Here is a 288358-nt window from a genome sequence, read left to right as displayed (position 1 = left end):
GTTGGGTGGGTTTGGTGGCGTTAGAGTAGTCCGCTCTCACTGGCTTCCCCCCTTCTCATTCTCTCTCTCTCTCTTTCTCTCTCTGTTATCGCTATTGCCAAGTGTAACAGGTGCGTTCCGATAATGTTATAGCAGGTTCACGCGCGACGGAGAGACGTGATGCGTGTGTCTCAGCGTCTTCTTCTTCCTCCATTCACTCACTCATACAAGCTCTATTCTATCTCTTACTTGCTTTTTGTGATCCCATTTCACTCTCATTCTATCTCTCTCCCCCTCAACCTGCGTACATATTATATTTACACGTGTTCGTTTTATAATACACTATACACACACGTCGCATCTCTCCTGAGCCCCCAGTCCTTTTAGGTCCTTCTCGGTTACCTCTTCAGTCTCCGTCTTACTTAAACTTTGAGTGTATACATGAACATACAACGACTACCTACCATTCGAAATTCAGCTATTATTATATTGTGCGTGTGTGTTATTTCACTAAAACTTATTTAATAACGACTGTATTAATAACGATAATTATTGTCTCCGACGTAAGTTAATGTGACTCACAAGCCCCCTCATGTAGGTACCAAGTAAACGTGTGCCTCCAGGCCCATTAAATGCCGCATGGGATTAACCTGGATACGTGTGAGGGTGCGCGCGTGCAGAACGCGGCTAGTGTGTGTGTGCGTGTGATTGCGAACTCAAACAATCCGTGTTTCTGCCTTTCCGGTGCTATGAACTAAAGTCCATGAGGGCCAAGAATGAATTTCTAGCTTCGACAAAAACACTCAAAAATTATCTGTAAATGGATCAATATTCTTCTCGTACAATAAACTAAACTACAATAATAATAATTATAATACAAAACTATAAAATCTGTATTCATCGTGAGTGCTATCGGCGGAAATGCATAAAAGTGATTCAGGCTCGTATAAAAATACTATAACAATTTTGAAGAGTTGTCGACAATACATTATAAACACCGAAAATATGGTACAAAAGTGAACAATACACCATTGAAAGACTGGTGGCGATGTTCTTTATAAGTTGTAGACAAGTAGTGCCGAGGACGACAAACATCAATGGTTATGTATAATACTTCAAGTATACATGTATCAAGGTCCTAGGACATATTAATCTTCTAAGACTTCTGATAATTATACCACTAATTATTCTAAAATAGAACGTAAGTTAGTGTTTAGTGTATATGTCAAAAATATATTATAGATTTGTTGAGATCAATCCAATACGAAAATAAGGCGGAACTAACTTTGGGCGGCTAATGATATGATCTTTCTGGAATCTGGGATCTTCAAATTATTTTTGTACTCAAGGCTCACATAAAAACACTGCAGCATAAAAAAATGGAAAATAATAAGTGATATAATTTACTCCTGTAATAGTTGATCATACTATGCCGTATAAACAATTTTGAAAAATAGGTAAACCTAAACTTAGTCGTTCATAAATACAATTGATTGCATGGATTGCCATTAATAATCAACATATTACCACCCTGAAGATGATAAAAAATTTTAATTATCATATTATTTTCTTAACTAAAAAGTTTTAAGAAGTTCTATTGTGAGTTATAATACAAATTAATACTAATAACTATAAATTACCGATAAAACAAAATATTCTTCAACTTTGAATTTATAAAGTTCCAATAAGCTTAACAATAAGATAGAGTTGTTTATTAAGTTCAAATAACTCTTGAAATAATTTTTAACCATCGTTTTAAGTTCAACAATTTTAGACTTAATTCTTTTTTAATTTAACAGTCACTATCTTAAAAATCTAGTCTGGTCAGTATAGATTTATAATTCTAATTTGAATTTGTGATTGAGTTGGTATGCTAACAATAAAAAAGCAGTAATCTGATTAAAAAAAAACAAAATTAAACAAATCGTTTATACAACTATAAACAAAGTCAAAAAACTAACAAAAAAAAAAATAAAAAGGAAATAGTAGTAATAATAATAATGAATTATCCAAACACTCGAGTACATCAGTGGCGCTTTTAATGCTCAGAAAAAAAGGAGTCTGCAAGAAAATAAGCAGATGGGTGTACAAGAATGAGGGAAATAAAGAGAGAATTATTATGATCCAGAGTGACCCTTTATAAACCTTTTTCGAGTCATCCATTGTGACTAGAAAAACGTTTTAGTTTTACGCGTATGGAAATGTCAAGGCAACTGTATTAGTCAGTGCCCCCGGGGGGAGGAGAATAGGTCTGAAAAAGGCAGTATTACATTTAGTTATATAGACTGGTGGAACACACTTTGGACTATAATATTCCCCAAAATTTTGTTCCTAAGTACCATTATTTTTTTTTTTTTTGTATAGCGTCGATTACTGTGGGTGGGTAAACATAATTTCATATAGACATATTATACAAATATACTTAAATTGTATTGTATTAATATTATATTTTAAGTACTTACTATGTTTACCTGAATTTTTTAATAAAAAAAATGATTCATCCATTTACCGAAGTCTAAGGTAAATTGATAATATTTCAGCCATTGTTCAATAATAATAATGTATTTCGTATTTTTTGTTGATCGTGGTAAAAATAAGTAGAATACTATATTATGTATTGAAACATTACAACCTATCCAAATTCTTAATACTTACAAATTATAATTATGTAGTTAATTGAAGGCATTTTGTGGCTGGAGTTATGTAACCATATTTGTGCAGATTATAGGTATTTACATATTATATTAATATAAATCTATGTCACGATAAAACAAATACAAACTGAGTGCACAAAATATAATTTAAACTTTTTTTTCGGTATATTTTTCTCATCAGTTTAATTGTACACAGTTAATTTACACAGGACTTACGTCACATGTTTCAGCTGTGTATAATCTTTTAACATTGAACGTTAACATTATTAATGGTCGTTTTTTTACTATGGTGCTAATTTTATTTGGAAGGTCACAGGACAATTAATAATTTAGACTTGTCTACTTTAAAATGTCCCTTTTTAAATATTTTGTGGAAGAAGTGCGTATAATATATGGACAGATAATTATGAATAACATATCGATAATTTTGAGCATTTTTAAATTTAAACACCAATATAATTGTATATCAACATTGTACAACAACGTATTTTATACTCAAATATAGGTACCAACAGAATTTCAAAAATGAATTAGTAATAAATATATTATTAATTTTATTCTTGGTAAATACCTATGAACAAATTCAATTTACGAGTATAACTTCTATGCTCTGTAATAGAAAAAAATTTGGTTTGTAATAAATCATAATGAATACTCAATATGTATTTTGTTTAATAAAAACAATTAGTTTGTTAATCTAAATTTGAAAGTTACTAATTTCAAAATACTTTGCATGACATACACACATGATGCATACATGGAATTATTTAAAACACTAATAACACAGCGGACTACTATCATCGTATTAATATTTATTATTGGATAGAAGCTGTAGGCGTGTAGTTTTACCTTTTTGAAAGGCCACGGCACAATGATTTATTTACAATGAAATAGAGCTAATAAAGTCTGAAAATTATTTATTACATAGGATACCTACTACAAAAATTAATATTAATACGAGTACAGTTTTAAAGTTGTTCGCCTATTTACTATATCCTAATATTGTGCAGGCGCTTTTATTATTGTTTTAAATTTAATTGTTTGGTTATTGTTGAAAAATTGAATTTATGATCATAAACTTATTATTATGTGTAATTTAGTGATAGTGACATGGGTAATATTATAATTACGTTTAAGACCAATTAGTTGATCATACCTTAAAATATTTAATTTTATTGTATTAAATAAATGTCGATATACTCGTAAAATGTGAAATGTAAATATGATGGCATGTTAAATTATTATCAAATTAGTAATTACCAATAGGTGAACCAAATTATTGAACGATATAGTAGACTGTAATTGATATCCAATATTTTCTTAGTATAGAATATACAACAGCTGAACTAAAGAATAACTGCGTAGTTATTCCATTTTGTAATTTGAAATCGCCAATTGGATGGAATGGAATCATGTACTCACGCAAGCCATTTGATTTCTATCATTCGTGTAAGTTAACCAATTGTTAGCTCTTGAGCATTATAGTAATTTCTATTTCTTGCACAAACAATTCATCACGATTGACAGTTTCCAAAGCATTTTATTCTATTTCTGCAAGTATTTTTACAGCTACTGTGTTCTAGTTCAAATTGATTATTATAGATCTTCGAGTATACTAATATAGTAATATATAAACATCGACTCTAATATTCTATAAACCTACTTATTGTAAGTGTTGCCAGGAACTGACAGGTTTTTTGTTTGTCAATATACATAGTAATGTGGTAAGACATGTGAAATCCAATTTATAACCGTCATTAATACACCCTCGATTTAGACTTTCTAAATATTTCTACAATAATTGTTATTATACCCTGCTATGTACTTACTAACTTCAAAAACTAATTAGATAGAATTAAAAAAATAAAGAAATACATACAACATATACAGCATACAGAATATTAATTAGCAATTACCATAAAGGACATAATAGATTTATCAAAAACTGGTTTTGAATAAAAATCATTGTTTTACATTAATTTTTTGTTTGTTTTTCCTGACGCTATTGACCACACTTGATTCACTTTTTTCCATAAAAGATGCTATTGAAGAAAATCTAAGCATTTTTACTGTCACAATAGGTATGATAGACGCAAATTAAGAAAAAAAACAAAACAAAACCCATCATTGCAAAATCGCTTCGCTCAGAACCTATAATAATAAAACCATTCATTATTTTTAAAGTGCATTCATTAATATTGTACAGAGTTATTTTCTAAACAAATTATAACACAAATCATAATGTTACATGTATGCATGTACATAGTATATAATTTATTTGAAATTCCAACATTATTTTACAAACATTTATTTTATTCCAGATAAGTTGCAGGTTCATTATACAACGAGTTTATTATGTAATAAATATAATTTAACGAAAAATTAAAAAAATAAAACTTATAAGCTCGTATATTATTCAAAATATTGATTTACATGATAATGGTTAGTGCATTTTATAATGAACCACCCACCAACACTTTTGAAGTTTATAATTTTAAATACATATTTGTGTACACATAATTACATTATATTCAATTTAAGGCTGGGTGGAATCGATATACACCGGATCGGTTACACCACAAGTTTTGAATTGTTAGTCGACAGCAGTATGTATAGGTACGTGAGTGTGTGGAACGATGCATTAACATAGTATACATGTTTGATTCAGTTAGTAACAAACACTACTGTAGATAATTTACTTCTGAGTACTCACATGAATGCACAGCAGTGATCGATACTAAATTAAATATATGAATTATTGAAATTAGCCCATACCGCAAATATCCCTAAATTAATCATCACAGAGAGATACCTTTAACACTAATCCAAATGCAATACGCAAAATTAATGTTCCTATTTGGTTATGTAGGATTTCGGACTATAATATTATAGTGCCGGGGTGGAAAATCCGTGGCACGCGCGAGGCGGCACGTGAAAAATCAAAATATTTATATTATACCAGCTGATCTCGTGCACTTCGTTTCCCGTTAAAAATGCCATCTCTACATAGGAGACTTGATTGTGATAATGCGTGCAGTTTATTATCAGGTAGCAATCTACCTGCGGTAAACGTTGTTTTTCCATATAAATTATTTCGAATGAATATTTTTGTAAAATGACTTAAAAATCCAAAATTATTGTTAGTGTGTGGGGATTTTGTATACTTGCATATGATTGAAAGAGATATGGAGCACTGTGAACGATGACGACCTATAAAAATAACAAAACAACCATATATTCATTTTTTTTCTATTCATCGCCGCCTATATAGTAAATTTGTAAAAATATATGTGGTTCGTTTGGCATCGATTAGGTTGCCCTCAACCCACTTTGTGTTAAACTTGGACTTTGATTTTGACTGTTGAATTAAATTGTTGATCATTTGCTTAAATGATGACGCCTTAACCCATTCGTCCACCACTGCTGTTGGAATTACGGGAGCGTAATAAGATTGTTAGCCCATGTAGTAAACCCAGGTTAAAATTTTAATTATGATAATATTTATTTTTTATTTTTTATTTTTATGACGGTAATATTATACATGGATGAATAATTTTTAATTTGTTTTTTACTATTAAAACTAAAATTTTAAACGATATTGGCGTTTACTTTTTCTAATAATGATTAGATTAATCAAACATTCATGTTATAAGAAATGCAGGTATTAAATAAATGATTGATAATATTAGTAAAATAAAATAAAATTGTACACACGCAGTTTTTCTGGTAACGCCAACAACAGAAAATTTGGGGCTGGGACAGATTTCCCGATTTTGATAGCGGTAGTGATGACTTTGGCCGAAAATGATAAGAGTGGTTGTTCTATGGTATAACAGCGGTTACACTGTGACCAACTTGAGGTGGTGTTGCATAGAAAGTCGAAGGATATTTTCGATTTTCGGAGCGGAGCGTCGGCGCTGAGGAGCGTAGCGACAAGTGCCGCTAACAAGGCATCACTGTAAATTATTTCTTATTGGTGGTATCACTGCTGGATCTCTGGTATATTCTGGTACGAGTTGTGGTATATTTAACTCGAGATATCATCAACATTTTTTCGCTGTTTTCAAAATCGGGAAATCTGTATTCATCCCGGAAAATTTCATATAGATAAAACCTAAATTTTATCTCTACTATCGACTATTGCGTTCTATGTAAAGAGAATATTGCGGCTATAAATAAAATCGAATGGAATAAAAACGATACGAAAATTATCACTTTACAAAATTTTAACTTTACTTTATATAGTGAAACATAATATTAATACCTAATATTCAATATACGACATATTTCTCCATGTTGATCCATTTTTTGATGTTGGCCGGTGGCCCCATTTTAACGATGAATTATGTCATATGGACAATTTTATAAGCTATAGCAATAGTTTTTTCAATTTGAAAAAACATTCCGGAACTTAAAAAATAAATCATCTTTAAAATTAAAAAAAAAGGATTTTCCCATTTTTTTTTTGTAAAAACCTTCTCTTGACAATTACGAACAATTAAAAAAAAATTGAGCCAAATCGGCCCAACCGTTCTCAATTGATGAATTATTATACATTTTTGGCTCCATTTTTATATATATGGATATAAATATTATTTTTGTTTCTAATAATAAATAACATCAAAATGTATGTGTTGAATGTTGATATCTAAGGACATAATTGAATAATCGTTATTGGATGATAAATATCAGTATGATCGTAACATTTACCTCAGTTGACAAGTATCTCAGTTGATATGAACCTCTTTTCATGATTTAATGGCAAACTCAAATGAAAAAAAGGTATTTTTTGGCACTTAGCGTCAAAATAACACCCCTGATATAATGTATCAAGTATTTCAAATTATGCGTTTTAGATTTTCTTCATAAACGCCATAATTTTATTTTAAATTTTAGTGCATTTCTGTATTAAAACGTCATGTAAGTAAAAACTAAAATATTGAACTCAGATAAAACTCAGGGTGTACCATTTAACTTTTAATGAAGTGAAACATCTCTATACCTAACTCATAATAATATAAAATATTATACCACATTTATTTATATTATACTTTAATTCAACTATCAAATCATCACGTGAAAACTACAAAAAAATTTGAAATAATTCATATACCTAATCTTAAAATAAGAAAAATTCCAAAAATACCTAAACAAACAATCACGAAATTAGCAAGCAGATGCGCTCTTTGCTGTGCTGTTGTAAGTGTCGAGTGTATCCACCTCACCATTGAGTTGGTCACGTAATGAATGTGGTAAATTTGAGTTCGATGATAAATCATTGCATAGGCTCAAAAAGTAATCCTGAGACGAAACGGTGTTAATTGAAACAATGAATAATTATAAATAGAAATATGTTACATGACATCTACGTATATAGTGAAGGCTCTACATTGTGCTATAATATTAACCCACACATATTTGTAAGACTTATAGCAGACACACAACTTGTTAAGTAGGTCAGTCAGTTCGCTGTACACTTTAGACTTCAACACACCAAACATATTGAATTCCGTATGACTATGATACTGTCACATAGTATGGTAGAACGTAATTTACATATTTGTGAGTAGTATTATTTGTAAGTATTTAGTAGACAATAATACTTAATACTAACTGAAATCGAATCCTAGTCATTTAAATTTATTTAAGATTTTGATATCTAAATATCTACAAATAATACCTACTAATTATCTAAAATCTAATATAATAAACATTTTAATAATGTCCAATAACGATCAATGATTTCTCAAATTGCAATGCTTTGTTTATTAATGTAATACTCGTGTTAAAATTGAAAAAAAACTTTTTTTCACTCAAAATTAATTTAAAAAATATTATAGAATAAAATGTTACACTCAGAATATTATTTACTTTTACGTTTTCTCTTATTCCAGTAAACTGTGTTTGTCTCATCTTGCAGCGTTAAATTTGAAATTTAATAATATGTTCTACAACATATGTTAAACACCATTTTTTCTCTATATGTGATTAACATTTATGTAAAGTAAATAAATATTTGTTATTCAAAATTATTCATCTTACTCAAAGCATGTACATCACAGCGTTACTGCAGGCAAAGGCAGAGAATGTTCATTTCAAGAATTCAGGTGTACAGGTGTAGACTGATGTAGTTTTATAATATAACAAATATTTTTGTGCTAAGACATATAGTTTGAAAATATGAAAGTAAAGAAACATAAGAACATAAGGAATGGTCCGTGATATTGTTCACTTCGATATGTACATACAAAAAAATCGAAATTGTGTACATCTTAAAGTAATATATTTTTTTAAGAAAAAATGAAGAACTTAAAATTCCTGGAATTCAATTAATTATAGTTGCAATACAATTTAATGTTATAGGTTTCAATACAAGTAAATACTTTAAATACACGAGAAATAATATTTATATTTTTATATTCTCCCTCGTTAAAAGTTTCGCTGATGAAAGACCGATCTCTCGTGTAATAATGATGTAATAATAACGGTCAACATTACTTTCATCACGCTAACTGTACATTTTTTTGTTGCAATTATCGATTGTGTATAATTTCTGACTGTTGAACAATAATAAAAAATAATAATATTTGTACATACGTTTCTTAATCTTACTGAAAAAAATCAAAAAATCAATTAATATTTTTGAAAAAAAATTGATTGTGAATACCTAAGATATGATTTGTTATTTTATGAGTTTTTTGGCGGTCTACGATGATTAAACATTACCGTCTTAATCCAGCTATTCTGGTTAAGACTTGAACGTTACGACATTCAAGTGGAAAAAATATAACATTTTTATTTCCTTACAATAATGGTTTACTTAGTACACAAGTAAAATGTTTGATTATTTTATCAAATTAGTTGCAGAATATGACAATCACATATTTGCTAATTATCTTAAAATATAAACGTTGATCAAAAACCAGATCACTGAAAACGACACACAAATGTGATATTACAAATAATACTAGGACAGAGTGAGAGTGATTTTTATTATAATCATTTGGAATCCAAATATGGTTCACCTAAAAAAGAGCGTATATATAAATGAGAACATTTTGAAAAATGTCCCATATTATCATACATTTTTTAGAAGAGTAGCTCAAAACGTTTCAATACATCCAATTTAGTTTAACTATATTATAACATATGTATATATAGTTTATGCGGATATATATTAGTATTGAAAAATACTTTAGTCTTAGTTCAATAAATTGTATGTCAAAATATTTTTACGTTAATCAAAATGTGATTCCACATGTATTTAAATATATAAGTTAAATACTTAATAAATATAGATTATGTACTTTAATATAAGGTTCAATAATTTCAGGTTCAATGCAGACTAGGTTAGCTTTTCTGTTACTTATCTGCTTATTTGCCTTATTCGAGGAAATAGTATTTAAATTCTTAGTAGGTTAGAATCATTATACAATATTATTTTAGAAACAGAATTTAAAATAGAGTTATACGAAAATATTGGCCATAGGAGTACAACGGTAAACAAAAAAAGTATTTAGTATTCCGGAATAGAAATTAAAGTATTAATAGGATATTTATCAAAAAGTCTTTCAACAGTATTTAAATACAAATATTCAAATAGGTAACAAGACTAATAAATATTAGAAAAAAGAAAAAAAAATATTTAATTTTTCAAAATAATATTATACAAGTAAAATAAATAATAGTGGTAGCTAGTATCTACTTTATTACAAGACAGCTTTATTAAAAGTAAATGTTATATACTATTCGAATTTTAAAAGGTAAAACATATTGAGGTCATGTTTACTAACCAGTACAAAAATATCACCCGAAGTATTTTACTTTCTGGAAATACATATTACTATCGGAATTCATGGAAAACAAACACGAAAATATGCTGTTATTAGTACTATAATTAACTATTTTTAATTAATGTTATAATTATAATTATTTTATATTATATTATGGTTCGTATTAATAAAATATATAAGTGTACGCTGAATGCAAATTTTACTCGCTAGTCAATATGTGAGACCGTTGCTAGATCTAATATGTCATTGTTTCATGGTTATTTATTCGTATCAGTAACGGAAGCCATTCGATTTGGATATTATAAAGTTTTGAACAGAAGTAAACATCATTCCAGTGCTAAGATATATGCAGTCGATACAATAATATACAATCTATTTCTTGTTATATATCATAATTTATGCAATCAGTTGAATTATAAGACTTTGTAATTGGGTGCATGCCCGTTTGTTACTATAATAAATAAATAAATTGTGTCAGCTGTGTTTTGAATATACCTACTATTTTTGAAAAGCGATAAGCTTTGAGAACCTATAACAGAAATTAAATAGATTTTATGCTAATATTAGTGAATTTTTAATGTGGACTCTGAATTGCATGAAAACTATTCAATTATTATTCCTTACCACATACGGAAGAAATATCAAAAAAAACATGACAATCAAACCGTGAACTTCACACAATAAAATTCACATTTTTTTAAGCATTTATTAAATACTAAAAAAAGCAATGCGTTTTACCCAATCCTTACTTAAATCATTATGTCATTATATAATATAATCCTGAATGACCCCTGACGATAGATATTGATGCTCTCCAACAATCGATGTGAATACTAGCACCCAACCCAGAGATGACATCTATTCTTCTCCAACTACTCAAAAAGACGAATCTGTTTCAGAAAATATAACATATATACACATAAATTAATCATATTATAACTAAACTAACCTAAGTCTTTCATGTATCATACTTAAAATATTTAGTATTAATCTTTAAAATGTAATGTATTTCAGAAAAGCCAATGACCTTATTAATCGAGGCATATAAATAAATTTAAATAAAATAATAATTATATAACAATTCTCACCAATCTCAAACTACTCACTGTGCGCATTTTGTCGGAGATATTTTCCACTGTCAACTTGTCGTGTCTATTTAGTCAATGGATTTCTACATCGGGCATATGTAAATGCGATATGTTATCAAAATTGACATGCAAATCATCTGAGTTATGTCAACGATATAATAAATGTATTAAATAGGTTTGACTCTTTGAAAGTTGACCACAGAAAAAATACAAAAATAATTGACAGTATTCAGTGGCGTATCCGGAATTTTTTTTTTTTGGGGGGGGGGGCTGATCAATTTCTTACACACCGGTGGTTGATCGAATACCATACACCATTAAAATAATTTTATTAACATTTATGGGGGGGGGGGCTGCAGCCCTCTCAGCCGCCCCCCTGGCTACGCCACTGTCAGTACTCATAATCAAACAAACAATTCTTATTTCGACAATATTTAAAGATGGAAAATCGTATTTTTAATACAAAAATAATGAATTCTTTTTAAAATGATTTGGCTTTTGACCGTGCACGGTACCTATACATCGAGGCTTATATTTTTAACAGAAACATTTGAGACCAATTATGTATCAATAGATTTTATGTGTGTAGTGTAAATTATACAATTTAAAGGAGCGTGGACGATTGAAGTTGAATATCATATGCATCAATATTTCGAAAATTGGATAAACAAATATCATGTTGATTTCCTAATTTTTTTTCACTTATTTATCAATGTTATTATAATTATTGTATAGTAGGTATATTCTATTTAATTTTTAATTTATAACATAAGGATTAAGGACTAACTACTTTAAATATTTAATTTTTAAAAACCGTTTATTATAATCTTGGAAATCAAATGTGTCTAAAACCTAATATTTATTTTAATCGCATTTTTTTTTGAGGGAATTTATAAGTTATGTATTAACCATCGAATGCGGAAATATAATTAGTTTAATGATTTCAATATATATTATTATATTTGATGAACGTAAAAAAACTTAGTTTTAAAACTTTGTATATTACCAATAACGTTTTTTTTTTTTTTTGTTCATCTGCAGTACCTATACACAATTAATTAATGCTTTATCCATAACTTTGAGCTACTGAACATCATAAACGATAGAAACAACAAAACAACCACGGAAGTTGAATGGAACATCAAACGGTGTCGATAAAACTTAATATTGACAATATAACGATATATTTATATTTATGTTTGGTCCGTTAAAAATGAACAAAACGGGAACGGTAAAAGTAAAACTAAAATATTTCCTAACATACAAAGTCTGTGTATAAAAAAAAAAACAAATTTGATGTACAATTTATTTTCAAATTATAATTTAAAACTTACATTGGTATTCATGTTGCGTTTAATTAGATATTATTTTTCTATGCTTAACTTATAAGGCAGTGTATTAATATGTATGGTATGGTTAAGTGTGGTAAAGTCCATACATTAAAATTCAAGTTATAATAATTATATATACTCAGTGAAAACGAAACTATCTCTCTCTCCCTTTGTATGTTCATATATTATATAGTATATACACACAAATAACAACTTTCTTTAACTGGTGAGGTTGTGTGATACTGAATAAGATTTCATACTTACATGATTATATACAAATGTGTATTCATATATTAGCAACACGGAAACGTGACGATGACAATATAATTTGTTATCAGGAAAAAATACGAATGAAAAATCGCTATTAGATACTGTACAATTTGCACTGTAACTGAATCCTAAAGCCCATCACATGTAGTTGTAGCAAATGTTATTGAATGACATCTACGTGGCGTCGACATTTACCAGTCCTCATCAAATGTATGTGTGCAGAACAACAACAGTATCGATAGTAATTGGATATTCGTCTTAATATTTTACAAAAAAATCAAGAATAAAATATATTATGGATGGGACATACCTGCATGGTATCGATGATTAGTGATTCGTTTCATGCATATTATAATATAATTTGCATTGCGATATTGCTTTACGAGTACATTTGATTTGAACTTAATCAATGTATTATGATAATTCATCTATTATAATACAGTTAATTATAGACTAATACCATTCGTTAAATCCGATTTATTCATTGCAGTAATCGATATTATAATAGTAGAGGGTTACCAAATTTATTAAAATAAAAGTCAAATATTAAAACATACACACATGGACATATATGATATAAAATACATTTAAAACAATTACTGATAGGTAGATTATATAGTTTAAAATTTAAACTGTAAGGTCAACATTGTCCCTCATCTATACAGTTATTAACCAAGATATGATAAATTATATACTTAATTGACATGCTTACAAATAAATACCTATAATAATATATATATAACTTACCGACTATACCGATATAACTTTCATATGTAACATAACGTATTTTTAAAAAAATCCCTTTAAGCCCTAGCTCAGTTCTTTAAAAATATGAAGTTGAACAATTTTTAAGTCGTTAAAATGAAATTAATTATTAAAAATACATTATCGTATATCAAATATTGTATTGATATTTTATCGTCATAACGATATCAACAAATTAATAGTACTAAATAATATTTAAGATTATTTTGGAATTTGTATAGGTACCTATAATAAAACAAATGCAATTCAATAAAGCACATTTACAACACACAATAAACCCACAGTGCAATTTTGAATATTCAATATTTTTTTAAAACTTGGCGACAGCTTGGTGTACTATTTGTTTTAAATTTTAGTTTCATCTAAATTCTAAACGGTCTTATATTGAAGATTACCGCGAAATACTTAGAACAGTTAGAACAACTAAAAATATATTTCGGTATCTCCATTATACGAGTAGGTGGAATAATGCATAGACACTTCATCTATCTACCCAGTTATTTTTTTTTTTTTGTATATTTATTTAACATTATACTCAACGTGTTCTGCGAAACTTTTCGACCGAAACAATTAATAATATTTTTCACATTAGTGTGGAAGTGTTGATCTCGTAAATAAAAATAATCACTGTATCATAATAATAACCATATTTTCTGTGTTATAACTTTGGCCCTTGCTTATAGATTTGCATAATACCAATTAAGTATTAACTATATGTAGGTATAAGACCCTGTGCTTACACGAACGTTGCCTTTAATAATATGTCTGATGGTAAAATTATGCATACACTCAGTTTAGTGTTATTAGAAAAGCCACTTATTAAACAGCAATCCTTCTTTGGGTTTGTTTGACATTAATGTTTGACTAACCTTGACATTAATTAAAGTTTCAAACTATAGACATCTTTTCGAGTTTTTTATTAAAAATAAGTAAGACTATACATACCTACCTACATAATACGTTGCATTTTAAATTGAAACTATATATAAATAAGCATTCTTTTATAATAGCTTAAGGTATTTTGATATTTATTTTTCCGTTTAAAAATACTACAAAATGAAACGCTAGTACTATATATAAACAATAAAAATAGCTCAACAATATAACAAAAAATTGTTTTACTTGTAAATTATTAATTGGGTACAGAATATCCGCTTTTAAATCATCAACTTCATTCTGCCATATCTCATTGTGAATAATATTATAATTCATATTATGTTTATTACAAGATAACAAAACTAGGTTTTTATTATTTTTACCCTTAGAGTCTAAATTTTACTAAAGCTTTATTCTAGTTTGATACCTACATTGGATACTAGCTGAATTACCCGGCGTTGCCCGGAAAAACTACTTTTAGGTGTATAAGTAAAATACTGTGGAAGCTAAGTCTTTTTGAGTATAAATTATATCATTTTTTAATGTGTAGCCAAAATATAAGCCAATATGTAGCAAATATGCTCCTCGATTACGGGCAAGTGTCGTTTGTAACAACTTGCAACGGTTTGAAGTTTACAGCATGATGGCGTGTGGTAATATTTACAGAAATATTACCGAATGTCATGCTCACATGTCCCTTCATACCACGTATGCCGCACCTTGCGAAATTCACGATGCTTCTGAGGTATACCCTTATCATTTAGTGCTATACAGAGACGCCATGCATGTGATAGGACAGTGATTGAAAAAAACATGAACCGTCTCCCTCCAAAGGTGGAGCACGGTGAGGCACCATGACACCGCAAACGTCGATGAGCTCCATGTTTCCGGGCACCGTATAGGTATTATAACAACAATTATTATAATAATAAAATAATATATACAATTATTATTGAAAAAATATTTATGATGTTGGAATATGTCACGCGTGTCCGAACTGCTGGTAGTACGGCGAGCAAATGAAATGAATATTGGTTCGCGTGCACATAAGAATGTATGTTGTGTAGACACCGTGGCAAGGCAATAATAGAGAGATGACTCATAAATAGAATTTGTATGTGTATTGGTTTATGTTATCGGTGTGCATTTTATCGTTCGACGACGATTATTATATAATAGGAGTATAATATTATATCGGTATATTAATGCCGGGCTGCATGGAAAAATTATTAATTTAACGGCCCAAAAATATTTAATGGACCAATCATGGGCCACTAAACCATGTTTAAGTGCTCATTTGCTCACTATTGTTTCATTAAATGTTTAATGATTGTTCATGCAACCCGGCGTAAGTATATAATATTGGTGTACGCGCGATGCATGAGATTATTTTTATCGATAAACTTCTCGGAACAATTCTTATTGTTGACCTTCGCACAAAAGAGATAGGTTGCAGGTAGCTGGAAACCCGCGGGCCGCCATAAGCCCGTGCCGTGCAGCACAATACGTATTGACGATGAATAATTATAATTGTTAATTACTCCACTAAAACGCAACATTTTTCAAATTCCTTTCTTATTGCTCGGTGAAAATATGAGAAGAGCCTCTGTTCCAAATTTCAAGTTCGTACGTTGCGTAGTTTTTGAGTTACAGGCGCTTACAGCGATCAGTGACTAAGTGGTATTTGGATTTTATATGTTAGATTAAAAAGGATGATTAAAACGGACAAAGACGTTGATCCAGTTATATATGTAGTGTACATAAGTACGTATCCGGCTTTCTACATTTTTGGATAAACTCGTATTATACAGTTTATTGAGTTTTGACAATTTCAACATGATAAAAACAATATTATTAATATTAATGGTGTTTATACAATTAGAAGATAATCATAATAGTAATTAAATATATAAATATAAGTAATACAATATAATAAATAAGTATTTGTTAACATAATAGAAATTAGACGTTATATCTTTAATTATATTCTTGAGTTTGCTAAATTTGGAAGTCTTTGACTCTCAGGATAAGATATCATATGAACTAAGAGCACCTGCCATTGTTGGGAGTACTTCATTTCAGAAGATTGGTATTTTTATAAGTGCATTGACCCCAGATCGAACAGGCGCAAACAAGTAAAGGGCCAAATGTTGATTAAATTATCAAAGTTATAATCCACAAAAATAGTTTATAATTTGCAGTTTTATTATATATGCGTAAATTTAAATAACGGATTCTACCTTCTACAGCCTCTGTAAATTAAAGTTCTAATATTAGGTATTTTTGTGCAGAACAGAACTTTGTTTTTGTTTAATTTGTTTGTATATTGAAACCAGGCAACAAAAAGTAATCATGTGATTTTTTAACCGCAGTCAATTAAATTTGTACAACTACTTCGAATGCCTCCGATAATACCAATTTTGTTAAAACCATTTTACTATCAAAATTAAAGTATATGATCAAAGGTGTAGTTTGGTCTTAGGGTTCCACCTATTTTGATGAAAAAGTTGTTTATTTTCCTAGTAACTATTAATGATTCGAGTAAATAACTTTCACGTTTATACAGACAACTAAAACTTGGAAGTTATTATAACACTGTGCAACGTTTAACTTGTTTGAACCAGCAAAGGTCAGAATTTCAACGGTCGCCACTCGGCTACTCCGTTCCTAACCTATGACAGTTATAAATTGTATATCATGCAATTTCAACTAACTTTGAGTAATTAAATTTTCTGTTCAAAGGCACGTCAATATGTTGTAGATATTTACCTAGGTAATTGATTTGTTTATAAATGTATGAGTGGGCTTATAGTACACACATGGTATAATTTGATGTGCATGAGATCGGTAGGAGTGGCGAGTTTTATATAATTATATACGTAATTAACCAAAGTTATTGTAAAAATAAATCTCCTGAGAACAATCATAAAAAAACATCGAGAAAATATTAATATATTCCAATCTTTGAGTATTTAAATCAATAATATAACAAAATGTCCGTTAATTAAATTAAGTTGCTAACCAAGTTTTAACCAACAGCATTAGTCGAGGCCATAGAGGTAAATATATTTAATTTTTAAAATTATACGACAGCCATTATGTTTAAAAAACATTTTCTACAGGAATTTTTTTAACCTTAAAGTTTCCCATATTTTTATACCTAGCTAATTCAATATTTAAACTTAACCAGGAGATTTCCATCTGAAAATTTAAAGTTTACATACCTTTAACAGATAGGGTGGAACTGATAGTAATATTATTATTATTATTATTACTAAACTACAAAGATAAACATATAAAACTATAAATATCCTTAAAAACATTTAAAAATAAACATTTTAATTTTGAGATTCTTCGTTAATCATTAATGATTACAACAAGCAACTGACACATTTCTAAAGACAACTTACTTGGTATTTATCTTAAAACATTGATATCAATAAATTATACTATGAAGTTTAAAAATTAAATTAGAGTATCAAGTTACCACCTAGGTGTTTATTAAATTGTTATGTAAGAAATCATTAGGTGCAATACATAATTATGATTACCTTCCTATTTATGGAGGTAATTATTTTTTAATACGTGTTATCATTATTCATTTTCCAGATGTTCTATATTTGTTATGTAATAATTAACATTAAATTTATATATCAGAGTTAATTGAAAATTAACAGAAAAAAAAATATTTCATCTTACGATGCATAATTCCAATCCATAATTTTGTAACCCGAGCTCCGATAAAAAAGTAGATGTAGGTTTATATTACTTTCGATAATATTAGAATATTTTGTGGGATAGTTTTATTTATTGATTAATTGTATATACGAGATACGACATTAATTCTTTGGCCTTATTAACTTCAAACAAATATAAAGTTAATTTATACTTGTTATAGCTGGCTTCAAACTTACTGTATCAAATTGAATACATTTATTAATAGTCATTACCATTTTTTTTACTAATAACTTTTAATATATGATTTAATTTAAAAGTATACTATTGTAATAAATGTATTCTTATACCAATAATATCGTGAAAGTTAATTAAATTCAGTATCTTAAACAGACATTATTGGTTACATTAAAATACCTATAGAAACTAGTTTAAAATGGAATTTCGTCTAAACATGAATTATAATTTATAAACAAATATAATGTATTATTTAAATATTATGCAGACGTACTCGAAAGCTTTGAGCTTACAATTAGAACATTGCTGAAGTCCACGCCATTCTACATGCAAACTAAATACTACGAATAATCTTAATACAAATATCTACGGACGTCTTAAATATTTTGAAAGCAGATAATATCAAACACCAAATTATGATATTGTAGAGGTCTATTAATGATTAAAATATTACTACCGGTGAAATAAATATAAAATCAGTTATAAAAGTAGGTAATGCTTAATTTACATGCATAATAAATTAATAACATTACTATTCATTCTCACCACATTTAGTTAAACGATTTTCTATTACAGTGCTAAGTACCAACAATGTCATTACAACCTATCATCACACTTGTATTTTATTGTAATAAATAGTTTGTTAATCGCCTGGGTAAATGCATTTACGAACGCTAAGCAGCGTCTTTAATTTTTTTAACAATGGAAAGCATAACATAAAATTTCAAAATTATTATTGAAATACCCATTGAATAATAAAACACACAATACAATGAACTTACTATACTTCATGTTTTTTTTTAAAGTGTTTGATTTGGTTTTTTAGAGTATAATATTCGCTTGTATTAAAGCGATTGGGATTATCGTCTATTTTTAAATGAATTATCCAGTAGGTACACATTAATATTTTAATCAAACAATTTAAAATTCGTTGTGTTTGCTTTTTGTGAATGAGAACAATTTACATCATTTGAGCCTCGAATGTAATCCTAATGTAACGTTAATATCGATTGCCTGGATTTTAAAAATGCCAATTATTTGTTGACGTAAATATTAAATAGCTTTATAATTTTAATTAAAAACCTAAAAGTTCAATACCAATAAACTTTTTAACATACCAGCTTGTACAACTTTCACCCAACAAACCAAAAATGATGTGTGGCCGATTTTCAATTAATCTTTCATGTCCAACTGGTTTTAATTAACAATGTTTTATTTAGAAAAACGAAATAATTTTTCACTGATTTTCTTGCACGAGGATGACTGCTACACTCTACAACAATGCGAGCCAGGGCTGCAAAAATAAATGCGACTATAACAATTATAACAATATTATTAATAACGATGATGATGATGATGACAACAAAATACGGGTACGTGAGAGATACATCGCCCGTTACAGTGCTCTTATAATATTGTACTCTCTCCATAGACATATTGTCGATCACGTCGAAAATATTCGAAAAAAAAACTGAAAACAATATGTCGAAAATGACCAGCGGATAATATTTCAGACGCAATGCGGGGATATCGTAAGCATCTCGCGTGCCGCAGTCAAGCCGCCAATATGGTGGGCGGGAGGGGGGATATAGAGCAGTAACTATTTCAGTAATGATGTGTGTAAAAAATAATAATAAGCGGAAATAAAAATCTAGTGCCCACCGATATATATATGTGTACATAGAGCGATGGCGGGCGGGCGAGCCTCGTGGGTGTCAGGGGGGTGGAAAACCGTAGAAAATCGCGCGAGCGGGAGGGCGCCGCGGCGATGTGCCACGCGATACACGCACGCACACCACCACTCCGACGGCACGCAAGTCAGGTTCTCTCTCGGAAAATTTAACCGGCGTAAAACGTCACGCTGATTTCCCACGAGATCTCTTATGCACCGCTGCTTTATCCCCGGTGTAAACATGTACGCTGTATATATACATATAGGCGCGATACCTTGGTACACGCCGTATGCAAAACGCCCAGAGGTTTGACATCGCACTGCTGGCAGAGCATTACAATTAACGTCATATTATTACATATTGCGCGGTTTTTGCAGTGTAATTACCGCGACGGTTTAAAATATATGACACTATATTATTATATAGGTACGTTCTGCGACTGGTAAGCAGCATACGATTATATCGTGCGCGTGATGCGGTGTGCGATGGTATAGCGTTTTCCATTGTCGGACATCTAAGGGACCGACCACATTAATATCCGATCATCGCCGACAGAGACCATTCTCAAATGTTGAGTATTAAAGCAGAACTGTTCGCTTCGAAACGCAATGACAGACAGAAAACGAATTCTTAATTGTAAAATCAATGCTGCAATCATAAGAATTATAAATTATTCATAACAAACTGTAATTATTATCATTAATAATCTTATTTTGTATAAAATAATTTAAATATCAACAATAATATTATTTGTCTGACACCGAAAATGTATGTAAAATAAACTCAGCTTTCATCATGTATTTCTTGTAACACTGTTCAACGTACGACAACATGATAAGTTGTCTAGAATAATGGTTATATTACCCCATTATTGTAAACTACTTTTCATTGTAAATTTTATACATACCGCTTTTGAGCGAGCCTTTAAAATGGAAGTGTATTGTGAGAAGTAGAGATATCTATGATTATTTAAATCTATATTAGAGCCTATTCCCATATAATTGAGCTCAAATGATAATATAACAAAGTTAGTTAATCACTAAGTAAAATATGAAGTGTAGTAATCGTTACCAAATTTTAGGATAAGATTAGTTTTAAAATAATGTTATTAATATCCTCTCTGAAAGATATTGTCTAACGAAGAAACTATAGCCTCTTACATTTTCTCATGCTATTACATTACCTACTTAAACAGTGGTAACTTCTTCAATAAACAATATTTTACAAAAACGCATTGACGATATACGATATACCACTAACATTTTCTCCCCTTCAAATTTGATACTTGGTTTTCAAAATCAATAGTTTATTAGTATATTAACCAAAAATAAAAAATAAATCAATGTTTTTACACGCTAATTGGTTTATATAAAATAAAAAATCAGTTGCATACATATGCGGACTGGTAGAAATAAAAAAATAACTCTTTTCTTACTCTACGATTTAACTGTATTTTAATGATAGTTAAGTGTTAATAATAATATTATTTTACCCTTGAATTTTAAACTTAATGACATTTATTTGCCTTAGAGAAAAATCATTCAAAAGACCTAATTGTAATAATCCTATTATCATCCCGCAACAGTATATACCTAATTTTTATATGTATTTGTATATACACATGTGTACCATAATAGTAAATACATTCTTGTACACTATTTTGTCTTAAAAAGCCATAAATTACTAAATTTATGTTTAAAAATATATTAAAATTTCAACAAAATATTCTTGAGAAAATATAAAATTTGTCAACAAGATTTAATAAATTCAATAATTAAAGGTAAAAATCATAAGACTATTTCATCCTTCGTTATAAAAAACGAACAATAATAGTTGGACGTTTGCACAGATGAAAATATGTAGGAAGGGATACTGACGATGGGGTTAGAAAACTAATAAAAGTTTTAAAAACTTTAATTATCATAAATCATAGTTATTCTAAATTTATGATCATCTGGTAGAAATCTCTTGTGGATACTAAAAAGTATGAATAAGTGGTTAGGTTGAAATTTTTATCCGAATGAAAAGTTTATAATCACTAATTGGTTCCATTCAAAAAGTTTTTAATAAATTTGAATATTGCAGAACAATCGGACAATATAATTACTGATTTATATGATTATCTATCTGCCTTTTATTTTCACAAAGATGTATATCATAAATACACACACTAACACATACAGACACACACAGATATTATGTATGTGTGTGTTTTTATTTATCTCATTATTGAATTTCAAATGAATTTTTTTTATTTCGGCTATCTGTTGCTCTTTTGTTTCATGATACAGTTCATCGTTCATAGATCACTTTATTCTATTTTATTTTATGATGTTTGTTGGTTTTATTTGAATAGTTGATTGATTACATAACAATTACCAAGATTAAATTAATTATTAAATTTGTATGTAATATGTTTATGAAACTTTATCAGCGAACTTCGTTGTGTATGTTTAAACGTAATCTAAAACAGACAAGTAAGTTTACATTTGATTATACTACACAATAAACTATAAAACTGCAATGTACAATTAAATATATTATATAAGCACAGTGTCTTCGCGTAGAAAATAATAAGTCGTACATACAATATTATACTACAAAATAATTACAATAATATACAGACGTAATAATAATTATAGGTACACAAAAATACTTATAGAACATATGCAAATAAAATACTATAAACATTAAACATGCTATTAGCAATAAGTAAAGTACAGTTTAGAAAATCCGACCCATCCGTCACAAAAATTATGCAGGAAATTCATTTATCTTCTAACAATTAATGTAAAATTTTCAATCTAGCGTTGCTTTGCAAGGAAAATTGAGGAATCATAGAAAAGTATTTGGGTACCTATAGCGCATAGGTAAAATATCTAGTATATGCTACATTTCGTTAGTAATTTAATGAATTAAGAATTATAAATGTATTTTTTTATGTTATGTTTCATTGATTTGCGTTTCAATGGCCATAAACAAAGCTATTTTACAACATTGGTTACAAAAAAAAAGTTGTGTTCAGCCCCAAATCATATCAATGTTAAAAAAAGTTTTATAAAAGAATTAAATTGAAAATCTTGTCACGAAAAGTTATCTCGATAAGATAAGATATATAAATAATTTTACAAAGATAAATTATCTCGACTCTAAATAATGAACGACACTACCAAAAAACATTTATGGTTATTATAATGATCCTCCAAAAAACTTTATATGACTTTTATTACTTATCTTCAATCGAATTTGGATTATATTTATAAGAAAATTTCAGGCGGTACTTTTTGAAAAAAAGAAGAAAAAGCGTGTACACAATGTATTATCTTATTTGAACACAATTAGCAAATTGACAACTGGTCCATTGTTGAATTTTTAAGTCCATAGGCAAGGCCCTAGAGTACAATGTCGTATACTCAAAATCACCATACTTGCTTACAATGAGGTATATTTTATATAAAAATCTAAAGAATAATGGAGCAGACACACAATCGTTTCATTGTAACGTTTGGCCAATGGCCATTAGTTAATTAATCTGTGGAAGTTCATACCAATCAGACGTTAGTTTTTTTTAACTTGGAAGTTAAAACTGAATTCAAGTGTTCTTGCTTATAGCTGGTGTGTATATGATTTCATTATTAGTGTTCGAATACATAATTTCTCATAGGTGTAATTGGTGTAAGTAGAATGTTAGTGATGGACTGTTAGTCGTTGATTATGTACATTTGCATTAGGTATGTACGAAAAGATTTGTGATTGACGGTATCGTTCAAAGGACTGTTCGATTTGATTTATTTTCTCTCCGTCATGTTTCAAACTTTAAATATTATGAATGTTAAAGGTAACAATAAGCCAGTTAGTAAAATTACTTTTATTATACATATATATTATATAGTTAATACTGACAATATTGATTTATATTTTATCCAGAATCATAAATGGTATAAAAAACAATTATTATTTTTTATGAAATCGGTCGTATTTATTATGATTTAAAATTCAAACATGATTGTTACACAGATGAAGGTAGGAATTCAATGCTATAATGTGCAGGAATTGAATATACATGTCAAACGAATAATAATTGTTTTTGGTGTAATATAAACAAGTACAAACTATGGCATTGTATAATAATAAAAGAAAAATATTGCATAAAAAAAAATTATCCCCCAGCGTGTACAAGTGGGTGATTAAAAATTAAAATATTCATAAATATTTGTCCATTATTGTTTATTTATAATTACTGAGCGTGTACCATAATATTTATTTTGCATGAAGCCCGACTTTAAAAATTGCATTTTCTTTCCTGATTACTATCGTAATTCATATAATTGTACCGACAGACGTCTGGAACAATAATTTCGGCGAACCCAATTCATCTGCAGGCACGCAAAAAATAGGTTAGTCTCGTTTTTCGTATTTGTAAACAGTTTACTGTTATTTTTATAAATCGACTGAATAAAATATTTTTAATATTCATCCGATCGCGCATGACTTACAATTTATGAATATTCGATTGATTTATTTGAAATTGCGAATTGCTATTTTACGTACAACGTCAGACGCTCGAGACTTCTACTAGAAAACACTGCAATACGAATGATGATGTCGATAATATTGTAATTGATAAAATATATTAGTTTGCGCAGTACCCACTCCCTTCAAATTTTTTGTATTTACACACCCAATATTATCTTCTACGCTGTACAACGAAAAAAAAGCACAAATAAAAATGTACTTAACAATAAGTCTGTAGTAGTTACGGCACATTTTAGTACCTATCGGTGTAGTTTTTTAAATTTAAATGCCCACACTTGAAGGTCATGTTATTGCTCTCAACCCAAAAGACTGCCGCAGCAGGACGGAATCGCTTATAAAAACACGTATACAACACGAACGCCGACGAGTTTATCGCACTCCGTTTTTGTTCGCATTAACGGGTGCTTTGTCGGACGCCGATTAATTTCGGGAAAACTATAATATACATAATATACCTTGCAACTATTACATTATAGCTGGTAAGTTCCGCGTACATAAAATATACGGCGGCGCCCGCGGCCACAACAATACGGTGTGTCAACAACTTTTTGGCGCTTAAACTGGGTACACTATTTGCGTATACACGGACGTCTAAACACTGTGTGCGGTATATTAAGTGTTTGTAGTTGTGTGTGTGTGTGTGTGTGTGTGTGTGTGTGTGTGTGTGTGTGAGTGTGTGTGTGTGTGTGTGTAATAATATGTGCTCGGCGGCGGCGGTACGAGACGTAAGGAGGCGGTGGAGAAACAACTGAAAAGTATAAATCGTCTGACCCGTGGCGGTGTGTCGCACACTTAGGAATTCCTACTCGCTACTAAACGATCATAAATTGGCGAAACTCGTTGGCTAAACAAAGTAACCGGGTGTGTGTAATAGACCGTTCGTCGCTTGTATTTCTTTCTGGTTCGCGCCGGCAATAACGGTCTCCTAGAAAACAAAATTAATAAATTTCTATGATATTATCGTCCGCCCGATCCGTTTCACATATATATTATTATTATTATTGTTGTTTTATTTATATATAATATATATATATATATTATAATATACGTTTCCGGTAAATTATTATCGTTTGCCGCCGGCGGCGGGCGTGTTTGTTTTACACGCGCGCGAACTCCACCGGCGAACCGCCTCAATAATTCACGTCGGCCGACGCGGTGGGGGTGTGAGAGGCCGCCGCACCGTGCTGATCGGATTTATCGGCGGCTGCCTGCCCGGACGTATATTATTACCACAGGTAACGTGTATATATATGTATAACGCAATATTGTGTGTGTGTGTGTGTGTGTGTGTGTGTGTGTGTGTATATATATAGAACGAAATATAATATATTATATACTTCTGCCGTTGACAATATAATAAAGTTATGGTCATTGTGTGCTGTTTATTCATTGGACGGAATCGCGGATTAACGTCCGACCCGCCCGCGACCGATACCGAAATTGATTCGTTTTCCAGACATATTCTTACGTATAAATCTCGCGAGTTCGAGTGCACACCATCGGCCATCGCGCTGGAGTAGAATACAAAATGTTTTTTTTTTTTCACACGACAAAAAACTACCCAGCCATATCCACTTGGCGTGCACAAGTCCACTCGGGGGGCATACGGCGAGCGTGATTAAACGACACGTTTTCAGATCCAGTAAATCGATGGATATCCACGGTATACCTCTATACTGACATTTTGTACAACCATATAGGTAGGTTAGGTTACCTAACGTCTGTCGTCGAAAACGTACTAGTTATGCGTCATATCACGATTTGTAAGTTGTAATGTTTCATCACTCTTGAGGACAATGCACCACAGTCGTCAACATAGTATTTATCTAAGCGATCGTACCGCGTCGTATGAGTGCTAAAAAATAAATGTGGTTCACTATAAACAAAGCATCTTCTTTAACATACTTTTCGACTCATTGTAAAACAATATTTTTGAAAACTAAATGTTCTATTTTTTTAAGTTAATGACACCACATTACATATTTTATATTTTCAATTAGAATATTTTTCTAAAACTTGTAGTACATACGTTTTATACTTGAAGAATTAGTTAGGTAATTACTAGATTTTTTATAAATGATTTAAATGTGGAGTGATGTTACTTAAAATATTGTGTTCCTTCTTCCTTCATCTAAAATGCAAATAATTATGAGTTATATCATACTTGTCGGAAATTCTTCTTTTGGTATTATTCACTTTTTTTAAGACGTGTGAATACATAGCTTCCGTATAACTGGTTGTACAGTCTGACACTACGACTGCGACATTTTCTTTTGGCTAAGAAAATGGATATAAATGGCGATTAAGAAGTTTCGGGTTGAACACTGTGGTCATCCATTGGCCAATATGAACAATACGCGTTATGGTGTTATTACTACTTAAAAGTGACAGAAATTGAGTTACAACAATCTTCCCTGAGGTTATCAATATCATGACAAACTCGTATGCAACTAAAATATTTGACAGTGGAAACTGTGTGGAAGAACACATTTCATGTTTCTCGTTTGGATCTCCCAGATCATTTCATGCGACTTAATATGTGACAAACAATATTTGGTTTTTGACACGAAAACCGTGTGATATTAATAGTTAATAGATCGCATTCCTTATTGCAATTCAAATACTATACTTGAATAACAGAGGTTGACGATTTAGTTTCCCGTGCACGAGATATACACTTAAATCTCCAAGAGCGGCATGGCTGGTTGTAAATGTCGAGACAATATTATCACCGCATGTTATATACGAACAAAATAGCTTCTGTTTATGCCCCCATTGAATGAGAAATAATTCTGTGACTTACAGTGCACGTCAAGCCTAGACATTGTTCATTTGCGAGAATTCAACAATCCCGAATTTGATTAAACAACCGTCATCCACGAATATATACATTATATACCTACCATTATATCATGCCATTTTACCAGAATATTTAACTATCTCACATCAACAATGTTTGTTTAACACTATAACATTATATAATATATACATTTGTCTTTCGTCTCCATTTGACCCATTTCATGATATAGGTATATATAAATACATTGTGTGATCTTGACGACTTATTACCTTATTGAAAGTTTCAAATGGTATTAATATTGTAGACTCATAGGAACACACCTTCAAAATTTTTACAGTAAAGTATGTTTAGTAGTTTTTTTAATTTTATTTAGTTACTTATAGTTAGGTAATCACTAAGGGTTTAGTGACTTGATAATAATTTATTCAATTTATAACACGCTAGCTATAAGACATCAAACGTACATTTATTAACTTCAATAGTCAATATTATAGGCTAAACAAAAAACGAACATTTTCTAAGAAATTATAGATTAAAATTACATGTATAGGAGGTCCCTATACTTGTTATTAATGACCATAACAACAATATTGTTTAATATATTTCAACCGTAAACAATGAATTTATAATACAACTAATTAAGCCAATTCTCGTTTTTACTTGTCTTCGTAATCATAGTTTAAATTGTAGTTTTTTAATTTTTGGTAAAAATTATTGATGATTATTATTACATACATTTTTTTTAACTCAAAATGTTTGCTTTTCTTTAATACAAAACGTCGAAAACAACTGAAGGAGATACGCAGTTGAAGTTGTAAAACTGTATGCCTCCACACTGTTTGGCTTTCTGTTTAATCTGAACGTTTTAATTCATTATTTTTGAACAAAAATCTACTTAACAAAACAATAACAGTTAACATTCATAGTACTTTTATACAAATAAATTCTACTTAAACAAAAAACAGAGATATGATTTACTCACTCTTGGACCAAATTCAAATTTCAATTCACAGTACCATCTATTGCTAAATAAACGATTAAGCGCGGTATTAAATACAACGTAAAATGTTTACGTATACAAATTATACAGTAGGTATCTATATAAACCATAACAATAAAATTATATATTACACAGTTAAAACAAACTTGTTATGCTGGCAGATAAGTACAATAATTATAATACGATTGTATTAATTATAAAACACGGCACGTTGTTGAAAACCCCAGGTTGATACTATATTATCCGAGATTGGTACGGATTAACGAAAAAGTATGTATATTGTATAACTAATATGTGTGTGTGCTTTGGAATGAAACAATTTGACCGAGAAACTTCTATGATTTCTGCTTTTTCCATGCTTATTTCATTTTAACTCACTATTACTTATAATAACGCGTTGATGCAATACAATAATACTTTATGTAAATATAGTTTTTAACATTTAATTTGTATCTACATTTTGATTATAAAAAACAGTTCCTGTTCCATTTCCCGCAAACCTTTTGCGCCAGTATATCTAGTCAACATAGTATAACTTGATTATAATTAGGGCTATAATTTCTATACATTTCCATGTTCATTTTCCTCAAGTCCAAATTGATTAGTTTTGAGATATGTCCACGTTTTGGATTAATGTTATAAATATTATAACATTATTGTATATTATGTACTGTATTTGTAGTATCGTATTTTAATAAAATAATGTGGCACGAAAAAAAATATTGGAATTTCAATTATTTTTCATTATTCCTATACGAAAGACAATGTTTACTATACATTCATATAGTGTTTGAAAGTATAATTAAATTGACTTAAGAAACTCACTTGTTGTCCAATGTATTCCCAATAGTATTTATATTATAGTTCTACGTCCTACGATAATTAATGAAAATTACTTATTAGTCATTTTTCAATTAATCATATCAAACTTTAACCGGAAGTCCTCGACGTATACTTAGACTCTCTTGTCACGCATATTCTTTCATTTCAAATAATTAGTATTCTATTATAATGCGAATTACGAGACGTTGCATAATTAATATTTTATAGTTTAAAACAACGATATTTCTCTGAAGTCTTCTATTAATTATTCAAAAATAATAATATATTACTTTTAGGAGTCAAACTTATAAATAAATACGTGTTTTGGAAAGTATATCACAGTTTGTCCTGAAGTCACGTTTACAAATTGTTACATAATTAAAATTATTAAAGTGTTTCTTTTTTTTTTTTTAATATTATGATTATCTGTTGTGTGTTGATTAATAACATCTTGCCACAGCATACTAATTTAATGCCAAACGTTCGTCACGTCACACGAGCATCTAGGTGACAAAAATATATTAAACACCCTAAAAAAAAAGTATCAAGCCATTTTAAAAATTAAGAAAAGACAAAAACTGTATATAAAGCAGCTTATGTTCATGTGGATTATGGAAAGACCACGGTTAATGCTAGCATCCAATATTCTTAAGTAAAGCGTGTTTAGAGATAAAACTCACTGAACCACTCACGTGTCATGACATAGCGTTTTAAATTATTAAAAATGTTTTGTGTTTTTTTTTTTTTAAATTGTAAATATAACAGCATTTTCCAAAGAGATAAATACCAAACAAAATGTACTTTTGTTATACCTCACCGTTGTGCGTTTTGGATAAAGTCAGCTTAACACATAATAATATTATAACTGTAAGCTTAGTAAACTATACTGAGTATGTATATAACATTATAATACATTAAACTATATAATATAATATAAGAATAAATATAATATACATATTGGCACTCTTCATAAATATTATTATTGCATATTAGAGATTATCATTATTATATTATACCGCAATATTATGTGCAGCCGTTATCATATGGGTAAGTTTATCTTCATTTAAGTGTTGACGTGGAAGTTTGAGCATTATTGGAATTATTACTAGCTGTGATTGCTCGACTTTGTAAATCACATTTTTGAGATCTTAATATAATATTGTCTACCAAAATCATCTAAATTTTAGATTTATACTCACGTGGTGATAATTATTATTCCAACTCTCTCGGACACAAGACACATATTTTTTTTATAAGTCCTTGGAAAGAGTATAATAAAATGTTCACACCAAATGTCAATAACGACATTTAAGTGATTCATAGTACGTAGTAATATATCTAATACAAAATATGAACAAAATAATTGTTCCTTCTTTCAAAAAATATATGACAACATTTTTTTTAATACTCACTTGTCTGTTAAAGCTCTTCAAAACCGACACTTTGTTTGAAAAGTTTTTTTTTATACATTAATATTTTTTTTTTGTTTCAGAAGAGACAAAGTCAACAGACAAATCCCAACAAAATTTAGCATAAAAATATACTATGATTATTTTGAGTATTTTTATATTTTTAAATTCAAAATTACAAAAAATAAATTTAAATACCATTCACAAGTATGCGATTTCGAATTGCGAACGCTGGAAATTGATTTATGGCTATGTAATCAGAAATGAATAAAGAGGAAAAAAATGCGTGCTGTGTAAAAAATAAACTGAACAACTAAAATTGTTTTCTATATATTTTGAAGAAATACATAAATAAGTATGCATAATTATATGATAATTTTCCAGCGAATCGGGTATATATTCCGCATACCTACACATATTATGATATTACTGTAAAATCGTTTAAATATTATATTTTTTTTTCTGCTCAACGATCGTAACCAGAACCTCTTGCGCTTTATGGAAAAAAAACCGTGTACGAGTGTGCCGCATTGTATTTGCAATTCGTACCATCGATTCGCAGTCGGCGGCGGCGAACCGGCAATACCCAATCAAAATGTAAAATATAAATTTAAAATCGCATTATACACACACAGTGACACGACCTACGCTTACCTATATAGAATGGCGACCGTTGTAGTTATCGGAGCTCAGCCGCCTGCTGAAAAAGTCTACATATTATTGTGGCTAGCTATGGATAATATTAAAATATTAGGGGAACGTGGGCTATTACATAATATTATTATTGTGACTGCACACAGTGAAATCAGACAACCCTTATGCCCGAATTCGATGGTAAAATAGAAAACGAAACATCGACGAATATCTTAGAAATTGTTGTGATCACAAAATATTGTTATTAAATATTCCACATGAAAATTGTGGGTACTTACTGCTAACATTGTATTTACTATTTTGTTGTATTCTCTCCCGTTCGCATATAATAGTTCTACAATAATTATTAGAACTATGTTCTAAGATAAGCAATCGAAACGTTCATTCTAACTTTGACATTAGGTGGATGTCTGTTTATAATATACTCACCAACCCATTTTCGTGTTTAAAAAAAAATATATTATAACATTATCCACTGGAAACGTATCAAAAAACGAATTACAAAGTTTTGGCTGAATGCTAAAAACCAGTACTATGAGGAAATTGGCTAAACCTTATGGGATAAGATTGGACGTCGCATTTTTTACTTTTGTATTCAGTTAGTGGCGTCCCGAAAAATTCTAAAACCCTAGACGTAGACAAGACGTGCAATCATTCCACCACACACACTAACGTTACAAATATAATATAAAAAAAAAATATATTCTTATTTACTTTACCTAAGTGTCACTCTTCCTGGCAGTATATTACAACTACAATTCAACGATTTGTACGGGATAAGTGATGACTTGTAGACCATATACGCTATCTTGTGTGTTTTCGAACTTTTTATCGAATAACTGCCTAGAGTCACTCAACCAATATATTTTATCTAGTTATCCTACTGATCTTTCTTTTTTTGTGGCATCCAATATTTAAACATTATATCGACAATTTAAATGTATTATATGTACAATATGGGTTAACTATAATTTATATTATTAAATGATTATTTATACTTTTGATGTATACTGAGTGTTTTTTTATCATTGAACACTCATTATCTTAAAAGTAAAATGTTTTTGAAAAAAAAAAATACATTTAAAACAATATTTTTAAGGATTAGAAACCTGATAATTTTTGATTCAAAAACATTTATACTCTTGCAAATAATGAGTGTTTAATAATAAAAGAATCACCCGGTATATTACAGGTGTATTGAAGCGATACACCAGGTTTTAAATTGTACTGATAAGTTAGATTTTAGTGCTTATTTGATACGTATTAAAACTACATATAAATATATAATATTCAACATTTATAAGGTACTAAATGAACAGATTTTGTACCGTTTGATTATTCCATAAATTAAGTCATATGATTTGTTCTATATTTCTGACATACAAGATATATTTCATTTTAACTTCAGTTACTCTTAAGACGTATTTGTCGATTTACCCTCAACTTTTTTTTTTAGTTCGAAACAATGCATCTTATGAGGAGCCTTGTATTAAATTTGCGAACTTTAAGCCACCATGAATATTTTTTTATAAATATTTTTAGAAAAAAAAAATGAAAATGAAAATATCTATAAATAGATCAAAAATAGTCAAAATATTTTGAAAGTTTTATAAAATAATAATTTAGAAATTAATTAAAGTATCTACAATTATTCCTTTTTTGAATCAAACCAAGAAAACGAATTCGATTTTATTACATGCCGACCGCCCCAAGTCCTAACTTCATACAATTTTCTACCAATAACCACCCCCAAAATAGAAAACTGAAGAATTTTTATTGCCCCAAAAAGTGATGATAGCTAACATTACTCGTATGTTGTATTACTTCGCTGAAAATTCAAAACCCCAAGAATAATTTTAAAACATTGGCAAACAAATATTGATTTTTATAGTAAATTGACCACTGAGTTTGTAAAAGTAAACATTTAAAATTACATTCCACTAAAATCAGGATATCACTGACATAATATATAATATTACTATGATATAAATATACAAAAAAATTATTTGTGGGCAATAAGCTGTTTTAAAATCGACTATCATAAAAAAATTAAGGTTTTTGATGCGTTCAGTACAAAAACTAATCCGATAAAATAACTTAAATAATATTTAAGCCCATAAACTTAAGTGAAAATAATATCATAATCTTATAGAGACAGCATAACTTCCCCTAACTGAAAAAATACTTTCGATTTTTGGTATTGTTATGTTAATTTTAAGCTATAAAGCTATATAGTAGATATTGCAAATTGGAATTAACTATATTTCTATGGATTATTCAAGTTGAGTAGATATTTAAAAAATGAATTAATTCAGTTATTTTCAAAAGAGTCAATAGTGCATTGACACTTAGTATTTAATATTTAAAGTTTTTAAATAATAATATTTACTTACCACATAGAATGTGTATCGTAGTGTAAAAAACGTCTAGTTAAGATAGTGTACAGGAATATACAAAAACAAAAATATGTATTTGATAAATGTCCTGTATAGCTAAGTGAAGTTATGCTTTAAGCGTGTAATAAATTACAATTTAAAAGGACATTAAAAATTGTAAAATGGTCACAAAAAATAAGTAGAATACTCAAATAAATTAATAAAGTAATATAATTATAAAAATACTAAATTCAATTGAAGAAACTGAAAAAGTAAACTTTCGGTATTAAAATATTACCAAGGAACTAGCATAAACTCAAAAAAAAAATAATAATTCCAGAGAGAATTATAATAAGATATATTTCTGATGATTTAATTATAATGTTTATGATATCATTATAAGAATACAATAGTTTATTATTAAACTAATAGACTAATAACTCAAATATAATATATCGTTATTAAATCATTCAAAAAGAGTAAATTTATAATATTTATGATACTTAAAAAAAATCCATAGAAAAATAATAAAGTACATGACAAAATATTTCTTACGTATGCATTTATGTATACCTACAGAAAATCAATGAATTGTAATCATGATTCAATACGAAACAAATTACATTTATTATTTACCTTTTTTAAGTTATAAATAATATACATATAAGGTACATGATACGTAGCATTAATTTAACCCTCAAAGCTCTATAAATAAAGAAAATTATATTATATCACAGAATATTTAACATTTTAATGGGTACCTATGTCCTATTAATGTTTACTTATATATAGTTATTTTAATAATTTAGCTATAAATTAGTTCACTACAGTAACAATGGGAGTTGATAATAAAGCTATGTAAACAAAATATATACATGTTTTCTTTATTTTGTATTTTTAATATACGAGTTATTAATAATTTATTGATGTATAGAGTTGTAGCTGAAATCATACATTTTTTTAACAATATTTTCTTGTAGATCACGGTGAGCATGGACAATGCCCCTCATAATATTTTTAGAGGAATAATCAAATAATGAGCAATAAGCTTATTGACATGTCAAATAAAAAATTCTATTTTAATATATTTTGTAAACATCTAGGTGTAAAATTAAGCAGATAAATTCTAATCGTAAAAAATTAAACCAACAGTTAACTGTAATAATTAAAAGGTAAATATCAATTACTATGGTGCTATTGTGCTTAAGTCGTCTACCAACAATCTACTAAATTAATATACAATCAATACTGAAAAAAGGCCATAATATTAGTTGAATTTACAACACTTACGAGATGTTATACGACAAATAAACGAGTTGTTCAATTATAAATGATGCTGTTGATAATATATAAATTATATAAATTGTGTAAACAAGTTTTTTTTATATATTTAAATTGTATTACTAGTTTACTGTATGATAATGTGTTATTAACCATAATATTCATCAATGAAACCCTATGTAGCTTAGAAAATAAAATTTTATAATTTAATTTAATTCTTCGATTCAAATTTACTAGTTTTTCGTCACTCCTGGACAGATTGTATCTTTTTAACTGGAACCAGAATCAACATTGAAAATACCTAAGAATTGTATTTATTTCACGTTATACAACACAGAACTAAAAAAAAATTATAGATAAACACACGTTTAAAATCTAATACATTCATCCTTCCGCTTAGAAACGAGAATTGCATGATAAAACTATTAATTATATACATGTTTGAGTAACTAAACAAAGTTATCATAAGATAAATTGATTTAACTATAAATATATATATATAATATTTAAATAATTTGTATGTGTTATAATAAGTTACAACATCTAAAGCCAAACATAAAACTTTAAATCACATATAAATAAAAATAATAATGTATACAGTAAGTAAATGCTTGGTCGCATTATTTAATATCCTTTCCCTGAATTAATTTTACAGGTTAAATTGTGTGCCTTTGATTCAAACATTGAGCATAAACAAATATTTATTGGCATTATTCCATCGTCCAAAGTTTCAATATTCCTATAAAGTTATTTAATTCTCATTTCTGAATTTTTGGACTAGTCCCCATTTTTACTCTTTTTATATATTTAATATACCTTACACCCTCTTTTCCAGAAAAATGTAATGTCTGCTTTTGAAATGAGGACCTACATTTTCAAGTACAGATTATTAAACAACTCACTTTTATGCATAGTTATTAGTTTGGCACATCGCAATCCAATAAGCGGTTCAAAATCTATGGATGTTATAGTTTTGTGGTAACAGGAATAAAGAATTAAATCTGTTTACTTTACTCCCAGTATATGTAATAGACTCTTAAGTACAACATATTCCGAACTGACAAATTTTGCAATTTATATCAATTGGTGAGTTACCTAGCACACTTTATCTCTACCTCTTTATTTATATATTATAGTTCAACTTGCGCAGAAAAATGATCGGCCAAATAGAGTTACATAACTTACTTTATTTGTACAGTATATTAATTTTATATTATTTATATTCGGTAATATTTTTACAGTTATGAACTTAAAGATACCACAAGCAAAGTCACACACATTTAGAATGAAGATAATAACATACGAGAGCTATCCGAAGAAACCATATCATCACTTAGTATGATAAATAATAAAGTCATCACTGAATAAAAACAAAACAAAATAAATAATTAAATGAAATTACTTTATTTTGTTTTTATTCCTTTTCTCAGGCGCATCATCGCCAATTTCGAACACAAATAAAAATTAATCTTAACAGTTCATCATGCACAACCTATTTGATTTTTTAATCACAGAAGATTCAACTTTTGACAGCTTACCAGGATCTCAAAATCGGGAATTAAAAATACTACGAAAAACATTTTTTCTACACCTATATTTATTAAAGGCGTTCTTGACTAAAATGTGAAGAAAGTGTCTACAATATAGGTTAAGGATAATATTATCTCAGGATATGATTTTTTTATAAATCTACTCATCTCAAAGTCCAAATAGACATCCTTGACAACTATAGTAAAATTATCCTTTTTGTAAAGAAAATCGAATCACCAATTACAATCGAATAAGCCTCTGAGTTTCTTATTTGAAGTCTTCATCCGTTCACACAAGAGGCTGATATTGCATTAGTTATAGCATCAAAATAAATATTAATCAATATCTTCCCAAACCTAACATATAGGCCCTTAAAAGATTATAATATTACAATAATCATTCGTTACAAAATTATTTATTTTTATTAAAAATCATTTGATGTCAAAAATATGTTTCTTATACTAAACATATACATACTGAAGATCCATGACTAGATAATTTATTAATATTTGTTAAAACTTAATAATTGACGGTGTGAAAAATGTCTGAGCACCATTTTAAATCTTTTTGTAACGACTTATATTATTCTATTTAATATTTTATTATTCATGTGTGTAAACATTGGTAATAAAAGTCACCGTTCAAAAGCCACCTACACATTGGTGTACCGAAATTGCATATACACCGCGCCAGCAAGGTTTTTATAATATTATCATCAAAAAATATTGAAAACTATTTCTTTCATAATATTTTATATTTTAGCTCAAGTCAAATTCTTTATTAATTGAACACTTGACCAGGTCATTTTATAGAATTATTTATTTATTTAGTTCATTATTATCTAAAATGCTTATTTTTTGACAGGAAATTAATTTATAATTATTATTTGTATATACAATACTAATCATTTAAAAAAGAGAACCAAACTTATTCATTATTCAGTTTAAAATATACATTTTTTTATTTTGCTCATATATATATATATGTGTTTTAGTATAATATGTTTGAAAATTGAACCACTTTTTTATAATACATCTATATAATTAATTGGTATGTTCCAATTGCTTATAACAAAACTGTGAAATATATATGCGTTAAAAAAAAACAAATAAATAATACTCATTTTACAGTTCATAATCAATGCACTAATATTATGTTCATCGAAGCTAAAATTCATGCATTCTAGATTATAAAAAGTATAAATTGTATTTGAACTGTTAGGATAACTTTGAAATCAAAAGAATATTTTAAATTATGTGATTATAGTAAGAAAATAATTCCATCATAATTTTATTTGAAGAAGAAAAAATGTAATTAAAGTGCGTTTGTGGTATCCAATAGTATGTTGTGATATTAAATAAATTATCATGTTTACCATCATAACTATATATTTTGACATATTTTACTTGACCTAGACCTGATAGTGGACAACTTTTGCACAGCGTTTAACTAGTGCATCAATAATACATACAATAGTCTTGGAATGGGGACACAATTACAAGACTATAATATTATTTATTTATTTTTGTTTTTTTTATACTGATTAAATAGAGCATTGATTTCAATATGGATATCGAATTGTCGACGATGACACTTTCAGCCTACAATAAATTTTCATCAAATCGATTATCGAAATGCTGTCCCGTGTTAATAATAAAAGCTCGATGAGGGTGAATTTTGAATAATGGTATAAGCGTAGGTACTATTTTACCGAGAAAAAACTCATATAATGAACGAAATATTATACGTATATTTGTGTGTATACGTATATGTGTGTGTGTGTGTAAGTATGTATATAAATCAAACGAGCATTTGTTGAATTTGACTGTTCTCTTTTCAAACAATCAACAACCGATATGTTCAACAAATTGAAGTGTGTTTTTTATTTAATTTTTATTTTAAATTAAAATGACGTCCCGCAGTCGTCCGATGCAAGTGTAACGTTGCAATATCACATTTTTCAAATGCTACAGATCATCGGATCAATGACCTATATTGATTTAAAAATAAATTAATGTAACGAGGTTTGTAAATAATCGGTGGCATCGATGAATTACAGTTTTTAAATTAGAGAGATTGGTAGTCATACTGATTGGTACGTACAAACAATATTACACCACTACCATTGTGAACAATTATTGTAACGCGTAAAATACCTGAAGAAAGGAAACGGCACAAATAATACTATACAGTCATATTACGATTATATACAACATCCGGTCCTATTACGTCAACGCGGTAACTTCATCATCATCGCCGTTGCAGGAGCACTTGTAATTATCAATCGATCGATCGGATTTCGCACGTCCCTGCTGTATCGGATTTGATGATGATGTGTGTGTGTGTGTGTGTGTGTGTGTGTGTGTTTTTGATGAGATGAGAAACTAATTGAACGGCCCAGGTTATTTATGTAATGGCATTAATCCTCCACCGGGGTATATACACGGCGGTGGCGTAGTAAATTAACAATCGCCTATCGACTTCGGACGCTGATTGGGCCCAGTAAACCGTTTGAAAATTAACGTGAGAATAATGTAACTCGATAACGCATCTGACGTGCAATACGTCACTCACGTCCCTCGTATGATGTGTATGATGTTGTATATAATATTATAATAATAATATGTTAATATATACGTGTTATGAGATACAACACGAGGGCACTTTGACTACACGCGCGTGCGCGGGCGCGCGTGTGTGTGTGGTTTTGAGTATTATTTTGAGCATTATTATTATTATTATTGTAATTACTAGCACCGTAAAATATGCAAGAGCGTTATATGCTATGGTATAATACCCATAACGTATTGTGTATGTAGGCGCAAGGAAACACAACACGGGTAAGTATGGGTCATCGATGCAAGTAATAATTATATATTATTATAATTTAAATGTAATTTCATCGTCGCTGTCTGCGCACCAAGTTATTCGGTGTACATTGTGTCGGTATACGAATCGTTGTATGGTATAGTCCGTGTGTATAGGTATACTATTATTGTAGTAAGCTGAGCTTTTGAAAAACACGCGTGACTTAAAGTGAGTGTTTGATAAAATAATATTATTATATATCAAATAATAATATATAAACGCAAATTCAAAATCGTCAGTATGGCGGTTACACAAATTGATTCAGAGTGATAACAATAATATAGAATGTCAAATCGTATTCTTATGTAAGCCGTATCGTCACCACCACCACCGCGTAGAACGATGTAAGAAGTGGCGTGTAAAATGAAATCCCATAGTCATATTTGCACACGAGAAAATATCTGCGTCAGTTGACAAATATTCGATCTATCGTATGATTATTGTCAAACAACAATAATAGCGAAATATATACGATGTGATAATATTATGTATAGCTTGTAAAATATGATTTTTTCTCAAAATAAACATTCGAGTAAAAATATTCACAAATATAATTTAGTAATCCTTCATTTTTACGAAGTTCAACATGTAAGTACTAAGTGCACATCTTAAAGTAGCGAATGATTTCACTTCTTATTTTTGATCAATAATTTGTCGTTCCATCTTCGTATTTGTACACTTTAAAGCCACATTAAATTGTTGCCGCTCAAAAACAAATTGTATCCTAGACGAGTCAAGCGAACATTGCCAGTTCCTTCGAATCATATTTTTATAACAACAATACTGCACAGTGCTCACACGTACCTAAGATGCAAATGATTCGATTCGAAAGTATTAACATTTGTATGTATACCTACTGCTAATTTATACAAACCGCTTTTACCCAAATTAACGTCTACTATAATTTTGTTGCATAAATTCCATTATATAGATAAATCTTCTGTAAGATCTATTCGGACTTATGGTGTGCAAACAAACATATACACATACATTTGGAAAGGCTCTAAATCGCCTCAAACCCGCGCCATTCAGGCTTTCCAATTAATTTCCATCCACGTCCGTACTTCTGTTCCACGATATACGAGTACTACACACAAGTAAAATATAATTAATTTTAGAACAAATCTAAAAACAAAAACCATTAACTAATTAACAATCATCAGAGTGTCAAAAAATAAAAAAAACTGTTTTTGAAAAGCGTATTTTCCGTTTATTACAAAACTACAACACTTATCTTATATCTGTAAACTGTCCTCGCGCTTTTAGATGATAATCATCTATGTCAACTTAAATACCATTTTAATGGCTTAATTTTTAAATTCTAATCTAATACATCTTACACAATACTAATAGTGTTGCCTTTAGTTGTGTTATAATATCATAACATAATATTATATTTCGGAAACCATTCTCAATTTTTTTAGTCAATCGGGCGAAAGTACAAATACATATCGCGTCTAAACAATACTATTTATAACCAAATCGATTTGAATTCAGAGACGTTTTACAGACAAATCGATACCAGACAACTTTAATACATACTTTATATGTAATTTTATGGAACGGGCGTATCTGGTCAATTGCATACGACCACGGAAAGGGGTTTCCAATAATTCAATCGTCAGCAGTTATAATTATCATTGCTGAACAAAAACTTACAGGTTCGTCCGTAACGTTATTTGATAACAAATATTGCAACAGAATCAAAAGTATACAGGGTCAGTAGAATTGTGTAGGGATTACAATAACACAATGTGCGATCCTAGTAAATTGTGTAATAAAATATTTCGATAACCTTTGCAAATAATATATGTTTGTAAACAAAATCTAATTAAAACATATATAAATACATATATATGTATATGTTTTTTTTTAATCATACTATGTAGGTACTGCAGACAATTCTATAACTATTAAGCAATGCATGTATGTAGGTAAGTTATATGATATAAATTGGCAAATTAATAAGCAATAAGGATTGGTCAAATGGAGCAGATAGTTAATGTGAAAAATACGGCGGATACGTAAGATTGTATTAATTGGTGCTCATGTATTAGATAAAAATGTTTCTAGTCATAGTTAATTTTACTGATCTTATATTAGAATTGGCATAAATATATGTATAATTGACTTTATGATATGAAAAAAATAGAGACTTAGAGTTTAAAATAAATCGTCATATTATTCTACATATATACATTACTTATATTAAACATCTCTTATTCATATGACTATTCAGTATTCTCTCGTCTTTTACACCTTAAAACCTCTACATTCTCCGTATTGATGTATTTAAGGTGATTTTTATTTAATTTCTCCTCTCTTCGATAGATCCTCAGACGTGTCACAGTTCTTTTACACTGTTTCATTCTGTCTAGACTTACAACGCTAGTGGAAATGACGTTTTAACGCCCTCGCTCGTTCAACTGTTTAATAAATAATCAATTTTATAATACTGCAAACAGTAACAAGATACTACAAAATCCTTTTAAGTAAGATAAATTAGTAAATGATATGGTAAATTTCAATAATGGTTTATGGTATATGGAAACGTATGTATTAGAAAACATAATAATACGAGCTTACAGATTGTTTCTAGGTTTTGAGTAAAAACTAATATTTTTTGTCGTTCTCGATAAATGATAAAAAAAAATTTTTCACATTTTTGAGGTTTTTTAAATACTGATGCAACTCCATGTAACATTGGAGTCTGAAAATCTTAATTTAATCCCTCATTCAAAAAAGGCAAGATAGATTTCTTATTTCACCCGCACTTACACGGGATCACTCTCAAAGTTTCTACTTAATACAGAACACCGGAAACAACTTGTATATATGATTCGGGTAATATTGTATTTGTCCAAAACGTCGAAAACGGATATTACACCACCGATTAATTGTGCCAGACGTGCGGATCGGACGGTAACGCGGATTGACTACGCCAGAGAAACACAATATACAATAATGTTCTTTAGTGGAAAACGTTCATCGAAATGGCTGTGAAAACAAATAATAAGCACACTAAGGGTATTATATAAGATCGTTTAACAATACGTCAACGTGACGTAAAACCACGTACAGTGCAAACAAAAAGCTGCAAAAACGGAACCTATATGAATGCCGCGTTTGTTCGAGTTCGACAAAATTAAGTAACTAACGTAGTTCTAGACATATTAAAAATCATTATTATTTTGTTAGAAGCTATTCGTGGCATAAAAGATTTTGGACGTAACGTTAGATTTTATTGAAATCGGATGTATAAAAATAAAATAAATTACTATTGTACATTTGTACAGCTTGTATGCCATATTATATTTTTTCAAACATATTTTTCTGTTGAAGTTTGTTCTTGATAGAAACTGCATGAGAATGTTTTTTTGGTTCTGGGTGTAAAGCTTCTGAAATTTAGTTTGAAAATTTTCCATTTACTCCTCTTCTCGTATGCTCTGCATTCGATAGTGATATGTTTCACTGCAAGTGGGATGCCAAATCTGATACGTCATACTATTTTTAATTACCTAGTGTTGATATTTGTAATGCGTGTATATCTTATTCAGATGAGGAACTATCATATTTTATTATTAAGTTGTAAGCAAGGGCCAAATATAGGTGATTTAGGTAGTCTTATTAGGTTAGGTTGAGAGTTGTTTGGACCATTGTTTTTTACACTGGTAGTGACAAAACTTTGTCTCGACAAAACTTTTTTTGAAGTTTTTGAATAAATAACTTGGAGGATATAGAAGTCCTTAAGTGGATCTTGTTTGCTTTTGGGTATTATTTTAAATTGTTAAAATAGAGATGGAATATCTAAGTTGATATTTGTATATAGATTATATTATGATGGTTCATTAAGTGATCAAGGTCTTCAGCTTTTTGGTTACTGTTGATAATAAATGCAGATTGAAGTTTATTGCTTATATTTTCATGGTGGGTGTTGACGTTTTTGGTATTAGGCGGCAGGTGGATAACATTGTATGAAGATAAGAAGAATTTTCATGTTCTGGTTCGGAATGTCTCGGCATATTAATGTTATTCACATGGCTATAATATAGTACATACATATTATGTGTATGAAAAATACCTGAGGGTGATCTTTCTGTTGGTTCATATGTAAGTTATACAACTACAGTAGGTACCTATGTCAACCAGTCAGAACTCACTCTAACCTTATGATAAGGCAGTGGTACCAGCATTTTATGTGTGTATACATATTATAAGTCATATTTCCGCCAGTAACATGGATATTGTTAAAAGTTGCTAGTCAAATAATACCTTGGAACGTTAATCATTACTCATTATCTTTTGAGGACACGAAATGTATACATTTGACTTGATAAACTACATCATGTTGTATTGATATACGTTAACTAGGTAGTTATTTCAATATTTAGTATGATTGTTGTGCAGAAAATTATACTTGTTGTTATTAGTATTTACCCATACATCGGTTAAAATATAACAATTTAGGATAATGGCGAGTTTTTATCAACTTATATTCGTTTAGTATTGTTACAGTCATCATTGAACTTGCCTGTTACGTGCATGTGTCGTGCGCATATTTTTTGTGATTGCACAGTGTTGTGTACAATTGTTTTTGAAATAACTAATGAATTAATGTCATTTAAAGGAGTTAATACATCAATAGTAATAATCTACTACTCTAATGGATAATACAATTTAAGACGGTACATTTAAAACTAGAGATGACTGACGGCTATATTCTATCGACATATCTAGTGAAAAAGTCAAAGAAAAATTTAGAAAATAAAATACTCATGAAAGATGCAAACGATTACAGACAATGTATGACAATGTATGACAAAAGTATGACTCAATACATTTCACAAGTTGAATCTTATAAAATATGTCTGAATAATGTTAATTATATGAACATTTTTTAAATAATAATAGATCACTTGTGACAAAATCTATACTTCTAATATCGTATAAGTTTTATATTCCAGAGGGATGTTAGGAACACCTACAGGAGATTAACGTTGAGCATACTTTTCCCTCTTAGTTACGTCAATGTTTACGTATTTATATTGTACAGACACGACGGAACGGAAATACCAAGAAAGAAAAACAATGTACTCCTTTTTTTGCGTCTTCTTGGACTATAAAAATCGATATGCCGTTTAACACGCACAACACAAGTGATGAATAACGTTCAACACATCTTTATTATTATATACGCATGTTATTACGCACATTTTACTCAAGGCAGTAGAGTATACATTATTATTATGTAATAATAAATAAGTGCCCGGGAGACTTGGTGGTTTTCGAAGACGATTAACTGACGTATACTCAAGGGGTGCACATCAGAATCGCCAAATATTTAATACTATATTGTACATCTCGTGTAGTTTTGGTATTATAATATTACGTACGTTGGTCAACCGTACAATACGAGTGACGTATACATTTAGTACAACAATGATAACAATATAACAATATAGTAGAACATACTTAAAGTGAAATCATACAATACAAGAATAGTAGGTATTGTAGTGTAGTACTTGTAAGCCTAAAATTATTCATTGTTTTTATCTCTTTTTCCGATGAAATAACCTAACGATTTTCAGGTTAGTACCTCACATTTAAGATCACAGATCATAAAAAACTTCAGTGTACAGACTCATCCGGTGAGATGTGTTCTCTTTAATTTTGGCATCGGAATAATCAACATTGATCTGCCATTATACGAAATTAAATACATAATAATACTGTGTTATATATTATTGCGATTATTGTTGTAAAAAAATGACGCATTGAAGAATTTGTTCGTTTTTCTGGTGATCTGTTTTTTTTTAAATAAAAATAAAATACTCCAAAATAACACGGTTATAACACTCCATTACAAAACAAATATTCTGCATGCTATACCGAGAAATGTGTCAAAGTACTGCTGAAAAGTCATTATTTGGTATCGGAAGACAAGAAATCCAGATGGCACAAAACTTTGAGCGCTGCAAAACTGATGTCCGACCAACTTTGTGGGGTACTTAGAGAAGATAGATTATGATCATTAGAAATACTTCCAGAAATAAACTGTCTAGTTAAGTTTGGAAGTTTTCATTCAAGCATCCGTGTCCATTAGATTTAGCGAAATTTCGACCATGATGTATTTTAAGACCAAACAAATTGCTGTGTACATCAAATTAGCATATAATCATATTATAACTCGGCGAAAAGTTCGTTTCGAATGTGCAGTTATTAATTAGAATATATATTTATTCGTATAGAATATTATTTTAAACAAAATATTGTTTTAGAGTAATTTTGTCAATCTATTACGTTTGGAAACCACGTATTTTTATTTTATTTTTAATATCGTTACTAAATTGAACTGTCTACTGTCCACCATTTTATTTTCTATTTGCACGTGCAGTTAAAACTTAAAAAAAGGGGAGAGGAGAAACATTTGTTCGACATATGCAATATTATTTTATGGTATTGAACGGGATAAATTGTGTTCTATCAGAGGTTAGGTAAAATAAATGTCGAATGGTACATAGGTGTAGGTCACAGCAGCTCACAGTAATATAGCTGCAGTTTATTGATTTTGTTTTTGTTCTTGTTTATTATCCTCCAGATCGTCGCTAACGAATTGCGGACGAACCGGTGTCCTCAAAAACAATATATCATAATACTTACATTGCACGGCTCGGGTAATTTGAGTTCAAAACGAGACCTCGGCCTACATTTATTTTTTGTTCTCTTTTTTAATCATCCCCAACACCACCCCGCCATGGCATATAGTGCGCTGTATACACGAGGTATTATATTTTGTCGATTCACTGACGGAAGCCGCGGAATGTGCATATATACACATACTTTATGCACACACGCCTTTTTGAAACGCAATAACCCGCAGCCATGGTGGTCACGGCAAGTTGTTGCCCTAGACAAAACGGAATTCGTAAAACAATATTCCACCTCCGTGTATGTATATATGTGCGATACGTATATACGTACGGTACGCGTACATGTTATGTATATATGGTTGTAATATGTGTGGGTTACGATAATAATAATAATGCGAGTGCAAAACCGCGAGCCCCATCATAAAATATAATAATCCGTTTTTATTGAAACGTAAAAATATCGATGGCCATGGGAGTGCAGGTTACGGGACCGGGCTGGAACCCGCCCAACCATCCACCCAACCACCTAGTTTGAGTATTATATGGGATTAAATGTTTTTGACAACACGACGTTTAGGTCCCACACCTATATACACCGGCCATCGACCAAGGGGTGCAACAGCAGTTGTATTCTAGTGATGAGTCGCAGTGGGAGGGTTATTTTTCCTCTACAGTTCTATTGTTTTGTTCCTGATATGATATATATTATATTTATACATATAATACGTGTACAGGTGGAGTGACTCAAACCATGATAATACCCATTTATTCCTTTGTAAATATATCTATTAAAATTCTGATATTTGGAATTTTCAAGTATACGGAATTTGAAAATATTTTAAATACTTAGATTTTTTTGATGTCATTAAAAGAGTCCAACCTATATCGATACAAACTACTTTTTTTTCAAATTTAAACCACGATTTTAACTGTAAATTTAGTATTTTTGAAATTATGTAAGCATAATTTAAATAAAAATGCAAACAAGTGGTTTTTGAATTAATTAACATTGTGTATTACGTATAATAAACGACGATAATATGACTTTAAAGATATGTGGGTTATAAAGCTTTTTTTTTGAAAAGTGTAGTTATAACAGTTAGAATATTAATATTTTATCCATATAAAAATGTGCTGAATGTAATAAGTGCTTATACTGTCTACCATAACTTATAAATATTTCTATTTACTATAGTAAATAATTGATTCAAACTTGTTACTAAGGATTATTATATTTAGTACATATAATTTAATAACTCAGAAGCCACTCGTTCAAATTTGACTTTATATACATCGACATTTAAAAAAAATATGTTCAATAATATTTTAAGGTACAAAAAAGTGTTAAGTATATAATATTTAAGTTTCTAAAAACATAGTCTTCGAGCATAATTACACGCTGAAAGGATAGTGCTCACAATTGATAAATCATCACTGTAAAAAAATAGAAAAATGCACGAATAAAATATATTTTATCAACACTGATACATATTTCAAATAAAATATACATATATACATAATGCTATAATCGGTCAACAGACTGAAGTTGCTTAATGTATAGTTTAATGTTTATTAGTGGTCAATGTACAAAACAAGAAAACATAACTAATAAGGAGCACATTTCAAGTCAATTATTACTATCAAATTATGAAAATGGGTTATGTGGAAATTATTGAGTAGTATAATGTATACCTATAAAGTAAATATACATGTATGAATAATATATATTATATATTATATACATAAATACGTTTCACAGTCTAAATGGTTTCTCTCGTGTACTATAGGTGTGCGTGTGTGTACCTTAAATCCCATCATCGTTTGATGCGTTCTAGATGTACAAAATGCAATTGAGCTACTACGTACATTATTATTTAATATAGATTACACGATATAGGCGATCAGTATTAGCTTTATTTGATATTATAATACTTAAGTCGTCCACGTCAGTCTGACGATCGTAGACAACATTGTAAGGCAACGTCGCAATATGTGCGGTAAGCGCGTAATAGTTATATTAATTATTATACATTCGGTTAAACATCATAGTTAATTGAAGAGGAGAAGGAAATCCATAATTTTCTGTGGTAGATATTAAGTACCGATGTATTCAATTATTATTTATAATAAAACAATAATGTAATCATAATAAGTCCGAGTGACTTCTTGTAAACCAATGATGACATTTGGAACGTTGCATGTTGTCTTAAATGTTAAAGAGAAACGGAAAAAAAATCAAGTTAGATTAATAAAACAGTTAGGTATCGAATTATTTGTAGGTAATTATGTAACAGCTTTATATTTATATAGAAAAGATAGAAAGACACTGTGTATTTATTGTATCTAGATAATGCACAATACCGTTGTGTAGTTATTTAGTTACCTATACATTATAAGTTAAGACTAATACAAATTAAAAACGTTACAGTATTAAATGTAAAAGTATTTAAGTATTCAAAAAATAGATAAACATAATAGTGAACAAAAATGTTGCAAGATACCTCTAAACTTGAAATACTTATAAGCCATAACTAATTAACTAGGTACATATTTAAAATTCAATTTTATGTATTGAAGTTATCAGAAAAATATTGTATTTTAGAATATAAAATAGAATAACGTTGTCTTAAAAAAAATCTTAAAGATTAAAAAAAACTGTGTCGATAAAAAATAGAAAAAATTATAATTTTTCCAAACATTTTGTTTGGTAATGACTTAAATTGTGACTAAAAAAATTTTCAAAAATGTTAATACTTTTTGATAAATCAAGTATTCAGCTTTAAAAGAATCATTCGGATTAACATAAAATAAAATATATAAATTCATATATTTTACATAATGCGAAATTATGGCCACCATTAGTCATTACACAGAATTGTTCAATGTCCACTAATCGGTAATCAGCGATCGCAAACCGCTTTGTTTTATATTACATAAAATAAATAATATGTCTGTTTACAGTGCCACTAGAATTAGCGAAACGAAAGCAGTAGAAAGAGAAAACTTCAAGTTTTTTTTTCGTTGTTGTGCCTTATCACTATCACGAATCGAAAGGTGAACTGTGATATATATGACAGGTCACCCTTCACACTATAATATCCAAAGTTGTTGCATAATGTATATTTTTTTTCATCAATTATTAATCATTATCACATTTTTTATCTATGTAAAATGTCTAAAATGAAAATGGCACATATTCATCATCTTTGTACAACTACATTTTTTTAAAATATAATCTTTCGAATGCTGTTCAATTTCTTGTTTCAAATAACAAAGTATCGAAACGAAACTTAGCAAATGTTGAATACATGTTATATTTTAAATTATCTCACATAATTAAAGTATAACGGCGCATAACGAATTTACTCTCCTTTGGTTTGTTGACCCCTCCAATAAATCAATTGTTTACTACAATACCAATACTGAATACGCTAAAAGCTTGATAATATTAAATACAAAGATGAAAGATTAATTTAGAAGATAAACGATACACAAATCACTTAGCATCATATGTGGTCCTTGGATTAGGAAACACTGGTATACGGGTGACGCGTTTTGAATACACATTTAAATGTCACGTAAATACACACGAAATCGTCACTCATTGCAATTTACCGATATTAGGGCTGTTGTAATAATAAAATTGAAATTATGGAATTGCATGGTAGGACTCCACGTCGTTTAGACAAAATATAAAACCATAAAACACAAAATACTTACGGGGTGGCCATATAATAGTCCCACTCGAGTAATAGCACAGTCAACATAAGCTCAAACATTAAAAAAAAAAAAAAAAAAAATATAGTGAGGTACTCCGACCACCAACATTAACCCCTCACTAACCATTTCCCAGCGATGATGATGCGGCGGTGGAGCACAGGAGAAAACCTTTTTACGACGAAGGTGTGTCGTTCGATATTTATAACGTTTAAAAAAAATAATTTAACCTATATCCGTCTCTCTTTTTTTATACTATACACGTATAATATTATATGTGTTATTTTCGTTTCAACTACATATTATATGCGACCCAAACAGCGCCGGAACTCAAGTGTACTGCCAGAATGGTTTCGTTGCGTATTTTTAAATGAAATTTTAAAAGTCATCCGTGCTGAATACAATATCCAAACGTGGATACACTACGCACCCATACATAGTACAGCTAGCAGTCAACATAAAAGTTTTTACGACCTTTCGCGACGGTAAATTTAAATATTTACGTAATAGCAACGATTTAAAAGTATATATTATATATTATATAGGTTATAGTATACGATGACGCATGTTTCCCGTTATCGGTTACATGCTGTTGAAAAAAGTCTGGGTGATATGAAACCGTATGAAAAATACTTTTCCGATAATATTTTTCATATTTTATTCTTTGCATCGCTTTATTTTATCAATCGTACACCACTATTGTATAGAGAAATAATATGAATATACCCACTCGAACGGTACCTCTGCGTATACTATTAAAACCGGTGATACACTTTGAAATTTCCCTCCCGTTTTCAATAATTCATGTAACTCTTTGATCTGTTCAATATGACTATTTTCCGAGGCAAGGCGAGCGTCACTAAACGTCACAGTTTTTCGAATGTGGCAGACAATACCTACCTGTTATCGCTGTAGTGTTCGTGTTCGAAATAACTGAGCACCGCACTCTCCTTTTGCCACATCATACCCGACGAGTGACACAGCTTGTTATGTGTCTCGGCTCTCGATTGTCACCCGACTGAATAAGTTTAACAAACATATTTAATTAAAGCGTACACCTACAACATTCAAATGTGCGTGATCTAAAAAAATGTATGGTGATCTTCATAATAATACTTTGGTGAAACAATATGCGTGTTTCAGTACATTTATTTTTGTTTTTTTTTGTGGTAAAATATATTATAGTTAAAATAATTTTTTCTTAAAAGATTAACAATTATAATGTATATTTGATAAATACTAATTAAAAGTTTGCGTAGACACACACCGACCAGATAAGTACAGAATTGTATAGCTCGTGGTTCTCTGAGTAGGTGTATACAATTTTGTTTGTGAAATTGTCCTTGTCTTATTGATATTTGTGATTTAAACTAATGGAAAAACGAAAATGGCATTGACCATTTATAAAGTCAAATATTATTTTTGACAATTGCATTGCGGCTATATATACTATGTATATACTTTTACTATACAGTGAAATTACTAAATACCGAACACGCTCGGTCACCAACATTTTGTCCATCATACTACTATGGTGTCGGCTATTCAGAGGATTTCGATTGTAAAAAGTTTGTAGTTGGCGGGCAAAAAAAACGTCGGCTATTAAGAAGTATTTATTATTGGAAGGTTTCCGTTATAGGTGGTGTCTATTGGGATAGGTTTCAATGTATAATTAATTAATGATTAGTTGATCTTTACACATTATATAGTATGGTTCGCATAATATTGTTCCTTACGACGTTTAGTTGTTCACATAAGACTGCTAACCGAAATTAAACATTATTTAAGTCAAACCTTATCTAGCGTAATAACATATCCAGCTGGATATCGTGGTCTTTTTATATTTTATTTTTTTAAATAAAACTAGGTACTAAACTATATATTTCACGGTATAAACTTTTATATAAAACGTATACGTATCTAAATATACTTTAAAAGTTGAGGAGAAAAGTGTATGCAAATGAGAATTTCCTTTGAAAATAGTTCGAGAATAATAATTCTATTTTTTAAACGAAACTATTTGGTATTTGGTATACTAAATAGTTTCCTTTAAATATTTCATTTCTTAATGAAAACGATACAACGATAAGTCAGTTTGGCGCCTAAAATTGAACTGAATTATAATAAATTCAAATAAGTTAATAAACCCAAAGATACTGAAGTATGAAATTTTGAAGAGCAAAACAAAATTTATGCATTTATTTGAGTTCTATATTTTTTTTATTCAACTAATCAGTATTCTGAAGTGGTAATTTGAATGTTATATTTATTCGTGGAAATGTATAATGAAACATGAGTTTTATAATAATTAAAGTATAATACTGGTATAGTATAAATATAGCAATTGGCAATGTAATTGATTGAATGCGGTAAATACTATACTCTAATAATATGCAAAAAAAATATTGAAATAACATAACAATAAATGTAATATAAAAGTACTAGGTAAACAAATGTCAAATACATACAGGTACATAATGTAATATAGGTACTAGTTCAATGTATAAATTATTGAACGATATAATTAGATAGACAACATATTTATTTTCAGTCAACATATTTAAAACGTTTAACTGCTTAATTTTTATTAAAACAACAGTGTATTTGATAAAAAACGATACCGATAATAGTAATAACTTTACACAGGTACATAGGAGATACATTTTAAGTTGAGTTATAACATTTATTTAATTATTCTATACTGTCCATCCATTATATTATACAGAAAATATCGAACGCAGTGAAAGCACAATTAATAGGAGTATAATAATATGTTTATCTTTTTAGTCATTTTAATATTTGAATAGTCATGTAACCGTAAGGGAATACTCGATCAATGTATTTAACTAGTAACTACTAAATATTAGTTATTATATCAATAATTAACATATATTTGAATTCCAAAAATAAAAAAGCAATAAAATCGAATAATCGATGATACAAACCTAAATGGAAAAATATATGAGGATGAACCAATAGGATTTTATATCAGTTAAAATCAAATAAATGTGAGCTGTGAACATAAAAAATAAAATGCGTACAAAATATGTATTGACTGGTGAGAGAGAAATCACTGAAGTTTGAATGTTCATGATAATACTTACATTGATAATTTCGTGAATTATTAAAATACAGAGTACACATTTAAAATACGTACAGTTTTATTATGACTAGCTAATGACGAAAACAAACATATATAAATTGAAAAACAGGTAAAAAGTTAACCGAAAATAAAATATAATATTATATTTAAAAATAAATTTAAAAAAAATACTCGTTTTCATCTATGATCGAAAAAAAACAAAAGTAGCAATTAACTAGTACACCAGCGAATATCAACCTTATTTTATATCCGGGAACCACCTACACAGCTTAAAAATATTCATGTACTTCTTGATCAAATACCAAATTCGTTTGTATTTTATTTGATAACTACAAAGTTGTGTCAATATATACATTAAATGAACAAAAATTAAATTAAATATAATGTACAATTATTATTAGTATTTTTATCAATATCAAATAAACCTAATAATTTTTTTTTATAAAGGAAGATTTTCTTAGCGTACCAAAAATTTAGAGACGCTATAGTACCTTCACGATCAAACGTCCTGAGTATAAATTTATTTATAAGTTATAACTATATAGGTAGGTACTTCTAAGATCTAACAAATACCTGAAAATTGCTTCTTATTTATATCACACTTATTATATGATATCATTTAAAACGATTATTCATATTATTTGAACACCTAAAATAAATGGTCTAGTCAAATAAATATACAAAAAACTATTGTCTTACCTTCTTTGTAGAAAATGACTTTGCAATATTATACACGTACACATATGATTAGCAGTTTTCGTAGATGAATGGTTCTATGTCAATGTTTACAGCAATGACCTAACATTTCCAATGTATTTTTTAATTTTTGTCACTGTATTTTATTTGTTTATTTATTTTTCATTATCAAGTGAAGATTATCATCTGAAAAAAACTGATATATTAAGTGTATGAAAACAAACATTGATGAACTAATAGTTTTAATGAGTGTTTATCTATAAAAATATTTGAGGGTAGCGATGTGGATAAACGCGCTAGCAAATCCGACCTTTAAAAATATGTACTGGATACTAATAAAAACGTATGGTAGTTCTCAATAATTCTCATAAGTGTGTTGTCGATGTCTTTCCACTTTATTTGATTGAATAATGAAACGTCTTTTCACTATTCAATAATCCTTGTATCTGATCAAGGTTTAATAAAACTCATAAAAATGTAAAGATTTTTTTTTTGATTATTAATAAAAACATAGACAACTTATAATATAAACGTAAATAAATCATATAATAGACAAATGTGATATAATGATAAATCGCGATTAAAGACAAGAGAGGAAATGTGCCTATTGCCGGAAAACCTGGCCCGCAGGAGATTAGGTCAGTTCATTTTTAGTGAACTTGGTGACTGGTGAGTTACCTTTGTCATCATTTTTTTTCAAAGAGCGATTTTTTTCGGGAATCCGAGTGATTACCTTCCACATCTTGCATTGTTTTACAAGACGTATGAGATGCTTGTTTATTTTATGTTTGAATAAAAAAGTGTTTATAAAGCAATCCATTAGTAACATACCACGAAGCAAGCGTAAACATATTGACTGAAATTCCTGTATGGTTTAGTGTTTGAATATGTAATATCCGTAAGAAGATAATATCTGATAAAAGTACCTACAAAAAAAAATCCACAATGTCCAGACTCAAATAAGTAATAATTATTAATTATTATTTAATATCGTAAATGTTTTTATTGTTACTTATTTTATTTTTATTAGTTTTTTTTTTTTATTTATTGTGAAATATAGTATATAAGACAATACATTTTTAATAAATATTTATTATGAAAAAAAAATTATCAAAAAATGGCTCTTTGATATTACGATATAGGTATTCAATATCGTAATACGGTATTGACATAATATGAAATGATATCGGTACTAAAAAAAATTACGCATACTGTATCAATAAAAATTAATGTCAACCAGAATTTTATTTTTGAACGGGTAGCCTAATCAACAGCATTCGTTTGAAATTCTAAAAAAAAATGATACAATACATTATTTTCAACATAAATTAATATTTTAAATTTGATTTCAGAAAAACGTACATGCAATGTTTAAAATGTTTAAATGCGCAGTTAGTATACGATGATATTGTAAGCGCAAAATTCATGCATAACAATTTCCGTTAGATAATAAAATAAAATAACTAAGCTTAACAATTTGATTTTCTTTCTTTAAATAACCATCACAGTTACAAAACAAGTTTTAATTATATTATATCGTCTGAATTGTTTAAAATATTTGATTATTTGTGGAAATAAGTTGTATCACATCTTAATGGTATTTCACGTGGCTAAAATAATTTGAAAGTTTTTATCTGTATTTACAATACTAATATAATAAGAAAACATTTTATACTATTTATAAAACTTAATTATATTATTTTTTAAATAATAATTTTTAGTTGTATTTTTCTTTTAATTATGACTTTCATTTTCGTTTTCAAGAACGTTTTAATTAAGTTTTGTACGCAGCATTTGACCATTGCCTGTTACGAAAACTTTACTTTCATCAACAGTTGAAACATTCTTGTTTACTTACTTGTTTGAAAAAAGTATTAAACAACAAATGGGATCACAATAATTTTTTTTTTATGTTAGTAGTTGAATAAAGTTTTAAAAAAATACTCTCAAGGATTTGCTCTGAATGGATATTGGACAATAAATTAACACTTTTTTAAAAACAATTATGGCACATATAATATTATATTTACATACTTAATTTCTAGTGGTAATACAAGTTGTTCATAAGGTTCATAAATTGTCGATACTTGAAAAAAAAATTCTTTCTTAATTTGTACAAAATACAAAATAATCGTGTAAAAACAAACAACATCAACGTTAAATATTATTTTAAATTTCAACTTATATTATCATTACTTAACTTTAAACAACTCAAAAATCCAACAAAAAAACAAAACAATATTTTTTAAAGTAAGTACTGAAAAAGTTAATAACATGTTGAATAATATTTATTTACATATTCTTATTTCAAAACCATCTCAGTCGTCCTATAAATGTATCCATACAAACAATAAATGAAAACAATACAACAATGTAATAATTAAATGTTTATATGATACTCAAATTAATAGTAACGATGAAATAATGAATGATATTTTGACATTTTTAATAACGCTGAAATATAACTATGTTTAATTTACTAGAGGGAGGGCTTTTTTTTGTTCATTTTATATTTTTCTTTTACAACTGTACATCAATAATGAGTTTAGATTACAAAAAAATTAAAAATGTATATATTTTTCACAATTCAAAATGTATAGGAATAGTTATACGAGAGAGAGCAAAAGAGATAGATAGAGTTAGAGAAAAGAGAGAAATATAGAGCAAGAAAGAAAAAACAATTTCAAGTTATCGGAAAACAAATTCCAGAGTTTGAGAATTGAAAGTGTTTTTCATCTGCATCTGGGAGATGGGCTTCTGTATATATTATAAATGTACAAGGCATTTTCCGTTTAGGACTCAAACGTATTGTTTTTCATCTAAAGAATAAATACATCATTGTCACAAGTATGGTATTAAGCAAATTGGTAGGTTGTATATAGTTCCAAGAGAAAATTATTTGACACTTATGTTACAACATCTTGAAGTAACAGTATATGCATGGTAAATGCAACGAGACAAACGTTGTTTAAAAAAAAAAAATTTAAAAATGTCTTAAACATATATTGACTGATTGTTTGCGATTTGTCAAGCGCTAAAAATAATTTCCCTCCCTTTAAACTGTCAGGACCATAATTCAGTTAATTGACGCACTACGTCAAATTTTAAAACAAAAACAATAATTCGTTTCCTATAGTAATTAGTTTCATTTTCTAATTTTTTTTTTTTTTAATGTCTTTGTCTTGTGAATAATAAGTTTGATTATCGCCATTCGTCTAAATTAGGTATCTTAGTGTTTTTCCAATATTATTTTAAAAGTGGGCAAATAAAATACTATGTATTTTACTAATCAATAATCAAACTCAATTTCTCTTATATTTACGATAAATTAAAAACATTTGCACTTACCAAAGATTATCTCCAGGGAGTTTCAATAAGCAGCGCGGACAGACATGTAATTTTTTCTACGTGCCGATCACTCTACACATGTCCACTGGAGTTTCCTATTAGAAAAATAAAATAAAAAACAATTTATTGATCAGGTGCAATACGATTCAATGTGATAAAAAAAAAAAACAAAATCATTTTTTTTTACATTACTTCTTTATTGTTTTTAAAATAATGTTAAGAGAAAAACGATTGTTTTAATGCCTAATAAAACCCATATAGTACGTATAAAATATACTGTCTACTGCCAATAAGCAAACATTATAATATCTCGTGTCTTACAAATAATTTATATTCACGACGGATAGTGATAAACGAGATACCCGATGCGACTATCCGTCTACTTTACACACGCAAACTACCGTCTAGTTCGAAATGTGCAATGGGTGCAAATTTTTAAATCGAAATCGAATTTCCCTCTCGTACAAATAATTCTCAACGCGGAAATCGAATTTTTCAATAACGACTGTTATGCCATACACTATATTACATCGTATCGAACTATATGTTGTCCTGGTATAAACATGTGACTTTAAAAGTAAACTCAAATTGTTCGCAACACAATCGGCGCCATATAATAATAATAATAATAGTACTATACTACAATATATATGAACTATACACTCACCCTGCCGCCATTCTCGGGATCGTGCCTGTTGTTCTTGTACTTTCCAACTGTTTTCACGGCATCCGGCAACTGAAACTAGAAACGGGAAAAATTTATATAATGTTCAGGTTGAAATCGAAACTCGGCCCCGGAGAGCGCGGGACCAAGATAACGCGAGTGGCACACGCTGCCGCAGAGTTCGCGTGGCACGCAGTCTTCGCCGAATTAATTGGAAAACTTGCTAAGTGGTTTTGTTGGTCCGACGCTAATAGTTTTACACGCGTCGGATCCCGGGCTAACAACAACGCGATTACTACTGTACCGGCATTTGTTGATTGGACGGGCAGATTATATAATTGTATTGCGTCGTTATTATCGAATAATATTACAATTTATTATTATTATCGTGATGTTCTCGTCGCTATGTACAATATTATATAATAATAATTGGTATAATCGTCAAAACGCCCATCCTAGATCGCATGAAATTTGAGGATGCGCCGCTTAGCCACCCGTCGAGACTAATTTGAATTTTAAGCGTGGACAGAACTACAGAAGTATATTAAGAAACAACCAAAACCTGCTAAAAACAGGGGTGATTGTAATTTAAGAATTTTACCAATAGATAACCATGACCAAACCTAATTGCTTCAGCCACAATAAACATTCTCGATATTTCAAAATGTTAACCAATCTAAACGACGTTGCAAATAATGTAGAAAATATTGTGTTCATTAATAATACGAAGTAATAAAATATTGTGATGAAATCCAAATATTTCATAACAATTAAATATTTAAGTACATAAAACACAATACAAAAGATTTAAGATAGTTAGTATTAAGATATTTATACTGAAAAATATAAATATATATTTTAGAAAAGGAGAATTGTGATTTAAAAAAAAACAATAAGCACGCACGCGTCGTAGCCAAACAATTTAATTTAGAATTGCAAAAGTGCAATATTTCAAAAAAAAAAATATTTGCTTTTCTTAGCTCATTTAATTCTATTTCAATTGATTGAGAGAGGGAAAATGGATGTCTCATTAGAATTTAAATTCAACCAATGCTGGTTTGGACTACGCACCGGTGTATGTGCAGCTAACGGTAACTGCAGACTGAAAGATATTTTATTATTCAGCGCCACAAGTAATAATTAATAATCATAGTCGGTAGTAATGGTAGACAGCCCGAGGACGTGAAACTTTGGCGTCAAGTTTACGTCAAACTCCGGCTCTACGGGTACTCGTTTATAATATTATTTTCATCCCTCGCATAAACTTTTACACACTGCCTGAACCGATTTCTCAGACACCGACTACACAACCAGTCAAACGACAACCGTAAAAAATCGTTTTCGTTTAATTCTCGTGAGCAACGATAATTTTTCTAATTTCTCATCGACGGTGGCATTTGCGCGTGAAAACAATATTTATTATTAACGGTTTTCAGTGACGGGCCGTATATTGTTATGAGCAAATACCCGACATAGGAATCGATGTGATCGTTTTATTTTTTCCACTTGTCAAACTCCAGAAGAAATTGTTATAGTAAATATCTACAAATACCATATTATTATAATAATATAAACATTATAAGCAAGGCGTATCAGTAAATTATTTTTATACGCACCCTGACACATATTTACGACCCAAAATTGTTTTTAAGCCTATAGGAAAACTAAAGATAAGATCAATATCGTATTTAAATAATTTTTCCAAAATTCTGTACGATAGAATGGTGTTTTGCTGTTAGGTCAAGTTAGAAAGAAATAATTAATAGAAATAAAAATGTATTAATTTTCAATAATAACAAAATATCAAGGTATTCTGTATTTATATTTTATTTTTATGCGTACCTACCTTAAACCAATAAAAGTATACATCGCAATAGTAAAAATAGAATTAACAATGCGTACAATTATACAATTCATTAGTTCTAGAAATATTATAAACTCTAATTGTGATCCTTAGAAGCAATTTCAAAGAATATTTTATATTTTAATACAATAATACGTCTCCATACAAATCAAATCTTAGTCACACTTCAAAAGTATCAGTAAAATAATATAGTCAAACGACCACGGTTGAATTTATTGTAAAAAAGTCTGTATTTTATTTATTAAGTAATGAAATATCAGTTTTTTTCTTGGGTCTCGATGGAATATAGTCGTATATCAACGGAAAAAAAAATTTGTCAACGAAATTGGATTTTGATCTTATATTGATGGCCGATAAGCCACAGTCTCGGTGGAGCGTGAGGGTTTTTTTGCGGGCATCCATTGCTAAGCCCAAAGGGATTTATTCAGACTCCCTTACTCCTACAACTTTTTCCGTTAATAAAAAATAATTGAACACACGATATCACTAACTGATTATTACACAGTAAAGCATTTCAATTGTAATTAATTAAATATAATATTACATGATTGTTTTTTTTATTGTCATCGCATCTCGAATTTTACTTTATTCAATTATTATTCACTTTATTTCAATTATACATTTCAACAATAAAATTATCTAAGTGTTATAAATAAATTCAATATAATTACCACTTCATAAATAATATTTTAGGTTATAGGTTAAAAAACTAACAAATAGATCATATTATATCAAATCATATAATTTAATTAATGTCATACTCTATACTTTATAGCGGTCTCGGGTAATAATTAATCTTGTCACACTTTTCATTTAAGAAAAAAAAAATGAATTTCTTAGTAGTCATATAGTTTGTGAGATATAAGGGAGAGTAAAAATACAATTAAATGGTTTCAATGTATATTCAATAAAATATATAATATTATGTATTAGGTACACTAAGAAATACACTTAAGGGATCTTGTTGATGATCACAGAAAAATACAAATGTTTACATTTTTCCTCTTCCCCACAAAAAAAAATATTTTAAATTATATTGGGAGCCGATTGCACTTAATATTATAATCTTAAACGTCGTTATGTGAGTGGTAAATATATTAATCATGGAGCGAAATTTATCTCGTCATAGAAAACAAAGATGTACCTAACTCAATAAATATATAATTTGATATCTGTGGACTTTCATTTACTAGGAATGATAATTTCACCTAACACTACTAACAAATGCATTGTTGTCATTGTAAGTAATAAGTGTATTATTTTATAACTAATTGACTGCAAATAATTTTTTTTATTTCACTCTGCCAGTCAGCCGAACTTGGTAAACAATCATTAAACATAATATTTTAATGAATCAATTGTAAGCTAATGATCTCTTATACAATAATTAGCGACCTATGATTGGTTCATTAAGTAAGTTAGTCTTTTATGCAACTCAGCAGTATTTAAAAAAAAAAAAAATTATAACATTAAATGAACTGACGAAGAGATTTAGTAACAATATACAATGTCTACATACATGTCGTGAGAAATAAATAAAAAATAAAAAAACATTACATCAAACATTCACAAGTTGGTAAATTAAATCATAAAGTTAGTGATTATATAAAACATGTATAGTATTTTTAAAAAATAATTTCAATGGTCGGCAACAAAGTATAAGAAGATGTCTGACGAAACTATAATGACAAGAATGAAAATAGTAATTTTAAATAAAATTTTTTTTTATTATTATATTATTATTTATAATTACTTACAACAACCTAATTTAATTAAATATTTTATGTTTGTGTTAAATCACTTAATTCAACCATGCATTTCAAAAATCCAATATTCTAAGCATTATAAAACAATTCAATATAAAGACTACTCGGTTATAATATTTGAAGTTGGTTTAAAAACTAACAAAATATATACCATTGGACAAATAATATTTTTTGGTTAATGTCATTCCATACTTACAATAGCTATCTCAATATGTAAATTCTCCCGTAATGTATTGTTTTTTTATATAAATTTAAATGATATATTGTAAATAGTTAAAATAAAATTTTTAGTTTAATTTCATATATTAATTATTTTATATGGAAATATTTAAATTAAAATAATTTCTAAGTTATAAATCAAGATGATGAGTATAAAACAATTACATTTACAAAAACCACGATTGATTATGTAAATGTATGTAAAATATTTTTTCAAAGGCGATAGGAAGATGACATTAATTAATAAACTATTATTAATTGTTTAAAATAAATAAAGAGCATGTATTACTAAAAATTACAGTCTTGAACATTTTAACTCATTATAAAATTAAAAGCCAAAAAGCGGCGTAGTGGGATTTGCCTGTTCTTTAAACTTTTTTCTATTAAAGTAAGTGCAATAACCCGCAGGTGACGTTAATATATTTTTCTTTTCTATACAATAAATATCCTGCTGCTATCCGTGTCACTTTGTTTGATTATAGTTGCTAAAAGGTGACGGTATGCCATTTTTTTAAATTTATATTTTTGCACCAAAAAAAAAATCAAAACAACATTTTTTACTCGTTCGGGTAAAACGTTTTAAGACCATTAAAACTTATTGCCGGAAAAGAGGAATTTACTAAATATCATATGGCTTTTCAATTGAAGTAATTAATTATACTAATATTATTATTGTTACTCATTAAATTTTTTTAATCACATGGGTGACCATAAGACATATTTTTAAGATAATTTACAAATAAATTCACAATACATGAAGTATCTTCATGGAGAGATATCATAACACATGAATAACATTTTTTTTGATTTGTATTATTTAAAACAAAATAAGATTGTCGTCAACGAATTTTAATAGTAAAATCATGCTACCTGCTCATTATATTATATTGTCTGAAATTGCAATGTTTAAAAATTGATAAGTATTATAGTTTGTGTAAAAAAGCAGTGTTTAAAAAAAGGCAGTTGACGTGAATATAGTTTGGCATCGAACAAAGTATATTGATTAGTAATTGAAAGTTATTTAATAGGTAGTTAAGTGTATATGTAAACAATTAATGCAACTTTTCATAAATTGAAATCGTTTTTTAGCATCTCGTTAAAATTAGGTTGGTAAATTCTGAACAATGAAACGTGTATTTAAAACAATAGTAATCTAATTATTATTAAAACAAATTCAAATGAATGATAGTTTGTAAAAATAACTTCATTTGTACAAATGTACGTATACACTACGTCATATTATTCAGATGATATCGGAAGATTTGTATTATAACAAATGTGCATTGTTTGTACGTATTAGTTCTTAAAGATGAAATATCTTAAAGTATTCTTCTACTCTCTAATAATGACACTTTTTATAAATCAGGAAAGTTTTAAATTTCGTGAAAAAAATAGTTATGTGATGATTAATCCGTCCAGTAATTAAAATTATATTTTTATTTTTCAGCAAAAAAAAACTCATAATTAATATATTGGATCCAGCACAACATTAGTGGAAGTTAGATTAGATTAGGTTAGGTTAGGATTAGCTTAGTAAAAAAATAAAAGCGGAGGGGTCACGACAGTAATACACTAATATATTACACGAGCTAGAGTTTGCCTATTGAATGTGAGTAAATTTGCCCATTTTCTTTAGCCAAGCCTACAACAGACCTATGAATGAATAGATTGGTCCGTTTGCGGTATCAATAATTCGGACATGATATGCAGATTATTCCTGTGTCAGTCCAATTGGTTGAATAATTCTGAATATATTAGCAAAAAAGTTAAGTATTATTGAGCTAAAAAGATATTGTTCGACCGTTTTTAGTGGTAACGTTCGACGTTGCAGCGCCAGAGAACGTATTAACCTCTCTATGCCGTATATGTATACGTCGTACACTGGGCGGCGGTTTCCGCCGTTGCCTACGCCTTCGCTTATCGTAATATACTAAATACTAAATAGTAAATACTTATACCGTATTCGCTCTGGCAACATTCAGTGTTTTAAAATTTATTTCCATTTTTTTAAACGGATTTTCAGCTGTATCAGCAGAAATGGTTTTTCTATGAATGAAACCATTATACTTGTATGATTGGACATCAAAATACATGGCTACAATGTAATGCCACTTCAATACATTTTAAAAGATGGGGTCGAGGTGGTTAAGATGTTTATATAATAATAATGTGAAAAAATAGAATATATTGAATGAAAAAACATAATAATATAATAAATAAATAAATAAATAAAAACGTGGGAAACCTGCAATTCATATTACATGCTGGTACATGAAAATATGTTACAAAAAACTACTGATATCCCAACAAAAATACTTCGTCCAACTCAGTGTCAAAAATTGCTAAGTCGAAAAAAAATAGTCATTTATAAAACTTTAGCATTATAAAGATGTGACATCATTAATAAACGCTAAGTAAATTCAATTTAAAATAAATTTATTCTATCTCAATAATTTATTTAGTTTGCAAGAATCACATATTTATAAAGCTAAAATCTTATAAATAACTATTATTTTTTTTGACTTAGCAAATTTTTACACGGAGTTGGACGAAGTGTTTATGTTGGGATATAAAACACACGAAATAAACAAACATTACTTACTACAGTATATGAGTAAAAAAATGTTTGTATTATAATCATAGTTGTCACTTGTTGACATAGCTAGGTAAATAACAATCTTATGTATTGCGCAATGTTATGAAAATTAATTTTTATTTTTTAGACAACAAGTAACACATTAAAACCCTTTCACTGCCATTGACGCATATGCGCATATAGTGTTTCCAAAGACGAATTAAACGAAAAAAATTCATAGTCTTATTATTACCAAAGAAGTTATATGCATTTCAATATTTTATAGTGTCACGGGTTACCCAAAATATAATATATAATATAATATATAATAAATTGATATCAGACATTAGTTGTTAATTTTTACAATTTATAATGTATGCATTATTTAATACTCGGCTAACGATAAATGTTGAGAAACCCTGGCTGTCTAATTAAAAAATGCTTAGAATTAATTGGTTAATTAACAAATTAATTTTTTTTTTTTTCTAATTTTTATGCATTTAGGGAATTCATTTAATAGAATAAAAAAAAATGAAAAAAATATATAAAAAAACCTTGGCCTAGCAGTGCTATTTAATTTAAAAATCCTTGGCAGTGAAAAGGTTAAGTTAAGCTAAAACGTGGTTATCACTGTGGCTATTAACATATTATATATTAATGTACATTAAGACCATTGGAACACAATTAAGTTGACAGCAATTCATTAAGCTTTCATTGATTCAATTGAAAGCATGGTTTCAGTGAGTGAAATAAACAATAATAATAGCAAAAACAAAAATGTTTTCCACGAGGAAGTGTAACATCTAATTTGCTTATAATTAAAGTGGTGGAGGTAAGACATTTATTAAGGAACATAATGTAAACAATTTGTTTCAAATGTCTCATATGATATTCGTCGTCATATTATTACATTGTTTGAGTTAAAAGTAGGTACAACGGTACATGTATGTTGTTGGTTAGTGCGTAAATTATAACTGTCACAAAATCTTTGTTTGTAAATAATATGTTAGTACATTATATAATATATAACTGGAAACGTTGAACACTTGTATACTGTATCAGTGTAACAGATGCGAGGTTCTGTTAATCTACATGTACAAATAACACCAATTTTTTGGTGAGGTAATATTTTTTAGGTTTCATCTTATTTTCAATAATATTATTACAGTCAAACATTAGACACAATGTATTTTATTGATTTAAACAACAAATTTAAACTTTAAGAAGTGTTTAGTTCTTAATTTAGAAGACAACGAAATCAATAATATTCCACGTAATGTATTTAGGTAATGAACATCCAATAAACTGTTTATTTTTGATAAGTAATATAATAAATAGCACTTATCAATATTTTTCACTTTTACCCTTTAAAAGCTGATTAAAAATGTTTAAAAGCAATGATTTATTGTTGAATTCAAAAAATGGTACTGCAAACTACACTTTATTAGTTTCTTCGACATTTTGTACAAGTTGTCGATAAATTTTCTAACACTTCTGAAAACTACTTAGAAAATTGAAAAATCAACTCTTCAATTTTTCCAATTATAGAGAACTATTGGAGTTTTTATCTATTGTTTTATTTTAGTGAGTGTTAATCATATTGTATTCATTGACTGAGTATTTAGTGATTCGTTATTAATCATACATAAATGTAGTAAAATTATACATGTAATATATTGGTATGTGATATTAAAAATATTACCTACTTTTATAAAAACAATTTAATTTTCAATGTTCAAGTAATGTGGTCAGTGTATTTACATTTGTTTCTTATACGTTTTAAAATATCAAAATCAATATAATGATAATTTCGTAATTCAGTGTATTTACTCTTTATTGCCTTTATAGTATTTTATAATACTCTTATAAACATCTTATAAAACTTTAAAAAGACTTACCTACAACCATAATACTAAACATCGTAAACTTTTGGGAAATGCTCTGGGCAATACTAACCAACTATCTTTATCTTTTTGAAGTTTATACATAGTACATACAAGTTAAATGTATTATCGTATAACAAAATGAACACGCGACAGACATTAAAAACTATTTGAAAATTATCGTAAGAAAAATTATAATATTTCTTACAAACGTAGATTAATTTAAAGTTATAGATTTCAAAAATATATAAAATCTAAAAATATTTTCCGTATTAGTTTATTGAGATTTATTTTTATATCAATAAATTATTAGACTAAATCGTTATAATGCAATTTAAAAAATATGCGTATCATAATAAAAAAATATTAATGATATAAACGTTATCAAAAAAGTTTTCATTGTCATATTATCATATTATTAGTATATGAATCAAAATATGCATATTTCTTATAATATTATATAATTATTTAGTGTATACATCCACTAATATAATGTATAATATAATTATATTATATAACTATTATATATAAACGTAATTATTCTGTTATTATAATAGAATAACCATATCTATAAAAGACACTATCTCATAGTTGGAATCCTTGAAACTTGAACTCCTTTGAAATAAAATTGGTAATGTAAATGTCGATATTCTTAATAAACATTAAGAATATTTGCATTAAAGAATTAAATTATGGTTTGTAAACCATGTTTCGAAACTATACATTGTAACTTGAATTAAAAATAAACAAATAATTAGCGTTTTAACTAAAACTATATAATGACTTATAAAAAAAAAATATCAATTGAAAAAAATTAATAAGTGTCTTCTTCCCACGCATTGTCTTAAAATTTTAATACCTACATTTTTACAGTTTTTTTAGCATCAGGTTTCCCGGAAGAGTTAACTGTATAATTATATGTATAGTAATAGTAAGTATTTCATTGACGCTAACCTATTTGGTATTTATATAAAATTTCCGAACATTTTAAAACTAAAATCATTTTATTGTAACCGGTACAATCAAAAGAATTATTGCCTACCATTAAAAATCGCATTTTCATTCATGACCATAATATCATATCTGAAAACGTCAAAAACACCCACACGCACCCGAAAACGATGCCTAACGTTAGCACATAATACCATAACAATTTGAGAGCACTCGACCGCTGATACTCGAGGAAAAATTATGCACGCACTAACAATATTACGTTATTTATAGAACATAATAATAATATTATATAAGTGTAAAAAATGTATTATAATGATCGTATTACTTTTGAGTTGGCTTGATCCGAATGCGTCCGGTAGCAGAACTGGAACAATGCCACGGCAATGGCCACGATGAGTCCCAGTACTAGTATGTAAAATATACCAGCAATGTTGTTTAACGTCAGTTCGGCATTGCGGAAAGACTCCTGCGGGAATTAATACGTGCGGTATGTAGAACGTTGGCAATTTTTGACTTTTTTTAATAAAATTCAGTGATATTTCGTGTTTTATGGCACACGACAAGGATAGAGAGAAGCGAGAAAAGTGAGAAAAGTTTACAGTCTTACTCCCGTACCAAGTTCAAAATAAAAAAGACATAAATTGCTGCTATAACCTATTTTTTCTTTCTTTTTTTCGTTTGTGGGTTTGCTAGTAATGTAAAACTGCGAACAAGCAAATGGACTGAAAGTAAAGTTTTAAAAATTCAACTACCGTTTTTGTTCAAAACGGTCTTTAAGTGGCCAACCCTCGATGTATTTTTCTTTAAAAAAAAAAAATGACTTTCGGATTGTTTTATTTATACATTATTTCTTTCCTCCAAAATTGAGATTTCTATCATTACAATACTAAACAACCATATATTTTTGAATCACTCAAGTGAATTTAGCTAACATTCAGTCAACATCGCATTATATAATTTGAGTAATTTCTCAATATACCCTAGATTTTTGAGAGTGACTTGTTAATCTAATTAATATAAAGTAAAAATAACTGTTTAAAAATGAACAACCGATGACACATACCGTTCATCAAAGAAACACGAAAAATTGTGAATATTTTTGTAAATATTGGACAATAACAATTTAATGTAATATTGTTAATGATTCGTTCAACAGAATACCACATTAATTTATTAAATAAACTGTTTCATCTTATTTTTACTCATTCTCTAATTTATGAATATATTACTATTATCCAATCCTAATTTTGTTTTTAATATTTAATACTAAATATTGATCACATAATATGGATAGAATCATTTTATCAATCTCAATAAAAATTAATCGAAAAAATAAATTTATTATTGAAAAGATAATTTTGAAAAAACAATCTAAAGTATAGTTCTTTATTACTCACCTTTGCCTCGTAACCGCACTCATCAACCCACCATTTGTTTTCTAGCCTTGTGAGTTCACCGCTATCAGTCAATTGTACAATTGCAGCATTTATTCGATTCCTAAACAGTTACAACAACAAATACACACTATTAATACATACACATATATAATATATATATTATATATTAGTACCTATAATATATTTTAAGTATATTAATTAATATTTTATAAGTAATAAATATAAAAGAAATTTAATTACAAACAAGACCTCTTGGCCGTCTAAGGCAAAGATGTGTGGACAGTCATGAAAGACATGACTATATTAGGAATATACATCGTTGAATAGGTAGCTTTTAACAGAGATAGATGAAAACATTTGGAGGTTATGGTAAAGGTATAAGGCCGAATGCCTTATATTAAGGCAAAAATTGAATTATAATATCATATGATGGCGTTTAATTTATAGAACTTTAAAAAAAAATACCATTAACTGTAATCGATAATAAACTTACATGATGTTATCAATGTATAAGAATCATAAGTAAAAGTATATTAATAATGACTCTCAACTATTATATAATAGGTATGTTAATTAATAGCTATTCTAGTATTTTAATTTTTAAAACTTCCTGAAACAATATTTTTAATATCATAACAACATAATTGATTTATCCACTGCTAGTAGAAACCATTCAGCCTCAATTCTTGAAATTTTACTGATGCATTTATTTGTGTAGTTCAATCATTTTCGCAAGGATATAAATTGCACTTGGATGTACCAAATATTGGCTCAAAGCGCATAGAAGAGAATAAGTTCAATATAGGTGTTGTGTTCGAATAGACCCAAGAGAATACCGTTTGGGCGGGGATAAAATTAACGGAAGGACAATCATATAGATCAAACTGCAAAGCACCACCATTCCTCTCTACTGCCCCCCTCCTTTTTTTGGCTCTAGAGCATTTTTCGGTGGCCCTTGGGGACCCTCTTGATACCCTTATAAATCGCTTATAGGATTCGATTGGATGGTAAAACAATGTTGAACGAGAATATTGTTTATATATAAAACCATTAAAACAAAAATACAATGGATTTATTACTTACTAAAAATAACAACAAACTATTTTCAAAAATATAATTTATTGTTTTGTAAGTTTCAAAAAAATTATATGAATTATCTAACTATCAGTTGAAAGTTGTGTATCGTGCTATCGTATAAGTACCTACAGTACGAACTCTTTAAATTATGTATGACCACTGAATGTCATATCCACCCGTTTTGCTAATAAAACGTATATTGCTACATTAGAATTTCGATATGTATTTTGAACAACCTATGAATGCAAAAATGCATTAATGTATTGATCATAACGATAATACGCACCAATCCACTAGATTTCACATCGACCACGCATAACTTTCTCTCTTTGATTGATGTCAAACCTAACATAGGTAGATTATAAGTATCGGTGGCGTACCACATGTACACCACATGTAGAGTGCAACTCGATATTAACAAACATATTCATGTAATACCTGCAGAGAAAGCTCTAAACTTCCCTATTCATTAACTGAAGAACTTTGCTACCACTCAAACTTAATCACCACCACAAGTGACTGCAAACGTGCCGCCAACTTGTTCATCAAAGTATAAATAAATCTCAGTTCTTTAATAATGGAACTAAATATTATTATTATGATTAAAATAGCATTAAATGTATTCATAAACTTCTCTCATTATGTGAAAATGTATTATTTAGTTCTTAATCTATGTATGATGACACATGGTCTCTAGCTGCTAGAATAACTACGCAAAGTAGTTCTTTATCATAATTGTATTTACATTATAAATAAATAATAGGATACAAAAGCATAATATATCTGATGATAAACTATATCATGTCATTGTGCATCTTATCCCATGCTCCTCTATATAGTTATTATGTGCGAGGCAATTTTGTACCATTTTTGTCTATACATTATAATATCATGACAAACTTTTTTTGGAATATTTAACATTTTTAAATATAAAAGTATAGATAGATAGCACATTCTATTTTTAAATTAAAATATATCAATATTTTATAAAAAATAAAATCTTGTAGGGTGGCATGGCTTACAACATATAGGTACCAGGTTTTACAAATAATATAAAATTGAATTTTAATTAATTTTTTTTCATCAGCTGTTTTAAATTTAATTCAATAATAAGACTTTTCTACAATTTACCATGCTACAAATAAGTTTTCAAAATCAATTTTATGTGAATTTTTTTTGAAATCATATACCTACATTTATCAATAAAGAGCTTGAATGAGAACATTTAAAGCATATTTTTACTGGATAGTATATAAAATGTAAAATATAACATCCGTTCAAAATTAATTATTTTCTTAAGTTAATGCTGCATATTCTATAGATCAAAAAATATATTGTAATTACAAAATTCTACTCTATTTTAATTTTTAAATAGCACTGAATCTTTTAGTGACAAACAAATGCATAGATGATGCATAAGAAACACAAAATCGATTAATGAGCACAAATGAGTTTTTGAGGGAATTTTAGTTTAATATGTGTTGTTATATACACCATTTAAATTGAAAACACATTGATAAGTATATAGGCTTTCTGAATTCAGTGGTGTTCAAACATGGACTGTTTGATGTATTGTTCCTATATATATATATATATATATATTTGTGTGTGTGTGTGTGTGTGTGTAATATACATATCCCATTGAATAATGATCAAATTTGCACATTTGGATTTATTAAACCCTTTGCGTGAGTCCTGAAAATCCTCGGCGAATTTAATTTGATTCCTAGGGATAAATATAATTGGTTTGTATAAGTTATTGTGTAAATATAAAGTGATAACATATACATCAAATTACGAAAAACAAAATAATGAATTTAAAATGAGGTAGGATCAAAAACAAAAAAAATATTACACCGGAGCAAATAATTTATAACACGAGTAAACAATATGTTTGAAAAAAATAAAATTGTTTGTTATAATCATCAACTGTTTATAAAATTTACAGGATAAATAAAATTTTAAATCTAATGTATCATTATTTTTACTATTGAAAATTATCATTAAATTGCAATTATTGCATTACCACTAAATAAAAATATATTTTATACATTTATATAAAAAGTACATGTATGGTAAAAAAAATATTTGAACATTATTTCATAATTTCGTGACCTAAATATTTTTAATTAGTTACATTTTTTTGAAGGAAAAACTATATATATATATCAGTGGGTATAGGCATACAATTCAAGGAACCTTGTACCAACAACGATTTATCAGTTAATCGTACACATGCCTAATATAAATACAATCTCCGACTGGATTATAAATAATTTTAATTAAATGTTTATTTCTCTCCACTTGATTCAATTCCCGGTTTATTAAATAAACAGAATCGATTATTATTTCACGTATTTTTTAAATTGACCATTTAAATAATTAAGATGTATTGTTTAAAAAAAATATATAAATTTGTTTGTACACTTCTGATCATTGAATTATGAATTCAGCCATAATATTAGAATTGATCCACGATTTAATTAATTTAAAAAGTAAATAAGTACACAATAATATTATGTTTGAAGTATTTACATAGGGTTTTTGATAGGCAGTTTAAAAATAATATAATAATAATATAATGTACATGATTATATAATAGATAATTTATTATATTATAGACAATGGACATGGAAAAATGCAAATTATAACACATCATTCCGAACATAAATCGATCTTTCCATCTTTAATTTCAGTCTATTGTGTCTAAAGAAATTTGGTTAAACATAATATTACGCAAACATCCGCATTGCGTTAAATTTAGGATATCATCAGAATAAGATTAGAGAAACTTCAGTTTTTATCATGAATATTCTAATAAATATAGAACTCAAATATAGAAACCAACGTTTCGAAATCGTCGTCAGTTAACCGGTGGTTTTTACAAATCTCATTGAATAGACACGTGCATATATATATATAATATATGAGTGTCTCTCTCTATATATAATGTGTGTGTATAATAATATGTGTATACATATATATATTTATTTTTCTTATGATCAAAAATGTGTCACAGAAAATTGGGTTTTCTTTTTCTTTTTTCATATCAGACTTTCGTCTTGGAAAATGTGATTTCGCGGAATGTAATCCGAGAGAGTCATTCAACCGAAAGACGCGCGTAATAATCCCACTTGCGTCCCTTTACCCGTGCCTCACATCCCATCAGTGATCTTATTTCCCAAAAGCCCCAAACGAGATTTGTCAATATTATATATATAATATATATAAAAAAAATAGATCAGTCTCACCTTAGCGGAGACCCAAGTGGCATCGCTATACCGTAGCCCTTGACGTCTAAGTTACGTCCGACTTTCATTGTATCACAAGGTTTTCTCATGTTCACAAAGTCATTTTTGGGCGACTCGATAAGTAAAGCGAACTTGCCATTTGAGTTCCTCACTCTTTGGATACCTTCATCGTACGTATCCACGAACACATGTGTCCGCGAGTTCATGAACTGCCACATTTTACTGTATAACGAACTGTGCGATCTCTAAAATAGTAATAAAACAAATATAAATGTTTAAAAAAAGTTATAGTTATTGTATTTTATCGTTTGTTTCATTTTTCCAACTAAGTAGCTAACTAAAATTATAGAAATATTTTGACAGAATGCAGTTCATTAGGTATATAACATATAATATTATCAACTGATAAATAAACTCTAGTCATAACTTGTTACCTAGTATAATAGTTACATTTTAAATTTCAAAATCAAAAATCAAATAATAATATGATTAGGTATAACGATAAAATAAATAATTTAAAATAACACTAATGTACCCACTTCTAATTTTAAATTTACTTATTTAAATACACATATTAAAAATTAGTTAAGGCAATTGATTGTAAGTGATTGGATAATCGATTATTCTCTGTAGTTTTTCTTTTACTCTACTCTGTGGGTTTTTTATGTGAAGCAAAAACATTCATAAGAAACTACCGTGGTGAATGGCCCGAAACGAAAAGTTCTTTACCGAAAAAAGGAGTGGCCACCCCAACCCAAGATCTACAGTCGACATAACACGAACTCGTAATGAGAAAATTATTTATTAGTTCAACACCTTTTACTTATTATGAACTTATATGGATTTTGTATTTCTATTTTTCACTTATGCCACAGTAAATTTATTGAAGGTTATTGAGCAAAAGTATTTCATTTTCATTTTTCATTTTTCACCCAGTAAAAAAAGCAAGTACAAAATTAATTTGGAGAATAATTTATCTCCATAGTTCTGGTGGTTTGAATTTAATGGTGTTGACGTTTGCAGACTTCGTTGGATAAACAACTTATTAAAGGGGGCAATCAAGTATTGAGAATAATAATTCCAAACGTCGACGACGACAACAAAGTCACTGCCAGACGTAAAGTTTTTGAATAAAAAATAATTTTTTTTTGAATTCTTATAGAATAATAACTATAACAATGAAACCCATGTCACAAGCCGTAGTGTGGTGTGCAGAAAGATAAAATAATACGTAAAAACAAGTTGGCCTCTTGTTGTTTACTTCTATAACAGCAGTATAATTAAAAGTGTAAATTTTGTGCAAAATTGTTGTTCTTAAATTATAAACAATATTCTTAGTTAAAAATGTTATACAAAAATATATATTAAATTAAACGATGATGCAATAATAGTAATAGCATAGCAATTTGGATTTACATCGACATTTTTTCGTTTGTGTATCTCTATTCCAATGTCGCAAGATAACGATAACATTTAAATTGTAGTTTAAAGTGATAATATATCAATTGATTCATAAAAGAATTATTACTACCTATGTTAACCGTTTTTTTTGTTTTGTTATATCTAAGGTATTTTTATCCATAAAAAAACATTCGAACAATTATAATCAGTAAATCAAGTTTAGGCGTACTACTTACTTTGAAAAAATCCCAGGTAGACCCATGAGAAAGAACACCATATTCAATTTCAGTTTGTGCAGCTAAATCTTCTGGTGTGCTGATTGGTGTGGACATTTTCTGCACGATCAAATAAGCGGTGAAATTAGATACGTACGATGATATCAATATTACAGTGAAGAACCACCAAACTGCTCCAACAATTCGTCCTGGTGTAGTCCTAAGCACATGAGTTCATAATCAATATTATTAGACACTAGTTATTACTACTTTTTTGATTGAACATTCATTTTTTAAGTATACAATCAGTTGTTACATTATTATATCATATTTGGTAGCAAAAAGTATAAAAGATAAAATGAATTATAATACTCATGTTATTATATTAGTAAAATAATATGCAAGTACAATAACAATATAATATTTACCTGTAAACAAAATAATTTTATACTAGTATTTATGAATTCAAAATAATGTATACATTAAGATATAAGGAAGGATAACTGTAAGTACTTGAAATTCTCATCAAATATTTTTTACTAACATTTTCTTAACATGGTAAAATGTTTAAAATGTTTTTGGTTGTTTTTTTAGCTACTTATAAAAAATGCAATTTTCGAATTTATTTATTGCTTTTTTTTCTATACATGTTGATAAAAATATTCAAGCCCGATCAAAAATCTTGAAAATGTAATACATAGTTCCTTAAGTTGTTCTTACAGGATTTTAAAAAATAATTGAACGTAAATTCAAGTACATTTTTTCAACAATATAAATAAATATTTAAATATTTAAAAAATTGCATGTTCAAACGACAAATAACGTATAAAAACGATTTGTCCTTAACAATTTTTGCTATATTTTTATAAATTAAAACATATTAATCACTGAACTTTAAACTTTTCTCTACTACTTAAACCATCATTTTCTATACACAATGATATTTTCAAAATTTAAACAAATTTTAAGCTATTTATAGCAATTTTTAATTCAAAACATATAATTTCAAATATTTATTCGTAAGAAGTTGAAACTTTTCGATATTGTGCATTGCATTTTTTCCTCTTTTAAAATTAAATGTTCAAAATGTTTTGATTAATTTTAGCTGTTTATATTAAAAACCTACCTATTCAAACCGCCCTACGGCATGTACTATGTCGGCATTAACTTATAAATTAATAACAGATCATAAATAATAATGTTATAATATAGTTCTAATTTGTATTATATAATAGTTAATAGATATGTTTATGCACATAACATAAAACTGTTATAAAACTGTAATATTTATTGGGTAATTAATTTATTAGTTTATAAATTCAAAAAAAGATAGAAAGTTAAGCGATTCGGTCAAACTAGAAGTAAATGTAATATTTAAGTTTTATTGGTATAAAAAATACGGTAGGGAAGCAAGCTAATAAGCTATCATTATCTGCTGTCTATATTAATCTATTGGTATTTTCCAATTAGTTTTAATTGTCTAAATAATAATTAATTAATAAGAACTTGACCAAACAAATATTAAATGTTTATCATTTAAATTTTTTGTTTAATCATTAATCATAGTCGAGTGCCAAGGCTATAGTATCATAGAATATTATCATTAGTTCATAATGTTTAATAACGCTGAAACTACTCTTTCAAATATTCATAGATACATCAATATTTAACAAAAAATCGTCTCTTCAATAATTTAAATTAAAAAATGGTAGTAATCATTTGAAAAACAGACATTTGTGTCACCAGTGGTATGAAAAATCTCAAATATACTAAAACACAGCCTTCAGTTTCTATGGATCTTCAAAAATCAAATTTTGAAGAACTGCAATAATAAAACAAAGAAAAATGTAAGCATGATATGTGAACCCCTCTATATTCTATATTAAAATACACTTATAACAGTTATAACAGTAGCGAATATTAAGGCTTCGGCGTTTTTTTTTTACGTGTATTTATGGAAAAAAAAAACTTTTTCAATATACATAATTATATCAACAATTAAAATTCAATTTTTTTTTAAATTTTAATTAACAAGTTTATATTATCGTTTAGAAAATATGTAAGTTATCAAATCGCGTGGAAGAACAAACTTTTTTAATTTGCAAGAGCTTCTGTTGTATATTTTATATTATGAATTTGGTGTATTTTTTATACAACGAGTTATGAAAGTTCTTCCTGTTATATAGCAAACGCTCTTTATTTAATTGAAATTATATTTTAATATTAAAAAAATAAAAATAATTTTGAAACAAATTCTGCAAAAACCATGGATTTTTATAATATTTAACTATTAATTGAACAGAAATATTGTACGTAAGAACTCAAAATAGTATGTAATTTATGAAAATATAGCAAAAATGCATAAAATTCTTGACAGAAAAATATGTTAATAAAATAATCACATTAGGTATTAAGTAGTTGTGTCCTATGTGAAAATGTAAAAATATTTATAGTGTCAGATTTCAAATATGTTAATGAATTACTAATAATTCTATAATAAAACGTTAATTTCAAATTTTAAACTTTCAAATAATGTATTAAGAGTAAAGTATGGATACCGTAGATAATAGGTATGCATTTATAGTAATTGTATTTGTATTTATAAAGTATTAGCTACCTACTGTAATATATTTACTTAATGACTAATCAATCTCACGTTTTTATAAAAACACATTTTTGGTTAAAAGGATATGGTTTTTAATTACTTAAATTAAGTGTTCATCACAATCGATTTTTTCTTTAATATTTTGCTTCATTAAATAAACAAAATGAGGTAATATAGTTTTATTCAGTTTATAATTTTGTAATTGTTTTTGAATTATTGTGAACACTGAAGAGTTATTATTGTGAATAGCATTGTTTAGGGTGTAATTTGAGAAATTATATTACATATTATGATTGATATAAAAATAGAGTTAAAATGTTATAAAACTGTTTGATAAGAAATAATAAATTATTCAAAGTTACTTGATATGTATCGAAATATAAAATACAAATTTGAATGAATTGTTTTTGTTTATTAAGTGGCTGTTATTGGTGTAATTTACGATTTTTAAAATAAAAAAATAAGTTTTAACCTTATAGAGTTATAGATGACTTTTTACATACATTATACACTTTTATAATAAATTCAATATTATTTTTAGGTTATTAATAAGTTGGTTTTTTTAAAGCTTTCTTAATTTTTTTTTAGATTCAAATTATTAACCACTACAAGTAATATTGATAAACTATATAAATAAATTTTTCAAATATGTTGTATTGTTATGTTATTTTGACAATTAATGAATATAATATGAATTCAAGGTGCGAGCTAACAGGTAACGTGGAAGATACAGCAGCTACATAGGACCTTTTTGCTATTGTTCCTCTGAAAATACCCCATAAGCGATTGTGTGTAATTATTTTAAAATTAAATACATTTTTATAATGTTCTAAAGACAATTTAATTTAACTTGTGATATAATAAAATATGTTATTAATTTACATAAATATTATTCCACAGATTAGACTATATAACACGAATATTATTGTCTCGGTTACCTTAGTAATAACAATTACAAGAGAAAATAAATACACGATATACATTTGATATATTTTTAAAAACTGATAACAAATAAAATAGCTTATCTCATTAATATAATAACAATTCTACAGGGATAAGACTAATTATTTGTTTTAAATATTTTCATATATTTCAAAACGGGTGTTTATAACTCAAGGGAATATATTTTATTTTAACTAAAGCTATAGCTTATAACTTTAATCATAACATTGGAAAATTTATTTTACTAGTTTAGTTGTAGTAATATGTATTTAAGAATAAATATATTTCAGAACACACAAAAATATTCAAGTAATATTATGCTCACTATACATCGGTGCATTTTAAGCCACATGACGATTTTTTGGTATACCTATTATAGTTATTAAAATATATTTTATTTTATTTTAATACTTACAGATTTCCTCGATATCTTCTATAATTCACTAATAATGTCATCAACAAGTAGGTTTTGTTTATCTACAGGTAATTAACTAATCGAGTAAAACCATAATGATGAAACTAATTAGTTTAATCACTCATTACACAAAGATCTCAATACTGTAAGCTTAAGAAACTTTAAGTTCAAGACAGTCAAATTTAATAAAGTACGAAGACTTTAATATTATGAGTTAAGACTTAATTATCACTTTTTAAATGTTACTAAGCCTTATACAATTATTTGAATTAAATGATTAAATTCATAAATTAAACCAGATATGAATACATAGTTTTTTTTTATAAAATAATTAATGGAATCTATTAAAATTTTGAAAATAAATAATATATATTTATTTATTGCAAATATAAAAGAAATATTCAATCTATAAACTAAACACACTTACAATGTTTTATCATAGATTTTAATAAAAATTATTAAATATCACATTCATACAGCGACAATGTTACTGCATAAAAAATGTGAAAATAATATATAAAATTAACACAAGTTTTATTAGAATAATTTAATGTTTATGTTTATCCAGAAATGCTTTTCATACTTTCATCATATGTATAACCTGAACAATCTTACAAACATAATTATATCATGATTATGAAGTATTAAAGTATACTAGTAATTTAGCTAATTATTTTTTAAAGTTATAATGTCACAGTGGTGTACAAACATTGCAATGATTTCCATAGATATAGATTTTCCATTTAGGTAATTTACATTTCGTTCCAATCTCGATGGTCAAGCACATAAATAAACATGTTTACTATGTTAGCACTTGCGAATTTCAGGTAGATATAGTTTTCTTAAGCCGACCGCAAGTGGTTTTAATGAAAATGTACGTAGGTAGTAACACAACACGCGCACATATAGAGGTCAGGTCTAATATATTATACCTATTATACGTGTGTGACCATATAATACAAAGAGGTAGGTCTAGAAGAAGGGAAAATTTTTATTACATTAAAATGAAGACTACAATTTGTGGTGATATAATTTTAATGGTACAGAAGAACTGTCTAGATATTATAACATTGTTATAGGTACCTAAAAACATGAGAGTCAATTACATATAAAATACTTGTAACTGTTAAATATTATTATTGCCAAACTTTTCACTCACGTGTTTGTAAGAACCGGGTCGTAAAAAGTCTCAGAAATAAAATAATGTTGTAATGCAAATTCCAGTAGTAGCTTACTACAATACAGGTACCTACTTTTTTCGGAAAAATAAAATCAAAATTCAATTTTTTTCTCATTTAATTCATTATTTAAAAAAATAAAGTGACAAGTAACATAAATATATATTTTCACTATGGTATATGATTCAATATTAATATGATAAGCATTAACATTGTTCTATTCAGCTCATTCCGGTAAAAAAATTAATTAGCACAAGAACTATAACTGATACAGTGGAACGAATGTACTATTAAATTGACATTAAATAATGCCGACCAAACTATGGTGGGTGATCTACATAACGTAAGACACTCATTTTTCAAAAACTATTAACGTTTCAGAAAATATTCCCTTTACATAATTTTAAGTAGTTAACCTCTGAATATTGCTGTCGTATAAAATTTTAAATGTAAGTTGCCATTCAAAAGAGTAAAAATAGAAGAAAAAAAATTATTATTTTCCAAAAAATAGTGTTTGGAACAACTTTAAATAATATAAAAAATATTTTAAAAACAGTTATGTTGTTTGAAATAGTGAGTGTCTTGCGTTTAATGGGTCACTCATCCTGAGTCCTGGGTGAATGTATTAATTATTTAATGCAAACAATACATGGTTTTAAATAAAATTTAAATAATTTTTTTAAATTAAAATGGTTATATTTTGTATGGTACTCGATGATGTGAAGTGTAGGATACTTTAAATTTGTTCATTTTACTGAGTATTGTAGTAGGGAGATAATTAAAATTATAATCTAACTATAATTTAATACTAAATAATAGGTACCTACTAAAGTTTAAGTTTATACGACGAAGAAATCACTTTGAAAAAATTGATTTAAGGATTCGAACAAGGGCACTGTGAATAAATGTCTTTAAAAATATATTTGAAAACATTTTATTAATTTTAAAGGATATGAGCACTCAAAACGTAGACTATCATACTGTCATCTGTTAAAAGGTTAAAAGTTATTGTAACATGTTGTTTAGTTGCGAGTAATAATTTCAATTATATGCTTCAACCGCTAAACATCTTGAGTATATGATAAAAATTAGAACATTCACAAATAATTTAAGTTTAAAATGTAAATTGGGAAAATAATTATGACAAATATTACTCAGCAATATCTGCAGAAATTCTAAGGATGCCTATTATAACATTTAATTTTCATTACAATTAATTTATAAGTAGATTTAAATCTGTGTTATTATTGATTTTGAATTCAATTCAGAACAATGTGTGCCTATGTTTATTGTTTATATATTTTTACAATATAATATCGAAGAATATGATTTTATTATATCAAATAAATGAAGGAAAAATAAATAGAAAATGCAGGGGAAGATACTCGACTGCATAGTGTACGTCGAGTGTACTTCGTCTTTGACTATAGGTCACAGTACTGGATGTATTAAATTTGAATTTAATAATAAATCATTGCATTTCGTAAGCTATTGAATCATACTGACAATACTAGTTATCAGCCTATATTTCCAAGGATATTTTATATTTTTATTACATAATTGTTTTGGTACCTATTACGATTAATAATACACTAATGAATAATATGACTGCAGGGGTCATATGGTGACTCAGTGGTTGGCCCCAGCCACTTACATGTTCTCAGTTCAAGCATCAGCCGACGTCACTAGTTCCTGGATGGGTAATCATCCCGTTATTTAGTGACGACTCCTCGCCCCGCATACACATGTTCCTCAACTAACCGTAACCCCCCTGCAAAATGATAAAGGCCATAATAGCCGATTCTTATGGTCGATAAAAAAAAATAATAAGAATAATATGGTGAGTTTAACTAATTTAGTCCTAAAACAAAAATTGATTTTTTTACGTTCAAATATCAAATTTCTTCAAAATTTTAATTTCAAACATTAAGAATGAAATTGCTCCAATACACTTTTGATATATTTAAACTACAAACAGTACAACTTAAAAGGAATCTTTTTGAAATGCTCAAGTTGAGATTAAGTATAACAAATGTCATGAATGTATATTGAAAAACAAGTATGAAAATTAACTATAGACAGCTTACAATAGTCATCTTTTGAAAATGTTGGTATGACTAGAAAATAAGTATATAAATATTTTGTGATGATATTAAGTATTTATAGTTATAATTTTTGAATAACAACAGACAAACAAATTTCTTTTGTCAAAAAAATGATAAGTTTTTTGTCATAATAAAATTACTGAGAATTTTTTAATTTTGAATTCACAAAGAACTAGTTTAATTCAATTTCTTCTAGAAACCACCCTCGAAGTAAAAGATTGAAGCATTTTATTCACCGAAAAAAATGTCTATAGGCATAAAAAAATGTTTAAACAAAACACATATCATTTAAAACCAATATATATATACATCGCTCCGCTCAGAATCCAAAAATAATTTTAACAAGTATAAAATAAAACGACAAATTGAGTTTTCGATATCATTCACCAATCAAATAAATTTTAGTCGATTTAAGTATCATCGGTTTATCAATTTAAATTTAAAAAATAAGTGATATTCTTAATGAAATGAAAATATACGAAGAAGATAACGTTTAGCGGAAATATAATATTGAAATTTATGTGTGGCTGATTCCAGTCGTAACTAACAAATTCTATGATCAAGAGCATATGAATAAATGTATAGGTGTTGAGAAACAAAATAAATAACTTGAATACACTTTTGAATAATATCATGATATTTAAAGATATAATTAATAATTGATTATTTTAAACGTTTATTGAATAATATATAAAAATCAATAATATACCTATATTGTATTATACCTAGGTACTCCTGATATATTATGTAAAAATACGAACTATACAAAGAACATATTTTAAACCATTTTTTAACATTTTTTTACTTTTATGATTTATTATTTTTAGTTAGATTTGTGTATATTTCTACTCATAATAATAATTTTATTTTGAATTTCAACAAATTAACAGAATAAACAAACTCTATTTTCATCATTCAAAGCGACAATGCCCAGTAAATATTTATGGTTTGATACTTTTTAATTTTTTTGTAATTTTTTTCTCCACTTAAAGAGAAAATGGGATACCAGAACTTTCAATTAGAACTTACAATCGAAAAGGGTCACTTAAAACTTTGAGAGCACTCCTTCTTCTAGGAAAAATGATATCAAAAAACATAAAAATTACAAGACTATCCTTGTAAGATCAATACTTCCATCCTTTTGCAAGAAACTAATAAAATGACTTTAACAAATATTTTGTAAAATTTTAAATGGTCAATAGTTTATGTTCATGTATTTAATGGTATCTAAAAATAAATAGGTACGAAAACGTCCCGCTCATCTTGCAATAATATTGGATATTTTAATCAATTGATAAAATGATTTTCTATGACCCTTCTCTGACATCAGACAATATTGTTAAACATAGTAATATTAATGATGATTTAATATAAACACCGAGAGTTTAAATGAGTGTAATTCCACCAACAATTTTAAGAAATCATATTAATCTTATTGTAAATAAATTGGTTTTATATTTTATTAACATGCAGTAAAATAATAGCTATTTTTTTTTACTAATATTAATTTGCATTCATATTAAAATTAAATTAATGATACTGAAAAAGTATCTGAAATTATCAACCATTTATTTCGAAATTACCACATCATATTTATAACTTTTATTATATCATACTATATCTTAATAAAAAAAAAAAATTTAATGGTGCAACGTACACAAAATTTTAATTAGGTTTTAGACTTTATATTTTTCGTTATTTGTGTACTTTCGTATTACACGTGGCGAGGTAAGGTGTCTGGACTTTAAGTCAATCTCTCGGGGTGCTACTAATATACATCTCCATATTATATATAAATAATACAATATTTTGATAATTATATATTATTATTTTACAGCGACAGTTACCTCGGTGCGATGTCACAGGCCTGTTGGGTGATAGCCGCCACTGCAAACCACATGCTGTTGGCTAACGTGAAAGGATTATGAACGAACATTGGGGGTGGCGGTATGGTTTGTTGTAGTTCATGCCCTAAACCGCCGCCGCCACTGCCGATGCCAATACCGCCACCACCACCGTAGCTATTGTGAACAGGCCTAACATGCGCCGCGGCAGTGGCGTGAGCAGAAAACCGCGACACGACGTACATGACGATCACAACAGCTACATAGGCAAACCCGACGCTGATCCACACCTCTCGTGACAGTGGAGATAAGAAACTGAAAGCTCCGGGCTTGTGTTTAGATGGTTTCTTAATCAAGATGTTGATAGCCGTCGACATGAACGGCTTACTAAATTCAACCACCTTCTCCCGTTCTGCTGTGATGGTGAGTGGTGCAATTGCCAAGTCTACTTCCTTTAATAATAATACAAATGATAACAGTAAAATTAAAAGATTAAACCAAACAAATTCAGGAAAGTTAATTTTTTAAATTACAGACACCACTGACAAACTGCTCAGGACCTATATTAGGTATTTGTTTGTTTGTAATTTATAAGCTTCATAATTCTGAGTTGCCCTCGTAAAAGATCATTCGTAAGTTGTCGTAAACCATAAACCGTTGCCCTCTGAGCATCTATATTACACCGATATAATAAAAACAAACCGTATGTCCTATAGACAAAGGGGTGGATCCTCCGGGACCCAACATTTTTCTTCTACATCCTACACAAGGAGGCGACCAAGTAATACTACCATGTCTACCCACCCCGTGCAAACAATAATCATTATAAGCCTTCACCAAATTTAAACGAAAACGGAAATGATGATAATATCATGAGCTCAGCTCTTATATTATATTATGAGCTTAGCCACATGAAGAAGATTATCAACAACTGATCTAGGTTAATCAAAGAATACCACATATTCATGAACAATATAAAAGATTTCAAACATTTTCATAACTTACAATCAATAACAATTATCAATAAATGCTCTATTAGCAAAACGTACTTAAATGTAACCTGTCTTCAATCAACAATTATAGTTACACTAACAAAACTTTTGACGAAGTATCGAGACTTTTGTACAAACTCAAAATTATAATCACACTTAATTACCTAAGAATTCGCCATTTGATTGAGTGAGCTAATTTATTACTAATAGACAATTTTCTGTTAAAGTTAATTATAAAATAACTATAAATTATTTTATATTTTTGAAAATATTATAAGGTGTTGTTTGAAGATCAATACTTAGCCCCACGAATTTAATGTCTACATATCTGATACATCACATTTCAAATTAGAGCTTCTAACTTTCCAATTAATTATCATATACTGTATAATAGTCTATTTTTCCATTTGTTCAATAATCTAGGTGCACTGAATACCTCAACATAGAAGCAATAATAATCAATTTACAAAATCATTGAAAATTGTATCATTGTTGTGCAACAGTTGGAAAATATCAATAAATTTCTCAAAAAGTGTAAGCGTTTTTTCAGTCTACCGTACCGTTTCAGTAACTGTGCTCCGCCTTTCCTTATGTTCAACAATCTACCAATTCCTTAGAAGCTGATCTTCAAGGATCTTAGATAAAAAATAACTCGGTGGCCGCGAATTTCTAACCTGTAGCGATAATTCCAAACTTCAATAAGCTTATCAACGCCTAGCGATGCTATTCTCTATTCTAAACACGAAGATTCTACATTGCAGAATATAGGTATGTCGCCTACGTATTTATAAACAAGTACTACACCGACTGCTTATATATGTTTGTTCTATTTGGGTCAAATGTCCACAAACCAACAAATTACAAATATTTCAAAATACAAACATTAGAATAATAAAAAATTCTCCATAGTTTGTAAAAAACCTTAACGTACACTGCAAAGAACTTGAACTCTCCAACTCAAAGACCACATTCAAAATTTGGATGAAAGTTTCTCCACGTACATTAAACAAGTCAACAGGTTCAATGTACTGCCATCTCAACAGAATACCACCACTCCAACGACGCAAAAAAAAAATGTCCTCATGACTTATTATTTAAGCTCCATTTCATTTATACTATACTAATCACTCAGTAACATTACAGATACTTTATTTAATTTATTCCAATTACCAAAACGAAACATGTACATACTCTGTATCCAAAGATATAAATAGTGTAAGCTATAGGAATGTTTTAAAGGCGGGTACCCAAGACGCGTGGCTCCACAAACTTAGCAGCGTGGTTGTTGTGTCGATCCTACATATGCTCGACATATCACGAGCCACGAGCCATGGGAACCTATCTATGTTTAATGTATTTTAAGTTTAAATTTTGGTAACCACTGAAGCTATAAAGTGATAATCATTCACTGGCCAACTGAATGGTTTATTATTTATAGATTTATTTATAAATTATTGTTATTGCAATAATGGGTATTCTCCCTCGGGAATTTTGTTGTACGAGTGTACGGCTTATTGTAATATTGTTCGACAATAAGGACCAACTGCTCACTGGTTAAATCAAAGTAAGTTTTGAAATTGTTTAAAATTTAAGTATTAAACTTTTACGAGACTTCAAGTGTGTAAGATGTATAACCCGTACTGTGTATCTTGACCACTAGTGTCAGTTTTAATTTTTAAACTCTAAGTATTTGACTTATTACTTACTTCTAATTTAATTTAATTTTGAAAACTGAGTGCTCATTATTTTGTGGTAACAATATTGGCAAAGCTTACAATAATTACACACATGTAGTTTGTTAATGTGTAAACATTTATATTATTTATTAATTTTTATTATTTAAATTAAGATGAGTTCCAATAAACGAAAGTAATCGAAAATCACCCCAAAAATTATCCAGTGTTTTACCTATTACAACTATAAAGGTTCTTATAATATTTTTTAATAAGGATCGAATAATAAAATAATTTAAAATCCTAAACTAGTTTATTGGAGCGTAGAGAGAAACAATTTTTTTAGGGTACAATGGGTACATACATATTTTATTAGTACGTATATCCATAAATACATTTACCAATACACCACAATTATTAATACCTACTATAATAAATAATGGGTCAAGTATATTAGTCAGTATGGATATTATTTTAAGTACTATATAACCAATATTTATTTTGAAAAAACAAATATTCCATTAACTTAATTTTCTATAGACCTTTAGAGTTTTCTGAAAAACTGGAAAATTCCTATACTAACTTGTCGATCGAAACAAGTTAAATTGTCTATAGATATTCGTACTTCAAATAGGCGCCTCTTTTAATTGAAATATTGCCAACAAAATTATACAGTGAAAGGAAAAGTTATTGCATGCAAGTATTTAGTAATTGGTTAGGTTACAGTACTTACAAATTAAATAAATAAATATAAATATACATGTATATATTTAAATATTCATATTTTATAATCAAATTAAAAAATAAAGCCATAAGTATCTACGGTTTTAAAACTAAAAGTGGAATGATATTTCCATGTGTAATTATATCCATTATTATTAATTTTAAAAACGCAATTAGTCTTCAATAGTTTTTATAAAAATTAAAACCTAAATAAAGTAAAAACATATTCATATCGTTAGAGATAATTGGATCATAATTAATGGAGGATTATTATTATATGTGTATAAAACGATGTTATTACTTCTTTCGTCTAGACTCGAAAACAAATATAATCAATAATCTCGTGAACAATATTATTGGAAAGTTTAAAGCGTTACTTATTTAATTAATTTAATTCAATGTATTGTGTAAAATTATGTCATACATCTCCTCTATAATATTATAAATATAATAACTGAGTAACACCATTTTCCTTAGGTACTACAATAGCCACAAATGTAAAAAGTGGCTTATTAATTAAACAGTAAAAAATGTAATTTACTTTAATAAAATTGTAGAATATTCATTGAGTGCTTTATAAAATGTTTACATCAATGGTTAAAACATTTTGTGAAGGTAAATAAGAAACCGGGATACAGATCTGTATACATTGTACTTGTACAATTGAGGTAAAATAAACCTTAGCAGAAGCTTTGCCACGTATATTGTAACCCGTGTAGATTTTCCCCTTTTTTCAGCTCATGTAAATTGAACAATTCAGTAAATAAAAACTGATGGGGTTTAAAAAAATTAAATAATAGCACAATCAGAGCACGAAACAGACAAAAATCTGGGCTACACAATTGTATACTTTAGTTATGCAACAGTAACTTTAAGTTGGCTTTTTAATAATTATAAAAAATAATTGTGATGTTATGAAAAAAAAAATAATTAATTATAACAATATGTATTGTATTAGGAAAAAACTTAGAAAAACCAAAATTGATTTTAAAAGGTCGGTGTGTCAATCCATCTGCGACAAACAATATTATATTTTTATAAAACAAACATTGATAAAATTAAACGGTTTATTTTGTACCATTTATATGATTAACACTGGTACATCAAAATTGATTTCCAATATCATTGAATTTCGTTTAAAAACAAATATCAAAGATTTAATTTTGTTATAATTTACTTTATATTATACACAAGGGACATTTAAATTAAAATAGTATTAATAATAACTTTAATTGGATATTTAAATAGGTCAGCTGTATTTATATACAATTATTTTTACTTTATAGTTTTGTAAATTGGGAAACAGGAAGAAATTTAATGTTTAAGTATTATTTTTAATAATTATAGTAATAAAACATTTAAAAATTATCAATTCAGTAGACGTTTTATTATGTATTTATGTCTATAGTCCATACCTTTCTGATTATTTCGCCGACCATCCCGTCCCAACCACCTTTAACTTCATGATTCTCCATTCCATACCTTCGATCTTTGACAGTACGTAGCTCATCTGAAAAAATACGTTTAACAATAATGCATCAATTAATACTTGTCTCCATATTTTATAACATAGGTATTTATACTTAAAACAAATCAAAATAATTTTTAATGTGCAGTATTAACTTATTATTGATAGGTATATCTATTGTCTATATACCAAACTCAATAATTAACAGTCAATACGTATAAAGTTAAGACAACTGGAACATAATTAAACAATTAACTTTATACACATTGTTTGGTTTACTATTTAATTATTGAGAATTAGTTTCTAACTGAATAGTTACTTAATAGTGGTATTAGCAGATATCTAGCTAGAACTCAACAGTTTTCGATATTAATATAACTCTCGTCAAGGACAATAACTATATAGAGCGAGTAATTGTGAAGACCAATTTTAGGCCTTTGTGACAAACTTTAAAGTTGACATGACGTGTAATAAACGACCATCGAAAACAATTTGCATACCAACTGATCACGAAACATATCATCGTCTTTTGTTTCCCGAGTGTGTCTTGGTCCTTGGATGTATTTTAGAACCGTACTGCACAATTATCGGAACTAAATAAACTAACACCATGTACCAGTAAAATTAAGGTCTTATTTTAAAATTAATGAGCAACCATGAAACATGTGATTAACACAAGAGTTGTATTTAACTGTTGTATAACTATGTGGCAAATGGAAATGAGCATTTATTTATTATTGTTTTAACATTTAAGGTTCTGAGTGAAGTGATTAAGTTTACAATGATCAGTGTTTTTTGTCTCTCATCCCCTTTTGAAGCACTAATAATATTTAGATTTTTAACTTTAATGGTGGTTCCAAGTAGAAAATTAGATCCAGTTGGTACTTTAGGGAGTAACAAGTAAAAAAAATTATTGAGTAAAACAAAACAATTTTTAAGCGAAACCAGTATTTGGCTAAATCAAATTTTTCTTTTTGTGTAATTCAAAAACAAATAATCTTAGATATTTATATTTATAATATAATTTTGTAGATACCTAATATGATACAATTTTTAAAATACGTCGACTCATTTTGAGCTATTCACAGACATTTGACATTTACGTTTTAGATTCTGAGCGGAGCGATGAATGCAATTGATTTTACAATGACGTGTTTTTTCATTTTTTTTTTTTTTTGTGGTCTGTCATCACGGTTTGGAGCAGTAAAAGTCCTTCGATTTTCTTTAACAGCAACTTTTTTGGTAGAAAAGTAAATTAAGTCGGTGCACTAGGGAGGTCAAAAGTTAAAATTCTCAATAGTTATCAAAAGCGACAAGAACAAATAAAAAATTAAGAAAAAGCGGGAATTTTATGCAAAACTAGTTTTTGAAAAAATCGATTTTGGTTTTTAGTGTTACTCTAAAAAAAAATACAGTAGATATATGAAATTTTCACTGAATATTTAATTTTACATTTTCTATACACCATTCAATTCAAAATATTTTGACTTGTGTTAAACTATTTATAGACATATGAAATGTTCGATAAATATTTGTTTTATTCAAACTAATGTCGATAAAAACATTTTCGCTGTGTCAAAAAACTTGTAAATGTAATAAAAGGTTCCTCGTAAGTCATTGTTAGAGTTTAAAAAAAAGATCAGCTTAAATCCACAGTAATTTTTTAAGAGCTTTTGAATTTTAAATTTTGACAAAATTTGTGACAATCACGAAAATTGACAAATTATTTTGAGTTCGAAATTTATAAAAAATTGTCTTTTTATATCTAAGATTTAAAAATTTAATACAAGATTCCTTATAACTTATAAGTCTGTCTACCTTTATCAAAAAAAAATTTCTACCAAAAAATCAATTTGAATTTTTATGAGCGTATAAAGTTGAAATTTTTACATTAAATTTTCACTCGATTTCTCTTGTAACGATTTACTTATTTTATTGTAATTCAAAAACGAATAAAAAACGAGTAGACACTTGAAATTTACACCATATATTTATTTCATCAATTCGTATACTTGATACAATTTCCAAAATACTTTGACTCGTTTTTAGCAGTTGATGGACATTTTCAATTTTAATTTTTTTTTTCTTTAAATGTCAATAAAATTGTATTAGTTGGATCAAAAAGCAGGAAAATTGAATACAAGACTTTTGATATATTGTCACAATAGCAGTTGAAACATAGTAAAAATAAATATGCACGATTTTTTTGATAAGCATTTTAAGTTCAAATTTGGACGCAAAGAATAACGTTTGTCATTTTGTTGGAATTTGGTTCCAAAACAGCCCAATTTTACATATGTATACACTATACATACTATTTTTCCACCGTCACTGATAATTTAAGGATAATATTATGAATAATATTAATTCAACTTACCGTCACCGTATTAATAATAGCCATAATAACAATATAAAATATCCTAGACTGACATACTGTCTCCGCTCAGAATCGTTTTTCGTACACAATGATATGATATCATTGAATTCAAATTCAGTACATTACAGCGATCTCCTAGACACCTAATGTACAGCAAAGCGACATCCACTTACCTGCTTTTTTACTTTATAAATGTCAATAAAAAAATTTTTGCTCGGTCAAAAACCTTAAAAATGATTGAAAAGATTGAATATTTAAAAACAATATTGATTAAATTTTAAAATATTAGAATTTCATAATGTGCCCTATGTTTTGATTTATGTACAAAAACAATTTTATTTGCTATTTAATTTACTGTAATATGCTATTTAATCAAAATCGGTTTCAAAATACAAATAAATTAAGAGGCTAAACGATATATGAGGTATTGAATTTAAAATCAAGTACTAATATACATTTATCAATATTGTAAAATCTATCATTTTAAAGACCATGTGGTCTTAATTTAGTTTTACACAAAATAATATTTTTATTTTGTTATTTAAATTATTAAGAAATGGAAATCTACAAATTTAACTTATTTTTAACTGTCTATACTAGTCAACATTTTAATACCGTCTTTATAAAGTCGACACAATTATGTATTATAGTATTTTTATGAAAACTGTATTAACACTCCTGACATAAATGCCGCTGACATGGGGGTTTTATAGTTGATACCAATATAGCCATACCTCATCTTTACTAATAAGGAAGAAAAGGAAACTCTACGACCATTTTGGTAAGCTCTTGTTTGTTAATGGATAGCATTAGTGACGCTCGTATTCAGGTCCGGATATGGTCATGTATATAATATGTACTATATTATAGTCATATGGTCTAAAGGGTAATCATCTGTGATGACCCCGAAACTCTGGGGATTGCACAGCCTGCCTATTGGCACACAAAACCCTTCACACACATCTCTCTAGTCCGCATGTATTTATTATTCGCGTGTAGGTACTTATTCCTCGAAAACGTCGACTACATTTCTATTTATCTAGAGCTGATGGCCCCACTATTTTCTTAAATCTACAGTTAACATACATGGGATATGTGTAAATTAGCCATTAATTAATTGAGTCGAAGGTTAGGTGTTACACGTTTGAAACTATGTAATATATTAAGTGAATAATAATATTCGACATTAAATCAACCAATCTGAGATATCTGATTTATTTGAAACATCTTAAACCATATCTAACATTGTGTAGACTAACATAAAGAAGAAACTAAAAGACAAATGTTAGATAACATAAAAAACAAATAGCCCGGTATTTTTAAGCATGTACTCGATCCATGAAATTATTTGTGTTTTTATTTTCAACTTTTAACTATAAATGAAGTCACAATATACATCTTAGAGTATATTATAATGCCAATGGACATTAATATAAATAAATATTCATAGCAACAACTGCAGCGAATATAATTCATTATAATATATTGTAAAATTTTAATTCTGCTTCTGTATCATAAAATATGTATATTAAATATAAATACTATATTACGTAATTTATTATACACTTAAATAAGTAAAATATGAATATTTTACATGTGAACTGCAATGCCACATAGCACAACACAATATAATTAAGTATTAAATGTAATTTTTGATTTTTTAAATTTTAAACGAATTTAACGTAAACAATAACGAAAACTCATGTTTCTGTTCGAGTATTTTAAGAGCCATTAGACGAACAGAATTTCAGACATCTACAAAGAATGAGTTTTTAAATGAATTTAAAAAGCGTCAAGCGACGTACCAAAATTATAACCTTACACTTTTAAGTTAAGATAAATAATTCCCACTTAATACATATTAGATGTCGAAAATTCAAAATATCAAACAAAAAAAATGTTTTGGGCTATCCAAAAATTTAGCTTTATTTTGTAATATTCTCAAACCAATATTCCATGTTTCCATTATACATTTTTCTTTAAAAAAAAGAAATTTAGAAATATTATAGGTAGTATGTTCATTGTTAATACATTGTCATGAATTTGATAACATTTAAAAATATATTTTACAACTTAAGTATTAGATAACAAAACAAAAAAATATTTTGTTAACATTTTGATTAACATATATTAATATGATATTTATAGAAAGTATAACGCGTATTAAAAATCTATGCTAAAAAAGTTAGCTAAGTTACCTTAACTTGTTTGTACCTATGTATATTTTACATAACACTGATGATAAAATATCTGTTATAACAACTTAGTTATTTTTGTCTCGATTTAATAACCTATTAAACAGTTTTCGATTAAAAAAAAAATACTCAATATTTAATCTGAAAAAAAACAATATGTTTCCAATATTATTATATTATAGTAATGTAATGTTTATGTACAATAAACAAATAGTTTAATTTTCAATAACAATTATTAAGTTTTAATATAAACAAACATTAATTTATGACAGTAAATAATCAGAAATCAAGTATCAAAAAATTAATATCTACCTATGTATAAAAAAAAAATAAGTATTCCTCCATTGTTTTACGGCATCAATTTATCTTTAAATTGCATTCCATTATACCATTTTTAAGTATAATTTATTTATATGTTTAGATTCTGACTGGAGGGATTAATGTATTGGTTTGACAATGGTGAGTGTTAAAATATTTTTTTATACAGTTGTCGTCATGATTTGGAGAGGGATGGAGAGTAGTTTTTGATAGAAAATTAGTTATAGTTGGTTACTACTTAAAGTTGTAATAAGCTGAACATTTTTTAAAATAAAATAAAATAATATTTAACTTATTGTTTGTTATTCAAATGTACAACACAAGGCAATATCCTTATATTTGTAGCTTATAGTTATAGACTCAAAAACTATTAAACGATTTTGAAGAACTTTTCAGAGATTGTTCTTAGAGATAACAGGAGTGTTTAGAAAGTAGTTTGAACCACGTTAAAAAATATGTATACCAAACGCTATATCTAATCTACTACTAGTCGATTCCCCATCTCGGTTAAATTAGTTTACAAAGCTAGAGACACCGATGCCAATTCCCCGTGAAATGAGGTACACTAAACCAGAAATGCATCGATATAGCACCGTATTTCGTATTTTTGTACTAAGATATAATTAGAACTTAAAGTTAACACTAACGAATTATATTTGATTAGAAAATGTTTTATTTTCTACAAAATATTATACAAAATGTTTCAAAAACAAAAAGTATATAATTTTAGGTCTTAAAAATTCACTTCCTTATATTTTCTTTTTCGAGAAATCCTGAAGGACAAATTTATCACATCAAAACTTTAAATCATTATCTACTTAACAATAAGGATAACTTTTCTTGAAATGTGTTCTACTATCTTCAAATAATAATATTATGTTTACACGGATGTATGACGAGATTCTTAAAAGTTTTTCCATTTATAAGTAAGATATTATACTTAAATACAAGCACCTGAGTGAAATATTATAGTTTTATGACAGCTGTATTTTTTTAAATATTTATATTAGTCATCTCAAATTCTTTACTTTTTGCTAAAATATTTATGATCTATTTTTAAATTTTTTTAATAATATTGTAGATTCCGTCGTCTATTATTTTGTGTTGCATAAAAATAAAATTGTGAACAATGTGCTAACATATCTTATAATAATTACATGTATAGATTATGGATACATTTTAAACTGTTGAATTAGTTGATTAAAATATTTTATTCAAAAATGAATAGTTAAAAAAAAGTAAAAATAGGATTTTTCATGAATTACCAATTTATTAAAATACAAAATTATATTCAGTTATGTGTGCAGTGTGCACACTCGACCGAGCAACACGCTTATCGCGCTCTCATATTTTTAGCTTTCGTAAGCGTACTGAAGCCCCACGTGTGTACAGGTAATATGAATAATTATTTTACTGTAGATCCATATCCACATATTAACATTACAAACTAATAAAAACACCCAAAAATGGGTGATCCAAATACCAAAACTACAAATCTTAAAGAAAGACTTATTTCTTCATCTAAAGTTTCGTCCAATAAACAAAATGTCACAATATCTAATACCGGGTCCTCCGCTGTCATAGCAGATAACGCGACTAATGAGTCTGAAGTCTCTCTCAACATCTCAACACACCGATAACGACTATAACAACGACGCAATTAAAACCATCGATATAATTATTTCTAATCACAATTCCATCAACAAGACCAACAGTATACAGAGCGCGCATAGTATTAATTCCACATCGCAACAAAATACCAATAATCAATCAGAAAAATACGCTTCTGGAAAAAAATCATTTGCCGAGACCACCCTCAACGCTACCCTACCCGAAAAAGAACACGCAATAGTCTTCGATTCAATTGACAATATCATCGCAATCAGCAAATTAACTCCACCAAAAAACATAAAATTCGTTTCTCGCATATCTAACAACCAATTCTGCATATATCTCAATGACAAAAACACGGTGGATTTTCTTGTTGATAACCATCCTAGCATCAAATTAAACGCACAAGAGACGATCAAAATTAGACGGTTAATAAATCCGGCTAAAAGAATTATTATATCTAATGTCTCACAATCTATACCAAACGATAACATTAAATCACACTTAAAATATCACAACATCCAAATATTATCCCCAATTACATATATCAATGCGGGATTCAACATCCCAGATTTGCCCATATCTTAAGTTTTAGACACTAAGTTTACATCAATCCAGATTATTTCCGAAAACTGCCAAACTCCCTCATGATTAACCACGAAAATACACCTCACAGAATTTTTTTATCCGATGACACGCTCTCCTGTTACTTATGCAAACTGAAAGGTCACACCTCAAAACAATGCAAAAACACACCATCAGACAAACACCAAGATATATGAATCTCCAGATAACATCAAATTTATAAATAAGCCGAACGTCACCGAGGATAAAGCAGAAATCAATGAGCTCATATGCAATACTCTCACAGACACAGAGATCGACACCTTCACAAACAGCATCCCGCAAGTACAAACTCAACCATCTCTCCTTGACGCCCCACTCCTGATGGAAATAACATCAAAGGACAACACTTTATTGACTCCTAATGCAAATGATATAAAAAAAAGAGCAGCACTCACCTCAACTTCGTCAAGTCTAACTCAAGATCCGCCTTCCCCTAAATCACCTGCCCAAGATAATATCTCAAAATAAACTCCTTTTAAACCAAATACAAGCAAAATATCACAACCAGCAAAAAAAAAAAAAAAAACGCAATAAATCCATAGAAAATATAGTCTTAAAGCTGGATGAAATACTTGAACCTACCAAACCCAAATTTGAAGAAATGGCTAACAAAAAAATTAATTATGAACAGTTCAAGTTCATAATTGAAAACTCTCTCGGCGTATCCAACCCAGTTTCAGTTTTAGATGATTTTAACATAACATGTCTAGAAATGATCGAGGTCATAGACAAAATCAAGCCTTAAATTAATACTCCGGGCATAAAAAACAGATTGACACGACTTTGTAATTCTCTACTTGACAAAGCGCTATCCACTGAGCCCGCCCAAACTGATTAAAAATAAAAATTAATAATACTAAGTCACAGTTATTACACAACAACAAAAATAAACAAATAAATAAATCAAAATCAAAATCAAATGAACTCAAATAATATCAATAATTATAACAATAATATAAATATACTTCAGTTGAATGTAAACGGGTTCAATAAGAAATACGATCAAATCAAATTATTAATTCAATACCATAATCCAGACATCATATGTGTCCAAGAAACAAATTTTAAAAATGACAACAACAAACCTAAGTGATTATGTCGGTTATAATAAAAACAGATTAGAAAGCGCAAGGGCCAGCGGAGGAGTGGCCATATATGTAAAAAATAATTACCCTAGTAGCCAATTAAATATAGATACAAATATTGAAGCGATAGTAGGAACAATTAAGTTACCAAATAACGATATAAATATATGTAATATATATTTACCTAATCAGAAGTCATTCACCGACACAGATATAAGTAATATCATAAAACAACTGCCTCATCCATTCATAGTAAGTGATTTTAATAGTCATAATGTAATATGGGGCTCTGACCATATAGACCAAAGGGGTAAAATTATAGAAAAAATTCTTGGGAATAACAATATCATATTACAAAATAACTCTGAGCCCACAAGAATAAATCCAATAAATGGCAACCTATCGAACATCGACCTATCGTTTACAAGCACAGCACTAGCCCAACGGATTGATTGGAATGTATCGCAATAAAATCGAAAAATAAGGCCCTTAATATCTTCAAAAAAACGAAAAAGGCAAGTGATCATATAAACCTAAAAAGACATAGGACATACCTATACAAAATATATAATTAAAAAAAGCAAAAAAAAGTCATGGGAAACTTTCACTAATAAAATTAACGAAGAAGCAGATACCAAACTAATATGGAATAAAATACGTTCACTAAAAGGGCTCAAAAAAAATTACAAAATAAATCTAATAGATGAAAACAACAATAATCTTATAACTGATACAAAGAAAATTTCTAGCAAATTAGGAAAATACTTCCATTCCAACAGCAATGATACATCTTACAATACCAACTTTATTAAAATGAAAACCAAAAAATAAAATGTACCTATTATTAATATTGTTGACCACAATAACGAAAATCAAGCTCAAATTAATTCAATGATAACAATGGATGAAATATCATACACACTAAAAAAAATGTAAAAGCTTAAGTCCCGGGTCAGACGGAATCCCTTATACATTTATACAATATTTTGGCCCAAAAAGTCAAACTTTACTATACTAAAAATATATATCACCATTTGGTACAACGGATCTTTCCCATCAACATGGAAAAAAGGCATAGTCATTCCTATTAACAAACCAGGAAAAAGCAGATTTAGTACAGAAGGATATCGGCCAATGACTTTTCTAAACACAATGTACAAAATCCTGGAAAAAATTATCAACTTCAGATTAAATTGGTTTCTAGAAAAAATTAACTACCTAACTCCGAACCAAAATGGCTTTAGAAAAAATTCTGTCCACTTACGACAACCTCACTAAAATTAAAGACGAAGCTGAACAAGCAATCCGAAATAAACAAATACTAGACTTACTCAGTGTGGACATATCAAAAGCATATGACGTCACATGGAGACACTATATTCTATTAAAACTCAATAAAATCATATGCTCAGGCAATATGCTAAATTTTATTACAAACTTTCTAACAAATAGATCATTCCAAGTCAAAACATCAAATCAACTTTCTGACAACTTCACACAAGAAAATGGAGTACCATAAGAATCCGCACTATCAGTTTCACTATTTCAAGTGGCAATTAAAAAAATTGACAAACACTGTAAATTTCCAATAAAAGCCAACATATTTGCTGACGATGCCAACTTCTCCTGTAGAAGTAAAAACATAAATACAGTACAAAACCACTTACAAAAAACAGTAAATTATTTAGAAAAATTGTCAGCAAAAATTAGTTTCAGCTTCTCAACAGAAAAATCAGTCAAAAAAGTTGCATAATCTTTTCTATAAAAACAAATGTAGATGAACTAAATATTAAATTGAACAACATAAACATAATCAATAAAAAACACATAAAAATATTAGGAGTTATCTTCGATTCCAGGCTCACATGGTCACCACACATAAAATCCCTAAAGATAGCCACTAACAAAGCACTCAAAATATTAAAACTGCTGTCACATACAACTTGGGGTAGTGAATCAGAAACACTAATTAAAATATTCAAATCAACAATCCAAGCAAAACTTCAGTACGGCTCAATTCTCTACAACTCAGCAAAAAATACATTAACAAAATACATAGACTCAAATCACAACACAGAAATGCGAATGGCTATAGGGGCCTTTAAAAGTAGCCCAATCAAAAGCATTTACAATATAGCAGGAGAACACCAGTTCTAAAAAGAACTGAATTGATAATATTATATGCGGTGAGATTATCTAGATTAGCAAACAACCCAGCATCAGCGAACAAAATAATACTAGAACTACAAAATAATCAAGACTATCTTAAAATACCACAAATAATATAAAAAAATAAAAAATAATAAGCCCTCCATGGACAAGCACATACAACATTAACATTGAACTTCACACACTACACAAGGAAAACACACCTCCAAATTATACAAAAATGTTCTAAAAAGTAATATTGAACATCTAAACGATTTTCAAGGAATATATACTGATGCCTCCAAAAATGATGAAGGGGTCGGAATAGCCTTAGTAAAAAACAATTTTCATACTTCGTTTAAACTACCACCAACATGTTCTATATATACAGCCGAAGCAGTGGCTATACTTATGGCCATTAAGTTTGTAAACAAAAATGAAAATGAAAAATATATTATTCCAAGTGACTCGTTAAGCTCCCTCATTAGTATAAAAAACAAATTTAATCCTAGTGATATAGCAATACAAATCCAAAACAGACTAGAAGAAGCCAAAAGAAAGAACAATATTATAATTCTTATATGGATACCTGGACACATAGGAATAGATGGCAATGAAAAGGCAGACAGACAATAAGCCAAACTAGCTACACGATCAAATGATGCACAATGCATTAACATTTCCCAGTACACTGACGTTTGAAAACAGATCAAACAAAATACAATCTTACTTTGTCAAAACATATGGTACACTCAAACAAACAAATTAAACAAACCGTAAAAAGATGGAAAAGAAACACTAACATAAGTATCACAGAAGAAAAAAAACTGAACCGGGCCAGAATTGGTCACACAAATATGACACAAGGATACTTGATGGCAAAAGAAGACCCTCCAATATGCCAATTATGTAGCACCTCACTGACCATCAAACACATATTTGAAGAATGTAGAAAATACCAAAAACTCAAAGAAGATCTAAACAAAGCCACGACATTGGAGAAAGTCTAGGCCCAAATGCGGAAAAGGAAACCAACACAACAGACTTCTTCAAAAAATCACAAATTTACAAATTATTATAAGATAACTACACTAATATTACCATGTACATACCTATTTATAAGAGCCAATTTTTTCATTGTATATAACTAATTTAGTTCTTTTTTTGTAACGCTAATGGCCATGGATGCCGAAGCGGAAATTATTAATTTCAAGACCAATAAAAAAAAAAATGATATTATTTAGTTTAAAAATGAGCTAAATAACTTTTATTATTTTATACTGGAATATTTTCTTATGGCAGTGCGATTATAAAAAAAAAATTTTCTGAATAAAATGAAATAAAAAGTTACATGGGAACGAATCTAAGTTATGGCTAAGCTCTTTAAAAACAGATGGTTTGAAAAAATCTATAAATTTGGAAAATAATAAATGTCAAATTATGTGGTAAATACTAACTCTGTAGTAAAATAAATGCAATTTTTCTTAATTAAACTCAAAGTTATTAGAGTAATTACATTTTTTTAAAAGGATCTAAAGTAACTGATAAAATAAAAAAAGGTGTACCTATCAACTTCATCATAAAATTATGATTACAATACCGTATCAAAAACTCAATTAAATGAAATTTTTATTAAAATACAAAATTTTTGAATTAAGAATTTATGTAAATAAAACGACAATAATATTATGAGCTACCATACTAAAAATAAATCAATTATTGCTACACTTATAATAATACATAAGATTCTAGTAATTTACATACAAATAATCCGATAAAAAATTCATATAATTTAAAAAGCTCTTTTAAAAATGGAAATTATGAGAGATACTCTTCAAATAGTTTAATACGTTTTATTTTGTGTATTGATCTTTATGTATTGTTCAGTCTTTGTCAAGTTCTGTATATTATTTTTATTTTGAGAGAATTAAGTTCACCTGAATCCTACTTCTTAGATTTGGTATTAGCCAAACTTTGTTTTAACTTTTGAAAGTTTATTCTTTTCCATATTATTGCACGATGCCTTTACTGATAATGAAACTCTCCTTCAATCTAATGTGTATTATTTTGAAACGATTGGATTGGTTGTAAATTTCGAAGATATCCAATTTTATCATTTATATGTATGTGATATGGAACTACCTTGAACTAATAATAATGTTGAAGCTTTGCATCATGCGTTTAATTCGTCAAATAGTACACATTACATACCATACAACAGTATTGAAATTTATATAGTTTTCAAAGTTAGAACATAGCTTGATTGAAGCCAAAATTAAGAAATTGAATGTAGGTATCTATCCAAAATGTATAAAATAATCGACAATGTAGGTACCTAATAAACCAATGTACGAAATAAAACGTATTAAACCATGGGTAACTCTCGCAATTTTAATTTTTAAAGATTATTTGTATAATTTAATTTTTTATTGATTGGTTATTTTAGGCATTATAAGTATAACATATTATTGTATTATGAATTTTATATTTTTTCCCCTATATTTTGGCACTAGGGTCAAATAACACCAGATATTATGTACCGGATCAAATTACATAGAACAAGAGTGTATAATAATATGCCTAGTCAACAAATAAAATATACTCAAACATTTGAAATTCAATTTATTATAAGATCTTATGTTTTATATTTTTTACCTCATAGAAGACAATGAGACAACGTCTCCCTACTTAGAAATTAGAACAGAGGTCAAACAAATAATAATTTTGTTTTATAAAATATTTACAAATTTGAATTTATATTTTATATTATAAGTATTATGTATGTTTCAATATTTTTTTAAATCGTTTTTCGTTGTACAGTTATAGAATTCTTAAAATATATTAGATGAACGCGATACAACTGTGCATTCGAGCTGGCGATACGGGTCATTCCAAGTATGGTATAATATATCAAAATAATAGACGTTGCGACGCAACGTCTCGCGAATAAGGGAGCGCGGGTATAGGGGATTTTTAATGTGGTGGGGGGTTACTATCTACGAGACCTATGAGACGCGTCTTGCCGTTCATAATTATACCTGATGGGTGAAACACTGATATCTCGATCCTCAATTACCGACGTAGTCACGCCATCGTGATAGGTACATCGTTACGTGCTTCTTAATATTTAATGTTTTTATATTGTAATTTGCGATGTGTCCTCATGGCATATGATTTAACCATTTTGAATGATGAAATTATTAACTACTCATACAAAAAAAATTTGAATTAAAAAATAAAAGACATTGATAAAATGTTTGTTTGGGTTACAGCATTGATTATTAACTATAATTTAAAAATAAAAATTGCAAATCATCAGGTTATTTTTGAAATAAATAATTCAAATAATTGAACACACAGCTAGTAAAATATAAGGAATACATTTAAGAGAAACACGTGCAAATAAATAGTTATAAGTCTTAAAGCCTTCCAATATGATTGTAATTATATTATTGTAATCGAATCCTTACCATAAATATGTAAAATATATATTATGTATAAAGCTAATAGTCCTTGTCACAAAAGCTAAAGATCGATTTAAAAAAAAGCTGGTACCTAGGTGATATTAAGTACCAGCTCTGCTGTACAGTAGGTCACAGGTGGGTCACAATAACGGATGGTGATAAATTTGAATTCAGTAATATAAAATTATTGTTTACGAAAAACGATTCTGAGTAAAGGTGATCTGTCAGACTATAATATTAATAAATCATTTAGTATACATTTTGATGATGTTATTGTGATTAAAGTAATTTATTTTACTATTAAGCATTAGTAGTACAGTAGGTTAAATTAATTTTTGGCATTACATCTGAAAAGGCATTGTGTGTATAAAATATTATAATATAGGTATTCTAAAAACGTAAAGTAGAACATACTTTGGGAAGCCCTGACTAGTGACTAGTCATTATTCTTAGTTATTTAATAATGTGTAATTTCGTCCAAATTTGACATAAAATAACTATGCAAAAAACAGTGCTTATGTATTTTTTAGATTTATCGGTTACAAACTAAATTATTTGTGTATAAATTTGTTATACACTTTTGATTTTTAGCTATGATCATTTTTTTGATCATTTTATATTTAGTTATAAGATAATTTGAACATTTTTAAATTTGATAAATTTTGTCAAACAAAATAAATGCTTACTTTTGTTTAGCAAACAAAATGGTACCAATATATTTTTAATATTTTTCAACCAATATTGTGACAATATATTAAGAGCTTTCAGTTACATTTTTAATCTTTTTGACACGACCAAAATGTTATCGACATTTATAGAAAAAAAAACTAAAAAAATTTAAAATTTAAAATGTCTGTAAACAGCTTAAAACAAGTCAAAATATTTCAAATTAAGTAGGTACATGAGTTAATAATATAAATAAATGGTGTAAATCTCAAGTATCTTCAATTATTCGGATATGAATTACAACAAAATAAGAAAATCTCTACTTGAGAAATCGAGTGAATAACCAATGTTGTAAAAACTTTAACTTAATGCTTATAAAAATTTTATTTTATTTTCCGGGAGAAATTTTTTTCTTTAATAAAAGTGAACGAACTTATGAAGAATCTTGAATTCAATTTTAATATTAAAGATATAAAAAGAAATTTTTTTATGAATTTCTAACACAAAACAATTTGCGACATTTTCATGATTTTTATCGACAAAATTCTAAATTCAAAAGCTCATAAAAAATGATTGTGGATTTACGATCAACTTTTTTTTAATTTTCACTAACAACATTTTACGAGGAACATTGTATCACATTTTCATATTTTTTGAAAGAGCGAAAACCTTTTTATTGACATTAATTTTAGAAAAATTAATAATAATCGAAAATTTCTTATGAATATAAATAGTTCAACACGTGTCAAAATATTTTAAAAATTGTATAATGTATATAAAATGCAAAAATAAATATTCAGTGAACATTTCATTATCTACTGTATTTTTTTTAGAGTTAAACCAAAAACCCATTATGGGTAAAAACCTTCGTTTTACCTTAATTGCTCGTTTGTTTTTCATTACGCTTATGAAAAACTATTGGGAAATTTTTACTTTTGACCCCTCGAAGTACCAACTAGATTCACTTTTCTATCAAAAAATAAATAAAACACATGCTTGTAAAATCAATGCATCGCTCTGCTCAGAATAAAATTGCATTCAACTGAATTATATATTTGAAATGTATAACATTGTCAATAATCAATGCTAAATCGAACTAATCTAGATTGTAATAAGCTGAGTAATAGAACAAGTATTCAATACTTCGGTGAAACGAAAATTAAAATTTTTTTCAAACTATGTTTATATTTATTTATACCCTTGATACGATTCCTATTGTAAAACAATATTCGTAAGATACTATCTAAAATAATTTAAATAGTTAGGAAGCATTTATGATGAAACACAATAGGCAATAACCCTTTCATTATCTTAATTCCAATTGTTATATCAGTGGGTTTCTGTTTTATTTCTTATCCAAAATCCAATCTAGATAATAGAATGTCCAGTGTGTGAATATAGTCTCAACTACTATCATAACACATACTTCTAATAAACGAAAATAATCGTAAAATATATTATTGTGTAATTAATTAAATTTGTCTTTATCATATAAGAGTGTACATACAACGAAATATATAACCTAGAACACGAATCAATAGTTTAAGACTTCGGAAATAAAACATTAATCTAGCCATCTAGGTTACTCATTACATTTTTATTAGTATATTTATAGCATGCAGGACCTTAAAAGTGTAGTTTTGGTTATACTGACATGATTTTCTAACATTAAAATTGTAAAATAGGTACTAAAAAAACAGATATAATAATAGTAGTTACTCTACAACTTATAGTTAACATTTAATTTTAATTTTTTTTAATTAAAATAATTCTAGTATTTCAATATATAATTAATATAACTATCTATCTATAGTAACTACTAATTCAGTTAAATATATGTAATGCAAATTCAAAATATACCAATAAGTATACATTTTTCTTATAAGTATAACTTACATTTCACTCCAATTTTATCAGCCAACAATATAGTTAGATCCTTGCAATATCCTTCAAATCTGTCATTTCCTGCTAACGATTCACCATACTTTGGCTTTTTAAACATGATAAATGGCTCTTCCTGTAAAATGTACATTAAATAATAATCAAAATTGAAGTCACACAATACATTTTCATAAGTAATATGTAACTTATTAAATACTTATACGCAGAATTTAATGTTTTTCATTATTTATAAAAACAACGAATAATGATTTTAATATTCTATGAATTATACAATACAATTACAAAATTAAGACATAATTCATAATATTACATTGATATTAAAATATATTTTATGGTTTCCGTATGTTGGTTACCTATGGCTAGACAGTATTTGTTATAAACAATAAACATATATGAAATATAAAATCTTTGATAATACTAAAAATATAATAAATGTTTGAAACGTCATGAATTCGGTTAAAAATGTTTATCCTATACTTACAGTATGCATCATTTTAAACTTTTTGCAATAAATATGAATCATAAGGTGAACTGTACTTTAGTGCGACACAAAAAGGAAACTGTGGCATATGTATGGAATACATCAACCACTTCTGGCGGTTTGTCTAAAACCAATTTAACTCCCAACTCCTAGCTTAGCAACATCAGTCTATCTCTAACACACACACTCTCTATACTTTACTCTCGCTCATCACTTGATGTTCATAAATTGATAATGTTCAAAGTTTTTAGTACAGCGATACTCGTATTTCATCCAAGCTTGGGGACCCTCCGGAACAAAGCGCTATCTTGAAAGATTTACGACATTTTATCTTTTAAAATATCTGTATGCTCTTTCTTCACTTTTAACACTAATGTAGCCTTCTTTTTTCAGTTTATTTCTCATCGGACACTTCCAGTGTTTATAAATGTATTTAGATTTCTTTTGAACTTATAACAGTGTCCTATCCTTGATATAACTTTAAATTTCAAGATTTGAGGTTGTAATCAGAATTTAGAGTACAATTAAACATGCCAGTTTCACTAACACTCGTAGTGTGTAGGTATGTACTATTTTAAAATTACATAATATACAATATTAAAATTTCTAATGTGCATTCACCATTACTGTGGCCACGATCAATGTAGCATTGCCTTTGTGTGAATGTCCCAAGGTGTGAACCCTTTCTGGTTTGCTAACGACTGTTTTGAAACCATCTGTATCAGACCATTCTGCAATCTAGATTTTTTATAATGCATTAACATTTAAACGTCATTTGTATAGTACTATTAAATGTATAGGTATATAAAATATAATATTACATGTAAGTACACAAATTATCGATTCGTCTTACAAAAATTAATAATCCTTTACCAACATTGACTGATTATTACAGAAGGAGAACAATGTTAAATTTAATAGAATGACAACACAATACATATATTATCAGTGTACTATGATACTATTAAGTAAAAAAAATATCTGGACCTAATATCCTTAGATATTCAATTATCTATAAATATCTTTGAAAATTCTTACTTTTGCTATAGTGCTATCAATTGTCATCTGTACAACGTGTAATGTATAGTTATACCGTTTTCCGTCATCATTGAACATTATATGCCCGGTCAATCCTTCCATTACAACCTAAAAATTAAAAATAATAATATGTTTAGTGATAGTACTGTATTTTAATTAGGTAGTGTTCGTATTGTAACATTATTGAAAAATAATTAATAAGAAAAAAACTACTTGTATAAAATGTTACTTTAATTTAATCAGTTGAGGATATAATGAAAAATCGTGGCTGTTTTTTTCAAAATTAAATTAATAGGCTTGCAAAAAAACAAATACGGAGAGAAGGATCGAGGTTTTCGATTCATTTAACAAATTTGTAGTGTTGAAATAAACGTGACCGGCCTATAGGCTGAATAAATGCGCGGAAGAGAATGTTGGGGAAGGGTTTGATTTATTTAACGATTTTACGCACGAGATTCTTGGAAATTAACAGTATCCCGTTTACTAGACTTTTATTTGCGTAGTATAAATAAGCGACTTGTATTAAATTGGAAATAGTGAAGAAAAAGTACAAAAAGTCAGTTTTTGAAATTCCAAAAAAATAATATATGTGCATATAATATACAGTAGAATTTGTTTATAATGACACCGGTTGTATTGACATGTTGGATTTTATAACCTTAAAGTAATAAGAACTCGAAAAAATGCATAAGTAAGTAAAATATGTTAAATTTTATCGTTATAGTTGGGACTGTAGGTTATAATGACCTATTTGCCTTGGTCCCTTGGACGTCAGTATAAACGATTTCTACTGTTTTTCTAATATCAACTTACGATCAATCTTAATGTGCTAATAGTTTATAAGAAGAATGAATCGCAATTACCATGAATCTATATTAAATTAGATTATCAGTGGTATACTTTGTATATGGGTCTATTGTCTGATAGGTTCAATTAATTTAACGACTCATTAAGCAGTTTAACAAATTAGTTTATCGAGTTCATAAATTCTGTGACGGATATCGGGACATGTATATATATATATATATGTAACTTAAACACTCACAGATTCTTTTAGTATTTAGATCATTTTAATAATCATTATAAAACGACCACATGTATAAATCAAAAGAAATATTAAATTATAATAATAGTTCAAGCTATTATTATTATTATTACACTGATAGTCTATTATTTTAATACATTTTCAAGCAATAGATATAACCTAAGTGCTACCTTAACAAGTACTTATTTTGTTATATTATTAATTTTGTAAAATTTAATCGAAGTCTAAATAAATGTATATATATATATAATATACATTGATTACATTTATTTTTTTGAAATTTAATCTAACATATCAAAATAAGTTTTAAAAATTATTTTAGTTGTAAAATGTTGAATGAAGCAATGATTAGTTATAAACGTATAATGATACTGGCGTATTCACCGATGCAGTTTTTCCGGCCTGCACCCTGCGTACAGTTAGTTGTGTGTATCAGCGGTGGCGGGTCCACCCGGTAAGCACTCGAGTTATTATAATGTTGTTAATTTGATTTTTATTGGTATTTATATTTTATTATTTGTCCGTTTTCTGTTTAAATAATGAGTCAGTATCAATACATAAGTGAGTTATTTATTTTCTGAGTTAAGGCCTACCTCTACAATAAATATTTTATATTTCTATTACATTGATTTTTATCAATTATCAACATAATTTATTATTGTTATGTTGATAACTTTTAGTACCTAACTGAAAGCTAATAAACTATTTCCCTTCAAATAATTATATTATGGTTTACGCAATTTGTTTTTTGCCTGTCAATAGTATATTAGATTAATGTGACTGGGTACATAAATATTAAATACATTATGTTATATTTTATCTAGTGGCAAGTTTATTAGTTTTAATTTAATTTGAAACCAATTTTTTTTTAATGCATATAAGATATAAGACAAAACTAGAATTTTGTAATCGGTGACCATGAATTATTTATATTTTAAAATTATAACTTTAAAATACATAACATATAAAGTAGGTTTATACTATAATTATCGCATTTTTTAAAAGAATTTTTTTTCCAATTTTAAAGTTTAATAAAACCTTGATGTGCCTGGGTATCATTATAATTTTACTAATCTATAGAATAGGTTGCAGATATTAATTTTTTTTTTTAAATCAATTACAGTTTGTAGAGCTCATTTGCATAGTCTAGGGTAGAATTAATTTTTATTTTATTTCAAATCCAGTGTACTAATCAGACCAAAAGTGACTTCAAACATATTAATGTCGAAGAAGCTGATTAGGTATTATTTTCTTTGTTAAACTTTATAACATTATTCATAAAAAATTTAATTTTTATTTATTTGTTGTTATTTTAGATATTTCTAGCATTATAATTTCTACTTCAAAACGAAGAAGAAAACCTGTGGGAGCTCTACAAACCGTCATGGGTATAAAACAAATGGAAAAATTTTGACTAAAAATAGAAAGACCTTTGTTAAAAAATTAAAGTGTATACTGATAATAAGAGTACCCAAAAAAATAATATTTGTGAATTTAGGTGAAACAAAGCGTTATAATTTATTTACAACCAATATAATATTCATATTATATGCCATATGATATATCTACGTTCGACGTTGGTTTTGACATGGACATTGAAAGATGCATTCATTTTATCATTTGAACGATTGATTGTTATAGTATATTATATTTCATAATAGGGCAGCAATTATTAACGTGTTAATAATGACGTAGGTCATAGGTATGCAATTCAATTTGTAAGTTAGGGAGGCTTGTAGAGCTTTGTGGAATTATAATATCATATTAATTTATAACACCCATAATACACAATGTTACGATATAGTTCGATATATTCTAGTATATAATGATAGATGTCCATGATACATTTAATTATGTTGTAATATTATAAATAAACTATATATTAATATAAACTGACGTCATTCGATTTATTCCGACATAAATGCAATTTTCATATTGTACGCATAAGCTACGTCATAGTGTAACATGGGAGCGACTTGTAAATACAAACACTGGAGTTACTATTATATTATATGATTTACGTAGTGAGCGGCATAGCATGCCGCGTCACTGTGACATATCGTCCCGTCGTTTATTGCCCGTGGCGCGAACAAGTTACCTACACAATGTCGTGTATGTGTGTGTGTGTGTGTGTGTATAATGTATATACTATATATATACCCATTATACATTATAGTATTATACACAATGTAGGATAGCATATATACTCGCGGCGATGGCGCTTACTCTTATTAGAGGGGCGTTTGGTGCGATCTTTTTACCGAACTTGTGGCTCGGAGGTGGGTGGAGAGATAATAAAAGGTGACAGAGACGAATTTGCAACGAGCGCCAAGGTGGCTGGTAAGACTTTACTGCTGCGACTACCACTCCCAACCGCTACCACCCTCGCGATTCATTTTCAGTCGTCGTCGTCTGTGCGGGACGCGGTGGTCGCGATGAAGATTGAACGTGTGCGGTCGAGTCGTCCCGGGCGGATCGCCCTGCAATATAGGAAGGTGAATCACGGCCGGTGCTCACTAATTTCACTTAGGCAAGTGAAATTAAAAACTCTTCCGCCGAAAAAGAATGGCGGTAGTGGCAGTGCTCAAAGCCGCCACCGAGTGCTCGGAGGTCGTACATTTAACACGTATATATATACAGTAAAAGACATCATGGCACGACGGGTGGGTGTATGTGAGGAACAAGTGAAGGGAGGAGGGAAAGGAGGGATTATGTCGCGCGGACGTTATTAACGCGACGGGACGTCCAAGCCCATTTATACCACTTTGGATAACCCCCAACCACCGTCACTACCATCACTATCGCCGCTACCTCTTCACGCACTTACCACCCTCGCTGAGCATATATATATATATAAATGCCCCATATTATACTATACAATATACATACATTTTACATATTACTCTATACACGTTACGGTATTACATAATATAGGGTATATATATATGAAAAAGAGAAAATGGAATGAAACGAGAAAGAACGATTTCGTAATTGAATTTTGCCTGGACTACGGTGGCACACGTTTCTGCAGATATTGGTCCACCGACAGTCTTTCTTGGCTAAGTCACGATAACTACGAAAAAATGTAAGCCATTTTTCTTCATGGCATTGTTTTAAATTTGTTATTCGTTTTATTTTGTTATAATTAGATATGCGCAACTTATGAAATAATGTACTGTGAACATTGAATATCAACAAAATAATACAAACAATTTTTTTTTTACAAATAACCGTGACTTTTTAGATTCTGAACTAGTTAGATAAGTATTAGTTTTTCATCAATGTTTTTTTTCATATTCTAGAGACAATTTTTAAAGCAGAATAAGTGGTTAAAAACAAATGTTTTTCCTTCATGAAAGTCAACCCGTAGATTGGTAGCTCTACATCACCATTGGTTTACCTCTAATTTATTAAGTTATTTATAAGAGATAACACCCTTTATCTTTGACGTTTTCACTAGAATAAAAGTTGCGGGACCACCCTAGGTTTTCTCCAATTTATATGTCCTAAAATCAGTTTATATTTAATATTAATTTAGGGTTGTATATCTAGAATAAAGTTCAGTTTTTATTTGTGGACCAAAGGCACGAACGGAACTACTTACATCATTATCTTATACCAAGGTGAGTAAAATAGTACGAGTTTTCAGTCACAATATCTTGTCCTTATTTTATATTTTACTATATGTATACATTAATTGATTATTTTTATTTCAAATAATTAAATATGTAATACGGCAAGTTTAAAAAGTTAGCTGTATTATGTTAATCTTGCCATCATTCAAAAATGCTTCAAATAAAATACTATTATGTTGAAAATTAAATTTTAAATAGATAATCGTTCTTACTTTTCTCAAAAATCGTGAAATTTTTTCACCATGTTCCCATTGATTTCCCGATGTTCGGCCGCTATTACAGTCCAGACCAAGTATCTGGGAAGACGAAATACCAGACATAGATGAATTGCCGTTTGAAAGTGTTCTCTTGGTGTTCGCTTTAAACATATCTGGTTTTTTCCATAAGAGCTTGTTGAATGTTTCTACGAGGACCAAAACCGCGTCATGCATTAGTGCGGCTTGGGCCTAAAAATAGAAAAAAAATCGATCCATTAATGTATAACATTATGCCAACAAGGAGATCCAAAAGGATCCTTGGTCTAAGTGTAGGTAAGAACATGTGTGTGTGTGTGTGTGTGTGTGTGTGTGTGTGTGTGTGTGTGTGTGTGTGTGTGAGTGTGAGCAAGCTCGCGTGTGAGCAATACGTCAGCCGACGACAATCCGATGTGCGGATCATGACAAATGGGCAAAAAATTAACCCGAGAGACCTTTTCATCTATAGGTCGTCGCAAACAAAATAAACAAAAAAAAATTATACATATACATTTGTGTGTGTGTGTGCAGTTATATTATATGAATATAAGTATTCGCAAGGTACAACCATGAACGGAGGGTGGCATACGATGAACATTTTTGAGTGTGATTGATTTGTTGTTGTTGTTGGGGGATGAAACGGTTGAGCGGCCATGTTTGTCAGTAGGGCTTTGGCTCATGATTGATAGTGGAACATTTTCGTGCGACGCCCGATTGAGGAGAATAGAGAGATGGTGGTGCAGGCAATGGTGAAGCGCACAAACGGGAGAGAAGCGAGGAGTCCTGCAGGGTACAGAAAGCTACGTTCAATAATGCAGAAGCCATAGCGCACCGAAACACAATCACACCCATGTTCGGGACTAATTCATCAACCAAGGTCGGTTTGAAGAAGAAAAAATTGGTTTAACCTATCAACGGATGAAAACCGACAACAACAAAAAAATATAATATATATTAGCTGGAAGTCACTTAACAAATTATTGTTAAGTGTTTCGCAGTGAAACTGCATAATATTATGGTCTGTTAATAGTAGCAAGTATCATATATCTTATAAACAAAAAATCTTAATGTCGTGGTCTATGAAATAATAATCAAATATAGATCAACGCAAGGAGTATATCTTAATTAAATTCTTTGAAATAGTTATTTATAGGGGAATACTTATAATAAATAATACATATTTTTGTTCAAATCTACTTCCTATTTATGGTTTCATTTGACACTATACCGGAGATATAGCAATCTAGGTAGTGAATTTAAAGACAATTTGGCTAGAAACATAACTACCAAAAAAAGGTATTACTGTTTCTTAACATTTTTTATAAACGTGTTATACCATTAAAAAATTAATTTTCAACTTGATCATAAACGATTTTAATCATCATAATATTGCCTTTATGTTTTTTTTTATTAAAGGGGGAATACATTTTTTCAATTTATAAATCGTTATCCTTTATATATATTATAAGTTAATATACAAATTATAAATATACATAAATCACTTCTAGTTTTTACAATGAATGTAATATTTAAATCGCATTCAATTGTATAATCAGTTATAATTTTGTAGGTATATAAAACTAAAAAAAATATTTTAAATAAAGCACCATCGCACTTCAAAGTCTTCAAATAAGCTCTAGAAATCGTAAAAAAGCTATAATATTATTTTAAAAACCTAAAATAAACGTAAGACTTCCAAATTTTGTTTTATGCATTTAGTTTTATCTATCCATCTTATCTATCTATAAGTATTATAGGTTAAAGGTAGTTAAATATTAACTTATAAGATATGTAAGTAAATCAAAACAGTTATTATAAACACAAATGAATCTTAAGTAAAACGACAACATAAAAGCATAATAAAAAATTGTTGAAATGCAAAAAAAATGTCGTATATTTTATTCAGTGTTATATGAATTGATTTAAATACCTACAATATCCAAACTCTAATAATAGTCATAATAATAAACCGTATACCTTTCTTCATAATTGTAATGGAAAAATATTATTTTTAGATAAATTTTAGTCAGGAATTGAGTTTTTTGGCTAGGGTATATTGAAAAAATATTACGCAATAGAACCATAACAGCAGCTGATATAAATAAAACAAAAATCATGAGGTATGTTAATCACTGAACTGATACAAAAAAGTAATGTAACTTGTTCGTAAAAAAAATAAGTGCAAAAGCAAATATCTTCTTAAAGGGAATATTCAAAAAATATTTTATGCTTATCCAAAATGAATTTAGTTTTGCACAAAAAAGCTTTCCCACATTGAAACACAATAAAATACAACACACTTGAGTTAAAACCAAAGAAAAACATTAATCACGAAGGAAAATGCAGGGTAGAAATACACAGATAAATTTTTATTTATTATGACAATAATGATAGTAATACTAAAATTATTTTAGTATTTACATCTCAAACTTGTCTGAAATACTTTTTAATCTGAGCATATTTCAATGGATTTTCTCACCTATATTTATATATTAAGAGTCATGTAGTATACACCTATGCTTATTGTAATTGTGGGGAAAAACTTATAAAGAACTAACTGTACAACTCAAAGTCAAGTGTATTGTGATAAAAACAATTTAAATTAATTTATCACATTTTATATAGGTACAATGGTACATATATATTATATATTCAATGCACGGAAATTCATTTTTGAAAATTTGATTAAACATTTTACTTAATTCGAGTAAAAAGTGATCAATTTTATTTTAAATTTAAAATTAAATAAATTATAAAATAAGTACATTGGATTTGTAGATTACATGATATTACTATAGGCATTATAGTATGTACTATATATATTGTGTGAATTAGGTAGTGAATATTAATATTTTTACCGAAATTGTGTCCTTTCCTGCTCCAGGTGAAGTGAGAGGATCCAAATTTTTCCACTCGGATAGAAAATGCTTAACTGACCATTGATTCATATCCAATAGTCTGAATCCAGTTATATTGATGGCACCATACTCGATAACTTCTGTCTCCCAATGATCATCCATTATCTATCAAAATGCAATAAATCAATAATTATTATCAGCTTTAATAATAGACAACGCGTCTACAAATAATACATAATAAAGAAAATATTGCTAAATAATATTACTATAATTATTGAAAATATATTGATTTTGTTTGCACCTAATGTTAACTGCTTAAAATTATATCAAGCTGTTTTTTTTCAAATAATAAAACAGTATATTTTATTTTTAAGCCAACATTAATTAAAATTCATTGTGTGCTAAGAAAATGTCGGGAGGAACACAAAAAGTTGTAAACTCGAAAAATGTATACAAAATAAGTATACACGATAAATTAAATTATTATTATTTTATATTTTTGAAATAAGTTAGATACTGCAAATCAGAGGCAGGAACTGAACTGAAAATAACCAGTTCTGGAACACAACAACCCTTAAAACTTTGTAAACTAGAATCCATCTCAAACCGAATTTAAGTATTTTCAAGTACTAACCAAAAACGAAACGGAAACACACATTTTTAAATTAGCAAAATTGTTTTTACAATGATTATTCATTTTGTTATTACTTTGTGATAATATGACTGAGTACCTATAAAGAGAGTGATTTGAGTAACTAATACCATCTTTATTTGATTCATTTATTTCTCCTATAATTTTAAAAATTTTAATGTGTGTTTCTATTTCCATTTTGATAAAATGTATTACCTATTATATTGCATGTGCATATATGTATACAAAATTGAACGGATACTTAAGTTCATTACATACATGTTTTAATCAGAACCTTTGCCTTAATTTATATTTTCAAAAGTCAGTACTAGAACCAATATTTAAATAAAATAAAATAATTTACACTACATCCGAAATCGGAAATTCAAAAAAATTGTAAAGATCCATGCTGCGTGTAAATAACTCCACAGGTGGACATATACTTAGTAAATTATCTTGTGGACATATGAATACAGTTGCATGACCTATATTTCCCGGTAACTTTTTACGTAGACATATTTTTCACATAGTTAATAAACTGAAGGTTATAGTTTATTTATTTTATGAATTACATATTTAGTTTATAAAAAATTACAGCTTTAATAACAATATTCAATATTGTTTTCATCTATTAGTATATACCTGAGTAATATTGTTAATCCCAATCCCATAATATGTATCTAAATTATTTTTGTTTCTTCATAAATTATATAAATTATATAAATTATAACTAATTTTAATAATATTTTTTTCAAGTGAAGAAAAAAAATAATTATTAATGAATGGATTTAAACTTCTCCTTTACACATAAATTTGTCAACGAAAATGTTTGTCTTTTGACGGAAACTTTAAAGAACACGTTCGAGTAATTAATTAATTTAACACCCCCAACCTATTTCGTTAATATGGAATCACTAACTTCACGGATACCTTGTAATTAATCAGTAGTGATTCTATGTAACAAAGATAAACTCAAGTGATAGAACACGATGGAATTTTAGGGAAACTCTAAAATTAAATTAAACTTGAATGTAATGAATTGATTGCTGCACTATAGTTTACCAGCAACATTGGGTAAGCTATTACTATTTAACTTTAGAATTATCTGCATGAATTCAAATCACAACCTTGATAAATCAATAGATATTTTTTCGTATTGAACCTTGAAACATTTAACATTTAAATTTTATTCAAAGTTTAAAACATAAATTATTTTATAATAAATTAAAACAAATGAGTAAGCTTCACGTGTACCTACAATTTATGATTACTAATATGAATTTATACAAATATTTAAATAAAATTGAAATAGTTATTTTCCATTTATATATATTTCTCCCTAATGCTTACTCTATCCAAATACATTATAATAAAAGGAAAAAGTAGTAAATGGCATCCCAACGAAAAATCGCAAGTGGATCCATCTTTCGTCAGCAATGCTGTAGTAAACACTGACAACAGATAATAATAAAATCATACATTTTACCATATTTTTATCCAACAAATAAAACAGATCAATAAATAACATCAAATTAAACGGAACACGAATAAAAAATTTGAAAAATATAAATTCAATAAACCATTTACTTATTATTTATTTATGTAATACAAATCTTATAAACATAATATAATAATTTTCAAATTCATTTGAATTTTTGTATAATATATGGATTTAATAAAATATATTAATTAAAAAACTACAAACAACTTTTAAGCGTGAAATTAAACTATGTTTTAAATAATAATTTAATTAGTATTTACCAATCCACTGAGTAAATAGTGATAGGTCCTCTTGCCTAGTTGAATATCTTTAACATGTGATACGACAATCTGCTTAGCCATAAGTGTTGGACAATCAAGCACAATTCTTTTATTACCCCATCTGCAAATAATAAAAATAAATTATAAGCTAAAACAAAATTATGACTAATGAGAAAAATAAATTTTGCACATTATACAATTATCCTTAGGTTAATTTGAACATCCGACAAAGGTTTTTATTATTATCAATGAAAAATGTGATATTGTTCCCTTCTATATTTTTTACAAACACACAAAATACCACGTAAGTGGTTTGGTCTGCAGGATATAGAATCGATTAAAAAAAGAGGGATGATTTCTGTATATACTTTACATATTTTATATGCAAAGCACGATACACAGTTGGCTGATGAATTGGGTCAGAGGATGAGTCGGGGTGGAAAAATATCGCAGAAAAACCAATTCAGCACACGATGTAGTGTTAAATCGACCAAAATGCATGCACGAAAAATTCAAGTTTTCTTTTAAATATAGGTATTGTACGAATAAGTTTTGATTTTATGTACTTTCATAGTAATTTAAATGGCGTTTTATTGGGACAAAGTGAATATTTTACAATTACTGTTAATATCAAGGTAACTATTTACCTAAAAAATTCATGGAAGAACTACGTACACCAATTTATTTTAAAATATAAAATCAACAGCATCAGTTTAATTTGTCTCAGCGATCTTAAAATAATTTTAATTTCTAGGTGAAACTTATATAGTTACCTACAAATATAAGAACAACATTTTTATGTTTAAAATATTGAATATTATCCTCCATGATTTTTAAAAAAAATGTATGATTTGTCATAAATATTTAATTTTGTGAACGAGTTTGTTAAAAACAAACAAACATTTAACTAAATAGAATATTGAAAATATTTTTATAACTATTTCCACATTATTTAAAGTATAAATAAGAGTAATGATTCTTACTTTTTGTATTGAATTGCAAATTTGTATAGATTTAATTTGAAAAACTTAATAAAACTAAAATACACAAACCTAAATATTAATATTATTATATATAAATTATTAGTATATTATTATTCTTTTCTTTTAACTTAAATTTTTAATGCTTTTTTTCATTTGGGATTGCACCCTAATAAATGCGATTATAGAACTCAATACATCAACATGAAACGTGTAATTCCCTGGCAAAATTGATATAACAATGTTATGTAATATTATTTTTAGCACTGTGGATTTCCATAAACATAATAATAAATTATGAATGGAAAAATTATTAAAAAATTCAAAATTTTAACGTCTTAATAAGTCTAAAAATGCATTCTAAAATCATATTACCCAAGTCAATTGCAGTATACTTTTATATTTAATAAATTCTTAAACAAATACACACATTTTTCATTAGTGTGTATTAAAATTAATTTGTAAAATAGATTATTTAAATACTATATGAATGAATATCGTTATAAAATTAGATATTTCATGAGTAGGTATATATTCATTTATCATAAAAATTGAATATAACACGATCCTTCCTTTGAAACCATAAATGTTAATTAGAGATCAACAGATCCTTGCATACTATATTATTCACAGTGCCGTTATGATTTAAGAGCGGATTTTTAGGGTATACATTATATTTATTGATTTTATGAAGCTCAACGGGAGTGTAAAATGTAGACGACTTATTCAGTAAATAATTCGTAGAAAAAAATTTTTTAGTTTGTATATTAAAGCAAATTTTGGAGATAAGAGAATATTTATCATATTTAAGAATATTTTGCATTATTTGTTAATTTCTCGAATTTAAAATCTTTATTCGATAGGTACTAGGTAGTGGTATAATGGTGGATCGGTAGAAAATTATGTTATCAAAGAAAATTATAAATTAATTATCATCGCATTTTAGCATCAATTATAAAACAATTATGACAGATATCTAATTATATAATTTATACCATATTATTCACACAAAAAAAATATTAATTTTACCTGTTCACTCGTTCTACTTGGTGAATAAAATTTAAAGCGTCTGACACATTTTGGATACGTTTGACCATGTCCACTTTAAGACTATTTGGGCTTAAGTCTAGAGCTTCATACAACTGTTGCAAACGTAGAAGTCCTGAAAAATTACAATTACAATATTATTATATATTTTGTCTGGTTAACTAACGAATATGTTTCGTGAACCTAGTTATGTAAAACATAATTATTCCTTCTTATTCACTTTCGTACAAAAACTCATTAGTGTTGTAGTCTTGGCGTTTCACTTTTAAAATTATCTATTTCAGATTTCTTGCCTGGGGTTACGGACATTTCACAAACACAAAGGATTGACGCCATTGCCAAAAGAGAGGAACTACAATGATGACTAAATAGGGCAGTGGTTTTAACATACAGAGGAGACAACTCTACGAACGCATTTGTTATATGTACCTATCTAATATCTATATTTGCATTTCAAACGAATTTTATCACCCTTGAGCGCACAATATCTTCAAACATTTACTATTTGTTTGACGTTTAGATTCTACCTGATCATGAGTTCTTATATAACAGTATCTTACGAATACTGAAATAAAATTGAGTAAAAAAAAATGTATTTTATATGGCTTTTAAAAAAGCCGATATAAAAAATAAATAAATAAAGTTGGTTAAAAAAATAAAAAACAAAAAAATAAAAACAAAATTACAAACATTTAATATTTTTTAAAGGTTCAGACATTGCATAAAAGTGCACACAAATGTCACATACATTTCAAACGTATAAACAACATTAAATTTATTGACACCACCGCAAAAAAAGCACAAAAAATAGAAACATAAGCTACAGTAATCATGAAAATATATGTTCTGTGTAAAGTATAAAACAGGGTACTCTATAAAATTCTCAGGAATACTATAACTTATAACATATACAAACCGGGAGTTAAACATTATACCCAAATGCAAAAATGTATCGCTAGCAATGCTGTTAAAACTGAACAATATGAAAAATATAAGTTCATATTGTCAAATTATTGTTTTGTCAGAAATACATAACAATAAATTTTAGCTTATGCCAAGAGTAAAAGATATAAGTACTTAGATCGTGGCACATAATAGTTTTTCAATAAAGCCTGGAATTCTTGGGAGATAAGCAAAATTTATTTTAAATCATAATAATGTGTACTTCACACACAAAAAAAAATTATGTTTAGGCAAGACTAATTATTTTTAATCAAGTGAATGAATAAATTTAATACATTATAAATGAATCAGATTCTTGAAGTATGAAGTTTTATCTAAAATAATAATATCAAAACATATCTATGTTATTTTTATTATTGTCTAATAGAACAAAATTAATTAATTACTAAATAAATACATTTCAAGAACTTTTTTTTAACTGTATAAATGTTAAAATTAATATAATCTCAATTTAATTTTCATAAAAGTTTAATAAACTTTTGTAGAATTGAAAAAATTGAAAAAATTTGATTTAATATGAAGAATAAGTGTCACTGCAGTTCACTCTCTTATGTTAACTATTCTCACAAAAATTTAAACGAAATAAATTACACCTCTCTATATTTTTTTTTAATAAAAAAAATACTAGAAGGACAATGCCAAATCTTTTTTATTTCTTTACTTAGTTCGTAACAAGTGCATTCTACAATAAATGGTTATTAAAAATAAAAGAACACTCTCCATTAGCGAGTATTTTTTTACTTTACACATAAAGAATCCTTTGTTTCCTATGAATAGTTATTTGAGCATAAATTCGCCTTATTGTCTTCACACTTTCATGTCATTTTATTTGAATGCTTTAGTATTTAATCGATTTTTAATTTGAGTCATTTCAACTAAATGATGGGGTGGCCTAATATTTTGTAAATTCTAAGATTGAAAAAATAAAAATAATATCACTCTATTCATTGATTATAATTTACAATTTTACATATAATTTTACGCTTGAAAACTAAATTTAAATAACCTTAAAAATATTAATTGAGTTTATAAGTAATCAATTTTTATTATTCAATGTTAACAAAACCCAATTATAGGTACCTACTTTGAAATTATCAAAGTTATAACAATTGTATTTGGTTCGGCAAACTTTTGGTTTTACTGCATAAAAAAAAGTTTTTTATTAAATAACTGTAATTGAAAACTTTAATGGAGTGACAGAACCTCAAATCAGATTATAGATCATTCGGCAGAAGTATTTAGTTCTAGGTACCTTATAAATCGTGATTGTACTAAAAACGTTTTAATATTCCATCTAAAATTACCATCAATACAATTTTGTAACAATTGATGTGCTTTGTAATAATATCTGTGTATAATGGATAATAATAAAAAAAAAACATTTAGATTCGAATCTAAAAGGATTGTATTCTTTAATCTTACTTTTTATTCCAACTGATTAACCATTCCAATGTTCTCTAAAATTCTTTATTCTGAAGAGTATTAATAATGCATCTTACGAAATTTAAATGACAAAATGAATGAAACTTTTTAGAAAAGAAATATTTAAATTAAATAGGATATGAAGGGACTTTTAAAATAAACTCGAAATTTTGGTACTCTTGATTAAACGTACCTTATACTACTTATGGTAGGACAAAAGATTTTATCAAGTATTTTATCTTTAAAGTTTTATTTGGAAACACTATGAAGTAAAATGTACATAAATGAGTAGTATTAAATAAGTACCTTGAAAATCTATTTATGTATGAGTTAACAGTTATTTTCAAATGTTCTCTTAAACAATGTCCCTCTGACTCTCTCACTGATGAGTTGCCATACATTGTTATGAGGTTCGAATGTAACGTATAAGTAGACTTATGAGAATTATGAGGAAAAAAAAGTATTATAATATTTCTTAAGTCTAAATCAACTAATTTAAGAATCAAGGTAAAAAAACCTTCAAATTATCATGTATTATAACTGATGTTATATGATAAAAACAATAAAAAAACATTTAAATAAATAAATATTATAATACTTATTAAACATAATAAGCCAAAGATAATAAAAAAAAAATGTTCATTATTTATCATTAATTCGGACAGTTTATTAAAGTGATAATAAAATATTAAAATCGCCTCGCTAAATTAACAATGTATTCACTTACCATCATGTGAGTCATACATATAAATTATATTGGTCCAACCATAATATCGAACTGTATCCAATATGGCACGGTGGTAGTCTGGTCTAAGGCTGACCGCATAATCCAACATTCCCGATGAGGGTGATAATACCTGAAACACATTATAATAACAATTAAGGCTGTATTATAAAAAAAATATAACTTATACAAATTTCAGTCTTGATGATATTAATTATTAATATATTATCATAATTTAAATTATGCCGGTTGAAACATGCAAAAAAACATAATATTATATACCTTTCAGTAAATACAAACACTCTTAGTAAAGGTTTATACGCTTTATAATTTCAAAAATTATGATGTTCAATGATAAGTTAAGAAATATTTATCAATTAAATACAATAGGGTTTTCTCTAGTTGTCGAAAATTCACAACAGTTAAAATATATAGAATATAGGTAATATGCATTTTCCGTATACAACATTTTTTCATGCACATTTTAATATAATTAAAAATGGTTAGTTGGATGGTTAATTGCAGAGAATTTAACTTAAAGGGAATTCCCAGGAATCCTTGGGAATAGTCAAGAATGACATAAAAAACCGAAAAATGTGCAATAACCAACTACATTCTACTTATTATTCATTGCGTAAATTTATGGCATATTTCAATTAGATATTCAAATACAATCTTACACGGGAAGTTAAGTTATTTGTTAAACTAATTTTACCAAAAATATATTTAATCGATCAAAAACTAGTAATTAAAATAGGTATACCTAACAAAAGTTTGACAACAAAAAAAAATAAGGTAATGTACACATAACATTAACATTCAAATATTATCAAGTTAAATTATCTACGATAAAAGAACTTAAAGTATTAAATTAATACTGAATAATCTTAAATCAACTATATTATACTGGAAGTGAAAATGTACTCCCCGCACTTCTAATATAGGCACATATTATAGTCCTATAAAAGTAGCTGGGTATTAAATTATTTAAAATTTAAATACCTACTTGCATTTATTTTGAAGGTAATAGTTATAATAAAACAGAAAAAATAGTTAGGATGTATCTTTAAAATCAAAATGATCTTAATAAGTAAATTTTAATAACTAATTATAAACATATAACTAGGACAACTAGGTATTATAAAAAAATTAACTAATACAAATGCATACTTTAATTTGTTGAATTCACGAAAACCCTTGGTAAATTCCCCGAAGGAACGTTTCGAGAATTTCCGAGAGTACCAACCCTAGTTATATAAAATTTTGTAAAAATTAAAATATAAGCTAACTACACTGGCATGTTAAATTTCTTTCAACTATTGAAATTTAAATTGAAGAATTAAATAAATAAATTATATGCAAAATGATAAATATATTTATATAACAATGATGTTTGTTTTTCTTTGTATGTGTTTCACGAGCGCCGCCTATTTTTGGAGCAAGTAAAAATGTTGTACACTTAAAAGGTAGTTTCTTATAGAAAATTGCGTGTATTTGGTACTTTTAGGAGGTCCAATGTGAAAATTTTCAGTGCTTTTCAAATACTTACTCGAATTGATCTTTCCGGAAAAACAAAAAAAAAGTCAGAAAAAAATAAGAACTTTTACTCAACTTCATTCAAAAATAAATAACCGTAGTGACTTGAAATGTTCACTAAATATTCATATTAGCTTCACATATTTTTAAAAATATTGTGTGTCTTTCTGTGAAATTTCTCCTTATTTTAAATATTTGACTTTGTTTTTTCAATTTATGTGTGATAATTAAAATAAGTATGTCTTGGTTTCTTCTAGTTATTATTTATAAGAATTGAAAGTGTATATGGTTGATTTTTTCTAAATTAGAGTGGAGGACGTAAGCTACAGATAGTTTAAAGGTTCAACAAGGGTAGTTTATAAATTAAGGTACAATGATACATGTGTTTGATAATTTCTCAAGATCCCTCATAAGTTTTTTTTAGAGTACCTAGCATAAAAAATAAAAATATCTAAATTTCATGTACAATTTTTTTATAGACATATGGAGTTTAAATTGTGACAAAATTAGATATTTAAACACAAAATAATACATTTTTTTAAACAATTTTAGTGATTTTGTTGTTATTCAAAAAATATTTAGTATGGGAACTTTGAACTTTTCGCCATTACGTACCTATATTATTGTTTTATATACACAATGACAGCATAAAAGTCTAGATACAAGTATGACTATAGCAGAGTACTAATATAGAGCCATCTAATAGTCAGTCAATGACCTATTCAATGATGTAGTAGGTACAATCGAAATCATCCATCTAACACAGACATTTTTTTTAAGATATGAAGTACAAGTTAAAAATATAGTGTTACCTATGTATATGAGTAACTGGCAAAGTGCCTTTATTGTAAGTATTCATTAATTCGTCTTATTTTCAAGCGATAAATTCATCCATCTTTTTACTTATTGTTTTAATTAGTAACCAATTGTATTGTAAAAATATAAAAATAAATAAAAACTATAGTGCAAAACATATCTGTACATTTTTATAAACGCTTACGATTTTTGGAAAAAAAAACATGGAAAATTACAAATTAATAGTAAAGTAATTTATTAATTTAAAATGTTATATAATAACTTATCATATTTGATCATTTTTTTAGTATTCTAAACACCAATCAAAATAATTTTTCGAATGTATTCTATTTTAATGTAGAGATAAGAAATCTGTCTTGGTATTTTAATTTCTATAAATAGCTATGTATCTATTAACACAACTTCTGCATCGACATTTTTTTTTTTTCCAAACAAAACTCTATCAAAAACTATATTTGTATTCATGCTTAGCATATATCTTTTTTTGAGAGTATATTGTTAATGATTTTTAAATTACAACAATATACCTAGTGGCTAGTACAATACATAATTACGACTCTATATGACTATAATTTATATATAGGTACAAAAAAGCATGTAAGTAACAAATAGAAAAAAAATGTTTTGTGTATTTCCTTACTTGCTCAGGAAACCATGGAGTCACAAATGGCATCTGGAATGTATTACTATAGGAATGTAACGTATCAAATGAATCTGGGCTGACACTTCCCAACATGGAATAAACACCTCGCGAAAATTGGATACAAACTGAAAAAAAAATAACAATAAACAAATAAAACAGGGCAAAGGCAACTGGGGAAGAGCTTAATAGGTAGTTTTACTCAAGTTTAGACAGTCTACACATCGTATGACAATGAGATATATTTTGCTTGGAGTTTGGGCAACCATCTACAATTGTTACCTATTTATCAGCTACTAGTTAGCTGTTATATTTTAATTAGTTGGCATATGATTAGTAACTTTCATATTAAGGACCTATATTATAATACACGATTACATGTTCAGTGGGGCCCATTATCTTCTTGAAGAATAAAAAAAAAAAAAATTTTTTTTTTAATCTTCAATGTCGCACTGTATACCAAAAAAAAATGATAATTTATACTAAATATGAAATATGTTACTGATATTTCGCGCAAATCAGTTCTGTCACAAAAAAACACGCACGCAACTCTGTTCTGTCGCGAGAAAACCACTCACTCAATTCTACCTAAAAACTAATTTTGCTAGCAATTTAGAAACACAGTGCAATATTATTTATTAATTAGCCATGATATTAGTATATTTTTTTTATTATATAACAATTATATTTAAGTACACTAACATCAATCTTAGCCATTTAATATAAATATTAACCTCATAAATTATTGTAGTCAAATAAATATGAAGAAAACGTCAGGTAATTAAAAACTAAAAATACATCACTGGGCCAATATTCATTGACAAGAACGTCTATCAAAAAAACAATACTGTACAACAAACAGTACTTATAGTCACTTATCAATCATAGTTCAATCAAAACTCAGTTACTGTCTGTGTGTCTGATCTCTGTATAATATCGATGTCAAATATTTTTATTCAACTTAATTGTTTGGAGATGGTCTACTTTTGTCTTTTAAAAATATTTTTATACCTTCAATCTTCATAATTCAAAAAAGGTAAGAAATATTCTTTTTTTATTTCTTAATCTACAATCATAATACTAAAAATCTCCTGTTCTCCCCTCTTCCCACCCCCCCAAAAAAATAAATTATAAATATACCTTCTATATAATATAGACTATAGCAGATAACGTCCGATTCATGACTATAATATATATAGTAAATGTATACATTTATAAATAAAAATAAACCGTCTAACCGAAAAATTGATGGATGGACTTTTATACTCCCTATGACAATTATTGGTCATTGTGGAAATATTTTGATATAAATAATAAACAAACTATAAAAAATGAGGAAGTATTTTTGAAAATAACATTGGAATAGTAGGTATAATATGAAAAATACAAACACTATTTTCTCAATAATTCAGCTTGTCCGTATTATTTATTTAGGTACTTCATTTTTCCATTGCAACTATGTATCAACATTGCATTCCCTCATCACTACCATTGTAAATATTTAATGTTTGTAAGCTGAGTATTTATATGTCATGAGAGGTTTGGAAATAATATCATATTATTATAATTCTTGTTCTAACATATAACATCTGGCAATAGTTTAAATTTGTTGACCGGAACTGACAAGTAAATAAAGAACATTCAAAACCAAAAATAAAAATATACAGTGACGGACCAGAACAACTAGGTGAGTACTTCCTAAACTACCTAATACCCTAATAAAGGTACACAGAGCACAACTTCTTAATATTATAATGATGAAAACTCTGTGTATATTTATGGGGGGGGGAGGGGGCAGACAGACGAGGCGATTTTAAAATTGTTTTTGTACATATGCGATATTTTTGAATAGGTAATGAATTTTTATACTATACTATAATTAAATAAGTGTACCTACAGTTCATTATAACTTATAAGCGTTGTACTTATTTTTTCATGAATTAAATAAATTATGGTCAAGTCTTCATTGTACTTTAAATATCACTCAAAAAGTAAGTCACTATAGTTAGTATAAAAATGAAATATTGAAACCAGTGACAAAAATTTAAATACAGAGTGATTCACTAAGCATGGTTACCCCCCTTTTCGTCTTCAATAATGCAGCTATTCAAAGTATTTTTAGAATATTTAAATATAAGTATTTATAAAGAATAAAGACTATATTTAAAATTATCTTGAAAATTTCTTAAGGAGTGTACTGTGAAGATACAAACTTCTGTTTTCAAATGACAACTCAATTTTAAACAGTACATTATTTAGCAGATCATTTTTCTAAAAATGTTGACGTATCAAAATCAAAATTCGAACAAGTATTTTTTGAATTATTTAACTTAGTGTTCTAAGGATACAGGGTCATTCGTGACAACGGGTTTGGAATATTTAGGCATACAAGGGGCCCGGGCTATGGTCATTTGAAAATGTTACCTAGTAATTTATATAAATATATTAATATATATGATTTATAAAAATTGGCCAGTAAAATAAAATGTACTAATCTGATATTATAATATTAGATCTATTTTAAGAACATTTATTATCTTTAGTATACAATATACATTTTAATAAGTCATAAACTACTCTTTTGAATTATTTATTAGAACTTAACCACTGTATAGTTTACAGAAAAAAGAAGTTTGTATCGCCACAAGATCATTACACAGAACGAAAAACCTCCAACAGCTTATAATATTATGGTCATTAAATATGATTAAAAATTCCAAAAAACATAGTTTTAATAAGTCATTATTAAATAAAAAAATGAAAAAATGAGGGTGAGCATCATAGGCGCAATTAGAGGGGGGCTGGAGGGGCTAAGCCCCCTCAAAAACATTCAAAGCCCCCCAAAAATCATACAGAACTTTATATTATTATATTGATAAATAAAAAAAATATTTGATTACTACTGAAAAAATGAATAAAATAAATTTTTATTATTCTTTTTTTAGTAATAACATTATAATCATGGTCTTAATACAAGTACCACTACATTAGAACCAAAATCATATTGGAAGATACATGCTTTTTATCCAGTAATAGATACAATAATATGTCAAATGAAAGAAAGATTTTCTGAAGAGAGTATTCAAATTGCAACGTGTGTAGATAACATGTTAAAATTAGACTTTGAGGAATCATAATTACTTATAAATCAATATAAGGTTTTTTTTTTATATAATTAATGTTTTTCAAGTACCTATTTTATTCAAAAATTGTATATTTGTATTTTACTTAACAGAATTTGTTTGAAGTCATCCCTAATGATTTTAAATGTGTTATGACTGTTTTGAAAAATATGATAAAAGGAGTTTCTAACTATTTAACCATCAAAGAAAATATATCTAAAGATACGTTTCCAAATCTTTTTAAAATGATTCAATTGGCTATCACTCTTCCGGTCAGTTCGGCTACTTGCAAACGGTCATTTTCTGAGACGAGAAGAATAAATAATTATCTCAGGTCTACTATGTCACAAGAACGGTTTTCAAAATTGGCAATACTTAATATTGAGGAGATATTATTGTTGACACTGAAATTATTTTAAATACATTTGCTAAAAAAAATAGAAAAATAAGAATATAAAATGTAAAAAACTAAATTAAATCGGTTATCTATTCTTAAAAGTGAATTATTGTTTTATTATTTATTTTTAAATTTTACTTGCCTTCCAATAAGCACATTTTTTATAGAGGGTAAAGGGTAGAAAAAAAGCTTCTGAGAGACAGTTATTAAAAAATGTATGTGAGGGGCTGAAGCCTCCTCAATTTTTTTACTCTAATTGCGCCTATGGTGAGCATCCTAGTAAATCATTTTGTATTATTCGCTATTATTTGGCATTGGACATTAGTATCAAAAAACTAAAATGGTTATTTATTAATCGAATTTTTGGATTACAAGTTGATGCGTTTGACATTTAACTATTCACTATTAAGTATTACTATAACAGACATTCATACCTTGTCGTAAATGAATAAGGTCTAGTTGTTAGAACTAGTTGCCTCTCAATGGTCGGATATCTAATAAATGTATAATTGATCCTTAAACGATTAAAACATATTATAAATTACATATTGTGGCTTGGCGTGGCGCGTTGGCTGCTACCAGTCGCGGAATGCGACTGGGAGTAAGTAACGACCACACAGCTACTAGCTCTCGGATGGGTGACCACCCGGGTTCATAGAAGTTAAAAACCATGCCACAGATACACGTGTTTGCTACCTACCATAACAACTGTAACAACGTTAAAAACAACTTATCGTACCAACCTTACCCCTACTATAGTTCATAACCCCTACAACAGCTAATAGCCTTTGTCGCCGGGCTTAAGTTCAATAAAAAAATTACATATTATATCTACCTAATTTTTTATAATACTAAGAAATGATTTTTTTATTGACCAATATTTATTATACTATTATTTTTAAAGGCTGTAAATTATTTGTATAAATGTATATAATAATACTAAGACTAGTATTTTTTTAATTTTAGGCAACTAGTGTAGGTAGTATAAAATATTAACCTTTTTTACTTACAATGTGAATAGGAGGCAATTTATAACAGTAGAACCCGATGATTGAGCCACTATTTTTTTTATTAAATCCAATAAGCAAAATAACTCCAATCAGACGTTTATATTAAAATTAGTAGCATAAGAACATTAAAAGCCAGGGAATGCGTACTTTAATTCGAAAGCATTATATTCTTAATGAAATTTAAAAATACGAAGAGAAAAAAACAGATTTGAATTTGTCAACTCTGTATTGCATTATTTTAAAAAAATAATTGCATTTTTAAGTAATTGAAAAAAAATTATTTTACTAATTTTATGTATCTACCTAATTGTATATTTTATATTTATTCAAAAAAAAAATGTTTAAATTATGTATAGATACTGTAATTAAAAAATGTCATATAATAATATTCTTATATTTTGTGTTATACATTTGTGGTCCACTCTTCGGAACACTTCCAAAATGTATACTTAATTTGTGGTCTAGTTCCCGGGTAATAAAATGTTGACAAATATTCAATATTGTATAAGTAGCAAGGTAATCCTACTATTTGCTATTTAACAAGTACACACATATCAACACATATTACACATATTACAGGTCTTATACGCATTTAAAATTACCAGGAGGGCCGCCAAAAGTAAAATTATATTTTAATCAGATGTAAGTTTATATCAAACATATTTTAAAAATATAATATAGGTAACACACAATAGTTATCACATTATAGTATATCTACCTAAATATTATTAATATTAGGTACCTAGGTATTAGTTGGCCAAATGACCGACTTCCGCTGCTCCATCTTCCATCACCTTTGTTTTTTTTTTGTTTAATTTATCACACTTAACAGTTAACAGTTATTAAATATAATATGTACTGCATATTTCTTTTAAGGGGAACGAAAAAAAAGCCTATTGTGGGCTGCGGGTTGGACCGGGGCATCCAAGTTCCGTCCTAAGAACCTTTTTTTATATCAATCCAATCCCGATTAAAAAAAGGTACCAATTCAGTCTCAGTTCAGAAAAAAAGATTATACTAATTCCGTCCATAATATAAAAAAAAATAAGGTTTACTACAATATTTGCGCATTTTCTTAATTTAATAGTAATAATTTATATAAATATTGTTATCATGAAATGCACACAAAAAATATAGGTAAATATTCATAATATTAGTATATTTTTATAATTTAGTCGTAATATAATGTAAAAATCGAAAATTCAGTAAATATTTTACAGTGAAAGTCAGGTTTATTTTTCAATATAGTTATTATATTTTTCAATAGTTTATTTATCGTTTTTATAATAATATGTAAGACCTCTCACGATGGATACTTTTTCTAATTAAGTCTATATCATTAGAGGTAATAGTATTAACATCATGATTAGAAAGTTCTTTACGGATAAGTTTTGCTGGGTTTTCACAATTATTATCAACAGCTTTTCTTATTAATTTATTATTAAGTTTTTGACGATTTAAATAAGTTTCTTCAGTTCTATCATGGCTATGACCTAAATTTTCGAAGACAATTTTTTTATTTTTCCCTGATGTAAAAATGTATTTTAAGTACCATATACTTTATTAAAATAAAAAAAAACGATGGTAAAAATTATTATAAATTTACATTACTCATTTTTATATATGATTTGCAATATTTTTAAATACACTTCCAACGTTCAATATTGTCATTCAATTCTTTGTGAAAACAAAATATAAACTAATTTTTAACAACTGATATTTTACCTTTTTACAGTACATACTATCTATTTTTAATATATTAAATGGCACCGACAAGCACAAATAACGGCTGAAAATTGTATTCGATTAGATAAAGGAAATCATAATATTATTATTATCTCTACTTCTAAATAATATAATTGTATTCAATTTAAATAATTCAATTGTCGACGTTATTTTAGTCGTGCATTTTATACACCTATAGTATAGTATACAATTACTTACAAAAAATACCTAATATAAAATATAAAACGGACTGAACTTGTATAACTAAATATTTCAGATATGAGACGAAATTAGTATATCCATTAAGAAAGAGCAGGTATGTAGATGTCGCTCTGATGTACACTAGATTACAAGGGGGTCACTGTAATGGATGGTGTTAAATTTGAATTCAATGATATAAAATCATTGGATTCGAAAAACGATTCTGTCAGCCTATAACATTACTGAGTATACTTAGTATATTTGATGATATTATTGTGATTAAAGTAATTTATTTTACTAGTTAGTATTAGTACTTCTCAATAGATTAAATCCATGTTTGCCAGAAAAAATATATTTTAAAAGTTATTGTGTAATAACAAATAATAATATACTTAAAAGTTTCAAGTACCCACAACCAACATTTTTAATTCGCAACAAAATAACATAAATCATTATTATTGATTATTTAATATGTAATTTCGTCCACATTTAAACACAAAACAACAGAAAAAAAACTGTGATATATTTTTAGAGTTTTTGGTTACAGAATAACCTTCTTAGGTAAGACTTCGTTTTAAATTGTCAACCCTTAGTTATAAAAGTTGAACATTTTAAATAATTTGTAAATTTTGAATGACATAAATTTTACCAAAACTTGAATTTAAATTCTAATAAAAAAAAATCCGGCCTATGCATTTTTAATATTTTTCAACTCATATTGTAAATATAAATCAGGAGCCTTGTATTAAAAGTTCAAAATTTTTTACCCGAAAAATAAAATATTATCGACACGTGTAGAAAAAAAAATGAAAAATATAAAATTTAAAACGTCCTTAAACACCTCAAAACGAGTCAAAATATTTCCTACATTTTATTAAGTATATGAATTTATAAAATAAATATATGGTGTAAACACAGAATAACAGAATTATTCTGTGATGTAAATCTCAAGTATCTGCCGTTTTTCGTTTTTGAGCTACAACAAAATAAGAAAATTGCTGTATGAAAAATGGATTGAATATTATCCATTGTCTTAAAAATTAAATTTGACTTTAAGGTAGAATTTTTTTTTTTTTCGATAAAGGTAGACAAACTTATAAGGAATCTTGAATTAAATCTAAGAAATAAAAATAAAAAATTTTTTTGAATTTCTAACTCAATTTTTCAAATTCTTCAAATCATTTTTACGAATTTTGTCTCATGAAAAATTATTGTGGATTTAAGCTGAATTTTTTTTTTAATTTCTTCTAACAACAACTTACGAAGCTCCTTGTACTACATTTTCAAGTTTTTTCAAAATTTTATGCCGGCATTAGTTTAAAAAAACAAATAATAATCGACAATTTCATATGCTTATAAATAACAAGAGTCAAAATATTTTAAAAATTGTATTGTGTATAGAAATTGCAATAATAATTATTCAGTAAAAATGTCATGTATCTACTATATTTTTTTTAGAGTTACATTAAAAACCAAAATCAATTTTTGTCAAAAACCGGGTTTCTGTAAAAATTCCAGTTTTTCCTCAATTTTTTTTCCTACCCCCCAGAATACGGATACGGTACAACTTTTAGAGTCTAATACGTCATACCATAGGAATACGTAAATCCACACAATTCTAATCGAGTGTCTATTCTGTATTGTTCTGTAATCTGTACTTCTGTGGTATACCTAACTGTACACGCTCATCACGGAATACAATTACGTAAAATTGGTTTTGAGTTTTTGACAATTGCTAGTCCACGACATGGTTGAGCAGTTGCCTAATAGGAAGGTATACCGATTACCGGTGACATGTGCGATGTGCCTATTTGTCCATATTAATAAACGGTTGATCAACTTAGATTTTTGATCGATACGTAGGTAATCTAAAAAAAGTTACCCATCCATTACAATACGTACTGGTTTACGATACCTATTATTATAATATTATTATAAATCATATCAAGGCCATGTGGGCTCAACAATTCACTGGATTTATTAAATCCGTTAATTTAAAACTAAAATAATTTTTTATAAATCCCGAAATCAAAACGTACCTACTTGTGGTATAGTGTTACCTACCTGCAACAAATTCTTCTAATCGTTTAGTACGATCAGAATGAGCACCACTAAAATGTCAAAATGTAATCGCATTAAATAGAACTGACTGTATGAATTTATGTAATGTATAAATTATAATTTCTAGACTATAGCATTCAGTATTTCAGTGTTATAATAAATTAACATTAGTTATTAGGTATAATAATGTTATGTCCAAGACGGGCGCCAAAACCATCAACAATTAATATTTTTAATGTGTCACGTGACAATAATATAAGTAGGCTTTTCGGAGAGTAGTGGTCACACTGTTCAAAAGTTGGATAGCATTTCCGCATGTACAGTGCTTATGTCTTTGAATAAAAATAATTTTTATTTTCATGTATTTCCTTACAGAGTCTGATATCCGACGAAGGCACCTGGCACGACTGCTCGAGGCTCGCGCTCACTACAACTACTGTCCCCTGAGCTTATAAGTCTACTACACGGAGCAAGCCAGCAAGGTATCACTACAAACCAATTTGACAAATAATTACAATATTCTAAAGTACATTAACTTTTGAGTTTTGGAAGTCCGTTTAAGTATTCAACAGCGTTTGCCTTCACTCGTTCCGTTACTGTTGCACGTTTTATTTTTAATAATAACGAGGTAAGTGAGTACCTGTTTAGTGACCGTTATGTCGGCGGCTATACGCGTGTTAGTATATGAACTATTGTTTTGTTGGTGCATGCACATTTATATATTATTAAATCCGTATGTAATACGCGTGCTTACATGCAAAAATGTCTAAAAATTTCGTGGTTTGTGATATTTCACGGAGCGTGAACAGAAAGTATACCTATGCCACACGCGATGTAATTGTATCGCGACCGGTATTGAGGATTTGTATGAAGGAGCCTTCTCGTTATGTGTCGTCAGTCGTTATTATTATATTTTAATTTTTGCTATAATCCACTTGTCGTTCATCATTTCGATGTTGAATTGGATTTTTATTAAAAATGTCTTATGTTACGGATTTTAAGCTATTGGGAACGTATCTGATCATGACTCATCTGATATCACTATGAATGTATTTTTTCAAACAGAATTCTTTCAGTTTTTACTTGATATAATAGTTTCTTTAGTTTCACACTTACATTTTTACTGATACTTACAATCTACATACCTACTTTAAAAGTATATTATATATTAGGTACCTACCTATATAATATAAATTGTATACTAATCAATATGTGTGTACCTATGTCATATTTGAATTGGTTTGGTTAATCAATACTATGCTAACCAGATCTTTACTAGGTACTAGAAAATAATAAAATCCTTTTTTCATGGGAGAATCTGAAATAGTTACTCTAAGGCAAATATAATATATTAATTACCAAAATGAGAAACCAAAATTGTATTAAACCTTGAACATTATAACGTCTATAATGAAATATAATATGAAGGGACCTAGATAATAAAATAAATACTTCAAGTTATAGAAAATAATATAGACTTTAATACCTACATTAATCCTGAGTACCTATAATCCTTTTAACGAGATAGGTAACTTATTTACTCAGGATTATTAAATTATTTACCTATTCAGAGGTATAAATATAACCACCAACCCAATTTTGTTTTTCTAATATTTTAATTCATAACTTTGAAAAATCAAACACAAACAGCTTAAAACAGTAGGTAGGTACTTACTTCTAACCTACCTACATACTTTATAGTTTACATTTAAAAAAAGAAAAGAACAGTTCAAATGTCCTAAGATTTTTGTTAACCCTAGGTTTAGTACCCTTATTATATCAATGAAATTGTTCAACATTTGGTAGAGAAAATAGTTAACAATATTAATATGCTTGTATATTTGTTATTGATTGACGTTTTTTAATAAAGTTTATCAAAAGTTTTTTTTTCATTCTTTAATTACATAATATGTAAATTTCAAATGAATATTGCAGTCTATTGGTTTTACGTCAGTTATTGTATTTTATTATATTGTTGTGTTTTTCTCTTTTAAAATTTCTTGTATTCATTTCATACTTTTATTAGTAAGTATTAAAATTAATGATAATGAAATGCAATATCTTAACACACAGTTTTCAAACATTCTTACATATTATAGGTATATATTTTAATATTCACCAATTGTAATAAATAGTAGAAATTGTTTATAATGATGTTCAGCAGACCAGGAAAAATAATAAATATATAAAAAATGTTAACCTATCAAAGTCAGTAACTAGGTAGGTTATAAAAGTACATTATATTATATTTATATCAAACAATTTTAATTCTAATTGCATTATTAAAAAGTAAAGTGTATTACATATTTAAAAAAAACTGTAATTTTGGCTTGTAAATTATTTGTTTTTATAACAACTGTTGTATTTTTGTTTATACTGTTGCATGGTTTGTTTTTTATCCTACAAATAATTTGACCCCGATTGTTTAATATTATGCTCTATTATGGCACATATTTGTTCAAACCTCCAATAATATAGTCCATATATAGTTACGTGGTCATTATAATTAAAACATTTATCAAAATTCAACAAAAATGGGAATTTTTGTACTTTCATACTTTTTTTTTTTTAATTTAGCCAGGATATTCAATTTTAAAGCATTAAACCCCTGATATTCCACTACAACCAGTGACATTATAAATGTTTTATATTGTAACATAGGTGTGAGGAAGACTGGGTATGTCATGGCATTCCATGCACTATGCAGTCATGTAAAGTTATCATAATTAGTTTGATCAGTTTATAGTTGGATATGTTTTGATTTGACATGAACTAAGATAAGTAGTTCTAGTTTCTTAGTTAATGACAAGAATTTAAAAAAAAAAAAATTATTAATTCTTATAAAAATATTGAGAGTTGAGACGAAATCAGATATTAATTACATTTTATAATAAAATTACCGCGGGTCAATATATCATAATCACCAGAGATAAGTATATCTATAAATAATAAAATAGATTGTCAACTCATGTTGAAACCTACCATTTTTTTGAGAATCTTGGGTTTTGTCACAGAACATTCTAGCCTCTTCTTTATTACCTTATTATATATTTATATAGATTATGATTTTGTCATAATTTATTGTTAGAAATATGATAATATTTTAATAGATTTTTATGTGGTTATTTTAGTGATATGAAATCAAAATGCAAATGTTTCAAATTAAAATATCTAAAACCAAAAAATAAGTTATTTCATGTTAATTTTTGTTTTTAAATTTATATTTATATTTGCATTATGAGAAGAGTTATTTTTTGTATTGATCATATTTTAAGGTACAACCATGCCCAGTGAAAAAAGTCTGAGCACATATGTGTTATAACAAATAAATAATTATAAGTGCACTTAAATAGTTATTGACTCTTATGCAGATTTTATATAATAGGTATATGCATACCTAATAATGTATGTACAATATCCATATAAAGCATTTAAAATTATATTTCTGTTCTACAAGACACTTTTTTTTTGCAATTTGGGTTGTGATATGTAGTGAATCATGCTGAAGTAAAAAATTGGTGGTCAGGCTTAGTTTTGAAGTTATAGCTATTTAAAGTCGAGCTAACCAACCCAAAATGGTTTTACACAACAGGTCATGGGATGTTTTCGATTTTAATTGTCTGAGCAAGCGAGTGACTACACCGGTTGTATATGAATGTACTATATATATATCAATATTAGCTATAATATTAAAATTAGATATGTAAGTCCAAACTCCAAATTTTGACTTCATCACTGTTTTCAGCATGCTTAACTTCAAAAAAAAAAAAAGATTAGTGTTAGATATAAAATAAAGTTCCGATTTTAAGTACAGTTATCTAAAAATTAACATTGTTTTTTTTTTCAGATGTCAAGTTCTAATAAAAGCGACAAGTGGATGAAAAACAGTGATAATGATATTAGTATAAATATAAAGGAACACATTAAACACGGTCATCATAGAGCAAAGTACACTTTTAGTGATGATCCAGTAAGTCTACAACAACATATTTTAGATTTCTCAAAATTATAATAAAATGAAATATTTGTTTTATATAAATTATGCATTTTAAACATGTGTAAAATCTACAAATATGTTCAACTAATTATGTAAATATTTTTGGACATTTGGGAAATAGAAGAAAAATATTCTAAAATTCTAGTTTTATAAATTCAACTTAGTACAGTACAAATATTTGCTTTTATGAACAATTTTAATGCTTACATAATTTTAATAAATTAAACTTCTAAAATTTTTGCAGGTCTTAAAATTAGTAAGTAAAAACTCATAATGAATAATAGTACCAGATAGTAACTACGTATAGCTTAACTGTAAGGTGTAATATTATAATGTGGCATAGAATATAATAGTTTATTACCTTTCATAAATAATTGGTAGTTTTAAAAACCACCTGTTAGTGATAGCAATGGGAATTACTACAACAGAATAATTACACTAACTTATTTATTTTACTCATATTATACCTAATACAATATAATTAAAATAAATATTTTTCATCTAAAATGATGTAAAATATAATAGATTTATCCATTTAATTCAGGTAGCTAATAATATACTATAATTTGTTGCCAATAATAAATGCTCAATTTTTAAATTCTTGAAAAAAAATTTAATTTTACTTTCAGACTGATAATATTGATCATGATATCCAAAAATATAATGGTATTGATCATATAAAAGCACTACATGCATACTTGGAAGAAATGAATTTAGGGAAAGTTGAATTTACTGTTTTTAAATGTAAATCAAAATCAAATATACCTGCTCATTATGCCAATATTAAGGTAATTTAATGTAGTTATCTATTATTATACTTTTGTGTAGAAATATAAATTTATGTTATATAATACAATACAGTACACTTTGTTTTTATTGTAAACATGGGTACTATCCCCTTGAGTAGTCAATATCCATAGTAAGAAATTTATTTCACATTTGTTGGATAAAATGTGATTAAAGGGCAAGTGGTGGGTATAAGTTAACTCAAGTGAAGCAAGCAAAATGGGGGAGCATAATGACCAAATAATAAAAACAAAATATTAGTAGTATTATCAAGTTTGTATAACTGTACATATTATATGGAGAATAAATAATGAGAAAATATTATTTAAACAATATACTACAAAATTGTGTTTTTATAATTTTATATTAACTTTTTAACCATCTTTTTTGCATTTCAAAACTATTGCATAGAGTACATACAATATGGCATATCTATATATTTCTTACTCTATAATTAGAAGCCCCCCCTCCCCCAATTAAACAATTTGACCCCTGGTGACAAAATAGTAAAATAATTTGATATACCTACTTCATTAAGACTTCAATATTTCAATTAGTTGTGATACCTCCTCGACAACTGTTATCACTGTTTTTTAGATTTTTGCATACAATCTCAACGTATATCCATTTGAAGGGGGTTTTTTACATTATGTTCAAAATTACCCATAATTTTTTTACTATCTCTTTTAGTTTTTATTAATTCCATAACAATTTATTCATTAGTTATATGCATCCGGCACAATATCGCTAACTATTAAGCAATATGTTAATTTTATTATTATCAATCAGCTACCTCTTAAATCGGGTGAAAGCATCTATAACACAAATATAATGATAGCCTATCATGTATTTTGTGAAAAACCAAAATACCTATTTACCCACTTATTATAAAGTGTACCTATACTTAAGTCCCTAATAAAAAATGATTTTAAAGTATTAAATTAGCTTAAAAAAAAAAATTCAACTATATTTTTTTTTTTATATGGTGTACCTATTTCAAACTGCTACAGACCTAAACGGGAGGCATAGTTTGGTCATCTTTTGAGCTGAATTTTTGTTTAGGAACCTTAGTTCCTTCATACTCAACAAATATCTAAATAATATGTATTCATTTACATGTATAATACACATTAAAACATTAAACTCATCATTCAAATTGTATATTACTTATATTCTGTTTTGAAAGTAAACAATAATGTCTGACTTCTAGCTAGGCAATGTGTCTCTTGCTAGTTCATTCCCGGAAAAATATTCCCTTCCTGAAGTGGCTGAACAGGTAGCTGCACGTAATGCATTAGTTCTACTGAAGAAGACTCATAGTTCTAAAAATATTCCCTTCACTCAAGATATTTCTATTGTTGCTGAAAGATTGGAGAAGGTCTGATTTTTAATTTGTTATTGTAATACTTGTAATTTATTTTAAGTGTGCTTATTTACAGGAATTACAAAAAAATTATGCTGGACTTTTCTGTGATAAAGTGGAAGATATTTATAAAGAAGTATATAGTGAGCAATTACCTTCAAACTGGTTAGTTCTACTCAGTCAGTTAACAACAAATATTGTAATTGAAGATCTACCTAATCAGAATAAATCCATTTTATACTATGATGCTTCACCCGTATGTACACATTTAAAAAAATGTAATTTAAAATGTTAAATTGTATAATATTTATTGACTGTTTAAAGGCTGATAAAAAAAAACCTGCAGATCTTTTGGATACTTCTGTGACTGAATTTTGTGAGAACTTACCAATTATGAAATTTGTTGATAAGACTGAAAGAAGTGTAACTGTCGCTAGTCTAGACAGTAATTACACATTTTGGGTTCTTTTTGTTCATGACAGTATTAATGTAATTATAAGCTATTTTCTTTTTTAATTAGTATTCTGGTTTAAAAGAAACAATTTTTATAGGACGATTATGACACTTTATTTAATTTGATGAACATGCCAAGTGAATCAAAACATTTTATTAAAATGTTTAGCATTGAGGTTTCTGATGTGTATGCAGTTCAAATACAAGAAGAATGGTATAGATTTCAAGTCATTAAAATTGAAGATGATAGTGTTACTGGAATATTTATTGATTTGGGCATGGAGTGGTGTGTTACTAAAAGTAATGTTATGTTTTTGCCTCCAAAGTTTCTAAAAGTGTCTTCGCAAGTGAGTTCACAAAATAGTATTGTTAGTAACCAATTATTCTAAACTTATATTGTATTAATATGTTCTCAGGCTGTAAAATGTGCTTTAACATCTCTATTTTTTGCACCTTATTTTCAAGTTGCTAATGAGCTGTTTCATAAAATGTTATTTGGAAAAGAATTCACTTTAGTACCAGATGATATTGAATGTGATGTTCCATTGGTCACATTGTATGATGGAAAGTCTAATATGAATGATTTGATTAGAAAAGCCATTACAGAAAAAACCAATTTTGATAAAGTATTACAACATTTTGCCTCATATATTTCTAATCAATTAAATGTCTAATAACTGGTTCATATGTATTTCAAATAACCATTGAAAACAAGTGATTTTAATGATTGATAATAGTATGATATAATAATTAAATTTAAATCTTGAATGGAATATGACATTGTATGTCGTACTGTTTGTTCATTATTGTTGAAAATAACACAACAACAAAAAGTAGTCAATAGCATTTTAAAACTACATTTAACAAAAGGCAAAATATTTGAAATAATCATGAATATCATTAATTTTATCAAAATTATCATTACATATACAAAAATAGCTGTAGATTTAAGAGGACTTAATACCCGCATGTGTTGTCTCCATCTTACAAGTGCGTATCATATCAAATTTTATGTTTAGCTCAGTTAGCTTAAAAATTAGAGTGAATTGACCTCTTATTAAAATTAAAGGTAAGATTATTACAGAGGGCTATTTTAAAATTGTAAATTGTTTGTACAACTTAAAATACTCATAACTCTCTTTAAAATTAAATTATAATAAAAAGCCCATGAGAAGCCCTCCGTAGTAATCTTACCTTTAATTTTGATAAGAGGTCAATTTACTCTAATTTTGAAGCTAACTGAGCTAAACGTGATCTGCTGAATGTAAAATTTAATATGTTACGCTCTTATAAGACGGGGACACCACATGCGGATATAACGTCCTCTTAAGCAACCTAATGAATAACTAATTTACTATTATGACTTACAATGTGTATTTTTTTTCAATTATATATTTTTATTTAGAGGCTATAATTAAAATATTTGAAATATTACTTGAATAATCTATTTCATAGGTATATACTATTCATTATTTTTTATATTATAATTAGATCTTTTGAGATTCTTAACAACTTCTAATATTTGAATACAATAAATGAAACACTATAAATATTACTTTAATATACAAGTAATGTATTATATAATATTACAATAATATGTTTTGTCTCGTAATATTTGTTCTAAGACTTCATATAACTTTTAAAAGTGCACTACATTGAATCCTTAATTTACTTTTCAAAACAATTTCTAGATTAATGAAAAATGTGAAAAAGCTAGTCTCACGTATGTTGCTGATGGTTATTTATATTTACATCCACCAAATGAGACATTGACAATTATGGAATCTATATTGGATTCTATTTCAGCCTCTCGACCTCTTGACAATCTGTATTCCAAAACCAGCATCTCACCTCATAAATTATATCTTGTTAAATGCCCAGATCTTAATTTGTGGAGCAGAGCCGTAGTCCATGATTTTATATTTACTGATCAAAAGGTCAGTTATTTTTATACGCAGTAATATTGATATGTATTAATATATTTGTCTATTTATAGTTCAAAGTATACTTCATAGACTATGGTAACTATGGTTTTATTGATCAAGATAAATTTATCGATTTACAGCCATTTGATTTATTGTTGTCTTCAATCGGCCCTCAGGTAATAACTTACCTGATATTATGCTTCAAGAAATTTATATTATTCTCTCTTAAAAGCGTACAAAAATATTTTCAAGTATATCTTATCATTTATTTTATGGAGTTAGATATTTATGCAACAATAGTATATTGTACTTTTAGCAAAATTTATTTTTCAAATATTAACTAACTACTTTTATGATTTTATAGGCTTTAAAAGTGTCTTTTCATTTATTCCCACCGGAGAATCTTATAGATCAATCTCGGTCCAGAGCATTGTATGAAATGATCACTGAAAAATCTTTGGATGTATTCGTTATTTCGACTAATAGTGATGGTATTCAAGTAGTTGAAATATTTGATGCTGATGATCAAAATCCAAATCGATTGTCTTTTAACACCCAATTATATCAAAGGTAAATTAAATAAATTATATAAACAAAATGTCCTTTACAGCATTTTATTGTGGAGAGTTTATAGATAACAATGATGAAAGAAACTGGTCTGCCATCACAAAACAAAAAATACCTAGCAAATTAAATCCAGCTTTCATAATGAAATATCCTATATAAATTATTAAATAATATTTCTATATTGAATAAAAATATTGTTTACTTTTTCAATAGCTTTCAGCTTTGCGATGGTTCATAAATCTTAATGTAATTGATATATTGTCTGACTAGTAATATAGTGTTAACATGGCTAGAATTTATTAATATACCTGGTACAACAGAATTGAAAATTGTCTGAAAACTTCATTCGACATTTTTGCAATTAAAAATAATATGTGAGTAGGTACCTATACAAATATTTAATTCATTTTTTTTTTCAGTGTTTGTTGAACTTTTAAGAAAGCATAATCAGAATTTACATTTAAGACTTACTCATAATTCATAAGTGAAGTATTTATTAATTTGTCAGTTAAATATTTTGATATTTAAAAATTTGTCTACCAATTTTTATGTTAATATGTAATAGTTATTTTCCAATTTATATAAATATTTTTAAAAAGTGTAAAACTTGAGTACAAAAAATAAACAAACAAAATTTATGCAGAACAAATGGTTTTATATATTTTGAATATACTTGATCAATAAAGATATTTGTTCTTGATTTAACTAATCCAGTGACTTAATTCAATTGCTTCGAGCTCAAAATGTTCCTAACTTTTCCTCCGCTGGAACCCTTAGACTGTTCAGTCGATTTATTGGGTGATAAATTTTAAATCAACATACTTTTATTTTATTTAATAAACGCCATACACCATACTGAATAAAATATATAAACTACATAACAATAAAAGAGTAAATACATATTTAAATAGTACCTAGCTTAAATTAATTAATCAAATGATAAACAGTCAACAATTAGTGGCCACTACTATACGGGTTGACCTATTTTTTTTCTATTGTTTGTAAACATTTAGGAAATTTTTTATTTAAAAGTTATAGCCTATTTAGTGTATCTCTAATAGACACATCTGAAGTTAGATACAAATTATTATTTTTATTTTAAGTAAATGCATCATATGCGCTGTAAAAGTATAATTTGATTTTTATCTTCGCATGAACAACTCAACAAATATCAAGAATAGGCAGCTATATTTATTATAAACATAATTTATATTATGTAATATAAACGCTAATATAATATCACAATGTACTTATGCACCTATACTCTATAGTCTATACATTAGTATTAGCTTTCGAAGAAAGCGTAAAAAAAATTTTTTCCATTTTTCTTGTACTTACACTTTTTTTGTAAAACTACAAATTTTGTACAATTCATTTTATGGCACATATCATTTGCTGTACCAGATGATATTTTGATTGTTATTGAGCTATTTTTAAGCATACCTTTTTCTCGAATCGCGGTAAAAAAAATCCGTAGATAAATGTGTCGGTATATTTATATGAAAATATTTAAAATAATAAATTTTAAAAAAAATTCAATTACCATCATATACATATAATAATATTATATTATATTAAAATGATTTCTCAGTTAAATTAAGTATTAACTTTCTAGTTAATTATAATTAAAAAAGATCCTGTATAATATGTATGTAGCTATACCAATATTTTAAATAATATGTTTAACCCATATATTTTGCGAATATTTTGCTGATATTGGTACCTACAAGATTGTTTATTAATAAATATCCTTGGGCCTTGGCTAACTAATGTAACAAAATATACTTAGTTATATTGACTGATGGGCTGTCTCTGTTCAGAATCGTTTTTCGTATACAAATGAAACACATACTTTGCAGTGACCCACTCAATACGGCGACACGCCTGTGAAGCAGAATGGTACCCTCTTGCCCAAGAGTAGGCTGAACTTATGAACTAATTTTTGTTATATGTATATTATATTATTATACATTATACATGTTTATTTGTACCGTTTGTAGCCCCCTCAACTTAAGACTTTAAAGTCAATTTTGAAGTACCTACAGTAGAATGGTGTAAATAGGTTCATGCTTTTAAGTAGCTGAAAATTAATCTAAATAGGTATTTTAAAACTTTCATTGTGCATACAAATATACAATATTATAATAAACCTGTCAATAACTAAAATAACTACCTATATGAAAATACGTTAATTTCCGTTGGAATACCTAGTTTAGTCGAAATATGAACATGAAAAAAAATTAAAATTAAACTGCCAAATTGATTCAATTCCTTAAATAATTGGATTGCGAACATTAGGTAGGTATTATAAATTATTTACTTTTAAAAAATATATTAAATATACATGATTAGTTATAGAAAGTCAGATAAAAGTGAAATGCTGATATATTGTGAGAGGGGGAGGGGCAGTTAACTCTAGTATTTTCTCCTTGGCGCGTAATGACTGAATGCGTCACTGCAGGGTTGTATAAAATATGTACCTATAGTGAAGAAGTGTCTGTTATGTGTTCAGATGTAAAAATATACCTAGTGGCTAGTGTAGTCGTACACGTTTATGCGACAAAAGATAGAACCGGAAAAAAATGAAGCCATCTCCGCCAAGTAGGAGAAATGACTGCTCTTAAAAAAAACGGTCATACGTGTTGTGAGGACTGGGGAAGTTCGAATAAATGTATAGTAACCGCTATAATAGAGAAGCACTTTACAATGGGATTGGAGTAGGTGTGGTAGTGAAGCGTAGGGTCTAACCGAAATGGTTTGGGGGGGGGGGGCTATGGGGACTGGAGAAAGAGTATTGAAAAAACCATGCGCGAAGGTTTTCGGTTTAAACCTTCTAATCCTTCGTTGTGTGCAGCCTGCGCCACAGATCAGCCCACGTGGATCGGGCAGGATTTACCCTACTCATTTAAAGGCTAATATCTCGTTGTTAATTGAATTCACCACTGGCCGTAACTACTGGTGTCCCACCACACTATCAGTATTTAATTAAATGTGCAGTATTTATGTATACACACATACGTATATATATATATAGGTACTATTTTATATTTATATATTATATAGGTATGTATAGTATGTGCTATCGGCCCATCTTAGGGACGCTGCGGGTTGAGTTTTTATTACGCGGGAAAAAGAAAAGGAAATCCTCACATAAATGTAGATTAGTTGAAAACAACGGCTGCTGCGTTATCATCACTAATCTCCGTGTGCAGGCTTGGTCGGTCGCAATTATTTTCCTTCTTCACATCCACCACTGCTATCTACCATTGTATCTGTGTGTGTTGCAGTGAACAGTACTGCTACACGAAGGAAGGGAATGTGCGGTTTGATAGCGGTCGCGTAAAAACTAATTTCAGACGAAGGGACTTAAATTAATAGAATTTATTATGAAATATGAATTAATTATTAATACCTAGGTTAGGTACCTACATATTAAACGTAATACTAGTTACGAACCTACTCTATGTGGTGGTGCACTAGTGCATGATGTTGTTTGAAAGTGCTGATGGGGGCTTTATAGAAGACAAATTAGTTAACCCCCCAAAAAAATAAATAGGTACATAACTACAGTCATATAGAACATAGAATATAATAGAAGCATTGGAAGCGACAGCTATCAAAATCCCATAATGGTTCATTGAAAAACATTTCGGTTGACCTTAGGCTGGAGGCTCGGCATGATGATGTTGTAACCGTATAGTCATTACTCATTAGTCTAAGATCCGTATTAAAACCACGATTTAAGATATACAGGTTACTCAAAGCAGCATTATTTTTGATGCCCAAATAATGTTTATTCTCGATTACGGCTTGCGAGAAGCGCAACTAGAGCCCAAGTCGAAATAAATGGGTAGTTAAACAATGTGTATTTTCATTATTTTCATGATAAATACATATTATTTTTGATATTTATATGTTGTGGTGAACAGCTGATTTTTGCGATTAACTGCGAGCATCACTTTCGAGACCAATTTCTAATATTTTCTATACGGCGTTGAGTAACCAGTGTAATATCTTAAATCATGATTAAAACATGTCCCAACTTCATGCCGAGCCTCCAGAAAAAAATTGGTCAGCTGTTGGACTGTCGCTTCTATTACATCATAATATATTTATATGGAACAGTGAACTAGTAACGAAAAGTCGGTAATTTATTCAATCTATTTGTGTAATATTATGTTATTAGTATATTATTATTATTATTATTACAAAGTACATTGTCGAACATACAGGGATTATGGTGAGCTATTACCACGAACTAAGATAATAATATACGTTAATGGCTTAATATCTTAATTCGTGGCTATTACCTACGTATATCATAATATTATATAGGAATTTTCTGCTTTTAATCTTCTTAATATCAACTGATTGATTAAATAAAACAACATACATTATAACAGTAGTAATAATAAATATCAATATAGTATAATATATGTTCTACTAACACTATAAATAAATTACACCACGTTTAAAAACAAATATTTCATAATTTCAATTCTTGATTTTTAAATTTATATAGCCTAAATATCTAAATGTCTTAATAAAATAGCTATGTCTTTATTACACTAAGGTCTGGATACCCGGGTGTCAGTGTAGATGAAGCGTACACGGACACCCATCCGTGTATAATATATTCGATACCTGGTTAGTTAATACGCATGCAGTAATGCTCATAGATAATAAAGAATGCATAGGCCATGACTATTTTAATAAAATTGAGGGAAGAGTGCCGGCATGTGGAATAGAGAATAACTGTACCTATTTTAATATAGTATCATTGCTACTCATTCTAGCATAGGTCTTATCATAAATTATATACCATAATAAATTATAATATACATGACTATTTGTGTTAAGACCTCAATATTTTCTTAATATTTTCATGCTTATTCTCGTATGATACGCATAAATGGTCTATCCATTCTTTAATATCCATGACTGCGCAACGCTCGGACAAAAAATATGAAAATATCCCTAGACTTGCTATGCAACACAATTTCAAGTTAAGTCACAGGGTAACCACCGACCACCGTATTACCACTCTTATCATTTTATCTTATCACTCACAAGCACCCGGATCTCCTGACTAAGCACAGTTGATTATCTAGACTAGGTATGAACATGAACCTACCTATCAGCCTTTAGTCTTCCAGTTCCCACGAAACCCGACGAAGAAAGATGTTTTTTTCTTGATCGTTTAAACTATGAAATAATATACTGAGCCCACAGTCGGAAATTAAGGGGGCTTCAGAGAATAAAGCTCCCTCAAAACGTACCGACAGAAATTCTCTCTCCTCCTCCCAATCGCAGGTCACTACTATAAATAATAAATATAAAGTAACTCTAATTAATATACCTAGACCTCAAATAAAAATTATAACACCCAAAAAAAAGTCCAAAATTAATGCAATTTTCATTTACCTACATATCTTTATTACTTCTTTAGTAATCTTTAGTACACAAAAAATGCTATTAATTTATTGTGGTAAGATGATTTGCAAAACCAGGAGAACGACTTTATATGCAATAAAGTATTTTTAAATATCTGCCCTTCCTCTCTGAAATTATGGATACTACTATAAATTATAAACAAAATATGAATGAAAAGTAGTCAATAGAAAAACCAAAATTACTTATAAGTTTTATTATGAAACTATTAAACTGATTTATTGTAGGTAGGTAAGTACCTAAGCTTTGTTAAGATTCGTTGAATCATTCTGAACTGAAGTAAGTATTAAGCGAGTAAGGTACTTGACATTCAATATTTCGATTTTGTTTAAATTTGAAATTTAAAAAAAAAAATACTTCATACTCATCTTTAACGCGTATTATTAATATAATTTATACGAGTATATGGGCTGTATTGTACGTGTGAACGTGTTGATTGTGGTGTTAAACGTTCAATCTATAAAAAGCAAGCTGTGTACACAAACTTTTGAAGCACTTTGTGGTGACAAAGGTACAACTTACTAATACTAGAGTATAGTAGGTAGGTAAAGTGTAGTGTAGTCTGAACGAGTGTCCAGTAGATTAGGTACCTGTAGCCTGTAACCTGTTAAGCTCAACAAATACAAAAAAAAAATCTTCACAAGCTTTTAAGCGTGTCCACCGCATATGCACGTGTATGTACACATAACATCCCCGTACACTTGCGGTAGTAAAATTATAGTTAAAAATATTATACCATTGTATTAAGTACAAGTACAATATCTCAATATTAATAGATGTATAAATGTATACCTAATCAATTATTAATGATATACGCGCACACGCCACGCGCAGCACAATATAGGTAGGTATGTGGAGACTTGAGTGTGGGAGTTCCGAGCACATATTATTATTATTATTGTAACGACCGCCGCGCGCACTTCAGTTCCCCACGTGTATTTTTGGCTTAAGTCAATTCTCCGTATAGATACGCAATGCGTGTACGTATGCAAATGATTTGGATTAAAATTCAAACCTCGATTCCCGGAGTCATTTAAGTTTGGGCCCGGTGGCTCGTCCTGTCCCCCTCCCCGCGGTTGGTTCGTCGCCGGATTCGGAACCCCGACTCGAAAACGAAAGATTCACAGCCCCGAAGTCATTATTACGCGGTAAAGTCGCAGCGACATTTGTGGGTGGCGGGGTGGGGCGGACGGGTGGCGCTGTGACAGGGTTGACGCATTGGAAGGGGGGGGGGGTGAACCTGGGTGAGACTCGGCGGTATTAAACCTAAGTGTCGCGTGCTAGTAAGGGTGGGTCTCGGGGGGGAGAGGGTAGGGTACCGTTTAAAACCGTCGCGTGTATTGTCGTACCCACCTATATATATATTATTATGCACATATACGTATATATATTTATTATTATATAGCTGCCTTGCCGGTCCTCCTCACAGGTTCGTCGAGTTTCGCCGCCGCTGATATTCGCTCGATGAATATTAATTTCGCGGTGTTAATTCGCCTCACCGTTTATATGGCTTTGTTTGCCACGGCGAAGAATCGTATTTATACATAATATTATTATATAGGTACCTATATTGCGGCCGCGTTAAAAACGTGATCGCTGTTAAGGCGGACGCGGCGACGAGGGTTTTTCGCATTTAAATAAAACGATTGCCTCTCTTGCGACTTGTATAATATTATTATACGCGTTTGTGTCCGTCTCATCTGTCCTCGCCACTCCCCTTCCCCCGTCCAAAGCCCGCCGTCGTCTTTCGTCATTATTATTCTCAACGGCGATGGCGGCGGCGGTTTTTTTTTTCCTCACAATATAAATAACATCCTCGCGGCATCACCCTATTGTGTTTGTACTGTAAGTTTTGTCAAAAGTCAGAACTCTGCAGAAGCCTGGTTGTTATTATTTGATTTCGAAAGACGGCCCGTGTAGGTAGTGCGTATGTAATCGATCAATATAACACCAAGTACGAATAAAACTATAAATTATAATACTAGATATTATAATAGACATGAACGAAAACTAGATATGGCAAAGAAATCGTATTTTCTCTTTCGTTCCTCTACTTGAAGCATGATAAGTGATAAGGAATAAGGATAACATTCGAAACTCATCGTCGTCTTTGTCGTATCATGTCTTATTTTTTATTGCGTTTTTGCTTTTTTGCCTTTGCTGCTGCGAACGTGTCTTATATTCGTAGCGTGAGTAGTTATTATTTTTCGGTGCGTGTTTCGTTCTTGAGAACGACGTGTGCATATTATCATAATTTATATAAGCAACCTAACCTGTCCTACCGAACTGCATTTCGTCATCGACCACAATTTTTAACATTTTTTTTTCATTCATTGCATTTCCTCCACATTCACAATATTTAACATAATATAATATGGTACTTATTATCCATATTAGGTATTTAATATTTATTCATATGAGAATTTCTATTAATAAAATGTATAAATACTATATTTATTAAATTGGGATAACTGCTATCTTTATTACTGGAAAAATGTGGCTCTAAATTTATAATATTATACAAAAATGTTGGGAAAATTTCTATAACAACATCTTTATTTTAGTATTACGTGGCAAAATCATGAAAAATTGAGAACTGATAGATAATAGTTATGGCATACGATATGCGTACCCGTATACCTGTAACCTATAGAATATTAGTAATATTACACAATATACATCATGCCACTACCCGCAGGTACGATGAAAGTTTCATCGTGAAACTGGCAGACCTGGACATATTTTCGACGCCACCGTTTCGCCGCCGGACAATAAATTCGTCGCCACCGTTTCGGTAATGATAAGCTTTTGAATGATAAGAGTGGTTGTTCTATGGTATAACAGCGGTTACACTGTGACCAACTTTAGGTGGTGTTGCATAGCAAGTCGAGGGATATTTTCGATTTGCGTAGCGGAGCGACGGCGCCGAGGAGCGTAGCGACGAGTGCCGCTAACAAGGCATCACTGTAAATTATTTCTTATTGGTGGTGTCACTGCAGCTAGATCTCTGGTATATTCTGGTACGAGTTGTGGTGGTATATTTAACTCAAGAAATGTCGGCGGTGAAGTGTCCTAGACCCTGAAACTGGGTATCTATTCAGAACATAGACCTCATGTCCTTATACTGCTAGACAATATTTATAGTCATGACTTATGACTAATGAGTAATGCCTAATGAGTCGTGTACTGAAAGCATTGACGTTATGCCGGGTACTATGCGTCTATGCATGATAAGAACTGTCGAGCAACAATAGCATTACGAGCGGCCTAACAATGTATCGCAGTGGTGTAGGCTATCTTACGAAAAAATACCATACCGTCCATACCTATTCATATTATAATCTATATATCTTACCCTGCAACTCATTCACAAATATTATAGAGAATAAACTAGATTGCTAACTGTGATAATACTGTATACCGGAACACAGTTATATTATTACCAGCTGTCTCGCTCCAACTTTTATACCATATTATTGTATATTTTTTTTAAAATTAAATTTGTACATTTTTATTATGTTGTATATTAATTTATTACATTTTAACAGCTTTTAATGTAACTTTTAAGCGTATTACATAGAAATTGTCTACGTGGAAACGCGGTGAATACCTCATTTGATGGAAACGAGTATTGGTGGAAAAGGTACACTTTTGGTAGAAATGGGTAATGGTGGAAAAAGGAAAGTTACACTTTTGGTGGAAACGTGTTACGCCCGTCCAACTGTCTCGATAAACAGTTCTCCTCGAACCCTTTCTGTATAACTATAAGTTATTTTTGTCAATCAAATTTTCATTTCGTTTGATTAAATTTCAGTTAGCAAAGTGAAATTTATCAAAACATTTTCCTTGCTAAATATCCAGAAAAATAAGTTACCCAGCACATTTCTAGAGATAATTCAACTCCATAAACAACTTAATTTGACTTTGAACTATCGTCAGAATCGGTTGTTAGAAGAAAATAATTTTCATTTGACAATTCAACATTTTCTGATAAAATTAAGTTCTTTAATAAGTCAACAGTAATAAATTCATCGTCATCGGATTCACAATTATTGCATCATGTCGTCAAAGGTTGAATTAAACTATATGAACATGATATCAAATATTATGGTGAATGCCCGAAACAACAGCGAAACTTGCGAGCTGCCGGGTTTCAGTTGTTAGTACCTGATTTATAGTCAATGATACTATCTTTAATCGTGCTAAAAAGTAAAATACGTTTATAACTTTATATTGATATTATATTTACGTTATTGAATTATGAAATTTGTTTTCTTATGAATTATTATGTTGTGCATGCCTAATGGGCAGTTCGCAGTTATATAGTCTGTAGACAGGTATAAACGATGTTAGGTGTGTGGATGTATTGAAGCGTATTATGCAAACGAATTGTTTTTAAGGGGTTCAGTATAGGCAATAATATAAGTATAGTAATACTTATAAATAATTTATAATATAACGTTATAATATTATATTATAACTTTAAGGACTAATGAGTATACGTGTGACAGTGTGACACAGTAGTTATTAGTTACAGTGCGACTCGTAGGACTTTAACATTTAAGCTCAATAAAATACTAGATTACCCTCGGGAGGTCGTGTCAGGAGTTTTTGTGTTAAATTAACTGACGTGTTTAGGCAGTGACGATCGTATAATTCGCACACAGTCACACCCACCCACAGAGTTAAATAGGTAATAAATTGCTGCAATACTTCAAAAGCGCTATGCAAACAAATACAAATATTATTGCAATATCATGGTACTGTGGTACTGTCATATTGATATAAATCATCGAATCGACTGCAGCTGACTCTAAGCAATATATTATTATTATTATTATTATTATTATTATTATTATTATATTAGTCATTAGGTAAATCGTAAATGGTAAACTTATAAATTATAATCAATACAAATATCTTTTAAATTAAAAATTGTAAACAAATCTCTTAGTAAGTTTTCTGATATTGATCACAATCAGGTTAGAAACGTGTTTACCAGGGTTAAATCTGTAGATGCTTACAGTTACGAAACAATTATAGTATAGAATTTCAATTAAACCTTATTTTGAAGAAAATCCTATAATTATTATTTTGTTTGATACATTTAAGTAAATTTAATAAAATGATAAATCGAAAATCAAACATTTAGTTTTACGTTCTATATTTCAATATTTAGGTATTAGAGTTATTTTTTATAATATTAACATGTATAGTGTTGGGCCAAACGAACGCGCGATGTGCATCTTGTCGACTCTGTCTATCGCGAGGCGATGGGTACTTCATAAAAGAGCAAATACTTATAATAGCTATTAGGTGGATACTTGAAATGAATGTAACCAGTCGTTGTTTAACCTCATTTGTTTTTATCACAAACACGCCAAATCTATACATAATAATATTATTATATACACTGAATTGTATTAAAGCAAGTTGTACCTAAGGAGACCTAATCCCTATCAATGGGCAGCGGGAGGAGACAGTCTCACAAACTCACGAACCACAAAATCGTTTGACCGCAACTCTAATATGACGGAATCAGTCATAAATCATAATCATAAAGAGCTTCTGTAACTATACCATATTTCAGAACATTACAAGTTTATAACGATATTCAATATTAATTTACTTGTGATAATCGTATATTTGGTATTGATAATACTATCAAGATGGAGTTGGAATATAAATGTTATAAAAGTTTTGTGGGCTTCGATGAAACGGCGGGGTGAACATGATTATGGTGAATCGCCCTGTATAATATGATTATTATCAACTATCATATTTGAAAGACATTTATAATGGTAATATGTCTGCGACGAGAAAGCGATCGAATCTGCAAAATTATTGTCGTCCGCAGCCTCTTCCACTCCACCCCTTTACAACCACCCATATGCAGACATATTATATTTATATACACCACCAATACTATTCGCTCTATATAATATTTATTTTCACCCAGACAAGAGATACTATATTTCGCGATGACATCGTCGCCGCCGACGATACCGGACTTTATCGTTGAACGTGTATACAATATTATGATTTATCGGCTCCTTTTGCCACGGCCCTTCACCCCATAAATCATTCCGTTTTCGTTGTCCACGTGTAATATAATATAATTATGTAGGTCTACACACTGTGCGCAAAACCTGATATTATGTATCAATATTTAATAGAGAACCTCAATAATCGTCGATATAGCAAGTATACTGAAACAATGTTTAATATTGTGTTTTAAAGCGCAAAAAAAATAAATCATCAAAGTTTGTGTACATATAAGTGTATATTGTACGAGAAAAAAATTAGCTGTTTCAGCGGATTACTTAGGTTTGTTATTTTAAGGGATTTAAAAGTTACAACCCGCGTCTTAAGTATATGGTTAAAGCAGTCCACAAGTCTAACCGGCAAAAGTGTCTGTTTATGCAATGGTTAATATTTGAGCAATAATTATTTAAAACCTACCGCAATGGAATGATAAACCATTCGGATTTTTCAGTTTACTTTGTTCTAGTCCATTTTGTTTAAGTTAACCTTCCGTTTTGTATAAGAAGCGTCGTGTAGCAAAAAAAAAAAAAAACAACAGAGAACTGTGTGTACTGTAAATTGTTAAGCAGTCAAGCAGAAGATGTATATTATGTAAAAATGATGGTTAGGTAATAATAGATATGTAACAACAACTAAGGATATTACAATACTTGAGTTAAAAGGTAGACTGTCGGCTATGATTATGATTAGAATTGCACAAAATTATTAAATTAATTAATACTACACGTTCAATGCCACGGTCGACGCGTAGTCGACAAATGTTATGTATATCTTTATGGGTGTATTATTTGATTGGTTATAGACGCACTGTTTTTATATTTATATCTGGTTATTTAGTAGGATCTCGTGATTTCAATGGTATATTTGGATTTGGCGTATCTATTTTAAGACATTTTTAATTATTTTTTCCCGAACGACGACGACGGTGTCTGCGATGCCGATTACGCGGCTGTGCTATTTCCGATAATATTTTCGTTTTTACTATAATTATCCGATGAAATAATATTAGTTTATACTTTATTTTAATAATGTACAGAGTGTATCTTGTTTGGATGTATAATAATAATAAGTGTATATTTTTGTGCGCATACCATGGTACACTCTATATTCATATTATTACATACTGTTTATTCCATATTTATTTTGATACCCATATTTTGTCTACGACAAAATAATTATTCCTTGGTAGTTGGTACTACCGATTATTAGTTAAACACATCAATATTCCAAGTACGTTAGTACAGAGTGCTCGTGTTTCGTTTATTGGTTTCGTAAAAATAAATACAACGGTGCACGGCGCGCGAAACCGGTATCGACACGTAGTCGACCGACGGCGTCGCGGCTCAGTTTTGGCGCGGAAACATTACTATATGCGCATCACAAATACTGTGGCACTCGACGTGTTAATATAAAAATTTGTGACAACTGATTGGTTATAATATTATTAGTTAATAACTGTAATTATAACTATAGTAAAACAATAAAGAATGTCTTTAATATTTTTAAAGTAAAACTTTTATGAAGAACTATAATTCTTAATTACTAAAACCAACTCGTTCATATTTCGATTTAAATTCATCAACATTTTTTGAAAATCCAGCTGGATTGTGGTATGAATTTATTAATATTTACCCTAGATTGCTATCTACTAGTGATTACGCTTATCGCTCTACAACGTGATTGCAGTAATGATGGTGATGCTTATACCTACCATATGGATAGAATGTTTGTGGAGGACTCTGAGGCCAGAAATTGTAGAAAGAAATTATGTGTTTTACAACTCTTAACAGGCTTCTAAGATATAATATTATATGTATATAATAATAGTTTTAATATATATATATAAATACCATACAATTTTATGAGTATCAATATGAATTGTGGTGAATACTGAAGCTCTTCAATAAAGATTAATAAAGGGGACACATTTACCGCCCTTTCAAGGGACACGGTACTCATAATTAAGTATTTTTTTCTAACTAATAATTATATTTTAAGAGAATACAATTAAAAAAGTATATTCTTAAGTGATAAATAACGAGACGACGATGCCAGTATAATAATTTTTAATAATAATTTATCGAGAGGTACTTATTTATAGTAGTACCTATTTATAATGACTTCTAGTATTATTTATTTCGTCAATAAAACCACTTTTACATCTTCCACTTCTTACGACAATATAATATTGTTTAGATATTGCTGTTGAGTGGCAAGAGTGGTAGAGCGCACACTGCCTATCTGATGTATACAATTTTGCAAGTAGAACGTAAACGACAGGATACTGAGGATAGACAACAAAGTCATAAAATGCAATATGCTTGTAGCAATTTACAGGAAATAATAACGGTATTCACTTGTAAAGCTAAAAAAGTACAGTACGTATTTTCACAAGACACTCGTCAAACTTCATTAAAAATGTAGGTATTTAAAAATAAGATCTTCAAGTACACTTTGAAATTCCAAACTCCAAATCTGGATAAATGCATTATTTTTTTTTTTCAGAATATTATGTGGTGAGCGAGGTTGGTGAATCACCCTGTACATCAGACCCAGACATGGAATAAAAACCCGAATGAGGTTGCGAGACGGAGTGGGTGGCGTGGGGACGTCGAGCCCCGTGTATGAACAATTTTATCTGTTTAACCGGACGCGTACGTCATAAAAATGCGACCCTCGTATTATGTCGAAAGAGCTGCAGGCTGCAGTGTACTCGACATCCGGCCGTACTCATACTATTTGATGTAAATAGCACGAGAGCCGTTCTATTCCGATATCCATAATAATGAGTAAAATGTGCCTGTGATAATATAACGGTATTAAGTTCATTCTGTGTACCACTCGACAGTCCGGTGTGTCCGCAAGAAGTCCGTTCGTAGCATCCGTTTACCGTACACGGTACCGATGACGGTGGTGTACACGTAGTTGCCTATCCGTAACGCCGTGCGAATTGTGATTACAGAAGACCTTTGTAGTTTGTAAATGGGTTACCTGTATGTGTCTACAATTTTTTCTACAATATAATCTATTCACAAATGTAAATTTAAAAAGAACCACATTCATCGGATTTCGTCAATACTTGAATGTGGCAATAATTTGTCTTTTCCCTACAAAAGTCTAAATAAATAATTACACTTATGACTTTATGAGTTACCGTGACTGAGTAACGTGCGAGCATAATGACTACATTATTTAAATAAGATAACGAATAATATTGAAATTAAGTTTAAAAATAAATCACGATATTTTGAAATGTATGTACATTTTATAGTATATGACATTTTCCAAGATACTACCACACTTGGGTAACAATAACGTTCGTCGTCGACTGCAGTTGATCGTCATACAAACGTCTGAGTCGTCTGACTACAATATAATCACAATAATAATACTTGTACGTTTTTTTTTTTTTTTTTGGTAGCTTTTCGACAGTACGATTTGTGTTGTCGGGGTGGCGAACGGGCGATTATAAAGCAAAGCGAAAATAATACACAAAGTCGAAACGTATCTTCGACTGGAAGATGGCAACTATTACGGTATATAATAATAATTATCGTAGAGCGTCCAACACCCCACCGACTCGTTTTGTTCGTATCGCATCGTATCACGCTCGAAATCATTTCGATGTCGTCATCATCGCTTCCGCCTTAATGCCTCTGCTCTTCCCGCTCGCGGATATCGCGTGTCCGTGACTCGTTATCGTCGCCGACGCCGTTTGTTGCTGGTTTTCAGAGCACGCCGTTATTGTAAACGCACTATTATTATTTTTATAACATTATTATTGTTATACTGTCGGCGGCGGTTTTCATCGCCTTACCATAGGGTCACATTGCAGACGCTTCGCGAACAATACGCACACTCACACAGGTATTATACTATAAAACATTAATTTGCGGTTTCCGGGCGAATGAAGCAAAACCCTCCCTTTCGGGAGTAAAACCGAGTAAATGTTCATTTGTGATTTATCATTCGATAATGCAGCACGTGATACAACCCCGTCGTCTGTACAACTACAACCCCGGCCACTTGCACCTCTCCCCCCCCCCATGGCATACGCACAATACCCCTTCCCACGTGTGTATGCTTGTGTGAAAGTTTGCAAGTGCGCCATATAGGTGCATAAAATAATAATATATACCTATATTAATTCTTCATTGTATTCGTATATTATTTTACCCACACCGTATTTTCTTGTTTTTCCTCTCCGTTTACTGTATACTATATTTTTCATTATAACGTGCGTGTGCCCGAAAATATTTCCTCCATCATCGGCCACAGACATCGGATTTCGGGTGGAAAATCAAATTGCGCATTACTATACAGCGGCGGATGGATTTTTATCGCTTCTACTCCTGTTATTGGATCCACTCAACAAATCGGCTTGAAATGTCTTACTCGATAAACGCAATAACATCATTCCTCTTCAGTCAAGTCTGCCGTTTCGCCTGGTTGAATATTCTCGGAACGTTCTTGTGGCGGCATACGCATATTTAATCACTGGATTCCATGTAATTATTGGAGATTTTGTCTATAATTTTATATATTACAAGGAAAAATGTATGTCAATACACCATTCTGTTAATCACTTTGAAATTGTTTTTGATCACAAAGCTGGAGTTCAAACTAAATCTTTAGTCCATAATTGAATATTTATGCCGTCAAAAATTCAGTTTAAGGAATAAAATCGAGTGGCGCTTCAATCCGAATATTCTAGAAAGACATACCTATAAGGAAACTAACAGAATAATAGCGGTGCTCTATCAATCATATAAAATACATTTGGAGCTTTTTTAAGTGACATCACAGTTTTTTACTATACTCAACATATTAACAAACTGACAAAGTGACAAAGGGTGTATTTTCCTTGAGTACTATTCAGTGTTGTATTTAGATATTTTGTGCCATGGTGCAAAAAAAACCTACACTTAAAAAAAAATAATAATTAAAATAATAATAATTTGGTTTTTAAAGGATACAAGATTATTGAATACTTGAATTTTCATTGAATTAGCATTAAAGTTAGCTTTTTTGAACTAGAAAATCCAGTTTTGAAAAAACTAAATACACCATCAAGTAGTCTACCATGGGACACAAATAAGAACTTAAGTGATTTCAGAGTATAAAAGATAATCTCGATCAGTTTTCTTTATATCTTAAAACAATATAAAGTCAACTTAACTTTTAATATTGAAAATAATCCTGATATTTTCCTTTGATAACGCCTTTATGACTTTGAAAAGTTGAACTCAGAACTGTTCTATATTTTATTATGTTCGTTTCAGTTATAAGTTATAACAATATAACTATAAACACAAAACCCATACTAGTCTTACATGATTGTTTAGGAACTCGATAATAAATAATACAACAAAGTGTAATTTATAGAATAATAAATATAAAAATTGGAACTAATATAGATGATAAGTAATTACAATGAATACATTTGGAAAAACATTTTAGTCATCGAGGAAAATCACATTCAACTAAATACGGACAAGGTATTATAATTTTTTGTTACATAATAATTTAATGTGCAGGTAGGTATCATATTAGGCTGAGTGTAAATTAGTTTGGGTATAATACTCGGTTGCAGTACACCGTACGTTTGTATACGATATTGCAATACTTATTTTAGAGTAAATATCATATCACTCGGAGACATTTAGACACACAATTTTTTTTGTAGATATCATACAAATGCAGCATGGTTTGATGTATTCTCCTATTTGCCGATCTAGAGCCAACACTGTGGAGGTTCTTGCTAGTGTTTCTGACGCGTATCTTGGACGGCGCAAGCGCTGACAAGTACAAACAATAATACAATTTCGTCCGTTCGATCGGTTTATTGTTAATATAATATTTCTATAATATTATAAAGGCACCTGCTATACAAGAACAATAGCTCTCTGTTTAGTGGTTTTGTAGGAACAAACGGATGATGCTATACACGACATGAATATTATAATCTTATAAAACCATATCGTAAATCGTTACGTGTACCGGCGGTGCACACAATATAATAATGATACGTATTATTATTATTATTATTATTGTCTTGTGTTTTAACATTAACGACGCACTGCCGATCGAGGGAAGCGGTTTTCACAGTTTCCCATTGTTTCTGGGACTACATCCACCCAAAACGGTATAATATATTTTATTTAATACTGCTACGAAGAAAACGCCGTTTGACGGAAATCCACTTAATATTTATAATGCATTTCAACGGTTTATTCTTTAATACGAATGTGATAAAATATTTACATAAATATTTAAAAAAAATAGTATTTGAAAAACGGTTTTTTTTTTTTTTTTTGTTAGCCATATTAGTGTGTTTACCACCGTGATGTATAGACGGGAGCAAAACAAATCATTTGCCAACCGAAAAAAAAAATTATTTATTTTAAATCTACTGAAACTACTTGTTATACAAATATACGCACCTTTGCCGCAATACCGTACGTGTAGTGGTATTAGACGTGCCTTATGTATAAATAATAATATAATAATATAGCACTGCAGTAGGATGAATGAAAAGTGGTATAAATAATACCCGTATTATTCATCGCAAACATAACAATTTATTTTAATAAACAAGACAAATCCGCGGCGCCGCACCTCCGCCGTATATCCACCAGCTAACATTAAAAAACATTATATTGCCCGATCGAGGGATAAAAAACCAAACAGCTACGAGGAGTTTTTTGCATAATATATATTATCATACCACGATATACATGCGCACCGTATAATATTAATAATATTCGAATCGGTTTTTTGTTTATGTTTCAGAATTTCGCACGGAGTCATAATATAGTATGATATGGAGAGATTCCTACGTTGATATTATTCGTATAAACAAGCATGATAATAATAAGTACACTTACGGGGACGGGTGTTAAGTTTTCCCGTCGCCTCGCCAACGCGACCACATAGGACCTATACGTCCTTAAAAACGCGTATATAACAATACTACGTCGTATTATATTGTAATATACCATATTGCACTAGTAGAGGGAAATAAATTTGGTAAATAATAAATATCCTTTTTTTCGACGAGCTGCGGTATTTTATCGTCATTATTGTCGTTTCTTTGGTATATTTTATTCCGTTTTTTTCCTTTTTTTTTTTTATAAATGGTGTATTTGTACATACATTGTTTTAAAATCACTGACCCGTGTGACATTACGGTGGAGTCGGTAGTATTTTAGGTATTTATATATTTGTATGTATGCATTGTGTGGTTAAGCCGGTCGTGTCAATAAAGTCTCAATTACACAATGCGCTATTATTATTGTCATTACTATATTTCTCAAAAGTCTGCAGGTTAGGTTAGTGAGGTATCAACGTCAGCTTCAGCGTGGGGTTATCGTGTTCTTTAGCTGTTCTATTTCAGACACGCCGATTTTCCATTCCGCAGACGTATTTGTGTCCGATCATTATATTTTGGCTACTAAGCGTGTAGTACGTTGACGAAATATGTACCGACCATACCTGTGCTTAAGCCTAAAAGTGTACACACGTATTTATTTTATGAAACATATTTATCCGGAAAATATCCATGTCCCAATTAGGAGTAGCTGCAGAGATGTGGCACGGCTACTGGTGAAAGAACAACTTCACGTTTTAATAAATGGAAGTCCGAAATTCGATTAAAAATCGTAGTCGACCCTGTTAATTGCGTTGCTAGACAATTTCAATGTTTATAAAGTGCCATTAACTGTATAGGTGTTAATTAGATAACTTCTAAGCAATAATTAGCAACTAGATGGTAATCAAAAGTAACTTGTATCATTTGTTGTATTAAAATATCGCACATCCAAACTTATAGATCATTTTTAGCCACTTATATACAGTGCAGGGTTCAGCAATTTTTTTGATGTCAAGGGTCAAAAATAATTATTATACATTTTCACGAGCCACTATTTTAATATTCCTTATTTTATTTTTAACAAGAATATATAGTAATTTCAAATTTAGGTTATTTGAGTTCATAAATGTTGGTATATTAATCCTACAAAGTATCTACAAACGTTTTAATCCACCGTTTCCAGTCTATACTACCTTAGTTCGTGGTTTTATACATAATGTCCATTTTTATAGAAATTATAAATTGTACCCACGGGTCACATAAAATTGGTACGAGGGTCGCGGTTACCGACCCCAGACTTATACAATCACGTATGTATATAGGTACAATAGGTACATTTTACACAGAAACACATTGCAACTCTAACAATTCTGCTAAAATCTAGCTGTTCTATCCTTTTATATAATTCAAACGTTGTCTATACGCACATAAGTCATTGTTTTAAAATGTTCAACGTTACCTGCCAACGTCAGTCTTAAATCTTAATCGACAAAACAACAACTATAGCAGGTAGCTATAAATTGAATTTTACCATTGCGTTCACTTTCATTATTAATGGTAAAATAATATAATAGTTACCTAGGTATATAATATACCACGGTCCGTATACTCGAGCGCGTGTTATTTAAGTACGCCTCGCCGCCGTGATGCCATATAGTGGCGATATAAAAACACGCGACGCTCCGCGGGGGGATGTTATGGGGAGGGTCGCGTACCCCATTTAATTACGTTGTTTTCTGCGCCCGGGTTTCCGGGAAATGATCAACAACATTTTAACCATCGGTGTACGGGTTTCCGGCGGCGGTGGAGAAGGAATTTAAGTATGCTATAAATCAACGGGTCGCGAAGAGGGTTGCCTCCACCCGTCCCGAGGAGGGATTTCGCGCGCGCGTTTATATATTATATACAATAATACACACCGTTCCCAATACACACACAGCGTATAGTTCACGAGTATATCTATGTGTTTTTGTATGTGTGTACACTGTACAGCACTTACGACCGTGAGATGCTGTGCTTTACCGAGAGTAAATTATTTTTGTTTTATCACAACCCTCAAAATCTCTCTTTTCCACTGTCTCACTCGTTCCGCCCCACACGGCCGCCGCCGCTGCCAATACAGCTAGCAGTCGTCCCCGCGACACCTATCTTGGAGAGCTTTTCATAATTCTGGCCATAACTGCCAAATTGATATGATTCACTATATTACTACATAATATTATAGTTTAATGTATACACCATACCGTCTCGCGTCAGTGCTGCAACTGCTGCTGGAGGGGGGGGGGGGTGGGAACGAGCGGAAAACCGATCATCAGGTGGCCCTGTGGGACCGGGTGTGTGTCACCTGCGGTGTATCTCGTAGTATATATTGTACATAAATGTGTAATATGTATAACCGCAGCGTTGGCCCTTCATCTCCGGTCTATATAAGACCTACCGCTCTCGTTCTCCTTCCTGACCACAATTTCGTCATGCTCTCAAGCTGCCCTCCATTTTAATACGAATTATTATTATTAAAATCCTTGGCATAGCTGCAGGTAGATGGGTGATATTAATAGTCGTAATATGGTATACCTACGCATTATAAACTATCAAGCTTAAATATAGTGCTTCGGGCATGTACACGATAAGTAAGTTTCGCACTAGGGAACGATTTTAAAAATAGAATATATAAAAATGCCATTTTCTACATAATATCATAGGTACCTATATAATAATAACGCGTTGCACCTACTCTACTGCCATCCGATATTATTTCAAACCTTTACTTCGCCGCCGTCGTCAGGACGAGGTAGTTATATTTTTATTATAATAATACGTGTGCTTTTTTATGATTATTATTATAGCGTCTCCTCGTCTGCGTTGTACACATATATACGCGAGCGGACATGTATGTATAATATTTTATATTATTATTACAAAATATTACCACGCATCGTGAAACGAGCAGCAGTGCGTGCCTGCAGCATAATAATATTATATATATAATATTATTATAATATATTATACATGTGCACGGTGCACGACTCCGAAATACGACTCTGTGAAATGAACATTTTTCATCAATCCGTTTCGGCGAGACGATTACGGCGACGGCGGAGGTTGAAAAACTATACATCACAGGCGCGACGCCGCGCTGCAGTGTGTAACGTGTATAGTTTTTACCAGCAAAAATTCTAAAAATGGTATAAATTATCATAATTTTCCAACTGTATATACCTACATACATGAGCGTTCACACAAACACACACACACAGACACACAAAAAAAAAAATAATCCATACGTCCGTTCCTGACTCTGCGCGTATATATTATACGGAGAGAGGTTTGTATACACAATCGCTGCGGCACTTCATTATTCCGCACTAATAGAAAATGTCATTTCATCGTGAATCCTTTTAATATGTCAATCGCTGTTATTTATTTTTAGCTAAAAAATATTATTATCTTTTTGCGCCTCTAAAAGTTGTAATTATTATTCGGCGTTTTGCTCAACTCTGGGTTTATTATAAATAATGTAGCATGTCTACTGGATAAAGGGCCACCTACACATCTACACATACACACACACACACACACATATTACATAAAGAAATTATATGTATAATTGTGAACATGATATACATCGATGTGCTCAGTAGCAAGACACAAAACAAAACAGTTGCCTTATACATCTATTTAATTATATATAATATATAATATAAATATATTGTCGAAATCGTAACTTGTGATGATGATATTTATTATGCTGTGCCTGCGTATTTTATTAAAGGAAATGTTGGTCTCGAGTGGAATGGAAGAAACCGTTAAGTCGAGCATCCACTGCGTTTTTGAATAATTAAGAAAAATGATACGTGGTACTATGGCCGGAATTTTAAAATCTAAAACGTTTCAATTTTCGAGTACAGAGGTAATTGATGTCAAACAGCAGTGCTTCGAATAAAAAATGTCGACTCATTTCAATAACAGATGGTAATAAAGATATATATACTTATGTTTTGCAACAAATCGCTATATTTAAAATGATACCTAAAACAATTAAAAAAAATTATTCAATAAAAGTATGGGATGATATTATATCGTAGTATGTTTTGAAAAATGATATTATAACTGGTTGTTCAATACAGTTGATCTGTTTACAAGTTAATTATAAAAAAAACTTAAACGAAGATAATATCATTGTATGAATTACACCTGTACTATTTTTCATATTTGTTTACACGATACCCATAAAAATATATTTTATATCGCAGCTAGTTGTTATAAATCTTTGTACGGAGTCAATAGCAAAATCGAATCTGAACACGAGAGTAATCATATACCATGGCAACCATTACAGCTACAATTAGTGGATTTAGTTATCGTGGTATCCATCGCAATGGTTCATGCCAATATTTTTTGATTGATCTCAGTTTAAAACAAATAGATAAGCTCATACAGCTCGTAAAATATTGGCCATCTTTTTTTACCCACTAGAAAACATTTTGCTCTCTTATTGGACGTTTCCATTAAATTGTAACACTACTTTTAAATATTTTCAATGCACACTCTTGTGCAAAATATAAATTTGACGGTATATTGCTTTATGATAGAAGCTACCTAGTGGTGACACTTTTTATTTGTTTATTATTATTATTAATTCTTAGTCCAATCATTAGATTCTAGTGGTTGATTTGCAGATGAAGACACCAACTAGTTAGGTATTTAATTGAAGTGTGTATAATTCTAGAAAATCTTAAACTCTTCTCAAAGAAAATTGTAGAAGGGGTAAAACCCCTTTGGTTAGGTTTGATTGAATCAGTATAGTTAGTAAGATTGTTTCTGTCTGGATTTTCGTTTTGTTTGAAAACGAAAATAGATTAGATGATGAAAGTATGTAGACTATATATTTTAATGTGTTGAGGTATGGTGAGGTTGGAGGTTCAGAGATGGGTAGTTGAAGATGTACCTTTTTTTAGACTTCTGTAAACATCATTACCATTCTACATCTGATGTTGTTTTGCAATGGATTGGATATATTTTTATTAGAATCTACGATTTTGATCAGTAATCGGTTTGTTTCGTTTGTTTTAGTTATTATTGCTATTCAATTGAAATATATATTTTTCAACTTTATATATAATAGTAACAAGTAGAAAAACTAGAATGGGCGTGACAGCGTAGGTCGTTTATAAAGTTTAAATAGGGTGCCATCGGTGGCCCAAGATAGCGAAATGTCGTATACGGTTTATACAGCACGCGATTGTCGGTATAGTCAAAAATACGTAAAATTTTAAAACGCACTTAGTATACATAGCTTTGACTTATGTGGTATAAAATAGAAAGAAGTTTACTAAAAAAACATCGTCACACATCTACTTTGGCTGGTCTAGTCTAGTTTAGTCTTTCGACTTTGAAGCTCAAATTCGTTATCTAATGTATAGCGCTAGTAGCAACACTCCGTATAGACTGACGGTACGAATAACATTAATAATCCACGGAAACGACGCGATTCAAATCCAAATCGCCTGTCTTATCGTTGAAACGTATACATATCGAGGTAATGCCTTTTGATAATTTATAATAACATATAGGTGTGTATTTCATGTAATTATAGTTAAATTATTTTAGAACTTAAATAAAATAAGGCCACGTATATAAAAAACGTATTTATTCAAGCGACGCCCCTCCTCCCCTTTGCTTTGGTTGTGCCGTACTAAAATGTGCGTAACATGAAAAATCACAAAACACAGGCTATGTCGTATAAAGGCGGCATGGCGAGAACCGAAGTAGAACCGTCACGGAAGGGTTTAGTGGCGGCGATATACACGCACGCATACACGCGTGACCATCGATTAATTAATCACACCGTAAACCCGAGAAAACCATAAATCAAGGCGAACGTTTGACATTCGATACCAATTATAACCTAACAGTGCGACTGTGTGCACTTTGTACATATATACACGTCTATGGAGTCAACGGCGACGAGGATACGGAAACTGCAGGCGAGGAGGTGGCGATAGATATAGGTATTTAGGTTACACCGGGTGTGTGGAAAGGGTGCGTTTTCGCGATCGCGCCGAACATATTATATTATATAAATTGCGGGAGTAGGTATATAATATATTATATATAATGGAAAATCCTATTTGCAGCAGAGCTAAAATGTCCTTCTCGAATATCACGCCCAGACAACGGATATCACTAAGCTATATTATATATATTTATGCGTGTGCGTGTGTGTTTGTGTATGTGTGATACGGTCGGTGGCGTTTACTGTGTGTATATGTATACACAAGACGCGTGCGTTATAAATGAACACTACCGTGCAGGCTGTCGGGTTTCCGGTGGAAGTTTGGACACCTCTGTACTTCCTCTGCCCTCGTCGAGCATCCACTCCCGAGAGACTATTTCGTTACGCCAACTTTGGACATCAATAATATATATATATATATATATATATATACGCAGAAGACCAGAAGAGGGAGATATTATATACGAAGTGTATATGTATGTATATTGTATAGTTGCCTCGCCACTACCGCCGCACCGACCGACCGACCAATAGTTTTACCCTCGTTGTCGTCTCCTTATCGTATTATCATCATCATCATTATCATTATCATCATCATCGCCGCTATTAGTACATGGGTGTATAATAATAATAATAATAGCCCCCAATGTACACGACAGCATATATAAGAGTTAAAGACATAGAGAGACCGTCAACTCTCTCTCTCTCTCTCTCTCTCTTACTCTCTCGGTCTCACTCTCTTTCTAATAATGCGTCCGATACCGCGCGTGTTCTTCAAGACTCTGGGCTTTTCTAATCTGTTTTTAATGACATTTCAAAGGCAAGACCTCATCCCGTCCGCTTCTGATGTCAGATGGTATAACAACAGTCAACAATTGAAGGTCTGTGTTATGGCCTTATGGGGAATAAAATATTAAACACACACGAGTACGTGATATGACACTGTAATATACGATACGCGTATCTCGTAAGTGGTTTTCATTTGTTCGAAAATCCGCATAAATTTAATATCAGTTCGTGTGTGCATGTGTGTTTTTATTGTTGTGTCACGTCCTTTAGCGTATAAAATGATTTTCTAAAAATAAGAAGAAGAAGAAGAAGAAAACGTTCGTTTAAACCAATAACAAAGTCGAATACAATATTTGTCAGCAAAAAAATAAGTAATATTATACAAAAAATATGATATACGTTTCATTCAGAGTTAACTTTTTATAATAATAATAATATCATAAAACTACCCTCCAGATGATATCATCTTTCAAAGATGTCTGACTTTTTTTGAACGCACAATTCTCATTTCGTGCATTTATTCGCACTAATAAATGTATTATACATAGAAACGTATTTCCATACAAATAAACTTGTATAATATAATATACGATGTCAGCCAGTGCAGTACGACCACGATGGGACGTTTAATCGGATCGTAAAATGTGCCGGAGTAATGTCCTTTCTGCGGATATTATATTTTACATAATATTATCATACACGTAAAACAACGCGATGTTTATTAATTTGTTCCGGTCGGGAAACTTTGAATTCACTCGCGAACACGAGGTCGAATTTAGTCGTTTGGATGTAGGTAACTTTAGTTTGGTTTCACAAAAAAAAATAATAATAAAGGGGTTATTCCAGAGGACAATCGGTCGACGTCCTCTTCACATCCCGTGAACTATTCGCTTGCAAATATATTGTGATGATCATTTTGAATGGTATAATCGTATGTATAATTGAGTGTAAATAATATATAATTATGCTTATATTCCATTTGGGCGATATACTTATCTGTGTCCTATATACGCAGAATCACTCGGGTATTATACAGAATGATGTCTGTTGTGATCATGGCCAAAAATTTGGAAGGGTCCAGTGGTCCAGACACAGAATTTTTTAACAGTCATGATTAAAAAAACATGTGGGTGTAATTATTAATTATTAAAAAAACGTTGGACCCCTCCCTCCGCGAACGCCGTATTCATGTTACAGCAGCATCGGTTGTGAATATAATTGTGATGCTAAAGCGTCAGAGAATTTAGTTATACATCTTCAATAATTATTGTTACCCACATCATCCGTGGGGGTATTTTAATGTGCGTGTGTGTTTGATCATTTTACCGGCTGACCTGAAATTCACGGTAAATTGATTTTTTTAAGTAAACCGCTCCGTTAACATTATGAAAAATGTTTAAAGTTTAGACTTCACGTAATCCTATATGATTGCTTTACGTAATACATACGTATATTTATACATATATATAATATATACGTGCCATGTGTTTAAAAATAATCTCATCGCGTGCTTGTTAAATAATTGCCCATCGATTATTATAGCAGGTCGAGCCCGACCGTCCAGACGCTTTTTTATTATGTTGTAGGTACCTATACTACCTACACCTTTTTTTTATTGTTATTAAAATCCCTTGAATTATTTATCGGGAAAAAAATAAAAATAAAATCGTTACCTAGATGTTAAAATGTGTCCAGTTTTTTTCCAGACAAATGGTTTTGAAAGTCGACCATTTGCTATGTGCCACGCCATTGCAGCAATAATATAATAATCGTTAAAACCGCATTCATGAAACGTGAAGTACGTCAATAAACTTATAAATGAATAATTAGGTATACACATTTTTAATGATGCTTGGGAGTCGGGATGAATAGAATATATTTATGTTTTATTTACTTAGTTATCATTTTATTGTAGTCTTGGTGCCAGTCTTATGTTAAGTATTCGAATACTATTGTATTCAAATACTTTTGACAAGTGTATTTTAAATACTTTCAAAATACTTTTTCTTTGTGCTGTATTCCAGAATAATAAATACCTAATTTTTTCTTTTTGCTGTTGAATTTCAATGAACAATATTTTCATTTCGTATATTACAATTTTAAAAATTAGTCTTAAATTAATATTTCATAATGCATCTTAGAATTTTTAAGATTTAATTATATACGCAGTCACGCAGATAACAAAATACCTACCTAAAATTCATATCTATCTTTCTAAAGTTTAACTTGACAGTATAATTTTTATGAGACATTTGAAATTCTTGAATTAATTAAATTATTAAATTTAAACATTTATTAATAATTATTTTAAGTATATGTACATTAAAAAGTACATTATAAAAGTACTTATATTTTTATACAAAAAAAAATACTTGTAAAGTATTGTGAATACTCTTACAACTTATTTTGTATTTATATTCAATTATTTTTTAAAGATAGTATTCGAATATGTATAGCAATAAAAACGACACCAAGTTATTCTGAATGAATTTTAAAAATAGTCTTAACAAGACTGCTTGGTATCACGACGTATAAAGGGCATTGTGGTCGATTAATTTTGATAAAAATCAGTTACCATTTTATATAAATAATTATACTATTTAATATGAATCTTGGTAAGAGATGATAGTCAATAATAATAAGTAGAAAACGTATATAACGTTTAAGAAATAATATGAAGAGTAATATTCGGGGGGCATCGAGATCATATTGAAAGGAAAGTGCTCAATGAAACTTTAAAATGCTTATGATGCTAATTATTTTTATTTCATTGAATGTACGATAAGAGACCATAACGTAATGCAATTTTTTATTATTTCAATGCAACTGCACAAAATAATATATTCTTCAATATAACGTATGTTAGCATTAATTCTATATATTATTATAAACAATAAATTAAAGAAATAATATCATTAAAATAAATACATTTTGTTCATTATTTGTAAGATGTTGATATACAATGAAGAAGCCACATTTATTGAAATTGAATTATTATTAAGGATATTATCATTAATTTAAGTATATTGAACATCGACTTTAAGTTGTTAGTAAATTATTAAATTAAAATGATGCATTGTTATAAGAACGAAGAACGTTATTTTTCTGAGTGTACTGATAAAAGAGAAAATCCAATTAGTTCAATATTATCAACATATCAACAATCTTAAAAAAATATTCTGCTTTAGAGTATGAAATTCAAAGTATACCAAGATTGCGATTTTAAAAAACAAGAGTTATTGATAGACGAATTTACCGAAAATATACAAGGCTGAAAAAAATAGTACTATATGAAATACTTATGATAATTGTGTGAGTAACTTGTACATATTTTAAAAATAGGTAATACTTCACTGTTGAAAGAAATATTATCCTGCCTATGAAATACTATACAGCCCAAAGAAAAAGGAAATATAAAATAAAAAGGAATTGTTAATTGAAGTTCGTAGGTTCCTAAATCACCACTATCCACAGCATTTGGATATGTCATGTAGGTAGAGGTAACTATATGGCCATCATCTCAATTTCTGATACTAGAGTAGTACTAGACTAGTCACTAGACCTCACACCATGTGATTTTTTCTGCAGGACTATACGAAAGATAAACTATTTTTTCCGCCGGTGCCAAAAATCAGATTTTGATATAAGATATAAAACATCATTGATGACGAATAAAACAAACCATAACAGAATGTGCGGTAGAGCCCATTGGAAGTGCGCACCAAAGCCAGAAGGAAAAAAGTGGTTCAATTGAAATTGCTGGGAAGCATTAACAAAACAAAATTAACTGAAAAAAGACGTAACAAAATACATCCGGAAGGAAATAAAATTGAATTTGAAGACCAGAGAAGAGAAACCCATAAAATATTACAACGAGAAAAAAGAATTGATCAAACTATAATAAATTGTATTTTAAGTTTGAATTAATAACAATAATTATAATAATATGTGCTCCGCGAGAGGTAAATTATGGAACTGTTTTTATAATAATGATAAAACCAAACATTTATTGTTATTTTTTGTTTACTCGGTTGCTGGTTGGTAGGAGACTTGAGGGAATGGGTGGGTTTTAAACGCGTTCATGGCACCAAAATGTTTTACACCCTCTCGCGCTCGTTCCATTTAGACGATAATACCCGTGATAAACGAAACTGTCTAATATATATATACATATATATTTATATACACACATATTATAGTCCGTATTGCGACTTAATGGTTTTTGTTTTAACGATCTCCGAGCGGAGGTGATGTTTTAATCGCCGGTTAGTAGGAAACTTTCAAAGTGTTAAAATTAATACGCACGGGGATATAAACGAAGGAGAACCACGGTGTGCTTTTTATATTATAATCTCTCGAAGAACGACTGCGCAGCAAAATGGTATTGCGTGAAAGAATTAATATTATTTTTGAGAAAAATACTGCTAAGACACCCGCCGCCGCCTCCGTAGATACACGGCCGTCATACTCGTATTATATTATATGTGATATTATATTATATTATATTTTATTTTATCGTCTGGGGTTGTGGCGACACGCCTTTTCAGCGAGTGTCTTACTTTTGGTCAATATAATATTTATTTACACGCGTGCCACAGATGCACCACCTCACAATAATAATATTATATAGTCGTATTTTATTATTTCAACCCTGATCGGGTGCGGTTATACGTGTAATATACTTGTAATAAAGTCGTATAGTGTACTGCTGTGTACTTAATATAGTACCCGGTCACTTTATATTGTATACATTGGGGTGTACGAGCGAGTGTTTTTTTTATCGTTTTTTTTTTCGATATCGATTTCGCGGTACGGTTGACGTTTTTTATTTATATTTTGCAATTTTTTTGCCCGGCAGTTCCGAGGAGAACTATAATAATGTATATATATGTATAATTCAGCACGTACCTATGCGGGACGTGGCGGCGATATACGCTTGGAAATAGACTTCTACCGCTGATATTCGCGTACTCACGTACCATATATTATAAAGGCACATAAAATAAAAAACGCTGCAAACGTTTACGGGGGTTTTTTTTCCCTTCCTTTATTGTATATTGTGTCAGTGAAAAACGCCGTTATACTTTCACCGTGTGCAATACGACCGGCGAAGACGTGTAAATCAGTTGGGGGTAAGAGACGCACACGAACGACAGGCTTGGAATGGCTTCGGGCGGCCGTCCACACCTCCATAATATTAATTTGCCACCGAAACGGTTTGCTGTGCGAGGAATGAACGGCAGGCGATGGGTGGGATGCGGCGCGGAGAGGACTGCGCTAAAGGATGGAAAAAAAGCGATTTCCCCCCCGGCGCCCCTTCTAATTGAGGGGAGGCCCGAGCTTTCACGACCAATTTACTGAGGCGTCTCCCGGTCTGAGGGAGGTAAAAACCGCGTGTATATACATATATATATATATGTGCGTACATGGACATGGACATGTATATCGTATAATGTGTATATACACGCGAGAGGCTTTCGGCCGGTCGTCGGATTGATTTACAGTGACATTGTGTCCGCTAATGGGAACTTATCGCCCGAAAATCCCCCATATATACGGTCTTATATATTATGTTGCTGCGTCCAATATGCAGCTGCTGCAGCAGTCCTTTGTCCGACATAATTACATTATTTTATATACTGCGCAGTAAACAACACCGTATGAACCCGGTTAGACGGATCCGGCGAAAATCACGTTTTGTCCGGGACTGCGTAAATCCAACGAATTCGTTAAATATTTTTTTCCGAGGGAAACGATTCAATAATATTATTACACGCTGTTCTTTAGTTTTCCTTGGTCTATCAAGATTTGTAAATTTAGAATTTTATGTACAGAATAAGTACAGAATTATTTTTATAATTTTAATATAGATATTGTTTCAATAAACACCTGCTGTTAAATACTATAAAAAAAAATTACTAAAATATTTAAAGAAATAACTTTTCCAGAAAAAGAACCTAGTAAAAAGCATAGGTTGTGGAGTCAAAAGTCATAGTCAGTATAATATAAAGCTAAACCGTAACTGAAAACAATTTTTTTTTTTTTTTGTGAGAGGGGATTAAAAAATATACTGATACACATCATTTTTGCGTTAAAAATACAAAACTCTTTATTATCAATACTACTTCTCTAATGAAAATATAAAATTATTCAATAATAGTAAATAGTCAATAAAATAGTAAGGTATTATAATAGTAGCAATAGTCAATAAACAATATTCACCGCCTACTAGGGAGGGGGGGGTCTGGTCTCCTGAACGGGGAGTACGGTCTTGTTATGAAGCTTATTAAAAGACAAACAAAAATATAATCTCCAGCCACCAGGTATGAATGCAATCACCGAATATGTGAAATCATTAATGATCAAGAAAGTATATTTGCATTGATGTAATTGATAGCATAGAAAGCGGTATCCGTCTTGCAAACGCGCAATATAGAACTTTATAGGAGTGTCATATTTCCAACATTCAGACTAATATAATAATTATGAAGTTTCTCAAAACAGATTTGAATTGGTCTTTAATTCTCCTTGCCATATTAGATTGATTTAGAGTCTAAATTTTAGACAAACAAATATATATATACTAGTTAATACGATACATATTTATTTAAAAAAATTACCTTAAAATAAAAGAGTCATAAAAATACAAAACGATAACGAATCACTTAAATAGTTCGCTAGCATATCATTGCAGTTCATTAACATGCAAAGTAAACTATTATTCACAAATTTTAAATTCATTGTTCGCTTTTACATGAATTTTACACATAAAATAAAATGTTCACCTGATTAATATACTAAGGTGGTTATGCCAGACACTTATTATGAATTAGAACAATGGTAGATTCTATAATATTGTGTAACTGTGTAGTGGATACTGGATAGGTACATAATTTTACCAAACACACAAAGTCATAAGAATATCTAAGTTAATTCATAGAGAAAAATAATTCCAAAAACCATGTAAGTAGTGTGTTAATAGGACATCACACGCATACGTTGTTTCTTTCGTACAAAAGTACAGCTTACCAAATATGTGTTCAACAGAACCAATTACATGATTCAGTTTTAAATTTTAATACTATAATGCATTTTGATGAGTGACCTTTTATCAAACTTAAAGGTAAGAAAGATATTTGTTTTTAACATTTTTAAAACGTTTAAGAGTGTTAGGAGAATTTTCTCATTGCGATGTTCTGGTTTATAAATTTGGTTTATGTATACATACATTTCGTATACCCTTCTAAGACGTAACTGAAATCGTCGTTAGGCGACGACTTTGGTGAACCGTTAAAATATTTGACAAGACAGCTCACAAAGTAGGTATCTGCTGGTCAAGATACCAGAAACGTGAACTAACAATAGTAATGTACCTAACTGCGTGGCTATTAATATCTAAGGTGTTGTATACAAAGAACCCGGTCGAGTAGGTTTAAAACTGAGGTACATCAGACTGAACTGCGCACGGTGTATTATACCATTGTCGTGTGATTGTACCACTCTTCTGGTATAGTCGATCGAAAGTTCGGAACCGTCGTTACTTCGTTGAACACTCCGCAGAACACGTCGTCTCGTGAGTCAAGACCACTCATTGTACGTGTTTACACTTAGAAGTTGGAGTTACAGTTTCCACGATGATAGTCAAAGTCGTGGCGGTGAGTAATTATATTTCGCTTCGTCTAAGGTCGCCAAACGTGGATAAATAGGATAAATAAAACTTTAATTTGCGGAGAAAGACTGGACTACGTATTTGTCGAAATTACTAATGAAACCGTCCAAGGGTAAACTAGGGAGAATACTACCTGGAACGGGAATTGTTTTATATATGTTTATTGTTTATACATTGTACGCAAAAAGTCTGTTGATGTAATAGCAGTAATACATTTAAAAGATGTTTACTTCTTCTATTAATGTGCAGTTTTAAGATTTTTACATGTTCCACACATTTAAAGCTTATACAATTGGTGCAATAATAATAAAATACTAATTTGTTTAGGTGATTAAAAAAGTATTAAAATATTTTATTCTGACACTTACGAGGTTTATAAAAAAATTATTAGCACCCAATATTGGTAGCTACAATGCATATCCACATCGCCGTGTTATTGTAATATTTTAATATCGAAATGCATAAAAATGTAATATAATTACATAATATACTCACAATAATAATTATATCTTCTACAGAGCTAGACGATTATTATTTATCTGGCATGCAATTATGATATTGGGTTAAATGTAAATTTAAGTAGCAATTGAATGCCAAAAAATATGACAATACATTGTTGTTTTAATCACATTTAATAACTAATATTACAACAAGTTCTTCTCGATGTAATATGTAACACGTGTTTATATAATTTTACTTTTTTTTGTCTAATTATTTATCAAACAACTTATTTTTATTTGTTTATTTAACATAATATAATTTATTTTAAATACTATACTAACAATATTTGTTGATAAAATGTTTCATTAAAAAATGACCTGAATTTATAAACAATATAAAGGAAATTTCGTGAAATGTCAAAAGAAAATTAATCAATGGTTTATTGTCAAATGCAAATAGCATTTTGTTTGTTCTACTATTATATATTTAATTACCAATTTTAAATAAATGATAGTATTGTGATTATTTTGCGTTTTTGACACATACATCAAATTTTTATATTTTACACATAACTTTCATAATATATTGGTATTTTTAGAATTTTTGTGAAGAATAATATAATATAATATATTATATTGGTCTTACGATGATATTATTTTTTTCTTTTTATATATATACTTTTAACTTAACGCCTTATAACGGAGTTAATATTACACGAGAACGTGTTTAGTTAGGTTTTTGTTTACGAGATCGAATTGTTTGAGTGATATAGACATCTCAGAACAGAATTATGCCATTCGATTATTGGGTTTTGGGCTGAAAGTGCACCTGTCATTTTTGCAAGTCCACCATTCAGTTTTGGCTGGTACAGGGTTCGAAATCGCGAATTTACGGTCTGGTTTTCAGAGACGGAAGAGCATTTCTTTAGTGTAGTTTCGTTTAGTTTCTGGTTTTTTTTTATTTTATTAATAAATAAGCCAACCATGCTATGTAATCGCAGAGGCAAAGTTTAATTTGAAAGTTGTAAAAACCGTTTGCAAAAGGTGTGCAGTCGTAGCAGCTATAGTTTGGGTATAATCGCGTCTTTTATTGCTCTTTCCCTCACCCGTTTTGTTCGAGTCTCAATATTTACGGGCTCAGACAAATTTGTAATTAGGCGTAGTATATACTTACACATATATATATATATGTGTATTGCGACGAATCGGCTAGTCCGTTTTATCCGCTCCGAGTTGATGCAGCGTGTGTGTGTGTGTGCGTGTGTGTGTGCCGTTGTAGTAAGTCTAGATTTCTACAATATATATGTACAAGCTCGCGTAATGTTATTCGACGACCCTTTTATTGTTTTCGTGAACTTATGTACCTGCTATACCCGGCCGTGTTTTACTTACTGTCGTCACTATGGCGACCGTGAGGCTATATTATATGCAAACTTTTTAACACAGTTTTCAGCGCTCTGGTTAACTGCCATTCTCTCCCTCGGGGTAGAAGTAAGAGATTTATTTATTTTTTCACTTTTCGAGAAAAAAACCTTGGGTATCGATGTGACACTTTAAAATAGACTTCAGCGTCGCACGTGTGGGCGATGCTCGCTTTACTAATGAGTAATGATGTACTCCCTCCAATGCCGTAACAGTGCAAATAGGTTAGAGTATATACGAGAATGGGACTCAAATTACACACGGCAGTCATCCCGCCAATTATGACAATAGAAAACAACTGGTAAGAAAAAACAAGAACATAGAGGGAAGACATGCGATTATTAATCATCGAACTAAGATAGATCTAGGCAACTCTCAATCGGAAGCTGCGTAAGTGTTAGATGGCAGTTATTTATAGAGTTAGTATTTGGGGTTAATAATCATAGCAATACCGATAATCACCAACCTAGAACCATTAAAACCTGCCATACACTCGAAGAATTCCAGAAAGTAGTAGACCCAGGTTTCTCCACCAACAAAGACTATTCAGAATCAAGGCCTGTCAACCTGCCATTGCTCAGTAAAATAACATAAACCAAATAACCCGATGTGTGAGAAAACTTCTATAATAAATGCCATATTCATGACTAAAAGCTTTCATCTCTGGTTCCACGCTGGAAAAATCGATGATATCATCAAGGGGCCTTGCATTGGAGACATAAATAACTTATTAAAACATTTTATTTTTCTAATTCCCATTTATTATAGTATTACAGTAACTTGTAAATACACACATGAGTACCCGAAATGGCACTGTATATATAATATAATTATTATACTATACGTTACAATAATAATGAAGTTTCCAATGTATTTGCAACTAAATTTAATTTGTTTTTAAACCGGTATAAATTTCAAAAAGGACTGTCTACAAAATGGCTGCGGACCAATTTCGAGATTTATTTTTAGTAATGTCTAGCTATAGTGCGGTGTTTTGTAGAAAGGTCTTTAAGCCTCTTAAAATACCGCAAAAGGATAAAACCCGTTTCAACACCACAGGAATCCTAGGGGGATTTTGTAATTTTCAAATACTGTGATTTATCTCTGTTCATAAATATGTTTTTACAACACTTATTTTTAACAAACTAAATCGGTTGTAGGTACTTCGTAACACACACGCATGTATGTGTTGTGTCACCTTCGGATTAATATTCATTTTAATCAAGACACAGATGTGGCATTTATATAAAACTTGAACGTATTAATGATAAGGAAATCGCAAAAATGCAAAACTGAAAAATCATGTACGAACAAAATGTAAATTGTAGGATGTTATAATTTTGAAAAATTTTTTGTGATGATTGGAAATTGTCCATTGATGTAAAATGTAGAGGATTCAAATTTAAAAAAATATTTAGTTGATACAGTATACGAATAATAGACATTTTTCAGATTGATTAGATCATAATATAGATTCATATAATTAGTTATTATATCAACAACATTTGATATAAAAGAAAACCAAGTAATCGAAGTCTTATCTCTTACATAAAAAAAAAAAATAATAATAACATCACTTATTTATATTCTTATGATTATATTGGAAAAATGCGTTGATTGAATTTGTATATACCTACATATATTTTTGTGCACAATAATATGTAATTCGATTTCAAAAATAATAATAATAAAAAATATCACTAGAATGAAAATACATGCGCACCTATATTGTTTGCCTGGTATTATTTAAGTAAATAAAAGGAATATTTTTCTTTTTGTGAAAAAAATACATTGCGGCCGAAGAGAATTTAAACAACAGCGTTTTAAAATTAAATTATTTCGTTTTGTGCCTATAATATATTTTTATGCATATAAACGAATTTCGTCAATGATGAAAAATAAAGAAATGTACTACATTTTATAATTTGATATTTTCAACATATGAAATAAATACAACTATTGTGCTTGAACAATTTGATAACCATATTTCGTCCAGTAAGACATTATAACATTTTTGAATTACCTACGACTGCAGTTACTCTTTCGTAAGACAATATAATATATTATTATTATTTAGATAGATAGGTAGGTAATCGTAACTAGTTGCGATTCTACTTCAATAATTGTATTGTTGGCATCAAGAGCGTATTGAAGATTTTTAAAACACCTACCAACTTTTTTTGTACAAGTGTATAATTTAGATTTTTTGAAAATCATTTTGTAAGTTTTAGTTTGAAAAAAAATTGAAGTGTAACTTCGTCTAAAAATAAATAGCTTGCATATTTCCAAGTAATTATATTCATAACTAGCAAATTGATATCCTCTTTCTCTATTGTTCATGTAATTCGTAGCTTATTTCTTGGAAATCTATTTCTATGTGCTTACATTTTTTAACCCACTCTCTCCATAGTTGTTATTCCATAAAAAATTCATTAAATTAGAAGAACATTGAAGCGAACTACTAATTGTATAATATGTTTAAAAATTAATCGTAGACTGCTAGGAAAAATGTAATTTAATTACATTGGTATTTCATAGAAGACTGGTCACAAACAGTTTTATTTTGCGCCGTTGTCGTTATTAATTTTAAATGGATAAAAACAAATCATATAATATGCAGGATTCGGATTTAGGATCTGAAGCCACTCGTTTCGCTCCGTTCATCTTGTCATGATGACCCACGTACTATATTGTATTGTTTTTAATTTTACAGCAATAAAATAATTGTGGTATGTATTGTATACGAAAAACGGTCTTGCAATTATGTTAAATTAGGGTAGCTTGTTTAGGTTTCTCCACCGTAGTAATATTTCTACTATTTTATTTTTTAATATTAGTTTATGATTTAAAAACAAAACGATTTCTTTAAATTACATACAATCGAAGAGCGATTGAGTGAAGGACTCCACCACTTCAAATAATTTCAAATATTTTTACACGATTACACTTAACTCCATGTTTAACTCCACTAGACGTCTAGAATAGTCATCGTTTGTATAAAACTATGTCATGTTTCCAACATTACGGCGATAACAGTTTAGAGTCATATTCTAGAAGATTATACGTACATTTAAATGATTTTTTAAATAGGTAATGACTTTATTTTTATAAAAACATTGTATATTTATATTTTAGTACACAACTCTACAAATTAATTTAAATTTGCTTCTGTTTTATCATTAAAATTAAAAAACTTAACAAAATATAGTTTTAAACCGAGGACGGTATTATTGGGATTCTTCAAAATCGGAGTTTGGACGTCGTATTGGCTCATATTTTTTACCTCCTTCAGGCCTTCGACTACTTATTTTTGTGATTGATTTTAATTATTCATGCGTAGAATACCTATACGACAGTATTAATTTGATTCTTTAGCCGTTTCGTTATGTTGAAAATTTCAAATTGAACTATTCACAAATAATTTTGAACTTCTATGTATAATTGAACAAATTGCCACAATGCTGGGTTGCAATGACGCTGCAGTGAGGAGTAATACCAAAGGGAAAGGTTTATTATTGTTATCATGCAACTCAGTAGCACGTCAAGTACAGTGGTAGACCGTCATCGTCGTACCGGTGACTGCACTAAAACGTCAGACATTCCAGCCAATTGCGTTCTTTGTTCGGGGGATCGGTCGGCTTACGAGCACATAGACCGATCAAAAAAACGGCTCCACAATACGTTCAAATACGACACCGGTGAAGAAAATATTCAATCAGTAGTGATCACTATAGAAATTTGAAATTTGAAACTGAACAAAGATCTAATACTTCATGGTAAAAACCACCGTTGATACTAACTACTACTACAGTACTTCTATATACTACTAAGGTATCTACTAAAATGTATTCTACTATTTTTTGCACAGTGTACTTTCTAATTATACTTCTATAATTCGAATTGTTATTACCTATTATTGATATTACTTAATTAAGTATAAAAATATAAATAGGTATAGGTTTACATTATATACATTTAACATATTGTATTGAAGTATTATGACGTTTAAAATTATTATTAGTTTTTAACATACCAAAAGTAATTGCAATATGGTTCAATTACAACACTCAAAAATAACTATACAATTGTTTAATTTACCTACATTATTATTTAAAATTATTTAATTGAAAATTATATTTTAACCATCAGTAAAATGGTTATTTGCATAGAAAATAATAGATTTACTGCGAATTGTGATTATAAGCTATTATAAGTTATGTAACAGTATTTAAAATTTGGATCGAATTAAACATCCGAACGCTATACTGATGTATAAATCTTATCTCAAATAAAATGTCCTTTAAAAAAATCCTCGTAATTTAATATGAATACACCGAAAAACGGAAAGTTAAAACCCTATTTATATTATGTTAATTATTAATATACACGAAACACATATTATTGTGAAATAGGAAGGTATAAAAATTATTATAATATAAATATGTAGGAATTTAATGTTTTCGTTTAGTGCAGTAATGATTTTATGTTAAAATTAAACCAATTAGTTTGATTTTCATACGCAATTAAATGAAAAATTTTGTGTTCACATAATTTATTTATATGTACTCGTATTTATTATGCATAAAGACCTTTTTGGTATAACCGGTAGTCTGTATTAATTATTACAGCATTCAAATGCGAAGTGGGTGTATAATTGGTGGACAAGACAAAAACAATATTAGAAGATGACTTTTTTTTATATTCTCGGCGATGGTGAATCGGTTTTGCAATATTGCCTTTTGTTATTATTTTTCATTATTATATTTTTCTGGGTACGTGTAGAAAACTATAAAAGAAGAGTTCGACTAGTTTCATACCATACAATTGAACATCGGAAATTGAGTCTGGCTGGTACTTTTTAAGAAAGGTAATTTTATGTTATACTTCCAATAGTTTCTTTAACCGTCGAAGAACTAGTTTTAAAGATATTTTAGTAAGCGCGATTTCAAATTTAATATCTGTAATATACACGGTTATCGTCCTCTATAATATCTAGTTTTCAGTTTTGATTACATTTTTGTTTAGTGATTTGACACTTCCATCATACATTAATTGTTTTTGCAAAATAATTTAAATAATTCGTTAAGTACATAATTTGAAGGTTTGAATATCATGGGGTATGTATGCTTATTTCAAACGAATTCGAGAAACAATATAGATCCATGTTTCCATTTACAATGAGTGATTACTATTTTCAATTTTGTTATCTTGCTGTATTGTACGACGGTTGATACAAAATTAAATCGAGTATTTAATTATAAATATTATTTTGGTAAAAATGACCATCGTCCATTGCGTTCGAGAATTTGACAAAGGTTTCGATAGTGAGTCTCCGAGACAACAAAGATGTTGTACATACTGTCTTCGAACGAGGTAGATACATATTATTATTATTATTATTATTATTAAACTAAGGTTTAGTGTTGAATTATTTTAATTTTGTATTTGTTCTTGGTACTCGGCTAAAGGTATTGCACATGGAATGCTTAAGAATTTCTGTCTTGCCTGGCATTTCAGATATCCTAATAGAATTTATGAGCTACAGAGACACACTTTCACGATTTTGAGTGGAACGCAGAATGTTGACGTTCATACTCAGATAAAATAGTATCGAGTATGTGGAGAGTATAATAATATTATTATACCGAACGGTCAGTCAAAATTGTTTTGAACCTTTTGGTTTTCCAAGACCAAAATGTATTTAATTAAATTCTTGATTAAAATATTTGAATTTTTTTATTTTTTTATCGAATAAATAAGTGTATTTATCCCGCAACGAAGATGCCTTAAGGATTCTACTCGAAATTCAAATCGGTTTGTTAATAATTAAGGTATATTAATAGGGCAGAATCCCAGTATTATAAAGCTGAGCATAATAATATTATGATGTCACTACAAAATTATTTTAGTGTTGGCATGGGTGTGGCTTATCATAATATATCATAACTATTATCGACGGGTAGGTATTGTCGAGTCAAAAAATTGATCATCGATAACCAATATTAAAGGCTGCAGGTAAATAATGCACGGTAATAAAATATATTCATTCGTTTGTCATTGAACAATATTTTATATCGAAAAACATTTTGTACTGGTAATAATTGTTTTCGAAATTACAACCGAGCTTCATTTGTGTGCATATACCATGCTGTTATTGCTGTTGGCGTTTCGATAACGACCACAACACTCGGCACATCATAATTAACGATAAATGTACGTGTTGAAAATAATAATAACAACATTATAGCGGGTCGAACCTCTGATAATAAAAAATCTAAAATATTATGTTTATTAGACGAAACTGCGGTGTAAACACATCCCTTTTGGTCTTTATGTATTCAGTTAATCCGTCCGATTGGTATTATATTCGATTATAGGCTATACACCCATACCTATACATTGTATTGTAAAATAATTATGCGCATAGAATTAAATTATTATTCTTAGCCCTCGAAACGCGTTCATTGAGATTATTTTATAAAACCGTTTTTGTATTCAAATTCTTTTTTGATTACAATATCATATAGATAGAGTTACCCACCCATTACTCGATGATGTATATTGTCCATCCAGATACGTAAGTCTTTAATTTTCTTTACAATAAAATTATTATATCTACCTATTTACATTTTAATGTAAGCAATTATAATTTAAATTCGTTGAATTAATTTAAATTCTCTAAATATTATCAACGTTGATATAATATAATTCATATGCCATTCATTTTATTCTATTATATATTTATTATAATTTGTAAATAGAAAAACTTTTTTGGATTTTACTGTTAAAACTTTTTTCACGATTTTTACATTATATTGAGTTACCTATTAATTGTTATTCATTTATTCTAAGCTTAGGAATGAAATGAAAATTTTCAAAAAAAATAAAAACAGTGAATGTTAAGTGGTTATTCATTCCTGAAATAAATTAAAAATAATTCTGGATACTTTTGCAAACTTTGACTAGTTATCTGAAATGTTATCATTTTAATTTTGAATTACACTAGTATACAAAAATAATATATACGCACATCGAATAAACGCATAAAAATATGTGACCAACCGTATTGTGTATTAAATATACATTTTTTTTATATTGTGCGATATTTTATAATATAATTGGTACGGTAATATATTTCAAAAATACTAGTTGGCATGAACTTTTATTTTTCGATATGATGCTTTCAAAATGAGACTATATAAAATCATTTAGAAAAAATAAAACGTTTGTGAACAGAAATACATTTTCTGTGTATAGGCTGAAAAGTTTTTTTATGGAAAAACTTGTGTCAGAGTTTTGAAACAAAAAAGTATAAAAACGTCTGAATCCAGGTACTATAATGTATTATTTGAAGTTATATATTACGTAGGTAAGTGTATTTGTATTGTACTTATTATATTTACAAGCTTATCTAATTGTTTTTAATTGTATCGAATTACAACATAAATATTAGTTTCATATAGATGATTAAACTACATTTAACTGGCTATATCTCTAACTTTGTAATTCAAATTTGTGATTTTTAAAATTTAAATAACAATACATTTTTTTTATCGAAATAGCTTTTTAGACTTTAAGTTTTTTTATAGCGAACGGCTAAACTAATACATTTTAATTAATATAAACATTTAATGTTAAAAAAAGTTTTATGGAAAATCTAATTTTTTTCTATTTTTAATCAAGCGCAGCACTTTAGTTTTTAAAGTTTTTTTGATGACTTTCAATTAATGTTTAACAAATACGTTTTAATTAGTATAAGCACAAGGTTTTGATGAGTGGTACCCATGCCATTTAATTCCGTTTATCTAAACTTTAAATAATTAATGATACATTATTTTTTCAATATTTGATATTTATATATGAAATCAAAATATTTATTGATTATTTTATTTTTTTCATAAATTTTAATTCCAAAAATGCAATTAAACATAATATTATAAGTTTTCATTAAAACATAATGTTATCAAAGCACTACGATAAAAATAGTAAGCAATTAAAACTTTTATTTTATAAATACTTGAAATTTTACAAGTAAATATCTAGGTATGTATTTTATTTTTCCAAAATACAAAAAGTGACCTAAAATTTGTGAATATTAAATAAACGGATCATAGACATAATATCATAACATTATGGTTATAATAAAATATATTATACCAGGTAAATCTTAACAATTGATTTGATATTATCATATTAAATGATTATAATATTTTATTCGAGCTGTTACGGTTTAAAAAAGAACAGTTTATAATTCATAGAAGTACTAAAATACATTTGTATAGAAATACAGAACATATAGTTTTGTTGATTAATGCATTTGTGTATTTATTTTTTTTTATTGGTCTTGAAATTATAAATTTCTACTTTGACAACTATGGTCATTAGCATTTCAATTATAATTGTATGCACATTTACATTTTAATAATAACTTATCGGTGTTTTGATGTATAATTATTTTAATTATATCACGATTACAGATATTATGTGTATGTCTATATAAATTATAACCTTTATATATTATGACATTTCTTAAAAGTAAGTTGCATGCGTAGAAATGATCATACCTACATCTTATATTATGGTGAACGTATTATTACGTTTTATAATATTATAATATAAAATACAATGATATATTATTTTCCAGAGAATCATTTTTGTTTTTTGATCCATGAAGCGTAATGTATTAAATTGTATGATATTATGAAGGCGATAGTATTACGAATAGTTGGGAATTATTTCGGAGTAGCGTTCGCTGAGCATATTATTTATATACATATGTGTATGTGCGTGTGTGTGTGTGTGTGTGTGTGTATGTGTCTACAATGTACAGTGTAAAGTAAAACCATCGCTGCGATGTCTTATACGCATGTTTAATATATATATGTATCACATTTATTTTATATAAAGTCGGAACAGATTAATCTGGTTATGATAGGTCCTCCGCTGTGCCTTTTCCAGCCGCTTATCAAAAGTAGGTATTTAAGCAATAATCGAGCTCAACAGAAACTGGTGCATTTGTTTACTGAATTGTGTGCTTAAGAGAAACCGTGTTTATACGAAATTGAACTTTTGTAGTTTTGTATGATTAAATTCCACTTTCACCCTCACGTCTCCCCCGTCACCCCGTCACCCATTCGTCTAATAACGAGTCAGTCACTACTGCTTAATATGTGTGTGTACATATATATATATAATACGAGTATGTATATATATGTACATAAAAACAGCTTAAGTAGTAACTTATATACGTTCGTTACAACGTAAGTTCTTATTTTGCATTGTAGTAGACTGGATGGTATGTATATAAAATACAGCTGGTATCAAAATATCTGGTAGGTACCTAAATATACCGGATTAGCGGGTCAATTACTTATATTTATTTTACTGCAAACTCTCCGGAGAAAATATAGGCATAACAATAAAAACTGACTACCTACTCATTATTTTTTGTTCTATCGCAATAAAGAGGCGTTTTAAGCCTCTATTTTATAGTCACTTGGATTCATAAAAATGATAGGTAATAATATTTTATTTTTATCATAGACATAATAATCTAAGGAATTTATTCGTTATCGAATTTGGATATTTGTTTTTATAAGCAAAGACAAATAATTAAAGCACACATAACTTATTAATCTACCAATAGAAATTATAATAAATAGGTATTCACTTTTCCGATCACTTAATTATACTCCCCAAAAAGTTATGCTATTATAGTACAATATAACAGTATTGTCCCTAACCAGAAACTAAACTCATTAATCATATTTTGTACACTAAACAGTAAAAAGTTTTTATAATTATGCTTTGTATCGAGTAACAATAATATCAGAGTATTAAACATATAGATGTATAATATATTTTATTTAACATTAATAGGTAGGTACTCTTTTTTTCAATTAATTGCTATTTAATTTCGTGAATAAATATTCTAATAATGTGATATTTATATACTCAAAATTCTATAAAATATTTTTTTCTATAAAAATCCGATTGACTGAATAGTAAATTAAAAAGACTTAGAAAGACGTCATTAAAAGAAACCACTTTTCAAGCTTTTATTATAATAGAAAAATTTATTATATTTTTTTATTATATTTTTAGAATTTTGTAAGTACAATAACTGAGCCTGTTATGTAATTAGTAATTACATTACATCATTCAAAAGTTAAAAAAATGTGTTATTTTGTTCAGTGACATAACAGGAATATAATGCGAAAGCACAGTTTTATAAAATATGCGTTTTGTTTATTGCATGTAACTTTTATATTATGACAATGCAATTATCACTACAACCGAGGGAGAGAATAATAAATAGTTATTATTGTACATCGTCGCATGGTATCTTGTATTTATACGTATTAAAAACTAAAGATACAATGCCTGCTTTCTGGTGTTGTGGATGGGTAGTAAAAAAAAAATTACGACTCACTTGATCCCAGAGATATCTGTCTTACACTTATACATCTAGAATATTTATCAAATTGAACACCTTAAAAACGCCATAGAATATTATTTTAATTGTTAACACTTTCATAGAACAACGTGTGTTGTATGGACTGTATTATGATTTTTCATGATTTTGTTATTTAGTGGGTGTATACTGTATAACAAATATATATAATATATATATATATATTACTAAATTAGTATTTGGTTGACCATAGTCACTTATGTGTGCTGCAATCAAGCATCGCCTGGTGTCATTTTTGCTCCTGGATGGGTGACCAACCGGGTTTATGTCGTGAATCCTTGCCCCAAATAAAAAAAGTATACTGGTGTAATTTATCGTTAAATAATTATCTTGTTCTTAATAATTTGATAGCCACCAAAATATGCAGAGCCGTCGGATGAAAAAGTTTGAATACATACTTCTGTCATTCACACCATACAGCCAGCACTTTTACTTTGTGTAATAAAACTGCCCAAGATGACATTCAACACATCCCAATATATTACATAGTTCATTGAACGTGACTCAACTTGAATTTTAACTGGTACTTTAGGGATGTGATTTTTAAATGTCTTAGTTATTTTCAAATAGACTCATAGAGCAAAACGATAATGATAATATGTAAGAAATCGTGGTTTTTCCTAAATTATGATCAGTTTCGGACGAACTAGGCTTCATTATACAACTTTTTTTGAAAGCATCAATTTAAAATTCTTTTCAAAATAATTAATAGTATATTATTAAACTCGTACCATTTTATAATTTCGTGTACAATAATATACATAACAACAATAATGTCATAAAATATTTATATAGCCAATTATATTAGGCGGTATAAATAAAGGTTTTTTTCGTGTATTCAAAAATTCTGAATACTACCAAACTGTATAAATAATTAGTAGCACATTAATTATGTGAATAAAAATCGTTATATATTTTAAGCTAATAGCATAAAACACTGTACACATTAATTTATATTTTGAACTTGAATATCGTGATAAAATAAATTTTATCAAATTTCAAGTGGGTGTGTTTTTAAAAAGACGTTTTATTACGTTAAACCCAATAAAAAGTTCAATTATTATTCAATCGTATGGGAATAATATTATTTTTCATAACATCTGCACTTATCGATTGAAATGACGAATAAACAAAACGAAATAGAATAATAAAATGTTTTCGTAGACTACGACGTCCTGCGTTGTACATAATAAATAATGATGGGTTTTTTTTTAATTATACTCACACGATCGTACATGCAGAATATGATGATAATAAAAAAAAAATGGTTGCTCGGATCGGGTTGAGGTCGGTGGAAGTGTACATGCTCGCCTTGAATGGTCGGGATTGACCGGGTGCGAGAGGGGCTTGGTTCCGAGTGCTGTAATCTCGTTGTTAGGCTGTTTATAACTTACTGGGAGCACAGATGCAGTGGCGGTGACGTTTAACACGTTGTCCCCTGCTCCAGGAGGCACTGCGAATAATTTAACGGCTCTTGCTCACAGATTAAAATATTATTACTATTGTGACAATCCAGTTCGTCGTCTTCCACTCCTGCAGTCCCGTATGTGGTGCCGTCGTACAAGCATAATTTTGATTGCTCGTGAGTAAGTAAATATATAATATTGTTGTCTGCTCGCAAAAAAAAAATATATAATTTCTCCAGCTACTAATTGTAAGGGTTTTCTAGCTCAACGATCTACAATTTCCCTTTGACGCACTTGCAGTATAATATAATAGTATGCATGGGTATGATGGCAGTGTACGTTATGTTCATAAAAAAATAATTTGCTACCCCGAAAAATTCCCGCGAGGTCTCTATTATATTATGCTATGTTATTATGTTGTCCACCATCGTCTTGGGAACGCCAAACGGCCACGTCGTTCCATGGCCGTTAAATGACACGCTCAGGTATAAAATATTTATAATACACTTCAGTTTATATGACGTAGTGATAAAGACTGGTGACCGCAGAATTTCTTTTCACAAGTATACAAACTCGTAAAAAGAAATTCTGTCAAAAGCTGTTCGAATAACTCGAAAAATATATGCTCCCTAAAATTGAATAATGATCCAAATCCGATCGCTGTCATACATGGAGGTACCTACCCGTTCATTGTTAATATGGAATACATTTGCATGATTTTAGACAACGACCCGTGGACTGTGGTAATATAATAATTTCATATACTCATTAAGTATTAATTGTTAACGTCGGATGAATAATATAATATTAATATTCTACTTATGTATCCATAAAATTATAATAACTATTATTATTACTATTAACTATTACGTCCAACGCGTCAACGTATGTATCACAAGGACGATTCACCAATGTGTATATAAATTGATGTTATAAGTAACTTTTACATAGGTTTATTTTATTTTCACTGAAATTTCTAGTATAATATAGCATAAACAATTTGATGTTCATTTTTCAGTTTAGTTAAAGAGAAAATCTCGGACACCATCAAATATATTTATAAATCTCAATTCTCATAGTTTTTACACATTTGAAAACGAATAAAATCCATAATAATATTGCAATAAATGAATAGAACTGAATGAAATAATGAAATAATGAAAGTCATCAAAAATGTATTATCATTTCTTTCGTTCTTCGAGGTGTACATTTTTTTAATGGAAATAATGACGCCAACGCAATTAACCCGCGTTTATTTTAAAGACGGTAACATTTTCCTTTATATATTCTTATAACCCTATATGTACTCGTATATTAAACGATCCCTAACTCATAATAAGCAAATATCCTTTGATGCACGTGCCGGATATTTTTATTTAGAACAATTCATAAATATCTGTTTGCATTGAAGTATACATAACGGTTTAATTAGGGTTATAAACTCATAACTTATTATTCGTAAATATTTAAATTCTAAGCAATGAGAATCATTGGGTGTATAGAATATTTGTATTTTCCCAAAACAAAACATGAAATCTTTATATGTTTACTTTTGAAATGGTTGTTTTGTAATAAAATACTTAAAAAAAAGATTCGAGCTTGGTTACCCAAAACGGTTCAAGGTTATGTTAAAAACGGGTGCTTGTTTTCATTTATTCACCTTTTGTTTGGCAGTTTTCACAAAAACTACTCGGATTTTCGAGTACAACTACCTCTTTACAACTACAATCTGTGTTCACCACTTCACCTGTATGCCCAATCTATATAGAAGCACTGAAAGAAACTTTTAGAGTCTTTTTATGTACTAAAAATGTTATCCGTTGAAAAAAAACTCACCATTGTAAAACCGATATAGTTCTCTTTAGAGTTCCCTAGCACTGCTCAAAATCTAAAAGTATGAGCCACATAAAAAGAACAAGACCATCTCTAGGGCTTATAAATAGATAAATAGCAAATAGTGATATTATATCAAAATATTATTTTTAATCTATAAATAACAATATCTGATTATTTTAATCTGAAAAAACTCATAAAATAAATTATAAGATTACAACCTAAGCTTTTAACGTTAATAGTAAAAAAAAACAACACAAATATGATTTATTGGAAAAAAATACATTTTGTACATAAAATATTATAAAACAACTTGGTGTTAAAATGTCAAGCCTCCCTAATAACTACAAGGTGTATAAAAACAAAATCTAAAAATATTCAAGTCGTAACACCAATTAATTTCTATGTAATTAAAATGTTAAGCGTTTACAAAGAAAAAAAGAAGGGTCAAGATTTTTAAGATAATAGTGTTTAAGTATACCTATAAATTATAGTTCGATTTACCTTGAGAATAATTATGAATCTGAGTACCTACTAATTATCATTACTCAAAATAACATTAAATCAAAGAGAAAAGGTACAAAATATATATAGGTAAATACCTAAGTATAGCTTTGTTTAAATCTGTTCCATACACACTTTCTATTTCTTAAAACAATTTCTAAATTTTAAAAAGTAAGGTTTTTTATTTTAAGATTAATTTATGTAATGACATAAATAGCCCAGTTATATTTGTATATTATTAGGCTCATTTATTTGATAAAGAGAATACACCTTAAATTTTGATACCCAACAATTGTCAATTGAACAGTTAGGTACATACAATTACAATGCTTAATTTTACAATTTAATTATGTTATGAAGCCGTATATTTTATTTAATATTATATATTTATGTGTTTAAAATGGAAAAAAGACTTTTTCACAGAGTCGTATTTTATACTCTCTCAAATAGAAGAGGATTGACCCCAAATAGACGACAGGAGATTACGCTGCTTCGATTCCTCTAAAGGTGGAAGCGAAAGTACCGAAAAAACTATTTATATATATATATACACTAGTAAAAGTTTGAATGTATGTGGATTTGTCATTCTGCCATACGTTCAGATGAACAATTGTAACGTGGAAAAATCTGTTGTAATTTTTTACCAAGTTTTTTCTTTCACCACTATTTTCATGCCATTGAAATTCTAATTTTTATATGGCCACGTGGTATACAGTATTATTTTTTGTTGCCATCGTAATTCAAAACTTTTGTTTTATATAAAGTGGAAATTTGAGTTCATAAGTCACACAACTTAAAGATGACCTCCACCGAGTGTCAGTTGAATGTACTAAACGTATTCACAGCTAAAGTTTTCATCGAGTTTGTGAATTTAAATATATCCGGTCTTTAAAACACTGTAAGTTACGACCACGATATTTCTGTGTACATTCTATAAACTTAATATTAGTATGCAAATGACAATACCTATGTAATGACACTGCGTCTTGTATATTTATGTATTGTTGTGTAAATAATATTGCATTCTAATAACAATAGATAAATGCATGTGATGAACAACCAGTAAGTAAGTAACAATAAAGTAGTAATGTAATAAACGCTCTGTAAAATGTTTCGTCGTATGGAATTCAATAATATTAAATAGTCGACTATATTATACAACTATGCAACGTACAATGTAAAAGAGAAAAAACTCAAAAGTGTAATTTTATTTTTGAGCATTGTAATTCTATGACACGAATAATAATTGTTGTGCAGTGAAATATTGTTGAGACGTTTCAAGCACTAAATACAAGTATGTATATAACAATAGTAGTTTACAATAGTTATTTTTTTTCTGAAAATAAATCGAATACACGTACATAAAATTATAATAGAAGACATAAACATATTATGTAGATTTATTTCTACGGGCTCAGACAATTTAAACAAAACAGATCATGGTGGTCTATGTGCATACATACCTAATTAATATTGATATAATTTGTTAATAGGCACGTGCGATATCATAATACGATTTAATCAGAGAATTTATAATGCAAAACGCCATTTTTGGTTGTATGTAAACATTATATGTGTAACGCTTGAGGGTGTTTATCGTCTAATTATGTTCTTTTAATTACACATTGTGGCCACATGGGCGTGTTTATATAGACGCAAACCAAATATTGCAAAATATAACCTAAACACACGAGATAAAATTTAAATTAATGAGGTAAAGTATGAATATTATAATATAATAAAGTGTTTATACCTGAGAAATTGGCTTGATGGGGTATACGATCCGACGCCAAACAAAATTCGATCGCGTTACACACTATGTATAATTTAATTAGAAAACGAGACCAAATAAAAATGTTGTCAGAATAAGAGGATAAATATCTATTTACAATGTACGTATTATCATTCTCAAATAGGGTGGCTCCATATAGCTATTGTGTTTATTGTACTTAAATCTCGTACGATTATTTTATCCTATGCACGAATCCCAATAGAATTAATATTTTGTCGTCGTGACCAGGGCCCGTAACAACGAAAATAAGACGAGTTAAGTTATCACTGCAAAGGCAGTAGCCCCTTGGGGTATTTCCAACTGGGGCTCCGGTTTCAAAGCCAACAAAACCGCATTAGTCTTGTCTTTTGGACAAACAAGAACCGTTTCCAGTTACCAAACGGATCAGCGTCATTCAATCGTCCCCTTCTGCTGGGAGCGTGTATCCGTGTAAAATATCAAAGGTCTCGTGTTCTTCGTCTACGCTTGTATAACGATCTACCCCCCACCCCCATACCACTCCTCGAGCTAACCAAACCAAATATATTATTATTATTAATTGGACCAAGTACCCGTTTAACGAGCCATGATGGGATGGGACGTTAACGCCTCTAGCAGCTCAGGCCTTCATTAACGTCCGTCGCAAAAATATGAATCATTAATATGCACTGCGAAACACCTTCTATTTATTAAAATTAAAATAAAGCGACGGTGGCAGTCATTACGATTCATTTTTCTTCTGAGCTTTTCTTTTGCGTTTTGGTTTTTTTTTTTTGCCTTTTACCCACTTGAATCGCTTACTGTAACAGTAAACGATTCAAAAAGCGTCGTGAAACAAAATCCTTCGAGTACAGTTCCATAATGACGAGTGCCGTAATAATATCATCTTTGTTTTCACGTTATACCTATACATTATACATTACCGTCTATCAAAAATGTTTTATTTTATTTATAACCCTTAAATATTGTAGTCGAAAAAACAGTGTTTTTTCTGGATATCGGGTTGAAAATTTTTTTATTTATATTAATAAAAATGGTCTTATTTAATTGAATTCATAAATACTTGAATAAATTTCAATAATTCTGAAAAATATGACTTGTCCGATATACGATGTAGATGATACATTTTTTTTATGGTATACCTAATACGACGTGAATTGGTGGAAACGAACTCTCACTCGTTAGTTTCACATAGATCGTCGCAAGCCGTGCGTATATCGATTACGACGATAAACATACATTTACCTTAACCATGTATTTCGATTCGCGTACTTGGGTACACCCCCCCCCCCCACCGTTTTACGTCTGAATTGAACCAAAACGCAATATTATGAAAACGACGTGTTCGGTAACAAAGTTGCTCGATAGCGCGTTGCTCGGTTTGGAGTGTAGAAAAAACAACGCTCGCCGGCGTGTGATGAGAAACCGTAATTTTGTTTGTGCATAGAACTTCGCTACAGCGGTGGGTGGTCTTAAACCGCGGAAAACTTAATTCGGTTTAATTCACAAACGGCAATCTACTTAGATTACAATCTCTCTCGATTACTTGTCAACAGCTGCTGGTCCGCGAACACCCTTGAAGAGCAAATCGTCGGCAGCGGCGTACATATTGTGTGCAGTCGTAAGTTAAGAATGTTGTGCTACCGACTCGAAATAAACTATATATTGTTTCGCACACTCATATAAATGGTTCTGTTTAAATAATAATAATAATAATAATAAACCAAGAACACACATATTGTGCTTTTTTTATTTCAGCATAACGTTACGTCATAATAACAGTATAAATCTTCTATATATGTGTTTGACTAGTTAGAACAGTGAGTATTGTGAGTAATATTAACTATTTATGCATTTATTATATATTATTATAAATTTAAATTGTGTTTAAAAATTAAACTGATTATTATTGGTATTGAATACTTTGATTTTAATTTTTGAGTGGTCCATTTTGTTCTATTATTTCGGTAATAAATTATGTGAATCGTGGTATCAAATTCTAATTGAAGATAGCATGATTGTGTTAATGTGCCATTTATAAAAACGAAATAATAAAGCTTGGCAAGTGGGTACTGATCTGCTGGACAGTGGGTGACAGAGTGCCCACTTGTAATGGATGTGTTAAATTTGAATTCAATGATATAAAAACATTCGATACGAAAAAAAATAAATTGTGAGCGAAGACGTATTTTCACCCTATTCGTTACTATATATGTAAGTATAATTTAAAATATCATTGATATTAAATTAATTTATTTTACAATTAGACATAAGTATTACACAGTAGGTTGAATTCATTTTTTTTCAAAATTGTGTTTGAAAATGTCATAATTGTGAGTATAACATTTCATTAAATAATCATATACATTATAAGTCTCAAATACCTACAAATAATATTTTTAAATCACAAAAAAAATATTAAAACCGTTATTCTTCCTCTATTATTTTTGAAATATCTAATTCCGTGTCCAAATTTTAAACTAAAATGTCTATAAAAAAAACTAAGTTTATATATTTTTATTATTTTTATTACGATATGAACTACTTTGAGATATCTTGTATTAAATTGCCAATCCTTAGCTATAATGATTAAATATTTTGTACATTTTTAACTAGTACACAAAATTATTTGTAAATTGTTTAGGTTTGTAAAAATTTAAGCGTCAGATGCTTTAAAAAAAAATAGTGTGTGTATATATCGTTAACATTATTTGAAATCTTATACACAAAAAGACAATTTTTATGAACTTCTTATCGCAATGTCTTGCAAATTTCCTAAATGTTGAAGAACTTTGTAAGATTTTAACTTCAGACACTCATAAAAAAATAATGTGGTTTTATGCTCAACTTTTTTTTAGTTAAAGTAATAAAATATGTGAGGAACCTTGATTAAATTGTTAAGTTTTTACGCAAAGCTAAAAATTATGAAAAAATATGTAAAATTATTATGTCTATAAATAATCTAAAAACATATATAAAAATAAAAATATTTTGAATATTTTAATTTATAGGGATTTGGCTAAAATTTTTAATACCTACGCTGATTAATTTTTGTGTTCCAGTTTTTTTTGTTTTTCCGGTGCTTTTAAAAATCCTGAATTTTTACTTTTTACCCCCTAAATTATCAACTATATTCACTTTTCTACTACACATCACTGAAATGTCAATAAATTTATTGTTTCCCTCAGAATCTAAAAAATTGTGTTTGATAAAGAATTATCAATTTTTTTGTAGGTAGGTATTTACTGATAAACCTTTTGAAGAAAGAAAAAGCAAAGCAAAACAATGACTTATTAAAAATAAAAATAAAAATAAACAATTTATTTTCTTAGATTAATTTTGAAATTTAAAAACATTTGAGTACTTCTAAAAAGTAATAGAATATTAATTAAATGCATTTGAAAAAAAGAGTATTAAATATGTATTTTAAAAAATTTTAAAAGTTATTTCTTAACGCTGTTAATACACAGCATAAAATTTAGGTGAGGTATTTAAAAAAATATTAAGACCTACATTTACATATTTCAAACAAAGTTCAAAAAGTATAATTACATTTGCATCATTCATTATTTATTATTGTTATAAAAAAATTAAAACATTAAATTATGGGTATCCTAAAAATTAAAACCACTAGGCTGTAGCTTATGAATTGTATGATGATTTTTATAATATTGTCAAGTTTAATTTTATTTGTTTCATTATTATCACTTCTTGACTAAGGGTCTGAGTTAGAAAAACATCTTAATTTGCATTTTCATTAAGAGGGTTTTGAGCCGGTGACCTCATTTCAACATTTATCTCACTAAAATAACAATTTTCAATAAATTTTGAACAGATGACATAGAAAAGACATTAGTTTGGATTTTTTTAAAAATAAATATATTAAAATCGCTCCGATTTAGTAATTATAATTATAATTTAATTATAATTATATAATTAACCACATCATTTTTACAATGTCCTCTATTCGGGGTTAATGCCTTGATTGTTTTTTTCCTGGCACATACCCATGTATTATTACATGATAATAAATCATTCCATACCAAAACCACGACAAACGTAAAATATTGCAATATGAAAACATTGTTTTACCAGAGAGATTCGCGTACTCAAATAAATTCGTAAATTGCATTCGCGATAACTTTGAGGATGACCGATATTATTTTTTTTATTACTGCAGTGACTATATAATATTATGTTAAATAAAAATATATTTTGTAAACGTAAAAGAGGTCATAACATGTGTTTGTATGTGCCGGTGAAAACAGTGGACGATTCCTCGGCACGGGTGATGGGTCATATAATATCCACCCGGCGCATACCATTTTAGTCCCAAAATAAACGATTTGCATCTCATCCTTATCGTAAATAAAAAGGTTAATAGTTGTCTCCCATATGGGATTAAGTGATGGTTCATAAACTTCACTAAAATGTACCACGTAAATACCTTTATGAATGTATGCATTACCTAATTTTATATTGCGTTAAAATTATAAAAAATTAAATTTTCAATAACGTGTATTTAATACACTTATAGTACTCTTATAACTATAGTAACCATTATTATAACAAAAAATATTGAGAAAAGTGTAACCACCAAACACATTTTTTAGATATTTAGAATTATGTAGCACCTACAATTAAAAAATATGTCAGTAGGTATGTTATTGTATACATTTATACAAATAATACACAACTATATAAAATAATAATATAATTAGTGGCGCGATGTCTTCAATAAGCGCTGGGTATGCGCTTTGAGTGTACACACCGGCCGATGTTGTTAGCTCTCGGATGGGTGACCACCCGGGATTATTAGCAACATATCCTTCCCACACATACAGAAACACATGTTACAACCCTACCGACACAAAAATCTACTCAAAATTAACAAAAACCCCAATACTGTACCACATCTCACTCAATGACCTATGTTGCCGAGGCTCCCCTGATCAAAAATGCGTAAAAATAAAAATATAATTAGTCAATAAAAAGAACATTTAGTAACATAACCAAAATTACAAATAACATAGTACGAGTATAAATATTATTATTATTATTATTATTATTATATTTATATTCTGTAAATATGTATGTGAAATGTTTGGTTCACTTAGAAACTATGTTTTTTTATACATTTATCATCAGTCTATTATGAGGCAACTATAGTACTAGACTGTTTTCGTTTATGATAACATATTTTAGGGTACGTCGAGGGGAAACTTTTATATTATAGTCTGGCCGATCATCATAGTTAGCAGTTGATTTGAATACAATTTATCAACCTTTTTGACTTAGGGAGGAGACTACAGTACCTATGCTCCCTACCTTCCGATGTCAGCGATCTGTCAGAAACAGCGGTTGATACCACTACTCTGGTAGTTGGCACCATCGGAGGGGTGATGGGTCATTGCATATTATGCATGCGGTGCCTCACCCGTGGCACTATTCGGAACCTAATCCACGATCGTGTATATGATGCAATGCCAGTGACTGCGGTTAAAATTATAATATAAGTTTCTTTCTAATTCATCAAGGGACATTGCATCCAAGGCCTGAAAATTATTATAACACAAACAACGGTATCGTCGTACCATGGTATATAATACAAATGGGAACGGTAAGAAAGATAGGCGTCGATTATAATATTATATCACAGTAAAAATATGATACAATGTGACGTATATTATTATTATTATATTTGAACTCCACAGATGGAATATTGATCATTCATCGTAATTTACGGATAGATTAAATCAAATGTATAAAAGTATATAATTGTATATAATATTGTAACCTCGTGGTTTGTAGATTAATCAAATATTTCCTATGTATGCCGGAATGGTCCAGTGAACGTGTCTGTATATTTAATTTATAAGAAATCATATTATGTGAACTTCACTCAACACTCCGAAGTGAATTAAAAACCGATTAAAATGACTCTGTTAATCGAAAACACACCGAGCGTAAACTGTAGATGTTCATTTACTCGAAACGAAATTGATATAATAATTAACGATCCGTTAATTTGGGAAATGAAAAACATTAATTTATACTCAGTACCTTCCTTTCAGCGAGACCTATACCTCCATGTACTATAAAGTGGTATGTGATTATATCCGTACCTAAAAATTATGACACCTCTTGTTTTCACGAGTAAATTCTAAGACTGATGGTCGTTACGATGTTGATTGGTAAACAGTCTTTCGAGTTTGAATATTTATTGTGTTTTATAAACACTTGATACGAATAAATTATGCGCGAACGTCGTGCACGTACTGATCGAACCGAATCAAATCGAAGAAACAATGAATATTTTTTTTACTTAAAGTGTATTTACTCTAGCTAGTGTTTATTGTTCACGGATAAATCGGCAGAAAGAAATAATAATGGCGTGGTACACTAATGGGATGGTTTTGAGAATAAGTAATAAAAATTACAACTTCAAAACTGCCGTTTTTATAATTTTATTTTAACGTCAATTGACACATTGATGATAATATCCTATTCTGTCACTCAACTCTTCTTTAATTCTACCTACCCGTACTAAAAATTAATATCGCTGTATTAAACTCGTACCAATTATTATAATGTGTTCCTACATAGGATGATCGGCTTCGATAGCTTGTCAGCGTAGTATACCATTACTAAGGTTACCGAAATAACATTCCATTCTGTTCTAAACAGTGGGAGGTATACCTGCAGGTAAACACTGCCAAAATAATCCGAAACATCGGAAAAACTGAAATGCACACGTTTTGTAACGAATATTTGACAACTCCGCAAAAAGTTATATCAAACTGTCAATGGACGAATTTCAACTATAGAAGTTCAGTCATTATTGACGGACAAACAAAAAAGTATAAATATTGGACGTCATGTTATTTATAATATTTTATTTTATATTCGTGGTTTTATCGAATAAGCTACAAATGTCAATTATATTGTTGACATAATATTTTGTCCGTCGTTAGTACGTTCCATATTGATTTAGCGTCAATTTGACTTCCAACTCCGTCGTTTAATATAATTTGCAAACAGTTCTTTTTTAAATATTAAACTTGTAATATTTAGACGATGTAATAAAGGACAAGCAATCAATATATACATAATATATCTACTAAGATTATAAAATTATCATAATGATAAGAGTTTCAAAAAAAATATAATATTTTGGGTATTTAGATTAAGCCACTCATGATATTAAGTCAAACCATGTATAAAAATATATTAACAAGAACAAAATTACACAGTAATGGTACCTGCATACTATACATTATAAGTTTTCATTTTGCTATTATTATTAACGTGTAAGAACCCTATTTTACAGTGTATAATATAATAGTTCAACTTTGATTTAAATACTGGTAATATTAACAAAATGGAATACAGCTAACTTAAACATAATATGGCGTAAAGTATACAAAGCAGAAATGTTCACACAAATTTCTATTTTTAATTTATCTATACATTCTTAAATACATTTTGTTTAAAAACATTACTTGACATTAGGGAAAAGTCAATATAAACAGATACATATTTGGTTTGCTAACAAGAGAACTCTATGAAAATTAGAATCAAAACTATAGTTATTATAACAAAATTTAACTTGAAATAAATTATTAGGTAATGAATTCTTTACCGTGATTGCCAAAATTAAAGCCAATCATAAAGTGTAATTCAGAGGAGCCAATATTGCCGTTTATAAACCTGATATCGGCACCTTTTCTCCTTAAACTCATACAATCAAATTCCAAATAGAGAAGCTTGTAAGTTGTGAAATTTTCTGGAAATCGGTAAATTTAATTTATAAAACATATTATTAAAAAAATGTATATTTCCTGCATAAATATTGTTTATAGTTATTACAATAAGTATAAAACGACATGCTCAATTTTAGGAGCCACGCTACAGCAAATGAATATTGTCGTAATCACTATTTGTTATTCTACAGTCAGTCACTGATAATGTATCAATAACGACAGCAATTATAATAACGACATTTTAGTGATTACTGTGGTGGTAAAATGTCACTGACGGCAAGGAAAACGACTAGGCCGAACGCGAATTCTGTCGGTTGCAATTAATTTCAATACAGTTAGATAAAGAATGTTATTAGAATGTTTGTACATGTATATTGTAGTATATATGTAAAACGTATTATATCCTTAATTATTTACGTGTCATCGTCGAAGAAACTGCCGCCCACACCTACAGCTGTGGTTCGATTTATATTTGCAGCATATTATATATTATCCCAACGCAAGTCTTTGAGCGTTAAACACCGACCGGATTGTGTTGGCGGATTAAGTCGAATAAATATCCTAGGCACATTGATTTTTTCTTAGACCTTGAGATAAAAATGTACCCAACAATTGTAATAATGGCATCGGTAAAAGATTTACTTCAAAATTAAATAATAAAAATCAAACCATTCAGCTCTGATGTATCACAGTGGTTGTCGAGTGCACGTCGTCATTGACTAGGTCACTGTACAGGATGTATAATTAAATGTGAATTCAATGACGAATCATTGCATACAAAAAAACGATCTTGAGACGGTCAGACTATATTATATCATAACGATATTTTACTATTTATTTATATTTCAATAACTAATAAGAAATGCATTTTTCTTTTAATACCATGGTTGCATAAATAAATAGTTAATTTTTGTCTCAAACAATTCACAAATATTCTAATATTATCTCATACACTATTAATAGGTACTATCTGGTATTAATTTAAAATTTAATATCAACGTAACACTTAGAACAGTATAAACATAGGTTATTGGTATAAATAGGTAGCTTAAAACGGTCGGATCACAAGAGTTCAGAACCTCATTTTATTTTGTTGACAATGTTGAAATATTATGTCAACGTTCTGTAAATGGGTGTTTTTCTAAACACCAGTACGCCGGGTAAGCTCGGCCGAATATCGTACCATTTTTCATCGTATATGGGACACTCTCTGTGAGTGGGTAACCGTAGTTGTCGTCGTCTATTTTCAACGTATATGTCTGGCTATCGTCTGATTCACAACGATTTTCAATCGAACTGTTCCACTTCATTTTCCGCCAATGTGTATATGGTATAGGTATAAATAATACTACGTATGTTCAGAATTTTTTAGTATTATAAAGTGCCACAAAATGTCAGAGAAACGAATTCTGAACATGACTCCACAGGTATCATCAACTGTTCAGCCAAACACGGTACCCTTTTTCTGAGAAATATGCACCATATGTGGCTCTTAAACATATATAGGATGTATATCAGTCATCATCTATATATTATTTACATGTTCCTTGTTGTTATAGCTACCATTTCATACACGTCTAACTATAACATGTATACCAGCTTGTTATATTTACGTAGGAAGTGTGTCGTATTGTAATTTATAAGTTTAAAATTAATCCAAGTACATTTTCGGTAAAAAGAAATGTGCATGATCTATTAAGTATTATTGCACATTATCATTGCTTCACATTTATCAAATATAGCGTTAAACATAGTATTATGTTGATGGTGGAAAGTATATTCACAGAGTAACTATATTATTTTGGCCAACAACCACAGTATTATTGGGTAGTGTATGAGTTCAGTGAAGTGAAACTGTAAAAGTTGTTTTAGTTTGCTGTACAATTTAAATTTAATCGTAACATATAAAAAAAACGTATTAATAATCAAATATTGTAAATTAATAATTTCGTAAACACCATGATTATCTCGAATAAACTATTAGTTTAAACGGCTATCAATTTTTCAATATAGTATTTTCTAACTGGTTCCCATCGTTATAATTCATTAATATATTCAATGCATTTTAAAACTCGTCGAGCATATTTTATTATTTGTACAATCTAGTAGCAAGATTTAGTAGCAACATAAAAATATTTAAAATTACCTATTATATAATATATAAGTACCTAGTACTAAACCATTACCTCCATTTCGAATCCGATGATTTATCATTGCTTTCAATTTAAAATGTCTTTTAATACTCGATAACACACTACTTTAATGTTCGAAGATAAGTGAAGCAAAGTGAGTGCCAAAAACTCGGTCACTGTACCTTGTCCGATTTTTTTTTTTAATATGATGCGTAGCAGGGCGTATCGAATAGGCAATATAGCTACATTAATGTGTGCAAGAACAATGATGATAATATGCTCAATGCATTTGGTTTGTATAATATTATTATTATGACTACTGCGTCTGTCAGTGGTACATCTAAGGAAAATAATATTTTATTTAAGCACTGAAGCTCCAGAAGCTCAATATTATTATGTGAAAAATTACAAATTACTAAAAATCAAAAAAAAAAAAACCGCACAGATGAAGCCTTTCATATTATGTAAACTGCACAGGTATTTGTATCAGGCTAAGTGAAACAAATAATTAATTCGTTTGATTAATTGTTAAGGTTGTACATAATTTTATTGTTTTAATTGGCCTGTCATCATATTATTTTTGTTTAAAATGCATAATACTTGCATAAAATATAATTTTTATATTACTTGTAATATAATTCGACGTGGGGATTTTTTTATATTTTATAAGTCGGTAACAGTTACATACTTTTATGAAAATGTAATGATTTATTTTCCAACAGCTATTGGATATAATATAATATTATTCCTTTGACATGAATTCAACGTTAATTATGATAACAAAATGAACGGGGATATAATATCACTTGTCAGTCAGTGTGTATTGATTAAATGAGAATGCTACACTGAAGTTGTTTTATACATGTATTGCTATTTATTAATTACTAATTTTGTATAATTATCACCTATTCCTTGTTAATTATTGAATAAACGTCTTCATTTACATTAAATATCTACTTAAAAAATGATATATTAAAAATAATTAGTATTTATACTTTATACATAATGTGTACATTAAATAGGAACTCAATAATCTACGTAGTTTCTATTTATTATTTTATAGGCGTACAGTCGATATTTTATATAGTTGTAGGACTGCGTAATAATATATTATAAATATTATAAGCAATAATATTTGGTGAAATACTATTTAGTCAAACTTAAAAATTGATTTATGACAAATTTCGAAAACAAATATATTTCTCAAATTGTTTTCAAACTGAGTGAAAAACCGGTACGTACCATTAGCGCATGTTTATATTGCTTATAATGTCACATCAAGTGCCCAGCTATGAAACTCTAAAAATGATTGTCAAATTGTATAAGTACCATTTTAACCTACTTTAATCTTATAAATCGTCTGAGCGAATGAGATATGTCCAGGAAATAGATATATAACTCAAAATCTAAATGACTGCAAAAACATGAGTGAAAATGTAAAAACAAATAGTGATTTTAGTTTAATGATAAACAAAATTGTCTCACAGAATTTAAATCTAATATTAAGTGTTAAAATAGCATATTATCATACAACAAAGCGTGAATGTTTGTTAATGGCTAAAGATGGAAAATTCCAAAAATTTTTATTAATTTTTTGATTGGATTCGTAACTAAATTTTTCTATATTACAGAAAATAAACAAAATTATACATTTAAATTATTTTTCTATTCAACTAGGTATTAGAATCTAAAATAATTAATGGGAAAGTGTCAACAAATAAATAAAACAATACATTTACACTTTTGATTTCTATTCTACTAATAGAAGATCAGTGAAAATTGTTTGTTAGATATTATATGTATGCCGTAATTTAATACAAATACAAACAATATAAATTATAAACAACTTCATAATGTAGTAATAAATAATAAATGTGTATGATACAATACTTGAAAAGAAGTATTCTTTTTTTATGGACCAGTTTTAAAAGTTTAATAAGCAGAGCTAGGTCTTGTAAAAATTGAAAATTTCGGAACATCAATTGATGATATTTTTTTGACAATGTCTTGAGATCTTTTTTATTTAAAACTGAGATTTTTCTTGATTGGTGAAATTTAAAATGGTGATTGAGAAATATATAACAGTGACACAATAAGGAAATTAACTTATAATTGCATAAAATGTGCTGCTGGAATACTGTATAATACAATTAATTGTCGGAATTGCTCCTCTTCCTCTATAAGTTATAGGCAGTGAATAAGCAGTACCCTATCGGGAGGTAACACACAATACGAGTACAAGTTCATAATTTCTACTTAAGAAACGTATCCAAATGGAAATTTATATATTAAAATCACTGGACTCATGACAATTAAGCTTAAAAGCGAACTGTGTATACTTCACTTCAGTTGACGATTAATTTGAATTTAATTTCCATTAATGAAAATTTCAATAACAATTATTTACGCTAAGATAGTTAACTTTTAAATGTATGTATAATCATTTCAGTAATTATTTACGATGAATAGTACCATTCAAAGGGAAAAACCAATGAAAATATAATATCTTTATTTTAATTTGCAGTTATTATAAGCAGTGCACATTGCAGTACATAAGGGTAAATGATTATTAGGAAAATATATTGCCAATAATTTACTGAGTTCGATTATTTTACTAATTGATGCATGTACAGTCATTTTTTAAATATTATTTTCACAAATATTTCGATGCATATTAATAACTTCTACAGTATTTTCAGAGTTATTTAATGAGTTTTAGATTGGGATCGGAGTAAGAGAGGTATTGCGTCTTTACGATGCCACTCGTTTGTAGTATTTCTCGAGTTCACACTGTTTCAAATAGTAAAAAAGTTTCAGGGAACGTATATCCTAAACATTGAAATTGAACACATATAGCAGTGACAGCACTTTAATACAAATTGTGAATACAAATAAACAATAAATAAATTGTGTAAGCAAATGCTGTTTCAATGTTTTAATTCAATCCTTGTCGTATTATATGGGTACATTTTTTTAATTGTATTTTGTTTGAATTGATTTATTATTGTTTTTTAAGAATAAATGTACCATTCTTGTAATACAACTAACTTCATTAAACTCTTGTTCATTATGAGGACAATATTTGATTTGATAAACAGTCTTAGAAATTCTATAAAATAAAGTTAAAGATATACAAATTAACATTCACTAATTAATTATAGGTTGGATAAATAGTGAAACATTTATAGGTATTAAAGTACAGTTGTTAATTTCTACAAATTGTATTGCATACCAATACGAATATAACCATACTACTCGTTTAAAAAGCGTTAGTGTTTTGTTTAAATTATTTACTTATAGATGAAAATATATTAAATACTATTTTATGATTAAAAAAATTTAATAAAATAATAAAAAGCTCACTTAGTTTGGATAGCTTGAAAGCGTCTGCTGTTTTAATCACATCCACATATGCTTGTAGTTCAAATCGTCTTTCGGTATTGTTTTGGTTATGCTTAAACACGGCTAATTTGAACGCGGTTTGCACTTCATCAGATCCTTGTTCAAAAATCGCTCCTGTAAAAAAAAAAACAATAACAATAATCATAATACATTCAATGAATTCTTTAATAATTGTGCTAAAAAAAATATCTTCGCAATGCGCTTTAATGGTCATCAGACGTATCGTGCCATAAGATTTATTCACGACTTCACCGTGTAAAGAAAAAGTTGTCCCTTTATCAACCAACCCGATTCCGTATGTCCTTTGGGTCACTGGAAATTTGTCCTTAGTTTTGCACTCCGAATAACTATCTCTTTTTTTCTAATACAAAATCCTATTCTCTTTTAGTCCAGTGCACATTTTGTTCAGCTGATCCCACTAAGGCCCTTCCCTTTCCACTTGCCATCTCCGTGGAACTTCGTCCGAAGAACAGATTCACATTAAATCGTCTAGAAAAGTATTATTAGAATGGTCGTAAGTTTTTATTTTACCCGCCAACCACCACCCGTCATTCGTGTATTGTGTACTAGACAAATATTTGAGCCATTCAGTTTGGGTCACTTCATTGGTTACTGTTCTTGTACATTTATATTACCGTGGTATATTGACCAATCATTATGTTTCATGAAATAGACTCCGGAAAAATATGATAAGTCTTTTGTGTTTCGAACGAAAACCAATCATCATATTTAACCGACCGTTGCTGCCAAGCGGCTTAGTTTTTCAAGAACATTAAATCCGATGATAATAATATTATATTGAAGAAATTGTTGTGTTTATATAAAACTGTCCTGAAAACCTATATTTCTACTCCAATAGTTCAAATTGTTTTACGTAATGAAAAACCTTTACAATTTTTAATACTAAAATAATTCTAAAATTAAATATAATCAATTATGTTATTTGATGCTAATATGATATTACTATATTAGTAAGGTAACTAACCGCTTAAATAATCTAAATAATTTACAATGATAAAATAATAGTTGCAAGTAACTCTAATAAATAATATGTACTTTTAATTCTTATTTTACTTCAAATATAAATTTTTTATTAAATCCTAAGAGAATAAAATATCTGAAAAATAAAATATTTACTATCCTAATGAATGTTGGTTTATAAATTTCTTCTGTGTATTTTTTTTTTAAGGCATTAAGAAATGTCATAAATATTTCAACAGAAAAACATTTATTTTTTTTACAAATACATTTAGATACAATACTCAGTATCAAATTCCGTATGAAATATAAATATGTGTGTTGTACAGAATATTATATTATACTTTTATGTATTGTTAAATGCGAAGTTATATCATATAAATAATGAATTAGTAATACTTAAGATTCTACTTCCTATCGAGTCCAAAATAATTGGAATTATCTAGAAAATAATTTTTTTTTTTAAATTATAAATTAAATTAATTTTAAGGAACCATTTTTTTTTTTTTTTTTTTTTATTTGTAAACTAGAAAATTATACAATCTATACAAATAAGTACAATAGGCATAATGTATGGTTTCTTATAAATTATGTGTGATGGCTTGATGTCTTGGGGGAAGAAACCATCCAGTGAAGGTACTTCGGAATAAGGAACCATTTAAATTATAAATAGCATATAAACACAATATAAATAATTAAAATAACTCGTATGGTGCGACTATAGAAATGATTATAGATTTGAACTTCGAAGAGTACATACTTTACCTATAGTTATCAGATAATTTAAAAAAACGTTGAGTATGGATTATATATTTGTGATTAAACAAATTAACACGTCTAACAAATCCATTGCGATTGCTACGGTTCTAATTAAATAGAAAGCGCCATTGTTTCGATTTAAAGGAGAAGCCCAATTAATTAAAATACATTGTTCTACACCTTTAGTAATTTTGTACATTTTCTGATTTTGTTATATGCAACGTTTATTCGTTTATCCTTTAAATCCAAGGAGGAGAACAACTATCGATCATTCTTATATATGTATAGTAAACCGATAACAATTGAAGTGCTCAAAATACGAAAACAGCTTTTTTTCACCCCGTTTGTTCTGTTTTGATAATTTTGCCCTAAAATCCAATGGCAGTTTTTGTTTTGGAACAATCAAAGTGGAATTTGACTTGGGGGCTAAAATTTTGAATTATTTGTATTGTGTAATGGACTAAAGGGCTCTACCCCCTGTTCTTTTCACTCAATAATCTCCCATCAGTCCATACCAACATCAATGTAGTTTGCAACGACGGCCCAAGGGTTACCTCCCTTTAAACATTGGAATTTAATAATATCTGTACTTTAAAATATTTAAAAATAATGTATACAAAACTTTTTTGTGTAATAATGATAAATTAGTCTTTAATGTATAATTATATTAATATTGTATTATATACAACTCATATGTTTAGTGATATACTCGTACAATGTCATATACTCATATGCTTATATATTGTGTATGTGATAATTGTATGGTATTTTTCAGCATCGAATAACTAATTTTCTCTTAGGTATATTTGAATTGCTTATTTTTTTTACTTACCATAATATTAAATAACAAACAATTTTTGTGACTGAAATAAATAATACAATTAGGTATCAATAAATTCTTTGAATTTAATTTAAAAAAATCAACAATCACAACATCTCCATACAAATTCTGTTGAAATATTATCAACTGTATATATATTGCGGTCCGATGACTTAATACTTTTATATTCTAAATACAAACACCATTACATTTACTTTAGTTTGTTTTAGTTCCAGCCTTGTATATTTGAATAATCTAAAAATTGTAGAAGTGTGTTGACTTAAGTTATAAATTAGTTATAATTTATAATATATTTTAGCTCAAATTATATAAAATATGTGCTTTTTACGGGTAGGTACTCATTTGTTTTTCGTTGATCATAAAATCTTCAACCATCATACTCTTCTTAAGTAATTTAATGTTATTTGTCAGGAGTATTTATTCGTTAGTTTTCATGAGTAATCGAGAATATAACTATTAATTTGTTAAACAAATATATTTTGAATAAATGCAATATACATACACCCCACACATTTTTAGTACCAAAAAAGTGCCTTAATTAAAGTGAATAACAAATTCAGATTACCCCCATAAGTATGATAATTTAATATCGTAATGTGTACGCACGAAAACGTGTAATTTTTAATTTTAATTTTATCAATTAACAACAACGAAGTAGGTAGCCAGTAATTAATAAAACACACTAGACGTGTCATGCGCCTACATATTTTATTATAAAATACACATCATATGAATGCTATGCTTAAAAACTTCAATCCGTACCATATTTGCTCACATGGTATGCATTTCAAATACGTTTCAAGCAACTGACGTAATGGCGTGTACAGTTTACATTCGTGCATTCCAAAGGAGATTTTACTGTCGTGCGAAAAATCGAAATATTCACGATAAAAAAGCAACATCTTTATGGTGCGTTAAACGTAATGTAAAACGTATCCAGTATAAGACTGTTTGTTTAATAATACAATGCTCAACTTATTCTGAAATGTGTTAACGTTATTTCGTGTTCAAAAGATCACTCGAATTTAAATGTTGTCGTATTTTCGGCTTAATCTTCAGTTAATTTTCAGATTATAACTTTATTTATAGACTATTCCATGGTTGTAGTTATGAAAAATAAATTTATAAAATATAAATTAAAGTTTAAAAATCAGTACAAATGAGTACAATATTTATGAACAATGTGAAAAGTAATGAAAAATAATAAATAATCCTCGAGGACTATTAGTGTTCCGATTCCATTGTATTTATATATGGTAGCCGCTAGGTACTATGCGAGTTTTTATAATGTATACGATTCGTGATTGTATTTTATTTCAGAGAAAATAACTTGATATTTTATAAGTTGAAAATCCTGGAAATTGTACATTGTTCCAACTAAATATAAAAACTTAGTTAAAATTAAGTCAAGCTTGGTCAAACTTAACAACAATTTTTCGTCAGAAAGTGATTGTTCGTTTGCAATGCGCGTACAGACTATACAAACTTAAAGATTTTATATTATAATTATTTATAACATTGTGTTATTTTATGATTCGATTAAAATCTTTACAATTACATAATATTTTTAACTATGATGTTCTTATTAAAAACGTTTTTCTTAGTGAAACATTCTAAAATGAGTTTATTCTTTAGCGGTTCTACTCGTAAAATTGTTTGTACAGATTAAAGCACCCTGAACATTACGGCTGTACAAATATTTAGTGTTGATTTTAAATGTTTATAGATATTGTCATCGTTATTTTTAATATTTTTTTTTTCATTGCAGTAAACAAAAAACTAAAAATGAAAGAGAAATGAGTTAAGGAATCTCGACTGCGCGATTTTACTTAAAAGCCGTTCATATTTCTTATGCGTTATTATGCACATGTTTCAGGTTTTGATTCATATTTTCTCGTGGGACATACTGTTGTTGAACAATGTCTGTGGAAAGTCAAATTGTCTGGCCATATAAGATACAGTATTTTGATATATGTGTATTATGTTCGGTCATCTATCATTATGTTATGTAAAACAAATAGCACCGGATAAAATCATCTCCCTCTGCTATCGTTCCGACCTCTCCTCATACACCCTTTATATAGACTATTTTTTCAGTCAGAAAAAAATAAAACATATAATATCTATATAAATAACTATTATGAGTTACCGTTCCGGCGATAAACAAAAAGGCATTTGTCAGTACAAAATAAAAGGCAGCCCTGATAAATTGTTGTCGGGCCGCCACCGAGAGATTGGCTTTCGGTCGGGTGGTGAGGGAATGATGGGTTGGGGTAGGGGTTGAAGCATGTAATGTATATATATATAGAGAGAGAGACAGACAGACAGAATGAGAGGTAGTGAGGAGGAGAAATAGGGATGGTGGTAGTGTGTATCGAACTCTGTGTATCCGTCCGTCGTCAGGAAAAAGGAACGCTAAATTTGTTGCCAAAGACCGTGTCCGGTGATCGGGTTCGTGCCTAACGGAAAAGCAGGACGCAACGGGTGGCAAGCGGAGGTGAACGTTCACGTGCAGAGAGTGACGTAGTCGCATATAGTAGGTATATAGTGATAGCACACACACACACACACACACACACACACACACACACACACACACACCCACACACACATACATACATATTATATACACTATTTTCTGTGTATTCGTAATAATAGTAGTAATAGTAATAGTAGTCGTGTTATATAAACTGTATCGCAGAGGAGTGTATATAAACTGCCGGCACAAAAGCTCCAAGTCCCTATCATCTATCTAACGTGTTTGGTACGCGTCCAAACCACGCCCACCGTCTGTGTCTCACCCTCTCCTCACTCATTCTATCTGTCTCTCTTTCTTCCACTATTGCACTGCCCCCTTCACTTAATCTCACGTTCTTTTTTCCACTCTACTATCGTGTGTTATCCCTAACCCTTACACGCACAACCCTTGCCTTCCCGCTTGTGAGTTTTTGTTTTCCGATCGGCCAGGTTTTCTGATGTAAAACAAATTGATTGCCCCGGATTTTAGCCCGTTTCTTTCCTACCCCTTGCCGATCCCATCACATGTGTGTGTGTGTGTGTGTGTGTGTGTGTATGTATGAGTGTGTCTTTCTCTTTATCAATCCTCCAAGATCCCTCCCCTACGGTCTTCTTCTATCTATCTATCCATCTATCCCACATCAGTGGCCCGGATTGACTTGACGGTTCGTTTTTATCTCTAAATGCCCTAGCACATCAGCCGGGTCACCCAACAGCATATCGGCCGACGAACATATATTGGTAAGTAGGTATCTATATAGTATAAACAAGCCAGATTCTACATGCCCCAATATTTTTTGATCGACTTGGATTAAACTTCAATTTTGCGTTTGATTTGAGTTTCCAGAAAAAAAAAATTATTTAATTAATTTAGTTTAAGGAAGCTGAAAAATACAGGTTTAACGCCATCTGTAAAATATTGACATTTCTATGCTACTTATCCAATAGTTCCATGAGTTCTTCTATTTATTGTTTGTTCTGTTGGAAATATGGTAATATAGCAAAAAAGGTTTGCTTTTGACCAAAATTGATGATTAATATGGTTTTAAAATCTAAAGGTAGTTTGTTGTAAAATTAGTATTACTATTAATATTCTATTAATATTCGATTTCAATTAGTATCATCATGCTATGATGGTTTTCATTGTCAATTATTTATAATTGAATATCAAACTGTATACTTTTAATAAACTCCATTCAAAATAAAATATTTGAAAATTATTTCATAATTATTTATAACATAAAATAGAATCGTTATTTGTTACATATGAAAAATTACAATACATACAAATTACTGCGCACTGTTAAGAATTTTAGTAAAATAGTTCAACTGTAATTAATTAGATAATTATTTGTCTGTAGAATAAACGTTCTGGGACTAAAATGTATATTTTGGACGGTGAATATAACTTTAAATTAAATGTAAAATATTACAATTTTAGATAGTTTTATAACTCAACGTATAATAAAAAATTATAATTTTTTATATTCAGTGTGAAATTACAAAACTTCATACAGTTTTTTGGAAAACTATATTTATATCAACTTCAAATAAAGATTGAATTATATATTGTATAAAATATTTTGATTTTAAATACAGAAGATTCAGAAAATATATTTTTACTTATACAATTTAAATCGTTAAAAAATAAATGTATAAAAAATAACATAAGAACTGATTTATATTTCATATATTATTGTAATTCAAATTTATTCTTGATACTATTTTTTTCACATCATTGATATACCATATTTTCTTTGAAGGCTTGGTATATGAAATAATTTAAGTATAATATCAGTTACAAATTTAAAATTATTACCTCAACGTAGTTTTTGAAAACCTCCTATACATATAATAATTATATTATGTAATAGGTATAACACTTTTTTTTTAAATAAAAATACTTAAAAAAATTTTTTTCTGTCACAGACTAAGTAAAACTATCCTTTTTTTAATTTGTGTAGGTATGTCTAGAGAGATATTCGTATGAGAATGCAAAGTTAGACAGGTATAAATTCGTTTTTTTGATTTGGTAAATTTGAAAATAAACTTTAAAAATATATTTTTTTGATATTTCATTTAAATTTTATTTGCATGTACTTAATGTGTGTTCTAAACTTTTAGCTTATATAATTCCTAGGTGATAATTAATGATTATTAGTACTTTTTTCATACGTGTGAGATATGTTAAGCCAACTATTATATGAATTACATACATTATTGAAACTTAAAGGTATTGCTTACTTAAATGTTATAAACAATTGAAAGGTAAAAGTTATCCAACTACTTAATTGGAAACCAAAGCCATTATTGAATTTTTTTATTTTAATAATCCTCCAACAATAAGTTATAACACGTTGAATTTAACATAAATAATTAAATTATCTTTTTAGAATGCATTCATATTTTATTAACTATTACTACCTTCCTTCATATATTTTATTAAAGATTAATCTACTGTACAGGGCGATTCAATAAGCATGCTCACCCCCATTTTTTCCTCTAATAATAACTTTATTCAAATTTTGATTTTTTCAATTTTTAAATATACTCAATTTGTTTTGTACTACTAAGGAGTGTCTTTTGGCGATACATACTTCTGTTTTTCAAATGAGAACCCTTCTTCTTCAGAAAACTTATCCACTGAACACTTTACAGTTTTCATAGGAAAAAAAGAAGTTATATCTACTATCTCAACATGGAACTCCTTAAATAGTACTAAATATCCCATTCATTTGAAAATACGGTCTTAGCATATTTAAAAATTCTAAAAATCAGATTTTAAATAAACGCATTATTGAAGAAAAATAGGGGAGTGCATGCTTGGCGAACACATAGTATAAATATTAAATAGTTTAAACAAGTGAAACTATATAATAACTAATATAAATAATAACAAAATATTATTTAGTGTTCTTATAATTAATAGCAACTTATGCCAATATTTATAAAAATAAAACAATATAAATTTAATGTGGATAAATCTACGTAGGTAGAAAATGAAAAATGATGTTCAAATGAAATAATTATTTCAGAACAATTTATTAGAAATTTATTGCTAAATATTTCTATTTATTACAAGCTCTTCATAAATAGAAATAGGGACGAAGTTTCATTTATTTTTGTGAATGGTTCAGCTATAGCATTAATTAGCATTTAGCCATTACGGGTTAGTTTATTGAATTCAAACAAGTTATGTTATATTCATTTAATCATGAAAAATAAGAATATACTACATACTATCAATTCCCTACTGTACCAAATATCAATAAAAATGTATTAAATATGTATTTTAAACTATTGGTTAAAATTCAATTTTTTCGTGAAACGGTTTAAACTTAATGATTATTAATTGAATGAATACTTTTAAGTTCAACCTACTTCATTAGTAGTGTACCATACTACCATTATAGCTTAACTATAAGATAAACATTTTGGAAGGTTTTTATCAAGTTGGATATTTTAATTTTAAAACAAAAAAATGTTAATTACATTGAATTTTAGATGGGCGGAGAGAGAAGAGTTTGAGGTCAATCCTTTTTTAAGAGTTAATAAAAAATTATTTAATTAATGAAATAGTATTTTAAATAACATTATTTATGCTTATACTCAAAAATAAATTAATATACAAGTAAATTATAATATTATACAAAATGTAAAATAATCACAATATGATATTGATGAATCTTAGTTTGCTTCGCACTTTTATAAGTGATAAATAATTTCTTGAAAACGAATACATTATTTAAACGAAATTGAGACAAAAATAAGTTATTGGTTATTTAAAATTACTATAGGTTTAATAATATTAATATTATTATTACGTAGTTTATATTTTACTGTTATCTTATTTATCATGGAAATAAAGATCGCCGGTCGCGACCCCGTTTCTTTTATCTTATTATAAAAACCTCCACAGGACCGAAACATCTATTTTTACTGACGGGATTTTCCATATCTTTTAGGAGGGAGCTACGAAAAATAGGTACACGAACACCGTGGATTACTATAAGAGAATCGAGGTTGTGGCGGCCGCGGGCCATCTATAAAATATTTGCCGGGGTACAACGCGCAAAGTTCTTTATATTATACAATCCTAGAGTAATATTTTTTATTGATTTTCGTTTACTCATAAAAGCACATAACGGAAAATAATGAATTCGTGTAATTTATACTGAACGTTTCTTCAACCCCGTTTTTATAAATTAATGGAAATGTCGACAACGTGACATTAGGTCTTACATGACTTACCACGAAATTGTAGAATTTATTATATTCTGTTTATTCGTGTTTTCGAATGAATTAATAACATCGTATATTTATGTGCTTTTACTTTTATCACGAGATACTGTTTATATTATCATATTTTGTTGGTCTAATGCATGGTAAAATTAATTATAGTAATCATGGATCAATAATAGTTACTATTGTTGTATTATATTGTGGTAATAGTGAGAAAAATAAACCATAGCACCTGCAATAATTATTACTCTATCATATCACAAGTTTTTCACATTTAAGAGGAAAAAATCAAACAAACTAATCATGGTAATATTCAATATCAAATTATATTTGTTCGCTCTATACTTTGGATTCTGGAATGTAGATGAAGTAAACCACAGGCGATAATATTATATTTACACAATACTACGTGTATATGTACTCACAATGCAAACTCTTAGCATAGAAGTGTTATAAATCCGTTTTTACTTATTTACTAAACGGTTCCAATCAGTTTTGACAATATAACATATTAGTAATCTTTGATTTAATGTTTAGTAGTGTATCGACACCGTATCATAAATCAAATTAATTACTAAATATATTTATAAATTTAACAATAATTATAATATGATAAATTAATATATATTAGAAACCGTGGAAGGCTTGATTTGAGAAGTTTCACGATCCTAATAATTAGAGAATCATTCATCGGGGAAATTAGTGCTACGGGTAGGTAAATAAAAAATGTTTTTGTGTGTATAAATGTATATGATATATCTATTATATAGATGTCGTAGGCGGGAGAGCCGAGACTATTTTGTCTCTTTTGTCATCCGCACCAGGGTGAGATTTGACGGAGAACTCGTTCAAGAACCGTATTGCCGAGCTTTCAGTGTATAATATAAGTATAATGTATATATATATTATATTCATCTCGACTGGTAGGTATACTATTATAATGTGAAATGCACTGCGCCGTGTCGTCGTCATACACAATAATAATAATAATGATTACAATAATGAAAATAATAATAATAATAATAATGATGATGATGATGATAATAAGACTATTGTTGTCGGTTTCTATAGGAAACTATAGAAATAGGGAAAGTAGAATACTCGCATACACACAACACACACATGCGCGCGCACACACACACACACACACACACACACACACACACACACACACACACACACACACACACACACACACACACACACATATATTAGACAAGGTACCGGGGGATGAACAGAAATATCCTNCACACACACACACACACACACACACACACACACACACACACACACACACACACGCGTCAGACAAGGTACCGGGGGATGAACAGAAATATCCTTCTGGGTCTGGTGGCAGGCGTCATGGGTGGCGAACCCTGCCCCGATTCCGTAGTCAGACGGCATTCCGGGTTTTCGAATCGTCTCCGTACTTATACGTTTACATGTACGTAACATTATTATGCAAGCATATACCTTGTCCGTAAATCATAATATATAATATTCACGTATGTGATTATTATTATTGTATTCGTGTAATGTCGGAGTCAGGGGTGAATGACGGCGAAAGGATTCAGTCGGTGGGCGGTGACGAACATCGTCGCAACGATTCGCTTGTTAATTAAACACGCTCCATCGGTGGCTGCGTCTCTGTGTTGTACGTTTAAATATCGCAATAAAGCGAAGTCTGTGCGCCTCTACAAAGACGATTTATAATAAGAAACTATTGACTGTTTACTTCGTCTTTGAGCTTGATTAGTGTAGAGTATGCCGAATAACAAGACCTTCAAAGGGCGGTGCATTGGTGAAAATTATCAGGGCGACAAACAAAACCATAACGGTGCAAAAAAAATGTGTGTGTACCTAGTCTCTTGAAAATGTAAGAACACGACAATGCCAGATGAGGAGTAGTGTTATGGTGTAGTCTGATTACATGTTTAGTGCGTAAGACCCGTCTGATGATGATGTAATATTATTGCTTGCAGCTCTATGCACTATACAATAAACGATGAAACTTTCGCGGGAAGTCATTCAATGTCGTCCTCCCCAAATATTAGTTAAGTTGGTAGAGTGGTATGCGAACCTAGTTTCAGAGTACCTATACTCGACTTACACTTTTGCATATTTAGTTTTTGCGTTTAATGCAGCCGTTTCAGAACATCAGGATCAAACATTTTACGATTAAAAATACAACTAACCGGAGAACCGTTTTCGGGGGGAGGGGTTGCAACGACGCTGTCTAAACTTTTTGCTAATTTAATTTCTATTGTAAAAAAATTTATATTTCTTTGATATTAATTGTATCAATAATTAATAATAGTAACTATAATCATTTTTCTGTTTATATATGTATAACACGCAAAATTCATCATTAGACCGCCAACTAAATACGAAAATCGGGCCAACCCTTTCTATACACTGAATATGCTGTCGACATTCAGCACCGTATTACTATTATTATTATATTTTAGTTGTGTCGAATTCACAGGCATTTCTGCAGACGATGGGCGACAATGTTTGTAACACGTATGTCCCTTTACCCCTCCACGCATTACTAAACACCAGCATTTGGTCACACTCGCGTACGTGAGCGATTCACTTCGCGCTAATGGCCGGTTTATTTGTGCGACGATTTTCCCCAATCGCCACACTCGGTTTCTCGCAGTGTGTTTTTGTCGTGGAATTATAATCTGGATATTCGGCCTTCGTGTTACTATAGCAGATTTAAACTGTCCACCGTTTTCATTAATATTATAAACTACCTGGCAAGTAGAAACGTTGAAGTACGTTTTTCGTAAATTGCAATTAAAAACTTAATAAAATAACTAGATGGGTACGTAGTTAGATGTAGTTTCGTGGCAAGAATTATTGTTATGAAGATTTTCGACCTTCCAGAAGGGGGAGTGAACCTAAATGGACGAACGGCCACTGACAGTTATACAACTGTATGGCTATAAAATGTATACCTATATTATACGAGTAAGCATGTAAGTATATATTATATAATACTGTAATATAGTGGTAGTACACTAGCTTGGCGAGTAAAACTAATGATGAGGCAGTGTAGTACCACCATAACATGTGGTAGGGTCAGAAATTTGTAGGGAGGGAAAATGGGGGGTGGGGGTGGTCGGAATCACCGGATTTTAATTAAATCTGGTCTGACGGTCGGCCATGCAAGCGTCCGGTGTTGTCATAATCACGTGCCAGTCATACCGAACGCGCACGCGCACGTTATCGTCATTGTTCCGACCGATTGAACGACGACGACGTCGCCGTCGGCAGCCCAACGATATTCCAACGCAGTGGTCGTGCCCGACGAAGGTAAAACGACTGTGATTGCAATCGGAGTCGTAATATGATAAATACTTAAAATAGTAATATTATGTCCATGTGGAAACGGCGCTGATGAAATTGTAATGACTAATGACCATAACCACGCCTGTCACGTGCGGAAAATTCGTCAAATTCGCCTCATTCGTTAAAAACCGTGTGATGCGTATACATTACTATACAACGAAGGATTTTCGAATCGAATAATAATTAACACTAAATCAGTCCAAATGTATTATTATAAAAGCAAACAAATCATTTTCGTAATATACAAGATACACTGATGTCTCTGTATCCCTTGCAACGAGTGTATCGAAAAACCCTTTCATAGTTTAAAACTACTGATATTGATTAACAAAAGTTGTCAAATGAAAAACTTGAATGGTACGAACGTTTTTCGGTTAATTTCAACTTAAGGCATTTATAGACACCTTTACATAAATTCCGAATATTGTGTATACATTACATGCATTGTTTATTTGTTTGACGTTTTTTTAATCTTATACCCACAAAAATATAACATCTACGATCTACATGAAAAATAAAATATAATAATTTTCATTAATTCTTACTTTTAAATTAATCAAAAATATTTCAAATTTATAAGAAAATAATATACATTTAAACCTGAGGATATTTTCTTATTTATATTCAAAAGTATAGATATTAAAAGATATCGTGTTGTTGAGGACAGTTAATGACAAAAAAATGTCAGTAACTCTAATAACCGATTCTTTTTAAAGTCCACAACATTTTATACAAATATTATTGTAAGTAAATTTATTTTTTATATTTTTTATGATTTTGTTGAATAAATAAATACTTTAATTATATGGTCTGTACCCAATGGGGTGACAGACAACAAGTTTATTATTATGTAAACGTATTGTGTATACGACGTTGAGTATAAACTTGTAAATTTAACTTACAAAATATTGATAATATTATGTTTAGATACATTTTAGAAAACACCGAGTTATACATAAAATCAATACGTCAATGTAGTGATATTGCATATCCAAAGCGCCGTCTGGATAATAATAATATTGTTGCCATGCAATGGCTAATGAATGATAATAATACAATATTAATTAGAGACAAAATTTGTAATTAAATTAACATGTTGTACATGGAATCGATTTATGTTAATTGCTAATATGATTACTATTATCTGGTTAACTTTGTAAACATTATGTTATGGTGTAGTGTGAATAACGTTGTTATTTTACCGAAATGAGCTACCTGAATAGAATAAGATAAATAAAAGGGCAAAATATTGTGAGTTTGAAAAATAATTAATACATCTTGGTGAAATTATAGCATTAAATAAACTTATATATTTTTAATTTGTATAATATAATGTTATAGCTGAAATTACTAGTTGGTTTAAGTTGTATTGTTTATGAGGATGATTATATTTGTCTATTATTAAAAAAAAAATACAAAACCTATTTTACTTTTGAGAAAACACACATATTTTATTATTGCTTACAGTATTATTTAGTCTGTTTCATGTTTACAAAATATACGATCATTTTCTGTTTATTCATAAAAGCGTAGTATTAATTTCAAATAATAATATTTTATAAGTTATTAAAATTCTTTAAAATGTTCAAAAGGAATTTCTGGCATTTGAAACAAAAACTTTTTTTTTAATTTCAATATTGAAATTCCCAAATCAGTGTTATAGGTTTTATACGAAGAATCACTTTAAAAATACATAATAAAAGTTTGACAATAATCGATAGTAATATTTTCAAGCTAAAAATATTAATGTTAAGTATTTACTTATTTCACAATTTGTTTTGGTTGCTTTAAATTAATACTTAATGCTTTTACTCTCATAAATAAATATATTTGTTTTTTAATAATCAACTATTACTTTATATTAACAAATAAATTGGTGTATAAATAGTGTATATTAAGAATATCGCAAAGTTCTATAAATAAATAAATCTAGTTCTACTAAAATTATTTTTAAAACCAACTCAAAAGAATAATTTATTTTCATAAAAGAATATGAACGTTGGCTAGATATATTTATTTCGTGCTGATTCATCTAAGTGTCCATTCAGTTGGGTTAGGAGATTTGTAATCGGTCGGAAACTAAAAACACGGTTTTACTACCGTTCTCGGAAGTATATCCGGTCTTTACAGAAGGTTTTAGCTGTATAGTGTATTTCTCTCCTCTCTCTCTTTCCATTTCACTCTCTTTTTATATGATTTTTTTTTTGCACCCTTGTGATTTTTATTTCGAATTATATGACCGGAAAACAAGGCTTTTGGACTGTGTCCAACACCTCCAGACAAGACCTTTGAACCGGTCTTGGAAAACGGAAATGCTCTTATCCCTAACACAGCGGTCGCTCGACCAGTGCCAGCAACGACCAACCGTTCCGGTATACGAGCATGTTAAAACTACAGGAAAAAATGCAACGTAATCTCTCGAATATTAACATAGCCATGGCAGCGTGTGTGGGCACTGGTCACTTATCAGACGTGGAGATCTAGAAAAAAAGGATTACCTATGGCAACGTTTGAAACATTAAAAAAAAAATCTTCAGGCTCCCCGTAAATAATACGACGTGTATGTAGGTACCTAAAGTTTTTACTAGGACACCCGCAGATAAGAGAATAACTGCAGGGGTGATAACGGTTAAGTAACCGCTGCGCGTGGAAAATAAATAAATTATCTCGGAACGGAAAGGCGTGTAATAAGCAGAAAATGTGTAGTGCCGAATTCCAGGAGAAAAATTTCCCCATAACAACTACCTACTACGCTATATTTTTGGAGAAAAAGAAACTCATAATTAGTTAATGTTTTTTGTTTTATTTGGGTGTTTGACATTATACACGATGTACATTGTTAAATTATGATATACATCGACTTTAATCATATTAGATTACTTATTTGCAATAATACCAGATTGGTATGAAATAATATAACAATTCTCAATAATTGTTATCATAAAATGAAAATTCGAGGTTTTCACTTGATCGTATAATCGACGATAAATAATTTATTTAAATATAAAAAAAAAATTATTCTGCTAAAAGAATTTGACTAAAACATAAAAACATAATTATTTAAATAACTTTAATAGATTTGTTAGGTTAAAGACTCGACTTTACTCGAGGATGGAACCACAAAGCATTGTTGTTTAACAACCGAAATTATTGTAAGTGCCATTATAAAGCATACAGGCGTAATATGATATCTCATAAATTTATAATTTTATAATTAATTATGTCTATATTATAATGAAGAATTTTAGTTTTTAGTTTTTTTTTTTTATATTTGAAGCAATTTACATGTTTTTCCTCGCCAATTGTGTTACATTTTTACTATAAATAAACCTAAATGAACTTTTCCGGCCTTTTATCATGCTATAAAGTCAGGCTGGATGGATTTCAATATTGGGCTGGTTTCGTAAACATTCCTTAAAGGTCATGTACGCCTGATTAATCTATTCACTTTTTATTTTTATAAATTAATGATTCTCGTGTTTTAACATAATTTGAGGGAGAAAAAATGAAAATAATAAGGGTCATTAGTCTTTTGATAACTGTGCATTTATTAAAAAATTATTAATTACTCTTAAAATTACTAAATTTTTTTTTAAAACTAATCATAGAAATTAGTATAGTAGATTATGGCTTCCTTTTTTTTTTCACTTTCACTGACTTTATGAGATTTTGTCCTTTTTATGAGCAATTAATTAGTCATTTTTTTAGATGTTCATATACTCTGTATGTAATTTTGTTATTAAAATTCAATTTAATAGAAAAAAAAAATGAAAATTGTCATGAACTGTTTTTGAACGGAAAGTTTAATTTAAAATAATTATTCTCTGTTCGATCCAGACATTCGATTATTGTCAATATTTTATTTATTATTTTTATCGAGTTGCAACATTATAATATATTACATAGATATCGCGATGAATGAATTGCCTGAAATTTCGAAATTCAATAACACACAACTTCGGGTTATTCATGGAATACAGCTTAAGGCCATCATATTGGGTAGGGAACGAAAAAACAAAATAAAAAATAAAAAATAACAATAAGACTACCATCGCCGTCGAACACAGTTTAAAACGAGAATCTCTGCAGTAGCAGAGAGACCCCTATCCGAACACACGGTTGAGCGAATTTAAAGGGTCTGCAGGGTTATATGATTCTTCTTTTTATTTATTTTTTAGGTTATCCCTGTTTTTACTTTTTACCCCTGTTCGTCCCCGGCTACTAAAACCAGTGTAATTCTTCAGCCACCGTATTTTTTTTTTTTAACGTCATAATGGCCGGAGTTCAAGTCCAGAGATTTCGGCCATGAAATATCGCCGTCCAGCCAATTTATTATCCCCTCTCCCTCCTTTGGTCTCGGCTCGAATAATCATCCACGGCGGTCCACCATCGGTAGGTATACCTATACATACTTACATATGTACATACATACATACATACATGCATACATACATACATACATACTTACATACATACATGCATACATACATACATACATATATATATTCATACATACCTACTTCATTCATTCACTGTACAGATTATTCGGGAATTCTGTTGCAGGTCTGGTTAAGCACTAGTGCAAACGGTATACAGTAGATTTTCGTCGCTCGCTTTTTTTTTTTAAATAAAAAAAATCACCGTTATGCCTTTTTTTGGTGATTTCCTATAACAGGTCGTCCGGTCGGTGAAAGAGCACGCATCAAAGACGCCGACGGTCGGAAGAAACAAAAACACACGAGATTGGCGGCGGATACGCCCAAAGTTCAATAAAAGTCACATGCTCTGACCATAAACATTCCAACGATATCTCGCCTCTGACCCCCTTTTCCTCTCTCTGCGTCTATTCATCCCCCAACACAACCACCCACCGGGCGAAATGACCGTCGCCGCCTTCGTGCCGATCAATGATTCCCGTTCATAATAATATTATCGTAGATGCCATCTTTTAACGCTTTACCCTCCAAAATTGATTTCACACACCAACGAGTTAAACAGTTTAACTGTGATAGTCGAAGGGAATGATGATAATAAAAAATAGATGCACATCTTTATTGTGAATAGACAGGGCGTTCGTAAAATATGTGACACGAATTAGACCAACGTACCTACATGCGTAAATTCACTTCACATCCCTAACATTAGGAAATGTCTGTGTACCTGTAATTGCGTACCAGACTTATTTAATTAGGTAGGTACATACATTAGTAACGTAAGATGTTTAATATTTAATATTTGAGGATAAAGTAAAATAAATGTCATCGTTTAGTTAATAAAAAAACTAGGTAGTGTTATGTCGTACCGAATGGTTTAAAAAAAATTTAACAACACCATAATTGTAACCTAAACAAGACTGAAACTAAAAAATTTTTAAAAATAATTATTAATATACATTTTCAATTTACTGGCATTTAAATTTATATTTTTATACAAAATACTTCAGAATTTCCAGCATAATGTTTAGTAAAATTGCAAGCAATTAGAAACGGGTAATTATAGCGTGTTTTATGTTCAATTATAATAAAACATCAACATATTTACAGTTTGTATTTTTTGCTCTACACATCAGAACATTTCAAACAAACGCCATTTGAACACTTGATTTTCAAACATAAAACAAATGCTAATTTAAAATAATGCAATTATGTTAATATAATAATTAAAGTATTTCGTGACATGTATAAAAAAGTATTATACAATAAGATTAACTAGATTTGGACCGCTTGTTTGTTTTGGATACGTATACAAAACAACTGTGTTTCCGTAAGTTTTTAGATGTGTGAGGTTGGCGATGAAGTTTCACTGTTATAATACATATGAATTTATAAATTACTCTGCTCTGTAAATTTAAAATTATTCTAGTCATTTATTTCGGGGTTTTGCCAAAAAGTAAAAGCGTTCCGTATACCATATATAAATCGCCAGTGTTTGGCACAAATTCACAAAGTTTGGCCAAACATAACATATATATATAATGTATAGTTATGATATTATAACTTACTTTAAATTGTTAAAAAAAAGTTAATTTAAACTGTGCATTTAATGTATTATACAAGCTCACATGAATTATTCCAGTTTAATTTATATATGTTATCTACATCGTGTTAGATAAAAAAACCAACATTATTTTAATTTTAACTAATTTAATTTTAAATACAAACATATACAGCGAGAATAATATAAATAATCAATTATTCAACAAATTAAAAAAATCATATTAACTTGAGCGTAGAAGAAAATAACGTAAAAACATAACAAACAAACATGTACAAAATAACACAAACATATTGTATTATTGCAATGTTTGGATTAAATTAAAATATTAAAATTTAAACGATTGCGAAAGCACAAAAAAAAATATAAATATAATATTTTATTACTAGAAAAAGGAACTTTAAAGTATTGTTTTCTCATTGATATAATACAGCCACAGTGCCACACTATATACTATGTACAATAGTATACAGGTACTATGTGATTCAATAGACAGGTAGACGACATTTGAATTTCGTTATATATTTGAAGTTAACAATTTAACAACTTCAGCGAAGCTCATAGCATTTATGAAGATGAAAGACTTATGTATTGAAATATATAATATAAGTAGACTTTACAATTACATTCAGACGACTTGCACTCTTTTATGAGACCCGAAATTATTTAAAACTGTATTTATTGTTTGTGTGAACAAAATATGTATGTACCTATTTAATAGTTTCTCACAATGGCAGATAATGTTAAATATTCAATCCTATAATTTTCATCTTAAGTAGGTATAGCACACAGTGGCACAGTATACCCCCATAACCATTAGATTAAATACTAAAAATAATTTAACATCTAACAACTTCAATGTTGTGATACTTGATTTTTTGATTTTTCCGATTTTTTTGGTCATCATTTAAAACGAATGATATGCGTCAATACTCGATTCATTCTCATAATATAATATAATAACAGTCAAGACAATAAATTGGATTTTGTTGTCTTACCAAGTGGCTACTTTGTATGATTTAACACAATAATCACTCGATTAATGTTAGTGTGATCAAAATAAATAGGTACGTTTTTCATTTTATTAATAATATCATTTTTTATTAGAAATCATTAAATTCGGACAATTATTATGTTTCAATTGATAATTTCTTTGTGAGTACATTAATACTACTAACATGAAGTATTGTTATATTAATAGATACCTACCTAACTGTAATAACAGTTATTGTCTTATGCAGACAATTTTAGTCAAACGTACTCTAAGATAATATTTATAGACTAGTATATTCAAAGGTTTATAACTGTCATAATTTAAAAAATATTTGTTCTCATTCAATTATCACATTTAGTCGTAGGTATGTAAAGTTAATATTATTATATTTCTTAATAAGAAGAATTCATATTTTTTAAATATTTTATAATTACTTTTTAGCAGACTCAACGCTTTCTAGTTTAAAATATCTTTCTATCCTACTTAAATCATCTTCAACTTACATATTAAGGATGATTTCGACGTCATTCAACAATTTTGTTTACTTAGACTTAAGATCCAAATAGTTTTTGGTTATTAATAAATTTATTGATTAAATGATATACCTACATAAATGATTAAAGCAAATTCTTAATATAAATACATGTGGGAGAGTTTATTTTTTCAATGAATTAAGTATAATTACTAAATTGCTTAGACAATACCTAATAAGTAATAATTAATTACATAAATGTTCTTTAATTAAACATTTGTCTTAAAACGTAGTTTTTGCCATTGTATATTACACGCTTTTGTCATGCCCTTTTATGAAAATAAGTTTCATTGACCCATGGTAAATATATGTGACCAATGTATGTAGCGATGAAACCAAACTAGATAACCAAACCCATAAAATTATCTCCAATATTTAAATTGCCGATTTATTGCTCGTTCTCTTATTAATTGTGTGTTCTTATAGGTAATTATTTAGTTAGTTTTTCAAACTATTGTAACAATAATAGTAACATATACAGTCGTAGAAACATTTCCTATTTCCAGTTATATTGAAATTGTAAAAACTGGTTAGTTTCTTTGTGACACATTTTTTGTACATCTATCTTCTACATAGAAAAAATGTAAAGCATGAGTTATGTTCTACTTGACTATTTTTTTAAAAATGAAGTCTATAAATAATCTTCAAGCATTCGAAACTACTCATACTTAAACCTAAATGTGTAATGAAAAAACTTAACTTTTTATTGCCAGTCTATCAATTGCACTTTTTTAAAAATGAACATAACTTTTTTGGAATTTCATTGTTATGTTGTATACTTCAATTGAATTTAATGTTCATAATACAATAACTGTTATTAACATTATATTCTATTTAAAATGTGTTTAGTTTAATTACCATATATTTTAATATATTGTGATTTATTCGTACCACATTTACTTTCAAATGAATTGGTTCTAATGACTTTTTTAAAATCGTAATGTCACCCAAATATAAAAAAAACTTTTAATTTATAATTTATAAGCCTTTTAACAAAACTTTTAAGAACTCTATAAGAAATCTTACATCTTCAACAAAAGCAGTCAATATACTTATCAAATAAATAAATGAAACTTATATCCACAAACTAATTTAATATAATCGCGAATAATGTAAATAATATAATTATATTGGCTACTACCTCAATACTAAAAATATAATTTCTATAAATCTCACAAATTTAACAAATCGAACAATAATATTTAAAACTTCTAGTAAAATCATCTCTAAGTCAAAACGTAATAAAAGAAAATTATAGGTATGCCTAACGAAGATAAACTTACGAAACGTGGGATTAAAAAAATAAACGACGGGAACTCGATTCTTCCATCATAGGTCACTTGATGGGAATTCAAATCTTTTTTATATGATTATAATTTATTTATTGGCTATTTGTATTATCTTATTATGATCACTTTTAAAATTCATATATTTTAATATTTATTGTTCAAATATATCTTGTAATATATTACGAATTAAAGTATTGATATTTTATATTATTGTTATTAATGCCACGTATAAATGTAGAAAGTTATTTCTTTCACTATCTAAGTATAAATCACGTTAGACAGATACTTACAATCGATAGTCAATTAAAATTTCCTTTAATGCACAATATGTTTAGATTATAATATTATTAAATTGGTGTATTACCGACAATGAACCTATAATCATTGTGAATACAAAAAAAAAATGCATTAAAACAATAAAAAATAAAAATAAACAATACCTATAGGTAAGAAAAAATTTTAAAATTCCATCACACGTTAATATATCGAAGGTGATCACTGAATCTCGGACATCTTTGTTAATTATACCACTAGATATAATATGTGCCTATTAAACCTTTTGGTGTACAGTGTTTACGTCCGGGCTTAGATATTCGAACGTTCTGAGCCAGATAAAAATATACTTCCTGTATTTCAGAGGGATAATGGGAGAGGTTGATATGTCCTCGGTTCATTTAACTGCTTTAAAACTCCCTGGAATTTAGATTGTATAAAGCGATGTTTTACATTTTCACGATAATGGTTTTTCTTTTTCCGCCGTTATTTTGTAATTATTTATTATTTTTTTTTATGGTAAATTTATCCTCATAAAACTGTCTCATACATTGGAATTAATAAGCTTTTTTAAAGTAGTTAAATTTTATTTAATTGAAAAAAGTGATACTCAATGAATTAGTGTGTTTTTACAGATGAAAATAATTATAAATTATCTAAACAAGTGGAAAAAGTTAGCACACATGCATATAAAGTACAGAAAGTTGATTTATTTATTGACTGTTACATAGAGTATCCATTACATATTCTGGTTCCTCAGTACTCAAGTAACTTAATTGCAAATAGTTCGGAGTACCGACTTTTAAAACATTGTAATGATATACCTAATTTTGATTTTTTGTTTTGACTCTCTATCTAAATTAAAAAAATATTGTTATGAATATTTCTTAAGCCACCTATTTTTTTCCTTACTATAAATTTTCCTTTTTTGTATACCACTAGATTTAAGTTTTTATGATATTTCCTGTACTCTTTACCCCTCCGGCGTGTTAAATTTAAATAAATAATATATATTATGTGAGATATTAAAAAACATATTTTTATAAATTACTTATACCAGATGAACTGCACTATACCTTTGTTGTTTAAAATTGTATTGAAAGTTATACTCGCTAAAGTCGCTGGTATAAATTATGGAGTTATAATTATGATATTTGAAGTTTTTATCATATGTATGCATTTTTATAAACTCATCTAACACATGGAGCTCAGTATACCCGAGGTTCATATATTATAGGAACCGTTCTTAAGTTCAAGGGCAATATATTATAATAATAATACTATTAATCCTTAGTTAACGTTTATAGTAGATATACTCTAGGACTCTAGGTTATCGTTAGTAAGAGCTTAGAGTTATATTACAAATATTATGCATAATTTTAAAATGCAAGCAATTAGATTTATATATCTTGAGTTTCTAAAATAATGATATTTATTACCTAAAAATGTACTACCTACCAAATGGTTATTTTAATTAAAATACGCGTCATAAAAACGTGTGGATGACCACAGCACGCCATGTGGCAATTTTTGGTCGATGGTTGGTAAACTGTACAAAAATACAATAAGTAAGCGATATTGCAGAAAATAGAACTATACGGAACAAAAATGTTGAGAACCACTGGTTTAGGGAGAAAATGCCACATGGCGCGCAGTGGTTACCCGTCCGTTTTCGTGACGCGTACTGCAATCAACTACCTTCTACCCATGAGTCAATTTTCCGATGTAAATAAACATAATATAATGTATTATCGTTTCCATTTATTTAACAAGTTGTATTTTGTTAAAACCCATTTGTAATCCTCGACCTGTAGCTGAAAAATTAAAAACAAATATTGATCGGAATTATCGGGTTAGAGTTCAACGGCCTGGTTAAGATTGTTAAGAACAAACAATTTCGGGTTAATTGAAATTTTAGTTTAGTTATGTAGGGAAATATTTCAGTATTTATGTATGCATACAGGTATTACACAATCATTATCAAAAATATCTAGATATTCAGTATTTATAAATGTGTCTATCTTCTGCAAACATATTGAGATTTATTGTTGACCTGTTATCAATAATAAATCGATTTAAAAGTTTCTTAAAATTAAAATATTCATATAAAAGTAATTTGTTACATTTGACCTAAATTAAAAATAATATAATTGTTTGTTTTTTAATGAATAACTAAAATTCATTTTAAAAAGCGATACACCAGTCTGGTGTTTAGAACTTGCTTCACTGATCTCTGCGGTACACTGTGTGTTTTAAAAGTCAAATAATTTAAAAACGATTTTGAATGTTATAATTATGTATGATGTAAAAATATATTTTATTTTTATCTTATATTTTAGAACTAAACATGTAAATATTAAATGTTCAATTAGTTTGTAATTGAAACATACATTAGAATACATACATATTAGTATGACTTTACGTTATGGATATTAGAATTAGCCAGTATCGTTAATATTAATGTTATATAATACTAAGTCCAAAATCGGAAGATTATTAAGTTTCATAGATCTAGAATATGAATCCAACCAAGGTCTTTTCAATTAGCATAAATTACATTACTTTTTTAAAGAAAATAACTGTTCTCTTTTATGAATTTCTTTTGAGCTGATTTCTTAATTAAGTTTATGTTGCAATTACTATTTTTTGTTGTTTAGTAGAAATGTATTCAGAGTTCTTCAATATTATTTTAACAGTTTGATTTGGTTAAAAAAAACTAAACCACAAACAGTGATAAAACTAAATATGAAGAAAAAATAATAATTGTAACTACTATAAACATATATTTTTTTAAATTTATTATATATTTTTGTTTATACTTTAATCATAAATAAACATTGAAATTTAAACATTTTTTTTATAAAATCCACTTTAGTTTAATTCATAAAGGTTTTTTCCATCACAGGTTCCCTGAATTTCAAAATTAATTATTTTAACGTAAAGTGATTACAAGTCTTTGATATTGTTAATAATACATTTAAAAACTATGGGCTATGATAAGACTATAAATATGTTCTTCAGTATGCTATTATTTAATTGAAAAAGTCCCTTTATCGTATAAACGTCATATCCAATATTTATAGTGGCTTTCAAGTATCATTGAAGATTGAACGAAAATTCTATAAACTTGTTCTTTTTTTTTTGTTTCTAAGCTCCTTATTTTATATTATTTTCATATTTATGTATACATATATCTACTTTAAAACACCTTTTAACACTATAACACATATCATATTTTAAAAATTACGTTAGGGAGGGGGCCCTCATATTTCTCAACCACAAAATTCCGATCTAATTGAGAATACCGAAAATATTATAAAAAGTAGTGATTCTCCGGAGAAATACCTTGGATTTTTTTTTAAATGACATGAAAGTCTAAAGTACGTTATATTTAGGTCCGTTATACCGGTCGCTTGGGGACTATAAGTGGTTGGTTTCAGTTAGTAAGACCGTGAAATATGTATACAAACGTGTGCGTGTGAGAGTATGTAATGCTCGAGTCTGTGGTGTAATCGATGTTGGGTATCCCGTTTTGAAGTCTACAGGACCCTTGTGTGCATAGAAGTTTGGGAACGAAAAGGATGATGGCTGTTAGGGGAAGTGGGCTGGGAAAAGTCGAGTTTGACGCGATAAATAACGAGAAAATAACGCTATTCTTCGCGCGGCCCGGGCTGTGTCAACCCCTACTGCGCTTTTGTACGCTTTCGGCTTTTTCAACCCTCATTTCTGATTGCTGCCTCCACCGCAATGTGATAAATAGGATTAGGGTGGATACTTTTTTCCTCTTCTCCACACCATATACATTATACAATTTATATTGGACTAAGGGTTGTTTTCGTTTTCTGTGTCTTAGAATACCTTGTGATATTTTAATTATTAACTATTAGAAAATAAGACAGTGCTAGATACTGTTTAATTAAATAAGGAGAATCAATGTGGATCAATTTGGTTTCAATAAATAATACATTTAAATATAACTTGAAGAATTATTAATAGTTTATAATATTTAAATTGTTTAATATTCGATCGACTACCTCATGATGTTAACAAGTTAGTCAACGTTTCTATGTAAAAAATTGAAATAATGGAGATTTTCTCTCTTATTTATATATTGGGGATTCTATATTATTGATACGAATGATATTAACGGAATATGTTAACCATGTTCATAAAATTTTAGATCAAGTTAGGTAAATTATTCTAAAAACTCAACTACTTGTAAAAATAAAAAATAAAACTACACGGTGCACATTATTTAAGTAAATATTTAACCATTTATAAGCTTAGCTTGAAACATTTTCGTTAATTTAAATTAAAACGTAGTGGTTAATTAATGCATCATATATAAGTTATGCAGAATACATATTTAGTTATAATAATTATAGAAGTTTAGAAACAGTATAAGACAAATGCTGACGAGTTATAGTTAAAGCTTATAGTTAAATTCGAAAGTAATGTACCTACAACTGTGGTTGATTAAAATTAAATTTAAATAGTTTTTAAAATATGTACATTTAAAATATTTGATAAATTTATAATTATTCATCAACATATTTTATACTAAGGTTAAATGTTGTTAATATTTAACAAATTCGAATCATGTAATTTGCTTTGACCATATTATTATAATTAAACATTTAATATGGAAAGTCCGTAGTCCTTATAGGTACAAAGTACTAATGTTAGTATAAGGCTTACAGGAAAATCATACTCCATTAGTACTAATATTAGGAGACAACTGATTTCCATACGAAATTTATAAGTCAAAAAAATAAATAATAAAACGAACAATATTGATGTAATACTGCCGAATGAAATTAAATAAATATTTTTTTTTTTATTTATTACTTTTTAAAATGTTTTAGCACATCAAGTGCTATTACAAGTACATGAATTACTGTTACAATTTAATTTTTACATTTATATTAATGATAATAATTATATTAGTTCATGTTTATAAGTTTAATAATAATTGTATTTTTTATTCTTCATTCTTATAATTGATTGGTAGAATCCAAAATGTTATTTTTATGTTATCTCCTGTCCTCGATTATTCTACTTTTACTATAATAATACAGTTATAGAAATACACGAAATAATTATGTAAGTTTTGTTTTGTTCGATCGGTAGTTCAACTGAACAATTATTAACAATATGATTGTATGGTACCTATATGAGTCAAAAATATCATATTTAAAACTTCTAAGTTCATACAAATAATACTTAAGTACAGACAGTACAGCTACCTCATATTCCATTTTTTTCTCAGCCATTAGCCGCAGACTTTTATTGTCACGTGACACGTTCACCATTGTTGATTTTATAATAGTATTTTAAAAAGATATTTTTTGGCAGCCTCCTATCACAGGTATCGTCATATTTATGATTTATTGTCTTTTATATTTGACATTAATTCGGTTTCTACTATAATTTTTTCTTTCATCTACCTCTTTCCATTATTATATTTAATACAAGGCCAATATTTAAATTGAGTTGTTGAGATGAATTTGTGTAATTTTAAGTGTTGATTTATCAAGTAGTGAAATAACAATAAATTAATATTATGTTTTTATAAATCGAGTGCGTAGAAACTTGGTGTATACTGACCGGATTCTGTGTTTAATTTTTCATTGAAATTAACAACAATATTGGAAGTGGCAACCAGTACCACGGTAACAATAACCGGGATAGACCTAATGTACGTGATACCATCATATATATTTTTTTTAAATGAGAGTATAAGGAGATAATTCACACCGGATACCAAATTTTTATTTGCTTGTTAAATTGACGGAATGCACGATCCTACAATTTCTGGAACATTGCAATTGCCGGTTGTAAACAACTTTACGCTCGCTTGTAAATATTCACAAAACCATTTGGGTTTTAGCCAAATTTAGTAGGACGCGTGCGTAACTTTTGTGGAGCTTATTACAATCAAATGTTTACATGACCTTTATTCCGTAAGTTTAAATTGGACGCATTTAATTTTGATTTTTTCGTAATCCATAACGATACATAAAAATAAGTGGTCATCGTACTTCACGGATAGATATTTGAAGTACCTCAGTTTTATGATAGTACCTTTCGTCTAATTATTCTGTACTTTAAAATTTAACGTAAAACGTTCATTTAACAATCAAAAATATGCTATGTATAGAGTTAACAATCGTTACTTTTTTTCTCAGAGTGGGTACCGTTTGAAACGGAAAATTTATTCGATCGTCAACTACGGCCATTCTGGATTAATTATTTTCGCTTTTGTGTCCGGGTGTCATAATGACGACCAATAAAAATGTAGCACGCCCGATGTGTTAGGGATAGGTAACAAAATGGGAACCGTTTTTTTGATTTTATTACTTGACTGGTGAATTTATGTAGCGATCCGTTGCTTGTATAAATCACCTAATAACGAGCAGCTGGCTCATTTCGTTTTTGTTTCGTTTTGCCGATGATAAATCCGAATTTAAAACGCCCTCGCCTAGAGAGTATTATGAACGCTAGTCAATATTTCACAAGCTAATGCAATTATGTAAAAATTTTGTTTGATTTTTATTATAGGTACATATTTCGATTTTGACATGCTCAGCTTTACTTATCGATCAATCAAAGTATTATTAAAAACTCATTGCATTTGTTACCAGTGATATTGCTTACTATATAATATTAAATTTGTATTAAATATTTATACATAGACAATTGTATATTTATAATATTGTAACATTATTCGACTACATTTTAAATACTGCATGAAATAATTTCCATGCTATTAAGTTGAAGGAAAAAATATATATATTATATGAATGTATGTACCTACATTTGCATTATTATAATACATTTTAATATTGTTCGAATTCAGATATATTTTTATACAATTTAACTGGAACAGTAATACCTAAACGTCAAGATTAATAAATAATGATATCATACATTTTTCATGCATAAGAAATGGCTTGTAAAAAATACAGAACCCTGAGCACAACCCTATATAATGTAGGTATGTTAGTTTTTATCTGAATTCAAATTGAATTACGGTGATTATTGGTCAAACTTGAATAGAGAAAAGTCAGGATTCACAAAACCCAATTATGCATGGAAATTAATCAGGATTTACTGAGAGCCAGGTACACCTTAATGAAAGGCCAAAATTATTGTGTGCATTATTTTTACTTATATTATTTAATTTAATTAACCGTGGTAAATCGTGGTGGATGACCATTGTATTATATGAATACATCTACTTGGAACTTGACTTAGGTTCAATTATACATATTTTTACAGATTTATTCGAATAGGTACCTACTTTTTTTTAAAAGATAAAATAATTTTAAACGAGAATGAAAATATATGAACATATTAAGTATGTTATTGTTATATTTCTATTTGAAATGTTCAATAACATTATCAAATACAATCATAAGCTGTTTTATAAAGTTATGCTTTATAATACATTTTTAATAAAATATATAATTAACTACTTGAAATTAATAATATTTATGCAAATTATATCTAAATTCTAAAGAATATTAAAAAAAAATGAATATTCATTATTTCAATCATTCCATTATTTGATGTCTCCTTTACAATAATGAAGATCTATGTACCTAGAAACGAATAATATTTTTTACTTTAAGCACAGAATGCTCAAAAATAAAGTCAAATAGATTTCATTGAAATCACTTGCATAGTTGCATTTCAACTAACGAACTAAGTATAAACATAATATGCTAAAAAGTCTGTTTTAAAAGATTAAATCAAGATATATCACATAATGGGGTAACTCCAAACTTACAGGATAAATTCGAACAACACAGTTTTTAATTTATATTGGATTTTTCTGGTAAAAGTATTGATAATATTATTACAAAATATTATCGGTAAATATTTCGAAAAATTAACTATGCTGGTCTATATTATCTGCCTCCAGATCACATTTATATTATGGAAGTGAACGATTTGTATTCAAAAGTTATATTTTTGCAATTCAAAACTGAAAATAGTCACTTATTGAAGTGCGGTTTTACCGGGTTTTTCAACGAATTTGTAATTTTGTTCACTATAAATGACTATAAATACAAGAAAGTTTTAAATATCATTGATACGTTTAAAAAACTGATGTTTTGTGTGTTACTTTGGACAACATTAAATTTAAATTTCACTTAAGGTTCAGTTAAGAACTCTAATTTTTTAATTAGAAATGTTTTTACAGCAATATTTGGATTAATAAATCTATTTTATTTAATTATTGTTTTATATTAATTCGAGTTTGTTAATTTCTCTTATCAAAATGTTATTGTTTAACATCAATAAACACTTTTTTTTAAAACGTTAAAATATGAAACCCGTTGTTTACCACTAAAAGAATGATAAGATCGTTTCTCGATGAATTTATGTGAGCGTCCAGAGTTATACCGTTTTGTGTTACTGATAAAACAGATTTAAAACATTTCTTTCGATTTGCCACCATCGTCTTTAGGCTTATATTTCATTTATATATTTTTATAAAAATCAAAGCACAAAAAATCTAAAATCTTAATAGGTAGATATATTTTCTTATTTTTATCTAATCGGTGATTTTAAATGTCTTTAAATAATATTATGTATGATAACATACTGTAAACTTCTATGTATATTTTCAAATATTTAAATGAATGTGATGGTTTGAATCAAAAAATACACTAAGAGCCCATCCCAGATAATTTCAGATCTACGATGAATAATTAAAATTACTTTGGTCCGTTTTTGGAACAATGGAAAGTAATTTAAAGAAAAAGTTGATTATTTAAATCGGCAGTAATACAGCTTGATGCTGAATGATCATTGTGTTTACATCGTTTACACGGAATATATTATATTTAGATTTTAGAGTGTGTATAGTAAACTTATGTGACCGAGTGAAGAGATTTAAAGGGTTGAAGCGAGAAGCACTCACGTAGTGTACAATTTATACTACAATACAGCTGTAATAGTTAAGTATAGTTTCATACCTACATGGAGTACTTATTTTGAAATATTTTATTATTTACATCAACATAAAGTAGATTTTATAAGGTATAATATACAAATATTATGGAGTATGCCAATAGTTGATAAATATATTTTTATGTTTAGTACACAAATATAATACAATAATAAATTAACTCAAACGTATAAATAATTATTATTGTTCTGTATTTGTTGTTTGGCCTCAGTTGTAACTTTCATGAAAATTCTAACGATTGCCTCTTAAAACTTTGAAAACCAGTTAATTTTTTTGTATATACCTATATTTTGTTTTTGCAAGTAGTAAATAAAAATATACAACAATTTTTCGATAAAATAAAAGCTATTATTGTATTATAGTATTATTACGACAAGCTACTGTGAATTATTATGAGTCTGACTTTCTGATAATCACATAAATACTAAACACACTGTGAGATTATTATATTTACTCCACGTGACCATAGTGATGGGTTAAACTTTTGCGTTGTCGATTGTACGAAAATCAACTACCAATATTAAACCACTCGACGAGTCATCAGTTACAATAGTATTACTAGTATTTTTTTTTTTTGTTTATCTTGCTCTCTTTTCTTTTAACTTTTATTATTGACACATTTTTATTGTGAAAATTATATCGAGAACTTACACGTGCAATGCAATTTTTCCACGTTAGAACCCGTACATTTATTCATAACCAGACAGGTTTAATCTATTTTTAAATGAAACAAAAACAATCGTTGAATATAATATTTAAATTTGTATACGCTACAACATAATTGATTTAAAAAATATGTGTACATAAATTATGTTCTTAAATAAAAACGTGTAGTTCCAATGATTTTCTCTTGTATTAAAAAATAAAATTAATTCAATATGTATGTATAGTAATTAGTAGGTATGTAATTAACTATGTTTGTATATTAAAAATTACAGTTTATGATTGACATTTAAACTAGGGTCTGGCAGTTAGGTATTATAGTTATTTACATATTATTACATTGGTACATCTAATAATTATAATTATTATAAAATAGTTACGCACATATTATTATAGTATAAAAATTGGTTATTTCAATAATCAATAATATGATAGTTTACACTTCATTACATTGAATTTGTATTGTACGGTAGCTAATATCTGGACGTAAACTCATTTTATTTATTTATTTTCCATTTGGTTCTGGAATGTGTCCAATACCCTTGTATCCAACTATTAAATAAAGAGTACATAAGGAAGAGTATCAAATAAATCACAATTTAAACACAAACAAAATATGTTGTTTTCCTGCTCGATTAATATTTTTTTGTTTGAAATGAATCTAATTAATCGCCCTTAATTATTGCCTTTTGATTCATTATTACGCATAATTGCATTGTTATTCGTGTCCAATTTGAACAACAATTAGGGATGCAAAAGTTAATGAAATAGAATCGAGGTCAATTGCTTTATAATTATTATTTTATGTAAATTAACGGCTGGTAATATATTGTATTGCATGAGTGTATGTGTGCGAATCACTGCAGTATGCCCAAATATAAATTAAAAAACAATAAGGGATGCCTAGAACAGACGAAATCTGCTCCCGAATAAGTTATTTAATATTATACTATATTTTTTACGAAATCTATGGTAGGTTACGTGTTTAAAATTTTTACGTCGTTTAAAAGATTTATTATAAAATATGGGTCATGAGAATGTCGAAAATAATTATTATACACAATAAGAAAATGCTGACTACTGAATTTGGGAAGTATTGTAAAATCATGCATGATTTTTAGAATATAAGTGAATAAAATGTTCGGCAGTATTTTTATTTTAAAACACAAATACAGGCAATTATAGTTAAATTTTAGTTAAAAAAATATCAAAATCCAAATAATAAAACACGTTTGTTAGTAATATTAGTAAACGAGTATTTTACTATAGGCATTTCTAAATTTAAATAGTTTTGTAATTTGTTAAATATAATACTATGAAAAATATCTCACGCAGTATTTATAATTTTTTGTAATATTTGCTCGAGTTGTCACAAATATAAAACCATTTGTGATTTAATGATAATTCATCCTTAAAGAAGAAGTGTTAATAGATTTTGTTTGCTCTACAATATATATATATATATAGTAGGTACCTATTCATAATATTTATTGTACAAAACGTGTACCGAATTTGATCGTAAAATAACAATTTAAAATCTATTTAGGTAGGTCCACCCAAGATTGCTTGAATACGATTATCTAATGTCCCCTCGATCAGATGTGTAAAGCACACGTTATACCTACTAACAAACAATCGCTATACGTGGTATAGGTACCCGGATAGTGGAACCGATCGGATAACGACGTGGAAATGCACCTAAATCGCGGTGGTCAAACAATCGACGAGATCCGCAATAATAAATAAAAAATGTTATTCTTCTACAGGTAGGTAGAATTATTATAATAACACATAGGTGTACTCAAATATACAATATAGTCGTCGTGTCGCGGTCCACGGCTGCTGCCGGATAAAACACGAATCGAAAACGCGTGGCGATCCTCGTCTGTGGTGATGTGGGGGGGGGACCTGCCGTGGTAAGGGGGGGGGGATGGTTTTATTTTTGTGCAGTCCCGGCTACTCACCCAGAGGTATTTTCTCGTACACGTTGCCGTCTGCGCGTGATGCGGTTGCGGAAGCGGCGAACGCGACACAGTACAAGACGAAGCACCGCGTAATTCGTGGCCCGGCCATTTTGCCGGTTCGGACGACACGCACCAACTGGAGAGACGTCGTCGGCGGGCCGCGCGAGTGATACGGTACGGTCGCCGCCGCCGCCGCCGCCGCCGGAGAAAAAGGGACCTTTGCGCGCAACTCGCCGGGCGTCCGCCACATGTCGGCCGACTATCCGACGGCGGTGGTCGGGGGGTGGGGGGAGGGAGCGATGCTGTGCGCAGCTACACCACCCCGTCCACCGGCGAATAAAACAGGCACGGGTCGTCGGCGGCGTACCATGAGTTTAACACGTCGGGGTAATTATTTTATCGCTAAACAGCAGTTATAATATTATTATTCGTGTTTGATAATAATAATAGGTGTGTGATCTATATCCTACAATATAAAAACATAATATAAACATCTACTCTGGTTTTATTTAATATCATAAGCCTCTATAGCAGTCTCAAAGATCGACCGTAATACAAAATCGGTGATGTAAGAAAAAGATAATATTTTTTGACACTTAAATTTAAAAAAAAAATTGTTTTGTTCATAAACAAAATACCTAATAGATATGAAGTATGAGTTTTTTAATCGGTTGATTGTTTAGTGTCTCCAAATATTTGATAATTTTCAGTAACCTATAAAACAAATCAAATAACTAATAGATGTACGTAACACAAGTGCACTGTACGCCTGTCATAATTTTTTTAATTTAAATTAGATCGTTAAACATAGAACATATTATTATGTGTATAAATATATTGGACCACTATCCAAAAATTAAACTCGTTACTATTTTTTACCGTTATTGTATTTTTTTTTTAAGTATTCTTACTTTTTGTGGCAACATGACAGGTTTTTATTTCATATAAATACCAAGGCAAAATATTTTATCTGAGAATTTATGTGTAAGTAAGGTACCTATAAAAGTCTAATATCGAACAATATTATAGTTTGAAGAATTTAAATATTATTTAAGTGGAGTAATATTGGGTAGGTACACTTCTCTACTCATTCAGCTCATTTTCGAACTTCAGAATATGATATTAAAAATGTATGTTGTCAGTTTAACAAGTAGAATAAATAAATTTAAAAAAAATTGTTTTCAAAAACATCAATTTAACGAGAAATGGCTGTTTACAGATAAAATAAGAATCCTGTATCATATATTAAATTCTTCATGATGTGTAGTGGTTTATTTTTGGTGATTTCTTCGGTTTGGACGTTGTTATTACGATGGATAAATTCACACTGGGTGGAATAAGTTCATCACTAAATATTATCAATAAAACTAAGGGAAATTTAGTAGTAACGGTAATTTTACATAGTTTAATCTATAACTAAATACTTGTACTATACATTGTTAATTTAATATTTTATACATAAAAAAATAGTCCTATTTAGGTAAGGTTATGTGATAATAGGTTAGGTGAGATAATATGCACTACAGCTACATAGTATTGAATATCGGATCTGATTTTTATATTGATTTTTAGTCTGGTAATATTAAAAATCAAGGGGATACGAGTAGAATATTTTTAACGAGTGACTGTATTTTATATATTTATTTTATATGTGATGTACATAATATAATATGTGTTAATGTGCATGAAGATTTTATTTCGATCCTTTTGAAATCGAATCCGTAGTTCAACAAGTCGATCTGTCTGAATTAACGCGCATTGCTGACGACGTGAACTTCAATCGTATGCCCATGCGAAAATATATTTTAACGAACGATTGGAAGTTTAAAATATTTAAGAGTTACCTGAATTTACAACCACATACAACAACTTGTAAACAGAGATAAAATTATAGCAATATGGTTACACGCACATAATATTTGATATTATGCTTTATATCGTCTTCTTATTATCTGTGTGATAGGTACATAACACGCCCAAGAAAAAGAAGAGAATTCTGTAAACCAAGGGTATTAAGCAAGTATGATCATGTATCAACGTAATAAATCATCATATATTTTATGATGAACGCTAGAAATACTTCCGCATTTTTCTCACTTTTTAATTATTATATATTATCATTTAAGTTAAATTTTTTTTTTTTTAATTTTACTTTGGCCCGGCGGGCGGCGACTAAGGCCATTAGCTGTTGTAGGGGTAAGGGTGGTAAGGTAGGTTGTTTTTTTTTAAGATTGTTAGGGTTTTTACGGAATGTAGCAAACACATGTATGTAAGGCAAGGTTTTTAACCACTATGAACCCGGGTGGTCACCCATCCGGGAGCTAGTAGCTGTGACCGTTACTTACTCCCAGTCGCACTCCGCGACTGGTAGCAGTCAACGCACCACGACAAGCCACAAGTTTAATTTTAATTTTAATTATTATTTGCATTTATAATGTATATATTATAATAAAGGTGGTATCAAAGATGAAGTGAAGTGCAAAGGAAGGCGGGGAGTTCATTTTTTGATTCATCGAACATTAAATTTTGCCAATAATAATTTTATTGGGTAAAAAGTATAAGAAATATGTAAACTAATCATTTTATTATGTTTATTCATAATAATGATAATATTGTTGGCTGTAAAATTTAATAATATTCAATCAATCAAAACTTATTAATAGGTATGTTTTTTTTTTTATTATTGTGTGAAACAAGTTTCTTATAATGATCACTATCGATAATAATATAATCATATAATTTATAATATATTTATAACATAATATAAAATATTCAATATAACAGACATTTTATTTAAATTTCAATAATATTTTATTGAAATTACGTATGTAGAAGATTCCTTTGAGCCTTTGAACATTATAGGTTTTAGTTTTTCAAACGGTATTATTATTTGTTGTGGGACGGTGAAATTCAATTACACAGAAAAAAATTACCCTTTGTCTGTGATAAATAATAATAAAACCAACCAAACATCTAAGCTTACAATATATTTTGTACTTTGTATTTTGTGTTTTGTATCGACAAAAGGTACATTTCTTTGCATATTTATAGTACTACTATTATTTATAAATATATAAGCCTACTTTGTATTTACTTGGTCACTAATGATTATTATATTTAAAGTATAAATAATATTTTCGGAATACATTTTCACATTTGTGAACAATTTCCAAAAATATTGGTTATTGTTCATTTGTCATTTTTTTAATAGACACCTAACAATGTAGAATGCAATAGAACTTTTTTTTGTACGATAAAGGTAGTACAGTTTTGTATTTATCGTCAATATTGTAGTGGTTTCTAATTATTGGTTAAATATTTAAAATTAACTGTAGACTATGTTCTGCAGTGTACAAGAAGTAAAAGTAAAGCTACTATGTACGAGAAACAACTAAAACTACAACTACGAGTATATTGAACATGAGATTTTATTATTTTTTCTCTATTATATAGGTACTTAGGTACTTACATCTGAATCTATAAACAGTTTTGAAATTTGGATAAATTGATCACCTGCTTTACTACCACAAATATTTAAAAATACAATTTAAATACACTGAAATATTTTTTTTTTAGTTTGTTTTATCTGGAAATATTAGAAATAAAATAAAAGACAATAAATTCACTTACTTATAAAGTTACTTTGAGTAATTCCTACAATTATATTAAGTTTCATACATATTATAGTTTTTTTTGAGTTAGTGAAGGAAGAATACTGATATCATATTTATAAAAGCATGTCACAGAAATAAATTATAAAAGTAGTAGATGACATGAGTGAGTGGGCCATTTTAAATTGTAATTTACATTGTTTATTCAATGTATTAAAATTGTTTAGAATTATTTAGAATCAAAAAATCAATCTATTATTTGTCTTTTTAATTCATTAATGAAATAAAATCTTCATCTATGGGTTTTATTAAAAATGTTTTACATTTTTAAAATCTATTTTTATTAATTTTTTTTTAATGTAAGTACAAGTTTTTAGTATAAATATGAAAATCCAAACTCTAATTATATCTCATCATCGAGTATTATGATTTCACGATTGTTATTAGTCATTTTATTGCAGAAACTACCTACTTAGTTTTAACCTATATAAAATTAAAATTAACACTGGAAATTCACTCTTAGATGAGTGAAACGAAGGAATGCTTCAAACGCCGGAGAGTCTATGATAATATTTTTTTCTAATAATAATATTGTTAAGTTTTTATTTACAATTAACATAATATTTTTTTATAATAAATTGTCTATATACATATTGACATAAGTAATTCTATGAATTGTATACTTGTTTGTTCGCTGTCTTTAATCCTAAGGATTGGTAGAGAAACTAGGAAATATTAAGTTAGACTTTATATTGCGATTTAGTTATTGAAGTTCTAGATAACATATTAATACCCCATCATTTTTTGAAACTGAACAATGTGAATTTAAACATAATTATGATTGTTTCCTTCTAAGTATATAATTATTTTATTTTCGAATTTTTTTTCGTGCACTATACTTTTCTTTAATGCGACACGATGTGATGTTTATGATGCACCAAGCCGATGGAATAACTGTTTAATCAACCAATTCAAAAATAAATAATAAGTAATAAATATTTTTTATCTTTTATAAATAAAATATTTTAGTGTATATTAACTTATTATTTTTATTTAATATTTTGTACAGGTTTTTAATTACAATTGAATAATATTAATACACTTAAACCGTATTGTAAGCTTATGAAACAGTGCATAATTCGTACATTGTCTTATTTATGATTTTTAAATACAATTAAATGATATAAGGTTCATTAAATACTGAAACTTTGAGTTAATAAAAATAATTATTCTGTATAATTAATATTTTAAATTATAATGATGAGACAAAATTTTAATGGAAATTAAGTTTTCTGAAGAGATTAATTATGACACATATAAATAATACGATTTATGATACCTACATTTTATGATGTACTTATCAGTCATCTGTGAGTTATTACAATTTTAATCATTTATCCAAAATATTAAATTACAAAAAAACCGTAAGACATCGGATACATTTATAAGAGGATCGTGTATACAAAACGAATTAAAAAATATAAGCTGGACGATGAGCACTTGTCATGGTTCACTCGTTTTGCACTGGATAGTAATGTAGATATTACATTTGAATGGAACAGTAACATAAATCAATAAATTAAATTAAGTCAAATCTTAGTGAAGCTCCGTTAAAATTGGACTTTCTGCAAATGTATTAATAGTTTTTACATAACAACGATTTTTTAATATGATCAGAAAAATCACTAAACTAATCAAAAAAATACAATTTCTTTACACAAACAACTATTGAAATACATAAAAATAAATTACGAGTTGAACATATTTAAAAACCTACTAATTTCATCATCAAAAAGTATTTTGAGAAAAAATAACATCATTGTTAAATCAATAATTCCATTTCTCGTACCAATCAAAATCTAGAATATTATTAGAAAATAAAAATAATAACTATTAAACTAAACTATGTATTTGGAACAGTAATTTAATTAAATATTTTATGTTGCATAGAATCGTGATATGTTATATTTTATATATATATATACAAATAACCTACAAGAACTTCATAGCCCATTAGTAATTTTAATCATAAAAAAAGTATAGAAATGATCCAGGGACTGATGACTGAAATACGTTTTGCTTCGTTTTATTGGCTCATACCGATACCTGGTTGCATACAAGCACATTATTACTGAATGATAATTTAATGCAATAATGAATCATTGGATTTGAAAAACAATTCTGAAAAGTAAGACAGGTTCACTTTTGTGTTCATTGGGCGTATTAAACTCAATCAAAAAATGCATCTACATTTCAATAGTTGATAAATAATAAGATAACTTTCCTTGAATCTGCTCATACAATTCTCAGACAAGTCAAATTGTATGTGTAGTTATGATGTAGTTATTCTGAATATTTTTTAATAAACGACAGTAGAAAAATATTATACCATTTATTGTAAAACAAGGGAATTATAACGAAATTAATTTATTGTTTACCAATTTTGTATTTTTATTTACAAACAAAAATATATGGCTGTATTAAATAATTTAATAAATGTATGAGTTTAGTCTAGCCAGAAATTCAACTAGTATTGATTAAGTTTTTACCCTCCGTGTAGGTACACGTAATAGATATGTTGACATGGGATAAAAGACCTTTTATTTTTCATTAAGTCGTCATCATGTGCAAACACTCATAAAAGATGAAAATAAAAAAAGCTATAAATTGTATTAAAAAAAGAGTGGCAAAGGATAAATATAAAAACTTTACTGATCCAGGTATGTGTTATTTACAAAAGAGATGCATATAAAATACTGCGTTTACATTGTACAGAACATGACACAAGCAGAAATCTTCTCGTATTATTTAATATAATTTTATAATACTTTATCAAATTTGTCTTCTCAGAGAAGCTTTTCCCGCCACCCTCACAGACGTTTCGTAAACCTTTTGAAATGTCAGAGAAACGGTTTTTAATACTGTTCCAGCTTTTCTTCCTACCTCTATCATTCCAGTGCAATGTCGTAGTAAATAATCCGTAACGTCATATAATATAATAATGGTTTTAGTTTAAGTTGTATTTTATAATAAAGAAAGTATTAATTTGGACTCACAACCATTAATAGTGGTTAACTGATAATAAAGATGTGTACAATTTTTAATTAAATTTCAATAGATATATTATATTTATACCCATTGCCTAAAACATAGAATCTAGATAGTATCAAAAATACTTTGAAAGCTTTATAGTTTAATATAAATAAAACATATAATAAAAACAGTCCACAAAAAAAAAATAAAAATAAAAATGATCAAACCAACGAAGACATAGTCATTTTTTACTTCACAAAAATTGATCGAAAGAAATATATTAATAACTTTAAGTTATAATTGTATAAAAAAATACGCTTTATATACTAAAAGATGCAACTGCAAAAGAAAATAAATAATTTTATAATTTCATACACAAAAAAAAAAATATGCATCGATTGATAATATTGTCAATATATTCCAATGATTATTATTCCTTGAAACTCCAAACATAATAATATTGATTAAAAAAGTAGTGTCTCAAATAGTCACTAATAATTAAGTAGCGAACGTATCTATATAGAAATTTTTTTTAATTATTTAATATTTTCTTGCCTTAGACACTAGATTATTATCCAATTAATCTGTTTATCTACGTATCTATTTTTCCTATAATTTTTTGTGAATTAAATTTAATACTTAAAATCTGAAATCATTTATTTATTTAAAATAAATAATTTTAGTTTTTATGAGTCACCTATCAAAATAAATATTATAAGATCCTTTCTATATCTAAAACAAAAACACTTATAAATGTGGCAAGACGATTGTTGTATTGTTTTATTTTAGCGCCCTATAAATTATATTGTTACTAATTAAAAAAAACTTGAGGTTTAAAATGCATAAACATAGTTCTTTTATATTATCGACCATGCAATCAATCATACATTATTTTCTATAAATATTATAATTATTATCATACAGTGATCAGAAATGAACATTGTTTTACATTTTAAATCATTTTACAGTTGTAATTTTAAAGAAAGATTTAATAATTTCATATTATTGTCATAAAATATTTAAACATATGGTTAAATTAAAATTGAAAAATTCGCATCTCCAATTATTTATAGACATTTAAGACAAAAAAAGACGTAAGTCTGTTAAAAATTATTTCCTTGCACAAAACTCATATTATAAGTATACGTTCTAAATCATTAGTTAATATAATAAAATGAATACACTTTGAGTTCAAAACACTTGATTGAAAAAAATAAAACGTTTTTTTCATCCGGTGTCAAAAATTTGTTTTTGTACAGCAATGTATGATACTTAATAATTAAGACTGATTCATCAATAGTAAATGAAAATGCACTAGACACTATATTATATAGTATTATAATAGCACGGTATATCGATGCAAAATAAGTTAACAATTCACAGAAACCAAAACCCATGAAAAACTCAAAGGTTGTATCACCTGAAAGATCAATAAAATGTACACCTAATAAACACTCGATGCGTTTACACTATCTTCACGCCTACAGTGATTTTAATATATTATGTTTGTGATAAACACGTAATATCGACAGCGAGGACACAGAATAAATTCGGTGGTATATCAAACGCAACACGTTCCTCGTGAAAACTATATTTACACCGAAATAATAATAACAAACGGCTTTGAAACTGTATAGTATAATAATATGCAATAGGTAGAAATAATTTATTATAATATGATCGCACCCACGCGCCACACGTATACAACACAATTACTGTATTGCGTAGGAACAGCAATATCAAAAACTCAAAAAGGTAATTTTTTAACTTTAATTTGTTAGTTGATTTTATAATCATAACTATAATTGTAGGTATTTAAAATACAACTGTTATAATTATATTTTTTTGATTTAAAAATTCAGCATAACTTGTAATTACAACAGAACAACAGTGTAACATTACAACAGAATGCATTAAGTAGTTGACCGATGAATGGAACAAAATCGTCATTGCATGCTATGTTTGACCATGGTAATAACTATAAAATAAATTGACTTGATGATATAAATACTTGACGTCTTAAAAGTCACTTAAACAGTAAATTGTTGTTTCCATTAATCAAAAAATAGTACATAGTACCTACCTATAATATATACATATTTATATTCAGCGTGAAATATATATTATTATTATTAGAAGCAAAGGCTTTAATTTCTAACATCTAGAATATCGATATTAGTCATTAGCCAAAATGTACGATATAATTAATATTTAATTTGTACTTAATTCTAATTGTTACGGTTTATGATTACAATGTATTGGATATTATATATTTTACCATGGTAATATCATAATAATATTATATTTTGGTATTGATATCAATGGTTTTAAAGATTTCATGAATGAGGAGAGTGTTTTATTCTCTAAATTGCTTTTGCATATGCGTTGCGTAAAATTTATATTGGAGTGTTGGATTTTAGGTAATGTTGTACTTGTACAATGTGTTATGTGCATTGTACTATTTTCAATGTCCGTCACATAAGTATTAAGAAGTAATTGGAATTTCCAGATCACTCCCGTTGAAAATTCAACATTAGAAAATGTTCTCATAACGTTAAAATGTATTCTAATAAAAATGTTATAAGTATAAAGATAATACAGTAAAAGAAATTAATAATTATATAAAGCGTTTATAATTTGATTGAAAATTAAAGCATAAAAAAACCTACCTGGACTATAAATGATCTATTATTAGTTTTACATTATGAAATAAGCTTTAATCTGTAAGTGGATAACTTATAAAAAAAAATTATTATTGAGTGTCACCCCCCTCCCTATATTTCTATAGGGCACGCCACTATAATACTGTATGGTGAAACAATAATATTTAATAATATATTATATTCCATTATTAAATAGTATAGTGAGTAAACGCACCTAGTATAACATATCCGATTCTATACCCAGGCCCCCGACGAAGTTCGTGATTGTTCATTAGATCATGCGACTGTTGCTCATCAGATGGTTAGGAGGGACGTCACATCAAAGATTGGTTGACGTTGTTATGTTTTTGCTTAAGGTCCTGTAGTCACCGTCATCATGCAGCACTTATGACATCATTAGCGAACGATGAGCTGTGGTTTGCCGCGGCCGGATGTGCAAGATGTGGCTGTGGATGCAAAATCAGCTACAGGTATATACACAAAAACCTCCTTATGACGTAATCACCAGGTTCGTTATCAAGGAGTTTCTATGATATGAAGACTATAAAATATACGAGACTGTTGTTGTTTTACATTGTAAGATGTCCGTCTTATAGGAGGGTCCGTTATAAGGAGGTGTTACTATAGTATTTTTTGAAAGTATTATTATATCGTTCTGTGTAAAACGATTTAAAATTGCTCGACACATGACGAAGACTACGGAGATTCTGCTCGCAAACCTGGCCGCTGATACGGTAAACGCGTCACGCGGCGAACCATGACGTGGGGGCATAGTGTGCTAGTCGATTACGGTGGCGTATTTTCAAAGAGTATATTATTATTATTATTATTATTATTATTATTATTATCAAACGCGTACCAGTTATTTCACTGGCGCGTGTGTGATGCGCTCGCTGTCGTCAGATACATAATATTATATTATACGAGCTTGGAAATCGTGTCACGCGTGCCGGAAACTACCGCGCAAACATTTCTACTAAATTACCCCGAGCAACGTTCAAAAGAATATAATATAGGTATCTACTATTTTAATATTATTTATTGTCTATGTTTTAAAAACAAAAAATAATAACAAATAACATAAATATATCCGCGTGGATGGTAACTAAGGTAAATGGTAGGCGCACTGGGATGATATCGGATCAGACGCCCGGGGCAGATAAAAAATCTGGGTCTCATCCCGCAAAAAAGTAAGTTTTTAAATAGTTTTACAGACATTCAAGTTATGTATTTCATAATATCTTTTCATTGAAAACCCTTTAAAAATATAAATACAAAAAGAATTTAAAAGCATTTAATTTTCACTATTTGATATTAAAAATAAAATTAATGATTACTCGCTTAATACTTGTTTTAAAATACTTTTAAAATTTATTTGTCCGGATTTTTTTGCAGCTCAATAATATATTATACTTCCATAATTCATTTTTCAAACAATTTTATGCTCTAATACTGTATATTTGTATGTTAAAGATCATACTTAAAATTGTAGAGGGTGTCCAACGTACAAATCTTTCCTCAAGGGACGTAAAATCAATCATTCAAACCATCTCATATCTAAAAAAACAGACGTCATATTTTCTCAACTCCCCTACTCACCGGACTAAACCTTCAAATGTTTCCGTTTCCGACGCCAATAATGCTATATTAACATTGATTGATATTGCCCAATAATTCAACTAATGATTTATCGCTATCTAAATCCTTTTCACACCTTACTGAATTAACTAATCCATTCCTTCCCTCCTTACTGGATACTTCACAAACAATAAATCTCATAGTTTTTACTATTAGCATTACATTTACTTGAATTGTTATTATCACGTCATATAATATATGCTATTAGAATCATTTATTAATTTTTGTCCATTTTATTGGTCTCCGATTTATATTTATACGAATATCTATTATTTTATAACTATTATTATGATTATGTATATTCTATTATCAGTTTATGAATGTTGATCTATAAAAACTATTTATTAAAATAAAATGATTAAAAAAAAAATTATATCTTATATACATAATAATAATGTTATATATAATATATTAATATTGTATATGTTGTCACTATATAAGATTTTATAAATACATTCATGAGAAAAACACTTTTTAAAAATGATTTTTACCTAGATATAAATAATATAAATTAATAATTAAAATTAATGACAAGATGATTGTTTTTATAAAAAAACAGTGAACCTGAAAATGTGAAATTGAACTACGTCTTTCATAAAACAAGTAATACGGTAACCACCAACAGCTATACTTAATACTCAACAGAAAGTACAACACAATATTATACTCTAAACTTTAACTAAATGTGTGTATGTAAGGCGTTATTTAATAAATAATGACCATTGACCAAAGGTACCGATGTCCTGAACACAACGTTACCTCTTTTTTTACATTGTCCCGACAAGAATTCCAATGGATCTCGTCTTGTTACTCGAGGATGGATCCGTTTCTTTCCAGTTTTCATCAATTGTTTGAATGCAATAGAAAAAAAAATCATGGACAGAATATATTTTTGAATTAGTCAGCACAAAAGTCAACAAATATATAGAATTTTAATCTAAGATTTTGTATTAGTGGATTGCTGCTGGGGGGTATAATAGATGATCAAAGGGAATCAAATTAAAATCTATATCCGTATAGTTTCAGTTTTATTTTTTGTGTGACTTTATTTAATTTAACATTTACAACTAATTTAATTTCCAAAAGTCTAAACCAAAGAGTACCACTGTCATCAAATTAAAAATTAAGTTTCCAAGGCGTCATTAAATTAAGATATCCTGAGAAATGAGTCAAGATTAACGGTGCGGAATGATTGTTTGATGCGTAGGAGTACAAATAAAAATCGTTTTAATAATACAATTTATTTTTTTTTACATATTTTAAAATACGGTGACTCAGGTAGACTGGTAAGTCTAGTGTAAGAGACTGTGTCATAACGTGCAAAATTGACGGTGGTGGCGGTGGTAACTGCTCTAGCCGCGTGTGTACACAAACAAAACGCAGTGTTTAGGTTAATGGAATGCAAACAGTGTAAACCAAGATGCCACGGAGATTTGTTTAAGGTCCTCTGGTCTTCGCCCCGGCGCCTAACCCCCCCCCCCCCTAACACTTGTTCCACCACCACCACCGCCGTCGTCGTCGTCGTCGTCGCTATTCCAGTATTCGTGCGCTTGTAAACTCACTCATTTTCGAGTAAACTTTTTACGCTCGCCCTCTATCCGTCCACCCTATCGACCTCCCTTCTACCAGACCCTAAGCCCACCCTTAAACCCACTCTCGAGTGATAGCAGCCACCGCACATATATAGATATATACGCACTTGATCTCAGCCACCGACACGAGAACATTTCCCAGGCAGCTTATTAGCGCGCGTTACAGCAACAAACGTTGTCTTTGTCACCACGTCAACGCGGCCAACTCCTATGTACACACCTGCAAACGCTCAACTCCTCCACCCCGTCATCCTGCCAATGTTCCTCGCGGATGGGTCGTTATTAAACATTTCGGGTTTTACGAGTGCATCAACCCATGCACCCTGCACGATGTTTCACGGAGGCGAAATTTTCTTATTCCGTCGACGCAAGTGTGCGTCATTTTTGTCATTATTGTCGTTATTATGATTTTCATTAATATTATTGCTGTTATTGCTATTATATTATGCATACGCGAATAGACATACGACGGGTAACACGATTTCCGAGATCCGAGGTAGGTACGATAATGTCGTGTGTGTGTAAAAAACACGTTTAAAACCATTTTACCGGAGTATAAAAGCACTCCTCCCGCTCGATAATATATGCATATATTTATTTTTTTATCGTCTAGCGAAAAGACTATCTGCAGTTTATCCTACACGTATAGGCTATAGCTACTGTTATTAAAATATTTTTTTAAACCGTTTTGCATATAAAAATATTCGTAAAAAAAAACAAATTTATTATCAGAATGTTAATGACACTGGATAATAATATTATATTTGTATATTTACGTATAGTGGTCCTTGATGAAACGTCACATAAAGTGTTCATTATATACTGGAGGTGTGTCGTCGGGGCACCTGTAAGTCATCATTACTCCCACCACCTTACCTATCTTTTTTTTGTACCCGATTCGTACCCATTGTACCCTAATTAAAAAATATTATACCCCACTCCCTTTTAAAAATATTATTCTTGAGAACTTGAAACATTTAAAGTATATTAGGTGTTGTATTTTATAGACACGTTTTCAAATCCAAAAATGAATTCAACCCGCTCTATAACTTATGTCTCAATATTAAAATTACATCAATAGCAATAATATCATAAAATACATTTACCTAGTAATAAAGATCAACAGACCATCTTCGCTGAGAATCAAATTTCGTATACAATCATGTTATATCGTTCAATTCAAATTTAATACATCCATTTCAGTGACCTACACAACACGTAGGTGTTACATTATGGAGTACAACAGAGCGGTAACCACTTGCCCACCTTTTTATGTTTAACTGTGCATTTGAAACGTGTGGTCACGGTAGTTGTAAGTGCTTGGCCATGGTCCGGTGGCGGTGAAGGTTAGGTTGGATTGAGAAGCGTTTTGAAGCACAACACAAAAAAATGATTTACCATATGTGGTGGGTCTTTTATATTTTGATGTTGGACACTATAAGTGTGGCGACGACAGTTTTTGTACACAGAATTACAATTTTAAGTTCAATAGAATAACAGTTTGTACGATGTGGTGGTTTTGGACTTTCGGAAGCAATGCGATGGCAAAAAAAAACAGAGTTTCCGGCCTTTGTCGCCCCGACCGCACGTCTTACACGACACTGTCCCCCGTCCACCGCTTTGAGCCTTCATCTGACAGGTTGGGAGAGTCGACGAGGTAGCGCTGTTTGTGTCCCGTAGTGGTTGATTTAGTCACCGAATCGGTATAGTGATCGTACTTGCTTCTATCACGAGCCACGTCATACCTACGTAGAATAATGGTTATTCGAGAAAATGTAATTCGCTTGGTTTCTTCTTACTTGGTTCGTAATTTACTATTATTAATGAGAAGGATTATTCATTGTTATTATTTCACTAATAATTGTTGTATTATTATTCGTATCATCGTGTTCACTAATAATTTTTAAGTATATGAAAATGTAATTTATTATTATTTAATTTACAACTTTAAAAAAACTACGATATTTTCTTTCTTTAATTATCTTTTACAATTTTGTGTACAAAGGGTTTCTTCTGTATGCATAAAATATGGAAAGATTATTGTCTAAAATTACTTTCCTACTTTGCCCACCATAATTTTTGATCATAAGCCCACTTCTTACAAAGATAACTAGATTCCAAATTCTTCTCTAAAGTAAATGAAGTAGCCTACATAATATGTGTTTAGTATTCAAAATTACTAATGAGGTATTATAGAACAATGCGGAAAACTCGGTTAACGAATTATCTTTTGACGTTAGACACGACACAACGTACACAAATTTAATACCATTTATTTTTGTTTACAATTGTTAAACTTTGTTGAATCTAAAAAGAAACAAGTCATAAAAATCGCCTGAGTCATTATTTCTCGGTAAAAAATTTTAATCAAAGCAATCCAGCTATAAACTAAACGTATATTTTACACATAAAATTATAATATGTGCACCTAACATGCACAAGAACACACGTTTATACACGCTACAACTCGACTGTAAAATAACTATTTAAATTTAGTTAATTGGTACCTTGTATGAAATAGATTTGAAATATCGTTAGTAGGTACCAAAAGTCATAAAACTTCTCAAATTTAATGAAAAATAAGAGAGGTTGCGAGCATTATTTTCTTGTTTATTATTATTATTTATTACTAGCTTTGGTGCACCTCGGTAAATGTGAACCTCACTTAGTCGGAAGCACCCTTTAGTCGGGATTATACCAAAACACCTAGGTACCTAATTGAATATTCTAGTTGTAGGTAAGTTTTCCAACGAAGAATTCAATTTTGTAATGTTGCTCAGTTTTAAAAATAAACAATGAAAATTCAGCAGAACCAATATTGGGTTTTTACTTATGAGCTTTAATATTAAAGTGAATATAACTATTATCAAACATAAGGTTAACAACATTATGTGTGTCTGTGAGGTAGTCTTGTACCTACTATATTTAATTTTTTAGCTGATTGTGACTTGTGAGTGTGTAAAGTATTAAAATACAAAAACGTTGGAAAATCACTTAAAAACTAAAATATACCTATCATGTAACACAAATGCTTACACGCACACAGATTATGTTCTTACATTATTACGTTTGATAGAAATATGTCAATTCGCTCTAATATTATAGACTATAGAGAACAATACAAAATTGGTTCCAGTGAACCCAAATTTCTATGTTATGTATTTTAAAGACGGTGGAAACACATACGGGTTTGGAGTCTTCTTTGGTGATAATTAACCGTTGGACATCCCATAGGTATCTCTTATTGCTTGGCTATACTCTCTTGACAGAATGTTTTTGTGTACATAAAAGGTACACGTGCCAGAATTTTTCAAAGAAAACACGGATTAAAGATTAAACTACTAATGGAAATTTATCATAGGTACTTTAAACCCGTGTGGTTCGTATTAAATTACCTTTTGTGGTAAAAACTCTAATAACTGCTTTTAAAATTTTTAATTTTCAATCCCTAGCTTGACTATAGATATAAAAATTGATCTATGTGTTATGTTTAAAGTTATTAATTAAAATACAAGATATTTTAAGGTCAGTTTGAAAAAATCACAACATGTTAATGGATTCTGAAGTGAATCTATAAGCTATAAAGCCTAGAAAGTTAACTGAGTGGAGGCCTATTATTTTTCTATACGCTTCCATACAATAAGGCTAAGGGTAGGCTAAAATGTCCTGGTCCCACCCTGTAATTTTATGTACACATAATAAATATTATTTATAGAAATGTATGTATGCAGATGGTATACATTTTTTAAAAATTGTTTATATTTCCATCCAACCAAACCTTAACAAAATTATATTACTGTTTTTATTGAGATGATTAATATTTTACGACAACTTTTATTTAAAAAAAATACAATCCGGACTGCCTGTTGAACAGGTTATCTATAGTGACACAGTATACAAATCATACATTACATTATTGGGTTATGTGAAACATTGTAAGTTTCCTGAGATTTAGGTTGAATAGATTCTAATGGTACATAAAAGAATTTTTTCTTATAATAAAATAATACAATTTTACTTACAAATTTCCATGCTATTTGTGAATATTATAGTTTGTGTATTGTCTCCACTGAAAAAACTTTAGCGAAATAAAATTTTAAAAATGTAATATGTAATATTATATACCTTTACTAAATTGCATAGTTATAGAAAAATAATATTAAAATAACATTTTATCGTCTAAATTTATTATCATTTTAACTAACTTTTGAATGATCATAATATTAATTGTTATAGTTTTTATTAAGTGTAGCGTAAGATTCGTGTACAATAATATATCATAGGCTTAAAGAAAAAAGAAAAAATACTATTTATTTTTCACAAAAAAAACTGTATGAACCTATTTTTTTTACATGTTAAACAAAAAAACTATTTTTAACATTCTCTCATTATTTTCTCCATATTTATTGCTTACATAATTAACTTAACCTATGTATTTGATAAATTCATAAAACTAGTAAATTGTAAGTTATTTCATAATTTTTTTGATACATGGTTCATATGTTTAAAAAAATGTAATATATTATTGTGTTAAATATCTAACTATTTTGGGGGGAGGGTGCTATAGGGGTCAATCCTATTAGGGAATAAAGGTAATACGTGTATAATGCTGAACACTAAAAATCATAGACATCGGGCCAGCAGAACAAAAATACCCTTAGTTTAAACATATACAATTAACATATATAAATAAGTATGTATAATTTATTTATACTATATTAATTAATTATAAATTTAAAAATAGGTATTATATATTAAATTGAAAATGAAAATTGGCTATTTTAAGATGTGTCCATAACACCTAAGGAAGGTCCATTTTCATTCAAATATTTTTTGGACAAAAATTATGTTCATTATCCTTCAAAAATTTTTTATAAAGAAAAACTAAATATATTTATTCGACTCAATATTATGAAACAAATCCAAAGATACATTTATTGTAAAATAAGAAATATTCATATTCCAAAACATCTACAGACTGCCGAGCAAACAGAACGAGAGAACCGATCGACAATGTCATTATTAAATTTCAAAACGAAGACATTTCTAGGTTATACAAAAAGAAAAAAAATTAGTCATCCATCTCATTTTTTTCTGGTATTAATTTTTTGCTGAATATCTTAAAATTATATTTGAAAAAAGTAGTTAATAAATATTGACAATATTATATTGTTAATAATACATAATTCATAGGTAAATTATTTGTTTAATATTTATTTGTTATAACTATTATATTTGTGTTAAACATAAACAGTATTTGTATGCTAAATTCTTTATTTAATTAAAATAGACCATTGAAGATAACGGTATCTTATTTTTGGAGGAAAATAGCTACGGCCATGCCTATAATATTAGTATCGTTGTACGTTCAATAATAACGGCTGGTACTATGTGAACTACTAAAAGCTGTAGGGCGTTTCATTCAATGTTCAACGACATGTTCTACAGTGCTCATCCAAATATTTGTAGGTTCATCTATGTTTTGAAAAATATACATTTAGATACCAATATACAACTGAGAATTACTCACTTAAATATTCACAAAACTAATACAATAGACACAGAAATATGCATTAGAAATACTGTACCACAATTAGAAGAACATCAAATTAACAAATTAGAATTTATGAAAAATGTTTCAGCTCAGTTTTTCTCAGAGCCACAATATGCCACGAGCGACATAATTGGAAAAAAATTTAAATTAAAATAAAACAAAATGTTTAACCTACCTGTAATAATGATGCTTCAGACAATCCTAAGTCTGTGTACAAATTTGAAAAATTAATCATGTTAGAACAATATAGAACGATCCCATCATAAGTAATATTTAATTTTATAATTTTTATTGCTGGAAATAAATAGTAGCTACAGTGCTACACATGGCCTCGAAAGGTTAGATATAGGTTATATTGAACTTTGTCTTGCTTCTTAGTATAATAAACTGTCTGTGAAGATGTGTTTCTTCATTATTGTCACTCTACATGAGCTACACATTTTATTTGCTAATATACACATTACAATAATCTAAGAATACAATCCTATAAAAACAATTTTATGCGGGTAATAAAATGATTTTATTTGAGTATTACAAAGAAAAAAAAACAATAAAAATATTAAGTATTATTGCTTGTTAAAAGTGAAATGTCACTTTTTAAATGGTAAACATAATGATGTGTCTTGATATGTAAGGGTTTATTATAAAATTTAATTCGGACAAAATGTTTTCGAGGGAACTGTTATTTTTTTTCATAAACTCAAAATGTTTTGAAAATCGCCTTATTAAATAAACTTATTCTATGGTACCAGTGACAAGTCACTAACGAAGGCAGGCTGGTCATACGGAATAGAATTATTGTCATACGGAGCTTGACTAAGCATTCGAACAATAAAACTAATCAATCTGCCTCCACCTCATTACCAGTCACCAGAGCTCCGTGGCTTGTTTTCAATGACTGACGAATACTTAATTCAAACTCCCCGCACATGAAAACAATTAACGAAACTGCCCCACAATATTCTGCAAATGGTTCCATTCAAAACTCAACACTCACTCAAACTAATTCTTCGCAAGACCTGTGTTATACGTATCGACCTTATCACGGACTAGTCAGAAATACTATACCTGAAAAAATCACAAATGACCTAGTTACCGTCCATATTTACCGGCATAGGTAAGTATTATAGCCCGTTTAAAATAAAAGTGACTCTTCGTTCCACCTCAGGTTTTTTCTGATTTATTTTTCTTTTAAACTGTATTTTTCTTTTCGTAATCTGATTTACCTATAGCTCTGTATACATTGTAAATCTGTACAAAGCTGGTTATATTTTATAAAAAAAAAAATGCACTTAATACTTTAATAGCACGTTGATTTGCGCGTCTAGTGATCAACTTTGATTTCTGATAAACGTGTATAAAATATGTATAATAATAAAATTATCAACAATGCACGGTAAATTGTTTTATACATAATTAATAAATTATTGACTGTACCTAACGATAAAACAATAGGTGAATTCAAATATTTGCATATGAAACTTATATGAACATTATATTGCTTCAAAGTAAAGTATGCTACGTAATAAGTTTTATCGGAAAGGTTTACCTTTTCTAAGGATTTATTGCAACTATATTTGTTATAGTTATTTATAGTAAAACACGATTACGATACTATTTATCGCATCTATTTCAAAGAATATTATACAACACACGTTTATTGGTAATTAAATAGAAACACGATTGAGAAAAAAATACAATTATTTTAAGAAATTTGCATGTTAAAAATGTAACGATAAAAATCTGTAGTAGGTAAGAATAATGTATTATACTTCTTACTTAATACTGTTGTGTGTTAGGTACCTCAGTTTCATCACAGCTTTAGCATTCATGTTACATACACAAACTCAATTCTATATATTTTGAAACAATTGTTAAAGGATTATAGATTTTCAAGCTAAATTAAATTAGTGAAATAAAAAAACATAAAATATTATAAAATTTTATATTTTTAATGTAAAAAACCTTATAAAAAGTGTGCTTAGCAATATTGACTCGCAGTTCTATTTTTTCTGATTACTAACCGATTGAATAATTTAAGCTAAAAAAAACACTATTCTTGTGCCTACATTTTTTGTACTTTCATTTGATAATGGGTAAGTAAAAGCTTAATGATGTTTATTGAATATTTCTCATTGGTTTGATTTTAATCTGTATAATAATATATAAATAATACTAATCAGTATTTGTTTTCATCAATCGTTATTAATTTCTTATCGATCTCTATTATTTAAACACAGTTCAAAAATTGAATTAATTTATCAATGATAAATAGATGTACCATCTTATTTTACTTTATACTAAAACATGTGACTTATTCATTACCTAAAATAGTAATATTTTTGATCATTTGAATGTATACATATGCGTGCATGTTAATTTATTTTACAATTTATAGTACAATATAACGTAATCGTTCACCGATAGAATAGGTATAAGGTATTCATGATTAGACTAAGTGGAGGTGCATACAATTGTTGAAATATATTTTCTTGCATTCGCAAAACGAAAAAAATTAATTTTCATAATATGTGTATTTTTTCTGTTAACAGAAGTGAATTCAAAAGTTGTACTTACTTTTATACTGTGCTTCATTACGTTGACGTCTGGATTCGTTATTCGACCATTTGAAAACATTAAGTTCGATATTCCTGGAGGTGATAAATCGTTAGACCTCGAAGTAATAGGCAAGAATATAAACGACGAAAACCTGCCTACGACCACGTCGACAACTGATTCGAAAGCCTCTACTATTCCACATACTACAACAACTACCGTCGGCTATGATAAGGATGATACGGATGATACGGATGAAAGCTATGACGAAGATCGGGATACTCCATCTCAATTTTTAATGTTTACTTACAATCACATTAACCAATGATAATAGTTAATATTATTGGTGTTATATTATACGCGACCATATCTAAAACAGAAAACATGTAGTTAATTGGCACTCGTTTTATAATGTTGAAATTATCGGAATTACGAGGTTCAGGAAGTTAACAATAACAATATTTTGATATTAAGAAACCCTTAATCATATCCATAAATCAGTATAACTCGTTCCTAACATTTCCCTTCAAATTGCATATTTATTTATTTATTACGAATATGCAAATTAATTATTACGAAGTAATTTACAAAACGACAAAGCAATACGAACACTATTGACAAATAGTAAAAATAAAATCGATGGTAAATGTCCACCTTGGGGTACCTCAGACGTCGACGAAAAAATGTTTAACTTGACCCTAAATAATTTTACTCGCTGTTGCCAGTTCGTTAAAAAAAAACCAAACCACGAGAATAAAGGTCTTCCAAAACCAGACGCTTCTAGGACTTTCAAAAAAACTATATGATTTACAGTGTCGATGCTTTGGCTAAATCCGTATAAACATCAACTTGGGATCAGTTTCTAAAACACTCAAATACAAAATAGGAAAAAACTAAGTTGCATGTAGTTGTTGATAAACCCGGTGAAAACCCGTAGTGTTCTTCAATAAGAATATTATTCACTGATGGTTTAATACTGAGTTATTTTGAGTTAGAAATTCATGAGCAATTTTCTTTTTCAATCTAAGAAATAAAAATTGAATACAAGATTCCTTATAAGCATTGTCCACCTTTATCAAAAAAAAAAAAAATGTCTTCACGAAAACCAAATAACATTTTAATGAGAGTTATATAGGAGTTCACATTTTTACAACGTAGGATATTCATTCGATTTTTCATAGAATTATTTTCTTATTTTGTTTTAATTAAATAAACAATTAACCGTACATACGTGAAATTTTTTATCAATTCTTATGCTTGATAAAATGTTCAGTCCTCTTGAGTTGTTTAAGGACCTTTTCAATTTTCAATTTTTTCAGTTTGCTTTTCTATAAATGTCAATAAAATGTTATTTGTTGGGTCAAAAAGCTTGAAAATTTAATACAACAGTCCTGATATTTTTTTTACAATAGCAGTTCAAAAACATCAAAAATACATTGGCAAGGTTTTTTTTCGTAAGCATTTGAAGTTTCAATTTTGATAACAATTATTATTAGGAATATTCAATATACACGTGCAAAGATAACGCAATACACAAGCAACTTTCATACTATAATTATGAGAGTATTATGAATTACATAAAATACACAATAAAATCAATTTATGTAAAAATTATAATTGTTATGTCTTGTTATACTAGTAAAGCAAGTGTAGACTTAAAAAGTCGACTATGTATTTTTTTTTTTTTGTAAATTAATTGTTACATTCCGTACATTGTATAATCTTATGCTGATCGATGGATATTAATGTGCCTACTCAACATTTATTGCTTAATCTCATCGTCATAAGTACTCAATAAAAATGTATTGTCGTAGAACGTCCTTCTGTTTTATTCGATACTGGTGTAATACGCTGTGCGGCTGTGCACCGTTAGATGACGAGCAACCTTTAGCTCTTAAACAACAATACAATTTTGTATATTACACCTCTTTACTTATAGCACATGACAATGATGCCATACAATTTTATTTTGCTACTTACAAACTCTTAAAAGATGAAATTTTTTTTAAATGTTTCATGTTGTTTTGATTATTAATAAGGAGTTATTAATACTCTGTACAACATAATGTTCATTTATTAACATTAAAAAGATTTTCAAAATATTTTATTAAAATTTACTTATTTAATATTTTTATGAATAATTTAAAATAACGAAAAAAAGTCCTTTTATGAATATTAATGTAAAGTAAAGCAATCATAATCAAAGATCATAACCGTTTTTTCGAAAAATTGATTTATTGCATACTGATGATTGTATAGCTACATATTTTTACTGTTTGAAAAATAGAATAGTCTATAAATTAATAATAGTTTATAAATAATAATAAATGTACAGCCCTGGACATTTACAAAAAATATTTTTTATATGTTAGTTGTTATTTAACAACAATATTGATAAAATAAAAATCGAATAGAGAATTATTATGGTGCCTGTTATTGAACTACGTATTTATTTAATTAAATTATCAACACAATATTTATATTAAATTAATTCTGTATTTAAATATTTTATATCTGACTGAAATAATAATAAAAAAAAAATCATTTCGATTAGTTTTTAAAACATTTAAGCTGTTTAAATAAAAATGTATGAAACTGGAATAGATACTAGCTTTTTATAATACCTGTTCCATTGTTTTATTTCTTGAACGAATTAAAAGTATATATTATTAATAATATTACACTCGAATAGAAAATAATTTTTTTTTTTGACGACTAAGTTTCATAGCTAGATCACATTATAATCTTGTTTTCTATTATAAGATTCCTTTTTCTATTATTCGAAACTACGTATATATATAAATATACAATATACATATAAAAACATAAAATCTCTGTATAAGTAACCGTTTGATATTTTTATTTAATTTATTATAATTTATAATTTATAATTCACCATGTATTATACATATAGCAAAAGCATGACAGATTATAGAAATGTTTTTATTCAAAAGTATTTGATATGCTATGTAATAGTCGGTTTGTGTTGTACAATTTAGGTAATAGTTTTCAAAATAATAAAATCATATGATGGTGATCCAATAAGAATGCCAATAATAGGTTTGTAACACTTTGCTCTTGGTTGGAGAGTTACTATAAACCTACGGCTAAGCTTTAACAGTATTTGATAATCAAACAATTTTTTATGATTCTTATAATAGTTTTCGTTAATTCTTAGTCGTAATAAAATCGTTGTACAGTTTTAGTATTGTTTACTATGTATTTTTTTCAAAGCATATTTTTTTAGTAACAATGTATGTACTAGGTAAGTGATTTTGTATTTTGAATCAGATTAATTTTTTAAATATTTTTACGTTTATTAAACCGACAGATTATTGGTACCTTGTTGTTTGTGATTAAATTAAATACGTATTATATTTAAAACTAACAATTTTACAATGGATTATGATATATAGTATATTATTAATATTATTGTTTCATAGCAAGATTTATACGAGGCGGAGAAAATGTTATGGCTGTCTGTTGTAATCAACAATTAAAAACACGAAATACTTTAAAGTTCAGACATGCCAACATCAGAGTAACGCCTAAAAATGCATGTTTAAAAGTGAAAATTTTTTTACGAATTTAAATATTTATTGCCATATTAGTGTTCATATACTTAAAATTATAGTTTATGTGATTCGTCTATTTTTATACTACCTAAGGGAAATAAGCTAATAAAAATACGAATTAATAAAAATGATTCTTGGTTTTAACTTATTTTATGTATAAACCGCACGAGGCAATGTTGACTAGTCTTTGGAAAAAGGATAATGGAAAGTACGGAGAATGAGAAACACGTCTTATTGAAAAACTTTTCACCAACTTGAAATTTCCAACTGAGTCGGGGGTTTAAATTGTTATTAAAATGGCGTCGGCAATCAGACACTTATGAAACTTCAGCATCGGTTCTAATAGTTTGTATACTTTTGTTAGGTAACTAAACTTTTATAAGTTTTTGAATATATTTATGAAGGTCAATAATATTTACTGACACTTTATTGGTATTTCTACATCATAAGACATAATATGTTAAACGTTATTTATTAAGCGATATTTAAAATTGTTTTTTTTTAATATGGTACCTCTTAGAGTTTATTTTCACATTTAACATGGTTAAAACTTTAAATGTCGATGTAATTTTAATACCTTATGTTTGAATATCACATAATACTAGTAATTATCCAGAAACATTTTCAGAAACTGTACTTTCACGAACTGAACCAATTTCCAAAAACGTACGTTATTTATTAAATTTTAAATATTTATCATGTGTTTACTTTTTTAATATTTAATTTTATATATTAAATATTATTTCTCTCCGATGAAAGTATTTATTAAATAATTATCTAAAAATGTTTTTCATGATTATGTCTATGTGGACTGTATTTAATAATATCGGGTTCGTGCAATCTTTTGTTTAGTCTTTGTAATACACAGAGAATGTAAAATAGTTTAAAACAAAGTTTTAAATGCTTTTGTATTTTGTCTTGCGAAGCCTAGCCACCTTATGTATTACTTAGTAAATTTATAATTGGGTGGTGATATACAAGTACCTATCTAACACAACAGCAACAACGTTGTCAGTGTTCTTTATTTATAACTTTAAATAACTACTTATAATTCTAACAATTTACCTCTACTCCTTAAATTTGTTTTTAAATAATTCTATAAACATAAATTAATTACAAGATGTTAGCAAATAAAGCCAATCGTAGATACAAACACAACTGATTAATTCGCAAATCATATCATAATAATATGTACACTTACCTTTTCATTTAACCGAAATATCTTACAGTAATTTATCGGTTTTGTCCTCTACATTAGTAATGGTGTCCAATTGAAAGGTCAACGTTGTACGTCGGATGGATTGTGATAAACCAAATACTGTAACAGTGAGATGTTGGTGTGTTGACTGTTTTGTCCGCGTAATGGGCTGCAACATTAATGTTATGTTCCTCTCACCCACTTTTATTGTTTAAGGGTGGGGCATCTAGATGGGTGTTTATATATGGAGTGAACCCATTTAAGAGGATAACGAATAGAGGTGGCGTTGTTTTTGTGATTGAAAGTCCCCCGGTGTGAACAATATAGAAACGCAATAATTTGGCAGTTTTACTTTCTACTCACCAAAGCTATCGGGTGTTACGACCCAATAAAGAGGAAATGAAAACAACGAACCAAATAACGGATTTTTTCAACCTTCTATTTCTTTATTCTTCCATATAGCTTCCAAATCTTTTGTCCCTAGTTGCGTTGATTCAATAATAAGCGTAACAAGACGAAATCGAAATACGTGAGCAAAGTTTGATTATTAACGCTATATTCAAAAAGTTGATTGGAAAGTTCATATTTTCACCTCTTCTCCTTGTGTACCTATTCGATTACACCTTGGGTTATGATTTCAAGTTAAATTAACTCCACGAGATGTATTAGTTTTTTGAAGCTTATTTCGATCTCACAGTAATTTTATTAAAGAATGTTATAATACATTATTTTTCATTTCTTTTTTTTCAGGTCATTGTGTAATTAAAATTTTTATTTAAATACAGCCACTATAATAACAAAGATAAAATAGAAATTTATGAGTTAAAATGTACGAAATAACATTATATTCCTACAAACAATACTTAATATTTTAACTTTGTATTTATGTATAGAATAATATTTATTAAACATATACTCTTAAATTATATGTGTTATAGATACTATAATAGGTTTCTATAAAAAATCATAATTTTAAAAACATTTTTGAGGAGAAAATACACCGAAATATATCCTATCTCTTAAGGGTACCTAGTACCTACTTATATACTTATAATACAAGTAACAAAATCTTGCTCTGTAGTTCATTACTGAAAATATCAGTTAACAAATTATAATTTAGCCACATGATATTGTACAACCATATGATAAAAACTTTTATTATTGTATACTTAATTTAGTTGAAAGAGAATTAATATGCAATAAAAATAAATAAATTCAGCATAGAAATCATTAATTATATTGCACCTTGCTTTAAAATTAAATAGGTTTTTAAACTTTTTATCCTCTCTCAATTTCAAATCAAACGATTTACACAAATGTCAACCAAAAACCATACTATGATATAAATTATAAATACACTAAGTTTATTTATTTAGAATCTTAGATAATACTTCTTTTTTAATAAATTCGATAAATGTATTAAAGCTTCAATATATTTTGTTCAGTCATAAATATTTTATAATATGGAAAATAAATACAAAATAGATATTATTATGGCATGTTTTTTGATTTCGATTTAACAATGAATGTACATAATTAAATTGTATTATTCTTTGTCGTGAATAAAAGCTCTTCGTATACATGTAACGCACTAAATATAACTTAATAATGGATAAGTAACGAAGTGAGAAACAAAAAAGGAATAATAAAAAAAAAAAATGTTTAAGTGTTTGTAGGTACTCTCAGTGAAATTAATTTAATAAAATACATCGAACGAGAATGTAAATTACCAGATACGGCAGATACCATACTATTTCTAATTCCAGAAAAGTCTGGTAAAATCGTTCATTGACGTTGGTAGCATGCCTACAGTAATAACATTAATAATCAAAACTGTGACATAGAACTTGCGACTAAATACTTTAACTAATACTTTCAAAGTTAAGGTAAAAGCATTCGTTTTTATAGTTGTTCGCTGTCGTAATGTAATTTTTCCATTCTTGTCCCATAAGATAATTCCATTTTTATAGAATTATTAATTTCCAATCAGATAAAATCGTTTGTGTTTTTTTTTTTGCTAGCAAGTTCATTCATTAGAAGAATAAAGAAAAAACTGGATGACTAAAATTTTGAAGTGACTCATTTTCCATTCTGCACACGGTTATGCTCATATGATGCGTATGAATACAAATCCGTAAATTGCTCTATAATAATAATTTAACTTCATAATTAAAAGGTGAGAACATTCTCTAAATCTGTTTCGGAGTATCTTATTCACAAAGATAATTAGTATTTATCAAAGAATAATACTACTAGAAATATTAAACCTAAGTTTATGATAGTTTATGGAATTTATTTTATTTTTATCCATAATTAATAGCATACAATATGCTTGTTATTATATAATATATTTATATACCTAGGTATATAACTTTATATTTAATATATCCAACTAACTAATATTACCTAGCATACCTACATTATAAACAAAATTAAAATAACACACAACTAGTTATTTATATGTTTTATGTATAAGTTATAAAATATGTGTTATTTGTTTTTATATATTATAGCTTATAAATCAAATAATATGTATTAATCTTGAATCTAGATCAAAAAAATGCATTTTCAATGGACTATACACATTTTTTAAGATATCATTAAACGTCATTATTGCATTCAATTTATTTTGTGTATTGACATGGATATTTAAAGACGAGTTTGTACCACACTAAGAGGAGGTTAATCGCGTCTGTATTTGTATACATATATAAAATATAATACATATAAATAGGTATTTAAGTATATACATATACACACACACACACCAAATATATATATATAATAAATAATTATACACATAAGTAAATAATAAACATTTATTTAAAAAAATCAAAATAGTAAAAATCAACTCTGACCTAATATCCCGTATAGTATTTGTGAAAATATATTCATACCGTATTAATGCATAGCTGTTTATAGTAAAAGGAATATTTTATTATTATAATAGTAATAATAATAATAAAGCTTATGAAAAAATGATGAGCAGGCTCCCCAAATAAGTTTATCAAGTTTGCTTCACTTATGCTGTACAACCACATATCAAAGCAGAATTAATAATTATTATTATTTTTAAAATATACACTTTACATGTTCCACTTCAGTGTATGAATATAATTGCTATTATAAAACGTACAAAGAGTATATAATGCAAATTCTCAACGTCAAGACACATCTGAAACAACCCTTCCATATAATTGAGGAAGTAGAAGCACTTTGGGTACAAACAAACCTAACCTAAACTCCTCGTTCATAACATTTTTAAAACCATCACAAGTATCGATGCCAAAGTATTATAATATTATAATAGGTATAAAATTAATGATATAAGTTAAATGAAATCAAAACAAGATATTTATATTGTAAACTTAAGCTAACAACCCTGCACTTAATGGCTTCATTGCTTCAACTATAAAATTCTAAAATATTATAGGATGTACCCCTGTTACCATATAGGTATCTATTATGTTTGTAGTACGAGTAGTTATAACTTTGCATTTATCTTGCAAATGAGTTGATATGGAAAATGCTATAAGTAAATATGGTAAATTGTTCCTGGTAGTTAAATACAACAATCAATCGAAAGTTTTTAAAACTACTTAGAAACCATAGAATTTGATAATAAATGAATTATATAATCAAATAATTATAGAAAATTGATTATTATCTTTATATCCATCATAATTATTCATCGATCTAAATATGAATAGAAATATGATCAATATTTATGAGAACACCGTTAATCGTTATAGATTAAATTTCTAAATTAATAATCCACTTGCTTTTTATTTTACTCCTCAACATCCAAAACTACGAGTTTAATAGATATTGAAATGTAATAAGTGTAAATTGTTTTCATGTTCATAACGAATGGATGTAATATTAATTTTTGAGTTCAGATTCGGAGTACAACTAATATTAAATGCATAATATATTTTTCAATCTTTTAAAACAAATTCATCAATAAATTAGTTCCTTTTAATGAAATATATTTTTTCTTGCACAGAAGACTTTGTCATATGATTACACAATATACAAAATAAACAAATACATATTTAATTAAGTATTAATTTTTCTAAATTTTAACCAAACACTTTCAGGTATATTTACAAAACTTCCGATAACATATTTTATGGGAATTTGGGTTTTATCACATGACATCACTTCGTAGTTAGTTAACACTTCGGACAAAGCCATTTTCATTTCAAATTCAGCAAATCGTTTGCCTGAAATGCATAAACATGTATCATAAACATTGAATGAATACAGTTCGTATGGATTCGTGTGGATTATAAACATATTTAAAAAATGTATGAATCTATAGAATAAGACGTACCAATACAAAATCTTGGACCGTCTCCGAAAGGCATGTAAGTATTAGGTTGAATATTATGTATGTTTTCATCTGAAAAACGATCTGGTTCAAATGCCTCTGGATCAGAATAGTACTTTGGATCGTAGTGAATGGCATGTACTGGAACGACAATTTTAGTTCCAGTTTTTAACTTAATTTGTGTTCCCGGTATTACATAAGACTTAGTCACAACTCGATTTAATGTCACTAATGGAGGATATTTTCTCAATGTTTCTAAAAATAAAAACGAAACCATTAAAGCAAAATATAAGTTAACATACCTGTGACCTGCCAAAGTCCCGTCAAAATAAATTTGAAAGATGTTTCAACAGCTAATCTAATTAAGAGCCTTAAATTATTTATAAGTGTGTTTTAACCATTATTAGGTATTTAAATTATTTACATTATAAAATGTTTTATTAATATAACGTGTTTTTTTTATACGTATTTGTTTTTATAATTTATCCAGAAACGAATATGGTTAATTTGTTAACAGTTTAATTTTCTAAATTAATCCAAATTAAAGGAAATTTTAAATTATGATTAGTTCACAATAATTCTCAATAATATAATCTGAATGAACAGCAAAATATTAAACTGTACCCATTTACCGAGTATTATGGAATATATGCTGCCCTCTATCATTGCAAACTTGAATGAATATTATCTCAGTATAAAGAAACATGTTATTTTTATTTTTATTTAATTTGTGAAGATTAAAATAATTCATTATTATTCTAAATATTTCAATCAATTAATCACTAATATTTAATTACTTTTTGGAACATTTTACACCATATTTTCAGTCATTGAAGTAGTAGATAACATTCAATTTATTCGTGAAATATCTAGTTACAATAAATTATTTTCATTCTCAACAGTCCTTAATAGATCACTTTTTTATACATAAATTAATATTTTTCGTTTGGCTTATTATTTACATGTGATAACATAAATTATCCATGTATTATCGGTGACGGTTATACTTGCGACTCCTGCAATCAGTGTTGCCCAAAACAAGTCAATAATAATTATTTAAAAAAATTAAATTAAATTAAATATTATTAAAGTTTATGAACAATAACTATTTATAGTTTAAAATTCAAAAATTTCAATGAAAATAAAGCTAAACAAAACTAATTAGGACTATGATTATACTTGTAATCAGTATCAATGGTCAGTAATATGCCACTATAAATATCCCTCAAGAAACGTTTCCCAAACAAAGGAAATTTCAGAAATACTCCCATACCCCTTGGGACCATAAAAAATTAATTTATACGAATATGACCTACTGGAGAATCAGTATTTTGTTTCTAGTAAATTTAAAATCCAATTTTTACACTGACGACTGACATAAATTAAGTGTATACCTTGAATTAGACATTCATAATATATTTTTGAATCACCAAAACGTCGTCCTACTCTTATACAATTAATTTTTCGAATACAATATTCGAATATTTAATAGCTATAAATGAAATCAAATATTAAAAAGTAAAAGCAATATGTAAAAATAATAGAAATAAATTCCTATTGTATATATTTCATATTTTTAGTAGATAAAGTTAGTTTGATAAACTGCTTTATTGAAAAATGCTTTATTGAAAAAGAAAAAGTGAATGGGCGTGCTTGGTGAATCACCATGTATATTAAACTGAATAAGTTGTGTAATATGTTATATTTATCATCTGTCACATACCTGCGTTTAGTATTTTTTAAATGTCATCAACAATTTTGATTAAAGCAAGCTACTGACTTGCAAATCATTACTATACGTTTATACTTGAGTATATCTAAAATGCATGATTACTAAAAAAAACCAATTTATCTTTTAATGTACTTTCTATATCAAATTAAAATAATTTAACAATTTATTTTCTCAAAACGTCATCGATACTTCATTTATAATCAATTTCATTCTGATGAATTCATCAGAATGAAATTGATTACATGTAAAATAGTAATTATAACTATATTACTTTTACATATTACACCATGAAGGTTATAATTGTCAAGCTATATCATGTGAACCATTAAACATTAGTCTTTGTCTAAAATGTTGACAGGTAATCATAATCAAACATCTTCTCCCAACACTTTTAAATTGTATATTATCCAAGTGTGAAAAATCTATTTAAAAAAATGTTATTTATATTTTATGGACACACAAAATTAATTATTTAAATTGACATGATACTCAGTTTATTTCTTTTAATGCTAAATTTATCGAGCGGATCATGAGTTGTTTTTTTTTTGCTGCCTTAACTATAGATTACAATAGTTACCTATATTTAGCATATACACACTGGCAATGCAGTCAAATATAATATACTTGTTATAAAACAGTATATACCATTGTTTTTTATGATAGATATTTTAAAGCAGCAGGTCATTTGAATTTTGATAAATTATAAAAAACTATGGAAATAATTTTTACTTATTTTTAAATGCATTATTTCGTGACCAGAAATAAATTGTGAAAAAAATGTTTGAAAATATAACAATATTAAAATTAATAATATTTTCAATTCGAAAATTAAATATAAAAATCACTTATTTATCTTACCTTTAATAACCATGCCCATATAATGAAGTTCGTTAAGACATTCACTATTCATTTGTCCATTGTACTTAGATTTAACTTCCAATATTTCTTTTCGAACTTTATCTTGGACATCTTTTCTTAATGCTAATTCGTACATACAAAAGCTCATTGATGTAGATACTGTTTCGAAACCGGCGATAAATAGAATATATGCATTTGCTACAATATCCATTTCAGTGAATTTTTCTACAAAAAAAAATATCAATAATATATTACAACATTTGTCGAGCAATGTTTTTTAATCTGTTTTACAATTTAATTTTAATCATAAGCTATGCATTAGTGCATTACCATGCAGTGTGATTTTATAGCATTTTTAATTTTATTAAAGTTATTTATAACACATTTTTAGGAGTGATTAAAATATTAAAAACTTGAATAACAATTTTTCAGATGAATTTATTGAAGAATATTAAAATGTCTAAAACAAAGCGTGTCGGTTAGATGATATTGTACGCACATTTGTTGTCTTTATCTTACACACGTACGACATACCAAATTTTCGTTCACCAGTTTTAATAGTGAGCTGATTGTTTTGATATTAGAGTGAAATGATTTATTATTAAACTTTTATGTAAGAACATTATCTGTGTTGGTTTATAAGATATTTTAATTTGAAATTAAATCATGAGCATTTTCTTTAAATTTTAAAATTTTAAAACCGTAAAAACACAGATAATATTCTAACCTAAAAGGTTTTATAATAGGTGAATCCACTCTAATATCAAAACTAACAGCGAACCAAATGATGCTATGTCGTACGTGTGTGGCGTGTAAGACGGAAAAATATAAGTAGGCACGACGCCCTCTTAAGTAAAGATACGAAAAAAAACAGTAGGTATACAAAACCAATGGCTGCTTTACTAAATAGATTTTTTTTCTTTTATGTTAAGAATTGGAATTTTTTCAAACTTTACGCTACAATTCGCACGACTTAGTGCATTACATTAGTCATGGTGGACAAATAGGAATTCATTGAAATCTGGGTATAAATACAATAACCTAAAGGTACTTTAAACTTTAAAGAAATCTCTTTATTTCCAGAAACCACGAAATATTTATCTATATCAAATAGCTCAATTATTGTGCCAACTATTTATAATGAATTTACTTTTTAACATTTTAAGGACCTAGGTTTTGGATCAAAATTTTAGATTTTTAAGAAAAATGCCAATTCATTGTTTATTATGCTATTCATATTTTATCGATTCCACTGAATCACAGCTGTTGTAATTTAAAAAAATATGTTTTATAATATACTGTAATTTTACATTTAATTTCAAATTTTTAATAAAATATTCTACATCATAACCCATTTATTATCAAATTATTCAAAGTATATAAAGCAAGAGAGCAAAAAATATGCCGATTACGAATGCAATGTTATTACTTTTTTTTTAAGAATTCTGTCTAATATTTCTCATGCAAAATTATCATTTCCATATATCTTACATCAAACGGCAGTTATGGATTTGATGTTGCAGATATAATTTTGTTCATCTCCCGACCTTGGCATATAATACCTTAACGACGTAGGTATATTTTTTCTGACAATTTTCTTAATATTTGTCATTAAGGTGATCAAACCCATAGCATATCGGTTAGACAAGACCGATGGTATAAGGTAAGAAAAAAAACGTCTGCGATTTTCTCATTGATTACCTTCGGGTTTAAGATTGGGGTTCAACACCAGATCTTCTCTGGCCTTCATCAGATGCTGTACAAAGTCTTTGCGGTCTTCATTGTGCTTCTTCCGGTATTCGATTGTCTGCTGAAACGCGTCGTGGAAGAACTGGATGGTACGATGCGAGTAGTGATGCACTCGAAATATGCTCAACAGGGACGGCTGCATGAATATGACCGCCACTCGAAGCTTGGACCTCATCGACGGCTGAAAAACGGTTTTCCCGTGCTTCCGGAACTCCGAGTCCGGATCGTTGATTGCGTCCAGCTTCAGGCCAAAAGCGCAGCTTCCGATCACGTCGGTCGAGTATTTGGCCATCATCTCGCGGATTTCGATCCGGCCGGCGTCGTCGTCCAGATTCTTACCGATGGTCGACAGCAGACCGTCGCTGCACTCCTTCACCTGTTCGTTCATGTATTTCAGTTTGTTGGCTGTGAAAGTGGGACTAAGCTTTTGCCGCATTGTTTTCCACCGTTCGCCTCGTGTGAAGAAAATATTATTGTTGAGGGGGTTTGTGTGTGTGCCAGCGTATAGTCCACGGTCCGTGAAATTATTGAAGTCTTTGATCAGTATGTGTCCTGAGGTTTAAAAATAAAATAAAACAAAACAGAAATTTAAATGAATTTCATCGACAAAAAAGCGACACTTGAGTAGGGTGTTTTGCAATGGGTTGAACGAGTATTCGACAGTATGATAAATACCTAAGCATGTACGTAATGAGGATTTTATTTAAATGCATTTCATCATCACTTATGTTTTTGTGAATTTTTAAAAAAATGGAGATAATTTTGACAATAATTCTTTATAACACTCCCAAGTCTCTCTATATCAGAGGTGGCCAATCTTTTTCTTATTTCAGGGGAAAATAACGACTTACTACTTAGAATATCGATCACGAAAAATATGATTATATTTAATTATGTTTACATAGTAGAATTGGTTATATGAACAGTCGACGTAACTGACCATTATGATATAAGTGACGATGAGTATTTAGTGAATGCAGATCAATCTAATAATAACTGATAATACCGTACAAAAACAATATATTATCATAATTATGAATTGTTATTCAAATACATTTACTATGAATCCAAAATAAATGAACCACATTAATCAGATTACATTTAAGTTAAAATTGATTATTCTGATATAATATATTATATATTATATATTATATTATAATGAAATGCTTTCAGTTAATCATAATTATAATATCTTAACTTGTTACAACTTCCATTTTAAATGATAATTTAATGTGTACACTAATGAGATTATTAAAACATTACATAATTAATAGTCTTACCAACAGTGATAATCTCCCAAAAAAAGTTCTTATATTACGTACCAACGTCATTATACTTAAGGTCCATTAAAATTCAAAACCATGTGTAAAAATAAAAGGACAAAATTTGGATAGGGTACAAAGTCCAGGCTTTGTGCACCCGTCTCGCCTAACTCACCTCAACTGTATCATAATGTTTATAGGATTTTTAAAATATGATTAAAAGTAAAGAATTAGTTGTTCACGAAACTGTGACAATATCTAAAGGATGGAAATTTCATTAATATGCATTAACAAATAAAAAAATCCATACAACATCTGAAAATGTGTGTCACGCGAGTGTGTGTAAATAAGAATATTTAGAAACAAACTTTTAAGTTTAATAACGATTACTGTTTATCATATGATATGGAAATTATGACGCATATTTAAATACATTAATATTATATCTACGTTTTAACGATCATATTAAATTTTGTTTTGTCTCAACAAAATATAGTTTATTATTAAATTTAAAATCAAAGACATCAAAGTTATTTCGAAATGTATTTCGATCAACACGAAACGCATTATAATATACGGTGTTGAGCAAAAAACACAATGGTTAAAGGTTATTCATTTTAATAATATTTTATAATTAATAAAAATAAGGCTAAACAAAATCAATAATGAGCACTGGTTTATATTTTAATCACGGAGTAATAACAACATCACTAACTAGTCACTTTTATTATACCTACTCTAAAAAACAAAAATGTAACCTAACCTTTCAATGCCAATAATATAATATCATATTATTAATAATTTAGTGTTGAACAATTCAATAAATGTATATTTATACTGCAATGTGTCAATTTTAAATTACACAATATGAAATCTTTATACATATTGTAATCGTCGATTGATTATGTTGAGTTGTTTCGCCAACACCTGTTACATACCTATTAGTTCTGGATCTTTGACGAGCAGCTGCGGTGTTCGCATCGTATAAATGCCACCAAACCTCTGGTCACCCAGCTCCTTGTAAAGGTTGTGCAACACATCCATGAAGTGCATCCGGCCCAACATGGAGGGCATGGCGTGCCCGAACAACGGCACCGGCGCCGACGGACAGGATATGCCCAGTTTGGACCAATGGCTGTGGGTCCATGTGGAGTACATGTATATGGCACCCAGAAACGCGGTGACCAATAGCATCTTCAAATCGAACAGTTCGTAGACGAATTCAAACATTATCGTTTTGGGTGGAAGACAGACATGCGAAATTAATTTTACTATTCGATCGAACGTCTGCCGGACGACTGTCGACCGTTCTGTTGATTTGTATTAAATCGGGTACATGTGTAATCGTATATCACCGATTAGTAACGCGTTGAAGGTAGCGCCACTAATCTCCAATTAAATTTTTATATTCATCGTATTTATACGTAGGTTAATGTATTTCAAACAGTACCTATACGCCTACACATTTTTTTTCAGTTACCTATTTTATTATTAAACGTCCTTCAATTACGTACATAATATAATTATTGCTGTGCAATTAATATCACATTATGATTGTTATGAACACACCAAACATCTTCACATAACTTCAAGGACGCGTTCCACTGTAGTGCAAACTGCAATTAATGTGTACATATTTATCTATAGTTCACATGCACTTTCCTGTGAGTCTTATTTCTATTCATAAGCTCTAATAACCATGCCATATAAAAATTATGCATAATAAAAGCACATCACATACCTAGTAGTGATAATCGAGTTTTCACCGTTTTTTTATCATTCATACTTAAGTCATTCGCTTTTTCTATTTTTCTGATTTCTTAATAGTATGTATTTATAAACGTAAGGATAAATGACCTAAGACAATTGAAAATGTTTAAGAAGAGTTAAAAGTTCATATTTAATCTACAAGCTCTAACCAATTTTGAATTTGATGATATGCCGTTAAAATATTACTACATTATCATACTCTAATTTTTCCAATATTATATTATGGTTTTTAATTTGTAATATAACACTACTTATACAACGATTACAAGGAATGAATTTACATAAATTATGATTTATTCTATTGTCATAATATGTTATCAATATTATGATTTAGGTAGCTGTAAACAGTTCATACAATACCACTTTGTGTATTAGCAATATACAAAAAAGTAAAAGCAAAGTTTAGAAGAAAACTTTCATGGAAAATAACCAAAAAAAAGAGTCTTAATTACAAAATCATTAGATTCCAAGTTTACTTCGTTTAGATTCTAAACATACACAATATATCTTTCAAAATTCGCTATTTATTTATGAAATTTAAGGGCTGAAATAAATAAACTATATTTGATTATTGGGTTTTAAGGATGGTTATAAGTACGTGTTCAAAATATTTTTGTAGTTAAGATTATGTGCAGCCAAGCAGATAGAACCACTTCAGATCGACAAACGGAGTGAAATTTTAAAATGATACGACAAAAAGTTTCATGTAAAAGTTCTTGAGCCTCATAAATCACAGTTAATTGCATTTAACGTGGTTACATTTTTGGTTCATACGACCCATTTAAGGGGAAAACGATAAAATCAATAAACAATTAAATTAGACAAGCGAGCACTCTAAGCGTATACGACTTTAAATAATGATTATAAATCGAGTATATCCAAACAAAGTAAAAAACCACATAAAACACGATGAGTATCTGAATCAAAAAAGTTAAAATTAATAATCTATTTACTTCGATACTCAAGTATAATTGATACTATAACGATTTGTTTTTGTTATTTACGATAAATATATAAAATAAACATAAATCGGTGAAATCAAATGTCATTGAAAAATTCACTTTCCATTTATCTTTTCGTACAACAAAATTATTTAGAATTTGTTATGACATAAAATGTTTTGCTTATACATCACAATTATTTACAAGAGATATTCGTACGATTAATCAAATCACATGAATTTGAGATTATGCATGGAAAAATAAAAATCATAACAAAAAAGTGTATCATTTATTTATTGATAAAATCATAAGATTTTACTTTGTTTAAAATATAGGTGTAAAAGTTTTAACGTTCCTTATTAAACATTAATAAACGATGGCAGCAGAGGAGTAGTAGTGTTCACACAGATCCTCCTCTGCTGTCGGTTCAAACGAAAAAAAAAAAAAAAGGTGTATAAGTTAATGATAAAAAGTAATATTTTTATAATTTTAAAATCTCTAGCTATATTACTAAAATGCACAGTTGGTAATTTTTATATTTGGCATCAACTGCATGGTTTTTACTATGGGGGAAGCTCCAGAACACGTGAGCCTATATGTGCGGCAAGGATTTGCCACTAAAGAACCCGAGTGGTCATCCATCCGGTAACTAATGACACCTGTAAATGCTTGTACTCAAAATACGCTTGTAACTGAAGCCAAACACCAAGCCATACGATTGGTATTATAATTTATTATATTTATTCAATAAATGGATACGCATTGAATATTATTGGCATAGAATTCATCTTAAATAAATAAGTGAATAAAATTAATTTGTACCTTCACAATATAACAATTGTTTTAATCGTGATAAAATATATCACAGTCTCAACATTTTCAAACACACCAAATTTGTGTTGTTTTCAAAGGAAAATAAAATACCGTAGCGATGTTCAGCGATGTACAGTTTTTATTTATAGTATACATAATTAATCAAAAAAATTGAAATCTTAAGAATATAAACAACTAATCATAAGACAATATTTGAAAACAGAACTATTAATACGAATTTATATAATACATACAACATATAATAAGAAAAAGGAAGGAACAATTTATATTTTTAACTTTATAAAAATATTATCATACTTTATAAAATACTACAATAAAATTACATACAAAATATTAGTGACTATTTAACTATAATTTATAACAGTTATATTGATTATTTTATAAACTTCATTCATCATTGGATGACTACCATTGAATAAATGTATAATATTATATAACTATTTCGGTATTATTCAATACTTATAACTTCATAATATAAAGAATACATAATTGCAATGAACATAAAGTGTCCAAAATCAGTATTTTATAAGTATCTAAGTAATTAAGTAAAAGTAATTAAGTAATATAGGTGAAAAAATAACTTTCAAGTATGATTTTAATTTAAAACAATGACAATGGTTTTATAGTTAATCATAATTTTATTATATTATGGCACTGAATAAATTCTTTATATTATAGTTTTGTACCATACAAATTAAACTTGTAAAAACTGGGGAATAATAGTAGTCTCTACTAATAATAGTTGTCGAGAGTACTGGGCAGTTGAGATTGGGAAGGTAGGTCTCTAGATGTGATGTGTTAAATTTTAATTCGGTGATAAATCACAAAAAATACGATGAAAACCGAATCTGAGAGCGGACTATCTGTCCACCTACGAGGATATTTTGTTATAATATATATTTTTTATATTGCTTTAAAGTTTAAATAATTTTTTTCTATCAGTGGTAAAGTATAAGTCAAAGGCTTGAAACTCATTTCCAGTAATTCCCCGGAATTTTCCTAAAACCATTAACGGTGCTATTATACACTGTCTCCGTTTTCCAGGTAAACCCGCGTTACCACTATTCTTCTGAGGATCTGGTGTTTATTAATGACTAGTGAAATCGTTTTACCTCAACAATATTATTTAGTTTGGTGAATACCAAGAAAATTCTGAATACAGACGAAACGGTTTACACGGAGACGGTGTTCATACAATTAGTCATCGTTTCACCGATCGTCACTTGTACTAGGAAATCAGTAATTTGGGTAACTAAATATAGAAGATAATGATAGACGAAAAACACATACATCATTATTAAACTACTAACGCTTCACTCAGAGCATAAAATACTTCTAATATTGTACCAAAAATGTATTTACTTAAATACCGAACTTATATAATGTTTATTGTTATGTTCAGAATCATTAAAATGTATAATATGAGTAATATTATCCATCTCGAGTATACAATATTCATTATTCATAAGCCAAACAAACTGATTTAGTGATTTGAAACCAACATACCTATTGAATGATATTATGTTTGTCTGATTAAAAATTATTAAATTATGATATGGTAATTTAAACTAAGTATTTATGATACATTGATACGCAAAACCAAAAATATTATAATCTATGAAGAATTTAAAAATATTGTTCACTTTAATGTTTTTATATTATATTGCTCACACTCTACGCCGTGCCGTTCAACGCAAATTATGGAAAACAATATTCAGATAAGCAGCTTAATATTATGATTTATATTTTATAATTTTAATAATATTAACGATTATTCAAATATAATAACTCTAACTACTTTAAAACTAAAAATAAATGTAAAACGTTCTTAGTCAATAAGTTGTACTTTTTAAATAAAACAAAAAAAAATACATTTTAAAATTACATTAGACTTTTTCAAAAATTAAAATTCAATTTCTTCTGATTTTTTTTTTAATACTTTAAAATAATATTATTTGATACATATTTTTGGCATCAACTACAACATTATTAGCCAATTCGACTATATATTTACATTTATTTTTGAAAAAATATAATTTGCTAATGAAGTTATTATATTTCATTTATTTATTTGTTTAGCGTATATTGTAGTCAACAAGCCAAACTGTTTTTATCAGTGCGAGGTTTTCTTATTGAGTTTCCAGTAAGTAGTTGGTATATTTTGTGTCTTAATTCAGTATATTGTTAGAATTCGAGAACTATAATATGCGTCATTGTGATGAGGGTCTGCCAACTGAGTATAAAAGTGGATCTTGATATTACGCATTATTATAGATAATTTTCACAATTATTCTGTAAAAATCACTTGATGAAATCAATATGATAATATGGATTATCCTTCAATTTAGTCATATAATCATACAAAACTTTAAAAACCAAGATAAAGCTGTTATTGTTTAATCATAATATTTACCTTGTACAAATAAAATATCCATGTAAATTGGTTTTGTTGTTACGTTCTGTCACTTGGTTTGCTCGATTGAAATGAGACGAAACTGGTACCCAAATAATTTTAATACAATATATGATGACGTATTCGGTGCACGTTTTGTCTATAATTATTATTATCATCACGATATACGTCGACGTTTATTAGCTGGTCTACGTCGTTCGTTGCAGGACGTCATCGTTGTCGTCGTCACCAGTTTGTTTCCCCATCCTGTGTAGTTTTCGATCGTTCGAACAAAAATAATATTAATAATATTATGACGTGACGTTTATCGCCACGGTGAAGCTACCACGGGTACCTTCTTGGGTTTCCTGTGCGTGAGAACTGTCGGCTGGATCGAAAAGTCTCCAACTGATTTCCTGTGGACATAGAATGCCTCTGGCTTGGGCGCCGACGGACCTCCGGCGCCGGAACCTGGGTCCGGAACTCGGCGGACGCGGAAGTGCAGCAGCAAGAGGCCTCGGTGCATTTCGAGCCGCAATCGTCGAGTTTATAGACGGGTACGAGTTTTGCGAATTTTCGTCGAACTTGCAGATGATGCCGAAGTTATTAAACAATCATTATTACATTATTATATATTACGATCTGTGATATTCCGGGGTGTGATCGTCCACGTATCGATGAGATGTGAATAGTATTTAATTCGTCGCCACAACGCCTATATTAAAGGCAATCGGTATTCGTAGACAAATGTCGAATTTGGCAGGGTATTTGAAAAAGATTGACGCACGGTGCCTGTCCTTTAACAAACTACAGCAGAGGGCCGCCTCGTGATTATCGAACAAGTCGACCGTGGTCCATGAAACGCGTAACTCTTATACTGTAATAATGATAATAATATGATGAATATAATACTGTTTTGATGCGCTCTTATTGTTTATCTGAAGCTCACGCCTGTTTGTTTTATGCGGGTCGCGATGGATGGCGGGCTGGGTGAGAGATTAGTCTTATCTCGGCCGTGACCGACGCGCCATATAGCTATGTATTCAAACAAAAAGCGCGATTGCTGCCAAGACATTTGTGTTCATATCTATGTATTTTATGGGCGTCTAAGGCCAAATGATCATCTGCTCCACATCGCTAAGCCACGGTAATCCGCTCGGACCGAAATAATAGTTGTGTGGTTCAAAATGCCTAATCGAAAACAAGAGATCTTGTGAATTTGACGTATTTTCCCAAGACTTTTAGGGTAACCAAGATTAAGATGAACAGGGGCCTAGAAAAATCTAATTGGTATATATTATATGCCTTCTCTCAACAATCTCCCCTGCCCAAAAAGTAATTTCAAATTGTTACCTCAAATAGTTATAAAAGTCGTTTGAAATTAAAAAAACAAGGTGAGTACACGTTAATAAAACTAATAATAAGTTTTTACAAAATGCTAGGAGACTCTCTACTCGCTTTGCTCACCAACCACCTGAAGATTCAAAAATCCCCGTGGAACTACGCCTACCCTTACAGGTTTCTACGGACGGGTGACCCAACGATGGTGCACCTTTGCATTTTGAAATTAAATATCTGTAATTTAAAATATTTAAAAATTAGGTATGTATGTGAAATATAAAATAAACAAAACTTGTTCATATAATAGAGAGATTACATATAATAATATTATGCATATAATAATGTATAATAATATTATACACGAATGCACCAAAAATCTTAAATCTTTGACAGAAAACATTATTATAAATGAGTTAATCATCATTTTTCATCACTGTTTTTTCGACAAATAGTCTTTAATACATGATATATTTCTAAATCTATTTTATATCTTACTAGACCTTATATTATATCTTTTATATACGTTTTTATCTTTCTCGTATTATCCTCATAGGTGGCATATCACAATAAAACTATAATATATACATAATTTACTCATTATATAATTATTTATAATATACAAATACAATTAATCATGACATGAATCATAGACAATTTACAGCCAACTCCCTATAATAACATGTCTATATTATATTCATGATAATATATCTAGAAATATTTTTACAAACAACCATTATAAAAAAAATCTACCCACGCTAGGTTTCTTTATTGTACATAACTTTCTAACCAAAATGCATTCCCAAGAAATATTATTCTATTCTGTATTTTCTTTTGAACGAATGTAAAAACAGACCTCATCGTAAAGTCCTCAGATTCAATATTCATAAGATATCATGTTGTGATATGGTTGAACTTAGACTGTAGGTATTTTAGAATATTAGACAGATCGGGTACGATTTACATAAACAATGTTCCACTAGACTATAATATCACTCATGAAAAAACTCTTACATAAATAAAATATTATTTAATATGAATTCACTGGTATAAATATATGGTTAGCTCTACACATCGCAAATGTCACTACAATACCTACCTGTTACCATGTATTATCTATAAATATACGTAATATCAGTTTAGTCTGAAGATAGAATTATATTGTATAATTATTCTTGAGAATCAAATGTATTAGTGTCTCCCGACAGTTTGTAGTTTTTTTAGTAAAGAATAGCATTCTATATAAAAAAAATTAAACATTTTATGTGCACATACCAAATTTAATCATAAATATAATATGGTTTAAGATTAAAATACATATTATGAGGTCATGGCGAATAAAAAAATAACAATCTTAAATTTCACTTGCGGTTGGATTTAATAAATAATTATGAAATGGAAATATAAAAAAAATATATTTTTTATAATTTGAAATGAAACTTATTAAAATTGTCATTTGTTGAGGAAAAACTATTTCATTTTTAAAAAAATTGTATGTATCATGAAATTATTTTCAAAAACAAGCATATAACCATATTATGTACAAAACTGACTTAATTGATATTGCACCATATTCTATTAAAAAAAAATATTATAATCATATCATACTCACGTTAAAAATATTACATTGTATACTATTTAGGCAGTAAGTGCCTCATAGATATTAACATTTTGAAACACAATTTATTTTAGTATTTCTCTAAAAAATATAATTGTAAAAACCAAAATATTATATAAATTAATAAATAAAAATGTATTATGAGATTAATTGTTATAGCCTGTTACTCGAGCATCGAGGCTTATATAATAATGAATAGCACACAATAATAATATATTATTGCAATAAAAATTTCAATTTATTCAGCTAAAGAGTTACAATAATATTCGGTTATAAGCAATATTTCTGTGAGTATTTAATTTTTTATTATGAATTCGAAATAAAACAACCTTAAGAAACCAGAACCTTAAACCCAGAACGTTGGAGGGTTTAAAAATATAATAAAGTGTACAGTTTTTACTTTTCCCCCGTCGATTGTACATCGAAAACAGCGCCTAACATATATCTCGATTTATTTTCAACCGATGGGTTTTGTATAAAAAATTAATGACTTTCCAATGCTCTTAAATGGAAATCCTACTGAGGATTAATGTTTTTCTGAGAAAACACTCATATATATGTACATCTACAACACATGTGTATATATATTTATAAGTACATAGTGCTAGATTTATTTTTAAGTCTCGTGTAGCTCCATATACCTACAGCGAGCGGTGGATATAGCTTAAGTAAACAAAGTCAGTGCAAGGAGCACTAATAATGGTTGCATCAGTGGTCGGTCGGACCCTAACCTAACCTTTAATGAATATGTTGTTTTTCTATTTAGTCTTATTTTTAATCCTTGTAGCGCGAAATGTTCATACTTCAGACAAATAACGGCAATATTACAATTTACAACGCATTCATTGTACAAATGTATTATTACCATAGAAGGTGATTGTATTATCCGGAACCATGCAATATCTTAGAAAATAATAAATGACATTTTAAAGTTATTCATTTTTTATTTTTAAAGTCCACAGTATTCGTTGTTAAAAATTAAATTAAATATGAATTTTTATCTTTAAAAATATCACCCAGTTAACTGTAAGACATAAAATTTTCGAAATGACGTCAAGGTTTATACTTAGGATCTTAGCGTTTCGTAATAATGACTATAGTATTCACATTTATTTTATATAATGTGATAAAAAATTAATACATTGTTATTAATAAAAATAAATATATTTCATATGTTGAACAGTTTAGTGTGTTTTTTATACACATAATCATTGTTTATTATTTTAAGATAGAAAAAACAACAGTGCTTGAAAGATTCGATTGTGATTATGTTTTGTAAACATTCAAAAAAAATATTTAATTCATATATCATCAGAAAAATGTAATTAGCAAGTGAACAATTAATGAACAGCTTTAAAATTATTGAATAAAGCATAAAGTGAAGTTAAGACTAAGAATGTATAACAATATTTTTAAATATCAATAATAAGTAAAAATTAACAAATTCAATAACAAAATATGCTATTGACAAAATCACTCACTTATCGACTATCATTAGTTAGTTATTAGTATTTTTTTTTAAATGTTAACCAAATTCCGTTTTCTGGCATTGTAATTATAGCCTTTTTACTAAATCGTATAGGAACTTCAGTCTTTTCACACGGTTCTATTTCAAATTTAGTTAAAATCTCAACCAAAGCCAATTTCATTTCGAGCTCAGCAAAACGTTTTCCTATTGAAATAAATATACATTTTTTACATCCAATAGTAAAGGTATTCCATATGGTTATTTTAATAATTTACCTATACAAATTCGAGGTCCATCGCCAAACGGAAGATAAGTACCACTTATACGTTTGCGTTTTTCTTCGGGTGAAAATCTTTCTGGATCAAATAATTCAGGATCCGTAAAATACTTTGGATCGTAATGCAGTGAATAAATAGGAATTATTACTTTTTGGTCCTTTTCAATAGTTAATGAATCGTTTGGTACGTGATATGTTTGTGATGCTTTTCTGAATAAAGCAAAGGTTGGTGGATACTTACGGAGTGTTTCTAAAAGTTATAATATTTATATACTTACATTTTCATCTTAATTTTTGTACTAAGAAAAAAACAATAATATTATAAAAATAATCAAAACAGTTTTAATAATTACTAAAATATGCAATACAAAATTATGAAGATTATAGATTAACACTATATTTTGTTTATTTCTTTAAAATTTTGGACTTCACTCGTCTAGAAAAGTATGTAATCATATTTATGTAAATAGATTAATGAATTATGATAATTCATTAAATCAAAAAAAATATGTGTTCACAAAATCTCAGAGCATTACAGTTTTTAATTTTAATACAACACATTTTCTTATAAGCTAATTGGGACCATGAAAAACTTCCTGAACTCTCCTCTACCGATCTACCCCAAAATGTCAATACAAGAAATATATTATTGTAATACCAATAGATTTCTCGATTCACTCGAGCAAATAATAAAAATAATGCATTATTCGCATAGTTACCTGCTAAAACCATATCTAAATAGTTTAGGTCTATCAACAAATCGTTATTTATCAGTCCGTCGTTTTTGGATAGTTTAAAATTAATTTCTTCACGCACTTTGTCTTGGATATTCTTCTTAAACGCTAGTTCATATAAACAAAAACTAATAGCAGTGGATACGGTTTCAAATCCAGCAGCAAACATAACAAATGCATTGGCAACAATCTGTGATTCGAAAAATCTTTCTAATAGGAAATAAAATAAAATTCACATACTTAGGTAAAATTAATTTTAAGTTTTCGAAAAAATGAACTTTTACCGCCTTGAGGTATATTTTTATTCAAAACCAAATCGTTTCTTGCTTGTATCAAGGCTTGAACAAAATCATTCCTGACTATGTTGTTTTTTTCCCTATATGTTATCGTCTCATGAAATGCCGAGTGGAAAAACTCAGTTGCGTCCGCTGGGAAATCCTTAAACTTTAGAATATTCAAAAGAGCCGGAGTGATCATCAAACTCAATTCCCTTAAATGTGTTCTTAATGAAGGCATGAACAAAGACTTCCCATACTTCCGAAATGTAGAATTATCATCACTTACGGCATTTAATTTGAGACCAAAAATGCAAGTGCCAATGACGTCGGTTGAATATTTTCCCAAAATGTCACGCACTTCCATTTTATTGTCAGTTTTTGTTAAGTTCTTATGAATATTTTTCATTAGCTCATCACCACACTCTTTGATTTGATCGTACATTAGCTTAAGTTTGCCTGAAGTAAACGCTGGGCTCAAAATTTTCCGAATTAATTTCCATTGGGGATTTTCCATGAAAAATAAATGGTTCGACAAAGGATTTGCTGAGAAATCTGAGTAAATACCACGATTAGGAAAATTTGAGAAGTCTTTGATAAGCACATTGTTAATTATTTCCGGATCGCGGATCATCAAATACGGAGTTCTCATCTGAAATAAACCTCCGTATTTGTTCCCAGCCAGCTCATAGTAAATTTTCCTGTAAAAATCTATGGGATGTTGCATTCCAAAAGCTACATCTAGGAAATTACCGAACAATGGAATTGGCTGAATATAAGGCACGTTGATTTTTTCCCATTTACTAAAAGTCGAAGTACAAAAATAATAAGTAATCATAAAAATTGATAGACTCGGTGCTATTATATTTATCCACCAAATGGATGTGAAAGAAAACATTGTAAGAAAAACACGAAATACAACTAACTCAATACACACGAAAGGCACAACTGTATTGGCTTAAACTATTTTCATTGGATATAAAGTGAATATATTATGAGTTATCCTTGAATAGTTCCATAATTCAATGTCATTTTTAGTAGAGTTTTTTCAAATCACGCGAAAAATGGTAAATAACTACAATTATTTTTCTTTAAAATAATTAACTTAATGAATACAAATCATTAAATTACTAATAGTTATAACTATGATAAGTATATGAAGTCAATTCATAGTTCTTAATAAAAAAAATAGTTGGGGCTAACATAAATATTATAAAAATTCATAACTTTTTATCTTATGTAATTTAGATTACCATTTACCGATGAGGTAATACCATTAATTACATTTGTTTTTGTACGATCTTAATTATAATTATTACTTCTATTTTTCTTGAACGCTCATCAACAATTAATAATCTTTATAAGATATTTTTACTTATAAAATATATTAAATGATTGGACATCAATACAACCAACTACGGATATTTAATGTGAATATAAACTGTCCTACAACATTTATGTTTTAAATATTGTAAACAACTTCGCGTGACTGTTATTGGTCAATTACGTTGATCAGTCGAATGTAAAGAAAAATTGCATTATTATACAGTACCTATTTCGAATTAGATGTAATTTATTTATAATTTGATGGCATATCACTGATGGTTGTTTACAACACGACATATCATAATATATTCACATACTAGATTAGTATGTTTTTTGTACTTATAAGTTGTTACACACATATATAAATGCACAGTAGTGAACTAGGTCAAAAATATTTCGTGTTGGTATCGATCATTTTACAGCTGCAACTGAGTTTTAAAAAAAAACAAGATTACCTACATTGTCTCAAGAATTACTTATTAAATGTATTAACTTTATATTAGGTAACT

At 28.7% G+C, this 288358-nt stretch overlaps 4 protein-coding genes and 1 long non-coding RNA gene across 7 annotated transcripts; 2 read left to right on the top strand and 3 right to left on the bottom strand.

Moving 5' to 3' along the window:
• Window positions 1–57130: 57130 nt before the first annotated feature.
• Window positions 57131–239681, bottom strand: LOC111037125 (glutamate receptor 1-like). The gene is made up of 19 exons (XM_022319501.1): window positions 239523–239681; window positions 206101–206253; window positions 124545–124672; window positions 121556–121685; window positions 118426–118558; window positions 116417–116537; window positions 114025–114189; window positions 111146–111379; window positions 106254–106361; window positions 105837–105953; window positions 104729–104849; window positions 88289–88383; window positions 83489–83937; window positions 74418–74616; window positions 72781–73025; window positions 68453–68552; window positions 67381–67521; window positions 57798–57872; window positions 57131–57225 (listed from the first exon to the last, which is right to left on the bottom strand). Exons 1-19 carry the CDS (start codon window positions 239629–239631, stop codon window positions 57187–57189), a joined length of 2862 nt encoding a protein of 953 aa, XP_022175193.1. The 5' UTR covers window positions 239632–239681; the 3' UTR covers window positions 57131–57186.
• LOC111037126 lies at window positions 133425–142604 on the top strand. 3 transcript variants are annotated; one of them, XM_022319502.1, is made up of 13 exons: window positions 133425–133688; window positions 136908–137030; window positions 137302–137313; window positions 137687–137845; window positions 139054–139221; window positions 139283–139462; window positions 139531–139695; window positions 139758–140006; window positions 140076–140285; window positions 141351–141596; window positions 141656–141760; window positions 141949–142154; window positions 142571–142604. In XM_022319502.1, the coding sequence occupies exons 2-13, from the start codon at window positions 136908–136910 to the stop codon at window positions 142578–142580; spliced, it is 1833 nt and encodes a 610-aa protein (XP_022175194.1). In that variant the 5' UTR covers window positions 133425–133688; the 3' UTR covers window positions 142581–142604. The 3 variants fall into 3 exon arrangements, with proteins under 3 accessions (XP_022175194.1, XP_022175196.1, XP_022175197.1); XM_022319504.1 differs by having other exon boundaries at window positions 133426–133542; XM_022319505.1 differs by lacking the exon at window positions 137302–137313 and having other exon boundaries at window positions 133427–133688.
• A 20024-nt stretch (window positions 239682–259705) lies between the features above and the next one.
• LOC111037150 lies at window positions 259706–260497 on the top strand. The gene is made up of 2 exons (XM_022319532.1): window positions 259706–259709; window positions 260166–260497. Exons 1-2 carry the CDS (start codon window positions 259706–259708, stop codon window positions 260495–260497), a joined length of 336 nt encoding a protein of 111 aa, XP_022175224.1.
• Window positions 260498–268895: 8398 nt separating this feature from the next.
• On the bottom strand, window positions 268896–287469 carry LOC111037149. The gene is made up of 9 exons (XM_022319531.1): window positions 286533–287469; window positions 286234–286458; window positions 285513–285764; window positions 285284–285441; window positions 275815–276199; window positions 273567–274166; window positions 271866–272090; window positions 269279–269530; window positions 268896–269168 (listed from the first exon to the last, which is right to left on the bottom strand). The coding sequence occupies exons 1-9, from the start codon at window positions 287419–287421 to the stop codon at window positions 269002–269004; spliced, it is 3153 nt and encodes a 1050-aa protein (XP_022175223.1). The 5' UTR covers window positions 287422–287469; the 3' UTR covers window positions 268896–269001.
• Window positions 280319–282369, bottom strand: LOC111037139. Its single transcript, XR_002604845.1, has 3 exons — window positions 281169–282369; window positions 280835–281080; window positions 280319–280713 (listed from the first exon to the last, which is right to left on the bottom strand). It is a non-coding gene; the product is annotated as an uncharacterized LOC111037139 (long non-coding RNA).
• Window positions 287470–288358: the final 889 nt, after the last annotated feature.

The sequence above is a fragment of the Myzus persicae genome, unplaced genomic scaffold (assembly GCF_001856785.1).
Source record: "Myzus persicae strain clone G006 unplaced genomic scaffold, MPER_G0061.0, whole genome shotgun sequence".
NCBI classification, from domain to species: Eukaryota; Metazoa; Arthropoda; class Insecta; order Hemiptera; family Aphididae; genus Myzus; species Myzus persicae.
The sequence above is the reverse complement of the archived record's forward strand: the minus strand, read 5'-3'. Positions and strand labels throughout refer to the sequence as shown.

What these genes read in the sequence shown, in the direction of transcription:
- LOC111037126 (XM_022319502.1), top strand. Translation starts at nt 136,908, where the DNA reads ATGTCAAGTTCTAATAAAAGCGACAAGTGGATGAAAAACAGTGATAAT. An exon ending in TTGTTCATGACAGTATTAAT is followed by an intron (nt 139,696 to 139,757) that starts GTAATTATAAGC and finishes CAATTTTTATAG; the next exon opens with GACGATTATGACACTTTATT. An exon ending in TTATATTTACTGATCAAAAG is followed by an intron (nt 141,597 to 141,655) that starts GTCAGTTATTTT and finishes GTCTATTTATAG; the next exon opens with TTCAAAGTATACTTCATAGA.
- LOC111037125 (XM_022319501.1), bottom strand. Translation starts at nt 239,631, where the DNA reads ATGGCCGGGCCACGAATTACGCGGTGCTTCGTCTTGTACTGTGTCGCG. An exon ending in CAGGAAAGGACACAATTTCG is followed by an intron (nt 111,380 to 114,024) that starts GTAAAAATATTA and finishes TTCTATTTTTAG; the next exon opens with GCCCAAGCCGCACTAATGCA. An exon ending in CGGATCAAGCCAACTCAAAA is followed by an intron (nt 57,873 to 67,380) that starts GTAATACGATCA and finishes TCCCGTTTCTAG; the next exon opens with TTTCAGTTGCCGGATGCCGT.
- LOC111037149 (XM_022319531.1), bottom strand. Translation starts at nt 287,421, where the DNA reads ATGTTTTCTTTCACATCCATTTGGTGGATAAATATAATAGCACCGAGT. An exon ending in TAAAAATATACCTCAAGGCG is followed by an intron (nt 286,459 to 286,532) that starts GTAAAAGTTCAT and finishes ATTTCCTATTAG; the next exon opens with AAAGATTTTTCGAATCACAG. An exon ending in CGGTCCAAGATTTTGTATTG is followed by an intron (nt 269,169 to 269,278) that starts GTACGTCTTATT and finishes TATGCATTTCAG; the next exon opens with GCAAACGATTTGCTGAATTT.